We start from the raw sequence: 288,358 nt of genomic DNA on the forward strand, positions 1-288,358 counted from the left end.
GCAGACTTTCGAAGGTGGATAGAAATGTGTGTTTGCACATCAAAATAGGCAATTTATTTCACAAACAGGCACCAAGGTGTCCAGTTATCCATTTTGCTTATGCAAATACAAATTTTCACCAGCACAACAGCTGTGCCTGCCCTGTGACTATTTCCATAAGGTAGCAGATTGTTAACAGAGGAGACATGCCTTATGATAATGCTTGGGGAGCTTTTCTGGGGGATGGGTCTTGCCAGTACAAGAAGGGTAAAGACAGTATAATGGCACTTAGGCTCACAACTGGAGGGGTGCAAAACTTCCACTGTCAAATCTGAAGCTGAGGCCAATGTTGTGAGAAAGTTTGTGACCTGGATTCAAGGTGAAGACACTGGACCCCTTGGACATGCTGTGGCCATGTGGATTTGGGGTGTGATATATTCAAACCTTTCCCAGTCACCCTTTGTTCTGGGACTCTTATGTTGGGCCCCAGGGTGCTACGGGCACCCTTCTGGGCAGGGATCTGCATTTCCTAGGGACTGTCAGGGTTTGCTTGCACAGGGAGGGTTCCGTGGTGCATCCAGGGGCTGGATGCGTGTGGATGAGCGGGACTTCACGGGGTAGCCTGTCCACCCAGCAGGGCCCAAAGCCCAGGTAGCTCCTCTGGCCCACCGCAGACCCCTATTGCAACCCCATATTTTGGAACTCCGCTGCAGACCCTGATGCAGATCCCTTTTGCCCCGAGCGCTGCAAGCCCGTGCCCGGGAGCTGCAGCCCCGTTCGGGACCCCATTGCTCAGCACGGCGAGCGCCCCTTCCCTCTCCCCTCCCGCGGGCTCCCCTATGAGGTCAGCGCAGCGCGGAGGCCCCGCCCGCGGCCCCGCCCGCCCGCGGCCGCAGGGGGCGGCGGGCCGCGCTCCGCCCCGCGGCCGCCCCGCTCCCGCGTTCATTTCATTCCTCCCCTCATTCCGCGCATTCCTCGCATCGCTGGCGCCGCGCAGCCCGGCCGGGAGCCCGGCCCGCCCCGCCGCCGGCCGGGCAGCAACTCATCCTCCGAGGGCTCCGTCCGCCGGCCCGCGGCAACCTACCGCCGCGGTATAAATAGCCAAAGCGGCGGATTAAAAATAGGCGCGGGGCCATAAATAGCCGGGGCGGCCCGGGGGCAGCGGGCGAAGTTTGCCGTTGGAGTGCGGCGCGCTGGCGGTGCGCGGAGGGGGGTCGCGGCGCGGAGGTAAGAGGGGGCCGCGGGCGCGCACGCTGTGCCGTGCTGTTCCGGCCGCAGGCGCTTTGTGCGGTGGGGCGGGGGGTCGGTCCCGGCCGGGGTCGGACCGGGGGGGGGCCGGCGCCCCCGCAGGTGCCGGGGCAGGCGGGAGAGGGGCCGCAGTAAGGGGGAGAAGTTGTTTCCCGCGGAGTTTGTGCCGCTGCGGGGCCGCGGCCGGAGCTGCAACAGGCGGCTGCTGCCCGCCCCGCGCCGCGCCGCTCCGCTCCCCCTCGCCGCTGCTCGCACTTAGTTGCCTGAGTCACCGCTCTGCGGCCGGGCGCGCACACACACACACACACACACACACACACACACACATACACTCACTGTCTCAGGCGCGCTCACGCACACACACACATTCAAGTGCGCACCGATCCTTGGCATTTTTCACATATTTTTCCACGAGAAAGAAGTTGGGAGCAGCCCCGGGCTCGGCGCAGCCACTCGCAGCTCTCAGGAGCCGTCCCCCGGCGGTGCGCGCTGCCGAGCGGCCCGGCCTGGTGCGGAGCTCCGCTCGGTTCGCTGCCCCGAGGTCTGCTTTTCTTCCCCCCATTCGTTTTCCTCTAAAAGATGAAAGAAGGAATATCCTTTTTCGCTGCTTCTTGTCCTTCTCCAGAGCTGCTGCTGCCGCTGCCGCCGCTGCTGGTTAATTGCACATTCAAGTGGAAAATTTTCGGGAGTCAGCAGAAACATTGTATCCAAAAAAGACAAAGTCGCAGTTACACCACCACCGAGGAGATTGTCTCTGGAAAACTTCCTTTCGGTAGGAACCGCAGGGTTCGGGGTTGTTTTAATTACGTATCGGTAACGTTTTGGAGAGATCTATTCTACAGATGTCCCCAGTGCTGCTGCGGAGGGCCGGTTGCAGCCTTTGTTCGCAGAAGGAGCGTTTTCAAAGGAAGTACACTTCTAAGGGGGAGGGAAAAAGTTATACAGTACGGCTTTTGTAACAGAATTAAAACAAAGCGGCCCCCTCAAAGCAGCTAAACAAAAACCACGAGGAGAAATAAAGCGAGAGAGGGGGAGAAAAAAAAGATATCTCCATTTTTACCGAGTAACCAAGTTTGCGCTCCTACTTCTCTTGAACGTAATCCTAGTCGTGATTTTTCTTCTCTTGAGATCTGTTTTAGTTTGAATGGTGTTACGGTATAAAAATATTTATGAAACAATGAAATACCAGCCACCCACGTTTCTCTGGAGAGTTGTTAACTTATTAGAAACAAGTGCCTGCCTTTGATAGGAAGAAATGAAAAGTGACCTCCAGAAGTGCTGCAAAGTTAGGAGCAGTTCTGTTCTATGCTTGCTGAATGTAAATGGCTCCCAGTATTTTTTAACTGTTGCTGAGCACCATCTGGGAAAGAAAGGCCAAGAAACATCAGATTGCATTGGCATTTTCTGTCCTGAAATAGTATATGTAAGAAATGTAAGCTGAAATGGCAGAGCCTCTGGGAAAAAAAAAAGTACCTATACAGCTGTATTCCTATTTAACAGAAGCATATTTGCTTTCCCTTAGTGCTGATAAAGTTTAGAAATACAGTATTGCCATTTAGCAGTTTTACAGCAGTAGCTAACCTAATAACAGCAAAGTTTGGGGCTGTATGGCTAAAATACTGTTTTCTCTACCTGAATTTTCCGTTTTTATGCAGTACATCTAATTTGGAAATCTCTGTGGGAATGCCTCTTGCAGGAAAATTCATGTAAATAACTAAGTGCTACCTGCAATTAAATATGAAAACAGAAATGATTATAATGACATTAGGGCTTAATTTAAAATCATGTAGGGTTCTTCTTCTAAACCTATATTGGGAATGCATGTCTGTAATGTATGTTGTATTCTGTCTCTATAAATAGTTGGGGAATACCATTACAGAGATATTAGATTGTACTGATGGTAAAATGGTGCTATTAAAAATGACACAGACCTGTATATTAAATTACTTATGGGGGCGGGAGGAAAGCTTGCATGTTTGTATATTATGTATATTTATACACACATATGCATACTTTATTTGGGAAAAGAAATACAGGAATCAATGTAATGAATGTTCTTAAAACAAAACTGCAGATTTTTATATGTGGGTTGCATTTTGAACTTGCAAGTTTTTTAAATCAACTTTTTGAAATTATTTTCTTTCAGGGTAAACTTTTTTGAGTTACATTTATTTTTCACCTTCATGGTAATGCATCCTTTTGTACTGCACTGGTTTCTTAATTAGGTGATAAATTATTTTCTGTGCCGGTAGGGGTAATTCTGCATTTTATCTGCTGCAGGGTTTTATCAGCTGACCAAGTAGAAATTTTGGGTGCAAAAGATTTATTTCCATTTTTCCTCTCCATAATCTAGAGGTACCTTTGGAAAGAAAATACTTTATTGCTAAACACGTTACGTGTATTTTGAGCATCAATTTTACATATGCTACTTTGGTGAAGTAAATATTATTAGCCTTTGAGTGTAACAACAGCTCTTGAGATTCAAATTACAGTTTTATGTTCTGTACAGTTTTAGTCCTGAGTGGGGTGTACACGAGTGATGAAGCAGAGGGAAAATTCTGATTTGACCAGAGTCCTGGTAAAGACAGCATCCACATAGAGGAGTCTTAATGAAACAGCTAAAAAAGAACAACAGAAACTTAATTATGAACTAGACCCGCCGTGAGTTTCCAGCTGAGAAATGATAGTGTATTGTGATGTATGGAGATGTGTGAGCATATGTGTAACATGTTTGGTATAATTTGTAACTAGTGTTTTGTTGTTGTTGCTGGATGGTGTAGTGGTTTTGGATATTGTTAAAGTGGTTTTTAGGCTTTCTTTGTCCATGCCTGAAAAAGTTAAGGTCAGTGAAGTCACACGCGGGGGAAAAAAGATTTCTTCCTTCTTTCTTTTTAAACTACCTTTGTAGATCATATTGTAAGCAAATTTTCAGGACATAGTATAGACAAAAGGGTAATAAGGACTTCTGGAGGTACAGAAAAATCCTTGTGTCTTTCACCTGGAAAAAAAAAAGTGAAAGATAAAAATATGTAATTATGTATTGTGATATACCTGTCAGTTTTCAATCTATCAAGTAGGATCGTTACACTTGTTGGAACAGTTTCCCTAGAAGTAATCTGATTTTACTGGAAAGTGCCTAAGATTGTTTCCAAAACACAACGATTCTGTGTACAGTTCTGAACTTGTGTGTTTGGGAGAAGGTTACCTTCAAACATTATGTTTAGAATACATGGTTTCTGACCATATATACACATGCATATGTCACTTTTTATTTGGTATTTCTTCATGACATTAATATTAATGATACATCCTTCCAGAGGTTGTTTAAAAATTGCCTTTCTGAAATTATTCATTTAAGAAGAAAAGGTTTGCTAGATACAATTCTTACTCAGGTTAAAGTGACTGGGATGACTCATAGGAATAAGCATTTGCTGGATCAAATACTAAGATATTTACAGCATATGCTTAATGTACATGGTTAGTATGATATTTAGCGTCTAAAGAAGGACATGGGTGCTATTCTGTGTCTTTGATTAAAAAGAATAACAGATTTGACACACATGCTTTTAAATTATTTTTTGCATGGGGTTTACATTCTGCTTTGCTTGTAACCTGTCTAAAACTTGCAGGCAGATTTCTGTCAAAAGTTGGTCACTCATTCCATTTGTGCGGGTGAGGTGAGGGCTGACTTAAAAATCTGGTCGAAATTCAGGTTAATTCCATTGACTGAATATGGCCTGTTGCTGTATTGCATTGCCTGTAATGAGGATGCAAATCAGCCCTTTAAAAAGGATTTTGAAGTCCCCAGTTCATCAGAGACCTACTTTTGCATGAGAGGTATAGTAGTTGCTTATTTCTGGGATTTGAGATTTAATTACTGTTTTGTCACCACGCTGCACTTTGTCATTAATGCTTGCCTCAAGTAGGAATGTTTTATATTCCTAAACTACAGTAATTCACTCTTAAAAGAATAATACTTTAAGTGAGTCCCCACAACGTTTCAGAACCTGCGAGAGGTAAATCGTCTCCCTTGAAAGAAACGGCTGTGAGAGGGTTTGTGGCAGTTTAAGCAAGTACTGTACAATTTAAATTGTATCCTGTGATGTATGAACGCATTAATGGCATTATTTATGATAAGGCCAACCGACTCTAAGCCACACTGAAGACACATTTTTAGAAGAAAAATCTCTGCAATAAATTCCCATTTTATAACCATATCTTGCTTTCTATTCTTGCACAAAACTTCTTTTGACTTTTGCAAGTGGAACACGGATGGAATAATATTTCCTGGAATAATTTTGTGTTTGGTTTTAATGATTGCTCATTTCCAAAACATAAGAGAGTGAAAACTTGCAGACTTCAATCCTTTGAGGCACGAACTTCAGATCTGCTCCTTCGATTTGTCACATAAAACTCAGATAGGACTTTTCTAACTTAATGACCCTTTTCTAATACCCTGAACCTTTCTTATTTTTCTATGAAGTCCTGATCCCGCTGCAGTCACTATGAGCTTTATCTTACTATTGGTAAAGCCAAAATTCCTCTCTGTATTGATGCAGATTCAGCAACTTTTGTGCTCTATCGGGTTATTAAAGTTCCACCAGAATTACATTGATTTTAAAATACAGGGACTGAAGGAGTAGGGGGAAGAAAGAAGGCAATGAGCCTAGGTCAGATCTGGCTCCTAACAACTAATTTGAGATATTCTACACAGGAAGTCTGTGAATGTCTTGGCATAACCCATCATGTACTGTATGCCCTTATTTGTTAGATGATTTTTTTGTACATATGTGAAGAGCGTGATGAAAATCCGCAGTGTGTAAAGGCTTTATAGGTGCTTCTCTGGCTGGTGCAGGGCTGCAACCCCATTTCCTAGTCCCTCCAGCTTGTGCCTGTTTTTTTCAGAGGCAGCCCGTTTTAGTTTGGCTCCTGTCCAGTTGAAGGTATCACCTACAACTTTTTGTTCCTTGTCTGCTAGTCATTGTTTACTGGAGCAACGTGATTATTCCCTCTGCATTCTGGTGTACCTTTCCAAATAGCCATCTTAGCTTTCCAGCTGTTACTTGCTCTTCAGTAAACTTTCAAATCAGAGTTTGTCTGTGTGGCAGCAGAAGCACATGAGCACAAAACACAAGTTTATTTGCTAGCAGGTCAGAAGGTAGACTGTGAAATCTCAGTGTGCTGGAAGGAAAATTTAGGATTATGTGTAAAACTATTAAAATGCTATTGACTGGGAATCTAAAACAATGACGAGTGCTGTTGTTTTTACAGATACATGAACTGAAAACTGCTGCTAATGATGGGAAATGTTAATTATGTGAGAACATATTGAACTTATATTCTCTGGCATGAACTTTTTTAAATGCATCAACTGTGCTGCCTTTTATGCACACAGCTTTCTAATTATCATAATTCAGTTCAGCTCTGGCTTTTGGAAAGAGTTCAAGTGCAATCTCAACTTAACATGAAAGGAGGTTTTTGGTTGGTTTCTTTTTTTTTACTGAGAATGTTCAAGAACAATTGGAGAAGATAATCTAAAAATGCTACATACTTAGCTGGGTATAAGTCAGAAAATAAATATGTTCCCATTACTGCCTATCAAAGCAGAACAGATTATTAGAACAGCAAGTTATCTGTTTTTCTTATTATGTCTTTCACACTACTAGAGAACACAACTAAAAGCACATTTTCATAATTGAATACCGTAGACCATAATATATATTGGTTGATGGTAGTTTTTATTTTGTCGATTTTTTAAATGATTGAGTAGATTACTGTGTTGTTATTAACAGATTTTTCCTCAAATACTAAGTGGCAAAGATTTCATTTTCTTAAATTAAAAGACAATTTATTAATTTTTTTAAGTATTAACTGATTGTGTCTGTAACAAATTAAAGTCTCGTTGCAAATGTTCCTTATCAGTCAGTATTCACACCTTGTCTTCAGGAAGCTTGAGGAGGTTGTAAATATGAGGTTTTTCTAAAGCATTCAAACTTTTTTCCTTTTTTTTTTCCGCCTTTATTTTTTTTAATGAGGAAGAAATAAATTTCATTTAACTTGCTCTCGAATTATCCTTTCATGGATTTCTCTTTTTTTTTTTTTTTTTTGCATGTGATCAAATGGTTGGTTTCTTCCCCCCATTTTACTCAGCTTCTAGCTGAAAAAGAAGTTTTTTTCCTTTTCCATACTTGTCTTTTCCTCTACTACAGTACATGCTACGTTTCTAAAATGCAAAGAAAGCCCCAGTGAAACAAAATGACTTCATTTGAGCTGGCACTTAAAAGCAGAATTCACTTCCATAGTGCTGAAATAAAAGAAGCCAAGTGTTTTAAATAGCCACTCCCCTAGGCCAGAATGTTTTTAGAAGAGCTCATTGTCTACATTTGAGCTGTAGCAGTATGCCTGCCTCTGTTAAATCTCCTGATCCAGACAGCTCGGTTTCTGAAGTTGACATCTGGTTTACTCTTTGTTCACCTGTTTAAAAAAAACCCCAAAAGCAAATAGGCAAGTGTGCCATTGCCCTAGAGCTCTGCAAGAAATGAAAATGCTCTTGACAGTTTGTCAAATAGTGCTTCCAGTCTAAGGCTGCAGTAGCCTATTGTTATGCGAGCAACAGGCAACAGAAGTTGTGGCACCATATGGCTAGTATATGCTTCAGATAAGCTATCTGTTAATTTAGCTTATCAGTAGTGTTTTGATATGCTTCATGTTTGAATCACCAACCAGTATGGCTTTGGGTATTTTTGGTGCCAAATTATTCCTTAATGTTATAGACATCACAGTTATTCCCTTGGTGGAATCTCTTGCCATTCATTCACCTCATGGTGCTGTGAACAATGGTTTTTATTTTTGGAATTAGCTGGCTTGTTTTTTTTTTTCCTCTCCATGGTTGTCTTTCTGTTGGGAGATTATAATTCAGGAATGACATTTTGGTTTTGAGGGGAGAAAATGTCAGAACAGACTTTGGATGGAAAGGTAAATTCATAGAGGTTTAGTGGATTAAAGCCTCTGTTATGTGTGTCTCAATTAAAAAATATGCAGTGTTTGGAGACATTAATTAATGGGAGAAAGGAAATTTTATTCATATTTAATCTACCAGCACCATGAGCACGTGCTTCTTTGTCCTCAAGCTGGTTTACAGTTCAAAAGAAAAGGGAAAACTGCGAACAGTTACTTTTGCAGCATCTGATTTTACCTTTCTTCTTAAAAAAAAATTACCTTTAAAATAAATTGTGTCCAAGTATCTGCTCTCAGCTGATCTTTGAAGATTATTTTATTTCTTCTTTCTCCACAATCAACTAAAAGCCTTGTAGAAGACTTGAAGTTTCAATGGAACTTCCTTCATCTTTCCCCTACACTTGCCTTTCTTGGGCTGTAATTGTTTTGTTGCAGGAAAAGTATCAAACTATAGATACAGGCTTCCATTCAATGCTGAAGTGATATCCTTAGGGTTGGATCCGGCTCTGTTGCTCTCTGACCTTGCAGCACATTCCTCTGTGTCTTTTGCCCTGGAGGCTGTCTTGCTGTTCCTTACAGGGAACTGCATCTGTCTCTGGTTGCTCCGACCCTCCTTATTCCTTGGGTATGCACTTACTTGCTCTTGAGCAGTGCTTGATTACGCTTTTTGTTTCCCACCTCTTGCTATCCACCTTGCCAGGTCCTCCTTATCCTTTCTCTTCTGTTGCTCATGGATGTGTTCTTGCTGTTGGGTCCCTTTGCCCATCCCAGTCACCACACTGCTTCCATTTCTTTCTTGCACTGGCTTTTGGAAAGAAAGAACTGCTTGTACTTGTACAATGCCTTCCATGTCCAGGATCCTTAATGGCCAATAAAAGAACCAGATTCTTGGTCAAAGAAATTTACAATCACCTTCTAAATTTGTTTGCTGGTGCCACTTTTATAGTAATGAAAGAAGGTCAAAGAGAAGAAAACTTTTCTCCTGTCCCTTTGGAACAGAGTAATATGACAGTCTGGAACAGTGGCCGTTCTTTAGCACCCCACTGATGTCCATGCAGATGAACTGCATGGAAAGATGCAGGAGCTGTCAGAGCACCTAGAGGCCACCCAGGTGGGCATTGAAGTGAGGGGTGATGCTTCCACCTTGCCTCTGTGCCCAAGCCAACATGGGCACCTGCATCAAAAAAGAAAGGTTTTCTGCTCCTGGCTTGTCGTCTAGGGCTGCTAACAGGGGCTTTTAGTTTCTCTGCAGGGACATGAAATGCTAGCATCTGTCCACTTATTGCTGTTTGAGCGTCACCTCAATTTTGAAATCTGCTTTAAATTCAGATTTAGTGTTCGAGTCCTTGATGTGGCTCGTGCAGTTGGATGATAATAGCATTTTTGTCTCCTGGCTCATTGCAGATTAGACCTCTGATCTCTCATTCTGGGGTGACTAGGGGAAGGTAAGAGAAGAGGCTGAGAAAGGAGAAGTATTGAGGCTTCCAGTTCTCTGTGACGCATGTGTGCATCTTCTTTATAAGTAATTTCTTACAGCTTAACTGTGAGATGCAATTTTTAGTCCACTATTATGTATAGTTATCACCATAATGAGTATGGTTGTCTTTGGACTGATGGGCCCATTAAAACATGACAAATGAATGTTTAGTACAGTAAGATGCGCCTTGCATATGGTCATGGGGTTTGTTTTTTGTTGGGATTTTTTTGGGGGGGTGTTTGAAGGTTAAACTTCGGAGCCTGTGAATTTTTAGTTGATTTGGTATCAGCTCAACTTGTGTTTCATTGGTTCCAGTCATTGTTTTGGGATAGAAATCCATAGCTCCATATAATGTGCATTTTGTTTTTGAAATTGACTGTTATTTATGCATAGCAATTTATTGCTCTGCTTCTTGGCATATTTACTATATGCTTACTGACCAGCTGGAGATAAGCGGTTGAAGGGGGCACATTTGAAAGACAGTTTTAAAATATGCGGCTTCCTGTTCTAATTCGCCTTTGATTCTAGCTTTAGTAATATTCTTTGTTGGTGAAACAATGATCCGTAAATAACTTTATCTTCCAAAATCTCTGAAAACAATACAAAGAAGTGTAAGGGGTAGTAGAATTGTCATGGTTCTTGGTTGCTTGGAAAATTAACTAATATTTGGGCCCCTGAGATTTTGGAAACAAATTAAAGAACCCTTTCTGAGGTAGCAGGCTGTTTTTAATGGGCCTTCTGTATTAAGGAAAGTACAGTATTGTAGGTTATTTATTTCTGGGCATGCAGTGCAGGGTGAAGAGCCTGCAATTCAGCTAGCAATGCTTCTGTGCCCTGAGGTAAACTCTATTTCACAAAGGGAATTTTGATTATGGTCTACTGCTCTGTAGCATAGTGGAGGCTTCAAGAGGCAAGTGGTAAATGCTACCAAAGAAAAGCTGGATTGGAGCCACTGACGTCATCTAAGTAAATCTCTTGTAGGACTATAGCCATAAAATGACTGCCAGCCACTGAGCGCACTTTGGCCTTTTCTTGTCAACTGTTTTAACTGCTGGGGTTTTTTTCTTTCTCCCCCCCCTTTTCTCCAAGCAACATGCATTTTTTTCTCCTCTTTTTTTGTGCTCGTTGTGCACATGGTGAAATATAGAAATGCTAGCATCCCCCTCCCTCCCCGCCACACTGTGCATAGCGTGTGAGTAGCTGCAGCTTCCAGTTCAAAAAGTAAACCAGTACTTTTCCATACATGAGCCTAGCAGAATTAAGCTTCCACCACAAGCTACTTTTTAGGTGCAAGAGCCTTGGCAGTTCAAGTTACAGCATACTGATGAGATTTGTGTTGTGGGCAAAAAGCATTTTGATGCACTGGAGGGCATGCTTCCCTCTGGAAGAGCTAAACGCGTAAAAATGGCTGGGTTTGAATTCTGAATGAGCACAAAATACATGTCTTTGTGTTAAAATCCAGTGTTAGTTCTTGCTTTAAGACTGATCTCTGCAGGTCCAGTCACTCCTGAAACAAAACTTTCCTGTTCTTTCAAACACCCAAATCTATTGTTACCAGCTGTTTTGTTTTTTTGATACTTGTAATGCACAGCTAAAGAAACCATGTGCGTTAACAATAGGATTCTCTAGAACTCATTGATTAATATGTACCAGTACATATGTGTGTACTTAAGAGCACGCCTAAAAATGTAATTGATATCCCACCTGTCCTCTTGAATTTCAGCTGTACCGCGACTGCAACAGAAGTACTCAGGTTTTGACAGTAGATTTTGAATTCATTGTCAACATTGTCTCAAAATGAATTTCCAGGAAGTCTAACATACTACTTTTTAAAAACAGACTGCACTGTACAGCACATTTACAATTATTAGCCAGTGTCCCATGACAATGTTTACTTGATCTATGTACTTTTTTACTTTAAAAATTAAGCATCGCTGTTTTTGAAGTTTGAGTCTTATGATCAGAAATATATTAAAACCAGTATCTTATCCATGAATCATTAGATGAGTCAGTTCCTGAAACCACTACAAGCCTCACAGTTCTTGGCTACAACTGAAAGCAGGAAATCCAGGCTTCAATAACTTCCTTTCCCAGTACTGGCTATAGCAGTGTTAGTGGTTAGTATATGCTGCTTTTGTAAGCAATAGGAAGATGTATGTCTGAGGAACAAAGGCACTCAAGTCAATTTGCTGAAACTGTTTATAATTTGTGGTCTCGATCTGAATGTCAGGCTATATTGCCATATACTACATTCTGTGCTGCAGTACATTTTCCAGCAGCGATATTCAGAATATGAAATAGAGGGAACGCATTAGGGCACAAGTCTTGGACAAAACCCACCTAATCAGTTTACCAGAAAACATGGAGATATTTTAGTGGTAACATCCAACTCCTGAAGAGGAATAGGAATAAGAACTGAAAACAAAGGAGTAAAATTAAAGTGTTTGTTTAGCAGTTACTTTGTTTTATGCTTGTGCAACAAACTATTTTTATTCTGCTTAAGTGCTCCAAAAGGGCTTGAAAAAACCCAACCCAAACTTGGAGCTTGTAAAATAAAAACACATGATTTGTTTTTCAGTCTCCTTTTTTTGTAGTGAAAACTGTTTGCCTCCTCATAATCAAGGACACATTGATTGTCTCTGTGTCACTGGAGCATTGTTGGCTGCAGAATCTGTCTCTTTAAATGTGGAGTGCCTGTACACCATGACATCTGTGTAAGGGGATGCAGTATTTACACTTTTGAGCTAACTGGGCCAGATTCAGGTTTGGTACAACGTTGATCTTAATGTGTTTAAGCCTGGAAAGTATTCAACACTTTTTCCTTAAATATTATGAAAGATAGTTTGGTATCTTGTACTTATTGCTTGGTTAATTTAAGTCTCTTATTAATTAGCAGCACATAAAAGCCAAACCTACCTTCTTTAATTATTCTTTTTGTTCTTCCCTCCAAAAAATCGTTTGTTCATAACAAACTGGGGAGAACACAAGTATTGAGAGTAATAAATCAGATACTGTGTTAAAAAGCTACCTTTGACAGCATTGGGTAAACTGTATATGCAGTATTGATTAAAAACAAATAGAGAGCTCTTAATTTAAACAGGCAGAATGGTGATTGCACATTAGGCAACATCTTTTGTATTGGATAATGTGTGAATTGCTTTAATAAAGCAAGCTACAAGTCGGATTATTTCTTAGTTGGTGCAGTTCAGTGTTGGTAAATCGACCTTGGTGTAATGGTCATTTAGAGTTTTGGAGCCAAATGACTGACACATGTCATCCCATACTGATGTTCACTGTGGTGCCGCTTGAGTCATGTGTTTGTCCGGCAGTACAGAGGAGGATTGGGTGGGGGAACAGGCAGCTAAGTGGTGAGATCTTTGCATGTGGAGACCCATATCCATAATAGACTTTTCCCACCTCCTCTCTCTGTCTATGTAACTCTGTGCCCATGGGAAAGACCTAGAGAGGGTCAATCCCTTGCTCAGACAAGGACATTGGAGCTTTTGAAGGACTGTTTGACTTATGGGGGAGGTTGTCCTTGAGGGAGAGGAAGAGGCACTTCTCTCCTAATTGACATGTTTGCATCAGCACAATTTTCATGGACACTCTTATGATGCTCATGCCAACTGCTTTTTTTCCCCCACAGTGGGGCTGGTAGCATCGATTCCGGGACAGGCCACTTGGTGTGTTTTGTCATAATGGAGATGTGCCTGAGGTGCCCAATCTCTTGCTGGGACTTTTGGCGTGGCAGCAAACACCCAAGCAAGCTGCTTTGTGGACTGGGGAGGGATTGAGATTTGTCTTAGAATATTCAGTGGGATGCTTATTGAACCATGAAGGTGCAGATAGCATTCAGAAAAATGTAAACAGAGCAACTGCAATTCTCACAGCACCAACACCTCTGGTACAGGAAGTTTGTATTGCTGTCAGGTTTTGATACTAAATTTCTTGAAGTACCTGCTGCTCTGCTTCTGGAGGCAAGTCTGTATCACGCAGGGGAGCTCAGAACAGTCAGGCAGAGATCTGTGCCATCAAGCTTGTGCAGTGCAGAGCATCATGTGAGCAGAGTGGCTTGGACTTAGCAGACTGTAGCTATATAAACAGCTAGACTGTTTTGGAGGCAAGCTGGCTTGTGTCAGCCTACCTTCTCTGTCACATTTAAAGAAAAAGCAGCAGCCTTTGAAAGAAGGGCTAGATGCTTACATCCAGGAAGGAGGCTCCTGGCGAGGCATGGATCCTTTCTTTCTTTCTCTTGCACAGCTTTAGTGGTGCTTTATGCAAAGATGCTGTGCTGAGCATCAGCTGTTTGTAGGAGAAGCAGCCTCACTCAGATGTGTCCCCTCTGCTATTGGAACTAGATGCTGATGCTTTAGAGACTTCAGTGTTCAGCATCACACCACCCATTGTGGATTTAACTCACTGCATTGTAATTAACTTATCATAATAACAATAATTATAATAATTTACTTACTGAAATAACAAGGATGATCTCTATGCTGCTTCTGCATGCTGCTTTTGGGACAGAAATATTTCCTCTTGTTTTCTGTTTAAGGGAAAACTTAAGCACTTTAGCAGTGGGAAAACAGCAGTGAATTTTCACAGGATCAAAGTGTATGTAAAAGGAATTGTTCATGTTTATGACCATATGAAGTGCAATTTTCTATTAATTAATGTTAAACAACTGATTGTTTAAGAACAAACAAAAGAAACCTAAAAGTGGATTAAGCATCTGAAAGTTTAGAAACCAGTTATAGTTGTGCTTGATTTCATTTGTTTCACTTGCAAAGAAATGTAAATGATGTAATAATGTTTTCCTAGTTGAACAGTCCTGAATATGGGAATTGTAATGCATAAGATCTGGAGATACATTTTGATCAAGTTTATTCACTTTAAATGTGTATGAACTGAACATCTTTGTATTACTCTTGATCAGAGAGATGTCCTGTTGCTCTAATGTGGATTTTGGTTTGGGATTAGAGGCCTGGGGCTTTGAATTGCTTGCTGTCTGTAGACCTAGTCATCAGTGGCTAGTGATTGATTCATTAATTAAAATCAATTTAAATGGATTTGTAAGCCTCATGTAACAGATTATCTTATTAGCAGCATGAGAAAGGCACTGTGATCTGCAAGGAATGTGTCGCTTTAGACAAAATATAGCACAATCTTTATGGGAGAATTTAATGAATTCCTGTTGCTGTAAGTGATCTGTGCAAATGAAAGAGCCTTGCTTAAATCCTGCGTTTAACAGACTCTTCTGGTCAAACATGGGGTTTTATGATTTTTTTTGTTGTGAGCCTCCTCCAAAAGACTTGACTTTAATCTTGTTGTGTGCTTGCATGCATGTGCGTGTGTTTGTGTACATATTCATGGTCACAGAGACGCGTTAAGTATTGTTGAGCTTCTGCTATATTCTGATCTTGGAGATTGTTAATTTTTTCTGTAACATCTGCTTTACCCCATCTAAAAATATCTGCAACAAGGAAAATGATTTTATAAATTACCGGGAACAAAATGAAAGAAAGAACGTCTAATGCTGTTTAATCCACGCTCCGCCTGCTCAGCAGTACTGTCTGGAGGAGAGGCTTTGGACAGCTGGAGGGGGCCACGCGGGCAGAGGGGAGTTCTGGCAGAAGTGAAAGTGTTGAAGAGATGGCAATAAAAGCTTTCCTGGCTGGGAGAGGGGAGGCTCGCCTGTCATCTTTACATTCATTTTGTGACCTCTTTTTACATCAGAACGTAAAGGCAGTCATTCCAGGCATCTATGTGTGTTATTAAGCTCTGTGATCAGGCCTCAAGAACATTTAAGCCAAGGTGTCAACAAAATCAATGGGAATTTTGAATTTAGTTTCCAGCAGAACAGGGTTGTTACCTCCAAATCGTAGCCTTGCCCACAACATTTCAGTAACCTCAGTAATACGTGTACTCTCTATTCTGGTTTGTAACCCATGTTTCCACAGGAAATGAGATTTTAAATTCTGTATGCTATGTTGTAGTGTCACTTTACACATTTCTTCCCTAGTTTGTGCTCTCTGTGCATTTATGATTAGGGAGCAAAGTGAATTATAAGATCCTTTTTGCATGACAGTGAAGCTAGAAAAAGAAAAATCTATGAAAACAGGCAGTAGTAAATGGTTGATATCAACTAGAAAATTTTAGCAATCTTAAAATAACCCCACAAACCAAAACCACTACTAGCTCTGAATTGCCTCAGATATTATCCATTCAATGTGTAGGCAATTCTTCACAGCAGAGCATTGTTGATGAGTTTTGTTTGTCAGATAATCTTAAAGTTATTGGCAATATAGGTTACAAATCTTTAACCAAAAGTGTTTGAAAATGGATCGAATTGGTAAACCCAATTGTAATGGGGTTTTGGTGAAATCAAATGCATTGCCTGAGACATGTGGAATTCGCTATGGTAAAAAGCTTTCTCATTGCTTGTAGAACATTGAACAAGATGTCTGGAAAATGAGAAGCTTTAAAGTGAGTGTAATACCTTACTCATTTCATTCGCAAGAAAGCTTGGTGGTGACCTCCAGTTTACTCCACAGTTATCTCTTGATAGTCTTTGTGTGTTGTCTTTGGAGGATGGGTGATTCACCTCACCATGCATGTGGGTAGGCTGCCAGCCTGCTGCCTACTAATGGCTCCAAGAAATTTGAAGAACAACTCACAAGTGCACAAGGACAGTGTAAACTATCAAAACAACAGCTTTTGTGGCTCCTCAATGCACACGTACACCATTCAAGAAGCCGATGCTACTTACAGAATCAGTCCCTTCTCTGAGTCTGCACCTGGTGCAGATGTGTTAGCGTGGAGGTTTGTGGCTCTGTCCTGCTAGGTCACTTGAGTCTGGGAACTTGGAAGCTAGCATTACAATCTTGGGCGTGACAAGTTATTTCATTCTGGACACAGCCTGTGAATCCAAGGAGAAAGTGCCCTGACTTACATTAGCTTTTATTAGCATGCCTATTTGAAATCAGAGTAGTCATGCAATAATTACTTAGTGAACCCTTTGGTTTGGAAAGGAGCAAGGAGACTCCTATACATAGAAGAAATGTGCTCAGTGGTAGCATTTTCTTAGAAATGAGAGGAGAATAAAGCAGATGTGGTAGTTTTGGCTGGAATAGAGTTAATTGCTTCATAGTATCTGGCATGTGCTACGTTTTGGATTTGCCAGCTGGGGTTAAACCACGACAGCAGGACATAAGCAGGATGTAGCTCCCTCAAAGTGGCAAACCTGCAGAGAGGTAGAAAACGTAGGCCATGATTACTAGTCCTCACTTCTAGTACTGAATAGTATATGGAAGTGTAGTCCTTTTCTTCAGCTGCTTCATTTTACACATCCAGTTCTTCAGATATACAACCACATTTTCAATTAATTGACCTTCTTCAGTTTATTTCTACCATAGGGTTCTGGCTGAAAGGAAAAGGACATCGGTGAATAGCTTGTAAATAGCATACTGCATAACCCTGCCATTATGATGACTTCAGGGAATATTTTCCATTCCATGTTTGTCTATAATGTGAATTTTAGTCACATTTGTCTTGTATTAAGGCTGCAAAGTTATTTTGTATATATGTCGCAAACCTTGCAAAATGTTTTTTTGTCCTTGCAAATTATAAATAGTTCAGTTGGCTCAACTATCCCTTTTGTAAGCACATGATTTATTTTTTTTATCATAAGACATAGTTATGGGGCAGTGTTGTGCGAAATGCAATTGAGTTGTACAGTAATAAGATTTCCATGGTGTTCTACGAAGGTCAGTGGTATGCAATTAATTGCTGGACTGATGATGGGTGCTGGGTAGGAAGTGTTGCTGCCCAGACACTAAATATAATAATTAAGCTCAGGAGTCAGTATTAAAAGCATGGAAGATACATGACTCTGTCATTAACACAGAATTTGTGCTGATATTTGTTTTAACAATACTATGGTAGATGTAGGCTCATGCCTTAAAGGTATGCTTGCAATTTATAGTTTGCATCTTCAAAGAAAGTGTCTGTTCTCAAGCTTGGGGTACGAGGTCCAAATTAAGAGGGCTGGGTACTTAATCTGTTGCTAAATTTCTGGTGCTTGGTAAGTCAGTCTTGCCAAAGAAAGTTTCTAGTTCTTGCTATGTTCAGAGGAAAGCTGCGTGCCTTTGAAAGGCTTCCAGAGGGGGATCCTGGCCTTTCACCTTCTGTGGCTAAACTGAGGTGGATGGCATCTCCCTTGTCTGAACAGGGAAAAGTAGGAGTTTACTCAGGTGGGGATAAAGTGTCATTAGGTATGGAAATTTGGGTGTGGATTTGAGCATGTCTTTCAAATGCCTAGGTTATCTCTGCCTGGTTTTCACTCTAACTGCCCTTTCACAGCCTAATGGAAGTATCGCTGGTCAAAGGAGGGAAAGTTTTGCAGAATGAGGAAAAAAACGTATTTGAAAGCTGCCTACTTTAACTGCACCTGCTGCAAACTCTTTGGTTTTTCAGGCTCAGCAAGGTATTTCTGGATCTTACTGAAGAGTCCTCAGAAAAATTGTAAGAAACAGTCAAAATGTTAATGTTTATTTTCTCCCTTTTTACAATACAGTCAAGCTCCCATTGCATTTAATTCTGCTGCTGTGCCGTGAGGCTGACTTAGACAACTGGAAAGTGTTTAAAAAATACCGTGTGGTAGATTCCAGTGCGTGAAACTCTTGTAGCACACTTGTTATGGTGTGATGCAAACACGGCATAATTGCAAGGAGCACAGACTGAATATTCTGCTGGAAGAGGCCAGATTGAACACCAAATGTCATAACTGTGAAGACTGGGGTGAAATCTTGGCTCCAAAAAAGTCAGTCAGAAATGAATGGAGTCTTCTCCACTTACATTTGCATCTTTATTTACAGAATCTTTTACTCACTGGAAAACAGAGAAAGAATTTAAGGAAAATTCAGATTAAAATTTGTCAGCTCATTGTCTGCTCCAATTTTAATCAAATAGATTTACTTGAACTCATAGCCCTCTTTAGACACACTGTGGAAGATGAGAATTGCTCTTGTTTCTCCTCTGATTTTAAATGTGCACATTTTAATGGAGGATCGGTTGGTGTTAATATAAAAAGGACAGTTTGCCTTGGCTTAGTCCATCCTTGTAAAAGCCGTGACTTGGAAATAGGAGAATGGCTCCTCATGGAATCCTGCTGCTGCTGAAGGCACTGAAATGTGTTGTGAATCCCTGTGGCTGAGTGCTGTGGGAAATCATGAATTAATGTTTCAACATAAGGTGCAGAAATGTTCATAGATACTTCAGCGGAACAAAAACTTTTTAAAGCGATGTTTTCAAGGATCTGCCGTTCCCCTTGTGGGCTAAACCTCAGTGTGTAAAATTGCTGTAGATTCAAAACACTCACCAGCCCACGTTTAAAGTCATTGGATTAGAGCTCTTCTAATCTGGTGATTTTAATGTGCCTGGGGATTTTTGTTTTTTTACGGCTTCTGGGAAGAAAGGTGATCATATGATTAAGGCATAAGTCAGGGGGCAGAGATTTGCATTTGGTTTCTGGGGCAGAGTTGAGTGAGGAGGCTGGGAGAAGTATTCATTGCTCAGATTTCTAGTGTAGGGGCAGATGGGAGAAAAAAGAAATCAAAGAAAAATCGATTCAATGCATTGGTTGTGTGAGTTAATATTTGCAAAGTCTTTTTATATACCTATGTGGAAAGTGCTGTCAGTGTAAGTGATTGTCTCCGAGACAGTGATTTCCCTACTTCTTTGCTTTACACAATTTTCCGTAATTGGCTTGGAGTGGTGCGATTGAGTGTAATTAAGTCTCATAATTAATTAATATGTGAAAGCCTACGCAAAAGCAGAATAAGTATTTCACATTTCATGATTTGTTCTCTTCTGTAAAATTAGAGTAATAATACCTTGTTACTTAATGCTGTAAGCAATAATTAGGTAATAGTTATAAAGTGCTTTATTATGAAAATGTATGTAAAGAACCATTTTTAAGTGGGGAAACTAATGCATAGGTCTCAGTCCTTGCAAAAAAGCTGATTCTCCTCTGAAGTAACATGCTAGGTCTCAGTCCTTGCAGAAAAGCTGATTCTCCTCTGAAGTAACATGCTGAAACTGGTGTATCCCAGGACCAGAAGAAATACCGAGTCAGTATTTAAGGCTGCTCGCAGAATGATCACAGCTTTTTGAAATACTCTTGCTCAGGACTTGTCTTTTTTGTTTTCATTTTAATTTAAGTAATAGTTTAAAAATCCTTAATTACAGGTGTAATAACAGTGATTTTTGACTTCCCATTACACTAACAGCCACTAAACAGGCAAAACGATCACACATAATTTAGGACATAACATCTCTGAGTTTGTGATGAACTATTAATAAACTGCTTTCATCACGTGCAGCAATTCCAGATCTGTGAGGATAAAGCAAGTTACAGAGCCCCCTTAATCCCTTTCTGAAAATGACCTGCCAGCAGCTTTTCTTTCTTCTTTTTCATTTGTAAAATTGAGTACAGGTATTGACCTGGGCGTTCACTCCACTGATTAAATACCAAGTGTAAACCAAGGGCTGGCTGCAAATGTCTGTCCAGCAGCCTGTGTGGAGGAAAAATCACATGTGCTGCCTGTTTGGCAGATGCATCCACAGGTGAACAAAATGAGGAATGAGTCAAAAGCAGCTGCCCTGATGACAGCAAAGGTCAATAGGTCTCTCCTGGCTTGTATATTTCTGGGAATAATGCTTGGGCTAGGGATGGGCCATCAAAAATCTCGTTCTGACTGCTCCCTGGAAAGGTACTGAAAGCCATGAATCTTGGCCAGAGTAGTTGGAGCTGAAGCTTTTCAGTGAAACCGCAAATGATATGGCCAATAAGCCAAGAAAAGGCAAGCAGTTCAAAGCCATGCCTAGACCATACTTTCATCTGCTCTTTGGCTTTAATGTACCAGCTCTGCAAAACTGAAGAGGTGCAGGGAACAACCCCAGAGAAGGAGGAATGAACCTTAAGTAATTAGCCTTCCAACTACACAGCAAACAGTATTTGTGCCTGGCAGGAGTCCAGGCCATCAATACTACGGGTGAGGATCTGGTGGATGACGCTTGCTTTAAGCAGTCAGTGACAGCCTTGCCTGAGTGGCTCTTGGAGTTGTTCCCTCACAGATCACTCATGGGACTGGTCAGACAGTGGCGAAGCGGTTCACTTTGTAACTCCCAGCACTCTGGTAGTATCCTGAGTTAAGTGAAGTGGTGATACATTAGCCTACTGCTAACATCAAAAAGGAACCTTCAGAACAGACTTACTCTGGGGAATGTAGGAAGGGTATTTTGGCATATGTCTTCTGTAGATGTAGCAGTACTGGTATTTAACTGGTTTAGATGTAAGTTTTGGAAATGCATAATCTTGTATGATAAAGTTTGGCAGAGAAATGCAGTATTCTCTTTTATTGTTAGCTACATCCTTTTCCTGTGAGAGCTTATGAGAATGTTTTCATACTTAACATGTTTCCTTTCTTCACTACAGTTCATCTGCCAATCTGACCCTCCCAAGGAAAGTAAGCTGGCTGTAATCATCAAATAGATGAGGGGAGTGTCATCAGGAAAAGAACAGGCAAATATAAGGTCTAACCCTTTCTGCAGAACTCGATTTGGCTCTGTAATGCAGAAGGTGAGAGTCAAAGGCCACCTGTGTATCTCCACACCACAGTAACAGACATCAGAAAAATACACTGTCCCTTTTGTAAACTTCTTAAGAGAACTTCAGAGCAAACTGTTGTTTAGAATGAAGCAGTGGCAGCTGCTGCATAGCTAAGTCTGCAGTTGAATTGCCATAGTATATGAGCCTCTTGCTGTGCCCCTCATAAAACTACCCTGAAAGAAAAGTCATATTTATCTCAAAAGTGGCAGGCTTGGCATGATGCCCTGGTAACTTTTTTTAGCCAACCTGAAATGAAACTAGCTCACCCTAACTCTGATAGATTTGAGTTCACTTAACCTCCTTCTGAGGGAGGCTGAAAGCAAGAAGGAGTGGGGAGAGAGGATTACGTACACTTTTTTATGTTTCCCTGGCACATTTCCACTACCCCACATGAAAGATCTTTTTAAAATCACACTGAAGTTTGAAATATATTAAATAATTAAATTAAGATTGTCCATATTCAGTTTTGGCTTTGCTGAGTTTAATGCAGGAATCAAATAACTACTGGAGACGTAAGAAAAACAAATGCTTGGCACTTTTCCCTACAAGGCTGAATGTGAGTCAGTATCGAAGAAGGCTTCTCAATGGAAAATGAGAAAATAATCTTAATAAAAAATTCAAATTATTCAGATGAGCTGCTTGTAAATTACATGCATAAATATAGTAGTTGCCACAATGAGAAACTTCTCTAACACATTTTGGCAGACATTAACTTGAAAATAAAGACTGGGAGATAATTACTGTTATTATTCTTATTACTACTACTACTGTCGTTTTGCTTTGTGCTGCATTAGCATTAAGAGGCTATGAACATCCAAAATCCAGTATTCCAGACTCTGCTCTACTGTAAAGACATGTTCCCAGCTCAGGAAAGCTTAGTTTTTAAATGCACCAGACCAGGCACAAGAGAAGGTCTCAGGCAAGGGAAGCTAGGAGTCTTGCTCAAGCCCCGCAGGAACTTACAGCAAGACCAGGGCTTAATCCTGATCTGCTAAATTCCAGTCCAGCCTTCTAACCAAAAGCTGCATCTCTCATGTAAGCCTTTTGAATTCTCCTTAGGGGGTGTGGCTTTGAATTTCTTCAATATCTAGATAAGGTATTGACATGTTCTTAGGAAGGTTATCCTGCAGTCCGGGTAAATAGATTTTTTAGGTCATGAGGCATTAGGATGCTTCATGATGTTTTTAAATCCCCTACCTCCCTCCTTCTTATTTTAATAACGTCCACTGGTTTAATTTTTATTTCCTTTTCTGAGAGGCTGCACCCCCCTCTCACAACTTGTCACACATCATGCAGTGTGGAGGTGCAGCATCCAGAACCAAAAGAGGAAATGTGCTGATTTTGGCAGTTGACCAAAATGACCTCATTTCTTTGCTATTGGAAGTTTGTGCACTTTTCTGGCAGGCAGCACAGCTGAAAATATGATTGCCTAGTTCCTAGCATGTCTTCATTGAAGAAAATGCTTGCCAGATACTTAAATGCTTTATACAAATCCCTCCTAGTAGCAGAACATACCTGATAGACACAGGCAGCTGGACAGCCTGGTCAGCGGGAGCAAGAATGGGACGATTGGGTTTAGAGAGCAGAGAGAAACAGGACAAGCTTTACAGATGAGGTCTGGAGCTTTTAGGACCCCACAGGTGCATGTGAGAGAGGGGCAGTGACCTCACAGATGGGGGCTCAGGTTCTATTGCTCTGCTCACCAGGCTGTAGAATGTTTCCTGCCTCTTCACAGTGCGTGGTCTGGCATCCTAGCAGTTGGGCTGCTGGTGAGCCATCACCCAACATGAAACTGTGAGAAATCTTCTTTTGTCAGAGCATGGCTGCCTCCCTCTCCCTAAATGAAGCCTAAGATCGTGGAAACTTCTGGTGAGGGATGCAGGTGTGTTGCTAAATAAGATTATTGTAGCTTTATGTTTGTGCTTTGGCTTGCCCAGAGGCTGTGATGGGAACAGAGCCTGGCAGTGCAAAAGGACACAGCAGCCTGATAGACTGATTCAAAGGTGGCCTGCAAGAAAAATCGGAGTTATTCAGAATTTTAATTGAAGAGTCAGGTGAAAATTAAGTCTTTACTATTTAAGTTAAAAAAAATAAAAATATCCTGGAAGTGGTTCATGATTCCAGGAAGAGAAAGTAATAAAAATCTGCATAGAAAAGTAGCTATCTAGATTTGAATGGTGATTATGCGATTGTATCAGAGGTACAGATGTTTGTGTATATTGTAGTCTCCTAGGAATATGTAAGCTTCCCAGAAGAACCTGACTGCAAATCACCAAAATCTCCTTTTACTACTTTCCACTTTTCTTGAAAATGTTTTGGGTGTCTTTTGCATCAGAAGGGGATGATACTGGTGTTTGAAGGTTTGGCCTTGGAGAACCTAAGGGCTGCTGAAATAATGTGGTGAAGGAGTTGAGCAGCAGCAAAGGGCCTATTTGCCTTCACTTGGTTAATTACTTCTGTAACAGTCTTCTTTAGCCCAGCATGACTGATTCTCTTTTTTTGGTTTATTTTGTGAGGATACAACTTTTGGCAACTCGCTAACTATTTTGATTATTTTTGGAGATTGAAAATAAAGTGACAAAAGCAAATCAGCAGACCTGCAGGTATATTGGTGGACCAGTATCTTGTATGGAGCTCTTTATGGGTAGACCTCCAGAATCTAGTTGAAATACGTGAGAACTCCTGCATCACATTGAACAAGTAGTCTATAGTTGTCTATAATTATATCAGGCTCTTTCTAGTGAAGACACTGCAATAAGACATTGTAGCTTTTGGGATGTGAAACAGCTTTGTCATGATATTTGTTCCACTGTAGACACATTTTTGAATTCCAATAACAGCTTCTTAAATATTGGTTAGATTAGACGTTAGCTGTTCGATTATACAATTTTAGATGTAATTGTAAACAGATAAAAACCCCAGCTAGGGACTCAGGCATTTGAAATAACAATTAAAAAAGCCCTGCTCAAAACTGCTTTCAGATTAACTGCTAGTGACTGTGGATTTGTAAACTATATAGAAGCACCATATTTAAATAAGTGATTTCTCATATTGCATGCACCACATGATATAGCTATGTGACATTTTTAAAAGAAAAAAACCCCACCAGATTATCTTTGACTGTATTACCAGATGGTGTGTAATGAGCAACTATATTACAGGTTATGAAACATGACTTTCACTCCTAAGTAACCTGACTGACAAAACCTTTGTGCCTTATAAAAACAAGATACTCAAGGACTGAGTGGATGGCAGAATTGTGCTTTCCTACCAGCAAAAAATTCCCGTTGACCAGGAAACAAGTTCATACGTGTAGTCAGAGACAGAAGCATGCAATCAAATGAAAATATTCCTACCTCGCTCTTATTGCTGTTTGCATTTTTCAAACATTAAAACCAAAACTGTTGTACAGAAGGCACTCTCCCTACTAATGTAGTTACATTTCATTAATTGTTGTAACTTGAACCTTGCTGATGCTGATTGTGTAAGTGTACGCTAGAAATAAACCTGAAAAAACCCTGTGATCTTAAAACGGAAGGCTAAGCTGTAAGTGGTTTGGAAAAGTCTCTGGTTACCTGTGTGTACTGGTGTAATTTTTGCTTTGGCAGAAGCCCTTGCAAGGAAGGCATGAGCCTGAGTCTGCATGCTGAGAACAGGGAAACAGAGTGGAAGGGCTGGGCCCGCTGGTGGTTCCTCCTCCTTCTCTGGGTCCACTCACAAAGTAGCCAGGTGCTCATTTGGAGTCAGGAGACTGCCAGTTTGAAATAGCAGTGTGCTGGATTTCAGTGTCTGACGCAGCCAGTCCCTGGCAGCAACAGGAAAGGCAGGCTTGGGCCTTTGTTTTCTGACAGCCAAGGAACAGGCATATTTTGGAAATGTGTGGAAATTTAAATTCTGAAAAGACACATTTGGTCACAAGAGAAGAGCTGCCTGCTCGGAACACCGGCAGCACTGCGCCTTTAAACCGATGCATTCACATTAAAGGGAGACATGTAAATAATGCAAAGGGGTAAACTAGCCTGAGTTATGTGTGGTTTTAGCTGAGTGACTCTTTCTGCCTTTTATGGAAATCTCTCATCTAAAGTCCTTCACAATTATCCCCAAGGGCAAGTATTAACCCCATAAAAGAAAGAATATCTACAGTTACACATCAGACATTACGTATCTGTGTGATGGCTGTGGTTGACTTTGGCCAAAGATGGTGCTTTATTAGAGCTGACGGTGGTAGCTGTATAACGGGAAGCTGGGCTGGCTTCCTTTACTTATGAAAGAGGAAAAGTCTTCAGGCAGAGTGATGAACCCATATTGCTAAGTAAGCATTTTGCAATTATGAGGTGCTGTTCATAAAGAAAGAAAGAAAAAAAAAAAAGGACCTATTGTGGCCTCAGTTTGGAAGGCCGTGAGCCTGGCTGTGCTCTAGTGAGATGAAGGGCGCTCAGCAAGGCTCTATGCATTCCACTGTGGAGTTGGGGCAAAGGATGTCCTCAGTTCAGTGAAAGCAAAGTTGCAGTCCCAGGGCTCTGTCAACGGCCATCACTACTGTGAGGATAACATCACCACCAACCTCCACATCCCTCTGGCTGGGGGGGGAAGCGGGGCAGAAGTGGGAGCTCTGATGCTCCCATTGTGTCTGGCAGGGTTTGGTTTGTGCATTGGCAGGGCTTTTAGACCTTACAGAAGGCGATGGTTAATACAGCAGGCTTGTGAGTAAGTTGTTTATTGATTGAAGTACTGTGTAGAGCTATGAGTTAGCACTGCATTATCTGATGTGTGGCTGCTGTTCTGCTGCGGGCTGGCTGCCCATAGCTGGACCTGCCAAACCTTCCTTGGATTTATTAATCAGGTGATGTCACGAGTCCAGGCCAGTATGTCTGCACTGGTCTTGGTGCCTGTCAAAACCGATCTCTGGAAAAAAACCAAAACCATGTGCAATGGGAATAGTGAGCCACATTCTGCTTAAGGTGCACGTCCGCGTCTTTGGTCACGCCGCTGTACCTCGAGGAGAAATGCTGGCCTCTGCAAATGGAGTTCAGAGCTTGGTTGGGAGCCACTGAGGCTGTGTCTGCATGTGTAATACCACATAACAGCTACTGACATCAGATAGTAGCAGTGCGCTTACCTGAGGTAGGAAGTGAAGAAGAATATTGTCTGTGGTTGAAGATACAAAGTGAAACTTAAGGAGGGACGAAGCTGGAAGGAAGCCCTGGCTGACAGCTAGCCAGAACATCGCAGCCCTTGCATCTGGGGAGGGATCTGAACAATGGCTTGACCAAAACAGAGGGTAAAATTCTTTGTACAGGGATCACTGAGGCTTCGGACAGCTGGGAGCTGCTGGTGTTTGGGTATCAGTGGTACTGCTTAGCTTCCAGAGGACTCCTCTGAAATCAGTGTTTTGATTTTCTCTCTGGCGTTTCCCAGCTTGGGGATTGGAGGCTAGAAGGGTAGAGTAGCAGTAACACAGACTGCAGATCATTTCAAACCCTTGTAGTTTATGTTAACTCACTCTCCGTTCTCATCAACTAAGAAGTTGCTGTCTATGATAGATTGAGCTCAGTATCTCTCCTCTATCCTTTTTTTTCCTACTTTTGCTACAACTTCGAGTTTTTTTCAGGAGGTATGTAATTAGAAAAGAAATTCTTTGAACTTATAAAATGCAGGTTGCTTAAATTATGCAGTTAAAGGATAAAGAAAATCACAGAGCAATTTTAACAAATTGCCCTTAACTGGATTGCACAAACAAACCTCTCATAAGAAATCTTAGAAAGGTGTGTTTGAGGGTGTAATCTTAGCTTGTGGCTAAGTAGAGTTAAACTTGTTTTTCAAGTTGGTTGTGTATAACTTTCTCATGCTAAAGATTGTGAGCATTCCAGAAAGAAAACAGTTCATCTGTAGCAGGGGTTTGATGGGAAATTTTCTTTCCAGTAATTCTGGCCCCTGGTCCATGTACAGTACTTTATACAGTGACTTTCCTTTTAATCCGTATTCTCACTGGCTGTGTTGTAAAATATACATGTGCATATATTTATATGAAATAGTCTTGAAGTTTGCAAGTAGTACAGTTTTTGAATGATCCTGTATGTGCCAGGCCAGACACAGTGCCCTCACACTTCCAAATATACGTGCCTTTCTTGTCAGATGCAAAAGAACTTGTAAATTTTGCATGTATGGAATCGCGTCATACCATCATACCCCAAATTCCCTGTTTGGTAAACATCAATACCCAACTCTTGGGTTCCAAAAACCTATGCAGTTTCTGAATAGTTCTTTAGGATGGCAAATGGGTTTACTCCAACATTCTTTTTTTTTTTTTCCCCAGCATATACCGTTTCTGTTGGTATTTATACAGTGGAGGCAAACTAATGTGGGTAGAATTACTATGTATGCATGTAAGAAAGCATGCTACCTGCAAAAGCTTTCCATACAACAGCTGAACTTATACATAAGAGAACTGTTGATGCTTTATTACAGTTTAATTTGTTAATGAAAGAAGATGGACTGAGCTCCTACTACACCTCTTTGGATGTTTGAGGCTAGGCACAATTAATTTATTTGTACTGTCTGTGTAGGCATATGCCAGCTAATGTACTGTAAGAGCTTTTATCTTTATATTCATAATGAAGAGGGGCAGGTTTTTGGCAACTATACAAGGATTTTCTGATGACTCATCCTCTCTGGATTGTAATACACTTTCTTGTAAAATCAAAAAAGAAAAGTAGTTTCTATTAGAAGCGGGCTCAACCAGAGCAGTTTGTCCTTCACAATCAAGCTGCAAAGCAGAAAATATAAAGGCTTACCCGCTTTCATTTATTTTAATTTTAATTGGACCTCTGCTGAAAAATAAATCTTGTTATTCGAGTGGATGTTCTCATATAAGGTATTAAAGGGCTCTTGAAGTAAATATGCTGTAGGTTGCATTGTCAACTACTTTAGTTTGTGCTCCATTGTCATTATACTGGTATTTCGATCACCTTGGCAATACATTGGACTTTTAGCTAAGTTGGAGTAGATAGATCTCCTTCAACACAAAGTTGTACTGTTTGGTTTCTGCTATTCACCTTGTTACTATTCAGGAAGAAATGCAGAGTCCAGGATTTGGTAGAAACTGGAACGGGATTTGGGTGCGAGTATCTGAGTGGACAGCTAAATCTGTTTCAGTAAAATATCTAGTATTGCTTTCTATTTAAATGACATAGTAGTTAATGCCAGTATCAGGTAAACAGGGAGTATGCTTCATGTTCCTGCTAATGGGGGAAAAGTATGAACGTGGACTGTTCTACAGACTGATTAAAAAACCAGTAAGAATAAGTAGAAGGCATGAGTAATCTATTTTGTTTAGCTTTGAGGGGAAAAATCTTGCTTTTAATGAAATATTATCATCATTATTTTATCTCAGAGGACCTGTGCATGCTTTTGTGCATGTTTTTATGCATGCACGCCTCCTGTGCGCACTTCCTCCCGCTCATGTGTTTGCTTTCTCTCTGTGGGACAAACCTGAAAGCTTGGGCAGCAGAGGGATATCTATTAATGAACTTCCTCAGTCTTTCTTTGTGCTCTGTCACAATGCTTTTCCTGAATGACTTCTTGGGTGATGAAGCTACTGCTTCCTCTTAGTAAGGCAATGTTTATGCAATCCAGAGTGGATTAATTTAAATCCCTGATTTTAATCACAATTTAAATCAACAAGCAGAGCACTTTGATTTAAATAATTAAGTGTAACCTTGTTTTGCATTTTTGCTTTCCAGTTACTTTTCTAAGCAAACGCTCAGTTTTATTGGTCAATATCATTTACTAACCAGAGCTGTTTGGTGTACACAATTGGGTTTTTCTAAAAACATGTACTGCTTATGTACATTTACTCATGTTCTAAATTTTTACATTCCTCTTATACTTGAAAGTAGTGAATCACATTTCTTAATAGATATAATAGATCTTTTTAAACTCATGATTCATGTAGCAAAATGTTACAGCTTCAATTCAATTAAAATACACAAAAGTGACATTTCAAGACTGCTTTAGTGGTTTAACTGGTGTTCTGGAATACAAGACAAAAAATATATTGGAACATGAGCTTCTAAACCGATCGGTTGTGCAAACTAATTATCTGCAGCTAGTGCTTTGTGCCAGTTGCTTCTGGACACAGAGTACTTCAAGTTTTTTTGAGCTACTTAAGTAATCCGTCATTGCACATCTTAATTTTATTCATAAATGGAAAGAGGAAAACAAACTTTCTTACTTTCTGAATTCCTAATCATTTTCCTAACGTACAATGAACTAATGATAAACCGAAGTAGCTGAAAATTAAGACAACTGTTGCTGTAACTTGCAGGAAAATAGAGTGTTAAAAACCCCCGGGTAATGTTTAAACAAATTGTTTTAGGTGCCTCAGCAGTGAAAGTTATCCATTCAGTAGTTTATCTTTCTCCAGAAAAATTATCACCCTGAATAGTAATATACAGACAGCTTCAGTATAACATAAAATCATGTGAACTATTTAAAAAAAAAGTTTAGAATTATGATCATAATTTAATGGTTTCTTTAGGAAGACAACAAAGGCACTTCATAGAAGGATCTGTATTTTAAGCCTATATATTTCAACTTCTTTTTGATATAAGCTTTTATGTTCCTGCATGGAATACTCCTGTCACTTAAAAATTAAGATTCCTGTTGTACATATCTTCACATCTATCTAACTTTGATGAGACTTTTGGTAACAGATTGCTGACTGTGACAGTCAATCTTACTTTAATATTTTGCTCATTAAAAGCATCATGGTCTGTGTTCTTAAATTAGCACGAGGGGTTGTGTGTGGAGTCATAGAACAAAACGTTAAAAAATTACATATTCTTAAACACTATATTGGAATACATGAATTAGTGGGTCATAGCTACCACATAGATGTTAACTCCATTCACAAAATGAGAAGGGTGATTTAAGGGTTTGACACAAGGTATTTAAATTGTAAATTTAGATTCATTTTGTTCTAGATGAGAGAACAACAACCAAATCTAGATAATATGCACTCCAACACATTATTTAAATGTTCCCTTTCACTGATTATTTGTAAGATGACTGTTAAGATGACAAGTGTGTAATATGGTACGTGGGAATTGCAGTATTTAGAATCATCAGGGAAGCTCGCAGAGGTGTGATGTTGCTCAGTTTAAGATGTCTGAATTTCCTTCCATTTCTTTCCTAATCGTAGATTTTTCTCCTCTGGTGGTGTAGCTAGGAAGTGGGAGGTTGATTAAATTTAATTCTGATTTATCTGGGTTCAGTCATGTTATCTCTTAAAATGTGTCTCTAAAGGTTAACAGTCCGTTGGCATTTTCATCTTTGCTCTCCTACTCTGGTGAACTTCGTGGCTTGCATGTCTAAGAAGTCAAAGATAGCTGGTTGTATTTTTCCATACCTGCAAAGTGATATATCTGGATTCACATCTGCTCCTGGAAAATTTTTAAGGCTTAATGTTTAAGTTCCATATGCTTAAAAGGGAAAGTTGTTAAATCCTAAGGGTTTCATTTCACTTTACCTCCAGGCAACTTAGCAGTCAAAGGGAACGTCTAAAGTGCTGCACAACCCAGTTTTGTTTAGCTTCCTGCCCCACCAAGTGTGGAATAGAAACTCAAAACAAAAGGGAGCGTTGTGGGTGTGTGTGGTGCCTTTGTGGTGAGGTTGAGGGGGACTGTGATGGTTGCATGTGGGGATGCTGATGCTGCCTACACTGGCTCTGCCTGAGCACCTGCAAGGTCCCTGCTGTGGCTCTGCCTGGGGTTTGCCGGACAAAGTCTCTTTCTGTGACTCTCTCCCACAGTCAAGGGTTAGGCCTTGGTAGTCCCACAAACCGTGACCTTCCAGTAAGTAAAATTAACCATTGAAACACTACCTGGGATTTGAGGCCCCAGTATCCTTGTCAGAGGCAACCTGGGGCTTCACCCTGCAGTGGACTGTGCCTCCCAGTTTGCGAGTTTTGCAGAAATAGCAGATATCTGTAACGTATTTTGAATAGATTTGTACCTGTTAGGAGGTTTTCTTCTACCTGAAAGGGCAGATGAATTGAGTTTGGGAACATTTTTTTCTCTCCCAGATGAGACGACCTGCTTTCTTTCATGGGGATTTTTTTCTTTTCTTTTTTTTTTTTTTTTTTTTAAGTAGAATTCCAGTCTTCTATAAGAAGACAAAATATTTCTGGAATGCAACACCTGTGCAAAGAAAATGAATTGCTGTGTGCCAAGATGGTTCAGTAACGGCTGCGTTGTGTGGGTAACTTGACAAAAGTTTTGCAGCAAACCATAAACATCTGCAAAACATTTGAAAATTTGGCCCTGAGTTGGGGCTGCTTGAATTCTATGGCATTTGTAATAATTTACTGTTCCATAAGATGTAATTATTTGTGTGAACCTTAAGACTAATTTTCTTGGCAAGAGTAGAAAAAGATCTATATTATTAAAGATACAAGAATGACTGATATTCTTTACCGGTACAACTCTGGGATTCATGAGTTTATCTTTTACTTCTGGAATGCATTTACTTGTCCCTATACATTTGACTATGCAGCATGGTTAGAAATGGGAAGGGGGCAGCAAGTCCTGTCCAAACTGTACACATATGCTGCTTTTTTTTCCCCGTGGGGAAGCACTGAGAGGATTGAAGTCATTGAGCTAGCTTTGTTCAGCCGAGCTGAAAACACACCATGTGTGCTTTTAGTGAACTCTGGGCCTAATCCTAAATCTTTTGAGTTCAGTGACAGGTTAGAGTGTCCAAGAAGTGAATCATCGGCTGTAGCTAGCCGCAGCTATGATGCTGCGCGGGGCATTGTCTGCCTCAGCCCACTCATGTGAATAAGGTACAGTCTCAGGCAGGAGTTTCATCCCAGGCAGGCTCAGCAATCCACAGTGCAAAAAGACCAAAAGAACCGACTCTTTTCTTCTCGGGAGAGCACATGGATAGGTGGTTTCGTTGCACAGTTCTTGCTCCAGCTTCCCAAAATGCCCAGTATCTATGCTCGTTGCCAGATTTCTAAAGACCTCAGCTTCCTGGAAGGCACCTAAATAAGGGTCAGATTTTGAAAAGAGCTTAGCATACAGCCTGCCCAGCTTTTCAGAAAATCTGGCACTGATGTCAGTGCTGAGCCTCTGTGGAGATGCTGGGAAGAATGCTGCCTTCCTACATGCTGCAGCGGGATAGTGCTGTTCGCTTTACAGGACTCGCAAAAACATTGTTAAAGAGAACAAATAGTAACAGGGAAAAGAAACCCCCCAAGTCTGTTTTAACAGATCCGGGGAGGGGAGGGCCTTTTCCCTTTTTAAAGATTCAGTTCAGGAATTGTCAAAAGAAGTAAACAAAGCAACATCATTTAAAAGCTTTTGGAACAATAGTCTCTTCCACTTCCCTCCCTCATTGTAGAGCCCTGGGCCCAGCTTTTGTTTATTTTGTACTGCCAGCCTCATGGTGCCTGATTGGTCGGTGTCTGATTTCATTCCTATGGGTGATGTCAAAAGCTGACCCAGAAGTTCTCAGCAAGTTTGCTTTTAGCTTTTAGTTGTTTTTGTGTGTGTATCCGTGTGCACAAGAGTACTTTTCAGTCCTAGGAGGATTCTGTTACAGGCTGAATATTATTCAGCTGCAAAAGTAATGAGGAGTAATATCTGTGTCAGGAACTGCTGTGCTTGTTTCCTACAAATACTAGGAACAGCTAGCAACTCAAGCACTGCGAAGTTATGGAAGCTGTAATCAATATTAACTGTATTTCTAGTATTACCATAAGGCACAACAGGAAATGAAAAATCTGTAAAAAAAATAATAACCTAACTGAAAATTGAGGTGATTAGTTAGAAAAGCTGATTTCAAATTCATATATAACGCTACTACCTATTTTCTTTTTATAGAGCTGTAATTCTAATCTTCAGTTAATATAATTTTTATTGGTTGTCAAACCGACAATTTAAATATCAGGTTCTCAGAGGTGTGCATACAACTGACAACAATATTCGGTGTTTCTTTCTATAGTCAAATAAGCAGTGTTTAAGGTTTGGGGGTTTTTTTTGTGCACTCCATCTGCAAGTACTCCTATCTTTGTTTTCCATTTCTCTGGCCTTAACACTTGGGGTATTTTTCCTTCGGCAGCCTCTGACCCTCTCCTGTGTTTCTTTTTGTTAGATAAGTAAAAGATGAGCGTTACTTTATAAGGACATAGTTTCGTACCCTTGTCCTCTATTAGAGTACAGTCAAGTTGCTTGTATAAACATGAAGAGTTTTGCTTACTTTTCAATTTATTCAGATGCCAGTGCAAGGTTCTTGAGTCATGCCACGTCTCCATCCCCTTGCTTCTAGGGAACTCTGTTGTACAACGTCTTACACACGTTAGTGGGAGTGTGTTGACTAGTTCCATAGGGAGGCTTATACTGGTGCTGTGTATTGCACAAGAAGGTGTGTTTAACCTCTCCCATTATATAAAATACTATATTACAGTCTGGAAGAAAGGTGTAAAATACCTTCTCTGCTTCTCTCTTCCTATATATGTATATGCTTTTGGCAAAGGTTTGTTGCTGTGTCAGATTTCACAGCAAAATACTGTTGATCAGAATTTATTTAAAGGAAATGAAACATTCCCCCAACTGTGCAAATTTGCATCCAGCAAAATGTCCCTTGCTTTCCTGCCCATGGCCTGTTTTTGAATTGCCGAAGCAAACAGAATTCTCGCCCTGCGTCTCCTAGGAAGCAGGACACTTACAGAAATTTGGATGCTTCAGAAATAGCGTAGTATAATGAGGAAATGCAAGGCTGGAGTGCTTTTCAGCTAAGGATAACTCATTACCCAGATTCAAACGTGTTATTTCAATGCCTGTAGCTTCTGTTTGTGTTCATGAAGGATGCCGTTCATTTAGGGAAGTCTGTACAGAGCCCACCAAAGTGTCCAAGGGCTGAGACTCCGGACGCTGGCCAGTGGATCTTGTTGTGCATTTGTTTGGTCTCCTTTCCCCTGGTTGGAAGCAGCTTGTGTACAGGGCCTCGGGCTGGCCTCGCTGCTCACCCTGGTGCCTGCCCAGCCCTGCTTTTCCTCCCAGGAGCTCTGCTGTTTTATGAGCAGCTACTTTGAGAGACGGCCTCCCTCATCTCCTTTGGCCAAAAGCAAGCACTACAGTACAAGTGACATAAGCCTTACAAAGAATTTGTTAGCTGATGGTGCCCCCAGCTCTGGTGGAAACGCTAAGAGGAAAAATAACTTTATCTGCATTCTGGATCTGTTTTAAATACTGTGCTTTTTATGATTTCCATATGATTCTTGGGGATTTTAACATCAAAAGACCCAGATTATCCTAATTGGTGTAGGAGTTTGGAAAGGTTTTCTTCATGCTGGACTTAAATAGGGTTCCTGCTTGGCTGCTTCTGCACTGGCTTAGTCCTTTAGTGACATGAAAGCCAGTTGCAGTTAAGCAGATTCCCCCTTTTTTTTGTTTAATAAACTGAAATAACTACACTGTTCAGTATTAAAATGCAGAAACATCATGCATTTTTAAAGCTTCCAGAAATAGCCTACAATGCATTGCAGAAATTAGTGAAGCCATACTCATAATGAAAAACATTTGGTAATGGACTCTGGATCAGTTAGTAGGCTGATTTACTGCCTGTCCTGTGTTTTCCCTCCTCTCCATAAACTGGTATCACTTACAGATAGGAATAGCAAGGAGTTTTCAGAAACTTTTTTGGGGAGAGAGGAACCCCCCCTAAATTTAAAAGCACAGTAAATAGCTTTGTACAAGTTTTGCTCCCAATAATTACTTTCCCTGTTTAGCAGAAGACCACCCTTTTTATCTTGGGGGTAGTTTTCCTACAAAGATCACACCTGAGTCGCTGCTCCTGTACCATGGGTGTATCTTCACCGCACAGATGGCTTGGCTCGGGGCTGGTACCTGGTCCTGGGAGCATTCCCACTGCAGATCCCTGCCAGCCCCTCGTCCTCTCTCTGGGGTTGAGTGCCACGCTCTGGAGGTGAACCCTGTGCTGTGGGATTTGCTGTGATGACAAAGCATCCCCTGCCTTGGAGCAGAATGGAGTAGCTACAGAAGAGTCCGTATCTGCTGCATCTTTCTGTATTTCTGCTCCATGGCTTTGCACCTTGAACAATGTCTGTATACTTCTCTATGAAATGGATTAGAAATCTTCCCTCCTCTGATATGAGGACTTAATGTCTGGGCATAAATGCCCACTTGAGAGGTCATAATTCTTATTTACTTCCTAGCAAATTATTGGGTAAATGCTTGGAGTAAAAGTAAGCTCTGCTGTTTCAGCAGTTGCTAAGAGCCTAAGTTGCAGACTTTTCCCTTTACCCCTTTTTTACGCTCTACTATATGTGTTGAAGGCAGTTTGAGTCAAGTACATTTAGCTTACTCACTACAAGCAACATCCTCTTGAAAAACTGGGTACCAGAACTTGTTTTGGGGCTGAAAACATTGCTTTGCTCCCGGTTCATTTCTTTGTGGTTTTGATAAAATTGCAAGTAAAAAAAGGGGGGGCGAGGGAGAGAAAGAAGATGGGGGAGTCAAGATGGGCATCTGCGTGCATAGGTTAGATCTGCAGCATTTATATAACTACCTGTTTTGTTGTGCTGTAGCTTCTAAGCTATCTCTGTAAAACATTTACTTGTTTGGCTTTAATCACACCCTTCACTAAATGTTTGCTTTGCGCATGAAACAAAGCCATCCTTAACACTGTAATGAAACCCTTAGTTAGTGTTCATTTAGGAAAAAGCAACGCCAAAAATAAGTTGAACACTGAAACATCAATCAAGAATGAAAATAATAGCAGAGTTTTTAATGTGGAGATCTCAGTGAAAATCTTAAATAGAATCTGCAACATTCTCTGCAGGTTTTGGCTTCTGTGACCACAGCAGCCTCCTGATGTGTCTAACAAGAGACAGTTTTTATTGTTTGCATACTGTTCCTTTTATTTTCAATTTCCATCCTGTGGTATGTAGTTACTATTCCTACAGTTATTTACTTGCATATTTGAAACTTGCTTTTTCCTTCCCCTCCTTCACAGGAAAGTAAATCATTAAAAGAAAAAGAGTAGCAGATAGAAATAGGTAATTTGTATAGCAGAAAAAAATACATATAACCTAAAATAAAATAGAATCTTACAGTCCTTTAGGCGACAACCGTCTTCAAGAATGGAAAAAAGAGCAGGGTGGAAAAGCAATTGGCATTTATGTGAAACTCTCAGTGGGCTCATAGACACAGATAAAGATTCAGTGCTTAATGCCTGGAAACAACATTTCCTAATTTTTGCCTGAAGAATAGTTGTTTGCAGAACTTGAAACATTAAAATTGTGGGCGAAAGACACTAAAAAGATGAGAAAGGAGAAGATACAGATATTCTGATTTTGACATGTTTTTTTGCAGGAAAAATGTTCATTTAGTAGCAAGATTTTGTGTGCACAGTTCTAAGTCCCTGGGAAAGAAATCTCAAAAGTTGTACTGTGAGACAGAAAAGACTGACACAATTTCAGAAGTCTTAGTGAGTTTATAAAGCGTGCCTGGGAAAGTCCCTCATGCAAATCCTTCATAATCACATCTGTCCAATTGTAAAAGCCAAACTCCCTGAAAATCAGAGCAACTTTTTGGAATAGGATGTAGAAAGTAAATGTTCTGTGTTCCACAGTGACTCTGAAGTCACTGACAAGATCTGATGCTTTCTTCACTTCGCAGTATTAAGCTCATATTTTCCAGCTGTGCATGAATATGTTTATGTATTTGTTTTTCCTTTGTTCCTTCATATTTCTGTGAAATCAGTCCACACATTAAGGAAAACCTGTAGGGTTGCCAACTCTGTGTGACCCGATAGCCATTTCCTGGGTTAAGTGGAGGTATGGTGTGTCCAATAGGAAGGCCATTCATGAGGGCTCTTGTGTGTGTCTTGGGCTGCTTTTCAAAAGTGTTGTATCATCTGTTGAATTCACACTGAAATCAGTAGGAATCATATGGGATTGACTCTGCCTGACCCACAATGCCTAGCGACAGACATTTCATGTCCAAATTCTTCCACTGTTGCACAGTTCATGCTGTTCTTCCTGACTTGCTGCTGATAGCCCTTTAGAGGTTTTATTACCTGAGTGAGAAAAGAGAGGAGGCCAGGCCTATGATACTGCAAGCAAAGGAGACCTTCCCCTACTTGGAGTATACTGAAAGCCAGAGGGCAAGGTTTCTTGCCAGCTCCTAAAAGAGATAGTGGAGGGTGCAGGGTAACAAGAAGCCACTTGTGGCTTCCTTAATCTGCATCACCAGATCCCACTGCAGCTCTGCTTTATGGTTTTGGTGAGAAATCCCTTTTAGCTCACAGCTGCTAAAGTGAAGTTACACGGATCAGTCCTGGTGATGAGCTGGAATGCCATGAGCTGGGTTGCATTACAGCGGAAGCAGGAGCCTCCCAGAAAATCTAGATCACAAATAGGATGTGGAAGATAGAAAACATGCTTCTTGTCTTTGACATTTCACCTCTTTTTTGGTGCCGACATGCTGTGCAGCCAACTCTGGTATCACCAACACCCATGGTGTTGGAAATCATTTAAAGAATGGAATAGAAGATTCAAGGATGGCTTGAGGATTTTGTCAAAATTTACTGTAAACTCACTGTAGTAAAGCCTCAAGCCATTCTCAGATCTTCTGTTTCCTGCATCAGTTGTCTAACCCTAAAGTTACCAGGGACCCATAATTCAATTATAATTCCATCTTTCAAGGATATAAACTTTTTCTCTACAAAGTATCTGGGAAGGAATATATAATCTGGGCATTCAGCTGTCTCCTCTTCAGATTCCCTCTTTAGCTGATCCACGGTGGTTTCTCTGAGGAAGGACTGTGAGGTACTCTGAGATACTGAGAGTTTCTGCAGGCCTTGTACATAGTCTGGTTGGCACAAAAGCCCTTCTATCAAGTGCCGGAAGCTGGAGTGCTTCAGTGTGTGAGAGCACTGGGCTTGCCTATGTCTGCCGTGCTGGAAGCAGGGCACATGTAGACAGGGACTTCTGCAGTGATCTGCAGATCTTTCTATGTGAACCTTAATGTATATGAGACCATTAGAGAGTGAAATCCAGAAGGAATGTGGTTTTTGCAGTATCCGTAGCTGGGATATACGTGTTGCAGGTGTACTTCTGGAGAAAGAGATCTCTCCTGGCAACATGTGACATATAATGCTCCTATTGCGTAGGGAAGGGTCAGAGTAGCCTTCGGTGTCTTAGCTGTGGAAAACGGGCAAAGGTAGCCTGGGGAGGCCTTGGAAATGAGGGAGCCATAAAGACCTTTGCTCATATCAGAGTTGTTTATGAATTTAATAGCAAGAACAAAATGAATCTTAAGCCCAGGACTCTTAGATGATGCAGTCATCCCCACAGTGTGGTGAAATAAATAACCCTTCTTCTACATGGACATGGCTTGCTAGGTACTTCTGTCTTTCTACAACAGCTGCACGCACTTGTGGGAATCTGAACTTTATATACCCATTTTCTGTCAAATCCAGGAAGTGACACTTGTGATTTTCTACCTCATTTTAGCAAATTCAGTTCTTGTGCTTGAGGGGTGGTGAGTCCCTTGTGATACTGGCTGGCTTCAGTGCAACATGTGGTGCTTGGCACCTCCTCCACTGTGGGTTGGTGGTTGTTTGTGAACAAGGGTGAGCACGACGTTCTGTGCAGAGGCCCTCCCAGGGCCCCAGGAGAGGGGCTCAGCAAAGCTCCAGTCCTACAGGACACTGCAAAGTTAAAGTCCAAATCTTCTTGTAAAGCAGCAGTTCCTGGTGAGTGACCAGTAGAGTCCTCAGGTGGACAAACTTTATCAGTTACAGCTTCAAAATCCCTTTGTTTTTGTGGAGGTCTATGTCCGTCACCTATGACTTCTATAACCTCCCAACTAGATTAATATGAAGTTACATAAGCAGCTAATTTATGGTGGACTTAAGAATGGCACCTAAAAATGGAAGGAAGGGCAAAATGCTATCAGATCCTGTTTCTGGGCTTACATATTAAGGCCTTGGATGAGTAGACATGGACTTAAATACATGCTTACATGTAAGGGTTAGGGTTAGGGTTACTGAACAAAGCTAAATTTCCCATATGCTTCCTGCAAAATATCCATACAGGTGGTTGCCTGTGGAGCCCTGAATCTTCTGGAATCTGGTTATATATCTTGGAACTGGCCACTGTCCCTGCGGTGTATTAGATTGACTAGGATGTGCCTGTAGCCTAGCCTGTGGTATGCGATTTAACGTGTGATTGTCTCTATCTGGTTAAAAGTTGTTACCTGAGTTAAATTTTCTAATGAAAACCAGATCAGCTTTTTTTTTTCTTATCCTCCATGTGCTGTCATTTATAATTAGACTGCAAATTCCTCAGAGCAAGAACTTGCTGTCCTTCTGTGCCAAATATACTGGGGTCTTGATATTGGTCAAGTTGCCATTAATAATAAATAGAGAGTAAAAGGAGAATGTGTAAATGCATTCAAACATGTAGTGACACTTCTAAGTGTAATTGTTATCACTGCAGATCTCTGTGTGTTTGGCAGCTGGGCAGTGCTGGAAGTGCAGAGTCCCTGTAATTGAAATTTTCACGTTTTACTGGGTTATCAGAACCTGCCTTTGATGAGTAGTGTCTAGAGTAAAGAAAGACCCAGGGACAGGGCTACTCAGAAGGAAAGACAAGCCAGATAATGTATCTTCAGCTCCCTTTCCTAGAGACTCAGGAATGCCCAAGCTCATTACATTAGGAAAAGGCCCAAGGTTAGGTAACTTTTCCGTAGTTAATACACAAACACAGGGTTTTGCCTTTTTGAAGGGGACAGTGTAAAGCTGTGGACAGGAAGCTCTCTAAAGGATGAGGCACAGGGCTGAACAAGCCCACAGAGTTCAGTCGTGCCCTGTGCCTGTACCCAGGTCTCCTTTACATCTTTATGGCTGTGGAGAGGTCTTACAGGGGAAGGAGCTGAAAGCAGGCTCCCTCACTTTGCTTCATTATTTTACCTATTAATTTCATTTTGTCAACCCTCAGTGTTCTCTGCTTTCTTTTGATTTGGTTTTCATGACTTGTTTGGGTTGGTTTGTATTTTGGACCGTATTTGTGCTATTGAGGTTTTCTGGTGCTAGTTTTGACAGCATCAGTACTGATTTTGAGACAAGAATATTTGGTGCTTGTGACTATATATAACTCATGCAATTACTACTCATGATGGTTAGTACTGTAAATATTGGAGGTAGATAAATTCTGGAGACTGTGGGAAAGTTACGGGTGTGCTATAGCGACTACTGATGGTGTAATCTAATGATTCCTAATGATCCCTATGATCTTTAGGAACAGAATCACAAGACCTAATGATTCTCTAAAAAATGAGAATTCTTTAACTTTTCTAAATTTGACCACCTAAACTTCAGGGTTTTTTTGGTGTCTCATCCCCATCCCAGGTAGATTGTACCCTTAAGTTGTGGGCATTGTATTCTGCTGTAAGAGCTCTTTAATTTCACATACCCAGAATAATTGTGTTTTGCTTGGATCAGCTGGAGGAAGAGGTGGGGGGAGAGTAAGAATTATTTGGTAGGCACAGCTGTGAAAGAGAAATAAATCAAGGTGACAGAAAGGTGAGCTAGAGAGTGAAAAAATAGTGAAGAGTTTTTTTTTTACTGTAAATCCACGTGGGCAGTAAACCCGACTATCAAATTGCAGCTCTAGTGTCAGAAAATTTGAATTACATTCCATTTAAAAAAGTGTATTAGTAAAACAGTGTGTAATGCAAATTCTTCCATGCATAGCAGAAATAAAACCACTTTTGAACTCTGACTACAAATGTATTCAGTGTTAATGTAACATTTTTGTTGTTCTAACATCTCAAACACTTATCTGCTATCATATCTATCTGTAGTGCAGTGACAGTGAGCCAGGAAATGCTGTTCAAAAAAGAATTCAGATGTGAAAAGTGAATGTCCTTGGCTCTAAGTCATAATGTTTGTCTACTAAGAGCCAAGCTTATTTCTATTGTAACGTTAATCAGCATTTTTTTATTCATACTTTAAAATAAAATTTAAAAAATGTCATTTGAGGAAACCAACTGCTAGTCTGAGGAAGAAAGCCAAAATACTTTCTTTCTCTGGGTCATTTCCTGGCTCATTCCCTTTCTGGGTCATTCTTTTTTGCCTGAATCACTCCTTCATATTCATTTAATAATAATAACAAAAATACTCAAATGAAATGCATTTGCCTAGGATTTCCAAGGATTTAACTGGTAGTAAGTAGGAAATGGGCTGCTTGGTTTTGAAGGCACTGGATCAGAGCCTGACGGAAGTTCTCAGCAAATACGATATGACAAACGGTAAAGCACGGGAAAGTTTAAAGAATCGTATTAGCAAGCCAGTTACTAAGTAGGAGAAGAATCAAGAGCACTCTAATCCTTTTCTTGAAGTGCTAGATACACTAGAAACACCACTAGATAGTTCAAGACTGACAGTCAGATCTCCCAGAGACTTGCCATTTTGATATTTGCTTACTGTGCAAGTCCAGAAATTGCTCTAGCTTAAAGAGAAGTCTCCCCTTCAAGGCCTGGGCAGCCTGGAACCTTGAATTTAAAAAGAAAAAGAAGTTCAGGATTTTAATGGTGTTTTATGGTGGTGAATTAAATTGTGAAATTTGAAGTCTCAGTTTTCAACATGAAGCCACCCTTAGCCTCTAATTTGAAACACGTTGGAGAAGCCATGCTACAAGTGTTCAGTTTTCACTACAACAAAACATCCACTAAGTTAAAGGAACCTTTGTGTATAGACAGCATTATGAGAAACTAGAGGTAATTTTGAAGAGCCAATGTGACTTAGCATAATTTAAAAGTATAAAGAATTGATTCTGTTTGTCTTTTTCTGAGCTTGACAAAACATTTTGGTATAGACCTGTGTGCATGCATCAGCATTAATGATTCTTCTGTATCTATAATAACATTACACCTGTATCAAACAGATTTTGGTAGTAACTTTCAGATACATAATAACACTTGTGTTAGAAGCACTGTATTTATACCAGACTGTGCAACTGGTTAACTGGTTTTAGTGAGGTATTCTTGACCACTATGGGCAGAGACAATTTTCTTTTGTCACTGAAGGTATTGTAACATTTTATTGCATAGTCTCCTTCCCCTGGGGAAGCAGTAAAATTTAATATATTTTCATAGTACTACAAAACTAACTTCTGAAGACCCCAATTACGATGGTAAAACTATATTGAAAACATAGAGAAACAATTGCCTATCTCCATTAGAGACCTTGCAGTCTAAATAACAGCATTGTTCTGCGAAGGTGCTTCTGCCCATGTTGGTCAGAGAACAGAGGTGAATGCTGCTTTGCTTGAGCCATTTCAGGAGCATCATGTGCGATGTGTGGCGGACACAACCACATCAGGTCTTGACTGCAATCAGTTGGAGAAAGCATACAGTACGATTAGTTACAGTAGGCAGTTTACATCTCCCTGGTGACATCACTGGCTCCCCAGCTTAGATGTGACCATGGATCCTCTGTGAGCACCTCAGCTGGGTGCTACCCTTCTCTCTATGAAGGAGCAGGTGCTGAGGGGGAGAGCTGTGTGTGCTCTGGCCACAGGAGCCTGACCAGGCGCGAGGCCTTCATGAGTGAGTGACAGAGCAGCCCTGGGCTTGCAGCACACAGATGTCTGAGGGCACAACGGCAGCTCTGGCTCTAGAAAAAGCAGAGAATGTGACCCAAACAAGCCTTGCCAAGGGTATGCTGTGCTTTTGTGTCCCTCCTGCCAAACAGAGGAGGACTGGCAGGGAGGGAGTATAAGGTTCTGAGTGAAGAGCAGTAAAGGGGCAACACATGTCCATGTGTTTTCTTTCTGTTTCTCTTATGTACTCTGTGGGCTTCTGTCATTGCTTTGGACAGACTTCTTTCTACAAGTCTTTCTGTTCGTGCTCATTTCCCACCCTGTCTTCCACATGTGGCAGGGACAGATGTTACTCCCAGGCATGAGCAAGCAGACATCAGTGAAAATCCCCAGACCAGAGTGAGATGAGTCCAACACTCCGTTTCCAACACTGCTTTTCCAAGAAACAGCTCCAGTTGCAGTGCGGCAGAAGGGTGACTCAGGTGGAGGAAAATGGCAAGGGTTTGCAGGGGTTAAGCATGGACATCCAGGCAGCTCAGGAAGATCCTGGTGTTATGGTCTCTGCCTCACCAGAAGGCAGCACATCTGTACTGGAGTAGCTGGTGAAAGGCACTTGGGCCTACTAATGGAGCTGGAAATAAGAAGTGAGGCCTTGGACAGGCAAGCCATTCTTCAGGCAGACTGAGAGGCAGGCGATGATTGCCATGAAACTGTGAACGGTGGGTGCAGGGGAGGAAGGGCTGCTGTGGCAGAAATGACAGTGTGCTGTGAAATCAGTATTTCTGTTAAATTCATGTGTTTTAAAGTCCAGTCAAATGATGAGGATTAGTTCCTAAGCTTGTACTTTTTGTTCGGGTTTTTATGTATGTTTTGCTTTCTGCTGCCTGGACCTCACCATCTCTTCTTTAACTCCGCCGGTGTCCAGTGAATTCACAATTCTAATGGTTGCCAGCAAAGTTATTTCTGTGGAAAATTGACAACTCCTGAAGCAGGATTAAACTACAGTGAACAAGGAGTTGGAATAGACTTGAAACCTAAGTCAGAGCTTAAGACAGAAATTACTTCCTCAACAGGTGATAACTACAAGAGAAGTGCAGAATAACTACGTAACTATTATACTGAGTTTTGAAAATGCTATAGCTAGTCATTGTGGGTTTTACTTATATTTAGCAATTAAAGATTGCCACAGTTTGGGATTGTTTCAGTACCTCAGCAGGAGAGTGTTTTCTACTGCCTTGTAGAAGGTGTAAGTCCTGCAGCATAAAAGCATCCTTCCATCTCAGGAGACTCTTATTTAAGATGTCAGAAATAAATTTTCCATTACAGAAAAAATACACTCTATAGATCTGTTGCTATCTGCATGAGACAGTCATACTGACAAAGTAAAGATGATGCCAATGCATTCACCACCTTTGTAAGGATAGGTGTTGAGGCAAATGTTGAGATGGAAGAAAGAAGCTGGTGTGTAGAAGTGCGGTGTTAATAATGCTCATTTCCTTACATAGGAGGCTTCCTCTCTGCTACATAAACAACTCAGAATTTAATTTGGCAGGTAATTTGTCCATAACACTACTGCTAGCAGTTGGAAAACAAAATGAGTTAAAATAGTTTTATTTGATGGCTACTGCACTTACAAACAGAATTATTGCTTTGTTTTTTCTCTATACACAAAAACACAAGGTTGGGTTTCCAGTGTTGGCTTGCGATGAAGACAAGCCACTAGACATGTTGTGACTGGTCGACATGCACCCCAAGTCCTGTCTGATCTCCTATGCTGGTTTTCTGAAATGTCTTTCTCTTTAGAGTCAGTGAGAATAAGGTCAGAGACCTAGGATTAAGTCCATCCCAGCAAAAGGCTGTGGTGCTGTGTTTTCACTCCTTCCTTTTTTTTTCTTTCAGTTCTGCATCCTATCAGCAGAAAACCACAGCCTTTCCCAGAATGAGCCTCCCAGTATTATCACTTCTCTGTTTCCAGGCTCCTCCAGGGCTGATAGGCAGGGCCTTTTTCCAGCCAAAACAATTGCTAATGGAGATGTGAGGAGCTTCATTAAACTTGGAGTGATTATTCATATGTATAAAATGGTTCTGTGTTGGCAGAATCAGAGCCCAGGGTGGTATCTCAAGTAGTAAAACCAAAGCAGAATAAAACTGTTTTCTCCAGATTTTGCCTGGTACAAAATCAGCACGAGGCATTCACAACTTTCTGTAGCAGCTGTAGAGGGATAGAGCTTATGGATGGTGTTTGGCAAAGTTTCTTAACTTGCAAAATGAATTTTAGTTAAAATTTAGCTCTTTCAGCAAACGTTTGAGAAACTATCTGTGTATGTGTTTGTACTTAGGCAAAGGAGTGTTTGTATAGCATCTGCAAAGCAGAGAACAAGTGGGCTTGAGGGATAAAAGGTGCTAGTGCTGGATTCCGGAGGTGGCTTTGGCCAACTGAATTTAGTAGTTGTTAGTCCAAAACTGGCCTTTATCCTGCTTCATAAAAGAAGGGTCCTTCTTCAGCTTGGAATAGGGAAAGGGTTAATCTGTGGCTATTTCTTGTTTAAACAAATGCACCTGAGTAAATGAAAGAACCTTTTACTTTACTAGGCCTTTTTCGTACCTTTTTAACAGAATACTTAAATTACTATATAAAATATTTTTTATATAGGTGAAAGTTTTATGTTACATATGAACCAGTCAGACATTGGACCACCCTTCAAATAGCCTTGGTTTTCCCTTTCCTGACCAAACTTACATAAAGTTGTACAAGCAGGTGGTTTTCTGTCCCTTTTCCCATCTCACTGAGAGCTGTTAGAGCAAACACTCATGTTTTTGCAGCTATTGTGGAAAAAAAACCTTCATCCTGAAAACAAGTTAATAAAAAAATAAAGAGTGTGTGGGGAGGGATGGAGTGTGGGGGAAATCTAGTGTTGGAGTAGAAAGCCAGTTAGTCATATGGCAGGAATAGAAAAAGAGAGCTATGAATGTGAAGGTTTGGATCTGATTTTACAAATGTCTCTCTGACATGGGAACTCCAATAAAACTGAGGAGGCTTAGGGAATGGGGGGGAACAAATGGTTTCGGAGCTAGATCCAGACATAATGACTTGCTGTCAGGACCATCATATGTGCGAGCAATGTGTCATATGTGGTCCCAGCAGGAAGCTAGTAACACACCAGAGATCAAGGGCGTACCAAATTCCAGTGTTTGTAATACTTGGTATTAATAATTCTAGTTTGGCTTTTGGGGAACAAAATAAGTAGTCGTGCTCAGTGATGCTGTGGGAAGGCAGTTACAACAAACTACAAAGAAAAGATCGTCTGTCTGCACATATGAAAACTGCACACTGACTGCATTTACATCATTCACATACTTTCAGGTAGATGGGTCTGAAACAGTGGCTAAACCACCACTGCATGCACAAGATGCTTAGTTACAGAGATATTCAGGGTGTTTGTGTCTGTATCCGGGTCTGGGTGCCAAGGTTTTGTGTACACAGGGGTAGGGAGAGATGAACACCACTGGAGCTGAAGGAGGGCCAGCATCTGTTTCCTTTGGGCTTTTATACTGTAATTCAGAATTTAGTGGAGTAATCGGGAAGGCACTAAGCCTCTGTGCAGACTGAGCCCCCCTCCCTTACCTTTCACTGGGTGACTGAACTTAAGGCATTCAAAGAGTAAACTGTTGTTGCATGTAAGCAAGAAGTGTATCTATTTTTGTGTCACTTTTTCCAGTTTCATATGTAAAAAAACCCCAATCTGTATGCTAGTTTTGTTTCTGTTTACATGTGTTGGCAACACAATAAATTATAGTGAACTGCCAAAGACAAGCTCCATAAACATGCCCCAAGCAAAGCAGTGGCTGCAGACCTTACCCTGAGGGTCTATACCATGGCCTCTACTTTTGGGTCTTGGGGCTGGGGAGTGTTTCTTGGAGAGATGCACTGTAGTAGTTTGGAGGCTGGTGTTTTCAGTGCCAAAGAATTGTCATCTGGCCAGTCCAAGCCACTTCACTTGCCCTAGAAGCAGAGCCACTTTGGTCACTGACCATTCTAAAAGCTGAATGGTTGGTGGATGGGTGAAATATCAATAATCCCTACTTCACAATATAGCAGCTCTTGCCATAGCACAGTCACAGCTGGAATGCAGCTGGGGTAAGCATGCCACAGCGTTATACTGGTAATAAATGTTGCCATTGCCATTCACAAGACATCCCTGTTGGGTGACAGTAGGTGCACGATCAGCTCCTGCTGTAGAGCACAGCAGCTGAGTTATTGCACAGTCACCTCCTGCAGTTGCAGGGAGAATGGCTTTTCCTTCTGAGAGGTGGTAAATGTTTTATCCTTTGCTTTGCTTCGTGTTAGTAATTAGCAAAAGCAAGTCAGACATGATGCTCGCTATTCTTCATTCCGCTGAGTGCCAAGTCATATTTGGAATAATCTTTGTTGGTTACCTCCACAATGCAGTATTTGAACTGGGTTAAATCCCAGGAACACCCTTATAATGGAAACCAGCTGGGCATAAATGAGTGCTAGCACCTAGGATGAATGTGACTGCTTCGGTATCGCATGAGGAAGGAATTGTTTGTCAAACAGCTGTGACCGTAATGAGAGAGGGATTCATAATGGGTATGTTAAGATTTACCTACCCAGTGGTAACTTGGTAATCAGTGCAGAGCAGGGACCATAAGTAATGTGTAGCCCCTTTCAAAGCACTGCACGCTGGATTGCTGGGCACTAGCTAGATGTTGTGGATGGTTTGAAGCTGTAGCTGCTTGCAGAAGGTGTCCTCATGAGCCAGCACAAAGCTGACACAGTCTGTGAGTGTGGTGTAGTCACAGTCAGAATACAGTTGTTTCCTCACTAGAAGATGAACATTTTATTAGTTGTATGAAATGAAAATTAATGCAAAAGAAAATTGGGTTGGAGTCACTGACTCAGCATCCTTAAAAATTATATACCATCAAAAGCAGCTTTTGGGGAAAAAAGAAAATAAATGAGGCCCTCAGAGTTGTATGAAATACACTTTTCAGTTGTACAAAGAGTATGCCCTTTGCAAAGGGAAGAATTATCATGTATTAACATCAGCCCACTCTTTGCTGAGTAATCTCTTTCTATAAGCAAAAAATGAGCAATTGAGGGAGAATGCATTGTTTCTTTCTAGAAATAGTTCTTCTAATCCTCTTTTCATATTTAGGCCTATATGCGGCCTACTCTTGCAGATCTAAGTCATTCTTTGTTCAATAAGTTTGTGAAAATACATATGTAAATCTTCAGATGAGCAGGGTACACAGTTCCTTATATTTGAAGGAACATATCACTTTACTGATGTTTAGTTACATATTCTTGGTATTTTACACACTAGCACGGCACTGTCTTCCTGCTACTTTTATGAATACCCTGAGTGTGGTAGTTGAGGGGAAATAACTAACACCTGAATTTAGTCACTGCATAATGCGCTCCAGAAAAAAACCCATGTGCTGCTTTCACACGTCTCTGTAGATGTAGATGAACTGACCATGCTGTTTCCTTCACAAATCCCCCAAACAAATCTGAAGTAGGTAGCTAGCAGTTAGTAGGTAGGTTGAATGCCAAGCAAGAAAAGATAACGAAAATCCTAGGAAAACAGAGCTAGTTTGTATGAATTATAGAAAGTACACGGAAGCATCATTACATGTAATTATCTGATTGCCAAAAAAGCAGAGCATCAGAATTTCTCCCTGAAGTGTTCCTGCAGTGAGAGAAAAACTTTTTATTTCATTTCAATGGCAGGAGTGAATTGCTGAATTAGTCTGTCTGAGTTTTAAAGGAATACTTTACCCTAGAAATGGGCTGCTTCTCTTTCCTGGTGCTTTTTCTTCTTAGAGGCAATAATTGCTGATAAGTAGCTCTTGTAACAAAAATACAATATAAAGTCATTTTAAGCTAATGATTTTGCCATTGGATGCTCTGTAAATGATTTACATTTTTCTTATTTGCACCGTGTTATATACTTACCTCCTAGAACTAAATTATATCTATAAAATGGCTCTGGAAGCTATCAGGAGAACTGGCTACCCTGGATTTGGAGAAGGCTGAGGTTCTCAATGACCTCTTTGCCTCAGTCTTCACTGGCAAATGCTCTGACTGCACCACCCAAGTCTTGGAAGGCAGACGCAGGCACTGTGAGAATGAAGACCTTGGGCCCACTGTAGGAGAGCAACTGGTTTGAGACCATCTTAAGAATGTGAACATGCACAAGTCCATGGGACCTGATGAAATCCATCCGTGGGTCCTGAAGGAGCTGGCGAATGAAGTTGCTAAGCCGCTGGCCATCATATTTGAAAAATCATGGCAGTCAGGTGACGTTCCCAACAACTGGAAAAAGGGAAATATAACCCCCATTTTCAAGAAGGGGAAAATGGATGACCCGGGGAACTACAGACCAGTCAGTCTCACCTCTGTGGCTGGCAAAATCATGGAGCAGATTCTCCTGGAAGGCATGCTAAGGCACATGAAAATCAACAAGGTGCTTGGTGACAGCCAGCATGGCTTCACTAAGGGGAAATCCTGCCTGACCAATTTGGTGGCCTTGTATGCTGGGGCTACGGAACTGATGGACAGGGGTAGAGCAGTTGATGGCATCTACCTGGACTTGTGTAAAGTGTTCAAAGCTGTCCCACACAACATCCTTGTCTCTAAATTGCAGAGACATCGAATTGATGGGTAGACCACTCTGTGGATAAAGAACTGTCTGGATGGCCGCACACAAAGAGTTGTGGTCAATGGCTCAATGTCCAGCTGGAGACCAGTAACGAGTGGTGTCCCTCAGGAACAGGTGTTGGGACTGCTCTTGTTCAACATCTTCATCACTGACATGGACAGTGGGATTGAGTGCGCCCTCAGCAAGTTTGCCGATGACACCAAGCTGTGTGGTTCGGTTGATATGCTGGAGGGAAGGAATGCCATCCAGAGGAACCTTGACACGCTTGTGAGGTGGGCTGATGCCAACCTCATGAAGTTTAACCATGCCAAGTGCAAGGTCCTACACCTGGGTCAGAGCAATCCCAGGCACAGCTACAGGTTGGGCAGAGAAGAAATTCAGAGCAGCCCTGCAGAGAAGGACGTGGGAGTGCTGGTCAATGAGAAAATGAACATGACCTGGCTTCAGTGTGTGCTCGCAGCCCAGAAAGCCAACCGTATCCTGGGCTGCATCAAAAGGAGTGTGACCAGCAGGTCAAAGAAGGTGATCCTGCCCCTCTACTCTGCTCTTGTGAGACCTCACTTGGAGTATTGTGTGCAGTTCTGGTGTCGTTAACATAAAAAGGACATGGAACTGTTGGAACAAGTCCAGAGGAGGGCCACGAGCATGATCAGGGGACTTGAGCACCTCCCGTATGAAGACAGGCTGAGAAAGTCGGGGCAGTTCAGCCTTGAGAAGGCTGCTTGGAGACCTGTCTTGGGTTCAGCAGTAGCAGTCATTTTTAACCCTTCTTAGTAGCTGGTGCAGTGCTGTGTTTCTGACTTTCAGCCGGGGAACAGCACTGATAACAGCGATGTTTTTAGTTGTTGCTCAGTAATGTTTACTCTGACCAAGGACTGTCTGAGCCTCATGCTCTGCCAGGGAGGAGGGGAAGCTGAGAGGAAGCAGAGACAGGACACCTGACCCAAACTATCCAAAGAGATATTCCATACCACAGCACGTCTTGGCCAGGATGTAACAGAGTTACCCAGAAGGATTAGTTTGACTGCGGGATGCGCTAGTTATTGGTTGGTGCTTGGTCAGGCAGGGTGGGGGGAGTTATCAGTTGGCAGGTGGTGAGGTGTTGTATTCGCTTCCCTTGTTATTTCCCTTATCATTATTATCATTGGTGGCAGCAGCAGTGGTTTGTGTTATACCTTAGTTACTGGACTGTTCTTATCTTAACCCATGGCAGTTACATTCTTTCGATCCTCCTCCCCATCCCTCGGGGGGGGGGGGTGGGGGGGTGGGGGTGAGGAACGGAAGGAAAGAAAGAGGGGGTGGGGAGAGTAGAAACTGTGTGGCTGACTGAGTTTAAACTACAACAAGACCTCATAGCAGCCTTCCAGTATCTGAAGGGGGCCTACAGGGATGCTGGGGAGGGACTCTTCATTAGGGAGTGATAGGACAAGGGGTAACAGGTTAAAACTTCAACAGGGGAAGTTTAGACTGGATATAAGGAGGGAGTTCTTTATTGTGAGGGTGGTGAGGCACTGGAATGGGTTGCCCATGGAAGCTGTGAATGCTCCATCCCTGGTGGTGTTCGAGGCCAGGTTGGCCAGAGCCTTGGGTGATATGGTTTAGTGTGAGGTGTCCCTGCCCATGGCAGGGGGATTGGAACTCGATGATCTTAAGGTCCTTTCTAACCCTAACTATTCTATGATTCTATGAATATATATATATATATATATATATAGTATTTTCTGGAAAGCACTGCCATTTTAATGCCTCAAAGAATCAGAAATATCCATATACCTACACATCACAGTAACAAAATCATAAAACAAAAAAAAAACTAACACCCCCCTCAAAAGAAAAAAAAAACAAAAACCACAACCAAAAAGAGAGTACTAATTTGTTCTTAAATAAAATAATAATTTTTTTTAATGTTTGAGCGTATTGCTTGACTTGCATGGACACTGAACAGAAACTTTTACTGGCAAAGTAGATGCATACAATCCTAGTAGAGGTCAAGCTTCTGACTAATTCCATATTTACATCAATCAATGCAGAAAGAGCTTGAGAAGTCTAGATGTGATATGTGGGGTTGGGCAGTTTGAAAGATATCTAGGAGGGGAATGGGGTGGCTGGGGCTGAGGCAGCTTCATCTCCCAAAACTCCCACGGAAAGTACCAGCAGGAGAAGGAGCCCTCTTCTCCCCAGCCTGCTGGCTTGCCTCTCCCTTCCCATCCTACCTGCGTTGACGAGCTACTTCACAGGTGGCTTTTGCTAGTGGTGTTCATGCAGCAGACTGCCCCACAGCGATGCAAGGAAACAATGCAGAGTGAAGGATGTAACTCCACAGGCTTTGGTGGTAGGAAGCCTGGTTTCCCCTGGATTTCTGCCCTGCAGCTGACAAAGCTGTCCGGTCACTAGGACATCTGTCAAGTCTCTTGGGTATCTGGGTTTCTCCATGCCTAGTCAAGGATGTGCTCTCACTGCAGGTCTACTGCCTTTTGGGGCTTTTTATATTCTGTCTTGATTGCTGAGTCTCAGGGTATCATCTAGGTCATTTCTCTACCTCAGTAGGGCTAAGCATAGCTCCATCATTCCTGAGAAATGTTGGTGTCATCTGTCCTTAACAACCTATCTTCCCCACCAGGTTCTTCAGTACCCCAGGCTGATTGCTTCTGGTGTGTGACTGTTGGTAGGGCCAGAATGGTCTTCCAAATGCCCAACCTATGGTTTTCTTGCTGCAGCTGAGGTTCTTTGCTTCTTGCCCTCTCCTTGGTAGAAACAGCCAAGAGCTGCTTCTCTGCTTTGCTGTTACCTTTTCCTTATTTGAAAGTGGTTATCTTCTCACATCAGTCTTCTCCAAATTTAAACAAACCTAATTCCTTTCCTAGTAGGTCATATTTTCTAGATCTGATAACTTTCTTCTTCTGGATTCTCTCCAGAGCCTTAGTGCTTCAGCTGTGGATTTGCACTGCTGAACAAAGCAGAAGGAAAATCCCGTGGTCCTGTAACTTTTCAAACCTTGAAAGAAAATTTGCCATCTGCAAATTTAGAATTAGTTGGGTTTGCCCATCTGCCCATTATCATCTTGATGTTCATAAAAAGCTGGTTGGATTCTTGGTCCCGTTTGTTTTTTATATAACTGAAGCTAAGATGAAGTTGTTCATGAACTAAAATAAAATGTTCTTAAAAGTTCAGCACATGAAATCTTCACATCAAGAACCAAGATTTTTCCAAAAGGCTTGCTTTAGAAATTTTGGGCTGTTTGTAAGAATTATTTGGAAGCCTTCTGCAGCCACTCATAGCCAGAAGGTCAGCGTGGATAGTAACACTGGTGCTTTATCACCTGCAAGGTCTTGCAGATGCCATTGCAGATTATCTCAAAAATACTGCACTTGTTCCCCTTCAAGAGGATGCAATTTAGAAGTCTGGGGATTTCTAAATCACTTTTTCTCAGACACGTCTCAGAATCAAGTCATGTTTTAGTCTTTCTTGTGTTCCTGCACCAGTACCTGCAGAGCTTTAATCCTTCTCCAGTGGTTATGTGATACCTCAGTGAAGGCACCATTCAGCAGCTGCACACTGAAATTCAAGAAAGTAAATTAACAAACAGAGAAAGCAGTTTAACTTTTTGCAAGGTGCTGTAAAATAAGATTCAGCTCTGATGAGCTTTGGAAGACAGAGTTTCCAAGTTAATTCATTGTGCAAGTATTGAAGGATATGAAGCATATCAAGGCCTTAAATCTGCACTTGTCCTACACTTCTATGAAGAGCTATTGATCTTGGTAGTTGGTCTGTGAGAGCAACTTTCTGGGCAAGTCCAGGTTTGCACTGCTCATAAAGTGAAGGCATAAGAGAATTTTTTATGCAAGCAAAGAAATCATTCGCTTGATAAGATGCTGCAGACTACCATTTGGTTTTATTTGCATTCATTGGTATGATCAGCTCTGACAACAGTTAGCCTTTTTTATGTGAGTTTTTAAAATAACTCCTAAAGTTACTCTGCCTGAGTGAACATAATGAAAATAAGTTGTATCTTGTACTTCATGAAGCTGTATTGAATGGATTGGCAATAAAACATACTTAGAAAATCCAGTATTGTCATAGAATCATAGAATCACCATTGCTAAATGTAACATTGCGTTATTTGAGGGGGGAACATACCTCTGTTGTACATAGAAAAATTGTCTTAACTACAGGAGAAAACCAGCTATACCTACAACTGGTTTAACTGGAGAGAGTAGAAAGCAGCTGGAAGAACGATGCATTCATGCTTGTAACTAAAAGAGCTTTATGCACAGGGAAAGAAGGTGTCTTCAAATATATGAGAGGGAGACCGGTGTTAAAAGGGAAACTGAAGAGAGTCCTAAACTGCAGCAGCATGCTTTAAGCAATCTTAGAAACTACAAAAAGGATAGCAAAAATCTGGGTTTTGTGCTGTGTTTGTTTTTGTTTTGTTTTGGTGGGGTATTTCTGGGTGGATAAAAGTGTTTTAATATTGTTAACAGAAAGTACAAGCACAAATTGGTTCTCTAAAAGTTAATGTGATAAAAAGCAAATACAGAACTCTTCAACTTGATCTGTTGATCTGAAGAGCTGTGTGCAAGCTCTGCTTTTGGGGAGGACGGGGGGGTGGGGTTAATTGTTTCCAGGAGATTAACTCTTCCTCCACTGAAAGTTGGTATTGTAAGATTTGGAGTTCACATCTGTCAGGAAGGCTTGCTTTGCAAAACTTTTTTATCAGTTTAAGTTGGACTGTAAGTTCACATTTTTCACCTGAGTTCCATAGCTCATTGGAAATGTGCAACAAAGCTCGTCTCTGGACAGCTTATATTAGTTTTAATAGTCACGTTGAACTCCAGCATAACAGGTCTGAAATTTGTCATCACAGTTGGGTCCGTAGAATTCAAATGGAGGAGGAGGTGGAATTGCCTTTTGATACATAGAGCTGAGCTGGAAGTGATTAACCGAGAGCTCATTATTGTCCTGAAATAAGAGAGAGTCATTTAGTTGTTGTAATACAAGGTTTTTTGGTCTTCTAGCTTGTTCTGCAGTGTCAGCATTCACCAAAATGGAAATCGCTAAAAGCAATCTTTAGTATGAGAGGTTTGGGTTTTTTTCCTAGCAGGTTGCTCCCTGCTCCTGTTGTACAGATATTCTGGAAGGAGCACTTGGTTGTCTTATATTTTAGAGGCTGGAATGGTAGCTACTAATGCCTCAAGATGGTATCCAAGTGGGTAAAAAGGAATGGGAAGGGAGATAGCACATTAGTGAAAATTCACCAGTAAACACAATGCAAGATGTAACATGAATATCAAGTAACATTAATTACTTTAGAGCCTTTCTGTTTTCCTTGTGTGCATTTTAATTATTATTTCAGCATAATGTAATAACAGGGGCTGGTTTATAAGATCATAATAAGACTCGAGGCTATGACTGTGGCAGATTTTGTAAGCAGAGAGTGGTTGGGCTGAACGAAAGATGCCCGTGGCTGTGCTGTGCACTGTGTGCCTTAGTGCCTGGGATCAGGGAGGGGAAGCATTTCCTCCCTGAGTCACCTTTGAAGAGCTGACCCAGTAAACAGTCCCACTCGGTGCTGTCTCTGGTGAAATGCTAAACTGTGGTTTCGATCATGTGAGGCCAATAAAATCTCCAGTAGCCACTGCACTGTGGCAGGAAAACTGAAACCCCCCTAATTATCCCAGTCAACATTCAATTGCCTCTCATTTACCTAAAATTCCCCCCTGTATGTGAAGGCTTAAGTGCACATGATTGTTTCAGTCAGTATTGCTGTGTTTATGTTTTGGCTAAATCTTGCATACAAGCTTCAAATCTTGACAGTGTTGAACCCAACCCTTCAGCCTTCTGAGAATTATGAAGGATGGTGTTTCACTGTTTTACAAAGGTTTACATTTCCCTTTTTGTGATGAGACTTTAAAAATGTTGTACATTTTGGATTTCCCAGAAAATAAATGGTGTATTTGGCCAGACTTCCCACCCACTTATCAATTGTGTGTGGTTCCCTGTGAATCTGCCTGCTCTCTCATTATCAGTTATTAAAAGGCATTCAAGACTCTGATTAGCCTTGAGATTACTGGTGGGTATGCACTAACATTTTCATAAATTGTGCTGAAATACTCAAACCAATGTGAAGTTAAGAAATGTCTCCGTAGAAACAGACGTCAGCAAGGAAAACAAAGGTCTGGGGGGTTTGTTTTGCAGGTACCAATTCCTCTGAGCTCCTGTGAGAGCCTGGAGAAGTGGAAATACCCCATACCTTTCCTATCAGGCTGGTAACGTTGGTTAGTGAGTCTGAGAGAGACTACTCCCTGTTTCCCCAGTTCCAGGCCTGTTTTCTTTTGCAAGGCATTGTAGCCTCTGAGGGACCGGACTATCAGGTTTTGGCTATCCCTAGTGATTGGTTGATTGGTTAGTTCTGGTGAGGGCTGCTGGAAATACTTCTTCTTTCAGGGACTTCTCTAGCTCAAAGGTGTTTCATCAGAGCTGCCACTGCCTGTGCTGTACAGCGCATCCCCTTTGTCCTCTGTGGGGTGAAAGCCATTCTGCCACTTCTCACCTGTTATTTTATGACATACTGAGACCCCACTGAGAGGCATATCAGTGTAACGATGGAGATGGGCAGAAGGGGAAGCGCCTTTAGTCTACTTTCATCTCCCCCAGCAGAATGAAAATGTTACAGGTTAGGGTTTTCTGAGTATTTAGCTAACTAACTGGATTTTTAAGTGTATGTGCAGCTCATGCATGCATGTTTGAACACTCCCGTCCGCTTAGATCAGTTAGAATCACCAAACTTCTTCATTTTTCAAAATAAAACTGCATTATGCCTAGACATGTTGAGCCAAATCTGTTCCTGGTGTTATTTCACTTGCTTCCCAAAGAATTACACGAGAGGTGAATTTGGTCTGGTATAGCAGCTTTTTTGCCTGGAGCAAGTCTTTATAGCAGAGTTGTATTTCTCTCAAAAATATAAAAGGAACACTGACAGATCTGCAGCTCTGATGGTGTGAGCAGGTGCAGCTATATTAAATTATTTCTTATTAAATTGATTCAGCAACTTGAAGCTTGTAATTTTTGTTCTGCTATGGTTCTGTGACAGAGACCTTTAAAAACAGGCAAAGTATTTATCTTTTCTTGTAATCCCTTTCCCTGGTATTAAAATCTTAAAGATTTCTGTTAGTATGTAGCCCAGATCATAGAATCATAGAATAGTTAGGGTTAGAAAGGACCTTAAGATCATCAAGTTCCAACCCCCTGCCATGGGCAGGGACACCTCACACTAAACCATACCACCCAAGGCCTCGTCCAACCTGGCTTTGAACACTGCCAGGGATGGAGCATTCATTTTCTGACTGTATTATTTATTTGGGTAAGATCTGAAATTTACAGCCTGTTCCAGCTAATCACATTGAGCTGTGTCATCGCTAGTGTAATTCCATTTGCTCCACTGACATCCGGATGAATGTGAACAAGTTTTTGCTTTTGTTTTTAGGTGTAAGTGGTTTTAGGCTCTGGTGGTCGTTGCAGCATAAACTGGTGTGCTTCCTTTCCAGCCACTGGAAGTATGCTGATTTATTTCCGCCTGAGGATCTGGCTCATTATTTTAAGGGTGCCAGTCTTCAGCCGGATGAAATGTGCCACATGCTGCAGTTTGTCCCAGTGTTAAGACCCATTTTGACTGTGAAAAACAACCTGATGCTCTGCACACAGCAAATGTGGTGAAGAGTTCCCCTTCAGCCAACTTACCTTTCTATCTCTGCTGATTTGAGGTAGAATGGTTATAAATTGTTTACTTTTCCTGGGTGCTTCCCATGCTTGTGTAATTGCTGTTGCTGCTCAGCTGCTGTTAAGTTAGCATCAGAAGCAGACAGAAATGCTTGCCTGAAGTTCCATGTCTTTAATGCCTTTTGGGGTTGTTTGTTTGTTTGTTTTGTAGGTTTATATCATTTAAGACTCCAGGCTTAGGCTTGGAGACCCCAGCCATCACCATTGAGCCCAGCAGCTGGAGCGGCAGCGAGAGTCCTGCCGAAGATATTGAAAGAATGAGTGATTCTGCAGATAAACCTATTGACAATGATGCAGAAGGTGTCTGGAGCCCTGACATTGAACAGAGCTTTCAGGAGGCTCTAGCTATCTATCCACCATGTGGGAGGAGGAAAATCATCTTATCAGATGAAGGCAAAATGTATGGTAAGTGGTACCCATTTAGCCGTTGGAAATAATTGTCCCAGTGAGAATTGCAAAGCCCAGATTGTTTTTTACACAAAATCCCTGGCTCTGATTTGGTATTTTTGGAGTAAATCTTGAAGGAAATTTGTGAAGTTGAGGGAGCGTAGCTGGGGTTGGTGCTTTGTTCAGGAATGTCCAAACCAGTCCTTTCACCACGGACACTAGGAAGCAATATTGGTGTAGAATCGGGTCTTTAATGAATGCTATGAAGTGGCTGAATGGGAGTGTTTAAAGGAAGATTTTAAGCATGTCACTCCTCAAGCATTAGAAAAAGTAAGCATTTTTCTGTATTTTTCAATAATGGTGAAGAAGGGGAAACAGGGAAACACAGTCTGCGTGGTCATGTGGCAGAACAGGCAATATTGAACAGCAAAGTGATGAAGTTCTTGTGTTCAGAAGTCTCCTGATGAGCGAGGCAAGTTAGGGGTGCTTTGTGCCTTTCTTGTTTTTTTCCTTCCTCTTCCCTCTGTGCAAACTGCTATAAATCAGATGACATGCTGACAGCATCCCGTAAATACAGGCTGCGCTGCGCGGAGGGATACTGACATCTGCACGCACCAGCTCTCCACCTTTCTCCTGAGCCCTCTCACTCCTTTTCCAAACTTTTCTGTGTGGGCAGCAGAGCCCTTGCTCTGGCTCCTCATTCCAGGGGCTCCGGTGGCCGTGCCCCTACCTGCCTGGGCAGTCCGACGCAGAGGGGGCCGGGGGTGTGCAGCTCCGAGCAGATGGTGCTGCAGCTGCCGCCAGCTGTGCCCCCGTGCCCCGCAGAGGTCATGGAAACGGGGACACTGCTGCTGCGGCTGCCCCGGCCCCCCTGGCCTCCTTGTGCAGCTGCCATGTGACCCTGGCCACGGCCACACCAACCGGCGTGTCTGCAACAAGAGAGTTGTGATGAAGCATCTCAGCTGCCCCTGGCAGAAAGTTTCTGGGCCCCGGCTTCCTGCCTGGTGTTTGCTTGTGTTTTTTCTCCTCTTTATTTCTCCCCACCCCTCCCCTCCTCTCCCTGCACAGTGGAATATGACTTCTCTTGTCCTCTCCTTCTCGCCTGTTTCCACCTGTTTTGATTGCATTCCAGTGTTACTATTTTCCTTTGGAAAGGGGAGCTGATTTGCTTAATTAGAAGGTTGTGCTCTTTCTAGGAGGACATAAGCATGTATATGCAAACAAGCTTATTGTGTATTTCTGCTCAAAAGCTCTACTTAGGCTGGAACAGCCTCATCAGCCAAAATAAGAGTGGCTGCATTTTTTAAAAATCAGGATCCCTACAACGACGGTAATCACCCCTGAAATCTGATTTTTAGTGTTTTGAACCATCCTTTGTGCCATTGCATAAATTAAATAAATTAACATTTATCCATTCATTTTGACAAACACTGATTTAATTTAATGGTTCTCTAATCCTGAATGTTAACATTTGTTAAATTATATATGTATAAATCTATTTATGCATATCTAATTGCCTATTAATACTGCTAGTTAGTAATACATAAGTATATATGCCCATCTAAATCAAATATTGCTTATTTGCGATCATAAAAAGAGGCATGTGTGTTTGATGCTTAAAACTTGACTCAGAGCATTGCCCTGTTTGGGAAGAAAAAGATGTGTTAAGAAGTGCAGGGTACTGTAAGAGCAGAATTTACATCCTGACTTTGCAGTGGATGAACTCATGTTTTCATTCTTCAAGCTGAGTAACTGCTTTGTAGTGTCTGAGGATTTATTGAAACCATGCTAGGTTTCTGAGGACTTTCTAATAGAGTCTTGTGGCCCTGAGAGCATAATTGTTCTCCAAGGATTTTGAAATCAAAACAGTGAAAGTGTTTTAGATTCTGTGTGGCATAATGAAAATAATTTAATGCCTTTTAGTGGCATACCAAGTTTATTTCACTTACAAGAGAGACATTGCAGTATCTCTAAGCTTTCATAGTGTTGGCGATATTGTAATATGTTAGTAATTCATGAACCATGTAAGACAAAAGGTCAAGAGAGCACCGTTTCATTTTCTGACTGAAATTACCTTTAGATACAGGCAGTAGAACAAATATGATCTTTACTGAGACAAATGTAATGATCACTCTGTGTGGATTAAGTTAAGCAATTGTAGTTTTTTCTCTTTGGAGGGAGACTTTGAAAAGAGCAGAGATTTTGCTTGAAGAAATATTTTAAGTCTCTGCCTTTGGTTTTATGAGAGCTTTGTGACATTCATGTAAGCAGAAGCCGGAGTTTCTTCACTTCTCTTTCTGGTGGCCTAAAGCTGTCCTTGAAAGTGTTGTTTCTCAGAGGGCTGTGTACAGGCTCCTAGTCAGTCAGCCTGGGGGACCTGGAGGACTGCTTGAGGAGGACCAGGGGGCTTGTAATCTTGGGGGCATGTAGGGTGGGTAGCTGAGGGGTGTCTGGCCATGGTGCCACCTGGGCAGCAGCAGTGTGCCCCCCCTGGCAGAGAGGCCCCAGTGGTACCGAGGGACATCTGTGACCTCCTTGGGCAGCCTGTATCGCTTCAGCTGTTCCTCTACAGCTGTGATCTTGGGGAAGGAGACTAGGGTAGGGAAGTGAAGGGGAGGGGAGGGCATTTTCCTCTCCTCTTGCTTTCCCAAAGAAGTAACTCACAGCACCAGAGGACTGGGAGAACAAAAGACTTTCAGTCCTACCCCACAGAAGGGGGTTGCAAGGGCCTTGTGACTGGGGAGAGGGAAGGGGATGTATGACTTTTTCAGCCCTGGAGCATCCTTCGGGAGTAAGGACAATGTCATGACCTGTGCAAGACCAGGAGGGTCATGGCTCCTTGAAGAAATCCTCAGAAAACAAAACAAAATCTTAATGCAACTCTTGTTTTTTATTTTATAGGCAGTGATTGGGTAAGAAGCAAAGATGCTTGTTTTGGTTCAGAGGGGCAAATTCCAGGAAATACAGTGTGGGATTTTTTGAGAAAAAGGGCACATGCTGTAAGGCCAAGGGATCAGTGATAAGCTTTCTTCAGGAAAGTACTCTCCATCACTCCTTTTCCCCCTTCCTCTGTGTGTGTGTGCTTGTGTGGTTCTGATGGTCTTACAGTTTTGGTTTTACTGCTAGTACAGTGTTAGCTTGTAGCAAAGAAAATAAGGTGAGGAGGGAAAAGATATGAAAGCTTGAAAGAGGATAGAGAAATACAGCTATAAATAGGTGCTCGCTCTTTGTGGAAGCTCACGCTCCTTTTTTTGTAGCACACAGAGGAAAGAACTCTTAGACATATTTTCATTTGTCCTGCAACGTATTTGCAAGAATTATTTTCATCTGTATTGCTTCAAAAGAAGTATTGATAAAATATAAATATTATCCCAAAGTACAAAGTGGGACACCCTATAATTTGCCTCCCCTCTGACATCATTCTGATGAATTTCTGTGTCCTGTTTTACCCAGCACATAGTAAAACTGTAGCCCATTAGAGGGCATTGGCTCTCCTGTATTTGCACTTTGTTCCATTGTTGGTCTTCTGCTGCTGACAGTTTAGTTACTTGTAAGCAATTCCTGTGAACTCACTTACTGGCAGGATATTTGCCTGTGCTTGTCTTTGCTCCTGGGAGAGTGTTTTGGAAAAGATTACAAGAACGAAAGCTGCTGTGAAATGCAGCCCTACTTTTATCCCTGGTGTAACGCTGAAGTCACCGAAGTTACCACGGGAATGGATTTGGCCTGTGTGCATGTTTGTGTTTGAATCTTTTTCTTTTTTTTTTTTTTTTTTTTTTAAATCAAAATTTAGCTACAGCAGGGCACAGCTTTAGTGCCAGCTCTGGAGAGAATGTCACAGTAATGGAAGTTGTTAGCTGGTGTAGTAACGCCTGTAGCCATGTTGCTATCAGTGTTACTAACTTAGCCTAAAGGTAGCAAAGGCAGCTTTTGCCTTTAAGGCAAGGCAAGAGTTTGATCTTCATTTTTGAGACCTGTAAACACCTCTTCCATTATGAATGAAATTAGTCACTGTGATTTACACTGGGGGTATTCATCACTGCAACAAACAACTTAAGAGTATATTAATGATTATGTGTAGAGGAAGTTTTGTAGAGTGTTTGGTTGTTTTACAGAGAAGAATGAGCACTAATTAACGTGAGAAGGTGCATAGCAGCCTTTCAAAACTGTTGTATATGTTTATTAGGTCATGCATAAAATCTCTTGGCCTGCATTGCCATGACAATAAAGGGAAAATGATACTTTCATTAAAATTTCTGCTCAGATGATAGAATTTTTGCCTGATGAGTAATAAGTCTTCCTTTCCAAAACACTTTGTATAAATTGAATGTGAAAATTGAGCTTTGAAGTAGTACATTTGCAAAGAAATCCTATTCTGTAGGCTTGTGTGATTCTGTAGCTAACTGCTATTGCTGGGTGTCTTTCTGAGTTTCTGTTAGGAAAGTGCAAGGTGACTAGTTTTATAAACAATGCAGCAACATGTTACAAATTATTTTTACTATTGCTTTTAATTTTAAAAGTTCCATGCAAGTTACTGCCTCTATAAAGACATCACTACCTTATAAAGTTTCCACAGTATAAAATATATTTGAATGCAAATACGATATTTGGAGTGATGAAATACCAGATGTGGAGTATCAGGTTGCATGTTTATTCCTCTGTTACTGCAATCATTGTGCAAAGATACGCTCTTGTATTCTTTTTCTTTTTTATTTTTGGTCTCACAGCAACATACACAAAATGCACTGGAGATAGGGCTCCTATTATGCAAGTTAGCATTTGGGTTTCTTAGACTGTAAATAAATCTGTCTAGAAACATTCTTGCAATCCTGTGATTGCTCACTGTATTACATCATCGCACAGCACATGCATGAAGGCAGGCTGCAAGCCTGTGCTGAGCAATCAGTTAAAAGTGAAGAAAATGAAGGCCCAAAGATGATATGGTGGCTGTTTGAAAAGTTAGTACTTAAATTTCTTGAATTATGAACAAACCTGCCTATAAAACATTTCTGCAATCTGGTGATGTTCTTGTTACATCAGCATGCTGTCCATGTAAGAAGGCAATCTGGCTTTGTGAGCTGAGCAATAGACACCGCTGTCATTAGGAATTAAGGGTATTGGGCTTCCTTTTTCTTTGAGGATTTCTGAAATGGGGGAAACAGGGTTTAATCTTTCTGTTTGTGCTTTCAAGGACAAACTATCAATGGTTTGGGTAAAGTGGCAGAATCTCTAGGAAATAGAGAATTTCCTTCCCTTCCCTCCACCAACCCCTGCCATAAGCTGCCATCCTCAAGAGAAAATCTACGTGAGACTGTAAGAGTTGAGCATGATAAGGGTATCAGCTCCTACCAGGGGAGCAGGCAAAAGAGAGCAGGCTGTGGAAAACACCACATCTGAATGAGTGAGTAATGTTGTCATACAAGGTCATACAAGGCACAGTGATCAAGTACTCCATTTGGCTGTGTTGGGTCAGGAAAATGATGCATTCCAAAGGAAATGAGAAGTTATATGAGAAGGTTTGGCTGAAAAATTATGCATTAAAGAGAGCAGGACATCCACAGCAAGTGCTTTTTAGCTCTCTGGCTTTTGTCCTCTCTACTCAGTATGTTCTCTTTGGTCATCCATATAAAGAAGAACTCGCAGACAGCTGTTAATACCTTGTTTGTGGGAAACAGTGTCAAGTAAACTGTATGGCTGCTGCCAAGTTTCCCAGTATTTAGTAGGTGTCCTTGTATGGAGTACTAGCAACATTAGGGCTACTAGCAGCTTCATTTCTTGTCTGGAACAAAGTGGAAGCTACAAGGGCAGGTTCAGATCAGGCATTTGCTGCTTAAAAGTAATTTAATGGCTAGTTCTATTCAAGTGGCTATACTTACCAGAGTAAGAGATGTTTTTCCTTTATGACATTGCTCCTTTAGTAAAACCCTTCTTTAGGAATGACGCATGTTAGCATGCGAGCACTGAAGTGATGCAACCTCGCTAGAACATCCAGGATACATTTCTGTGATTGTCTACTATGATTTATATTAGCTTATTTTTCCTCCAGCACTTATTTCACAAGATGAGCTTGTGATCCTGTAATTGCAGAAGGCATAGTTTTGCAGCCTTAAGAAACAGACTTTTTCCGCTAGGAGGTACTTGAAACAGCCTTGATCAAGTTGATGTAGTGTGTTACCTGGTTGCACAGTACTGAGAGATGAAGATAACTGAAAATACTGCGCGTCGATAACATGAAAGAAAATGTACTTGTTTATTTGATCTCATTCCTTGCAGAACTGGGATCCCTTCTACAAGCATATTAGGGTGAACATCTTTTAGTTCAGACAACCTGGGAACAAGTTGAGTTTGACAAGTAAGGCCTATGTGCTCTTGGGGGTTATGATGGGCTGTCAGGTTTGGATTCTTTTTCATGAGATCAGTATGAGACTATGGTAAAAGTGTCTCCTTTCTTAGCAGCTGAGTTATCTCACGCCATAGCAGCAGCCCATTGACCCACATCCCTGGTAAAGTGTTTATGTGTGGATGTGGAAGGTGAGCTATGTTAGGCACCCCTGTTCTGGGCATCCTTATGGAAGCAGAAGCCTTAGGAAAACATAGAGACTGTTGTTCTTATAAAGAGAGAGAGACTTGGACAGTGCAGAGAGCATCTTACATGACCAGTAACAGAAAAAAGTTGATCAAAAATTGACCCCTTAACTACCAGCTGCACTGGTAGCTAACCATCACCACATTCAGCACCCTCACTATGGCTTGCATCAACATCCAAGAGCTGCTGGAATCAGAGACTCCTAGCCGGCTGTTCAAGCCAGGGAGAGCTGGGGCAAGTGAGAGGAGTGGTGAAAGCCAGGCATCTGAACCATGCTGGAAGGGAAACTTCATCCTAATGTTGCCCCTCTCCCCTAGTGGATTTGCTCTAGTGTGGGTGTGATCACAAATAACACTAAGGGAACAAGGAGCAATGGCAGCCCCAAAAGCTTCTTACACCACCTTTGGTTTTCTGGAGGCATGCAGTCTCCTGAGAAACAGGCTTATATTCCACCCCACAACTCACAGAAGTGAGCCCAGGCTAACTGTTGGAGAATAAATGCTGTGGTGGTTGTGACATAAGTCTTGCACAATTCCCTGAGGGCCATGCTATTCAAGACTAATATGTATCTTAACTGTGTCTTACAGGGATTTCCTCACAGATGGATGCAGGATTTTTTTCTTTGTGATGCCCTTGAGAAGTTGTAGTCATACCATTGTATGAATATTTTCCTATCCTACAAACAATTTAATGTGGGACATTTGGTTTGTAACATCAGAGGGAAACACTTCAGAGTCTGGGCTTCCAGATGATTTTAGTCTGACTGTATAGGACACTAAGGGATTAAGAGTTTACAGACTTTCAGTAGGAATAGTGGTTTAGCTATTACAAAAAGGCTCTTCTGAAGCTTTTCTGGTTTTGTTCTAGGTCAATACAAAATTTTTTACATTGGATGATGAAAAGACATGTTTTTGTAAGCAAAGACGCTAAGAATTGGGGAAGGAGAAGAGATATTAATATAATGTCTCAATTCAATCCCTTTTAATGTGCTAATTCGGTCCCTTTTAAACACAGGGAGGTAGCGTGGCTTGTTAGATCTATTGTAAAAGGGACTACAATGCATCCCAATTTCACAAGGAAACTGAAAACCTGAGGAAGCATTGCATACCATGGGAGTTGCCAGGATGTCAGTCAAACACCATTACAATTTTACCTACAAAGGACTCAGACAAGCACTGTTAATAGAAACTGTGGTTTTCAGCCACTTGGATTCAGTATCAGTCTTAACCTTAGACTAGCAGGGATCCTATTGTCTTAGACACTGGGAAAAAGAAAATGTTAACCCAAATGGTTCCAAGTCCAGGTGCTCAGGGACAGCAGCCTTACTGTTGTTTATGGGTATCATTGACAACTGTAGATAGATAAGTAGTAAAATAATTTTCCATAGAGTGGTCTTTGAATCATATTAACAGGTGCCTTCATGTGATCTGGTAGCTTTAGCATTGAATGTTTTGAACAAGAATTGCATTTGAATTTGTTTAGTTATTCCTTGGATACACTGTCGGCAATAAACATTTTAGGACAATTACTGGTGAAATAAGTGTTTAGTAATATCTAAATACATACATGCATGCACATGCATGTACAAATGTGTGTGTTGTGAATACGATGTGTTCCCTTCTGGCCAATTAAAATGAGCTCAACGAGGAGGTCTACACACACCAAATTGGCTACCTCTTAGCTGGGACCTTCCTTTTTTGCTTTAGCAAGTGAATGCAATGTACTGTGAGAACCATCTGCAAAGAAATACTATTATTTGTATTTAAAGTAGTTATTAGAGATGCAAGCATATTTAGTTACATATTTAGACTGCATGGTGTATTTTTAGCTATAGAAGGTCTAATCACGAGAGGCTGTGAAAAGTGCTGAGAAGAATTGCAGTAAGGGATAGCATATGGAGGAGCCACCAGCAGAATTTTCCACTGCAAGGCACTGAAAAAAGACTGCTGGAACTATATAGCTAGAGGAGTGTCATTAACAGGTGGGACAGTTCAGAAAAACCTTTGGCTTGGCTTGGCCCGAATGTCCCAAAGGCTGTTCATCTCAGTTGCCGTTTGGTAGCAGTTGTCCCAAGTTAGAGCCTCCCACTGACCTCTGCAAGAGTGACAAGCACAGAGCTGGTGGGGATGGCATGGACTCTGGCGTAACAGATCAGCAAAGTGCAAAATAACAGGAAAGATGCATTAAAACTGGAAATACTGAGTGAAGATAAAAATGAGGTAGAATAGCCATAAAAACGCACTTCAATTAAGATTATGAGACAGGAAGTTTTAAAAGCTGCCTTTACTCAAATGAAGATGTCTAGAAAAATCAAAATAACTTGTCCGATGTCACCAAGAGTTTTATATCAGAGCTGGGAATTGAGCCCTCTTCCCTCCAGTGCCATCTACATTTTAATGCTGAAGGGGCCCTTTTGCAGTTTATCCAGTGACCCCTGGGGAGCTTAGGGCTACTGTGGCAAAACCACACTTCCTGCTCCACATCCTGTGTGCTGGGACAGCAGGCCACGTCTTCCAAAGAGTTCAGTCTCTGCTTGTGACCACAGGATGCCTTGCACCTCTAATAAGGGGGTTGGCTAAATGCCATTTTATTATTATTAGATTTTTTTTTTTTAATATAATAGTTCCTTGAAAAAAGAAAAGGTCTTTGAGGTACAATATACCATGTACAAATAATGGGTAGCTATAAGGAGTCTAACATTTCTATGGAGAAGAGAGAAAGTGGATGGGAAAGTAAGGCAATATTTAGCCCCATGCTGATGCTCCATGAGAAGATGTGGTCTTTCTACAGGGTAATACAGATGCTGGTGAAAATAAGATGATTTCATTTGTTCATAACATCGTTATTCAAGGAACAAAAAAGTATGTAGTCTTATCCGAAGACATAACCTAAGAGGTCTTTACTCTGTGCCAAGCTAAAATTCTGCTATTTAATTACCGATTTAGAAAATATCTTGGGCTCAATTTCCTCCTCTGTTACACTTACAAATCTAATGGAGTTGTTCAAGATTTATGGCAGTGTAACTGAAAGCAGAATTAGGTCCTTTATGTTTAAAACTTAGTTTGCCACAAAAGTAATAATTTCTATTTTCTATGCAAGAGTTTAAGAATCTTGCAGACCTCTGTTTCTGGAAAAGAAATATGAACTACAGTAGTGTGGGTGAGTGATTAATACTGGAGGGGACGTCTAGGGGCAATCTGAATTGGCTGGTGTGGAAAATCCATGTGCGGTTCAGATTTAGGATCTGTTTGCAGATGCCTCATAATTTAAAATGTCAAAAAAAACCCCAAACCTTAGGCCTTCATGTAGTAAATTAGTATACTGCTTATTCGGTGTGCAGCAAGGTTTGCTGAAGTAATACCCTCATATGGGTTATGAACTCATCCCATTCCCCTTAGTAAGGACTTAACTTCAAAATTGACTATGACCTTTTAAATCCTAACAGTATCTAAATCATTAAAAAAAGAAAAAAAACCTGGTTTTATTTAAATCATATATTTCATGACTTAAAAGGGAAAGATGTTGCCTTATTTATCCAGACCTAAAGAGGTCTTGCGTTAGCACAGATGTGTTTTATCTCTAAGGGAAAGGGTTTTCTGTTGTGCAACCCGTTCTTCATTGGTTTTCTCAGCTTTCACTTAGGAAAAGAGATCAACTTTTAAAGTCTGTGGCTGAAGCTTGAGTTAGGATCTGTCTATTCACTGAACAGTGGTGCCTGTGCAGCTCTCATCCACCAGTGAGGCTCATCAGGTCTCAGTGAGTGCCCGGCCTGTGGGTTTCCAGGGGCTGCTGTGCACACGGGTAGTTTTGCCAGTAACACATAGGGACTCCATAAGCTGGAACTATGCTGCTCTGCAGTTTTTGTCACTTCTGACAAGTTTACGTTGTTGTTTTTTTCTCTAGGGTACTAATACTGCATTATAGAAATAGTAAAGGGTCATAATATATAGGTATCCCCCCCCGAAAAGCCCCTTAAAATAATGTAATTCAGTGTCTGCTCAGAATAGATCATTTTAATGTAAATACAACATTTAGGTCCAAGGTATATTTCTAAGAACTATCTTTAGGAAGGAATTGAAGAATTAATTATTCTAAGCTTTCCAAGTAGTATAAGCTAATAATTTTTAAGATGCAAGAGAGAATAATAATTAGGTACATTGTACTGTTTTAGAAGTGATTTTTCAATGGCTTTCTTATTAGCTGTGTGTGATGGGTTGACCCTGGCTGAAGGCCAGGTGCCCACCAAAGCTATTCTATCATTCTCCCTCCTCAGCTGGACAGGAGAGAGAAAATATAACAGAAGACTTGTGGGTTGAGGTAAGGACAGGGAGAGATCATTCATCAATTACCATCATGGGTAAAACAGCCTTGACTTGGAGAAATTACTTTGATTTATTACCAATGAAATCGGAGCGGGATAACGAGAAATAAATCCAACTCTTATGCACCTATCCCCCCACCCTTCCCTTCTTTCCAGGCTTGACCCCCTGTTTCTCTACCTCCTCCCCATCAGCAGCACAGGGGGATGGGGAGCGGGAGTTGCAGTCAGTTCATCACACATTCTCTGCTGTTCCTTCCTCCTCACACTCTTCCCCTGTTCCACCATGGGGTCCTTCCCATAGGCGACAGTCCTCCACAAACTTCTTCAACATAAGTCCTTCCCACAAGCTTCAGTCCTTCAGGAAGAGACTGCTCCAGCATGGGTCCCCCACAGGGTCACAAGTCCTGCCAGCAAGCCTGTCTAGTGTGGGCACCTCTATCCATGGGGCCACAGGTCCTTCCAGGAATTTCCCACAGGGTCACAGCCTCCTTTGGGCATCCCCCTGTGTGGGGTCCTCCATGGGCTGCAGGTGGATATCTGCTCTACTGTGAATCTCCATGGGCTGCAAGGGCACAGTCGGCCTCACCATAGTCTTCACCACAGGCTGCAGGAGAATCTCTGCTATGGCACTTGGCGCACCTTCTCTCCTCCTTCTGCACTGACCATGGTGTCTGCAGGGCTGTTTCTCTCTCATGTTCTCACTCCTTTTTCTGGCTGCTCCCACACAGTAACCTTTTCCCCATTTTAAATATGTTACCCCAGAGGTGCTACCACTGTTGCTGATGGGCTCGGCTTTAGCCAGAGGTGGGCCCACCTTGGAGCGAGCTGGCATTGGCTCTATCTAACTAACACAGAAGAAGGTTCTAGAAGCTTCTCACAGAAACTACCTCTGTAGCCCACCCCCTCCACCAAAACCTTGCCATGAAAACTCCATACACTGTGAAAGCAGTGACTCCGAATGAGCATTTTGATATTTAATACATTGATTCATGATACCTGTGACTTCTAAGTATGGATTTTCTTTGTTTTTAAAATACTTTTAGATCATTAATTACCTAAAAATTAGTTGAAATTTAAAGGAATAAACCACCCTGTTGTTATTTCTTGAGGTATTCTGCAACCTAAGCAAAGGCTCAGGTATTCCAGATATGATAGATGTGCAGATTGCATAAGACGTTATGCATTGCTCACTCTAAGATACAGAGTCCTGTCTGCCCTTAAACCCTTTGTTCTCTTGGCTGAATGCAGTTAATTAGCAACCGTCTCCATAGCAACTGCCTCATAGTCCAAAAACATTGTCTCGTTTTTGCAGTTTAGCTTATCACACTGTTTACCTGAAGGGCTTTTCACTGCATTGAGTCTCATTTGAGTTGGCTACATGCCTGCTCACGGAAGTGAATTGTCAAGATAGAAAAACACCATGGCAGCCAGATGCTGAACAGGGCCCTGTATGTGAAAGCAAAAACATTAAAAAAGTTCTGTGGAAACAAAAGTTGAAGTTTGCAATGATTTACATCCAGTTTTATGGCATGTGACTTGCCAGGAATACTGTGCATTTTAAAATACTGCTTTACTTCTGCACCTTTTTTTACAGCATCTTGCAGCCTAACCTCTTGTGGTGTTCCCTTGCCTGTAACACGCTTTCAAGCCTGTGAGCCTTGCAGGCACAGACCTTCAACCAGGTCCATGAGAAAATTTGCCTTCCTCCAAAGCTGGGCTGTTTCACACACTTCCAGTTTGTTTGTTAACAGGACATTGCTGTACACTCATCAGCTGTGTTGAACACTGAACTATTATTTTCCTTTTTATTAGCATCATTTCAAGGGAAATCTGTGAGTGATGGTTCCGTATGATGAATTGATTGGGAAAGGAAGGAGAAGAGGTATTGTGGACATATAATCAAAGTACGCTGGAGAGTTAAGCTTATTTATATTACCCATTAGAGTGGTGTTAAAATATCTGCCACGTACTTCTATGACTCAGACAGTTACAATAGGTATGGATTTGTATTAATGCAACTATGTCAGTGTAGGATGACATATTTAAATCTTGTTTGAAGCTTATGCAGAGGTGTGTCCACATATGCACACACCTTTGCAGAGGCTTACTTGAAGGTGTGAGTGTGTCATTGAAATCACAGTGAAATCTTACTACTGTCTTGAGCTGACATTATGTCTGGCCTGAAACCAGGGCACTCCTGGCACGGAAGGTTATGTGAGAAGTAAGGTTTTCTTGCTTGCTGGACATTTTGCTTATATCGCTTGGTTTGTTGGGGTTTTGTTTTACTTTATGTTTTCTAGAAGGCAGTAAAATGGATGAGAGGCTTACTTAGAGTAAGGTAATTCCTGGTTTATCCTAGGCAGACTAGATGCCTGACTAGAGCTAGTTGTTCTGCCCTTCTGGTACTCCCTGGCTTCTCTTCCCTTTCCCAGTGATAGTTTTGGCTGCAAAGGTAATTCTCCTTTTTAGCCCCAGATGGCATGTGGGGCTGCTGCATCTTGATAAAAAGGCTTCATTCAATATATGATATGCCTGAAATGGTCTTCCCATAGATTTGTGAAGATGTCTTGGGCTATTTCAGGGTAAAAAGCAGGATGTGTGCAAACCTTGCCAGTACTGCTGGTGTACTCTATTATTCCTATAGAGCTTCTGGTTGATAGAAGGCTATTCTCTGTTCATGTTAATGTCTTGCTCAAACTATTCCTCATTCACTATCATTATTAGTGCTATTTGAATTATAGCACTGCTGAAAGTCTGCAGGCGGGATAAAGGCTCCATTGTGGTAGGTCTTGTGCACACAAGATGAGACAATCTCTGCTCTGGCTGTTTACAGTCTGTTTTAAGACCAGTAGCATAAGTGGGTTTATCTCATGAATAGCAGAGAGGGGAAGAAAATGCTACAAATGATAGGAAATCCATGGTTACACCGAGCAACTGTTCATTTAGGTATCTCCCAGACATGCAATGTTTGTTACGTTTGTAATTGTAGAGTGGAAGGTAAATGAAATGCTTTCATTTTTCCTGGGAGCAGTTGCTGCTATCCACCTTCACAGCCAGCATCATGGTTATAGGGTCCTGTGAGGAAGCTGGAGGGCTCTGGGTGTGAAGGGGCAATTGGGTAGAGCAACTTGTGGAAGTGCTGGACCAAGGAATAGACAGGGCTGGCAAACAAGGACTGCAGAAGGGGGAAACAATTCAATGTGATAAATAGCCTCACCCTTCACTCTATCATGGGGCATTACACAGGCTTGTTTCACATGCTATCCAATTTATAGTGAGTGACTGAAACAACAGATGCTTGAAGGTAATTCCCCAGGAATTCCAAGTGTGTAAGATCCTTTGCTCACATTTGCTCATCTTACACAAACTCACCTTGGAGGAAAACCACAGAAGTGTCCAGACTGTCGGGATATTGTCCAGTTTAAAAAAAATGTGTTTAGCATAGTCAGCACCTTTGAATCTATAGCCCAGTTCTCCTGAAACCAGACTTGCTAGTTACATGTAGGGGTCCAGAAATGGTAAACCCTAATGGCCTGGAAATGCCTGTTAGAACTTGATGTTACTTAATTAGTTTAAAGTAGTGCCTGCCAGACGGCAAACCAGTGGAAAGGACCCACCTTTTTAAAATCATGGGCCACATCCTCACCCTGTATAAAGTGGCAGAGCTCCACTGAAATAGATGTTCAGCTTCTGACAATTAGCAGGGTTGAGAAAAACTTGTGAAAACAGGAAAAACCATTTTGGGGCCACAGAAAGTATCGGTAATGTTTAGGTGCAGAAATTAGGTGCAGTTTTTAACCATTTTTAAAGGCTGATCTGTTTCCAAAGTAACTGTATCCTTTACAGTCTTGTTTTTGTTGATGTACAATTTGAAGAAAGGATTCATCCTGCTTTCCCAGAGCTGCATTAAGTCTGCAGAGCTTGCAGCAGTGAAACATACTATATGCTGGTTTTTGCAAGTCATTCACTTATGAGAGTAAGACATCAATAATTCATTCTGGTAAAGCCAGTCTGTACGGTTGTGTAAATTCACCTATTATGTGATAACATTAACCAACCTTAACTAAGTTTTTGATAAAGAGAGAGAACTTTGATTGAAAGTTGTGACTTCACCTCAGTCTTTTCCAGGGAAAATTCTTGCTCAGATGAAAGCTCCCATATGTTTAAAAGCTGTTGCATTCTTACATTTTAATGTTTCCTGTTAATTGTTTGGGGTTTTTTATTTTTAATTGGAAACATGAAAACAAAGCCTGAACAACAAAGCTGACTGCTCGCTTATCCCTCTGCATGGTGTCAACCTGACAGATTCATTCATCTATAAAAATATCAGATCGGAATTGGAAGTGAATGAACTTGCTGAAAGCAGTGCAGTGTTTACAATCTGTTTTCAGACTGGCTTTTTTCTACCTGCTCAGTTTTCCTTGAATTAAAGCATCTATGTAATTTAAGGAGGTACTGTAGGTTAGCTCCATACTGCACTACATGGGTAAGGCTTCAGAATTCACTGACTGCAAGCTGCAGATTAAGTGCAGAAATAAAAACAGTTGCAAGTAAAGCTAACTTTAAATACAGCTGTAAGAGGGATCTGGGATATTGTTTCAGGTTGCTAAACTTGGGCCATGCAAACAGTTGGGAAGTCACATTTCTAGTCCAGGCGGTGAGCTATGCATGGGCAGCCTGTCTCCACTCCCACCCACTGGGGAATGGGGTGATTTAGCCAGTAGGTGAAGGAGGAGAAAATGGGAGAGAAATGGTGCCTGGTGATGTGGGACAGCCAGCCATCATGGTGTGGGTGCAGGCAGGCCAGGCTGCTCCCTGGTCTGCCGCAGGTGGGTGGTTGCCTTTTTAATTTTTTTAATTGATTTATGATTTATTTTATTATTCCATATAATCACATGACATTTTGTGAATTCTTCACATTCCATAAATTAATAATATCATTTACTAACTGTTATGATTTGTGCTATTTATGATGCCACTACCTGCAGCTGGCAGGAGCCCTGGTCCCACCACGGGTACCTAGGCACTCCATCCGAGTAGTTGGGCCGAGGTGCTTCCTCCCGATTCCTGGCAGGAACAGGGGCTTGCTGTGCTGCCATAGTGACTCATGCTCCAGCCATTGCTGCAATTTCTGCCCCCTCCCACCTCATGGACCATGTCTGCCCTTGGGAAGTTATTTTCTCAGCAGAAGACAAGCACAAGACATGCTGTGGCCAGTGTGCTCATCAGGAGGTGGTGGCAAGTGGCCTAACTCCTGGCAAAGGGCTGGAGTGGGTGGCTGGGGGTGGTAGCTTTCCAGCCTGCACCAGCATTTGATTCCAGTATAGCCGGGTAAGGGGCCCTTCTAGTGCAGGACCAAGGGGGAAAGAAAGGACACCCCTCTCTGCTCACCTGCTAGCAGCAGAAGTCTTCCTGAGCAGAGTGTGGCTCCACGCCTCTAGTGAGCCAAGCTGACCCAGGTTTCTTCTGTCTTTTCCATCAAGGAAGATTCATATATCCTGTATTAATAAATTACAAACTTTAGTAATGACTTGAGAGGACTATTTAGTGGCTGTAGGGCTCTGCTTTTTATGAAACCATTAAAAATAATGTCTTTTGCTTATGTATCCTGTGAATTAGGGAAGGGTTAATGAGAGTCTAAGAGTTGGCACGTGTGGAAGCTAGGAGACAGGTACAAGACAATTTCTGGTAAGGGTAATATGACAGGTTGGCCTATAATATGCCTGTTATTGAAACATCTAAATTACCTGAAAATTTATGGTTGAATGAGTAGACTTGCAATGCTCTGTGTAGTTCCAGGTCTCATTATTTTTGCAGCACTGGACTTCATAACATGCGGTGCAAAATACAATTGTCAAATTGCTTGTGAGAATTGGAAGTTGTACTGGACAATCAAATGAATTGATGGGCAGGCTACCACAGGCAAAACTTGATTTCTAAGCTTGTGTAGATTAAACTATAAAAGATAACCTAAGGTCACAGATATAAAGCCTAGCAAGAGCTTTCTTTGAGGAAAACTGTCTTGCAGGTTGTTAAGAAGAATGATTCTAAAATACAGAACAAAATTCTCTGGACAAAAATGTGATACCACGTTCCACAGAAAAACCCAAATTCACCCATGCAGCTCCAATGAAGTTTCTTCAGCACAGATGAGGTGAGACTGGCCTGATCTCATCTGGGAAATGCCATCATGAAAAATCTGGCCCATAGCCACTGCAGTCAAGAGAGTGCTGACAAGGATTTTTTGCATTTATTCTTACTGTTCTGTTTTGGGATGTTAGAGGCCAAGATTTCACATTGCACTGAAAACTGGCAGGGTAGTTACTTCGCATATTGAATATAAGTAGAAGACCACTCTCAGAACTAACTGTGTGGCCATGGAAGGTTAAATGAGGTCATATGTTATTTTTACTGGCATTTCCTCCAAACCAGGGTTGTGAATATGAGGGTGCTGTATGCATGAGAAACCCAGCGCACTCTGCACAACGTCCTCAGTGATACTGTTGTCTGGGAAGCTGCTGCTCTGCCAGGGGTCCCTTCAAGTGGCTGGGGCTGAGCAGGTGTGCCATGCACCGCTTAGTCTGAATACCCGTGGAGAACACATGCAGCATCAGTAACTTGTTGAAAATGAGGCTCAAACTGTTTTTTTTTGCCAAATGAATAATTGTTTAGTATATGAGTTAAAAATTCTGTTCAGGGCTGTGATATGCTACTTTAAATATAAAGCCATTATGCCTAATAAGTTGGGCCGTGTGAGGATGTGTGTGTTTCTTTCTATATGTGCCTGACCACTTTGTGTGTGTTTTAACCTAATGGGTTTCATAGGGAGCTCTGGGAGAAGCCAGCAAGGAAGAGGCTTGAGACTGGTGAGTTTATTTTACAGCATTGCCCTCTTGATTCATAATCTAAGATACCAAGGCTGTGGTGGAGGCTGAAGTGCAGTGGTGTGGTGAGTAAAAAGCAAATCCCCAGGTCTGTGAGTGTCGTGAGCCTGGGACAAGCAAGGCTGGTATTTGAGGGGAGAAATAAAAGCCCAGGGAGAAAAATAGCTTTTGTATATGTTCCCTGCACTGGTGCCTCACTTAAAGGGAAATGCAAACCTGCATATAGAAACAGAGTAAGGCTCTATATCATTTAGTACAAGTCCAGATGAAACTTGTAATACTGGTACCAGTTTAAGTACCTGAGTTCTCCACAGCATGGGCAGCTTCACAGATTTCTGGTTCATCAGTGGGATTTTAGGCTTTGTGGTTGTTTTCTGAAAGGGCGTTCAAAGGGAGGATTTTGCTCCTTCAGAGCAACACCGTCCTCTTCAGCTTCTTGGCATACCCATGGCAGGAGGGAGATCACCTCTTTCCGGAGCAGGGCATCAATGCTGGGCAGCTTGATCCATGAGCTCCTGCAGGAAGGTAACACAAGTGCCTGCAGAAAGTCCTGCAATAGCTTATGTGTGACATCTCCTACTTATAACCAATAGGAGCAGTCAGGGCAAAGGTTTGCAGATTTTGGACGGCAGGGCTTTAACAGAAGCAGTCAGAGCAGGTTGAACAGGAATGACTGCTTTGTCAGGTGTGGAACATAAGAACAAACTGAAAAAATCCACTGTAAAAATAAAGAAATGGGAACAGAGGAGAAAATTTCAGAAACTGAGGTGAATTTGGAGTTCGGCCATGTTTCTGTGCTCTGAGTGGAAGACGGGGAATGAAGTGGTCAAGCAAGAAACTTTTGGAGCTTAAGCAATGGAAATTTGGTGTTAGGATTGTTTACTAAACAGATGGAGGGAAAGATGTGTGTAACACACAGAGTTGCTAGGAAAAGAAATGTAAGTGTATTGTAAGCAGTAAAGTCCTTCATATACAAAACCCTAAGATATAATTTTTTTTTGCACTTTAAGTCACAATGAATATTTGTGATAACCGCCAGATTCAGACCCAAAAGGCAAAATATACAAAACTGATTGCTTAAATCTAGACCTACAAATCCATAAACAGGCAAGAGCTAAAAAGGGCCTACCTTTCAGAGGTGCTCACAGTGAGTTAGTTGCTGTGCCACCTCAGTAACCAGAGCTTTACAAATAACTGCTACAGGGCTGTAACTGAGGACACTTCACATCCCAAAAGCAAGCCAGAAAACTTCCGAGCAACTAATGCTAGACATGTTCTTGCATACTTTGCTGAAGTGCAGTCTGTCAAAATTAAACACTGTTGGTGAGCTCCTGGTTTCACTGACATCTGTGGACTTTGAAGGAGGTTTCCTGTGTATGCTTGGTGTGTACCTGATGGATAACACAATGTGGGGTTTGTTTTTGTAGATGAGATTAGTGGAAACTCATCAATGTCGTCAGTGAGACGTGAACTTCTCCAACACCTCCTGACCCCACTTAATGCAAAAACTTCTCTTGACTTCTGAGCCCGTAATGGGTGGTCCTCATAACAAAACTTCTGAAAGCTTACAGTATATTCTTTACTCTTATTTCTATTAAGGTAACATGTAAGAAACACCAAGTAGAGTAGAAGTTTACCATCTAAGTCTATTCAGCTGAATAATCTTTCAAATGGCATCAGTGCAGCAGAGGTGTCAGAAGCCCAGACTGCAGGCCTTGTTCAGGCCAGACTCCCCTTTCATGGGAGCTGCAGGAGGACTGACGTGAACAGGGGAATTCTTGCTTGTCTTGCGAAAGGAAAGCAAGCAACTTTATTAGAGCCAAAGTGTTTGTTTTACAGATAATAGGTTTATATAATTACTTTGTCGCACAGGTGCTTTTTTTTTTCCCCCAAATCCCTCAACTGTGGTTTCTATAATTATGATTCTGAAGTTCAGTCAAGTTACTTTTGAATAGCTGCTCCCAAAGAAAATAAGTCTATTGCTGCTAGTGATGTTGACGAGGTAAAGTGTTCTGTCACTTCACACATTTTTATTAAGCAATGGGGTGAAAGGCAGCATAACTTGAAAGCCCTGTCATATCTTTGATAAATGCTTTCTAACATAGCTGTGTTTTGCCCAGTTATGACAGAACCCATTAGAATGACATATATTTCAGCTGTCATCAGTTTGGATCTGCATATGCTTCAGGAGAAAAAAGTTTCCTCTCCTGCAGGAAAAGACCTGTGCTGCAGGAGGGGAAGACCCTTCACTACAGGCTTTGGGTGGTGGGCCACACCAGCAGACCCCAACAGGACTTTTTGCCTTGTTTTTGGGTGTGGACTTTTTTGTGCTATAGTTGTGGCAGAAGCAGGAGGCAATTGGCGCAGCTGGCTCTGCCAGTTAGACCTGCCACAGTGTATTTATTCATTTATTTATTCACTTTATCTAGCACAGCAAGGTTCAGCTCTAGGATTTGAAATGGAGGGCACTACTCAATATAAATAATAATCGGATAGGTATGTACCAGGTTTCTTAACACTAACATTCAGTTTAATGCAGCGTTTTTAAAGAATAATTTCCACAGCTGCTCTACCAAGGAAAATTTATGTACCAGGTTTCTTTTGGCAAACGGAGAAGCTGACTGAATTTAAATATAGGCATTACTTGAAAGTACAGTGCCAGCTGCAAGACCCTATGTTGCGTTTACTATTGTGTAAAAATTATAATGGAGTTAAAAGGACATTATTTTCTTCTCAAAATATTAATTTCAAAATTCCTAATAATGCCTTTTTGTCACTTTTGGGGGAAGACAGACAGAAACCCCACTGTTTCTCCCCTGTGTAGTCACTTTCTTATGGTAAAGAGCTTTTCACATAAGAAAAAGTAAATGCAGATAAACTTACAAATAAAACCAGGGCAAGTTTAAACTCTAATTATTATCTGAAACCGGATTTAATAAATGAGAATGGTTTGTTAAAAAAGAAAATGGATATTACCCCTTTAATTATACAAAAAAATTACAATGCGAAATGCCATCGTAACTAGAGTTGACAGTACATTTAGCTCTGGATCAAACCTCACATTGCTTGAAGTAAAGCAGAAATATTACTCTGACTAATTTTGCATTGTAATAATTATTTAATGCTCATAATGAAGCCTTGTCCTTAGGGTTTTATGCTTTAGCTGTTTCTTACCCACGCCTTGTAGTTATTAAGTACAGACAAAGCTGCTATTTTTTCAAATGGCATAATGTATATCAGTGTGTGTCAGTGAAAAACATCAAAAATAGACATTTTCTGGCATAATACATTAACTGTATGAACTATGGAACAGTTTCTCCATGTTTGGAAGTTTCTTAATGCAGTGCATCAGCTGTAAATAGATTTCTTTAAGTACCAGTATCTGTCATTTAAAAAATTGGTATAACTTCATTTTTAGAGAAGAAGAATTTCTCTGTTTGTGTTCTATCCTTTCAGCTAACTCCAAGCTTGCTCTTCTCATATCTAGTACACTCATTTATTTCATCCTATTGCCCAGCAAGCACTTTGGAACCATTGCCTTATTTTTTTAAAACTACTGAAAATGTGTATATTTTGCATTTTGGTACAAAAAAGTTTGCTTGACGCTGTGATGTTTGGTTTTAGACAGCTCTTACAAGTCTGTAATGAAGGTCTTAATGCAGTATTGAAACTGAATTTTGGATGATTGGGGTGGTTTTTAATGTCAACACTGCAGGATTAGACCTAAACACCATGTATCTTGGTGATCATGCAACAGGAGTAAATAGCAAGATTGGCCACAATAAATTTGTGGAGCTTCAGAAGTCATAGTGCTCAAATTAGACATTGTTGGTACAACAGTATTGCTTTGTGCCCTACCTGGGAGCCTGAACATTTTATGGCCAAGGTAATTTTGGTGTGAATAACTTCATTTGAAGTCAAGGTGGGAATCTTTCCTTCTGAAGGGTGAGAGAAGCCACGTTGGAGTTGTCTAGGAATAACGCAGGGAAAATTATGTGCCCATGTGAAATACCGTCATGGGCTGTTTCTTGCCCTTGGGTGGTAAGTCCTTGCCCTTGGAAAAGAGCCAGATGCTCACATTGTGTAAATCAGCGTGATTCTCACTGGCATGCATGGGCGCATGCTCTTTTATACCACATGAGGATGTGAGATCTTTTTTTTTTCTTAAGCGTCTTCTAGTTGTGTTTCTTGACATATACTTAGATATCATCTAAGTGCCGACACTGTCAAATATTGTATTGAATATCAAAAGGCTGCTCTGTCTCAGATGGCAACTGTGAGACTGAACGAGAGTAGTGTGAAGTTGTCCTTAGGCTGTTGCAAGCCCCGTGTGTGGGTGCAATTTGTACATGCAGAACAAATACTTGTGACCTTTTCTGTACTACTTTCTTGTAATTATGAAAGTGATGTGAGTTAGGAAGTTGAGCACTATGTTTGGCCAATATTTAGTAACTGAATTATCGATGATAAAGCAGAAGCACTACTTTGAGAGAAAGTCTTTTCGCAAATGTATGTAAGGTAGCACTAATATGCAAAAAAACCCCAATATGTAGCCTGTCAGTGGCACATTCATTTGTATTTGTAGCATTCATATTAAAAGTAGCTCAGTAAACTGGGCTGAAAGAGGAAAATCCACAGAGGTTATTTAAAACAGCAGTTCTGGGGACATGTATGTTGCCTGTTTTTTTGAAGTTGACAAAAGAAATCCATCCATAGGTCTCTTCCCTGGGAGTTACCCATCTGCATGTTCTGTTTGAAATGTTTCTGTGTACTCATTTTTTATGTATTATTACCACTAAGGTGAGTTTTTAACTATTCAATTTTTGCATCAGATTAGCTATCGTTAGCTAATTATAAGGGCCCTGTGCTACTTTTCTGTGCAAGAAACTGCTAATAGGAATGGTTCTGACAGATTGTCATTAATCTGTTAATAATGAGAATTTTCCATTTTACGCTTAGATATAAGCTCTTTGGGGAAAGGATCATCTCTTTGCTCTGTATTTGTACAGTGCTTAGTACAGTGGGGTTTTGGTCCGTGGTGGGGCCCCATGGTCCCTCTGTCATGCACGTACCATTCTATAAATAATTGTGTTTGATGTGGAGTGGGACGAGAGGAATTCTTTGTGTGAGCAAGGTAGTTCATTAAAGCCTGAGCAGACAGCTGAAATGATGGATTTTTGACTTCTTGAGGGTGCTGGGCTTTTCTCCGCATGGCATAACAGGGCAGGGCAGAGCCTCATGCCCTGTGAGCACAGCCCCCGTGGGAGAGCATGCAGAGCCCCAGCCAGCACTGTGACACCGCTGTGCTCTTTTGCAGGCACGCAGGAGCCTGACACGAACCAGCAGCCCTGGGAGCAGGGTTATTTTCATGGCCAGGCTGGTGCTGGGTGACTCTCCTCTCCTCTCCTCAGCATGCCAGGCAAGTTCATAACATTGATGCAGATTTTTCTGGCTGGCGGGTGCCTGCCCAGAAAGGTGATCTCTGCACCAGGCAGCTGTTCAAAAGCACCCCCCCCAACACCCTGACATGCTCTTCAGTGCTGCTGGCAGAGACCCGCTCACACAGCAATGTGCTGGGAAGCTGGGAATGGTACCGCCTCCCACAGCCCCAGGAACTTGAAGATGCCTATGGAAGAACAGCCAGGCTGGTGCACTGCAACGAGCTAGAGCCCCATTTCTGAGTCCAGGAAGACGCATGCTTTGAAAGGAGCTGATTGTCTTATACCGAGCAGTGACTTTGGCCCAGCCTGGCAACACAGTGAGTTTGGTAGGCACAAGAGGGTCTGAGAGCACCCATGGAAATGGGGAGAGTTGACAGTCAGGGTTAGGTAGCCATTAACACCCAGCATTATGTCATGTCTGCGCTACTGCACCCAGCACAGGTTGCTGTTAGGTAAGAACTTCTGAAGAGAAAAAGAAGTTAGAAGTTCTGAAAAGTGCAAAAAAAAAAAAAAAAAGGAAAAAAAACCAAACCCCCAAAACCACAAAGAAAACCCCCAACAGTTGGGCTCATTTGCAATCATGGAGAAAGATGAATTTGCTTTAAATTACTCAAAGATTAAAAGTTCTGATAATGGAAAAAATCTTACCTATGGCACTTTCAGTTAACTGAGAAAAGTTCAGCCAGCAATTAAACTGCTGAGGGAAGAGAGCACAGATTGCATTTCAAAGGAAAATTCAAGCAATGCATTAACGATTATTAATGTGTGTTATTGTTAAAATAATCATATTTATTATGGTCTAGCCTAGGGAGAACCAGCAAAAATGGAAACCTTGTTCCAGAGGCAGTAGAAACATGCACACAGTAGGTGGTCCCTGGCCTGAAGAGCCTGGAGTTTAAATAGTTGTAGATGGAGTGGATAAAGCACCAGCTTGGTTAAGGAAAGAACAGCAAGAAGCACTGTTGGTTTGCATCTGGTTTGGAAGGGCCTGGATAATATCTCTTGCTCAGTTCTCCTTCCAGTGTTTGCTATAGATATTTGAGGGCTTCTGTATGATCCTTATTTAAAAACAAACACCCAGATGTAAAGAGTAGAGAGTTACTGATTTATTGCTGGCATGCTCATAGATATCGTGGAGGCTGAGGGTGGGAGACAGGATAACATGATTGCCATTGCAGTGTGAGCCACAGGCTTAGTTCCCCACTGCTTTGCCTTAATAACAGAAGAATTTTACACCCACTTGCACAGATATAAACATTACCCATTATTAAAAGTAGCAGTTATTTGCCACTCATATTTTTGTATTCTGCCTATTTTAATCAGCCCATTCTGCTTGGATGCTTGTGTCCATGAATGCTTACTGTAGTAAAAGGTTACAAATTTCATCAGTAAGGGATACCAGTTTCCTAGGTGGAATAGTACATGCATGGTTTTGAAACGCAACCAGGCAAAGCCAAGCCAAACTGGTATTAGGGCAGCGGCAGGGGGGCTGGAAGTAGGTGATCTTTAAGGTCATTTCCAACCCAAACCTTCCTATGACGATTCCCTGTGCATTGTCCGTGCCTGCCATTACAAGCAGCTGTTTTTTCCTTGTCTTACAAATTGATGTTTCTGAGTATGTATTCCCCCTGTGCTTTTTGTTATGCAATCATGATCAGTGACCCTGAGTACAGAATAAATTTGGTGGAAGGTCCTTCAAAAAGCTTGGGCTACAGATGTATCCATGTGACTGTTCCAGGCTTGTGTACCCTAGGAGAGGTTTGCTAGTACAGCTGCTGACGAGTCCTCCACAGGTAACACAGGTTGTTCTGGCAAAATAGGGCACTTGCCACCGCCTGACGCTTGTTCTTTAGACAGGATGTATCTGTTGTAGGGCTTTTCTTGTTTGTTTGTTTGTTTTGCTGGATAGTTATGGCTTCACTAGATGAAATTTTGTGTTCCAAATTTAGTTATGCGAAGTTGAGGTTTCTCTCTCCTCTCCCCCCACAGTCCCTTCCCCAGCCTCACTTGGTCTGCTGCCAGGGCTTCATGGTGCTGGCCTAGGCACCCAGGAGCCAAGATACATGTCAGCACAGCACAAAAAAATATATAATATTTATAAGGAGGGAGCTCCTTGCTCCAGGGTCTGTTCCTGTGGCAGCTCAGTTCCAGCAGACTGTTTCAGATGCTTTGTAAGCATGAGGCTAAGTACGGAGCTAGTGATGGTGTCTAACGTGGCCATGCAGCAAAAGTGCAGCAGGAAGGTCTGGTCAGTCCTGCATGACGAATCAACACCAGTCGCATAGAGTCAGAGAGCTGTGGCTTAGGAAATGCTGTTCTTTGTTTTGCTTTGGTGATGAGGAGCTGCCTTTACCTGCAGAAGGGCATAGCTGTGCTGGCTCGGAAAATATAGAAGGCTCTTCCACCCTCCCCACCTGGTGACGAGGGGAGGAAAAACAGCCCTGCAAGCAGCTCCTCCCTTTGCTTTGTGCTGCGATTGCACTAGAGATAGCAGAGGCCTCTTACCCTGCCTCTGTCTTCTTTGACTTACAATTCAGCCAGCTCCAATTATTAAAAAATAAACAAGCTTGTAACTGCTTAGGAGCTTGAAGTCCCCTAAATGACAAGGAAATAGCCCCTGAACACCACCAAAATAGTCTCTTCTATGGCCGCCTATCCTGGCAGCAGATACAAATCATCATTAGTGGGTCACTGTGACACAGATCCCTTAATGTAAGTGCTGCATTACATTAACAAGCAAGTCAACAATAATATTAGCAATAAATGAGAAATTAAATTCCTAGTCATTCATCCCTCTGGGTTTCCCAGCATGTCTCTTGTGTTTTTCTTGTTTTGATCCTAAGCATTTTGAAACAAGAAATGTCTGTGTTCTGTGTCTTGAGGTGTGATCCCAGCCCATTAAAATGGATGACAGTACTGCTGTTGACTTCAGTTAGCAATTATTGTAGGAAAGAGCACATAGTATGATTCAGAAATTAATAATAACAATATACACTGATTTTACGGAGGAGATGGAAAATTGAACTTTCTTGCGGAACAGATTTTAATTCAAACTGTTTTTTTCAACAGTTTTTCCAGCAAAACAGCTTAAAAACTTTTTGCATAAAACTGGAATACTTTTCCGGACCAAGACTGGTAGCAAGGGAGTTACTACTGCTGTGCAATAATAAAAGATGATGTTTTGTACACACTAAGAAAACTCTAAATGTGAGAAGAACTGGAGGTTTTGGCTGCTAATTTTAATGGAAAAATGTGGCTAGGCCCTCAAATGGCTTGACAGCAAAATATTTAAATTGTTTTGCCTGTACTTTCTGTTGATATACATGGACTGGAGCATTGTTTTGTTTGTTTTTTCATATTACAGCAGTAGCTTAGTTCCAGTATGTGCTGGAAAATTGCTTATTGGACTCTCCTCATCAGAAATCACAGATTATGGGATATTATCTGTAGTGCTTTTATGATGAAGACTATTAAAGACTGAACTGAAACCACAACCTTGTTCCTTTCAGAATTAATGCTCAGAGTAAACCTGTCTTGTTCCTGAAAGGTTAGTCTCAGTGCACTAATTCCGTGTTTCTGCCTTGCAGATCGTATTCACTGCATTGCACTGGTGGCCTGAGCGTTTCTAATTTTACTGCCTCTAAATCCAAGGTGAATCTGTAGTACCTTGCAGCTACAGCTGGTACAGATTGCATGTAATCAATTATGGAACATTAAGTATGGCAAATATAACAAGGCAAGAAAGGGGGAAACTCTATACTGAACTCTCTCCTGGTACATGCCTATAATTAAACCTGCATAAATCTTCCTGAAAGGGATTTGAGGTGTTCAGCTGGGCTCAGATGCGCTGATGGAGAAGGCTGGGCTCGGATGTGCTGATGGAGAATCGAAGCATTACTGGAGCATAGGCTGGGTGCTCATGCTCTATGCACCTCTGGGATTTGGCTTACTGGGAGCAAGTGGGGTCCACTCTCACCCTCTTATCCATATGTCCAGGAGCTCATGAGGATGGTTCTGTCCCCCTGTCCTCAAAGACAATTCTGATGGTGGTGCACCTTCACCCATTTTCTCTTCTTGTGCCTCTGAGAGAGACAGAACAGAATAGCTCCATAAGAGTGACCCCATAGAATTTAATGTGTGAAGTTAAGTAAATGGGAAAGGGGCAAGGGAGAGAGAGAGATAGCAGGAATTGGTTTTAATTGCAACCAGGTCAATAAAACTGGATCTGTAGGTGCAAAATGGAACTGCAGAATGAAAACAAGTCATGTGTGCACATCAATATGGGGGGACACCACCTCTTTCAGACTTAGCTGCTGTACTGTAGAGCTGGAAGGAAGCAGATATTCTTTAATATGGATCCAGTGGTAATCTTTGGGAAATGTGGGTCCTTCTTCAGTGCTGTGACTCTGTAGCATGTGAGATACAAGGGAAGATCAGATACTTATTTGGATAGTAAAAATGTACAACTATGTAAGAGGAAATAAACTTTTTATAAAGAAATCAAATATTTTCATGTTACAACTGGGAATAAGCTGTGGGCCATTTATTCTGCCATGTTCTGAACCTTATTTGAAACATCTAAATCTTGTAACTGGCAGAAATGGAGAATTAAATTAGGTGAGCTACTGATCAAGGCAGAATAGTTCTTATGTTTCCAAGGGACTATGTGATATTAAATGCTAAAAGTGTTGCCATATTCCTCCACTGTAGTTTTGAGAATAATGTTTGGATTGTTTCTTTTTCCAGACTTTCTCTAAGCATAAACTACTTCTTTGCAGCTTCCTTAGATCTACTGACAACTCTAAATAATATGAAATAAATATTTATAATCTTCAGATACATAGATTTTAAGTATCATATTTAGTCTCTACAGCCTTTCTCCCAAGGAGCTGTTATCCCATGTATTTTTCTGCAACATATGGACTCAGTCATTTTCTTTTCCACAGCTCCAGCATATACCTCTGAGTATCATGCTAACTTTTCAACTAGTTGGATCCATTGCCATTACTAAGATACTGGTAACTCTGTGTCTTCTAGGTTTTAGCATTGCTGTTGCAGTGAGATAGCACAGCATTTTTGCTGGAGGTCAGAGTTTGCTAAGTAGTGTGGAAATTTATGAATTGCTGGAATTGTGATGTCAGTAATAAATGCAAGCTAATGTGAAATCATTATTCTCTAAATCAGAATTTTTTCAGTTCATGATCTACCGAGTTAGGCAGGGCTTGTCAGAACCAATAAAATGGTTAAATCCATAGGAACATATTAGGAAAGCTAAGGCCCAGTTAGGAAAGATAAGGCCAGTTAGAATTAAAATTGGCTAGGAATGTTAAAGATAACAGAAAGGGATTCTGTAGGTACTTGCAAATAAAAGACAGACTAGAGACAACGTGGGCCCTCTCCAGAAGCTATCAGGAGAACTGGCTACCCTGGATTTTGAGAAGCTGAGGTTCTTAATGACTTCTTTGCCTCAGTCTTCACTGGCAAATGCTCTGACCACACCATCCAAGTCTTGGAAGGCAGATGCAGGGACTGTGAGAATGAGGACCCTAGGCCCACTGTAGGAGAGGATCTGGCTTGAGACCGTCTTAAGAACCTGAATGTACACAAGTGCATGGGACCAGATGAAATCCATCTGCGGGTCCTGAAGGAGGTAGTGAATGAAGTTGCTAAGCAGCTGTCCATCATATTTGAAAAATCATGTCAGTCAGGTGAAGTTCCCAGTGACTGGAAAAGGGAAATATAATCCCCATTTTCAAGAAGCAGAAAACAGATGACCCAGGGAATTACAGACCAGTCAGTCTCACCTCTGTGCCTGGCAAAATCTTACAGCAGATTCTCCTGGAAGGCATGCTAAGGCACATGAAAACTAAAGAAGGTGCTTGGTGACAGCTAGCATGGCTTCACTAAGGGGAAATCCTGCCTGACCAATTTGGTGGCTTTCCATGATGGGGCTACAGAACTGATGGACAGGGATAGAGCAGTTGATGTTATCTACCTGGACTTGTGCAAAGCGTTCGACACTGTCCCACATGGCATCCTTGTCTCTAAATTGGAGAGACATCAATTTGATAGATGGACCACTGTGTGGATAGAGAACTGGCTGGATGGCCACACACAAAGAGTTGTGGTCAATGGCTCAATGTCCAGCTGGAGACCAGTAACGAGTGGTGTCCCTCAGGAATAGGTGTTGGGACCGGTCTTGTTCAACATCTTCGTCGCTGACATGGACAGTGGGATTGAGTGTGCCCTCAGCAAGTTTGCCGATGACAGCCAAGCTGTGTGGTTCAGTTGATACGCTGGAGGGAAGGAATGCCATCCAGAGGGACCTTGACACGCTTGTGAGGTGGGCTGATGCCAACCTTATGAAGTTTAACCATGACAAGTGCAAGGTCCTACAGCTGGGTCGGAACAATCCCAGGCACAGCTACAGGTTGGGCAGAGAAGAGATTCAGAGCAGCCCTGCAGAGAAGGACTTGGGGGTGCTGGTCGATGAGAAAATGAACATGAGCCGGCTTCAGTGTGTGCTCGCAGCCCAGAAAGCCAACCGTATCCTGGGCTGCATCAAAAGGAGTGTGACCAGCAGGTCGAAGGAGGTGATCCTGCCCCTCTACTCTGCTCTTGTGAGACCTCACTTGGAGTACTGTATGCAGTTCTGGTGTCGTTAACATAAAAAGGACATGGAACTGTTGGAACAAGTCCAGAGGAGGGCCACGAGGATGATCAGGGGACTGGAGACTGGAGCACCTCCTGTATGAAGATGGGCTGAGAAAGTTGGGGCAGTTCAGCCTGGAGAAGAGAAGGTTGCTTGGAGACCTCATAGCAGCCTTCCAGTATCTGAAGGGGGCCTATAAGGATGCTGGGGAGGGACTCCTCATTAGGGACTGTAGTGATAGGACAAGGGGTAATGGGTTAAAACTTAAACAGGGGAAGTTTAGATTGGATATACGGAGCAAGTTTTTTACTGTGAGGGTGGTGAGGCACTGGAATGGGTTGCCCTCGGAGGTTGTGAATGCTCCATCCCTGGTGGTGTTCAAGGCCAGGTTGGCCAGAGCCTTGGGTGACATGGTTTAGTGTGAGGTGTCCCTGGTCATGGCAGGGGGCTTGGAACTGGATGATCTTAATGTCCTTTCCAACCGTAACTATTCTATGATTCTGTATTGACTTTGTCTTTTGTCCAGTGATTCCGTCTTCATGGGTGATCCTCATGGGTGATCGTTTGCAACAGCAGCCTTAGGCTTTCCATTATGGGCATCTCATGCAGTTTATCACTCAGGTTTGTAATATTTTGTTTCAGTGCAATTGCTGATCCACCCTGGCCTTGCTTAAGTTTACTGACTATTTCTTACAGCTGTTCCAAGTTTTCAGTGAGTCATTAAAAATTGCACATAGTTTAGCTACTGTGAGAAAATAGTTGATGTGTGTTAGTATTTGACCTAAAAACACAGGCAGAAATATCTCATAGGGTTTTGGCCATATTCTTTGTGCTGTGTCTGGGGGTTCATAGGTAGGTCAGCTGTGAACCCTGTGGTGCTTGGGTTTTCCGTATTAAGGCACATCCTCACAAGAGAGTGTTAATCTCTAATGCCTCAGGTCCAAAACAGTGAACCCCACTCGAGCACACACGTGTGAATTTATAGCACGGCAAATGAGCATCAGATTATATAAAAGTGGGTTTGGATATATACAAAAAATTCCTGAGCAGTTAGTTGTACCGTAGAGGGCAGTTTGAGTCAAACTTGTTTTGTCCCCTTAACTCCCATTTGGCTGTGTGCTTAAGCATTGAACAGCACTGTTACTCAGCATGTGGTCTGTGGATGTCTGGAGGTCCATAAAACATGAAAAGTTATTGTGAGAGGACTACACGTTTCAAAAACTGAAACTATCCAGTCCGTGCTAATGTTCTCATAACTTGCAAGTAAGCAAAAAATGTGAGGAACTAGAAGTGGCAAGTGATTATTTGAATTCTTCTTTTAGCCTTAAATTTTATTAGGTGCTAGAATTGAAGATCTTTGTGGCAGCGCTGCATGGAGCACTCCAGGATTTCCCTTTTTTTTGAGAAGTTTGGCTTTTCCATGTTGCTGCAGGATTAGGGAAGTTTGCTGTGTCTGGCACCCAGGACAGCCTTGTAGACTGTGTACTTCAGATCCTCTTAAAAAGGAAAGCGGCAAGCCTGGATGAGATTCAAAGAGGTAACAAGGGGAATCAAAGAATTTTCCTATGAATAGCTTCAGCACACTCAGCGACGCCGTGGATGATACCTCTTCAGAAGAGGTGACTCTAGGAGGGTAGGGTCGAAGTCTGTAAGATAAGAGTTGCACAGAGAAGGTGAATGAGGAGCAGCTGCTCACTGCTTCTTCCACAGCAATTTAATGTTTAGGTGAGAGGGTCAAAGCAAACAAACGACAGTAATTCTCGATACAAGATCTAGTTCAGCTCTGAAACTCTGGAAGATACAGTGGAAGCTAAATGCTTACGTGCAGTCAGAAAACAAACAGGCAGAAGAAAAATCTCATGTTATATCCAGAGGTTCTGCTTCTGGCTCAGGACATTGCTGAGCTGCAACGTATTTGAATTTAGGGGAATTTCCTTGAGCTGTCCCCGCATTCACCCTTCTTTACTCAGAGGTGAGACACGGGCCTCACTGGGCTTTGACCAGGCCTGGCACGCCATCCCTCACATCTGGGTTGGTATTGCTCTTCAGTGTCTCCTTGCTGTTCTGCTCCTGATTGTCTACCTGCTTGTCTTGCCTCGGGATCCTCATGCTTCTTGGTGCGTTTATCCCAGCCCAGACTTCATCTCTTTGTTAGATATTAGAGAGGGTAATGCTGGGGCACGTTCCCAGTCCTTGGAAGTTGTAGAGTGTTTTAGAGGAAATTCATTCTTTCATAGAGAAGCAGCACACTGTATGGATGTCAATAGGGCTCTGGCAGTGATTGAATTGCTTTGATTTGCCTGCCCCTATGTGTGCCAAAATTTATTTAAAAAGAGGAAAATACTGGTTACTTTATCTGGCACAGCTGTCAGGCTGTTCTTACCTCTGCTGTGCCTTTCGCCTGCCCATTACATCTACCTGTTGTCTCTGATTTTCTGTGCTAAGCCAGCTCTTTGAGAAACTGTGCTTTAAACAGCCAGCACCATGGAATTGAGACCCCAACGTAACTGAATATATTGCAAATAATATTATAGCTATGTAATTATAATGCTATAATAATTCCTTTTAAGAGTGCTTTTTTTTGTCAACCTGAGAGTATGCTGTGATTAGAGCAGTTCATTTTGTAGCTGCTGTGTCATCAGGAGCTTTTAAGTTGATGTTTACAATAAAAGGAAACACAACCATGAAACAAACCAGCAATTATTGCGTATGCTAATTTTTGCCTTCTATTTACAGTAGACTGACTACAGTATTGATCTTAGCATTTGCAAACCATTTGTTCTGGGGCTTGTTTTTGCCTTTTTTGCCCAGAGTACCCTCAATACCATTCATATGAATGACAGTCTGTGCAAGCAAAGCAGAATTACCAGAGGCTTGTGAAGAGATGCCATATATTGCAAGGTCTGATGGCTTGTTCCCTAGCTGAAGCACTGAAAATGTGATTGTCTTGTAGTATTTTTCATTATACTAACCACTGCACAATCACAAGGACGAGGTGGTCTCAATCTGAAAGAACTCATGATTGCATAAAAAAGAAAGGGTTGATATTGCAGAAAAGATTAAGGGAAGCCAGAAGGTTTTGATGATCCAGAGTCACAACACATAAGCCATCTTCCTGTTGTGAGGGGCTCATTATTCAGTAGTGATCCTGCAGAGCTGGACTGACACTATAGCCTCCCCACCTCAGCAGTGGAAGTAGAATAAATGGTGGCAAAGTAATTTTGCTGGAGCAAGTACCCGAAGAAGGACTACTGAAAGAATTTCAGTCTCTGCTGGCAGGTCTGTTAGAGTAAGCACAGTATGGGCTGGGGCAGGACTGCTTAGGAGCTATTTTGAGATGTCACCTGCTTCTATAGGTAGAACACGTAGAAGCAGGTCTTACTCCCATAAATTAATAAAGAGGCTTTTGACAACTGGCCTGCTGCATTCCTGGGCCAGAAAGGATGATGGGACCTGTCAAAAAAGGTATTGCTGCCTCCTCAGAAGGGTGATTGCTGCTCAGGAGAGATTCAGCAAGATAAAACCAGCCTTAGCAAATCAGAGATCTGTAGGGAATGTCTCTACAAACACAGTCGTAAAATTTGCTGTAAGGTAGTGCTTGGAAAACATGCTTGTCTGGTTTATCTTACTTCTCACCTGATGTTGTCTCTCACAGCAGCTGAGAGAGGTGGTAAAATTTCATCTGTCTTGAAAATTAGAATGCAGTTTGCTGTGACTTGCAATTGATCCGATTAGCTAAGTACATTTAGGGTTTATAATTAAATTTGAAAAGCTGTGTTCTTCAGTGAATGATATTGCACCTATAATTATGGATTTTCCCCCCACCCCACCCCCAGGAATTTAACTTATGCAAAGTTCAGCTGAAGCAAAAAAGTCACCTTTTCAGTATAAACATGAAATCTGCACGAGTCCTAAGTGATTGGACATATTTCTATGAATAAATCTAGGGAGACAACTTCATTGGTTTAGGTAGTCTTAAGATTGATTTCATTGATTTACTCTGATCTAATATGAAAATATTTTTATTATGCAAAGCCTAAATCATGCAGGCTTTCCACATCTGTCTTGCAGAACATCATCAACATGATGCCGCAATTCAACATCTTCATCACGTAACACAGGTTTTTTTTATCTCTGACACTGCCTTGTGAATGTAAGAAGTATTAACCAGCGTTTGTATACTAAGTTCCTTTGTTCAGTGTATCTGCTTGGAAAAAACCGTGCAGGATTCAGAATCAGTTATACAGGAACATGAGTAACTTCTCAACTGATTTTTCTTTAAGCAGAGTTTAGGATGCACTAGGTTCCATTTTAACATTGCATGCTAGATTCAAATTGTGAATAATCAAATGCATGTTTATGATTATTCTAATGAAATGTGTGGCATAAAATGATCACAGAGTTATTGTGTTTAGTTTCATATTGTTATTTAGTTGTAATTGTTTTCCTGGTTCTGGTGTCTTTTGGGGAGTAATGATCAGTCAGGATTATTGTGGCACTCTGTTTTGGCTAACATCAGCGCCACATCCAAGCAGAACATTAACAGGGTAAAATGCTGTTCTCTCCTTCACAGCACTGTGGGTGAAAAACTGTAGTTGAATAAAGAATTTAGAGAGTTGTGATTCTGCTCTTCAAAGCATGTAATTTTGGAAAGAAAATATTTAAATGTTTTTGAGTTTATTTTTTACATGGCAGAAATATACTGGTAACACAATGGAAACAATAGTGATAACAGTAAGTAGTGAGAAACAATAGGTTATGTGTAGCAAGAGACTTGGGAATCTTGCTTTTGTTTTCTTTTCAAACATTATTTGGTTGTTAATATGGAGATGTATTTGCTGTTTATTGTTGATGAGAGGAGCTGCTCTCCCAGCTCACCTGAGGAGTGAGTGGTGATCACCTCATTCCCTTTAATGAGCATTTGAGGACACATCTGCCATGCTCTGGCCTTGGAGAGAAATCCTGTTTCCTGCCTTTTCTGCCCCCTAGACTTATTATTCTATAAATGCCCTACTAAGATGCTGTAGCAAGATGAAGATGGATCCTGTTGATATGGATCATGTTGGTATCAGAGGAGCTGAAAACGTGTTGGTCAGTAAGGCTGGCTGACAAGTAAGGAAAAGTCTCCTTATGGGTGTTCTGAGTCATTGCAAAGTTAGAGAGTCATAAAAAGGGGGATGGGAGGAGAGTCAGACCTTAGGTATGTTAAAGATCATTACATACCAAAGACAAGTTCAGAACGAGCATTTGTAGCAGATCAGATTTGACTTCTTGTATCAAGTGCATGGCTGACTATGGGTGGTTATCTTCTGTTAGTGTAGGGCTTTGAGCTTGAGCAAGGAAGTACGGAATGGAAAAGCACAGGGTCACTCTGTGAGCAAACAGTCACCGAGTCCTTTGAATTCAGTGAACTTAAAGCAGTGTGAAATCAGATGCAACATCTAAACATTTCTCCTGTGATATGATCCTGAAGCCCTGCCTTTATTCAGCACCAACAAAAAAATAAAAAATAGATGAGTTTAATTGTGTGCAACAATTTGACTGAACTGAATCATGGTATTGCTGGTGACTTCAGGAGAAGACATTCATCTGTGGGGCAGGGACACTGAGACCCTGAGGTGAAGTTCATGGGGACACCTGGCCAGATATTACTTGGTAGCTGGTACTTGTTGGTTTTCTCAGAAAGCAGAGAGGATGACTTCATTATCACCTTTCTGATTTGCTCAATTTATCTAACCAAGACCTGGAAATTAATTTCTAGCTTGAGCAAAATCACAGCTCCTGTTTACCTGGTAGAGAACTTCTGGTTTCCCACTAACTTGTTCTTGAAGGGATTATAAGCTCTGTGTCTAAAATCTGTGGAAGCTGATAAATATTTTAGAGCTGTTCTCCTCACACAGACACCAGTTTTACATCAGTTTGACTTTGTTGCCCTGTTTTGTGAAATTACTCCATATTTAAACCAGAAGAACTGATATGAGAAGCTCAGTGACTGTGTGGAAAGTTGCTAAAATTATTTTCCTGCTGTATAATTTTCCCTAGATTTTCAAAGCTTTCAAGGCAGTTTTTCCTATAGAAGATAAGTATATGTTCTATATATTTTTTGTATCATTATTTCTGGAGAAAAAGATAACATTTCAAAGATATCATGAGCCTTGTGATTTTAGACTTAATACCCAGTTTTATATACCTCATTCTCAATTAATAGCTAGTTCTGTTACGTTTGAGATACAAGAGCACTGATTGAATTCAGAGTTTGCAGAATGGGCTCTGACATCAAATTTCTCCCTTTCATCATTAGTGGAATTGATTGATGCCTTTGCTTAGCAGAAAGATTGTCACATGGATACAAAACCAGCACGTTTCTTGCTCTGCTTGAAATGCAGCTCATGCCATTTTGCTTTTTGGCATACAGTTCAAAAGAATGTAAATGGTAGAGCCCTTACTTAGGCTGAGTACAGCAGAGGTATTCTCCGTATGTTTCTGTGGCAGATGACCCTCCCCTTACACTGCTAGGAGCTTTCATGTAGATCCAGTGTCAAGAGTGAGTTTCCATCAGCCTGGTGAGTTTTACTGGATCAGAACCAGAAAGTCTGAAATAAATTATGCTGTAAAAGAAACCAAATGGAGGTGTTAAGAGGTATATAAGTTTCAGTCTGAAAAGATTGAGTCTCTTTTCTCTGGTTTCTGCTCCGACGTGGAAACCACCAACTCAAAGATTGATACACAGGAAGCTAAAGATGGCATAAAAATGCCACTTTCTGAAAGTGAAAGTCTGTTGCTGTGCTTAGGGACAAGAGGTGTTCTGCCAGGTGTGTGAGCTGGTGGCAGAGAATGCACCAACCCTGCTTCCATACGGTCTTGGTAATTCCATAGATAGCAAAGAAAAATGCTAACAGTAGTTGAACTTAAAGCTGGTTTGCTATTTTGCTGCCAATGTATCCTACTGTTGGACACACTTGTACTGAAATTATGCATTCTTGGTCCTGTGGCGTCTGGCTGGAACAATCGCAGCGCTTGTTCTGTGATCAGCGCGTTGTCAGACAGCAGAGTCTTTTAATGCAGTCAGCTGAGCTGTATGTCCACACTGTTCTTTGTGCACTTTATTTTATAGTTGTGCGTACCGAAGATGATTGAATCAATTAGCTCCTTGTCTTGAGAACAGGGCACCGCTTTCCAGAAGAGCTGCAAGGGTGTGGCTGAGAGTGAGGCAAGCTGGAGATTTCTCTTGGGCAGTGAGTGGGCTGGTTTCAAGTTTCTCTGTATTTATTGTCTCCTATTTGCTGAACCTCCGTTTCAAATGAAACAGAATTGCGCTTGTTTGCTGTGCTTCTTAAAGGTGTAGGTTCTTTGAGCTACCCCAGTCCAACGCAAGGAAGTACATGTACATTGTATCCTCGATAAAGCGAGCTAATGGTTTTCACCTGAGGGTGTCTACAGGAAGCCAAAAACTGACGTTGTTACTGGTACACAGAGCATAGATAGAGGGGTTAGGCAAGAAAAAAGCTGTATTGGCTGTGTATCTTGGATTAAAGGGCTTATCTTCACTGTGTTATTCTTCAAAGAATAACTATATCATTACTATAATGAGTTCTTTCTCTCTTTTTCTTTTTTTTTTTTTAATTAATAGGGGCCAATTTAGCAGGAAGTACTGCACTATTTTGCATTCCCACAGTTTTATTGTACTCTTCTGACGCAGTATAAGCACATCTGTCTACTTTGGACCTAATGTGCTATGGTGTGGAGCACCCCTCATATTGTTTTAAATGTACATTGAGTGAAAGGTCTTGACACAGGCATTGCACAAATCAGACAAGCTGCAGTTAGACACCGATAATAGATTAGTTGGGCCAGCCCTGAAATAGGGAAGTCCACTTTAATGATTATTTTATTTACTACTTCATTTGGCTCAGCACCCTCTTTTTCCCACGAAAAGGCTGAGAAGGAAGAAATATCTCCTATTCATCTGCAGTGTCTTAACGTAAAGCTTTTAAAGGGTTTGCAGTTTCTTGAAGTTCAAGTGCTTTTTATTCTTTTGGTGTGTGGAGGCTGCAACTGTTATTTAAAAACAGCATCTAGAGAGGTGTTGCTAACAACTTTCTGTAGCAGTGAATTCACAGATTGACTGTATGCTAAATGAGAAATCATTTCCCTGCTCTGGTGCTGAGAGTACTCTGAGATCCTTGGGATGCAAGGCACTCCAGTCAGATGAACCAGTTTTCCAGTATTGTAATAATTGTTATCTTCACAATAAAAGAACAGCTAACAAAGAACATTAATATTTCTGTACCTGGCAATTGTAAAATAGGAGCTTCATCTACCTCATCAATTGTCTGTGCCCATAAAATTAAGTCTAAAGAGTGAAGACCATATGAAGAATTCCTATACTAACCAAGCATATAGAGAAATGTATCTACGTTTGAAGCATAGGTGCTTTCTTTAGGCATTGTGTTTGAAAACTGTGTTTTGGTGTGTTTCTTTATTTAACCATCAGGGCTTTTTTTGTTTGTTTGTTTTGTTTAATAAAAATTGCATTAGTTTTATAACATGGAAAATGGCTTGTGTTTTTGATCTGTTTGAAATAATGGGCTTATAGAGTTGGGTATGCATCATGGAAATAGCTTTCTCTGTCATCAGCTGCTTTTTCCCAGGTGCAATAATATTACTTGCTGGTTTTCTGCTTGCAATTCGCAGGGATTTGAAAGTGCCTTTTCTAGGGTATCATTTTAAGGCTGTGTTTCCCTAACTCAGATTTAAATGTATTCTCCAAGCCCTGTGTGTTAGAGTAACTGGAGATGACATCTTGCAAAACAATAAGATGCAAAGGTGCATTTGGTACCTTTGTGTTAGAACTAAAGAATGCAATGCCAATGCTTTAGGTGCTGCTATAGGCATCTTTAAACCTAGCAGTGATAAATGAAATCAATTTGCAAAGCCACTTTTTCATTTTTTGTTTAATTGATAAAGGATCACTTAATGATCCTAAGGTTCTTCCATATGAAACAGAATAAATGTGAAGTTGTACCAAAGATGTCAAGCTGCATTCCTGGTGAGACTTTCCTGAAGCAATCAAGGTTTCTTCTGCTTCTTGCACTAATCATTAATAAGTATGCTGTTGTCACAGCTCGAAAACTTTCCTATTGACACTTCAATCATTTTTAAAGATCTTGAATGTTCAGCATGTATTAAAGTAACCTTTTGCACTCTATTAAAATTTAAGAACTGCTAGATTTTTAGTGAATGCCCAAGCAACTGGATCATGAAAGCATTACCTTGTGCCAAGGGCATGATGCAGAGCACCGATTCCTTTTTAACAAATAATAAGAAGTTTGACTTTTCATTTACACATTCTGCCAATTGCTAACAAGTTTCCATCTTGTTCAAACACTGGATTGATCCTAAGAAATTGAAAATATTGATTTAACCCTCTGCCTGATTTGTGCTGTGGGCACCTGCTAGTACAGTCTTAGCACATTACAATTGCTTGGCTGTAATTCCTCAGGGGACCACTAATAACTACCACATTTGTCTTTTCATCTTCTGAAATTATGCTAGCAGTTGTCCAAGTCAATTGTGATTCATTTGATACTGCTCTCCTTCAAGACATATTGCAACCAAATAGACTTGCTCACCAGTAATATATCTGATGACATAGTTAGTTCTAGTTAATTGACAGAATGATTCAGGCTTTTATGGATGGCATTAATTGGTCCCTGGTGTCCATGCAATAATTGACCAGACAGTGTAGGCTACATTAGCTTCTCATCCAGTCAGAACAGTGGTAAGATGAGGTAAATGTGGTACAAATGATAAAATGGCTATATTTTAAATCAAACATTTATAAACTATAGAAGTGGGAGATTGTGGCATCAAGAGGGTCTGAATAATGGGAATACATAAATGTCCACATTCAAGGGTTGAGTTTTCCTTTTTTTTTTTTCCCACCCAATTAACACATGTGGTAAGTCACATTTAGATGCCTTAATGGACTCTGTTTGAATCGTGGTTTAATGTGTAAAGTGAAGTAGATAGATGGAAGGGCTGCTTGTGGTGTTTCAGCTTCTGTGTGTTTGTATGGTAAAATTTTAAGCCTGGTGTTAAGTGTTAGGAGGAAGTTAAAGGTGTGACAGCTGCTTGCATTTACAGTAGGACCTTATTTTATTTTTCCCTCAAAGAAAAGGAGATAGATGACTTGTGGAAGTATTTGGCATGTCCCAGCGTATAAGAAATGCAGAGTTTACGCTCAAATAAAAAGTGCAGTTTGTTACAAAAAGTGAGATGAACAAGAAGTGATATCAATACAACACTAACTTGCCACAGCCATTCTCAAAGAGGAATCATCCAGTTATTTGTCACCTTGTTCTTTTCTTACTCTCTGTAACAAAACCAGGAAGACAAGCAAGGAGTGCCTTCTGGGTGTGGCTACTGAACTCTCACGTTTAGAGAAATGTAAATGAAAAAAGTCATAGAAACATAGAATGTCTGGAGTTGGAAGGGACCCATGGGGATCTTTGAGTCCAACTCCCTGCTCCTTACTAAACCTTACTATACTGGTACTGTAGTTACCAAATACTGGTAACTTAGGGTTTTTGAGTCTGAGCAGGTTCAGGAGTATTTGTGTTGCAGGCCTGTTGTGTGGTTTATAGTGTGCCTATCACCTGGGACTCTGTTATAGATGTATAGATGTGGAAGAAAATTGCCCAATTTAGTTTTTAGTGTCTCAACGTGGGACATTTCTTTGCAGCTTTTTCTAAATCTTGAAGGTATTTTCTTGCTTAATATTTAAACTTCTGCTTTAGAAAGATTATTCCTCTGTGTATATTCCTACATATCAGCTCAAAAAAAAAAAAATCCTGCTTCTCTTCTGTGTTCATCCAACTCAGGTGTCCTTTCTGCTTCTCTTCTGTCTTTATGCAACTCAGATGTCATCCCTCACTCTTCAGGCTGCAGCACTCTTGACTGTGCCCCCAAAGCAGCCCCTAGCTCAGTGTTCTGCTCTCTCCACCTGTGTTTATCAGCTTCTTTCACTCCCACTGCAGTGAGTATGTCCTACTCTGTGCTAACTTCGTGAGTACAGTGTAGTGCCAGAGCTGGCCTGCTAACCTCTCCACATACAGTACCCACAGCCCTCTAGATTACAGCCTTCTGAAGCACACGAGAAGCACTTTTACTGTGATTTGTAGGAAATTAGTATGTCAATAACAGGTTGAGCTTGTTTGGGAATAGTCTCTACCCATAATACAGCAGTTGCTGTATTAATAAAGAATGCCAGCCATCATCAGCTTTGATCACTTTATTCACTTGTTACACGCCTTTTCACTACTCTATCCTTTTTGCTTAAATCTGTCTAAATTGTTGTCACAACATAGATCATGCATTCCTTCAGTGTCTAGCTCTCAGAGGGTACTGCCAAGAGCAAACAATAAAATCAGTCATTGCCCTGCTTTAATTTTTATGAATTGTTGAATGTCCTGAGCTCCCACTGATTTCAGTCTGCTAGTGGAAATTGAGGGCATTCAGAGATTGCTGGGAGACTCAGACTTTACACCATATACACGCTGATTGCAAGGTCTCCACTTTGTTGTAACTTTTTCACAAATCAATCTTTCCAATCTACTAGTAATTTACTGCTCTCCCAGATGCCTTCAGCTTTTTCTTTTTTTGGACTGAAACCTGCATTTGTGTTGCAGGTTGAGTGGGTTGATAAAGGAAAAATGGGAAAGTCTTCTGGAACTGTTCTGTTCCTATCAACTGAACTACATTTAAATGAGACTTTTCCTAGGTGAAGTAGTGTAGTTTCTTTGTTGTGTGTTGGATGTTTATACTTGAGGCCCATTCCTACATGGCGCTATAGGTATTTCTACCTTATCAGATCAAGTATGTACCATCCTTTGGTTTAAAGTAATCTTCTTGGGAATACAAGAAGACCTATATTTCCATAGGTCACTTTAAGATTATGATCCTTCAAAATACCAGTTTTGTGCAAAGGATGTTATTTCTGGGTAAAGAACCCTGCCCATTGCTTAGGTCAAATTTAATGTAATCTGTTATTGGATGTATTGGATTTTATGTTGTAGAAAGCAATGCTGAACTTTCAGGTGAACAATTTCTACTCAGGCCAATATTGAATGCTAAATGGTTTTACTTCTGACATTTTAGGGAAAAAAAGGAGACACTTATATGAAAGCAAGTAGAACTTTTAAAAGTGTATTTTATCTTATGACAGCAGTTTAAAATCCCCTGTGTTTAAAATCAAGCTCTTCTTTATATAGAAACACCTTAAGATGCCACTGACAACAACCTCAGTAAAACCTTTCAAATTCCAAGGAACACAATTGACCTTAAGGGGTTTAAACACAGGGATTAAGTTTGCCTAATTTATATAAATTGCACTGGGTTTAAGATTCTCAAATTAGAATTGCATAGTTGCTATAACTTGGTGAAATTTACTTATCCCTAAAGCCAGACAAATATTTATTTAGTGTTATAAGATCAACGGTTTTACTATTTCAACCTCCTTACCCATAAACATTTTGGCATTGTAAAATATTAATAATTTCTACATAATCCTAAACTATTTTAAGACAAGTTTAGTAAGAGATATGGGTTGAGTATGTGAACCATCAACTACATAAAAAAACCCAGATTTAGGAACTGGGATTGTATTTGTTATTTTTGTTCCCTATTGTCTCTGCCATAAAGAGTTTTATTCCAAATTTCTGTTATCTTCCCTGCTCAAGCACACCCATGAAACTAGAAGTTTAGAAGATAAAATCTTTTTAAAGAGGAAAACACCTTGATCACTTCAGTCTCTTGGTCTTTTCCTGTGACCTTTACTGCTTGCTACAAGGATAGAGGATTAAGATGGCAGAATTTTCTTCAACCATAGTTTGCAATTATGTTGCAAGCAGCTGAGCTTTAAATTCAAATTTGAATACAGTGAAATAAGACTCTCTCTCGAACTTTTCTTTTGTCCACAGCTCCAAAACAGTCCACAAATGTATGTCTGTCAATTCTCCCATCACTTCTGCAGATTCTTTGCTCAGTGTTAACCAAACTGGAGGGTGATGCTCTTTAGGAAGCATAATTGAAGTTCCTTGAAAAACAAGGACAGTGGGTAGGTGGGAGAAAGCATCTTGCTGGGGAAAGGATGAGCATAGTCAGTGAGAGGTGAGGCACCAGTGCATTATTGGGACCCAGAGCCATAGCAAACCAAGGCTCCTTGATTCTGCTGCTCTCAGAAGGACATACTTGTTCAGACCTAATGTTGGCAGCAATGCAAGGACAGCTCTTAATTTAAGAGATATCACTGGCAGGATGGACTATGGGCAGAAGATAACTGCAGCTCCTCAACAAAAGCAGAGACTCAGGTGAGAGATCTTAATCCTGCTGAAGCATGGTCCCATCCCTCCCCTGTGTAGTGTGTGCACATACACCACCAAGTGCCTGCCTAGCAGGCATAGATGAGTCTGACTGCATTCTCTCTTGTGAAAATACCTGGATATTTACACTTGTCTTTTGGTAGGCAGGCAGGAGCCTCTGGAGGTCTTGCTCAGGAAGGAACAGAAAGAAGATGGACTGAGGTCTGATTTCTGTGGAGATGCACTTTCTCAGATGCACGAGTCAAAGTATTTCCAGTGCTCAGAGGATCAGCAAACAATTCAGGCATGAAAATTTGTGAACTAAGATTTAGAGCTTAGCTACACTCTTGAAAGACTTACACACATAGAAAGGTCTGATATCTTCACTTTTTTTTTGTAATCTGGAGAGTAAAAAGCCCTTTGTCCAGGTAAGAATGGGCAAACAAAAGCCTGCTCTAAGGGCAGATGCTACAATAGAAAATAAACTTTAGGATGGAAAGATCAGAGTTACTGAATTTTAAAAACTTGTGCAAATTGGTTTGCATTCTAATTGAAGTCTTTAATTGATCTAGTGGAAATGGAAAGATGAAGCAGCAGCCAAGGTTATAGTTTTCAAAGATTAACTTGGCTTTTAACAAGGCTGGAGTATCAAGCACTGACAGGCTTGTGGCAGGCACTATGTATGAGTTTCTTCAGCTAGAAGTGAGTTTGCAAAGACTCAGGCAGTTCAGTTTCAGTCATGACGCTACAGCAAGGCCCTGTATAGATTTGGAAAGGGGAAATGTTTATGTAAATAATTGGATTGGCTGTTTTCTGTTTCATCAGACACGTGCACTATGCACTTGAGTCTTCAGGTCTTTGCAGCGGTGGGTCTGGGGAAGTATTAATGTGAAGCATGAGAGTTTCTGAGGGACCATTTTTGTTACGCCTCTACGTTTCTTTCAGAAATGCTGCGCCATACCTGCAAGCCACATGTCTGATGTGATTAAGAAAACAGTTTCAGGGATTTGCTTTAATGCTGTTGAGTGTCCTTTTGATATCTGAAGCTTATGTTGTATATACTCTCTTCGGGATGACAATTAGAAAGATCTGAAGACATGGAAACCATTCCTTGAAATAATGGACAAAAGCTGATGTGATAAAACTGGCATACAATAATTTTGGTTGGCATTGTTACAGTGCTCTCCTCAGCCTTCATTCTGCTAAGTATACCCCAGAAATGGGTGCAACTTTGTGCCTGTGGTCCTGTAGAAGTGGGGAAGTTCTCCAGCTGGAGTGAGGGATGCCAACATGTCCCCGTTTCCTTAATTGATTTTCTGTTTCATTCTGGATTCTAAGCAAAACTGTTTTTCTTGCTCCCACTCATGATCTTGTTTCTGATGTGCTTTTAGATGTGAGCTGGAAGGGATAGCTCTGCTTTGGATTCAACATCTCCCATTTAGTTTTCATATTCAGCAAAGGCTTCAAGTTAACACCATTTAACAAAACACCTACTTTGAGGCTGTGGCTTTCAGTGTAAATAAAAAAAAATAATGATGGGGGACTGTAAAGCATCCTGATGGTTCCACCTCTATCTCCTTTTTAGCACCATTGTGCTGGACCTTTGCATAAATTCTCTGTTTACCTTTTTTTACAACAAATGCAGTTGGGAACAGAAGCTCACTCGTAAGATTTTCTAGCTTTAATTCTCCTAGTAAGAGTTGGAAAGGTCATTAACTTCAAGGCATTCTTTTGCACCTGTTCCCACTTGAAATCCTCATGTCTGTGTGTACAGCGATCCCAGACAGCCCTAGGAGAGATTGTTCTGCTTCAGGCTTTCAGAAGCTGTCCTGGAAGTGGCCTTTTGCCTTTGAATGTCCTTTTGGCATGGGGTTGCCATCTCTGCAAACACACTGCTAGATGTGGGGCTGATCTGTGCAGGAAGCTGTCTTTGCTGCTCACTGATGTCCATACAGCAGGACAGGTACCTCAGCTGTCTGCTGGTGGGGCAAGTAGTATTTACAGGTACAGGAGGAACTTGGATGTGGTTTTCCTTTTACCTTCTGTGTTCCTTTTAAATCTCTGTTTTCACATTCATATCTATTCCGGGAAATACTATAGCAGCAATTCTTCCACTTCTCTGGTTGACTTTCTACAAGTGAAATGTTACTGTTTGGTAGAGCTGGGTTTTCTCATTGACATAGTGCAGTGTGCAGTAGGGGTGCAGCCTGAAGTATTACTGTTGACATCAGTATGATCAGTGTTGGTTGGGCCCCTGGGGAGTGCTGCAGCTCAGTCTCCCATCTGGCTTAAAAATAAAGGAAAAGAAAAAAACCTAAATGTCTTAAGTCCAGGCAAAGGGCCACACGTGTTTTAATGATAGATATTTTTTAAAGCGTGTTTGTGTTCGGGTGATAATGTACTTTAGTTTTGTAGGGGAAATGAGAAACTTCACACATGGCATCTGGAAATCCTTGTGGCTCACTACCCTCCTTGACAGCAATAACGTGGCTATAAATTTCCCCCAACAGAAAACATGTAACTGCATTAGCCATACCAGAAATAACCTTTCATTTTGTTTTAAATGAATGTGTTGTTTTAAGTCTCAGCTTTTTAATAGCTTCATATAAACATTTGTGAGCCTGTGAGGTAAGTAAGTATATTTTTACTTCTTGTTCTTATGTCACAGGATCATAGAATCATTTAGGTTGGGAAAGATCCTTAAGATCATTGAGTCCAACTGTTAACCTAAGGCTAACAATTCCACTACTTCTTATGGAAAATCAGCCTATGGCTCAATTTAGTGTCTGGAGGGGTGAGTACTGATACATCCATATGTATCTCACAGAAGATGAAAGGAATGTCTCTCTTTCAAGCACTCTGCATAAATCTCTGCAGCACTAACTTAATCTCTGTGCATATGTTACAGTGGTGCCTGATATCACGGAATTTCTTTGGAGGACCCAATGACCATTTCTGTATGTCTTTTAATAGCAAAAACCTAGTGTGTGCTAAAATGTTGATAGTGGTGTGACTGCCAGGTTGAGGATGGATTTGCCAGTTGACTCAGTGAAAATACCTTCATGACCAATACATATGCTTTTAAAAGACGACAATATCGCAGAGTGCTTGGAGGTTTGTAAAACTAAGAAATTTGGTGCCAGGTGGACTTAGCAGAAGTTTAGGTACAGTATAGTACTCTGTACACTGCCTGTGTTTTGGCAGAGCACGAGATGACTGTTTCTGTGCTTGCATAGGCAGAAACTTGTGAATTAAGAAGGGGGATGCTGATTGCATTGCCACTCATCTGAAATACCCTTTTGCCAAGGATCTCATCTGAATTCATACCAGTTGTCAGAAGGCTGAAACCAGCTATACAATATTTAACACTTTAAAGCCTTTTTTCATTAGTTGGTCTCAGTTGCATGCTGGTGAGACTCAGGACCACTCCCTCACTCGACACTGCAGTTCTCTATGTGTCAAGGTGCATCCAGCCAGCCACTGGTCAAGGTAGAAATAAGACACAGGAGTCTTGTTCAGGGTTTTGCCTATTAGGAAGTAACACCAGCAAAATAACCTTCCCATGGCATGTGACAGCCTGTTCATTAGGGTAGAGTCTGTATGATATGGATTGGGCAGAAGGGCAGTGATCTTTCAAGCTGATCCAGTGTGGCATGGAAGGTTATCCTGGAAACAACTGAGGAAGAGGAAAGATTGGTGTTAATTGCCCTTACTATTTAAGAAGAGAGGATGGGGAGAGAGGTGAGAGGAGAGAGGTGGAAGGGGAGAGAATGCATTGAAAGAGGGAAGAGAAAAGTGCTTAAAGAGCCCTCATTCAAAGAAAAATGAAATCATTTTAAGCACTGGAGACTACAGATTACCATATCAGCAGGTTAGACTGAACAGTTGATAAATTCACACGAGCAAACTAGGAGCTTGGTAGGAGTAGAAATCACAAAGTGACATAAATGAATGTTGAATGCAGTTCCAGATCTGTATTTAAACTTTCCTTCTTTGCTACATGAAGTTGCCATGCTCACAGCCCCTGCCAGTGCACCCGTCAAGGGTCTAGTAATGTTAGCTGGGGGGACTGTGCTGGAACATCTTCCCCCTGTCCTTGTCCTAATGCCAGCCCTGGGCCCACGGCACCCAGCAAGGTGTGCTGGAGCTGCGAAGCAAGGGCCTTCTGCTCCTCATGAAATGTCCATTGTTGCTGTCAGGACTAGAAGGCACTGGCTATTCAGTAGAACTGTGCTGCATGGACATGGGCGGAGAGAAAGCACGTCAGGTACAAAGTGGAACTGATCTTTCATGCGCCTATTTCTCACAGTTTTTCGAGAACTAGCCTCTGTAACGACCAAAACTGTGAAGGGAGTTTAGGGGACTCAACAAGGAAACACAGGAGAGCTGCAGCTTGGAAGCCCAGCCTGCTCTTCCAGTCCCATGTCAACAGTGCTCAGCCACAAAACAACTCAACTGTAAAGTTTCTCTCCTACTGCATCAGGCCTAAATAAAGTGGGATTAAGAATTACACATGAAACTGTGTCTGCACTCCATTATTCATTTATCCAAAGCAAACAAAGAGAAGGTTTCCAAAGGTACGCTTTTTGCATAAATGTTAAGTAAAGGAATGAGCTAGGAAGCAAAAGAAAGTAGTGATTTACTATAGAAACAAATAAGTGGTTAAAAGATTATAAATAACTATTTTATTTTTTGTTCTATGGCATGTCCTACCCCTTAAAAATTATTTTTAAAAGAGCCCTCCTATCATCCAGAGCAATCAATCTAGGCAAAATAGTTTATAACAAAAATTACAAATATTAGGACTCTGATGCATTTGGTGAATACGTGAAGCAAAATTTTCTTATGATTCTCTAAGACAATTCTGCAGATTTTTAAATGCACAAATGGATGTTTTCAATGATAACGAAATCAGCGACATCTTATTTACACTGCTTGGGAGGTACCATGGACTGCTGGAGTAGCTGGAGACTGCAGAGCCTGGGGCTGAGGGGCAGGGAAGAGTCAAGCAGGCATTTTTCACTCTGATGAATAGGTTGTGAGGAACACTTCCAAATTTTAACAAAATATCTTATGGTGCAGTATTATTTGGTTACTCAGCTCTTCATTGCTCTCTCTCGTAGCTAAGCTTCAAAATAAGCAGCGGTATCTTCTGTTCTTTATCAGCCTGTTGTGTTCTCATATCTGAGTTCAGGATGACATTTCAGGTTTCTTTTTCTCCTCATAGGCTGTTGTCCTTCACAAGTGCAGGGGTATTGTTCTCCTCCACTCTAGCTGGAACACCAGAGACTCATATGGGGCCAACAAGGGGGGCAGGAATGGGCAACTGATCTGGACAGGTTCATGTCACATCTGGGAGTATGGACGGGTCTTTCTTTGGGTTAAAAAAAAAAGTGAAGAGTCCCCATTTTCAGCATGCTGTGAAACTGAGTCTGCAAGAAGTGACTTCTGTAGCTCAAGTGTGTTGTGGGTCTCTCTTGTGGGTTCGTAAATGGAGCAAAATATTTATTGTACTGTAGCTAGAATGACACTGTTAGCTATAAAATCTCCACAAAATGTTACTTTGTGCTTGTGAAATAACTTGGAAACCAAGGTTAGTGTTGGATGTATCCCAAGCTCTCTCGTATGCTGGTCAAATGTTTCTCCACTTGGCCCATCTGCTGTCAGAAGCTGTCATCTAACACAAACCAAGTCCAAATACCCTGGACGTAATGCAAATTTAAATACCTCTTTGCACCTGCTGTGAAAATAAAGCATCTTAACTGCATGGGACACAGACACCAAATAATTCATAAGCTAAATAAACAGTTTTTGCAAAGAGCTGTATGAAATGCCAGTGCAGGGTCTGTGGAGCTGAAAATGAAAGCAGCCGATGGGGTCCTCCCTCTCCTGCAGCTGAATGCAATGCTCTCTCCCTGGGAACCGTATGGTGGGACCCCATCCCTGGCTGCAGGCTCTGACATCCACCTGTTTTAGACAGCCTCTGGATATGTCCAGAGGCCCCATCACTGAGCGAGAGAAGTGACCTGCTCTCTTAAAATCTCATTATAGTAAATGCTGAGCTGAGAAAGCATGTCACAGCTTTTCCAGTTTGTAATGTTATCAGTGGAAGAAATTTACCTCCCCAGTGCCTCAGCTTTGCTTTCTGTTAATGTTGCTATAGGGCATAGTGGAATATATCACCAGTCTGACTACAGTCCACCCTTCAAACAAGCGAGGAGTTAAAAAACATTTGGCAGCACACACACGTGTTTTAAAACGTGCTGGATTTCCTGGATGTTGCTTGCTCTCCTCAAATTGGATGTGTGAGCCTTGCAAAGAGGGTAACCTCCATTACTTTTACAGTTCCTGTTTGACAGACAAACTTGGTTGCTCTCTGCAGGAGTGGGGGTGATCATCCATGGATGTTTCTGGAGTTTCTACATCTTTTTGCCTACTTGTGTGCACATACGGATTTCTTTCAAAGTTATATTTTATAAACAATATTTGGTAAGGCGAGTCTTTAATTATCTTACTTTGTGCAGCCATTTCTGAGTCTTTTAAGTCCAATCACTGCGTGCAATAGTCAAAAGAAGCTTGCAGTATTTCAAGCATCTTTTACAGTTCCTGAGTCACAAGCTTGAACTCAGAACCTTAGTGAAGCATCTATACCCAATTTAAAGCAATTTTTTGGTCTTTTTGATCATCTTTCTCTGAACTCAGAACACTTTTTTGGGCATATGCAGCTTAGAAACATGTAATACGTACAGTCTAAAATGCCTAGGACATTGTAGTTGTGAACTGTTTTAATATTAAACATGGAGGAAAAAGGATACTGTTGTAGTGATAATTGAAGTGGATGCCTTAAGGAATAAACAACAGAACGGCAAGCTAGTATCCAGAATTTCTCCTTTGCAAATAAGCGTTACTTAAACAATCATAATTCCTTTAAAAATGAACTTCATTTTGCCTAAGAGAACAAACAGAACTGAAGCCACCTACTGAGAAATTCTATTTTGCTAATTTTTATCTATTCTAATGCAAATAGTGGTTTTAATCCCCTTAACTCATCCATCATGCATGGCAGGTCAGCCAGCCCATTGTCTGTGTATTTGAAGGATTCCTGTCCAAATCAGACTTCCTTAGTAACGCTGGGCAAGAGTCTTCTCCTTTCTGAACTGCTCATGTTGCTGAAAAATTGCAACTACCTTGGAAAACAACACAGCAATTACATATGCACGTGGAAGGCACATGGGGTCTTAACAGATAGGCTACTGAGAGTTCTGCTCCTAGCAGGGGGAAAAAGAAGAATGTCAGATTAAGGACATCTAGGTATTTGTATAATCTATTAAACATCTGTAGCTGATCCAGAGAGATGGCAAAGGTCAAGTTTGGGGATATTTTTTTTTCCCTATGGGGATTTCTTTGTCTACTCTGAAGCCTAAAAATTGCTGTTTGTTTTGAAATGCGTTTTTGGTTGCAGTAAAACACAGTTTAGAGTAAGTAGAAAATAATATAATTACACGGCAGCAAAAAAAAACCCATATTTTTGTAACATTTAGATTTTAATTAAATTGAGCTTAAAGTAAATTGTAAAACCTTCTTTTGTTGAGACAACCGATACTGACAAAATATTAATTAATGAATATTCAGTGAGATCTCTGGATCACTTCTGTCTCTTTGAAATACGTTCTGCCTGTGTTTTTAAAAACTCAGAAGAAGAAAATCAGTAAACATTGCTTATGTGGAATACTTCCCAGTATGAAGACCTGCCAAACACAACCCCATGCATTGCATTAGTGTCAATGAAGACTTTTGAACCAGATGTGTCTATGGGTCTTTTTTGTTGCTCTCTTTAAAAATGAAGCAGGGATAAAACTGAAATATTAAGTCTTCACATGAGGAGAATATCTTTCCGTGCTATTATTAGGTCATTTCCCTTTTGCTGTGTAAATTAAATTGTGGTATTACTTCAATCTGGGATTGTTTTATTGTTGTTTTTAATACAACACACAAAACATTCTTTTCTTTGGAAGTATCATTATGATATAACTTCAGTGAGTCATTGTAATTGTTTCCTTATTAGCATCCAAGGGGATTATTTCAGTTATTTTGTTTCTTGGATCTCTTCTCTGTCCTCTTGGGCAACCCAGTTACAGTATACTTTGCAGGCAGTTAATTTGTGTATAATAATACTTAAGTGGCTTATTGTAATCTTATGTGTGTCTGCATACACACACACCACTAGGGCAGCGCTTACAAACCATTTTAGGAACCCTCCAGTCTTTGTCTCTTCCCGGAGCTGTCTTGGAATGGTCACTTTTGTGCATGTTCCCTTCCCAAATTTAGAGGCAGAGCCTTGGCTCTGGAAAGATTTAATGCAGAGTTAAGCAACAAGCTCCCTAAGACACTCAGGTGTATTTTTTTGCCCCCTTCCCATTCCCTGGGGAGCTGTGTCCTTGTCTGTGGGTGAGCTAGGTGGCCCCGGCCCTCTGACAAGCGTCCATGCAGAGAGATGGGAATCCTGTGCTCGATGTAGGTTTGAGGCTGATTATTTTCATTAGAGCAAGTGAAAAGCAGCTCTCATTCTCTTCCATGGGGCCGGAGGAGTTATCTGCTGCCTTATATTTCCACTATTAAAGGCTGGCTAAAACGGAGTGCTTCCACACATTTGCAGATTTGGACTAGGGAATAGTAAATTCCCTACATAGGATCTCCTCTCTTTACTTTAAGGCATTACATATATTCCTGCTTAAAGAAATTAAAAAAAGAAAAAAAAAAGGAAAAAAAAAGAAAAAAGTGTAGGGGGATCAAGGGAGTGTTTGCATTGGCTCATTTGGCAATTAAAAATACGTAAGTGAAAGAATTGCCATGTTCTTGCCCAAAGGGCTATAATAAATAACATCCTGCATAACTAGTGCATCAAGTGTGCTCTATGGTTTTGAATGAAATTACTGTATTTGTTTTTAGGGTTGTTGGTTGGGCTTCGTTTTGTTTCTGGGTTTGCTGGGTTTGTTTTTTTTCAGGATGGTAACAGTGGGAATACAAATAGGTTTATGTTTCTGTAATTGCGGTAAACATATTTTAAAAATCACTGTTTGATTAACTGTAAATATTACCAGTTCAGAGGTTAAATGCTGTTGCTGAAGTCATTCAGGAAAATCCAGAAGAAGTGTAAATACGGTAGAAAAAGCTAAACAATATGGCAAAGGAATATTTGCTGACTTAAGAGTGCAGGATCAACACCAATATTTTTCCAGTGATGCTAAACCTCTTGTAACTGCTAAATTGGATTTGTAGTTGAATGAAGTATCAGCTGCTGTTGGACAAGCCCATAAAGGCCGGACGGCTGGCCTTTTGTAGGCAGGGCTTAAAGGACGATTGATATGTTTTAGCACTTTTGGGATTATTGTGATTAGGAGGAAGCCATTCTGAATGATAGAGAAAAGGGTGTAAAAAACACAGTCCACAGCTGGTAAGCAGCATGTGTTTGCTATAAGGAGAGGTCACGACTAGTTGATCCTGCTGGTTCTGGCGTTGATTGACAGTCAAGAAAACTTGATATTATGAAGCAGACCCTTCTCTCTCCCCCCTACTCTCCTCCCCCCTTTTTTTTTTCTTAAGGAAATGATGCCTTTGTTGTGTAAAGCCAAAGTACTTTCAAAACCTGGAACACTCACCGGTTGCAAGCTAAATAAATGTTCAGAGACACAGCTGCAAATTTGGAATTGTTAAAATATCATCTAGAAATTAGTATTCAACCCATATCTGTGCGAACAGTAAATAGGAGTTGCAAAATTAGCTCTGGTGTTTCTGTATTTGCCTTTTTCATGTGTGTTAGTCTTAACTGAAAATCCTTTTTGTTATATAGTAGGAAAATATGTACTAAGTATGTGGAGATTTTGAGTTTGCTGAACTTGTTAACTGTTATACCTCTGGTCCCTGTAAGATATTTAGCGAGGAATAATACGTATAAAAATATTTTACCATCTGAAAACAGTTTAACAATGTTATTTCTATTAAACACCTGCCCCAGCAAACACGTAGGCTACTGCATCTTATCTCCACTACCCACTTGGAAACCTAGAGCTTCCTTTTTTCCCCCCCTTTTCTTTTTCTTTTGTAAGCAGCCATCCGAAAGCTCGCAAATGCACATTTAAATAGTTGGATCTCTGACTCTTTTTAGTGGGGCTGTACCTCTTTCAAAATTTGTGTTTAGCATACCACACAGGAAAGAACACAAGCTTGCCAACTCCCGCTGAGCGTTTTTTCAAGCCTGTGAAAAGAATGAATTATTCAGCAGTAAGCATGCTTACAGCTGGCCATTTGGGAGCTTTGATGTGCGAATCAGGCGGTTGCATGAATGCCCTTATTGTCATGTTATGTGTACACAGTGTGTGAATTATTGAAAATAGTGAGGCCTGAGCCTCATCTGGTAGAGATTACAGTGCAGGCATGCTGGGTGAAGGTCTGTAATTGAAAATCCCCAGATGCTGTTTATTTGGCCTCTATCACGTGGCCTTCTGCAGAAAGCTTGTCTGAACAAAATGCTGCCCGCCTGGGAAGCGCGGCCCAGCCCCCTCGGCAGCCCTCGCACGCCCAGGGTGCGCACGACTTAAACACCTGCCCATAATATTTTTAAAAGCTTAAATTAGATTTGCCTATAACGTTTAAATAGAGGATGCCTTACTTAGGGGTTTAAACTGCTTAGCCAGTTGTTGACTTGCAGAGCTCTTTTATCTACAAGAGGCTTTTTTGTTAGCCAATTTAGCTGTAAAGCAGCTTCGGAAACCGGCACTGGCAAATTTTAGGTGAACTCTCCCAAAGCCGGATATTCTGCTGGCAAAGCGCAGCAGAAGAGCACCAGGGCTGAGCGCTGCAGCACAGCAGCTCTTCCTCTGCAGACTGCGAGACCAGCTGCCCATGGCCACCTTCTGATGGACAAAAGTGTTCAAACCAAGCATGTCCCTGCAGACGATGGCCACATACGGACCCCCCAATGTCGGGTGGGATCTGGATCTGGCCCATGCTCAGCACTAAGACAAGCGTCTCAGTGCCACTCACAGGGGCTGTCTTGGGAGAGCCTGAGGTGCAGTGAGCTCATCAGCAGGCTCCTCACCAAGCAAAATTCTCCTTAGCTCTCCAAATTTGGCCCCTGGGCACACGTGCAACACTTTGCAATCACCAGGCACCTTTGACCAGAGGCGACCGGGGGTGGACTTTACCATAACCAGCTGAAAAGCTTTGCCATGAGCAGGCCTTGGGAGGTGAATTGTTTGGTGCTCCTCTGTCCCTAGACTGCACTCAGGAAATACCTGTTTTGAGGCAGAGTCTCTTAGAACCTGGAGGAATTCACAGTACGCCACTATGTGAAAAGAACGGGCTTTTCTACTTGATCATTACTTGAATTGTTTTGCTTAGTATGAAAAATTTAAAAAATCAGCTCTTCATTCCTTTTAAAAATCAGCTCTCCATTTTCAGATTGCTAACTGGCTTGGTTTCCCACACTCGCCTATTTTTATCACATTTGGACAGTGCCTATTACTGGGAGCTGGGAGGGCAGAGGTTTAAGTTGTGTCATTAATGTTCTAAATAAAGACACCCACCTGCCATGCAGCCAGTGGCTCCACAGGCTTGTGATGCACAGGCTTGCTGCCCCGTTGCCAGTGGGGACTGGGTTTGAGCAGCAATGCCTGTGGCCGAGACCAAGGGAAAGGGATCTGGCATGGCTGGGGATATGTCCACAGCTCATGTATGTCTTGGTAGAGCTTCCTGTCGTGGCCTGGTGGCTCCTGTGCAGAGGTGATGGTGCCATTTGTGGCACGTGAAGGGATTGCCAGTTATGGCCTCCTCACTCAGGGGATGATTTTCATACTGGGGGCCTTGCCTGTGCTGGACAAGTAGGTCCAAACCCACCCTCAGCAGCAGCAGTGGCACCTGAGATCCTGGTGGAGACCTTTGTGGGGGCTGATGCTTGGCTGCCTTAGGCTGGTTTTGGAGAAGGCGTTAGCGGGGGAGGCCTCCGTGCACAAGGGCCCTCTGTAAGAGCAACAACTGCCTTCCCTGAGGAGAAGCGGGTGGGAGCAGCCTCTCTGCAGCTTTGCAGCTGCTTCTTATTTTGAACAAGGGAGAAATGTCAGCCCTCCACGCTGCCTGCGAGGTGTCCAGGATCACTGCACACCCCCTTGTTCAGGGTGACACTCCTCAGGGATACGGCAGTATTTTGGGAAGGTGAGGAAGCCTGTGTCCCGCTGCTTGGCAGGAGCAGGGCTGCCCTGAGGGCCCAGACAGATGTTTCCTAGCTGAACCCCCATTTTACTTTCTGCCACAATTAAAGATGTTCTGTTGTGTACAGTGCCTCTACCTCAGCACCAGTGGATAGACAACTAGAGTTTGCAATTGCACTGGCACTAAAGAAGGGCATGACAGATAAAAGGATTTAAAAGGGAAAAAAAACCATACAACAAAACACATAAACCCCCTCGAGCAAGCAAACAAAACACAAAAGAAGAAGCCTATATAAAATATTTGTTGTGGCCCTCTCCAGATCTTTTCAAAACACTTGGAAAATATTCCTGTGATGTGAAGATGTTTTATCTGATTGTGCCCTCCCCCATGCCTCTCTCTGGTACCTGAATCGAAACATTCCAAGTAGAGACTGTCGTAGCGGATGACAAGAAGAAGGAGCTGAACATTTATAGTTCATAAACCTGACCTCTTCTGCCAAGCAATTTCCCAGAGATATATGACAGGGAGGGAGAGAGAGGGAGGATGTGTATAGAAAGTATTTCCATAGCTGAGCTCTTCTTAGAGAAAAACAGATCCATTTATTAATCAGTGTTTTTTACCCTAAGGTTTCTAAAGGGCAATTAAAGAAGTTCCTTGAGCTTCATTTTCTATAAAGCTTTTCTCATTCCCAAGAACAGGTAAGGGCGTTTTAGCCTTTTTTTCTTTAAAATCTTCTCTGGGCCTTACCTGATTGGGAGATAAGATCTTTTCTGCTAGTATCTGTCGAGGTTGGTAAAGAAGAGCACCAGTGTTTGGTAGATAACAGAAAGGCTGTAAACTTGTAGTCAGGGACATCTATCTTGTATATGTTAGGCAGTGCTTGGTTTTTGTGTTTGTGGCTTTCGGTAGTCCAAAAAAGGATTTATTTCTTTTCAGATCATTGTGTCTGGGCAGAAGGTATTTAGTGAGCTTCATGAGGCTACAGTACCTCCTGCTCTCGTTAAATCTGATGCATGTTTCTTTGCTGTGTTGAAAACTTGGCTGTAAGGAAAACATAAGGTTGTTGTCTTGGCCACAGCCACTTTGCATGGTTTCTTATAGAATTCCTCCTCGCTCTAGGTGAAGTCAGACTATTCCACCCTGTTGACTCTTCTCCAACAAGGCTTCAGGTAGACCTCACCTTAAGGGGAAGCGATCACTTTGCAAAACCACAATCTTGTTAGTCATACCCCTGCCAGGCTAGACAGTGACTAGAGAGCCCCACCTTGGTTCGAGCCAGGGCACTTCATGGGCAGACTGGGGCTCACTTAGAGATAGCACTTGACTGGTATTTTGAATAATACAGTCTAGACTTTCAGTGCTTGGTGTTCTTTATAAAGCTGCTTTTCCTGTCAAATGCCTACCAGGGAATCTGAGCTTTCTTTCAAAAATAGGTTTTTAGCTCTCATGACTGGGAAGAAAACTGTAGAACCTCAGCTACAGCTGAGGGATGCATGGGACTGGCTTAACTGGCAAGGGATGACTGGAGTGATGTGTGCTTGACCATGTATCCGAAACATCTTAAGTGTAGACAGAGGGATGAGAGATGGGAGCACATCTTTTACATTACCTTGTAGAGCAACTGGCTGCTAATGAGGACAGCCTGACAATGCTTTTTGCACCGGAAAACCTATTCTGGGTGTTGAATGTATGCACATACTTCAAGATATGCAAAGAAGGAGGGGGGACATTCCCTAATTAAACCAAAATGTGCTTTCGGAAATATAAAAATGTTCATACCAATTATCATATTGAAGACAGCAGGAATATGGTGATCTATGAATCTGACCAGATCTCAGCGGCTTGCTGTTGCAGGCTAACACTCCTTTGGGCTCCATGTTGGCAGGTGGTGAAATTTATCTTCCTGATTTTCTTTTAGTTTTTGTGCACCTCCACTTTCTGCTAGCCTGGTATTCATTAGAGGGACACTGCAGAAGCATAGAAAGTATCAAACAAGAAGGTTTTGGAAAACTCTTGTCCAAACTACATTTAGTATCACGTACATCATTGTATACCTTTTCCTCTTCCCTCTCATTGCTGTGGCCTCAGGCTCTCAACCTCTCCTTGGTTCCTTTTCCCAAACTGTATAATGTTTTTTCACTGTAGAACTTTTTCAACTATTATAAATGAAGAGTAGAGCAGCTATTTCTGTCCATGCCCAACACCTGCAAGTGAATTTGCTATCCTGGCACTGTGAGGTAGTTGCTGTTGCTGCAGAAGGTCATAGGGGGTGTTGTGGTTTAAGCCCAGCCAGTAACTCAGAGCCATGCAGCCACTCACTCACTTCCTCCCCCCTCCTCCCCCCTTCCTTCCCGCGTTCCTGGAAGGATGGGGAGGAGAGTCGAAAGAATGTAACTCCCACGGGTTGAGGTAAGAACAGTCCAGTAACTAAGGTATAACACAAATCACTGCTGCTGCCACTAATGATGATAATGGTAAGAGAAATAACAAAGGAAGAGAATACAACCACTGACCACCTGCTGACCGATACCCAGCCCAACTCGAGCAGTGATCTAGGCCTTTCAGGTAACTCCCCCCAGTTTATATAGTGAGCATGACATGCTGTGGTATGGAATACTTCTTTGGCTAGTTTGGGTCAGGTGTCCTGTCTCTGCTTCCTCCCAGCTTCCCCTCCTCCCTGGCAGGCATGAGACTCAGAAAGTCCTTGGTCAGAGTAAACATTACTGAGCAACAACTAAAAACGTCAGTGTTATCAGTGCTGTTCCCAGGCTGAAAGTCAGAAACACAGAACTGCACCAGCTACTAAGGAGAAAAATGACTGCTACTGCTGAACCCAGGATGGGGACAGCCACCACGATGAAAATACTCCATATTTGAAGTGAACAGTTGGATTATGAGAAAGAATATGAAAATAGAGAGATGCAGAAATTGAGTATTCCCTAGTTTCACTCCATGAACACAAGGCTCTTGTATTTATGGGGTGAATGCAAATTGCAAATGGCAAGTACCTTGTGGGCATGACAGGCTGCAGAGCTTCCGTCCAGCCTTAAGACAAGGTCTTTGCGTGAAATTAGGTAATAACTAGCTGCTCCTCTGTTTGTGTATGGAAATCCCTCTTTTGTGTGCAGAAATGTTGCTTGTTTGCATAAATACCCACAAAAAGTTTGCCTCTCAAAGTTTTTCCTGGAGAGACCTGCTGAAGAGTTACAAACCTCACATTCCCATTATTGTGACATGTTGTGGGAAACCTGGCACACAGTCCAGACCAAAATAGGGAATCTGAGAAAGCATCTTGATATTTCATATTCTAGTACCCATTTAGCAGCCAATCCACCTAAGAGACAGGAGCCATGAGACATTTGATAAAAAGGGTATAAAATAAGTCCCAAAGGGAGAGACAGAAGAAAAGAGGAAAATGAAGCTCTAGTTTGACTAGCCATGTTCAGTCTTCCAGTCAAGAAAATGCTGTTTAGACATAGGCAGGCTACTTCAAAACTTATCCGTCTCTCCCCCACAACATCAGACTGAAAGAGTTTGAGTCCCTGGCTGATATAATAACTTTCTGCATTCCACAGCTATGTACTCATCCATTTTAAAATAACCTGGTGGGTGACAAGTTATTTTCTTAACCTCCCTATTTTCAGCTTGCTGCTAGATCAGTTTTCTCATTTTCTACACACAGGCTGCTTATCCCCTGTACTGAATGCAAGTAATTCCATAACTTAGTACTTGTTGAACAAGTATATTTAAGTTATTACAGCTTATGGAGAAGTAACATAATATGCAGTGAAAATAAACAGGGCACCACATAAAGCTATGTCATCTTCCATGTCAGCAATATTTAGGAAGGAAATTATTTGGAAAGAAAACATTAGTTTGTATTAGGTAGCATTATGTGTGACTGAAGAAGAGTCAAATAGCTGTTTTAGAAACTTGGAAATACTATACATTTCCAAGAGAAATAGAGCTCTGAATAACAAACCACCGTGTTGATCAGCCCCACTGCAGCGGGAACTTAGGCACACCACAGGGTAACCACTCTTATGCTTAGAGTTTAAGGGTGTGATTGATAACCTGCTGAACTGAGGCAGTGATTTCTGTCAGTGGAGGCGGCAGAGTGCTTCCCAGGAGTAAGGGCAGATATTGCTGTCCTCCTCATAGAATTAAAACTTAGAGAAAAGCTGACGCAAAACCGTAGCATCTGAGTGATTGGCACTTTAGCTGAAGTGGCACACAACCTTCTTATGAGCAGCAGCTTCTCTCACAGAGGTCCAGTTGGGCAAGGAAGGCAAACACCACTCCATGCAGTCGGGAGCAAAGCCACGGAAGCTCAGACCTTGTATGAGCTCCAGCATGGGGGGTTCTCGAGCAGGAGACCATCCCGGGCACCACCATTGGCCAAGGAGGTTTCCCTCTGCCTGCAAACAGCTGCAGGATTTCATCAGGAAAACACTGAACCCATAGTCCTCTACATAGTTTGTGTGGCACATACAATGTCTGTTAAGGAGAGGGAAAAGAAATACTGGTGACAAATGAGAAATATTGATAAACAGTTTGCAGTGGAAAAGTGGAGTAGGTGTGAGAAAACATAAGCCACATATGCATGGAGCTCGTGTTTAAATGTGGTGTTTTGATGGTGTTTATGTATGTGAAGCTGCTTGTCCCTTATCATGAATTTTTCTGTTTCAGGTAGGAATGAATTGATAGCCAGATACATCAAACTTAGAACAGGGAAGACACGGACCAGGAAGCAGGTAAAATAACCCAGTGGGGAAGTATGCATGTCAGTGAATGACAAAACATGGCATTTCTGGCTGCAGTGGCTGTTTGTGCTTCAGCTCTGATGAGATGATGTATTGACTTCACTGTTCAGATTAAATACATGTTGTTTAGAAAATATTTAAAACTATGGTTTCTTTATGTTGCACATCATTTCAGTGGTGATTTGAGGATGATTTTTTTTATTAACCTATGTATACATGAAGCTATTATCCCCTGTATTTGGGGGAAAAATGACAGAAATTGAAGCAGAAGCATGAAGCATTGTGCCTTATTTCTTTATAAGGACAATTGCAGAATATCATGGTTATTTTAAGATGGTGAATAATGTAACTTATAGAAGTCCAGATAATTTGCCTGTATAATAGAGGTTATGATCCCTGGATATGAGAGGTAAATAAATAAAAAACTATCTAGCAGGGCTGATCATAATCATGCTCTCAGCTCATGGGCAGTACTTGCTACAGGATGAAAAAATAACACAAAAAAATCCCCTAAGAGCCTTCAGGCTCCTGGTCTGTGACCGCCGTAAGATTTCATTCATCAAAGAGTCAGAATAAACCTCTAACCAGTCATAAGGGTTTTTTCTGAGATGATTATTACATAACCATTAACTTATACAACTAAATCCTTTATAATATCCCCGGTGATCAGCAGCCTCACAGAAGGCACACACTCCGTGTAGTTCATGCAGTGGTTACTAAACCTTTACACTGTTTAAAATGCTTCGCAAATCGCAGAGTCCCATCGCTTTCTCTAATGTCAGGTGCAAAATTCCCCTTCTCCCCATCCATATACGTGACAAAGGGGAAGGCAGAGGCTCATACACTTGCATGCTCTATGTGTTTTGTAGTACAGGAAAAGGTGATGCTGAGTCGGCACACACAAAGGTGGCCAGCTGCCAGCGCTCAGATTTAAAGCACTTTGAACTGAGTGATATTTTGCCCTGGGTGGTATCCTTTGTCAGTCAGGAAGAAAACATATGTACCAGGGATGAAAAAATTACAAGAAAGGAAAGAAACTGCAGCAAGTGGAGAAGGAGCAAACTAAAGATTGGCAAAGAAATCTGAGGCAAAAGACAAATTCCCAAGTTCTGCCCTGCTATGCCCATGCGAGCTCCAAGAGTCAGGAGTTACGCTGGGATATTAAAGTTGCATCATGAGTCAAATTGCAGACCTTGGGGCTAAATTCTTGGCCAGCATGTGCTGGTAGAGCTGTGGTGAATCCAAGGAGGCTGTGGTGGCTTACATATGTTCTGCCTCCATACTTGTACAACCCTCCATAGCAATTCATAAATCACTTTAGATCAAGCATTTAGAAAAGTTTGATTGTCATTACTTTTGAGTTTCGACTGAGCAATTAAATGTAACGATTGTGCTTCTTGTTTAACCTTTAACACCACTAATATCCTACTGAAAGCAAAAGAAATGAATGTGTGAAAACTTCATCTACATGTTTGACTACATTATTGCTTAGTAAGCAATAGTATAACTGAATTACTGCAAACCGTTTCCTGTGCTGCTTCCTGAAGAAGTCTGAAGGTGGCCTTGAGGGGCTGTGTTCATTTATGCATTACTGTTTGTTTCCCTACTAAAAATACAGGCTTTTTGTTCCTATTGTCATGGAATATCCTTCTAGAGGGAGGAAATCAAGCTTTGTTTCTCCTTTTCTTTTGCTTTATTCTTTCCCAGACAGGACCTATAACTAACTTAGGAAAAATATGCAACATCTGATATGGTATGCCTTGGGTCAAACAAGAGTAAGAGATTTCTCTTTAGCAGTTGTTACCATCACTGCAGGTTTTAAACCTTCACACACAGGGCTGTAGGATGCTGACTGCTGCTGGGCAATGCTTGCAGAAGCATCATTAAACCCTTGTCATCAATAGAATGGATTTCAGTATGTGTCTGAGTAATCAGAAATGTGAATTTGGGTCCAGACCCTTAGCTGCACAGAAAACACGAGGCAATGGCCAATAACTGGTCTTGTGCAGGACTGGGTTTACATAGGTTTATTACCAAGATGTAATGATAATGAGACAAACCTGGACATCATTCAAGCTGATGTCAGTTACTGGTCCCCATTCACATGTGTGTTTTGTGGGCAGACTTGATGCTGAGGTTACTAAGGAAGCCAGCACAGGTTCAGGGACCTATGTTGTGTCAATATTTTATCATTTGTACCAGAATTTAAAAGCATTTCAAGTGGGGTCAAAATACAGCCTGAGGCTCCTCACTGGAGCTGCAGAACACAATAAATAATGAATAAAACTTCTTGGTGCCAAGCTATGTCTCAAGCCTAGTGGCAAATTGTCAGAGAGGGCATCTGCATCCCCTGCAGAGGGGGTAGAAATCCTGTGAGCTCCCTGCATGAAATTGCAGAGCCTGACCATGGATGGGATTGGTACCAAAGCACATGGGCTGTTTCCAACTGTGAACTGTCTTCTATCTCGTAGCTGAATGCACAACCTGGTGGAGTATGCTTTGGGGTTTTTTTACTCTTTTTTTCCCCTTAATCAAGTCATTGCAGTGATGACCTGTATTGTTAAGCCTCGGTGCTAAGAGCTTGGTATCTGGCTGGGAATGTGGTATCTTTAACAGCAGAGCTTACTGAAGATGCAAATAACTTCCTCTCTTCAGAAAAGTTTTGTGGGTTCTTTTTGGTTTGGTTTGGTTTGTTTTTTTTTTTTTTTTAAGTAGACGTTTTAAATTTGATTTGCTTTTTGTTTTTCTTTTGTTTGTTGTTTTTTTCCCCCTATAAACCTGAACAATGTAGGTGTCTAGTCACATACAGGTCTTAGCAAGAAAGAAAGTTCGAGAAATTCAAGCCGCCATTAAGGTACGTTTGGCTTGCCCAGTTGTAGGGGGCTTTTCATCTCCATGGTTACAGGCTTTTCCTTTGTTTCCTCCCTTCCCCTACCCTGCAGGTGTCTAGTCACATTCAGGTTCTTGCCAGAAGGAAATCTCGTGATTTTCATTCCAAGCTGAAGGTATGCGCTTTTCTGCTTTTGGGCTTGTGGTTGCTATGCCTGTCCCTTCCTCCTCCCCGCGGTGATGGGTGAGCGCCTGGTGCTGCTGTGCCTGTAACCTCGTTTTCCTGCATGTGGTAGCTGTCTGCGTCTCTTTGTGTTTAATCTCCAGTTTCTGCACTAGCATCCACATTACAAACATTGTTTTAACACTGTCCAAATGCAAAGTGCACTACTCTTTGTAACAGCTCAGCACCTAAACCTGATTTTTAACCTATTAGTCTATTTCATTTCTATTTTTAACAGTTGAGTGCTAGAAGTGTATTTAAATACATGGGGGTTTTATACAGTCGTGTAGGCACTTTTTCTTTTTTGCTTTTTCCAGAGGGGGAATTGGGGTAATTGTTTTCCATTCCCAAATGTTTTTTGTCTGTGCTTTTGAAATGCTATCAAGAATACTTAAAATAGATTGTTTATTCCAAGTGCCAGAGAGCACAGCTCATCAAGATTGCTCAAACTGTAAGGTGTTCCTAGAGTATAATCTAGTATCACCTCCAGTTACGTGCTATTTACAAGATTCCCTGAAATTACTTTTTTTTAAGTAAAATATTGACATTTAATCTTTGGAGAGCCTTAGTCAGAGTCCTGTTCAGGGAATATTAAGTATGTTTGCTTAATCTGACATGATGAATTGTACATGTCCCTGTTTTCCCTGCTTTCCGGAAAGAAAAATATATTCTAAGGCTAAAAAGAAACTCTTGGAAATGCTTAATAGGGGTTTCTTGGATTGCTTGTTTTTTTCAAGATTTCCAGCGGAGATTCTGGGACCTTTTTTGTTTTGTTTTCACATTATTTCAAAGTAAAAGAGGGGGTTTTGCAGATTTTGCTGTTGATTTTTTCCCCTTTTTAATAGCAAGCAAAGGAACTTGTAAATCTTTTACTTCCCTCCCTTTTTCTTTTTTGTCGATTCCCCACACTCCTCCCCCAAAGATGAGAACAAGTCACGTTTTTGTTCTAGCTTAAAAGCAAAATATTTCAGAAAGTAATTTCACAATACTAAGCGGTGAGCACTGCAGATGCTTACCAGGATCCTGGAACTGCAGCGTACAAATAACAGCCTGGCTTTGTAACAGGCCTCCTTGACAGAAGCACTGGGTTTTTCATCCGCAGTGGGCAGCATGCTGGCAAGCTTGTATGGCTGTTGGTGGCTGGCTTTTTAGCTGCACTGGCTGAGCAGTTGGGGTTCGTATAGAACAACTAAGACAACTTAAACATACTGCTTTTTAACCAGGGGTGCAATAATACAGAGATATGTGGCATTTTAAGCTTAAGTTGTCAATTCTTGATGCCTAAAATTAAGTAAATAGGTGGCCTTACTTTCAGAGGTGCTCAGCACCAGCAGCTCTCAGAGAGTTCTATAGGACTGGTGAGCACTCAAGGCTACGCAAATCAGGAAGCCCACTTTAATACCAAAAACCAGGCCTAGGAGCCTAACAGAAGTATTGGACTTACAGTTCTAAAATATTTTCCTTTCTGGATGTCCAAAACAGCTTAAAATATGAAGATGCTTACAAAGCAAAAAAAAATATTTAAATACTGCACCTGCTATCTGATTTTTGTTGAAGCTTTCCAAAGAAAAAAGAAGTTAGCTAAACCCTAATAGTATTGGAGACCTCTAGCCTCAATGCCATTTGCAGTAAAGAGGGATTTTTTCATTTTAAGGAGTCACCTCAAGAAGGAAAGATCTATTAGGGTAACAAAACACTTCGTAAGGGCTTCAGACCTTGCTTCCTCTTCACACCCATCAGCGGGGAGCTGCTGTTTTGGTGCAATGAATTAATTGCTTCAGGAAGAGTCTCCCATCTCCACACCCCTCATATTCTGTGGGGGCATTTGATTCGACTCTACAACTACACGGTGAGGATGGAGTACACACTGGTGACAAGGTTTGTCAGCCTCTGGCCTTGCCACCTTCCAGGCATCACTGATGGCAACAGCTGTCCCAGCCCTTCCCCAACTTGTCTTGCTGGCCAGTTACCAGCTCCTCCTGCCCCTGCTCCTGCCCAGGTACTCATTCTGACCTCAGGACTTAGCTCCCCAGGAGCCCTGTCACAGCCTTGGTGACTCCTCCATGGACCCCAACCTGAGGGGTGACCAGAAAGGGCAGGGGAGCCAGTCTTTCCCCATCCATCTCCCTCTTCCTTTTCTTGCCGTTCTTAATGAATGAGGTGCCATGGCATGACATCTGCCCTCTTGAACAGGACCCTTCCAGAGAAATTGCAGCATCCCACAGACCTCATTATCCCCCCACAGAAGAGATGAAACTTTGATGCAAGAAGGTGCTGTAAGGGAGCTGCCTTTATGAGAAAGAGAGCCCTCACTTTTTCTGCTGGAGAGCTGCAGTTACTCCCTGGAAGTGGGAAAAGCTGCTGAATTTGGACCTGAGATGGAACATCATTCCTCCAGATATTTTGTTAGTGTTCTTGCCTGGTTTTCTTGTTATTTCTGTATTTAAACATCTGTATGGGCCAGTGTCCTTTGAAAACTGTCTGACAGGGATATCACTGATGTGAAAGGAAGACAAGGTGAAAACATCTATGAGTGCCAACTGTTTCAGCGGGGGTCATTTTGGCAGCAGCCTGGACTCCCACATCAACCTCCTCAGGAAGATGATAGAGCCTAATTTTTCTGGAGGGGGTGCAGTCCAGAAATGCTTCCTCTTGAAGGGATGACCAACAGGAAGATACCCAAGGGAAGCACTGCTTCCAACCCAGGCCAATCTCCTCCTTTTAACAATGAGCTGACACTTGCAATTACTCTCTAAAAGCTGTGATTGGTGGCATACAGGGGAGCAGTTGCTACTTAAAAAAAACCCATGCATCTGATGTCCAGTTCCCTACCTACAGTGTGAGTTGCAAGCATTCTGTAGGTTAATGAAGAGATCCTTCATACCACTTCACAGCTATATGTTCAGTCAGCTCTGACCTGAGGACATCTCCCATGTTTCTTTCTCTTTGCCACCAGACATCCTCCCTGCGCACCTCCCATGCATTCCTGAGGTCAGGTATTGCAGAGAAGCTGATTGCTCCTTGTGTGCCAGTGGTGCTTTAGCTGAGCTAATCACAGGCAGAGTCTTGAGGATAGCAGGGGTATGGCATGGAGGCTCCTGTCCCCCATCTGACATCTGTTGCTGGTGGTTTTCTTCATAATGCCTTTTCTTACCAATCTTTTGGGATGCGGCCAATCTGTCCTGTTGACGGATCCTTATGTTCCTGGTCTCTTAGTCTGAGGAAGAGTATAACAATTACTCTTGTTCCCCAAGTATCTGCTGAGTTTATTTGATACCAAGAGATCTTTCTCTTTTGCCTTGGTCTGAATCCTGCTCATGGCAAGAGGAGTACTTGGGTGAATCTTCTTGTGTTTTCTTCTGCAAAACCCAGATGGATGGAAGGATTTCAGAGCTATCTGAAATATTCTATTAGATAGAATATTACTGAAGCTTACCTAGTAGATTGAAATCTCACCTGCATGCCATAAAGTCTGCATGGTCCAACAAAGTCTGTTTTCTTTGATGCCTGCAGTCACTCTGGATGAACGGATCCGTAGCCTGCAAGAAAGTGAAGATTTGCCTGTAAATGCTATTGCAACGTTTCAAGACCACCAGTAGAGAATGTCCCATAAGCCCTTCCAGGGATGTTGTACTTTTTCTTTTTTTTTCCTTATTTCAGGAAAACACACCTGTTTTAGAGATTTTAATCTATTAAAATCTTCCTGAAGTTAGAGGAATTTCATCTCATGAAAATGGAGAAGCTGAGATAAAGCTGTCCTTGGAGACAGATCTGAAAGGCGGCTCCTCTTCATGGCATTTCCTTTCATGCAGAGGCTGGAAGAAGCAAAGCAGAATTTTTACACTCTAATGTGTTTCTGTGTCAAATACACCAGTCCATAGTGTTAGGTTGCAACATTTCCAATCTTTGCACTCTCAGGGAGCCAAAGTCACCTCTGTCCATTCAGGAGAAAAGATGGATTGGAAGCTGAGCATAAATAGAGAGTAAAGGTCTTCACAGCAGGTTATACATCTATCTTAGACTTCCATTTCAGATATTTTTTCACAGTGCAAGATTAATTAGACACAGACAAAAAGAAACATTAAAATACCTCCAGTTCATATGTATTACATGTTTAAAATCCATTATTCTACATTCTGCATTGAGGGATAAAAAGAAAATATTGTTGTCAATTATAAAATGCTAAAGATAGCTCTATACTTTTTAAATGAACAATGATAAAAGCCTTGAAATATTCCCTTTGATGTGAATGGAGTCTTCAGCATTTTGAAATACAATAAGATGGATTAATTGCTACTCATTAGGCAGCAAGTTGGGACAGCTTTGAATGCACATTCTCTTCTTGGCATTAGCGATTGCCTGGCTGAAATAGCCAGCTTTTGTATTTACTCCTGTCTTCTCTAATAATAAGCAAATTGGAGATCAGGGCTAGAAACACTGAAGTGCTCTCTATCTTTTGTCCAGAACAATTGTATATTGTCGTGATTTGTTTATCTTTTTTGAGCTACAGCTAATTATTGCAAAGTTTATTTGAATCAGTACGAGATCTGAGCAGAAATAACATCTGCAAAATTGCTTATTAGGAACCTGGTTTATGTGTTAGCATTACTGTAATATCCATTTTGTAAGCAAACTGTTGTTTCTTCTCTTATGTCTTTTTATTATTATTATTATTTTATTTTTCCTTACAAGAAAAGTTTTGTATTTTAAATATTAGTATGGGTATTAGGGTTTCTTGAATTAATACTGTGTTCTGTTTTGCTTACTTTTCCTCATACTCTGATTTTTTTCTCCCAAAGCCATAGATAACATGGTATTCAAAGCCCCATTTATCATTCCAGGACAATAGTTTTTATTTTTTGCTGTAGAACTTGTTTGAACTGATTGAATTATTCATCTGTTTATGTTGGATTAAAAGAAAGTCAAGCACAAATGCTTTTGTGCTTGTCATGTAGAACTCTTGTTTCATGTGGGGCTTTTATAGATATTAAGATTAATAATTGGATGATGCTGGGGAATTATGATTATCTAATATAGCTCTGTATTTTGCATTTCAAAACTAATGGGTGAAAAGTAAACCTCAAGGGCCTGATTCATTAAAAGTTATATAGTCTCCTTGCATTAGATTCTTAGCACTTCCACTCTTCCAAAAACAAAGTGCTTGCAACTGCAGCCAGAAGCAGTTGGCTAAAACGTGAGGCAGATCCTGATCTCCATTACAGTGGTGGCATTTTAGGGGTTTAGTGGAACTAGACCAGATTTCCACTCATTGTACTCTAAATCTACTTCAGTAATGTTCATTACTAATTATGTACCACAGTACAGAAGGACTGCTGCCTTCCCTTCCCCTTCTAAAAGAGAAGGCAGCAGTCTAAGAGTGCAGTCTGTTACCGACAACAGTGTCATTCCTGGGCAGCAGCAATCCCTTCAGACCTCATAAATAAAGTAGGGTCAAGCCAGGCCAGGGCCAGATGGGACCTATCCAAGGAATACGTTAAGCTCCAGCAGCATTTAGTGATTCAGTAGGAGATAGTGTCCCCTCAGGCCTCTGCCGAACCTCAGCATGGGACTGTGCATCACCCTGGGCCAAACTCTTTATTTTACATACAGCAGTGTAAACCTCATTGACCCAAAAGTATTTATTCCAGCTTGACATAGCAGCACAAGTGAGAGCAAAACCAAACCCTTTTGTCTTGGACAAGACAGGAAACCAAAGTCTTAACTATTTGCAGTCATTAAAAATCCCACAACGTTCCTGTTTAGAGTAGGGGTGTTAACCCATTTGTCCTGGCAAAATTCCAATCTGGGTAATTACCGTAATCTGCCTGTTTAAATTACCCCTGCCGTTTTAATTGGATATATGACTTCTCTAGCTGCCTAAACTGTGATGTAATACCATTGTGTGTTATTAATCAGTTACCAAGTTTCATCCCAGAAGTGGCTGTATTGCAGTGATAGGTAGAAAGACTCATTTCCTCCTGGTTACAAGCATTCTCCATTACAGCATAAAAAACCTCCAACATATACTTGGGTTTTTAAGTGGCAGACAAGCTAGTATTTCAGTTTAAATAAACAGCTTTAAAATGTGGTTTTCCCATTTGTTTTTGAAGACTATGAAGTCTGCCTGATTATACAAGCACAGGCCACCACCTTGCAGCTCTCCAAAATGTTCCTGCAGCAAAAGGTACTCTTTTGGCAGTGGAAGTCAGGGCCTCCTATGTATTTCTATTTGATTTTGAATTGCATTTCTTTCATGTTTGAATGTAAAGATGCAGTTATTTTGAAAAAAAAAGGATCTTCCAACCATGGAGAGGTTCCTAAGTCTACAAAAGGTGAAACTTCCTGTTGATGTGTGTTGGCCTGAGGCTGTTGGTGTCCGGTGGAGCTGGTAGATTGCCACCATTGAGAAACTTTGTAGGAGTTGTTGAAATTCCTCAAGACTAGCCCAGCTGGAAGGGCTGTATTTCTGAGCTGGCATCCCAAACACTTTTGCTTTCTCTCTATCCTCCTGCTAATGTAATTGGTCAAAGTGGATGAGATGAATAGCCACCGCAAAATGCAGAACATTCTAGGGTGAAAGCAGCAGTTGGCAAGAAGGAAGGCACATCCTTTCTCATGTCATGAAGCAAAAGATGTTTTCTGCCTCCAAAAATCCCAGTCCCTTTTCCTAAAACTCTGGATCATCAGGCTCAGTGCCAATGGCAGCTGAGAGCTCCACAGGACAGTCTCAGTGTCCCTCCTTCTGTGAGCACAACGGGTCTTCTTGAAGGAAGTGTAAGTTTTGGGAAATTTTTCCATAGTTCATTTTTCCTTAGTTAATCGGGGATTTACCTGCCCTAATGGTTGCCATGGCGTGCTCAGGTTCCTGTTCTAGTCCTTGGACAGGGATAACATTACAGAAAGTAACACACTCGTTGGTTTTGATACCTGGTAAGCAAGAAATAGTTTGTCTCCTCCTCCAGTACGTGCTTACTGCACTAGCAATAGCAGGGGGTTAGCCAGCTGCCTTAGATTGGAGACTTCAGATGCCTGAAGTGAGGCAAGATGAACTATGCCATAGACATATCATTTACGCTGGGCTCATGCAACTCCCAGGTGTGGGCTTTTATATCCCTAACAAAGCTTTTATTTTCCTGTTCTTCTTTAGTTTAGAGCCACCTAATAGCAGCCATTATATCAACAGAACAGTATGAGTCTGGGAACATGACAGGAGCACAGGAGCTGGGCTTTCCTTTGGTGGCACTGGCATGGCTGGCTGAAGTCAGGAGGCAGTGCAGGAGGGGAGGCTGTAGTGCCACAACAGGTCTGGAGAAACAAGGTAGTCATGAAAGCAGCACTCAGTTTTGGAGGTTATTAGAACCCAAAGGCACACATCTCTTGAATCATACATTCCAAGCACAGCATATTGGTCCTCTTTATGTTCAGTTTTGTCATGATTCAGTAAACTGCAGGTGAGACTTGCACGGTTTGGCATTTCCAAGCCAGCTCACCTAAAAAAAGAAAGGGGGAAGAAGAACAAAAGTCCTCTAGTGTTGCTTAAGGACAACTCCTCATGTTCATGTTTTCATGGTGGATGGTCCTTCTCACTATGCAGGAGAGCAGAGGTGTTGGCTTTCTGGATAGCTGTGTGAATGTCAGGACAGTGCCACTTCACACCCACCAAAGTATTTTATAGCCCAGTGATCTGCAGGCACCCAAAGGCAGCCAGTATAACGTGCCATGCACAAACCTCCCAAATACACCCGGGGCAGTGGTAAGTGCCCATAGCTGGCAGAGCCAGAGCTGACTTCCAGCTCTTACCCAACGAACTGGTTGTGTTTATACGGGAAAGCTACAAGTTGGAGAAACCAAGTTTTGTTCGTGCGTTGATGGGTAATGTGTCCCCCTGCCCACCGCACAGCCACAGGGGAGAAGCTGCTTTGTCGGTGCACTGTCATCTGCGGCGAGGCAGTCCCCATGAGGCAGGTCATAAAGCAGTGCCCGGTGCCGCTGTGCTGGAGGCAGCGCGGGTGAGTCCGCAGGTGTTAATGCTTCTGCAGGCAGCGGGTTGCACTTCAGGCTCACATCCTGCGCAGTGCAGAGGGGGACTGTGCTGGAGCAGCTACTCCCCTGCTCCACCTGCCGCTCTCCCGGGCTGCATCCCACAGGGGCTCCTTGCAACGGCTTAGGGAAACAAGCTCAGCAAAAACCCCCTTCACTCTCTCTCTGCAGCTGTCACAGAGGGAGGTGGTGTTATTTCTCCCCAGTGTTGTTAGGGGTTTCTAATCCTTTTTATTTGTTTTCCTTTTAATGAATCAGTCCCTAGGTGAAAATAATGCATTTGTTTAAAGCTAATATTGGATGTTGAGCAAAACGCTCTTCCTTTTGTCTCTTGCTATTTTGTTCATATTTTGCTAAGAGTCTGCTCTTCTACACAAGCATTTTAATAAACTGTTTGTTGTTGTATCCAGGTAACAAGCATGGTAAGTATTTTAACTAAACCAAGTATTATGTACCTTAGCTGTGCTTGGCAGAATTTTTGGCTAGCTTTTCCTGTACTTTCAGCCTGTGCTGTTTCTAAAGGAGCTATTCAAAGGAAGAAACTGCTCACCTATAGTACTACTATAAACAAGCTTTAGAGGGAGCATATGTGCAAAGTCATATATCATATATAAGAGCATGCATCTCTTGCCAGCATGCTTGCTACTTTGCTTGTAAAATAAAACAAGAAAACAAACAAACAAACAAACAAAATCCTTGCCTAATACTGCTTGTGTTCCTTCATTCTAAGCCACATACTTAAATATTAGCACTTATTAATACAGTAGTTCTGGATGAGGAGCCCCACTTTACCACATAGTGACAGTCTGTTGTTTACTTATTTTACCTGACCTAAGATATCCACTTAGTTAACACTGTCGCATTAAGAGGATTTCCTTTTCTATTCTGTGATCACATGTATTTGGCAGTGTCTAGGACTCCAAGTGCTGCTCTAAAACAAGTAATCGATAACAACTCATCTTCTCCTAAAATTGTTTCTGTATGCTTGAAAACAGCAGAAGTTTCATAGCTGATTGTTTTCTTTGGGAACACTGTAAACTAGTAAAATTCCACAATTGGAGGTTTAAAATATTAATTACATTTTTGTGATATATCATTTAAAATACTTGTTGTAAAACGGAATCCAAAATGTTTCTAAATCCGTAAGCATGAAGAAAGATCTGTCGTTGCGAGTCAGTCGCAGTTCTGTGTTCTCATTTTACAGTGTAATACAAAAGGCAAACTTCTCTTAGATCTAAATGACAGAGCGCCAGTCTCGGTGCTCCCTGTCCTGCAGGCAGAGCCTTACCAGCATTCTGTGTTTAGTTCAGCCTGATTTAAAATCAGCAGAATTTGCCCAGATAAACAAGTGGGCAGGCAATAGTTTGCTCTCCCAGAGCTTTCTGCTTGTTGGCAGAGCAGACTGAGAATTCAGGTCCACCATGCATGTCTGAGAGGAGGTTTTGCCTTCAGGTAGTTTGAGTGTTAGCCTCTGTGCTGTATTTTTTTTTTTTCCTGCATGGTTTGCTATTTTTGCATTTTCTGTGTGGCTTTTTAAGTTTTTAGTTATGTGCTTGTAGCTGCAGTTATTTAACATCATTTGTTGTGCCAAATGTTTTAAGACTCCATGTAATTGTCATATTAAAGGATCAGACAGCAAAGGACAAAGCACTCCAGCACATGGCAGCAATGTCATCAGCTCAGATAGTCTCAGCTACTGCTATTCACAACAAGCTGGGCCTGCCAGGAATTCCCCGTCCTACATTTCCTGGGGCACCTGGGGTAAGTTGTTAGCTGAGTCCCAAAAACTCCCTGTATTCTCTAACAATGTGCAGTAGAAAATTAAGGCTGAATGAATGGATTAATACTTTTCACTTGTGTTTGCAAAAGGAATCATGCTTGTTCAGAAATAGCCAAAGTCTTTCAACAAAGAAAACAATTGTGGGTCTGTTTGTTTGTTTTTCCTCTTCCAGTTTTGGCCGGGTATGATTCAAACAGGGCAGCCTGGATCCTCACAAGAGTAAGTCTGAAAATTAAAATATCCTTCTATTTGCAGCGTGGGGCTGGCTTGTGCACTTCACTGCCAGGGGATAGCAATGAGGCAAGAGCTAGCAAATTTTTCCAAAGAGGAGGAAAAGATAGTTGTAGGGAAAGGAAGAACCTTTACAGTGATCTGAACTCACATTCAGAAGGTTAGAAGGGATCTTAGATTTCAAAGCTGCAGCTGAATACCTAACGGGCATGCTTCTTTTTCTCCCATTCCATGCTGACATGTGATGATAATACCAGGGAAGCAGTTGGTTAGGTTTTGTCTGTGGATAAGTTTCCAGCACATATACTTCCACCCTGTTTTAAATGTATAAGCAGTACTGGAGGCAGGGGGCACATGCTTTTCTGCAGGGCAGGAGATGGCTGCATGAGGCCCATTAGTGGGGTTACTACCCTTTGGCATGATGGTAGCAGCACCATGTGGAGAAGGAAGCCTTTGCCACTCTGTCAGGTGTTAAGTTTTCTGCCTTGAGGTGATCTCTGGAGCAGTGTTTCCCAGCCTTATTTTTCAGCTTCTCCTTACATTATTCCTTTGAAGCCCATGGAAGTCTTTGTGCCCCTGTAGTTTAATGTCCTCTGGATTTATTAGGAGTCAAAACAATCGTCATCCATGTCTGCTGCACACTTGCAACGGGTGGGTCAGGTTTCCTGCTGCGTGACTGAGTGCAGATGAACTCCTCGCTTTAAGATGTTGGGTGTAATTCTCCCCCTCCTCCTCTCTCTCTCTTGCCTTTTTACTGTCTGTTAAATACGCTATGCAAGGAAGAGATATATATGTTTGTGGGTAAAGGTCATTAATCATGTATTTTCTTATACAATGTGACTCTAATGGAGTTTACTGTGGATGGCATGGTGTATGATTTTTATGTAACTCTTTATTCCAGCGTAAAGCCATTCGTTCAGCAGGCCTATCCTATACAGCCATCAGTCACAGCTCCCATTTCAGGTAATTCTTCCATTTATACTCTCCTTTAAAAAGACTTGATTGTGTACTGAATGCGAGGTATTAATTCTTCCACTACTCCACGTCTAACATTCCCTGTAGCCAGATCAAACACCAGTTCCAGTGTCCTATTAGCTGATTATACCTGGGGGAAAATCACTGTTTTTTTGGGGTTTGTTTTTTGGTTTGGGGTTGGGTTGTTTTTACATTTTGATAGCAAACACTAATCATATGCAAGGAGTTGTGATACTTGATCTTCAGCCAGCATTGTACGTGATAGGTAAATCGTATATGATAGGTAAATGCTTTGTAAAAAATGAGTAATAGGATGCATCTTTCTTTTTTTGATAACTAAATCTCGTTTCCACCTGTAATGAAAATAACCTTTAATTTATTTTAAACTGAGGCTAAAAATTCTTCCAAAACTATGTATGTTTAGACTTAAGTGTAAAACATCTTTTTGTATTTGGTCGCTGATAACTCCTCCCCCTCCTGAAGGTCCTACTCTGTCTGGTACGACTTTGATAAGTACCTAATGTTTATTCTGACTTCCATTGCTCAAATTGATCAAGCCCTTCCCATGGCTACTTCCCTGCTCCTTTTCCCAAGTTGGTTTCATGGCTAATTTCAGAACAGATCATTATTTCTTTGCAGATGATAACTAATTTTATGTCTCTCTTGCCAAATGACACCATACTTCTGGCTCCTTGAACTGCCATTTTCTGACTCTTACCCAGTGTTTTTATGATTTTCTAACTTGCTGCCGTTTAATCTTTAAAACTAAGGCTATCTTTCTGCATCCTTGACTATTTCCTTTTTCTTGATACTCATAATTTATAACATTGATTTCTAAGACAGGCATTTTGAATCATCTTCTTTTATTCTTCCCTATTGTCTCTCAGAATAGGATTATTAGTATTTCTAAATCAGTCAACACTTATGCATGGGCTTTTGCTTCATTTGAAGTTCTGTTCATGTCTAACCAGTCACATTTGTAATTCCCTTTTATACAAGCCTCACATCTTCATTGCCTGAATTTGAGGTTTGTGGTCAGGTACCATGCCCCTATCTCAGGATATGGACACACATTACTTCTGACTTCTCCCTTGTTCTCAGCCTAGTTTGGGATTAACTTTGTTTTCTAACCTTTGGTGCCTCTCCCCTGCCATCCCTTGCACCCACATCATTCATCCTTGCACCTGCATCAAACCCGCATCAGTTTTGCCTTTTCCCTTCTTCCTTTACTGTTTTGTTTCCTTCTCATCTAATTTTCCATGATAAGGAGCAAGAGATAGCACTTATTCCTTCTCTTGAGGTGAATAGAGATGGTGGTTAACAGCCCTTCTCTCTCTAGATCATGTCATTCCCTCTTTATTATCAATTTAAAACCGTCTTTTTCTTTTTAGGGTATGATTCAGCTCTCTACAGTAATTATTTATTATTATCTGTAATAATGCTCCCTAAGAGCTCCAAAAGAAGGCAAAGACCCAATGTGCCAATACATAGTAAGAGACAGTCCCTATCTTGGAAGCCTTATACTCTAAATAGAAGGGAATTGAGAGTGACAGAAGAAATAAGCAAAAAGAGAGGTGATTTACTTGTAACATGTGGCACATTAAGAGCCAGAGATGGAGGCCACTTCTCTTTACTCCCAAGGCAGCAACATCTCCTGTGAGTCTTGCTGCCAGTTTCCAAGGAAGGGTCAGCTGTAAGTCTACATGAAGTCTATATAAATCTCTATAATCTACTATATAATTCAAACAAAAATTTCGCAGTAGGTTACAAGAAAACAAAGAAACAGATCTTTTACTTGCACCATTATTAGTTTGCTGGGGTGAGACCTCTTTTTCCACATACTGTTCTGTGTTTTTCCAATTTTAACTTGTTCTGAATTCATTACTTGCTAAAATTAATATAAACATCCATAAATATAAACATGCAGAATTCCTGATTATATTTAATTCAGAAAAAATAAACTGAGGATTGTCAACTTCTTCATGAAAATGTTCCTCTATTTTAGGATTTGAGCCTACATCAGCTCCAGCTCCCTCAGTCCCTGCATGGCAGGGCCGATCAATTGGTACGACCAAGCTCAGGCTGGTGGAGTTTTCGGCTTTCCTTGAACAGCAGAGGGACCCTGAATCAGTAAGTGGTGTCCGTGTGTCTGCTGACCTTCAGCTTTTCTCTACTGCTCCCCACCCTCTGAGGATGCTTTCCAGGGTTAAGCCAGATGGTATACTCTATCAACATTTTTTAGTTGAGGTTACCTATCTAAATGTTCAATCATTCAGTCTCCCTTCATTTTTCATTGTGTCTTAGTGTCCACTCCAAGGTTAGGATTTTATTATTTTTTTATTTTTAGGAAGTTTTTTGCTTTGTTTCTATTTTCAGTCTGCACACTGTACCTTCAAGGATAGTTTATGAAGTTGGTTGTAATGTTTCATTTACTCCAGTGAGCTTTGAACCTTCATATATTAATCATTATATATTTGCCCAGAACATTTGTTAGTAGCCTAGCACTGTTTTTACTTCATTACAAATAAACCAGAAGAGCTTCTTTTGGCTCAAAGCTGAGAATTTTTTACTGAGATAATTTCTGAAAAGCAAATACTGTCATGAATGGAGATATCAATGAGCCATTCTTGTTCAGATTCCTGGTAAAATGAAGTAGCTTGGAGCAGAGAGCAGCTATCACTTGTTCTTTATAATTCAGCACTGGAAACCATAGCATTTATGGGCTCTGGCCAGGGGTGTTATCCAGGGAGTGTTTACTCTGTGTAATGGAGGTTGGAGACATAGCCCAGAAACCTTACAACAGAGGAATGCTCCTGGCAGGGAAACATCCCAGTGAAAACATACCCTATCTCAGCTATTCATATACTAAGTATGTGGCAGTGTGTTGGTTTGCTAAATGTCACGTTTTGCCAGGTTGAATTAACTTTGAGGGAGGAAATGTTTGGCAGCAGGTACAGTTAACTGAGCACTAACCTGGCTATTAGATTCTGCATGGTTTCCCTGGAATCCCTTTGCTTTCCTCTAACCCTGATTCCCAGGCTCTCCAGCAGTCCTGGCTCTAGTGGGCTAAAGCTTCATCTTAAGTGTCCTCTACACTAATCCACAGCTGGAATGCCTTCTCCAGCCCCAGCCCTGAGTTCATCCAGACAGTGGTTTGTATTTCCAACACAGAAACACAACATCCAGGGTTTCTCACCGGGCAGCTGCATCCATACACAACTTTTGGAGTCCTTGGCTTGCTGATCCAGTGTAATGTGTCCTGCTGATTTATGGGCTCTGCCATATCCAGATTGCTGCACACCAGGATGTTATGTGTGTGCCTTGAGGTTACCGGGAAAACAGGATGTGGCCATGTAAAGCTCAGCTTTACTGTGTTGCTTTATGAATGATATGGCATGTGAGTGTATTTTGATTTTCTGTTTTGTTAGTATGCCACCTAATTATCCTTGTTCAATAGGATTTTATAACACAAAACTATTTGCAAAACCCATGGGCTTATATGGTGCAGAGCCTTTGTGTAACTGCATGGCTTTACATAAAAGAGAGTGAATGAGTTCAGCAACTAAGTAACTTCTATGCCTTTTCCTCTAAGTCTCTCAAGAACGCTGGTAACAGACAACATGTGGTTGCCGGTCACACTGCGGGTGCCTGACATGAAACCAGATGAGTGATGTGAATACATTTGCAATGTGACTGACAGAACAAAACTGAGGAGATGCAGCTTTGGCAGGATCCAGAGCTGCGGGTCCCGCTCTGCCGTGGTGGCAGGGCTTGGAGCAGGTTGTGCTCACACACGGCGTGTGGGCTCGCAGCCTGAGGACGTGTTGGGGCTCTCGTTTTTCAGGCAGGTGCAGGCTCTGGGGAATGCAACGCATCCACTTGCAGAGGAAGAGTGGAGGCCTGAACAGAAACACAGCTACTCAGGGCTGCCCCATAAATACTGTCAGGACTCTTTTAGAGCAAACTAATATTATTTGGAATTCCTGAGGGTGCAGTGAGGCCCACCAGAGCTTGTCCCAGCTTGCAAGCGTACTGCTGAGAAACCAGCCTTTTAGATGCAGAGCACTTATGCAGGAGGTTTACTAGAGAAGCAAGAGCATCAAACTACCCAGACTTGTTTTTTAGAACAAGTTGCTCATGCACTGTAACATTGCAAAAATGAGACACAAAGGAAAGTCAGTTCCCAGTCATGCGTTTATCCCAAATTAGATTGCTCTTTACACCCATGCTGCAAATGCCATGGGGCAGGGGTGTGCGAGGGCTGTGAGGAGACAGCCTGGACGCAGCAGGCAGGTGCTGTGGGGAGCTGAGGGATGAGCCCCCATGGGCAGCATATCACCACCACTGCCCAGGAACGGGGAGGCAGGAGAAGGGGAAGCATTGCTTAGATCTAAGTAAGTAAATTTGATGATTTGGATCTTAAAGCAAGGGTGTAGAACAGTACGAAAAGTCCTCCTTGGCGAGGGCCAATCCCCAGCCTCATTTAGTGCTGTTGAAAATGTGAATTCTGCCCATAGTTTTGTACACCTTTGTGTTGCTGCAATGTCTTTGTTGCAGATACGGCTTGTGCAGTGTAGAAAAGATAGAGTTCTACTACTTTTTAAATAACAAAATCAGCAAGCCAGGCAAGATAACATGTTTTGCACAATGTGCACATGAAGTTATGTAGGCCTGTGATGTGACTGCAGCATCTCCTGTATGCCAATATAGGTATGTGCTGCTATGCGAGAGCCATGTAAGAGTTCTTACGTATCTTCTGAAAAGAGAGAGTTACAGGTTCATGACACCTCTGACTTTTTACATAAAATGACATAAAGTATTATTTTGATCAAGGGTGTTTCCAACATTTTATTTAAAGAAAGGTGACCCTTCCTCCCTCTCTCCCCCAGCCCCAAACCAGGCCAGAAAGCCTCATAGTAGTGGGGCAAATAGACCAATACCACCTTAAAATGCAACCTGGAGGTTTGCTGAGAAAGGCTTCTTTGACATGGTACCTGAGGCCAGGATCTGATGATCGTGGGAGGCCGCTTGAAGTCTTGAAGCAATTAGAAATTCAGGTCTGTCTGCCCATGGTAACTCACAGCACCTTCAATGGGGCTGTGCACGGGCACAGAGGTGAACCCACAGGGAATTATTCACTGTTAAACATTTCTGGGGTTCTTCCAATGGCAATTGGTTTGTAAAAGTACAAAAGCCCCTCCGTGTCAGGCAGTTATGTTAATTCAGAGTGGGCATTCTAGTGAGTCGGAAATGTGCTCCTTAGAGCCCTGCCACTTGTGGAGGGCTATTGACTTCTTTCCCGTCTAACCACAAACTTGTTGTCTTTACAAAAGAAAAGATTATAGCAAGGAAACAATAAGCAGCCTGTACTGTAACTCTGCATGGCAGGAGATAGACTGGGAGACAAGATGGCACAGTTGCAAAACCTTGGAATCCTGACTCTGCCATCCAGGATGGATAAAATTGCTTCTCCTTTTACATGAAAATCAATTCAGTTTTCAAATGTCAAGCTGCATTTTCCTTTTGTGGCATTTTGTGGTCAAGTACAATTCCTAAATGGTGCAGAGAAGCTGTCCACGTAGGTGCAAGCACCAGCATTTCAGTTACCTTTTTGCTTACCCTATATGCCTATATTGCTGCTTTCAAGACAGGTTTTCCTTAATGGAGGCTTTCCATCTTTACTGCAGTGGTTCTGTGAAAGCTCAGGACAAATGCTTAAACCAAGTAATCCCATGTTCCCTAACAAATATAAACTGAGTATGCAAGCAGATGAGAAGGGATCTAGGCAATTGACTGTTACACAAGTAGCTATAAAATGCGAAGACTCTAACTCTGAAATGATGATAATTCCAATTGTCTTATTGTATGGATGTTCAAGATGCCTTTTCAATAAGGGAAAAACCCTGTCACCACCCAACAAAAACAGTCATTTCTTCTCTTCCTCTTCGAGGTTTCTCACTCTTGCTGCCACATCCATTTTAAGTGCAAGCACTTCAGACAGCTTTACACCTAAAATATCTATATAGGGCTACAAAGACCATGTCTGATGGGCATCTTCAGTATTAATCCACCTATCTAAAGCATCCGATTGTGTTAGGTCCAAATTTCAAAATGTATTTTAGAAAGTGGTGAAGAAATAAAATATTCTTTATGTTTTAATTCAGGTTTTATTGTTGTTGTAAAAGGGCTTTGCGAGCCCAGGGAGAATTGTGCCTGAGAACCAGAAAGTGAAAGCAATTGCTCAAGGGCCATAAAACCAGCCTGCTGTCATTAGCCAAATGCAGTAAAATTCACCAAAGTTAATCAAACCACCTAAGTGATGAAAAATAGATTATATCCTTTCAAAAGAAGCCTTCCGTCTTTGAACAGTATCCATTGTTACAAACATCTTTTATCCTTTCTGTATTCCCTGTTAACAGTATGAAAAGCAGTTCAGCATTTTGGTCGTAAGGAAGCCTTCAGTTTAGCATCTTTGTAATGTGAAAGGACAAGGAAGCAAACCCACATTAGGATGAACATCTTGGAGTGGCAGACCGTCTGAATGCAAGGGTCATTTATTTTGCAGTGCTGGAGAGCGACCGGCCCTGGGAAGCTAATGTCCTCCTCTGTAAAGTGGTCATACTCAGGTGTCTGTAGTTACAGGTGCCAAGAAATGACTTCAAGGGGGTCCAGTATTGACACAGGCTCCAATCTTGGAATCGCAGCAGAGCTCCTGACCAGCCATGTTCCTGGGGACCCCCACGGAGATGTGGCAGGAGGCCCCAGCCCAGTTGTGGGGTCCAGAGCTTAGGTCCTGGGGTGAAAATATGGGCAGAGATTCCTTGAAGTCGGCCCATGTTGAGTGCTGATGCTGTGTGGAAAGACTTCTGGGTCTCACTGCTCTCGCTGCTGCCTTCACAGTCTCTCCCTTTCTTCAAACCCCACCGTTGCTGCTTGAAGCCTTTCAGCAAAATTGAAAGTGCTGATTTTACATAACTGAAGGGGAGCGCTGGTGCCAGCGGCAATGAGACAGGTACCGCAGCCCTACCCATGTCCTAGCTTGTGCGCTCACACAGCCCAAGCACTGGAAACAGCCAGGGTAGGGGCAGGTTCCTGACCAGGGAGATGTGAAAACAAGGGGAAGGAGCAAGCGTGAGGCTGTGGGGTTGCTGGCACACAGCCTGGGTGCAGTGAGCCCAGGAGAGAGGTAAAAGCAGGGGGTCTCCACAGTGGGGGGCCTGCTACCTCCCACAGCCTTGCACTGTGCCTGTAGGGAGGAGGAGCTGGGAGATGTGTGGGTTGGGCTGGCATTGGATGAGTGGCATGCTATGACTGTTCATCTCCCCTGCCCTGCCTGTGTGCTGTACCCTTGTGTTCACCCCAATGACTTTACACCTGGCAGTGCCACTGCCCCACATTGTCCATCTTGTTCCATTGCAGCTTCCCCGCTGCACCCACCCTAGAACTGTTCATCTGGGCTGCAAAGTCAAGCTCTCCAAAGTTGGGAGCTGTCCTCTACAATGCAGCAGCTAATTACATGCTCCCATTTATTTGTTCCTGCTTCATTCAGTGTAGATGGCCCTTCTTTGATAAGCAACCATTCAGTAGTTTGTTTTCTTCTGTTGTTGAAATGCATGGCCCTGTGCCCTGCTCACTCTGCACTCTAACCTCTCCTCCAAACGGAATTCGTAATTCCCCCATTTGCATTTCACAGATGTATTAGTGCAGTCATTTTTTAGATGAAGGAGCATTATTACTCACATTTGACAAACCAAGAAGTTCAGGTGCAAAAGAATGAATGGGACACTGATTTTGAGGGTCCCCTTTGATTTGCCATGAGCCTGATTTTGCAGAATACTTAGCATTATTGAGGACTTCCTATATTCAGGCATAATTTTCCCATCTGAGCACTCAGCAGTGCTGGAATTGGGACTGCAGGGTCTCAAATCAGACAGGCCAGAACTGGAGGATTCCTCTTCACTGTTGCAGGAAAGCTGATGAAAATGTTGTGCGAGCACCTTGCTCAACCAGCAAGTCCCAGCTTCACACTGGGACTCCTGTAGCATTAGCTGGGAAGTGTTGGGAACATTAATTTATCAGGGCTGAGAACTGCCCTCATTCATCACCTACCTCCCTGTTTCTGCAACCATAACATAGCCAAAGATCTTTCACTTCACATTCCTGATTCAATTCCTGAGCAGAGCCAGGCAGGAGTCTGAATGGATGGAGGTCCTCAGAAGACTGGGTTGACCTTGCAGTTGTATCTTAGCATACGAGCACAGAAAGTTCAATTAACATTTCACATGAAAACGTTAAAAATCTCACTGGCAGGAGTTGCTACAGGCTCCAGTTATAGCTTTGAAATGTTACAAGTATAACTTCCAATCTGGTTTAGTGGCAATGACAGCAACAAGAATGGAATATTCAGTTACAGTGTTGTGGTAGAAATGGGAGAAATTGTTGTCAGACGAAGTGATTTTCTTACATCAGCAGGAAATCAAAGACCACCAGATTTACCAGATAGAGCGAGACAGCAGAGCTGAGGCTGGGTGCAGGTCAGAGCTACACACAGGCTGCTGATACACCAGTGATTGTTTGCAATCAGCCCACCCCACCTGGCTCCTGTTTCCCTCCAAAAGTGCAGTTGCTGCACAGGCAGCAGTACATACTTAAAAGATGGGTTGGACTGCTCTGTGGAGGTACAGATGGAATCACTGCCTAGTGCCAGGCACTTGAGTAGTGTGAAAGGGTTGGCTTCACATCTGCACCTTAGCCACCTCTGTTTAACAAAGGACTTGGTCCTATACAGGCTTGTCAAGGCTTGGTGTTAGCTCCACAGGTGTGGGGAAGCACAGGGATGTGTCAAAGGGAGCTGTAGCAATTCACAGACCTGCATTTCATGCACTGGAAAGGCTGTTGCCTTAGAATGTAAGTGCAAAATTGATGAGGAACTGTTACAAATACATATGCTGGCTGATAAAACAAATGTAGGTGGTTTGTCTTTGTTCTGCACCAGTTTGAACGCTTGCATCCCCTGCCATTGGCAATTTGTCTTGGTTCTTTTAAATTCCTAAATGGATTATAATTTTTCTTGTGGTATTATTTGACAACAGTCATATTTCATGGCTTTACTGCATTCTTTGCATAGTTAGAATTTTTTTAAGGAAAGGAGCTCAGTAAGAGGTGGCCATCTCCAGGGCATGCCGTGTAATGCAGATGCTGAAGGCAGCTGAAAATATTCTTTGTATTTTCCTGCAGTTTTTATCCTCAAGAAATACAGGATTTGACCTGTGATGGTTTGCAGCACCTAAAGCACATTAATACCCCAATGCCAGATGCAAATCCTTTAAATGCTGTCGTGTGAGTAAATTCCTCAGCACCTAATGTACTTCAGTGGCTCTGGAATACTCAGTCTAAAATAACAGTGAATTCACAATATAATGAGGATGTTTTTAAGCTTTCAGGCACTAATCAGCTCAAAAATATGAGCATAAAACTTAGCTTCTTTGCTTTTATCTGTGCGTTAATCCCTGTCATGGAATATGTTTGTGTAAACCCAGTAGGGATCATTTCTGTATCGATTTACCCTGCTCTGAATATTAGATTATCATTTGTTAGTTCATAGAAATATGCCATATCTAATTAGGTTAGTAATGATTGTATTTAGCATAGGAATTGCAGCAACATAAGGAGAAAATAATCACACACTGCAATATCAAAATAAACATTTCTGTCCTAAGAATGTTGTCAGGTGATGTCATACCATCTGTCCTGCTGTACCCGCTCGGAAATATTGCTGCAGCAGCATCTGGTGCTTTGGCGAGCTCCACAGACAACTGTGGTAGCTTTACAGCTGCCTTTAACTTTGCTTTTACATTTAAACAGCATTAAGACTTCATGCTTCATGTTCCTACAAATGTGTTTGCTTTTACCAAAGTTTGGGATACTGAGTAATTTGTGTGTTTTCCTGGTTTGCAGAAAAGGTTCATGAATTGTCTTGGGAATTTGCAGTGGCCAGATAGAGCTCTCCCTTTCTCCTTCACTCCACAGCCACCTTTGGGAGTGGGAGAGAGGCACCCTTCCGGGGAGGATACTTCCCAGGGTGCCAGAGAACATGAGCCCTCAGTTCTGTTCCTATAGAAATGTGGCTATTTTTACAACCTGGAACAACTCCAGCAGAGAAGACTGAGAGGAAACAATCCCAAATTAAATAATAACCTAGTCACTAATGGTTGGAATGGTTTTTCAAGCCCTTACTCTGAATGAAGGAGAGCAGAGAAAAGCTTTGGGGCATCTTACATGCCCGGGGAGAGGCACTCCTAGGCAGGTTAGGGAGGTGCGGGGAGGGGGGGGGGGGGGTAATTTTTCAGAGGAGACTGAAGTGCTTATGTCTACTGGGGAATTCTCATCATTCTCCTTGAAAAATGGAGGTGTTTGCCTGCTTGCAGATAGGCTTCTGTCCATAGCCAAGTTCAGTGACCCAGTCTGTGCCCTGTCCTCCTGCAGTTCGCCCCTGGTAGTTTAGAAGTGTGACAGGAGCAGGTTTCTGAACTCCCTTTCTTGTGTTTCTGGCAGTTCCCAGCTATAGGGGACCCTGATATATTTTACTAAGTTTTTCAGTTGTCAATAAGAGACATAAGAAATGTTTAGCATGACTTCTAGTTCTTTACTCATAGTACTGCCAGCTGAATATGTGACAACAGGGTCCAGAACCTAAAGTTGGAGCTGTGGTGCGTCCTCATAACACTTTTGCTGCTACTGGCTAAAGTAACATGTTAAATCTGACCACGGACACTGTTATGGTAGGAACTCATGGTTGCAACCAGTACGATTTCCTGATGGCGTGTTAAGTGATCAGTGTGCTGCAAGCTAAAGCAGTGCTGGGTGAGGGCTAGCTGGCACACAGTCATGGGCACACTCCTGTATGCATGTATTCAGCTTGCCACTGCCCGTTTATTTCTCTGCCATGCCCGTTTTCCTCTTCAAGGCAGAAACAGCTTCTTTGGATCAGTTCTGCCCCTTTTGGGCTCTACCTGCACTAACTAAAGGCTGGGCAAGTTTTCCACTTCTGCACAGAAGCAGCTTGGCTGGCATTCTTGTTAAAGAGGGCTAGAAGGAAAATCTGTGGAACTGGTGCTCTCAGACTTGGACTGGCTTGTGCAAACACCTTAGTAAAGTGTTACACTTCCCTTTTTCCTTCCACAGAACTAAAACAGAAATACAGCCCTGTAAAAAGGCACATACTGTATCTCATTTTTGGCCCATACATAGATGAGCAATCTCTGATTCTAAATTCTGATTTTCCTGTACTAGATGATTTTTAAATAGATTTCAGTTTGAATTTCCTAAGTGCAGAAATCTAGCCAGTCCATTTCCTTTTCCCCAGAGTTTTGGACATCTGCTGGGGAAGACTCTGCTTACACCAAAAGAAGGCTTTGAGTGGTTGCCCAATTAATTTAGATTTGTCATTTCAATTTGTTCATTCGGCAGGTATATTGTAAACAGAACAGCTTAAATGAGGTCTGCTTGGGGCTTTTAAATATTTTATCTGTGCTTAGCTGTTGGGAATTGCCCCTTATATACAGCATCTGTTCAATATGACAGGGTTTTCTAGTGTTCAGTGACTATGTATCAGCTTTCCTTTAATTGAGTTAGCAAAATGTTTTGTGATCTGCATGGTTAAAAACACCAGTGTTCAATCCTGCCACTCTTGAGCTCCTTCACTCTGCTCACCTGACACTGTGAGCTGCTGACTGACTGCCAGAGGGTCTTTGGGGTTCGTCCTTCTGCTTCCGTTTCAGGTGCTGAGAGGTGCTCTCCTCTTGGAGAAATGGCAGCCCCTAAAAGTGCATGTTGGACTCAGCAGGGGGCTGCTGTGGACTGCACCAGGCCACGGATTTCCCCCAGGCAGGGAAGGGGTTGCTGAGGTGATTGCTGTGATTATAATGAGGTGTGATGGGATGAAGTTAGGAAATAGGAAATTGAAGCTGAATGTGTTTTGGCAGAGATGGTCATCCATGCTGCTAGCTCCCGAGGGAAGTGGTAGAAGTTTGGCTCTTTAATATTACATAGGTCAAAATAGTGGAGAACATATAATGAGGACCACTTCTATATTAATGGCAACATAGAGTAGCTGACATTCTTGTTATTGTCATTCTGGAGTTAAAGGAAAATCCCTTCCATTTCTATTAGTTAAGTGGCATTAGCCTATGCTATAGTTTGAGGCTGGGCTTTTTTAATAGACAAACAGGAGGTGTATATGCGTGGGCTCTGTGGCACTAGCAGAAATTCAGGCTCTGAGGAGATGGGACATTAAAAGGCATGGTTTAAAGAAGGAGAAAGAGGCTTTTCTGGTGAGCATATTCATCTTCTTATGCTTTGCAAAGGGCTCTTTATCACCGTGCTGCCACTGGGTCTTTCAGCGTGTGCTGGTCTCTTGAACATGACCATGTTTTCTGGTTTGCAGTGGAGACAAAGGTTTTTGGTGCTGATTCTTGTTCACAAGGGGCTAGGACACAGTCACTAAAGCTGCTCATGGAAATCATACTGCAGAAAATCATAGTCCCAGGAATAATGTCTGAGTCATTTAACCCATCAAAGCACACTACCCTCCACAGGAGCACACACAGACCTATGCCGAAATAAACCTCTGTTCTTTTTGTACAGCACTGATTTTCCTGTTTCTTTCTTGCAGTACAATAAACACCTCTTTGTACACATCGGACACGCTAACCATTCTTACAGCGACCCGTTGCTTGAGTCGGTGGACATTCGTCAGATTTATGACAAATTCCCTGAGAAGAAGGGCGGTCTGAAGGAACTGTTTGGGAAGGGGCCCCAAAATGCTTTCTTCCTCGTAAAATTCTGGGTGAGTAACACATGACATGGAGAATCTGTCTCATTGATAAGGCCTATGTTAACAACCTTCAGGGTGCCTGTGGAAATTTCTTCAGTTGTCATTTAAAAGCACAAAGCTGTATATTGTTCAGGTAGAACACTGGCCCAGAGCCGCTCTTGTTGACAGCTCCACAAGAAGTCTGTGTTGCAGACAACATGCAAAGGCAGATGTGTGCCCCAGCTGTGATTAACGCAGCTGCTTGGGCAGGAGCAAACAGGTACTGAGAGCCCTGGGTTGGAAATGGGGAACTGCCATCTAGTGGTCCACGGAAAATGGGAAAGCTGCAGGAATTGAGACTGCTTTTTGGTGAATCGGATGTTAAACCTTTGCCAAATGCAGATAATACAAGCATCAGTCCTGCAATCAGTCCATGCTTATGGAGATAAGACGAAGCAGGATTTGATCTGAGTGAGCACCAGGACAACTGTGAGCCTGCAAGGGTTCCAGGGTATTTCTTAAACAGTTTTTGGTTGCCAGAGCACATCTGCTTTACCCTTGCCTTTCTGTTAGTCAGCCCTGGGACTCTGCTTCAAACGTATCTGTTCATATCAGTTGTGAGTTTGAGTGAAAAAAGAAATTGAATGGAAGGCTGAGATGTATATTGATCCAGTCATGATAAATTTCATTGACACATCAGATTCTTCTTACTATATGTACAAAATCTCATGTTAGTGATGCTAAAGGTTCATCCAAAAGGTTCATCGCATCTCCAGACTGGACCTTATACTTATGTTAAAGCTTTTTCTGGTTGAGGCATTTTTGGTGGTATGCTCCTTTTCATAGCAACAGTTATCATCTAAGTATTTTAAATTTGTCTTTGAAAACCTGGGCATATTCAGGTTTAATTACAGGGTGGACAGGTCGAGGCTGAAACCAGGAAAGATAGGTCTGGAGTCACTGTTTATGGTCAGATTTGTTTGTGCTTGTTGCTTTCAGTTAACGTTTCTCTGTGACCTGAAATACTCTCCACCTTGTACGTAGCCCAGACTTCATATTTGCCAAGAGTTTCTGTGGCACCAGATTTTTTGGAACTGGAAACTGGGAATGAGGAGGGCTCTGTTTTCCCAAATATGGGTGTAGAAGGAGCTGTGCTGAACTGCAGAAGAAATCCTCTGAGAAACTCATGGGGCTTAAAACTGGGCATAGGGGCTGTAGACCAAGCATTTGAGGGCTGGCTGAGGAAGGGGGGCAGGAACAGAAGGTAGCACAAAACTGAAGCTGAAATATAGCAGGTACCAGGAGCGTGGTAAAAGCAGGTGAGTGTGTAGAGTCAGAAAGGAGGAGGAAGATGGAGCATTTGGGATGAGAAGTCTGCAGGGATACATAGGGGTAGAAGCATGCAGCAGAAACAGGTATGAGAGGTGGGAACAGGGCAAGCGTGAGGGCAGAAGAAACCTGTCTACAGAGGAATAGACTTTGGAGGACTAAATACATTTCCTTGCAAAACTTGGGCTTGAACTGAGGACCATCATCTCACCAATCCTCGTTGTTTAATAAATGCTTGTGAAACCCATGGGCAAAAATGAGTGTCACTTGTCTGTTCTCAGTTCCCACAGACTGATAAGCCTCAGACTTTATATTAGACATGGAAGCAGCAGAGATCTGTGGTACAGATGTGTACTGATGTTGTGTTGTCTGCTTTTTCTCAATGTGGAAACCAATTTTCAGGCATGCTGAATGCTCAGAGATGTATCTAAAGACAGCAGAGATCTTCTTTGGATCATTAAGGTCTGTGTTGTACTCATGACTTTGAAAATTCATGCACAGCCTTCTCTGCTTGACCTCCTATAAACAGTGTGCACCTTTAACACTCTTGCCTCAGTTCCACCTCTGTAATATGGGGGTGATACCATCCCTTCAGCTGAGGGGATCACTGACAAACACACAGCTGTTTATAAAAATCAAGGTAATGCCATGAAGAAAACCTTTATAAAATTACTAATTCTGTGTTCAGCACAGGTTTTGAGTAGCATGCAGGGAACAGGGACTGGGCCACACTGCATAATAAATATTTTATAGATGCTCAGAGGGTGAGTGTGCAGTTGTGTAGCTGAAAACTGTATCATGATGCAGTTCAGCAGTCAGGTTGGCAGGCAACCTCAACATTTCCTAACCTCACAGTGCCTTCCAATGTAATGGTTTTTAATTCTGTGTTTTATTAACTTAGAGACTAAAATCCATACAGTGCTAACATCCTTCTGAGTTACACATTAAAAATGTGGTGAGAATGTCTTCCTCAGATACGACCTTAAAATAGGCCAGTGGATTTTCTCTCTCATTAAGTGAGCAGAGGGAAGGTGACAGGAGCAGTGTTTGGGTGTCACGATGAATGCCCTCTTAGGAATAAACTTCACACCAGTGCTCCCCATCTAGAAATACATATAGGAAAACCAGAAGAAAGTTGTGTAATGAGTCATGATAATGAGATCCTAAGCTGTCAGCTCCCTGTCCTTCATTTCTTTTACCCCAGTAGAGCTTTTTTTTTTTTTTTTTTTAGAAAAAGGGTGTTGTTCCCATTTTTATGGGGAATGTTGAGAAACTGTTCTAAACAGCCACCTATTTCCAGTGTAAAGCTGACAAAGGTTGCTGACAATGGTGTTGACCCTATCAGCAACATCAAGTTTATTAATATGGAAATAGATATTTTTTGTATTCTTGTCCTTTTGAATTAAGTGTCTACTTCTGAGTCAGCATCCATCTCTCCTTATCATCCGCTACCTCCTCCTACTCTGAAAGTTCAATTTTTCCCAGGTTCTGTTCATGTGGTGTGGTTATTGCTTACTCACAATACCCTCTCTCACCCTTTATTTTACCATTTCCCCTTTCCCATCCTTTCTGTTGTTTTCTCCCTTCATTATCATTTAACCTTCTATAGTTTGCTCAGTGCTGTAAGCTAGTGCATCCCAGCATCAGAGTCCAGTGACAGCCTCCATTTTGGTGGAATTTGATTGTAACAGGAGTAAAAGAAGAACATGAATTTGTGTCACATAAATTAAGTACAGGTGAGCAATCACTGTAAAGAGAATTTACAAAAGAAAACCAGGGACTATGAGTGAAAGAAGTCAAGGGAAACCAGAGAAGGAAAGAAGGCAGGTGTTGCAGCATGCGTACGTTTGAAAGCAAAGGTGAGGATTTGGTGCCAGCAGGGCTGTAAGGCTGTAAATGGATATAAGAGAAGTCAGAATGTTGCTGGAGGCAGCATGAAGGGTTTTTTTTGTTTAGACATTAAGTCTAGTGTGGAAAGGAAAGATGGGATACAATAAGACCAGAGACAAGCACTTGCATTGAGTTAACTAAGGCAGAAAGTGGCTTAGCTGTGGTAGCTGGAGAGTAGTCCTCTTGTTCTTTCCCCTTTAGCTCTGCTTGAGGCTTCTCAGCAGCATGCTTTTTCCTGTGATGAAGGTAATAAGGTTTGATTACAAAAAAAAGTAAGAGGGAAAGGTCTCAGATCTTGCAATAAAACATTTGGCAGTTGTGGAGTTGACTTTGCAAAGCATCACAGGTATGGAGTACAAAGCAAAGCATTGCTTTGGTTTGGAGAGGTTTATTGTTTCAGACAGATTGTATCTCTTGTGAAACACAGCCTGGTACTATGAATGGGTGAGCTTCTGGCCTCAGTCCTGGTGACACACCTGGACGTCACAATTTTGGGCCTCTTCCTACATAACAGGGCAGGAGTTATAAAAGAAGAGAATTCTCCTTTTACAGCACCTCACCCAACCAACCCCACAGCCCTGCAAAGCAATTTTCTGGTCCTTGTCGTGCACCTTGAATGCAGTGACTCTTCTGCTTATCCTGCGTTGACACTGGGAACCAGAGAGTTCGAGGAAGTCACCCCAGAGACAGGCTTTCACTGTAATAGACAGAAGGAGCTTTACTTGGTATGTTGTGCACTCAGTACAGTGAAGGAACAACATACTAATGATATGGCACAGGAAATTTGTGTGACAGTGATATGAAACCAGAGATTACAGGGGTATAAAATGAAAACAGAAAATGTTCTTAAATGAATGCAAAAGGTATTTCCTAGGACTGACATGGAACTCAGACAAGGCTGCAGAGTATCTGCAGATGAAGCCTTTCCCTGGGCACAGGCTGAGTGCACAATTCTGCTCCTGTTACCCTTGTAGCTACCAAAATAAATGCAAACTGTGTAAAACATTGCCATCTAATCTTAATCTTAGTAAAGTCAACATGCCTGTTGGTTAGTTTGTACTTTAAACTGGTTTTGTGACTTCAGAAATGTCCTAAAGTTTTCTGGTCCTCAAAGTTCTGATTAGCCTATCTAAAAGCTAAAGCAGCACATGTTGCCTCTGTTGGTTTCTTGTATTGGTTCAAGTTCTACCCGTATCGATATCCAATGCAATCTCCACTGATTGCTCACTACTAGTCTTAAATTTTCTATTACTAAATAATACACTTAGGCCTCCTGAAAGACTTCAAACTAAATGATAGATTCCACCTCCAGCTTTACCTCTTAAACAATATTGCTGGCCTTGCCTTTTGGAATCACAGTGCTGACTGCCCAGCACTCTGCCTTTCCTGGCTCTCTGCTTTTTCTTGCAGGAGGTTTATGGCACATCTGTCCCACTCACACCACCTCCCTTTTGAATCCAGTATTTCTTACCCACATCCCCAACAAGAGCTTTATTTTGACCCTGCTGGTATGATCACATACATCTCCATTGACTCCAGCAAGGTAATTGCCCTAGGAAGGCATGACTCTCTACCTTTGGTCCCTGCTAGCTTTGCCAGCTCTGGAACTTGCCCTTGTTTAGCTCTAGGTCATCCAGCAAACACTTTTCACTATTAGGAGCACCTGCACCTTTAACATCAGATCAGCAGTGTGTATCTGCCCACTGCAAATTATTCTGAGTTAGCTGGTTATTTCTCTCTCATGTTTTGCCTCAATCCCCAATTGCAATTTCCGAGGCAGGGATTCTCTTTTTGCATGAAATTTCAGTGTAACTCACAGTATTGAGTAGTGGGTCTGTTCTTCCATTGGGATTCTTAGTGTAAGCCCACCTTGCAATAATGTGGCCCATGAATTTTGTGTCTCTGACACTACCAAACACTCTGTGCCAACCTGGATGCTGACTTCTGCAGCTACAGGAACAGATAAAAGGAGGAGGGATATTTTGTAAGTAGTGACATGAGAAAAAAACAGCTCACACAAATTAATACTGGGCTGTCGGGCTGTCTACAAAGCTGATCCACTGGCTGAATTTTAAATGTCCGTAGTAGCTGCAACTACGTTTCAAACTGAGGAAAGCTTAGTCAGAGCTCAGCGCAACTCTCAAATAAAGACCCAAACTCATCTGAAGATGCACGGATGGTATTAATTGATGTTTAAAATGAATGCCTCTATTTGCAGGAATCTGCAATGCAAACTAGGAGTTCCAGAAAGTAATGCATATTATAATTAGGGCAAGCTTTTAAAGATGCTTTGAAGTCTTAAACATTTTTTGAAATTCAAATGTGGGATGGAAATAAAGGAATCTACACAATAAAGGGGCATTAAATTATGTCCCCCAAAATTTCACTGTTTTATAGATGTAAATATATGCCATAATTAGTGGTAAGTAACATGAGGACGATAGTTAAGTTTTTTCCTATTCTTATTCAAAACAGCTGTGGCATGAAAAATAATGCTCTTTCTCTTTGTGATACACTGGAACAAACAATTTACCCATGTAATCAGTGTTCAGAAATGGCTTGTGCCTGTGGCCTCCTCCCACCCCCTCCTGAATTTATCCCCATGTGCCTCCAGCCGTCTTAAAGGGTACAGAGGAGAGTCTTTGTGCCCTTTATGGCTACGGCCACAATTGTGGCTACTGCCTTTTTTCATTTCTGTCTATTTTTACATGTAATTTATATTGCATAATCTAGAATGTTGGGTTTCCCTCCGCACACACAGACACACATGCACACTCGCCAGCTTTGACTGGCAAATGATCTGCAACTCACAAATGGGATCTGTAATGCAAACGGCTCTACGGCCAGCATGCAAATGTATGCAAAACAAATTAGATATGAAAGAAAGCAGACATCCATTTTCTTTTCCCCATCGCAACCCTCTCGGTGCAGGGAGCTCACGTGGTGCCTGTGGAGGAGCCCTTCACAAATTGATGCAGGGGCATTAGCGCTAGAGGCTGGATAATGAGTGGAAGGGCCAAGCAGCTGGGAAGCTGGAGCAGCTTGGCCTGTCCATCACAAGCAGAACCATGTGGCAGACCTGGACGCGATTCCTGAGCCGCAGTGTAACGCACGGTGAAACGTGCCAGCGACCCAGATGCTCCCGTTGGAAAAACTTGCTTCACAATTTGGAATCTCTGTTCTTTGATCGCTCTTTGGAGAGGAGGGGGAGGGGAGGCATGATGTGGTCATATGAGTAACACACCTCTCTGCAGTCAGCAGTTGTTAAAGCCTAGGTATTGTTAATAAGTGACCTTCTGTACTTAATGTTAACTACTGAATGCCAGCATAGATTGCTCGGGCCCTCCCCAGATCCCACTGTTTCCAGTAGGTGCTGTTTCCCTTCTACTCAGCAGGAAGGATTTAGACTCGACTCAGCAATTTTTGCTGGAGTTGGTTTTTTGTTAGCCAAAGCTGTTATTATTGCGCAAGTGCTCTACCCTCTGCCCCCCCCTTTAACGCAGAGCCTGAGAGCTCTTCCAAAGTGAATGTGAAGATCTTGGTTTAATTATTTATTTTTACCCTATTTTGGTTGCAGCTGGCTCTGTTTTGGTGCTTGCTCTGGCAGAGACTTCTCAAAGCAGCATGTCAAACGCTGGGTGCTCTTAATATTTGATATTTTCAGTGCTATCCATTGACAAGCTATGCTTTATTAATGAATTAATCATGCTCCTTCACAGCCACTGTGGATAGGGTGCCAGAAAGCTTAGTGCTTCTCCCACCTCCACATGCATTCAGCTAATATAAATCTCAGCTCTTTGAAAGAAACCAAAATTAGAGTTTTACTCTTGAAAGAATAAAAAAATAAATAAATTCCAATTGTGGTTTTAAGTTCTTGGGGTTCTTTCCCTAAATTACGTAGATCTTGTATTTTAAAATTCAATGAGTAAATGGACTCCTGTTCATCACATGTGATCATGCCATATTTGAAGTGCCATAATACTTGAAATCATGCAAATATATTTGGAATTCACAAGGTTATTTGTCTGTATGTGCTACAGCAGTGCTCACCCATCCTAATTCCTGGAGCCATGGGTCAGAGGGTAGTTGCATGTGAAGGTGTACAGAAGGGAAAGCTGGTTTAGAGCCCAGGAAGATACCCTGTTCAGATCCAAGTCTGAACTGCTAGAGAACAAAGTACAGAGGAAATAATGAGACAAAGGTGGTTGCAGCATGGGAGGCTGCCAACAGCACTGCAGAATCTTCACTGTTGTCACATTTTGCACAGGGATCACTGGAAAAGAAAATTGTAAGGAAAGGGTTAATTGAGGTTAATAAGATAAATCACTATAGTTTTGCTATTATTATGTTTATCTAGTCTTGCTACTTCTGTATTATTATAGGCACTGAAGCTCACTAAGTAACGTGGCTCTCTGGACAAAAAGCCTACTTGAACTAGTGCATGCCTGTTAGTTACATATTTAGCTTGGTTAAGAAAAAGACCCCAAGTAATGGTGATTCCACCACATCTGAAAATTCTGCCACTATTTCATTGCCATCAGGGTTACCTGCCTCTGCCTTGTTTCTCATTTAGCTTTAGTGCAGCTTTAACTTTCTGTCTTCTAATGTCCTTTTCTGCAAGATTTAATCTATCAGAAGACTCTTCCCCATGTAGCAACTTGTAGGCTATGACAAAGTCGTGGAAAAACTTCCCTTGGAAAAAGTAAGTAGATGGAGTTTCATTAGTCATTCACTACAAAGGATATTTTCCAGACCTGAACTCATTCTTGTAACTCCTTTCTGAACACTTTCCAATTTTCCAACATCCTTTCAAAAATGTAGACACAAAAACTGGAATCAATACTGTAGTAAGAAGCCTGCTAAATCTGAATGCTGGGGTAACGCATCACCTTATTCCTGCTCAAAGCTACATCTACAACTCCTGTAGCCAGAGTGAGGCCCATTTTTAGCACAGCCTTTTTTAGCCTCATAACCTTGGGCGGAGGGAAGAAACTGAAATTTAGTTGTGACCCACTTCGGTCGGTTCAAGGAACGCAATTCTGCTTTCAGGTGTATGTGTTTAGACAACCCCCTTGCTGTGTAAGCCATGACAATATAATTAGCAAGTCCCACACCACTGTGTTTTAACCCAAGTTTTGTGTTTTAACCAGCAGTGAAAGTCTGTCCTCCTTTTCTAAAGGAATTCAGCATGGAACAAAGCTTTGAACACTTGGTTCAGAATGCTCCCTTTTAGCAACTACAGGCACTCCTCCCCAGTGTTCTTGTACTCGGCCTCCAGTGAAGAAGTTTGAACCCAGACTGAAGAGAAAGATTTGTTTTAGTATGTGAGAACAGACTTTTTTTTCAGCATTGAAAGAGGCTTTGGTGAAGCCTTCATTTAGGAGCATTTGATGTTGCCAGCTCTTAGGATTTTTATGTTGGTGTTATGCTTTTTGGAGGAGTCTGAAAGCTTCAGCTCTCAGCAATCTGTAATTTGTTTTACTGTTGTTTTCAAGGAAGGACAGAGTTTTCTTCTTAAACACCTTTGTTACGTGCTACACTCAAAATAATCAAAGTGAAAATAATTCACATCTAGATTCTCATCATGGGACTTTTGCAACAATGCATGATTGCATAAGAGTAAATCATGACATTTGTGTTATAATTTCAACTGTTCCTCATTCATACATCGGGGCCCCAGCCTGTATTTTTTGTGTACACAGGACTCCTGGTGATTTCAGCACGAGTTGGAAGATGTGGGAGTGATCAACAGGGTGCCAGATGGCCACACGTGTTACTTTCCAGGTTAAATGTCAGCATGTAAATACAACGATTAGTTTTTTTCAGTGGGTTTCAAAATCAGAAGGCAGCGGAGAAGAAGTTATTCCTATTTTTAACTCTATACAGAGTTGTTATTGCAGCTTGAAATGTAAGGTGTGTGCGGCTGTCTCTGGCAACATGAAATTGTGAGTGTTGTAGTTACAGTTTCTTAAATATTTTGCCTTTATCTGAAAGGAAAAGAAAAAAGGAAGAAAATGCGTTGCTAGTAAAACTGTATTTATTTGAGCAGCAGGAATAACCACTTGTAAAGATGCTATTATTGTTGTTTATTGTTGTTGGTTTTGTAGTTGCTGTTATTAACAGGGCAATTGTTTTATAAGAAATGCCCATTTTTCAGACACTCCGGAGGAGCCACTGCGGCATGGCTGATGGCTGCTACAGTTTGTCATGTTTAGATGTTTGTCATGTTTCAATTGCAAACCAGCTGTGCTGGCAAATTGCTTATTTGCAATTAGCTCAGAACAATTTCTTACAGCTCCCTGTGAACACACTGCTTTAGATGTACATTAAACATTAACTGCTGACCACATGCAAAACATGTGCAAGAAACAAGGTGTAATAGCGATAGGATTTCTTTCTGTAATGCAAAATACATGACTATAGGGCTGTTTGTTTGTGTTACTGTGTGTAAACCTCAGGAGACTTCTCCACTGATTAATTTACCAAAGCCAGCCTGAAGTAATCTTAGACCTGTGTCTTCTGTGTACCACAAACTAACTCAGTCTGTGCTATTATCAGCATATTGCCTCAGAATATTGTACCGCAAATAAGGACTGTAGACACTAAGTAGAATTAATGAGTTGCTGCCTGGTTAAAAATTAAATAGCAGTTACAAATGACCTGAGCTATAGTGAAGGCGGGATTATAAATGTTCCACACTAAGTAGCAAAAAGTCATAGACTCACAAAATGGTTTGGGTTGGAAGGGTCCTTAGAGCTCATCCAGTTCCAACCCCTTGCCACAGGCAGGGATACCTTCCACTATACCAGGTTGCTCAAAGCCCTGTCCAACCTGGCCTTGAACACTGCCAGGGATGGGGCATACATAAAATTGGGTTTATAAAAAGTCTCAAGGTAGACATGAAGGTATCTGTCGAAGTCTTTATGTTTTGTGTTATTTTTTCAGTAGCAATAAAACCAATCTGAGCTAGACTTGCAAGTGAAACAGCTGCCAAAGAGCATTTCCCAGCTAAAATGCTCATCTCAGAGTAAGATAAAAATTCAGGCACTTCTTAGATGTTAGGCTGCAGTAGCTGATCAGCTATTTCCACATAAAACGAAAACCCTGCCCACTTTCTCCCTGGGCACCAATGATGTCAGCAGAGCTAATGCCTGAATCAACAAATCCAGCTGTGGATCTCCCTAGACTCTCCCTGTATCCACATTAGTGCTCTTTTAAGTTGAGGGCTTTTGAAAATGGATTCATGATTACAAAGAGCACAGTGGCAGAACAGCTTCAGTGCTGCTGCTGCAGGCCCAGGAGGCTGGGATCAGCATGTGACCTGTGCTGCTGCTTTGTAGCCAAATTAGTCATGCTGTGCACAGGACTTGGATTCGGATATAAATAATTAAAGGTAGCACTGTTCCTCACTTGATCCTGCAAGCCTCCGTCTCTGTTGCGAGATATCAGAGGCAGCTGGATAGCTGTTCAGGCTGCACAGAAACACTGAAAGAAATAAAATACTTGCAGTAATATTTTATTGGCGTGGAGGCACGGCTCACTGTGCACACAGCTCCTGTGGAGCCTGAGTTGCATCATACAGCTCCCTGAAATCAAGTATTTTGCTTAATCAGGGCCATATCATTTGACGGAGTCTTATCAGAGGTCGATTCCCATGTTGTGCAGCTGCCTCCCTTTGCTGTGAGGATTTCATTGCTTTAAGAAAGGCAAAGGAGAAAGTGAGAGCTGTGTCCCCTCAGGAGCAGGATGGCTGGTTCAGCTGAGCCTGCAGGGCAGGCTCCCTCCAGAAGAGTTAGCTCTGGAGCCAAGCTCCTCGCGGGCGATCATCCCTTTGCTCCAGGGACTTCATCAGCTCTCTGCCAGACAAGAACATCACCTGTACCCCAGAGAAATATGGGGTTGTCTTTTGTTGTTTAAAATTTGATGAAATTGTTACTTCCCTTAGGTTTCTGCTGCAACAGTTAGGCAGGCGCTTTCCTGACAGACTCTTTACCCTGTCATTGTTGCCACTGTAACACTTCCCCCCCCCCCCTTATTTCTGAACAGTGAGCTGGTTGGTTACAGCTTATGCTACTGACACTGCCAAGTGAAAAATAACTTATTCAAAATCTATTATTCTTTCCCAACAGGCTGACTTAAACTGCAACATTCAAGATGATACAGGAGCATTTTACGGCGTCACTAGTCAGTACGAGAGCTCAGAAAACATGACAATCACCTGTTCCACCAAAGTCTGCTCATTCGGAAAGCAAGTAGTAGAAAAAGTAGAGGTGGGTGTTGTGATGCATGGGATGATTCTCTGTTTCCATTTCATTCCACTGAGGCTTTTCTCTCTCTTTGCCTTTATTTTGGTCTTATCTGGGTTTTATTTTCTTCCTCTAATCCTTCCTGAAAGAGTATTTTCCTTCCAGGCAGCGTTTGGGTTCATTTTAAGCACCGTGTGAATGATGACACTACAGTTACCTGTACAGAACTGTATGGCATGGTCAGGTAGCTAGGTGGCTTACTGTATAACAGTACTGCAGTTGTCTAACTTGCCTTCTGTGTACTAAGCCTCACACCCCCATCTGTTATCTCCAATAACAGTTTCTGCACAGGAATTTTAGCCTAGAGCTGCAGGTCAGGCCTTTGGAGATGTCCTGGTTGTGGTTTATGCCCTTCTTATACTAAATATATTTTCTGTGCATGGTGACCATATGTTTTCCACCATTTCCATTATTCCAAGAGTAAAGAAAGCTCCAAATCCCCACAAGCCACAGAGTAGCTCACTGAGCAATTGGGCAGCAGGAGTCCAAGAGCCACAGCCTTCACCTCCTTCAGTCCCTTGTGAGTCCCTGCAATCTGAATCAGGGACTCAGCTTTCTTCCAACTGTAGTGTTGCATCTTTCTGTAATGCATAAATCACCTATTGCATCATGGAATAATATAGCTATGCATGTATATTTATGCATAAACATACAAGCTTATTTATTTTTGCTGTTCCCTTTGGAGACAGTTGCCTTGAAACTACTATAAAATCATCTTAGCACAAAGATTTCTGCCCAGTTCATTTTTATTTGACTTGGACTTAACCTCTCTGTAAGCCTCAGCTGTTTTTTAATTTACAGGTTAGAGAACAAGTAGTGATACTATAACTTTACATAATTAAGGGCCCTTGATTTTTTAGAGGGAGCTAGCAAGCAGGTGCGTGTGTGTCTGAGAGCCACTTCCTCATTTTCTCTGTCTAGACAAAGAAAGAAAAAAACCCACATTTAGCATTTACTTTTTTGCTATTTTTGAATTATCATAGTCTAAACACTATTTTTTTCTTTAGACTGAATATGCAAGGTTTGAGAATGGCCGATTCGTGTACAGAATAAATCGCTCTCCAATGTGTGAATACATGATCAACTTTATACACAAGCTGAAGCATTTACCAGAGAAATACATGATGAACAGCGTGTTGGAAAATTTCACAATTTTATTGGTATGGACTCACTTTTTGGTTTTCCATCCCTAAAATTCTTCCAGGCTTTGCAAGGCTTGCTTAACCTGTAATATTTAGAATATTTAGTTTCCAAACCCCTTAGTCGTATTGCTTACTAAACAATTCATCCCGTTGAGTTCATAGTAGTACTCTTGGAACGGTGTGCTATAGACACTGAGGATGAAAAGCTAAGCTGGCTGAAAACACGCACACCTTTATTACTTTCAAAACAACTCGGCTTACTGCTCAGCTTTTCTCATACCAGCCTCTATTTGGTGTTTGTAGAGAGCCTGAGGCAGTAACTTTGAACCAGCACATTCATCTGGTGTCTTCTCACTGAGATGTCAGTTTAAAACTGCAAATGTCACTGGTGTTAATTAGTTCTTGGGCCAGGAAGGCATGCAGTAATGGCTACACCCAACAGGTAATCTAAAGCATGAAGAAAAAGCCACATAGTGGCCTTTAAGCCAGTTTCATCCAGCTACCCAGCTAGTTTTCACTGTGGCTTTGTAGTGGCATCTCAGCCAAGTATTTGGAACCATGTGCTGCTGCTGCCGCCACTGGATTGAGGAAGGACTGAGGGTTGGTGGCACGGGAAGAGGTAGGACCATGAGCACAGTGTCATGTGCTGCCCGATCAGCTGCCTTTGGCAAGCAAACACAAGGTGATAAGGGCATGCTGGTTTCCATCTGCTGAAGTGGGGCTCAGGGGGAGGAGGGCTGAGCCAAGGCCACTTGGTGGTGGCTCATGGCCAAGCAGCCAGGATGGGGTGAGTGTCAGTGCCCTCTGCCAGGAACACCAGCACACAGCCATGGAGATCGGTTTAAATTGCCAAAGAGAGCACAAGAGGACACATTTAAAACAGGCACATCTAAAGATTGTCTAAATTAAGCCACTCATCTCTTGTTTTGGCCTTGGTGTTTCCAGGTTTCTAATATATGATTTACCTCTTCCTTCCCCTCAAACAGGTTGTAACAAACAGGGATACACAAGAAACCCTGCTCTGCATGGCTTGTGTATTTGAAGTGTCAAACAGCGAACATGGAGCACAGCATCATATCTACAGGCTTGTAAAGGACTGAGCAGTTATTTATATATACACTTCATTTCACTTCTTTATCAAAACACAGACTGTAAACCTCAACACTAAGTGGCAGTGCCTCTGGCCCAACTTTCACCCACATTTTTCTAAAGCCTGTTTTAGTGAAGTCATTTTTAATGTGTTCATATATAATTGTAGCTGTGAAATTCTGGTACAGTTGTAAAAATTATTTCTAAAACTAAGCGTTCTTCAAATTTGTAACCACAGTTCCTTGGGAAGACTGTATTTAAGAACCTACCGCCTCTCTCTGTGGAGGCCTATTTTTAATTCTGATTGATAGAAAAATGTATGACAGAGCATTTGCCATGGGGAAAACCTGACAGCGCATATAAGAATTTATTTTGGGTTTTTTTCCAACATGAAATACTTGTTTTACAATGCAAGTGAAATTGAAATGGATCTTTAGCTATAACTGTAAATGAGTACACAAAGTTAATAATCTTTATAGAATTATCTTTGTAACTAATTAGGGTGGAAGATATGGACGAATGTAATTCACTAAATTATTTTGTAAACTGAAACATTTTTCTGTTTGAAACCAAATGAAAACTATAGCCTTAAGAAATGCCTGATAGAAACAAACAGGTCCTAAAATTAGGCAAATTTTGTATTTTTTTCTCAATGCTAAAACTAATCTTCTAATCCATTAAACTTTCAAACAGGTATTGCAGAGAAAGAAACGTCATCCCTTATCCCTAACATATCTAGTGTATTTTAAAAGAGTATAAAGTTGTATTGTACTAATATGAAAATTTGATTATTTAATGAAAAAGATGGTTCATTTTGCAATAAGTAGGTAAATACTGAAGATTTAGACTTGCATTATATGTAGTCTCGTGTGTGCGGTTATATTTTATATGGACGACAATGTTTTCTAATAAGTTGAGCAAAAAACTTGCGATTTTGAAATTAACAGAGGAACGGAAACTGACATTGCGACAGCATCGTGTAGTTTGTAAATGGAAAGCAAAACACGTGTTTGAAAGAAGAGTATGTTCATCTCTGAAAGGATCAACAGCTTTAATATCTATGAGACGCTAGAAAAATCACAACCAACATCAGGCAAAGAAGACTGGAAAGTGGAGAGATTTCTTCTCCTTTTCCTCTTCATCATGGTGCTCTTACACCTCTCCCAGTTGTCTCTCCAGTTCTGACTGGCGAAGACCTTCTATGAAACAAGCAAATACATACGTACCACAGGGGGTCTGATGTCCTTTTGCATCCAGATGTGGTAATATTCATTCTTCTAATTGATATATTCAGGGAAGACTCCAGAAAGTGAAGTACAGCTGGAGGTATTTTAATACTGTGAGGATTTGAACCACGGAGGTGGGTGTGAGTGATTGTCTGAGGTACGCACATGTGAGAGAACTAGTCTCATTCCTCCTGGCTACACCAGAGTGTTGCTCAGTGTCTTTTCTGCTGCTGCACAGCCAGCACTGCCCCTCAGTTGCCCAAGCAGCAGTTGTTTCAGCAGGTGTTGGGCCAGCAGTGAGTTCTTAGACAAAGCATTTGTCTGAAAGGCTGAGGGCTGCCCGGCCAAGCACAAGCCACCTTAAAGATCAGTCCTGAGCTACTGGAAGAGTGTGTTCTTGGGAAGGTCTTTTGCAGTCCTGAATCAAAATTAATGTTTAGCAGGCCCCTTCTCCCTACCCTTCACCAATATGTGCCCATGCACAATTTAAGTATAGAATTTACTCCCAGGCACAGTGCTGTACTCTTCAAAAAGCCAGTCTATTTTTTATTGTTATTATATTTCTGCATACTGCTTTCTGTTAGAATTGCCCTTAGTCAAATCATCTAGACTTAGAATATAGCAGGCTCGATAGTCAGACCATGTTCATACTTAACTATGGTGAGGACCCTGGTTAGAGGACAATACAACCATCCCTAAGGAGAAAGGTGCCTGCTTAAATTCCTTAGCCTGCCGCTGATTCTGCTCTCATGGGTGGATCTCTGCTGTGATGTCTAGTTGTTACCTGCTTGTGGATATTAGGGCTGATGATCTTTCAGTTTATATTCCATGAACTGAACAGAGAAATACGTCCATGGTAAGGTCTCTTTTAACACTCATTTTGAACACTAACAATCACATCAGGAAAAGCACTGCATTGTAACAGCCTAACGGTAGCCCTTTATTCTAAGCACTTGGTGTTACAAGTCAAAAACTACTTTTTGTTTTGTTTTGTTTTATTTTGTTCTAAAGTTGTCTTTTATTTAGGGTTTGAATGATGGGTTCGGTGATCTTTTAATTTTTTTATTTTTTTTATAAGAAGCAAACTTTTTGAGGCATATAAGATATGTAAGTCAATCTGCAAAACCAGGTACAGGTTTTTTAATAGGATCTGGCACACTACATATGCCATAACTATAGGGTATAAAGTCACACTGTTTATTGGTGTTCACATATGTAATATTAGGGAACCTACTTCCATTGTCTTTTCTTTACACTTCTGTAAATGATCCATACCCTGTATATGTTAATTCTTAAAAGCCTTAATCCTTCAACTGTTCAGTGTGGGGTGTGTAGTCCAACAGGCTGCCTGTAAACTGTGAGCTCTTTTGTAAGCTGGAAGTACTTCTCTTGTTACTGTTACTTTTTTGTAGGAACCTTTTAATTGAGAGCTGCCAAAGCATTACAATATGCAGTGCCTTAGCATTATATTAGAAGTACCTTTAGCCTCTTAACGTAAATCCTATATATTGTTTTATTAATTGGTTCCATTTAAAAAAAATAATAAAAATCTGTATTTTTTCCCACAGAAATGCTCTTTGACTGCTTTGTCTAAACCAACTTTCAGTACAAGTCAGTCCCATCACTACACAGTTAAATGCCTATACCAAAAGGAAAGGTTACAGATTCTTAGTTCTCCGTGCAAAATGAATTGTATTAATAAATGCTGCCTTTTTAAATTTCATGACCAAATAATTAATTGTGACTCTTCTGCACTCTAGCATGAAAGTGCCTTTGGTTTGAAATTCCAGCTTAGAAAAGTGCTGCCATAATAATGACAATTTGTAGAGAGACCAAAAATATTTAGTTATCACCGTAATGCCTTTGGTTTATTGGAATAAGTTGAATCTACAGGCCTCCATTCACAAAAGAGCACCATTTCTAGCAAAGTATTTTTGCTAATGATCAACCTACTGAAGAATAATCTACTGTTTGCCATTTCTGACAGCATTGCAAACCAGCAACTGATTTGTCTGTGATACAAAAGTGAAAATGCTTCAATTTATATTCTTTTCATCCAGTTGTGCATCTGCATAATGAGAGATCCATACACTGCAGAATTTCAGACAGTGGACAAATGTGACTTTATTGTTCTCCTCTAATAATATTTTGGTATCTGTGAAGATTTTTTTGTTTAGACCGAAGATTTTGTTTACAAAGTTGTGCATGCTGAAAGTGAGATGCATAAAACAAAATGGAAATGGAGAACAGAGAACAGCTAGGGTAAATGCAATTGTGTGTTTCTAAGCATTGAGATGTTGAGTGTGAGCGTTGGGGATGAAGGTGCTGTTAGAAAAACTCTGGCCAGCACAATTCAAAACACAGGGTTGTTTTGTTTTGGTTTTCTCCCAGATGATGTCTTGGAAAAAGTTAATCAGCTCCTCTTAATACTTTATCTGTATTTCATACCTTCTGTGAACGGGGGCCATACTGTACAGCGCAACTAAAAGTAATGGGAAGAGGAGCAAGATTTAAGAAAACAATGTTAGAAAGAACAAATATCAGCAAAACCAAAAGCTGTCAGAAGGATTATATAGTTGTGAATACAATTTTAACTTGATTTTTAAAGTATTTGATGAAAACTAAGATTAACTTTTTATATATAGAAATATTGTGACACTGTGTGGTAAATATTGTGATAATTCAACTTGCCCATCTCTAAAATATTATTTTTGTTATTCCTTCAAGGTCTAAATCTCACTTACCTCTATAAGACAAGTAATCCTGTTGAAGTCAATGAGACTGAGGTAGGGCAAAGACACTTTCGCCCCACAAGTAGAGCAGGTATCTTACCAAACATTTCAGCTGTGGTAGTCAGTATTTGTGATAAACCACACTTCTGTCTTGTTAGGATATTAAAATAAACATAATGGTACCATTTTGTGCTGTTAAAAATTACTGCTAACAAATGTAGTTTTACTTACTTGAATTCCAAAAGGATTTTATTTAGGTACTGCACCACTATTTTGAAGGAATTGCAGATCTAATGCCTGTTTCTCACTTTCCCTTTCACTGCAGCTACAGCTCATTAAGTAGGTCTGGCAGTAGCTTCCTCTGTTGCGACGTCCACAGGTTTCAACTGTGGAGCTATCTGAAATAATGAAGGGTGTACATTAATGTTGAATGTAAGTAACTGTCCAGTTCAAGGCAGATACAGCATTTGACGTACTAATCCAGATCTATTTATTTCTCCACTGCAAGTCCTAGGGCATACTCGTGTTCTGTAGCAGTTCCCCTAACACTTTTCCTGGATCACTCGCTCAGTCATACTGAGAAACCTTTTGTTTGCCCTTTACTTGACCCATGCTGATACACGTACCCAGTCCCACAGCAGATGTGTATGACAGAGTCCAGTTTTGTACTTTTCTCAGGATGATCTCTTTTCCCCCTCTCATCTGTCATAACGAGACGTTTAGCCCCCTAAAAAAGATTGAGGCTGGATAAGTCAAAGTACAAGAAACACTCTGGACATCACCATCTTTTTAACTTTTCAGGTCATTCTTGCTGAGATCATGTAATTAGTTTTAGTGTGTAAATTAAATCTTAAATGCACTCAGTTGACTAAAAGGAGATGGATCCCTGTTACCTCCTTACAGAATATGTGTTTTTGGTTTTGTTTTGTTTTTATGGGCCTCCTGTTCAGGCTCATGACTGCAGACAAAAAATACAATATGTGCCTGAAAAAAAAAAAAAAAGACAAAAGAATTTTATAACATTGAAAACCTGAATAGCCTTTAATTCTTCAGTACATTTTATGTAAAACAGGTTGGGGTTTTGTTTTGTTTTGGGGTTTTTTTGCCATGTGCATTTGTTCACATTTGTAAATGACTTAATGGAATTCTCACTTTATGTTTATTTGTGTAATGTGTATAAAATGGGTTTGTGACTTAAGCATATTCATATATGGTCAGTGGTTACTTTAATATTGTACTGCTGCTGGTAACTTTTGATGTAGAACTTGCCTTTTGACGATAAAGTACCTCTAGGTTAGACAGTGAGGGAAGGCTCTTTGAAAAAAGTGAATGTTCTCCAATGTTTTCTTAACATATTTGCAGAAGCTTTCAAAAGGAGTTTCAGTCAAACCTCTTGGCAGTACAGTATTCCTGTATTTGTTATTGTCTGTGTGTAGGTACTGGTACCTTTTTTTGTTTAAAATGTTTTAAGTGTTGGCTTTAAAGTGACTTTATCTTTAGTATGATAGTAATATGAAAATTATAGGTTTTGTGTGCAGAGAATTTTTTTATAAAGTGCTTTGTAAAAAAAAATGTATTCTAGCTTTCGCGGTACATATGTGTGATAACTTTAATATCCATGACAGTTAAGTGCAATTATTTCATCACTCTAAAAATGCTATTTTTGTGTCGGTTACTGCAGGTGTTTTCATGTCTTTGCAAAGTGACACATTTTGATGCCTTCTTGATAAAGTGGTAGAATTTTTGTAGCTTTCTAGAAACTTTGTATTCATACAGTATCGATTGAAAATAAAGAAAATGAAAGTGTTTTGTGCATTTAGCTTAATCTCTTATATCAATCACTTTCTTAATGTGGAGTGCACCGTCCACAGGCAATAGCTGTGTATCTACCCTTTAGAGGCATGGGACACCCAGCAGGGTTTAGGGAGAACACTCAAGGCTGGCACATCTGGAAGCTGTGTTCAACAATGAGTCCGTATGCGTTCTGGCATTTCACCATCAGGAAAGGTGACTGCCTCCAGCTTGTGTGTCTTCCTAAAGAAACAGTGGTGGGTTTTTTTAAACATGATTCCTTCCAGAAGGACACTGAGCTCTGTGGGAACTGAGGTCCTAAAAATGTGACATTTTTTGAGAGACTGATCTCTTGTTTTTTCTCAGACCACTTGCCCCCAAGCTAACAGCTGTACCTGCTATGATGAGAGGATGAAATGGGATCGACTCGCCTGATGCATTCATGAAGTGAAACCACCTAACTGGGGAAAAAAGAAAAAAGGGGAGGGGAATAAGAGGGATATTCTGGATCAAGTGAAGTCAATGGGAACAGGACCAGGACTTGGCAGAGAAAGAAAAAATAAAAGTACATCTGGCTCCTCTTCTGCTTCAAAAGCAGAGCAGTGGCTTTTCAATAAACCACACGCCCCTCCCACACACCCCAATGCTCCTTTTGGGTGGCAGATGTTCCGCTGCCATTTTTTAAATGCCAGCAGAGCATCCCCCATGTGCAAGATGAATGAGGTGAGAACAACGCACAGATTTGATCTGTTTTGACCCTGGTTTTTCTTCTTTGTTCCCCATTAATTACTCAGCTCCAGCCCTTTGAAGTGGGTTAGCTGTTTCAGAAGTAACCTGGTTGTTAATTAAGGTTCTGTTTCTTAATTAATTTTGGTTAAAAACCTTCCACCTTTGGGAAGAATGTCGTGCAGCATTTTAGGTTGGGTGTCCCCACATAACGTCATACCTTTAGTTTATGAACAAGCTGCCTTCAGCAGAAGCCACGGCTTCTCCCTGGCTCAGCAGAGGCTGGTTTACAGGGGCAGAGAACAAAGCAGCCAGCCCAGTGAGTCCATGACACTTTCTGACATGTAGAATGATGAGCTCTATGTAGTCCATGGACTTTTTTATTTCAAGAGACAGCCTATTTGACACTACAAATACAACACAATGCTCACAAACCCAGGAGTAAAAGGAGGGTGCAGAGCTAAGCAGCATGTTAGCAGATGTCTACAGTCCTGTCCCCCCCACCCCAGCTGTAGCTGTTCATCCCACCCCTGACCTTTCACAGCCTTACTATTATTGTCTGGGGCCTTGGAGCAGAAGCAGCTCAACAATGTTACATCAAACAGCACTAACTTAGCAAAGTTCTTAAAACATTGCCTACCTTGTAGAGAGGTGTAACAACTAACTGGGTAATGGCTGTAAATTGATATATGACTGCTGTTGTTTTGTGAGAGATAGAGCTCTGCTGGAGACACTAGAAACTTGAGGAAGGTGGGAAGGGCAGGAGAGAGTGGGTAGAGCAACAGCAGTAGGAGTAGAAGGAAGAGGGAATCTAGAAACCCAGAGTGCAAGTGACTGTGAAAAACTGAGTAGCAGGGTATTGCTTTTCAAAGAAAATCAAAAGCTAACAACAGGAGAAAATAGGAAGAAAGAAAGAAAAAGATCATTTGAAGACCCCCCCAACACCACCACCAAAGTCTATCAGATGAAGGGGGGAGTACTAAGACTGAGAAAAAAGCTGCAACAAACCAGACATTCACCTTCTAGGTCAGTGAACAGAGTTGTCTTCCCCACCCCTCACCCCCACATTGCTTCTTATTAGCCCTTTCCAGTTTGGGGATTTCATATGCTCTTTAAACTTTAAGGGAAGAGGCTCCTTTCTTGGGCCTCACTGCAGAGAACCAATAAAGCCCAAAATACCTCAGCAGGAAGGCACCCTGTAGCCTCACTGGTAGATGAAGAGCTATCAGTTTGATTTCAGTTGGAAAACAGTGAGCAAGACTAAGAGTGTGAGCATAAGCAGTAGTCACAAGAGTATCTGAAACAACCAGCTGAGCAAAGACTTGAGTCCAAGCGACCGGTCTCAGGTTATCCAGCACTGGTGATTTCTCAAGGCACCTTCCTTCCATATGTGTGTGGTTCTGGGGGTGTGTGCAGAGTCCATTATGGGTTTAGGTTGATGAATTTCAAAAATATCACTTTCCTTGCCCCTCACTCTATCCTAGAGGTGCGAGTGTAAGCAGGTAACTCTGATACTATTAAATTGGAGCAGAAAACAAACAAGGTTATTTCCCATAAGTCTGCTTATAAATATCTTTATTAACTGTTGGAGACGTCCACACAGAGGGAGCAGTTTTGGAGCCTTAAGCATCACAGCTTTTCCCTAATTCTGGTAAAGTCAGTGTCCCATTGAGGATGGAGGGTGGGGGCACCAGAGCAAATGATGCAGCAGCCACAATTTATGTACATGTCCCTTTTCCTTCCTCTTATGCAGTGCAAAAAGGGATTAGCTCATCACTCATACTTCTCTTGCAATGCACTTCAATGCTTTGCTTTGCTTTCTGGACCTCCAGCAAAGACATGGCAGCAGCTTTCAGACTTACTGTTTGAGCAGAGCTCTGAACTGCATGTGCAGCTGAGTTTGCCAGTGGATTAACAAACTACAAGCTTTTTTCTGCTCCGAGCATGCAGGTTTATAAGCCATATTTAAAGAGCCTTGTCTTTTTATTTATTTTTTTCATTTGCAGAGCCCAAAGAATAGGTTTGTTTTCCAGACTTTTAAAAATTCCTTTCTGCTAAGATCATATGTTCTCTTACAGTGTTATCAGGGAATTTATTTTTTCCAAGATACTTGTCTTTTCTCATCCTTACACCTGTGAGCATTGTACTTGGCAAAATGCATTCAGGTTACAACCGTTCCCTTCAGTACACTACGAGAACACTTCCTTTTTGTTGCAGCTCTGCGTTACTTGAAGGGGATGGAGGGGGAAATACCTGTGTCCTTGTGATGTTTGGCCTTTCCATTAGTTTTAAACTGAACCCAAATATGAAACTCAGGCAATTAAGTACATCCCATTCAACCACATCCCATACATACTACACCATTCACCAGCACAGAGAATGTGATGGCTTCATTGTGAAATACATGTATTGGTTTTACTATGACCATATTGTATTTTTAATAGGGTTTAATCTTAAATTTTATTGTCAGAACACCACCATGGGTACAAACTCGACACTGCAGTTCACCTCCAGAGGTTACAGCAATAATGTGGGAGACAAACACTAGTCTCAGCAGGGTTTGTGCTCCCCTATCTCATTCAGTGATCTCTGTTTTGAAGGAGGTGGTGGTGAGTAATGTTTGGGAGGTGCCCCAAGACTCTCCAGTGATAGGCTCTGGATAAGCACGAAGGAGCAAGTAAATGTGGTGCAGGAACAAGCAACCTCCAAACATTTTGGCTCCAAACCTTTTGGCTTTCCTGCCCTCTTTCACCTGTCTCCTAGCCAGCAAAAAGCCACAATGTTAAGTGGGCAAGGAACTAACAAACACACAAGTGGGGAGTCTCGAGATCCGAGACCCCCATTTTTGCGGAATTTTTCTCCAACTGCTCTCTTCTCTGAAAGGCTGCCACTCGAGCCTAGGATCACCAGGCTACACTTCACTGTGTGCGACTCACTACAGGACATGCAGAGCACTCAGACACAACTATGGCATCAGCTTAGCTTTTTTTTTCCCATGCAAATAAAACATCTTCCCGTTAAGAATTTTGATGCTAGGAAGTGCTACAAGGGTAACAGCCACTCCAAGAGAGCAAGTCTAAGGGCTCAAGAGCCACTGAGAGGAGACAAACAGGGCAGCCATGGGTGGTCTGGCAGGCTGTCTCCATGCATCCTGCTCCAGGTCAGTGTGGGTGCTCAGCCTGGGAGAGGTGAGAAGTGCAAACTGTAGTGCCAAGGGAATAGGTACAAGCACAGTGGAGAAAGTTAGCTTGACAATACCTGAATGCTAATGGAAGGGAAGTGTTAACCATGGGCATTAGCCACAATATGAAGATGAAACTGATGAAGTAGGAGATAGGGTAAAAGTTGTTTCAGAGAACTACAGAGGAGAAGGCTTTTGCAATACCTCTGGTCAGACACACTAAAGAGCAGAGGCAAAAGTCAGTGTTAATCAACTGGAGGCAGCTGGAAAAGTATCAAAGAAAAAGGAATGAACTCAGAGGACCAGACTGAAGAAAGCGTAGAGTCCTCATTAATGTGCATTAATATGAACATGGCAAATAACCTTGTAGGGAACCACTGAGAGACAGAAGTGGAGAAAACTTCAGACAATCCCTGAAACACTGGAAGAACAAGTGCAGAGCTCTGTGTGTTCAGGTGGCTGGATATTTGCACGTGACCATTGCCAGCATCAGAAGTTACTGCACAAATTGGGTTTCCTCAGGTGAGCCTGTGGGATGCATGAGAAAGCTGTGGATGCACCAGCAGACATTTACAGATAAGAAAGAGCTGGGAGGGGGTGTAGAGTTCAAGATGAGGGCTGCCCACAGGTTCACAGGTTCACAGAATCCCAAGGGTTGGAAGGGACCTCAGAAGATCATCTAGTCCAACCCCCCTGCAGGAGCAGGGTATCCTAGAGTACATCACACAGGAACTCGTCCAGGCAGGCCTTGAATATCTCCAACGTAGGAGACTCCACAACCCCTTGGGCAACCTGTTCCAGTGCTCTGTCACTCTCACAGTAAAGAAGTTCTTCCTGATATTCATATGGAACCTCCTATGCTCCAGTTTACACCCATTGCCCCTTGTCCTATCACTGGACATCATTGAAAAGTTCCTTGCAAGGGAAGCAGATGGGAGGTCAAAAGGAGAAAGGAGGTAAAAGCCATGGAGACAGAGCTGCTCAGTATGGACCTCTGGAGTGGTCTGTCAGCTCCAGCAAACAGATCTTCCCTACCAGAAGAGTGTGTGGTGGTAAGAGGCAGCTTGGTATGCTTGTGCCTGCAAAACAGGGGGATCAGGGAAGCAATGAGACTAACAGCTCTCCAAACACACACTCATGGCTGAAAAAACAACACGTCATCTGGAGCTTGTTTTCAGATGCCTGTTGACAAGACAGACAAGTATCTATGTGTAAGAGATGGTCACGATTACAAACAAGATCTGTGGACACTGATACCTTCACAATATAATTTAGAAATCTGTGCAGAGTGGATGGTTTGTCACCCTCACAGTCCCCAAAAAACAGGTTTGTAATCATGTAATGGGGGTGTCCAGTTTCTTTAACAAACAGAAAAAGAGGAATTCTGTATAATATTTAAGCTTTCTGTTCAAAGGTTAGACACAAAGATGCTGTTCAGCCATTAGAAAGGTACCTGATGAGAAGCAGCGAATCTGAGCTCAGAGCATGTGCTGCTCAGCTCTGCTGAAAACTAGGAAACAGCCTTGGTGCTGACAGTGTGCACAGCCCCACATCATATAGGAAATGCCAGGAATACAGAGATGCCATAGTGAGAGGCAGAAGAGTAGAAACTTCTCTGCCAGCAAGTGGATAAAAAAGTCTGACCAAGATATAACCCAAAATGTCTTTAAAAGAAACTTCCATTCTCACTCCCTTTCATTTCAAAATTGCATCAATGAACTGGATTTAAGCCTACACGTGATAGCGAAGCTGTTTTTTTGTGCTTATAAGAAGTATTGCTTTGTGATCTGAACATCTGACTAAGTCCCTCAGCCTGGAAGGCTCACGCATGTTCCAAATGTTCTCCTTGGACCCTTCACCAAAGCGTCACAAATCTCTTTGGATGCCAAGAGAAGGATATGGCCCTAAGATAATAGCTAGGTCGTGAAGGATTGGTGCTTGCTGCTGCACTGCACTTTAATGTAGAGCATGGGGCAGCAGTGAGTCTCATCAGGCTTTGCTGTAGTTATTTCATGACTGCAGTATGTCTCAATCTGTTTACCTGCAAGTACTAGGTATAACCAGGTTAGATAAGACCATTACCACGGTACGTAACCTTTGGACTTTGGCTTGAGGCTTCTACTTTCCCTTCTGGAGAAAGCACACCGTATTTCACTGTCTATTTTATTTCTTTCTCCTTTATTACAGTTGTGCTTAGTACCCAACACAGATCGATTTTCCTGGAGGCACAAACAAGCAGATAGAATCTAGAGGATGCTTAAAAACAGGGAATCATTGTAAACGGCCTTTGAATTAATACATATATATAAAGATAAATAAGCATAGAGATATATATGACATACAGGTAGTACAGAAAAATCATGACCCATCTGTCTAGTGTGCTCTGTTTATGTGTGCACTCAATGCCACAGTATCCTGGAAAGCAACAGGCCGTCATTTTTCCGGATGTACTCTGATCCCAGCAGGGAAACAGGAAATTTTCTGCCATCTCAAGAAAGTGAAAGATATATCCCTAGGTAATATATTGTGCCTAATACAGATTTTACCCTAAAAGAATGCCTAAAAGGCACGGGCTAGCTTCCCGACTAGTGGAATTTAAGCTGCCAGAATATGCACTTCCACTGTAGCCCCTACTAATTAGCACAAGAGGAAAGAACTAACAGTTTAAAGAGGCTCATGATCTGACGGCAGAGAGGGTCACTGTTGTTTTCTAAGAGAAACTTCTCAACTTTCTTTTGTGGCTGCCATATTCCTGCCAGCCAGTGACCTTCCTTTGATCTGCTGTAGATCTTGGAGGTCATCTCCCTTCTACTTTCTGTGTCTGTGTTCAGAAACAACTGCAGCATTCATTGTGAGTAACTATGAATAGCAAATACTTCTGAGTCTTCTTTGCAGATGGGCTGATCTCTCCCTGATTAACAGAAGCCTGAGTGGGACCCTCAGCACAAGGTGAGCAGGACTTGGTATGGCATTTGATTTTTCTCGGTCTTCTCTCGCACACAGTCTGAATCCATAACATAGGATTTTATCCATTAGTATGAATTAGGCACCAAGGTTGAAAAGATTTGATCCACCTGAACAACTACTACAAAAAGAATAACCTGTTTGTCCTCCTCCCCTTTCTCACTATGGTCTAATTCAGCAACATAGTTCGGCACCTGGGCATAGCTTGTATCTACGACCTCTGTCTGTATGTATTTTTAGGAACTACTATTTCTCTGTATTTCTTCACATCACTGCCAACACAGTAAGCCATATATTCTCTTGGCTTGGATCTGAGTACTCTATCGCCTGGACTGTGTTACATGGCACATGCAATAAAAGAGGCCCTCCTGGAGATCCTCCATCCTGGAGACTAACTCTGGAGTAGCACAAACAGAAATTTAAAGCACCAGTTTACTTCCAGCCTTGCTTCCAGCCACTCTTGAAGGTAGGTCACTGGAGGAGACTGACTTGGACTTTGGTCAGTCAGACTATCCTTGTATCCCTCGGAAGAAGAGCAAGCCCAAACACTGCAGATACTGTCCTTCCAAGAGATGCTCAGTGGCTTTGCCAGTCCAGGAATACAGCTGCATTGTGATACATTGGTTTAAAGGCTGAGTGAGCCATCTCAATTGAATTACACAGTTCAAGGAAAACCAAGACTACTGAGCATATATAAACCATCAGACTCTTCACAGAAAGTTATTACTCAAAAGGCTTTTTGGTGCTTACCTAATAACCTGATCTCTGGTTACTGCAAAATGGTTTTCCTTCTCTCTTTGAACTGAATTTCAATGTGTCCTTGCATGAAGAACATAATAAAGGACATGCCTACGGCAAGTGCCATTGAAAGCACTGTTCTTTATTCCTATAGCCATTTCCAGGAAATGGAAAGTTGCAATACAAAGCACCTGAGGCTTTATCACAGAATCCCTCTTCCTTGTCACTGTTTCTCAGGGATTTACATTTGGCTGGACAGGAATTTAGCACAAGTACAACCCTGCAAATCTCACCCTCTCTTAGCCCGACAGGTGAGAGTTGTGCCTCACTGGAAGGCAGACATGATAGGGCTTGTAACCTGAAGGCAGCACACAGCATTTTAGGAGAACTGTGAGGCACAAATCCAAAGATCAACTCCATCTCCAAAAAGCGTGCCTTTGAACAGGCAAAGATAAACACCAAAGACACTGATCCTACTGCTGATGTCAATGCTGTAGAAATACAACTACCCAAGTTATACCACAAAAGCTGATGGGGATTTGTACTCCTGTTCAAAAATCCCACCCTCAGGGAAGTGGGACATTTGAAAGTGATTATCAGGCTTGCAGCTCATTCTTGGTGGCTGGTGACTCACCCTGGGCATTTCTTGTACAGCCTGAACACAGCCTGACAAGGGAAATATAAGGTGGGATTTTTATCTCTTCTTGAAGGGCTATCCAGGAAGGACCCCTCATGTTACACACCTTCCAAACTACTGACCCGTTAGATGCAAAAAGCTTTCCAGGTCCAGTGGTGTAAGGCCACTCAGGACAGGATGCAAGCAGCGTGGGGCAGCTTGCATAAGGGGCCAAGCTCTCATTAGCATCTCTTAGTCATGCCTGTGAGACTTCTCTGCCGCTCCACCCTGAGGCCCAGGCAGGCATCACTATTTTTCCAGTTCTGCCTTTACTGAATAACTCAGCTAATAGCATCAGATGAAGTAGCAATTTTCTGATGTTTGGCCAAGCTGTTAATATTGCCATTCTAGCACATTTTAACAAGTACAGGCAGGTCTGGGCATTAGCCATATTTCTACAGGCAGGTTTTTTTCTTTGTCTCTTTCTTTCTTTTCTGTCTTATCCATTTAGACCTCAGTGGAAACAGACGTGTGAATGTTATAAAATTGCATTTCTAAATCAGTATTTTTTTCTGACTATGTAAGTTGTACATCAAAAGACACTACAAACAGGAGGGCCAACTCTCTGCATTCAGAAAGTCTACAATAAGGAATTATAGTCTGGGAAATAAGCATCTACTCTTAGGGTATCCCTGAATTAAAACTGTCCCCCCTGAATTAAAACTATTCCCCTAGCCCTACCTTAGGTATCATGTATATGCACATTATTCTACAGAGTACAATCTCCAAATGGATGTAGTGGTTTTGGTGGTACACCTGAAAGCACAAGCTGTTCAATACTTTATCACACCCTAGCATCATCCACTGTACCCTGGAGAAGGCCTTTATAGCCTGTGAAAACTTCAGAAGCACGTGCTTGTTTTTCTGAGCCTCCCCTGAGCAGAAGTTCAGCCTGCAATTCTCAGCAAGGTTTGTTTCAGTGAAGGGTGGTACACAAAGAGTTTCTGAAGAAACTCTTGGGTTGAGCCCTGTTTCTTACCAAACTATTGGGCTGCTACTCTACCTTGCCTGTATCAGCTGTTTGCATAAGTGCTTCAAGTAACGCGAGAATGTACCCCATTTCTTCCCTCTGTGTAAGTCAGGCGGATTTGCAGTCTGGGATGTAATTGTTATGCAGGAAGCAAACACCAAAAAAAATCATCAACGAACGGGAATGATTAGTTACGGATGACAGAACTGTGAAGCTTGTTACCAGCACCCGTCACTCCTGTTGTGTGACTGATTCTTATCGAGCAGCCCAGACATGGTACAGGGCTGTACAGCTCTGAGACAGCAGCTGTGCAGAGCACATCCTTGCCACAGCCTGCCTGCTCCTTTGTGGCCCAACAGGCTGCAGCAAACGTGACAGCAGGGCTTGCACTCGGCAGAGCAACAGATTGCAAAGCATCCGGCAATACCGGGCCACGCTCATGTGGCAAAATGTGCTACGCTACCAAGAGGCAAGCTGCCTGCTGCACCACGGCAAGGCAGATTGCATAGCATTAGCACCGGTGACAACAGGGCACTCATTGTGTGGGACAACAAGTCACACAGAGAATGTGCAAATGTGATTGGTTGGGCCCACTTAACATATGCACAGCAGAGTGACATATGGCAACTGGTGACTTTCCTGCCACAGATGCTGAAAGGCTTTGTTTTGTACAGTGTGCCGTGCAGAGCCAGTACAGCATTCCCCCTCTGCTGGGGAGCGGTCTGAGTGCCAGCAGCGCTCTTCCCCCACCTCCAGGCGCAGAGGAATCCTGGTGCCTGGAGTGCCTCTAGCTGTGCTGAGCAGACTTGCTGTTACTGAAACCGTATCCGCCAGCCAAAGTCTGGGGCATGCTGAGAAATAGGTTTAATTTGAAAACAGAATGAAGGTAGACCCCCATTTCAACTGCTCATGCCATTTGCATTTGGGTTTCCATTCACATATATGTATTATTGCAGCCTGAAACAAACTGATTCTAAAATGGTTTACTTTTTCATTAGCACCTTTGTTTTCAATAGTTTTTCTCTATTAATGATATAAACAGAAAACCAGATTATGATAAATAGTGAAAAATAAATTATTTTTTCAACTCTGTTAAGCAAAAGTTTAAATGAAGGTTAAATAGGACAAAGCAAAATTATGTTCTTGCTCTGGCCATGGGACTGAGACAAAACAGAAAAGAGGTTCTATCATGGAGGAAAAACGGAGGAAGTGTATGAAATCCTGGCATGGGTTGTAGCTGTGTTCACATGTGCAGAGCCATAAGACAAGCACAGTCTGGTAACTACGTCACTAGACTAGGGCTAAGATACAAAGATCTGCCTTGTCTGCTACTGACCACCCATGTGACCACTGGCAAATCACTTGAAGTCAACATGGCTCAGAAATAAAGACGTGATGCTCATCCCAGTGCTCTGCTTTGCAATTGCCTGCTGCAGAGCAGGAGATGAGGTAGGAGCTGACCTTACAGCACTGAATCATTTCACATGGGCCACAGAAAACTCATCAACAACTCATCAACAGTAACAAACAGTAACAGCATCCGTCAAGCTGAGGGCACAGGGGTCAACATCTTTGCATCTTATTCCCTACTGCTGGCATTATTAGTCTTTGCTCAGTTGTCATTTTATGTGTTTCCATGGTAAAGAGGAATCCAAATCCACACAGATTCGAAACACTTTGTATACAGACACACAGTCAGGGGCCAAGTAACCAAAGCCAGATAAAAACTAACTGCAACCTTCTGCCATGAGATGAGAGTTGATACAGGCTGTCCTCCCCAGGTTTCTGCTTGACCAGATCGTGAGATGCAGAACCAGACTAGGACACGGAGTTGGCAGCCACTGCCACCTCCCATAAGAGAACAGCTTGAGAGCTGCGAGATGAGAGCAGTTTTCTTTGCTTTACGCTCCTTTTTTTTTTTAAGAACTAATGAAGGAAACGTGTTGCTTCAAACCGGGGCTGTGGAGTAACCATACTCTCAGTCAAGAGTATGATTAGGGTGTCCTTTAAATGAAAACAATGTAACCTTATGGAAATTAACTGACCAATCCATAAATGATGGGAGGGCTACAGGAAGTTAATTACTAACCTGAATCAAATTGTATACATATGTGAAATTAGGAAAGGAAAAGGAGGAAAGACTCCATCATGACTTCTGGGATCAGTTGACAGGCTGAACCTGTCTTCTCCCCCATAGGGATGCCTATTGGGTAAGAACTTTATATTATGAACACTCAATGACTAACTCATGCTAGCTGTTATTAGCGATTATACTCTGGTTTTGTATCACTTTAAGCTTGGTTTTGTAGACAGTATCTTACCACTGGCAATCTCTGAACCTTATCCTGTCACAAACTTGTGTTTTGTATACTAAAAGACTTCAACTGAAGTCCATTTTGTGTGAGTCTCTGGATACCTGAATATTTGAAATAAGGGATTTGACTTGCTGACACTTGGTGCAGGTCCCTGAATAGGTTAGACAAATGATTCAGTGGGCTGTTCAGTAGGGTCCCCATAATGGGAGACAGATATGCTGGTCACGCACAAGGGTCTCATCTTTCCTGGGACACTGGCAGGCTGGTCAAATATAAAGGGTTTGAGGAAACCTCCCTTGTAATGTGACAGTGCTGGGGTGCAGGACAAATTTGGACAAGAAGGTGCAAGCACAATTCTTAGACATAAAGCATCGATCAGGTCTGAGACTAGGACTGGATCTAGCTGCACACAGCCATTCTAATATCTGAGGATCAGCTGGAAAGCAAGGGGGTACTTTCTGAACCTTGTGACTCAACGGCAGGATCTCCCTAATACATCCTGTCCACTGGCTTAAGGTGACCATCTGTTCTGAGACAAGTGCTGAGAGCACTTTGGGGATAACTCTTTACAACTGCAAAACACTGTTGTACACACACTGCCCAAAGATCACCAGAGGGCTGAGCTATGCTGGCTCTATGATCCTCAAATGAATTTGTCACTGTGGTCCTAAGTGGACCCCTGAGTTGCTGTATTTGTATGCAAAAATATGAGCACATGCGCTATGTCTGAATAGTTCTGACTACACCAGATTTACTCTACCAACACTGACCATCTGAGCAGCAACTGTCCAACGCTTTAAAAGCTTCATCAGACCCTCCAGACCCGTACTGTGGCATTGGTACACACTACTGCAGTGCTCAGCCAATACCTCTAGCTGCTTGGCTTATCACTTAAAACTACAGTTTCACCTACTCTGTTGTAACAAAATCTCAGACAAACAGCACCAGTCTTCAACATTGGCCTAGAAAACAGTCATGGTGGAGAACAACTCAAGGTATACTCAAAGAAAACTAGATTTTCAGTAGTCCTATATCTGTGGCATTGAAAACAACCTGAAGGGCTCACACCAACCGATCGAGAAACGGCATACGGACGAAGTTTTACCTTGAGACTAGCTCCCTCTGCAGCCTGATTGTCAGCATCCAGAACATGGCACGTCTCCTTAGGCAAACATTTGTGTAACTGCTATTCACAACTGGAAAAACTTTGTGGGAATGAACGGAGTCAGACTGTGAAATCTGTGATCCCCATCCATCAGGTTATCAGCTTGTCTCATGCTTTCTGATGTCATAGGGTTGGTCTATAATTACTCGGGTGATTCAGGCTGAAAGCAGTCGGACTTTCAATTTAAAATTAAGTCACTGGAAGAAATATCACATCAAAAGCTTCTGATAAGGTGGTAAACAAAGATGTAATTTCTGAATTTCCTGGAATAACGGAGAGCAGAATCTGGTTTTAACAAACAAATTCTATGCAGCATTTCCTAATTGTTTCCTCCAGCAAGTGAGACCCATTCCCGGTAGGCACTCCTCCATCACAGTGACGGGAGGGGTAAGCGCGGTTGCCGCACCACAGTGTGGGAAGGGGAGCGGAGCCACTGCAGCCGCGCAGTCCCTACACCCGATGGCCCCGGCCTGGCTGCTGGGGGCTCCCTGCGGGCTCCCACACTGCTTCAGGGGCCGGCATGTACCAGACCCAGCAAACAGCCCCGGGATCCTGCAGCAGGATCAATGTTTGTGAGGCTGGGCGGCACACTGCATTGCCTGCCCCACGTCACTCCTTGATGTAGAACCCTTTCTCAGGGTCTACAAAGGAGCTGCCATCACTGGAAATGCTTTGATTGCTGTCGGACGCTTCTCTAATAAACATGTTCTTGTTGACATACACAGTGAGCGCAAAGTACGAATTAAGCCAGGGAAATTACACAATTCGCATTATGCAGAAAATCAGATTAGATTAACACAGCAGATCCTACAGGGTTTAAACCTGTTAGCAGGTTAATAGCTTCTCATTCTCACCTCATGAGAAAAAAACCTATCTCTGTATAGCTGAAAGACCTGTTTTAAATGCTCGCTATCTTTATTATACAAGACACCGTACCTGCTGGCCATCTTCCTCAGTTCTCATCTGCCTGGCACCTGGTATAAATGACACTGCTACAAGAGGCAGTTAAACTCCTGACAAGTGTGGTTGTGCTTCATCAACCATGTCAACAGGTAGGAGGCATCTCCTTGTGTCAGTGCTTTTCTGCCCCAAAAGTCAATGCATCCAGTAGCATCATTTCTGCGGAGCATAAGCTGCAGCCCATATATCAAGGGGTTAGTGCAAGCCATTTGCCGAGCCAGTGAGAGCAGAAAGCACCATGAAAGAACATTGTGCTGCTAAATCTGTGACACATCAGTGTGTAAATGGAGCTCAAAGCTGCAGGCATTGCCAAGGCAGACTACCAGTTTCACAGAAAACAGACGAATGCAGTATTGTCAGCTTCAGCCAGCCAGAAACCACGTCACACCCCCAAAAATTATGTGATAGAATTTTTAAAAAGAACAATTTCAAGGAAAATTTTGCTTTTACCTTTTTGTGTTTCCAGTCTGCTGTACTCAACAGAATGGAAAACATCCCTTTTTATGCTTATAATCGTAAGACCTCTACACATCTCACACAATGCCCCAGGTCTGGCTCCTAGGCCAGCGCTAAATATTGAGCCATATCATAAAACTGTGGGAATTGTCAGCACTGAACAGAGCATACATTTACAGAGGCAAATAACCCCATGCAGGCAAACACATATAACCCCCTTTCTTCACTGGACAACAGCCAGTTTATTGGTGAGTGCCTCTTCCAAGCTCTAGACCCAGTGCTGAGAACCAGAGCAAGCATCAGCTCACAGCAATAGCCAAAGTATAGTATGTCAGTGCAATACAGCTAGTGCATTTAAAAGGAAAGAGCACATTTACTTGACTACGTGAAGAGTTCAGGGCTCACATATGTGTACAATATAGAGGATTTGTGCCTGGCTATTCAACAGCCACTCCTGGAGGCTGGAAGGGCAGATCATCATTATATATAGAAACCTTTAGCTAGCTAAGAGTCAGAGAAAGACCTGAGTAACTGTTCTGAATGTTCAGAACACAGTCCACTTAGTGGTGAAGCTGCATCGTGCCTCCCACAAAATGAAAAACCACCTGGTAGCATGAATTGCTTGTCTGCTGTAGAAAAATGAAATCCAAACTAGTATAATACAAAGACTAGTCCTGGACATGTCATCTCTTTATCTGCTGACAGCTATTGGTATTGTAAATTGGCTTAAGCATCCACACCTCATTCGCTCACATAGATCTTCTCTCTTCTGTGTTTCACCTGTAGATGCATTTACAAAAGCTCTGTGAAAACACATCTTTTCAGTACCTCCCACTGGAATAAAAACTCATTAACAACACTGTGACAGTAACGGTTTGGACAGACTGCCTCTTCCAGGCACAGAGGAAGGCTGATAAAAGGATAAGGGAAACCATCTTCTGGGGTAACCACTGGTTAGAGACCAAGCTGAACTTGGCCACCAAGCTGCAAACTGGTACAAGCAAACTCAAAGTAGCCTGTCCAAAAACTTACGAGATTCCAGTATAGGTTTCCTATGTTGCAACTACTTGCCAGAAGATGTCATTCTCCTATAGTCCACCCCCAAAAGGACACCTGGAAGGAGGCCTGACCATCTGGAGAAATGGCTCATGATGTTACCTGACATCAAAAAGCAAAGCAAACAGCCTGACAAAATATTGGCCTGCTATCATGCTAATTCCCATTTGTTTTCCATTTTTGTCTCTTGTGAAGCTGTATACGAGCCTGTGAAAACTTAGGAATAAGACTTCAAGTTTGTCTCCTCCAGGCAGGCCATCCCTAGCTACAGGTGGCCAGCTGGGAATTCTCAGCCACCCGGCTTCACCACTTGCTTTGCTCCAGGGACAAGCCCATCTGCTGTCTTCAGCAGCCAGCCTTCTCCTGCCATAACTGCTTCATCTCTAGCATGCAGTAAACACACACCTGGGCTGGCAACGCATTTGTGAATCTTCAGGCTGTGCCACCATGCAGCTCTGCCATATGGCAGGAGGCACCTAACTGACAGTTGTGGATATGGTGCGAAACAGCAATTAAACTTCTTGGACCTCCAACACTGAGTATATATGGGCCCGAGATGCTGGGCAGTCCAAACAGCTTAACTGCATATGTTTCACAATAATGACTATCCACAGTCATTATTAACAGCCTTGGCCTCTCCTGCTGACTAACAACAACAGGAAAACACCTGCAATGCTCCTAGCACTCACTTCCAGCTTCCTATGCCTACTTCTGCTCTCATTTTTCTTTTCTCCCAGCTGCCATCATTCTATGCACATAAAATAGGAGATTAATACATCGCAAACCTAAGTGCATTGTGGTCCAGACTAAAAGGTGTTGCTAGAACCTTAAACAGCATGTTTGTAGGCAATTTAAATATGGAAAGCCACAATATAACATTACAAAAAAGTAATCTAACACTTGATGGGTTTGCAAGATTTCCATGGAATTACGGTATTATCTCAGATAAGGCTCTTTACCATGCAGATGGCAGAATTCAAACCACCTTATACTAAAAGGTTGGTTTTCAAAGAAAACATTCTGTTTATGATGTGCTTCAAGTGAATTGTGGACTTGTGTTCTTCCCTGTTCACAGGTGATCATATGATTCAGATCTGTTAGCAGGGATCTGAACCTCTTGATACTTTGGAGTGCATCTGTGAAACAGAAAAAGAGTAAGATCTGGAAGGTGCAGTGATCAACATTTTCAGGTCCCTTGTTATTTTCCTTGTTTCCCTCTTAGTCATTATCCCAGCCTCATTCTTTGAAGTTTATGTATCCTCTATTGCTTGTAGACCTTTTGAAGGGATCCTTCTATTCTGCAAAGTTTATCTTCACGCAGACAGAGCAGCAGACCACCTTCAACAGAGTATGCATGCTTATTCTTCTAAGCATATCAGTAATTATTTTGCTATTTTGATGGAGATAGATTAAAAGAAAATCATTAGTTCTAGACTTTGTATCACAGTTCCACTGTTCTCAAGAGTGGCTAAATCAGACATGAATACAAACATCCAAATAATCTTACATTTAATTTCAGTTTCAGATGTGTTTTGATTTGCAGCTTTTATGTGCTTCAGAATAAAACTGTACTGCCAACTGAAAAATATTCTAAAACAGAACAGAAGACTAAACAATCCCTAAATAAAGTTAGTAAGTGAATCCTAAGTGTATTTTTAGGAGCTGTTCAGCTGCTTGTAGCCATGCCCTCCAATGTAGGACAATCAAGTATGATAACAAGGATTTTTTCCCCCACTATTGGACATAAGAATGCACTGCAAAACAGGCAAAAGACTCAGCAAGTATGACTTCAGACTGCTACCTGAGACACAAACTTATATTTCCAAATGAGTTATGTTTCCTGCCAGGTCCTACTGAACCAAAATAGATCTGACAGAGTAGAGCAGTGGTAAATGGAAAAGACAATCAGCACTCGAATGAAAAATGAAAAAGAGCTTCAAGAAAAAGGGGAAGAAACAGTAGGGCATCAATCTCTTGCATTTCCCCAGGGCTTCTTTGCATCTCCTTATTTTATTGACACTATCATCTCTTTCTGTATTCTTCAAGCTCAGCAGTGGTGCTAGGCAGGTTCAGCAGTAATGTCAATCCAGTGAACTAAACTAAGCAGTTCTAGAAGAATTGGCCTGGGGCCGCTGATTTCAATGGGAGCTGCTAGGTGCTCAGCATGACTGACAGTTAGGCTCTTTGTGGATCAAAAACCAGAATAATTCTGTTCCATCTGGCATTTTTCATGATCCCCACTGTGCCCAATATTGTAGTCACAACACCTCACTTTTTAAAAATCACCCTTCAGCTAAAGGCATGAAAATTTTACAAGCCCTTGAACAGGTAAAACAGTAGCAACAACCAAATTCTTGCATATTACAATTCTTTTGTAACTGGATAGAAACTCCTTAAACAGACCTACTTTTTCAGGGACTAAATACCCCAATTGCTGTTTGAGGTACTCCATTCTTAGACCCCTAAATCACTGGGAACTAGAAAATGTAGCAAAGAAGGCAACAGACACAGCTTGATAGATGGAAAAACTGAAGAGTGATAGAAACAGCAGGAAACAATGATAAAAGAAGCTAAGTTGAAGGAAATTAGGTTTTAGACTAGAAACATAAGAATTGCTGGACTTCACAGTAAGACACAACCCAGCATCCTGTCTCAACTGTGAATGGCAGATGGAAGTATAAGAGAATGGAAGCAGCTTTTTCCCTGACAAACTCTTTCAGCTTCCAGAGATACACGGGGTAATAATTTCCAGAACCAGAGACAGTAACATTTGTGTTTAACAGCTTTTGGTGGAGCTTACTTCTGTGAATGGGTCTAGTCTGAATCCAGGTAAGCCTTCAGCATTGACAATGCCTTCTGGCAGTACAGCTCACAGGGCACCCACATCATGTTTGAAGTCTTTTTCTTTCTTTAAGATTTGCCACCTATTTCTTGAACTATGAGAAATGGTAAATGGTGCTTTCCCAGTCACATCCTCTCCTCCAGGCATGATTCTATTGTTCTATCTCATCCCCACTCACTTGTTTTTTTCTAAGCTAAAACCCCCATGTCATGCTCAACACAGTAGGTGGCCCATATCTTTCACTACCCTACCTGCCCTTCTGTTTTCTAGCTCTACTGTTTTAATTTGGAGGTGTAATCATGTTAATGACACACTGGTAAAGGTAAGGAAACTGGATTTATTTCTGAAAATTCTTTTTAATGCACCTGAAAGTAAATGGCAAAAGATTTAGCAAATTTCCTTGCTTTTATGTTTCTAGAAACATTTGTAGAAGCATGATGACCTCCTCTCCATAGCTCATACAAAATGAGAGCACCTTAGTATAAGCATCATGTCCCATGAATGTACAAACAAAGCATGGACGTTAGCATAGAAATTATCTTACTGTACGAGCTGTCTTGTTGCATTTGAGTATTGTACAATGCAGTGAGCACTGTGGACTGCTCATTGCACAAACTCTGTACTTTCATATGTATGAAGTAAGCCTTTTTATTAGCTCTGAATCATTTGAGGCAAGCAACAAGCCCTGTCAAGGTACTTCTGTGTTTTTTTAAAAAAGGACAAATTGAAGGTATTCCTAAGTTACGAGGAAAATACTGAAAATTCAGAAATAGACAAAAATGGGAAGAGCCTGGAAAAAAGAAAATGATCTCCAGATGGGAAACAGGGGAGGGCCAAAAGTCTTGAAGACATTTTATTTTAATCCCAATTCCCTAAACATTGGACGTTGTTTATAACACAAAATTGCTTGTATTGTTTGTATGTTACTGCTTGATTTCTAAAGCGATGAAACAAGCTGTGGAAGCCACAGCAGGGTTCCTTTTTAAACATTAAATCAATGCACTACATCTGTTGAAATCCTGGAGAGCCCAAGGCGGCAATGCCAAATTCCAGAGTCTGTACTCAGCAGGAGCCGCATGGTAAACGTCTGCATTTGGGTTCAAAGTCTGGCTTATTAGCTGTCATCCTCTGAAAACTCTTTGGAGGCTCCTCAGTTGAAGCACTAGAACTGAGAGTTCTCCCCTCCCACCTCCGTCAACATTTCTGATACAGGAGAGGCCATGAAAAGCCTTGAACCATACATATGGGGACAGTGAGGGGAACTCAGCTGAGCTCAGTGGTTACTTGAGGACTTGATGAAGGCACCATCCCAAGAGGTTGCTTTGATGTTTTTTTAGAGAAAAGTGTTCCACCTTTTTCTCTGTGCTGAAAGATGATAAGTTCTCTGAGCTGATCGGCACATCCTTAACACAGAAAACTTCAATGGAGTTAAGAAGACACAAAAAGCTCCCAACACCTACATACAGATAAGCCTAATGTTAGAAACAACAAGGTTAAGAATTTACTTCACTAAGCTCTCCAAATGCCTGAGGTCTGTCCTCCCACTGCCTATGCACACAGGAATCAATCAAATTTGGAACAGAAACTCTACTAAAATACCATCAAAAGCCTGTACAACACTATATTCAGTCCTGTGTGTCTCTGGGGCTGCTCCTGTTACTGCTCACTCAGACCTCTCCAGCAACAGACTAAAGCATATTGATTTCATGTCTGCTTAGGTGCAATTAAATCTTTGGATTTCGGCCTTGTGGTAAAATACTGTGTCCCCTCTGCAAACTGTGTGTGGGAGCACATAAAGAACAGGGTTAAAAGGACATTCCTGCTTTCTAACCCTGAGATGCTGCAGGTTTTCAGTGGGCGATATCCTCTGACGTGCTGCAGCCTGCCTATCCACCTCAGAGTCTTTGTTACTAAACTGGAAACGATTCCTGCTTGTTGAGTGGGGGTGTTGAAAGAATGTATTAGCTAGTCATTGCTCTGTTCCTGGAATTAACAGTAAAAAACATGTCAGAAGGAGCTCTGATTAGTGACTCTGATGGAGTGCTATTTTTCTCTGAGGTGGTGACAATGACCCTCAATAGCATGAAGCAGTGAGCATGATATGTCTACTCTTGTACTCTGGACCCTCAGTTTAAAATTCCTGTATGGTTTCCTGGACATCTCATGTGATACTGCATTTTCTTACTCTAATGTGAAATCCTGAATCTGACTTTCAAGTGTCAAACTAAACAGTTTTTTCTTTTTCATGGCAACTGCCTGCTTTTCTGGATGTCCAGTTTCCTGCCATGCCACTGCAAACACACATATACGGAGGGATAAAGCACAAAGACTGGTTAGATGAGGTCTGCCTTGGGATTCTGGCTCATCTGAACAGCCCTGCACAGGTGACCTGTTCATGAGTGATTCTCCTACCTGGGACTGTACAGGTGCTTAATCCAGAGCTTCCAAAAACTTTACAGTCAGCATGCCTGAGATGTTACAGAGAAAAATTAATACTAGGTGTTGGAAAATTACTTCTACTGGTTGAGTCCAAGTGTTGCAAACAGGAGATTTCATTCTAAAAGAAGCAGTGACATTGGAAATGACTTGGGGTGTGACGGACAGTTACTTAAATACGAACTGTTAGAGTGGGGCAAAAGAGTGAATGAGATGCCTGGACACTGAAGTGGAGGAACCTTGCCTAGAAGTACATTATTACTACATTTAGCACAGCAACTATATGGTACCTAATTCCAATGCTAAGAAGTGAAGAAAGATAAGCCAATACACTGAATACAGTGGAGAGCTGTGAGAATGATGAAAAGAGATAAGAAAAAAGGTTTTAGCTTCTCATGTGAAGATAGCAAGAAATAGAGATTCAGTGATGAGAAGCAAAAAATCCTACAATATTCACACCAGAAATATGTTACATTTTTCAAAAGAAAGTATAAACCTTTGGAAAAGCATACCAAGATTTATCATAGATTTTACCTCATTACAAATTTTAAACTCAAAATTGTTTGCATTTTCCAAAAGAGATGCTCTACTTCAAATAAGTTAAGACACTGAAGTATGATGTTCTGCTTAAATGGCTAGCTAAAAATCTATGGTTAGAACTGTTTCTGGGTCTGGTCTACAAACAAAGCATTTTTCATAACTTTGACTGGGTTTGAACCTTCTTTTCCTAATTGCACTATGTTTTTCAGATGTGAACAAATTGAATATCCAAATTTACAGCTGAAACCATTTAGATTTTGCTTAAAAAAAAAAAAAGGAAGAAAAAAAAGAAGTAACTCCATCAGGTTGTCAAGAGAAGGGGAAGAAAGATGATTTGCCCAGATAATCTGGGATGTCAACTGACTGCTGCACTTCAGGAGAGCACAGCTGGAGCACAACTGCCACTGCTGAGTTTGACTCCTTTCTAGCGGGAAAAGCCACACTCCACTACTGGGTTTTGCAAGAGGACTTACATGAAGACTAGCTAACTAGCACTCACTGCTGTCCTGAGGGTATGAATATGTCAAACACCTGGCCTAGTGGAAGGTGTCCCTGCCTCTGGCAGGGGATTGGAACTGGATGATCTTTAAGGTCCCTTCCCATCCAAACCAGTCTCTGATTCACTTACCAGACTGGCACCACACGACAGGCAAGTGGGGAGGCTGTATTATTTATTTCAGTCTTGACACTTAGTTACCTTTGGCCTCACATGGTACAGGTGATAACCATAATATAGCCACTAGATGCTCACATTTTAGACACCCAAATGTTTCCTCATGTACAGGAAGTGTCATGCAAGAGTATCAGTACTGGGCTTGAAACTGGGATTTTCAAAGGATATTTAGGCAGAACTGGTTAAGAATGTTTTATTCTAAGACAAATGTTGGCACCACGAAAAAGTTAGCTTGTTTGACCTTGGTGAGAAGAAACAAAAAAGAATTCTGAAATATTCCAGTTAGGAAACATTACCATCCCATCTCATAGGAATAGGACTCCCTTCCCTACCCTGCACTACCCAGGTGCATGCTCACACACAGAAGCAGTTGCATCATAGGCATCCCTAGCTATGACATAGTGTTGTTGACGTCATCTTACAGAGGAAGTAGGAAACAGGAATCCCCAACTCCAGCTCTGATAAGTTATAATGTCAGAAAAAACACATAGGAAATATTTTTCCTTTATGTTAGCTCTTTTATGACAAAACTGATTTTTTTTTTTTTTTTGAAGAAAGGGAAGTTATTGTTCTGCAAGTTTAATCTACCAAAGACAAATTTCTACTTAGAAAAGGGAATTCTACATTGATGTGAGGTAGAACCAATTCAGCCATCATGAAACTGCATTTGTCCCTGAAGACTCAACCTGAGCCATTCACTTGCATGGAATTATGATCGCCTGCATGAAGGCAGAATTTGGTTCTCAAGTTACCATTTCGCTGCATTAGGATTTTTAAATGTAAAATAAAGCTTAACCTAATTCCACTTTCTATAGTATAATTTACTCAGTGTAATCAAATACATGTTGAATAATAAAAATACACACACACTGCATATTCTTTTCTTAGTATCCTGCTATGTTCTGCATGCTGGTATTGTTGCTTAGTGTGATGTCTGTATTTAATGTGAACAAGCACTGCACTAGGACCAAAGATGCCCAGCTGGTACCTGGAGGCTGTACCCACAGTCAGTTGTCCTCCTGCTGCTCATAATGCTGCTCGCTATTATCTGAATTGAAATCAAAGATGGAACTGCTTTGAAACGGGAAGCTCTGCCTTTGTACTACCTAATGCAGCCAACTGAAGATATGATGCACATATTTCGTACAGGTGTATTGGATATGGGGATAGAATATAATCAAAGTCTTCCCAAAACAAACACCCTAATAAAGCAAATTACTCAATCTAACAGAAGACAGACTTTTACAAGATGCTTCCATGTATTTTCTTGACTCATATGTTTTTTAACATTTTAAAGTACACACATTCTTAATGGCAGCTACAACTTGCAAAAACTCGTACTGAAATCTCTTACTGCTTTGTCATTAAAGAGAGAGAACCAGCTGTCAAGGGCTGTGTCACCTTTATCTAGAGACATCAAGCCAAGGAAATTTATACTCAGTCTTATAACCTTTGTGCCTTGGATAAAAAAGGTGGGTGGCTTTTTTGGCAGAGCAGATTGGCAAACCTGTGACACAAGTATTTTGACTGTTTAGTCACTCCAGCTCCAATCCTAGTGAAGGGTTTAGAGGTCGGTCTGCGTGTCTTGCTGGGTGGAGAGAAGAAGGGGTTGGGAATAGGAGAAAAAAAGTAGATTGCTTACCAGTCATAGGAATTAATTAGTTAATGTTTATAAAGTGCTTTGAGATGAAAAGCAGTACATAAACCTAAATACTATTAAATAATTGAAGCTCTCCAAGTGGGGTGATCATGGAATAACAGCAGGGATTTTTGTTGTCTCTGTGTCTATTAAGCTTGTTTGCATATCTGACCATTTGTGAAACAGACATGAAAAAGCATTCAACAGAGTAACCAAGAAAACCAGCGAATCAGAACTGCTGATAAGACTGTAGGCACAACAGCATGGGGACTCTGCCTCAAGTACAAAGCTCTTTCATAGAATCATAGAACCATAGAATGGTTAGGGTTGGAAAGGACCTTAAGATCATCTAGTTCCAAACCCCCTGCCATGGGCAGGGACACCTCGCTCTAAACCATATCACCCAAGGCCTCATCCAACCTGGCCTTGAACAATGCCAGGGATGGAGCATTCACAACTTCCCTGGGCAACCCATTCCAGTGCCTCACCACCCTAACAGGAAAGAATTTCCTCCTTATATCCAATCTAAACTTCCCCTGTTTAAGTTCTAACCCATTACCTCTTGTCCTATCACTACAGCCCCTAATGAAGAGTCTAATCCCCACCATCCCTATAGGCCCCTTCAGATACTGGAAGGCTGCTATGAGATCCCCATGCAGCCTTCTCTTCTCCAGGCTGAACAGCCCCAACTTTCTCAGCCGATCTTCATATGGGAGGTGCTCCAGTCCCCTGATCATTCTCGTGCCCCTCCTCTGGACTTGTTCAACAGATCCATATCCTTTTTATGTTGAGGACACCAGAACTGCACACAATACTCCAAGTGAGGTCTCCCAAGAGTAGAATAAAGGGACAGGATCACCTCCTTCGACCTGCTGGTCACACTCCTCTTGATGCAGCCCAGGATACAGTTAGCTTTCTGAGCTGCAAGTGCACACTGCTGGCTCATGTTCATTTTCTCATTGACCAGCACCCCCAAGTCCTTCTCTGCAGGGCTGCTCTGAATCTCTTCTCTGCCAAACCTGTAGCTGTGTCTGGGATTGCTCTGACCCAGGTGTAGGACCTTGCACTTGGCATGGTTAAACTTCACGAGGTTGGCATTAGCCCACCTCACAAGTGTGTCAAGGACCCTCTGGATGGCATTCCTTCCCTCCAGCTTATCAACCGAACCACACAGTTTGGTGTCATCAGCAAACTTGCTGAGGGCACACTCAATCCCACTGTCCATGTCAGCGATGAAGATGTTAAACAAGACTGGTCCCAACACCGATCCCTGAGGGACACCACTCGTTACTGGTCTCCAGCTGGACATTGAGCCATTGACCACAACTCTTCATGTGCGGCCATCCAGCCAGTTCTTTATCCACTGAGTGGTCCATTCATCAACAGGTCAAATATACTGTAAAACACATAGGAAATAGACACTCATGCACCAGGGGATAAAATTCTGACGTCACATTAATGCAGGTTCCTAAATATTCCCCCAGCCCTGAAGTACTCACTGGAATATTCACTAAAGAAATTACTGGTGCCGCAGTATGTGCCGCAGAGGAATCATAGAATAGTTAGGGTCGGAAAGGACCTTAATATCAGCTAGTTCCAACCCCCATACAATGGGCAGGGAAACCTCACACTGAACCATGTCATCCAGGGCTCTGTCCAACCTGGCCTTGAGCACCACCAGGGATGGAGCATTCACAACCTCCCTGGGCGAGCCATACCAGTGCCTCACCACCCTCACAGCAAAGAACTTCTTCCTTATAGCCAATCTAAACTTCCCCTGTTTAAGTTTTAACCCGTTACCCCTTGTCCTATCACTACAGTGCCTAATGAAGAATCCCTTCCCAGCAAGTACAATAAATAACAAAGCAAGTACACTACCAGCACTCCTCACAATTACTTCAGGCACCTGTAAAATGCCAACAATACCTAGAGCCAAAATTTACAAATAATCTAGCAAAGACTGCAGCTCTGAGCCATAAACAGTGTGCGCTTGTTGCACAAACTTCTCTTCTACTGGACTGCAAATATAGTTGATGCAAAGAGCACAACAGGCTTTTGCTTTAGGGATTTTATTAAGGCATTTCCTTCAGCAGCTCCCTGTCATACTCAAACTGCCTCAGACATAAGCAGTCACAGGATGGAAAATTGGCAGAAGGTATATAAACAACGGGTAACAATCCACAGCAATGCATTAGAGGTGAGAGCCCAGTGAAGCACCACAGGGACTGATAGAACCTGTCTCATTTAGACAACCTAAATAAAATTCATAGAAGTACAAAGCAGTAAATAGGCCACTTAAATGAAGGGGTACTCCCTAACCATGTTGAGTACTACACCTAAATAGCGACCACAAAATCTGCTCAGTTCTGTTTCTCCACAACAACATATGAAATATGAGAAGTAACCTTTATTTGGCAGTGAGTCTACTAGCAACTGTAACATATTGCCACAAAATAAGATGGATTTAGAGGTAAAACCTTTGTGCCTGAAGGAAATAATATACACCATAAATAATGAATGTGAGAGAAAAATATCAGCATCTGGGAGGGGTACTAGAGCACAACACAGTAAGACACTTGATACGTTTTGAAGGTCTCAATACATGTTGTTTGCTGAGTTAAGACCCTAAGGAGGGATATTTGGAAATTTGCATTAGATTTGAAGAAGGAGTAAGGAATGACAGAAAACCTTACCTGCTCCATAACAAAAGAAAGATTTTTCTAATGTTTCTCCATTAAACATTTCTAAAAGCATCCTAAGAGCAGCTTTAAAAAAAGATATACAGTATCAGGAAGAAATCTTAAAACTTCCTTTGAATTCTATTATATAGGACTCCCCAGGGACACTGAACTTGGAGCTACATAAAAAGGATTGCCTCTGTGCTAGATATCAGACAGCCTAAGAAGTATGAATAACGGTGTTCCTTGACATTCTGATGTTAGAACTGTTGATTACTACTGGAGCTAAAGCTCATCTGTGGCCTTAATAAGCTATTACAGTGTATTTTTAATGATTATAGAATCATTTAGGTTGGAACAGACCTTTAAGATCAAGTCCAACTGTTAACCTAACACTGCCAAGTCCACCACTAAACTATGCCCCACAACAGCAGTATAACCAGCAGGTCGAAGGAGGTGATCCTGCCTCTCTGCTCTGCTCTCAGGAGACCTCACTTGGAGTACTGTGTGCAGTTCTGGTGTCCTCAACATAAAAAGGACATGGATCTGTTGGAACAAGTCCAGAGCAGGGCCACGAGAATGATCAGGGGACTGGAGCGCCTCCCATATGAAGACAGGCTGAGAAAGTTGGGGCTGTTCAGCCTGAAGAAGAGAAGGCTGCATGGAGACCTCATAGCAGCCTTCCAGTATCTGAAAGGGGGCTTATAAGGATGCTGAGGAGGGACTCTTCATTAGGGACTGTAGTGATAGGACAAGGGGTAATGGGTTAAAACTTAAATGGGGGAAGTTCAGGTTAAATGCAAGGAAGAAGTTCTTTCCTGTGAGGGTGGTGAGGCACTGGAACAGGTTGGCCAAATAAGTGATAAATGTGCCATCCCTGGCAGTGTTTGAAGCCGGGCTGGACAGGGCTTGGAGCAACCTGGTACAATGTGAGGTGCCCCTGCCCATGGCAGGGGATTGGAACTAGATGATTGGGGTCCTTTCCAACCCAAACCATTCTGTGATTCTATGATTTTAACGAGGAGATGGACCGCTGGCTGTCCGAGTGAGCGCGACAGCCATGCAGAAGCCCTGGAGAAGTTCCATGCTCGTTCCTTCGCACTTGAGATGCCACGGCCTCCCCGGCTGTAGACCGGATCCTGGCCAGCGCAAAACCCGCTCCGATCCGCCGCCGCACCGGCCCTCAGGCGAGCACAACCGCGCCCCTCCCGACGGCTCCCGGCCGCCGAGCGCCGGCAGGGGGAGGCAGAGACCGCGGAGAGGCCCTCTGCTCGTCACCAGCACCTCTGGGCTCCGACCGGCGCGGAACGGCACCGGGAGCCGTCCCACGCAGCCACCGGCAGGGACGGGTTAAGCCACTCGGCACTCGCTGGAGTCAGCGAGGTGACAGACTGGTGTCGTGACAGACCCCTGTCGGAGACGGGAGGGCGAGTACAGATCAGAGGTACAGCGGGTGCGAGTCCCGCAGGCAGCACACAGCCAGGGCACTGCGGCTCTCCCGGCCCGCTGGCAGCCGCAGGCAGGTGGGTCGGTGACCGCCTAGAGACTGGGAGGTAGCTGCAGGGCGAACACACAAAATGTAAACGTAGAGCCGTGGCACTGCGTGCTGCCGCCCGTCTACAGCCGGCGCTGCTGAGGAGATCAGCAGTGCCAACAGGACGGTGACCACATAGCTTTGTGAAGCACCACGTCGCGTGTTTCCTGGGAAGGCAGTTCCCACACACCTCTTCAAGGAATACGTTTCACCAAGTTAGCAAAGGAACTCACAAGTCCCTTCTGGGTAGTGGTGTTAACCGTGGCTGGAGAACAGCAGCAACCAGAGCTGGTGCCTACTGCTGTGGGGAGGAGGCACACTAATGCCACTCAAGACAGTGTGGTGTGAGGAGCCTGCCCCAGGCCAGGCTGGGGGACAACCAGGAAATCAGTGGGAGTAAGGTATATTTAGAGCCATCCTAGTATATGCAATTCAAAATGTTTAATGTACTTCGAAACATAGGCCTCAGAACTGATGTGTAAATTGCATAATAGCAGGAGGATTATGGATCGGACCCAACCACCACCAGACTCACTGATTGCACTGAGCTTTGGAGCAGACTTGGCGAGAGGTCGGTATCACCTGTAAGTCACGGAGGGCCATGGTTCTCTCAGACACCATGTGAATTTGTTTTCACATCTGAAATAGAACAGACCATGGCCTATTTTTAACCCATACTAAGCCAATGAGGAATTAAAAAAATTAAAAAAAAAAAGGCAACAGAAGGTGCATTGGTGTATTGCAAAAGGAGCTGACCAATGCAGAGCAATCACAGAATCATAGAATGGTTTGTGTTGGAAGAGACCTTAAAGCTCATCCAGCCCCAACACCTTGCCATGGGCAGGGACACCTTCCACTAGACCAGGTTGCTCCAAGCCCCGTCCAACCTGGCCTTGAACACTGCCAGGGATGGGGCAGCCACAGCTTCTCTGGGCAACCTGTGCCAGGGCCTCACCACCCTCACAGGGAAGAACTTCTGCCTAAGATCTCATCTCAGTCTCCCCTCTGTCAGGTTAAAGCCATTCCCCCTTGTCCTGTCACTATAGGCCCTTGTCAAAAGCCCCTCTTCAGCTTTCTTGTCAGCCCCTTTAGGCACTGGAAGCTGCTCTAAGCCCTCCTCAGAGCCTTCTCTTCTCCAGGCTGAACAACCCCAGCTCTCTTAGCCTGTCTTCATAAGGTAAGGTGGGATGAAGGTACCAGGTCAAATAGAGTGGAACGAAGGAAGAGGGAAATCCTTCCTCCTAATACCTGTTAGGAAGGAGATCCTATTAATTCACGGTGGGACTAAATCTTAGCCCAACCACTGCAAGCATCTGTTCAGATTAGGAGCTCTAATGATGGAAAAGACTCACAGAAAAAATTACTTCTACACCAAGCAGGGTGGTAACAGAGGTACTGATAGAATATGAAATAAGAAAATCAGCAGTGGGCTTTTCTTTCCAGGAGGGAGGACTGGTAAGTTACATTTTTGCATTTTATCATTAAAGATGCATTTGTGCAAATCCAACTGGGAAGGTCAAGTAAGTCATGCAAGAGTAGTTAAACAACAGTGCATGCATTCAGCAAAAGATCTTAATACGAATTCCCAAGGAGTAGCATTAGCAATATTCTTTTCTCCCGATTTTTTTCCTTCTCCTGTGTGGACCCTTCATTTTTCTCTTTGTTGTGGTTTAACCAGAACACTCTTAGAATTACTCCAAAACCACAGCAACAGTGTCACATTGTGCTGAGCAGACAGCAAACTGTTAGTTCCCTGAATGGCCATCTCTTTCACACACACAACTCCTCTAAGCTCTGTCACATTGCTGTAGGTGCAGCCAAATCTCTGACCTCAGCCTCTCCTGCTGTATCATGAGACAAGCCTGGAGCAGAGCACACTGCTGAGTACAGACAGGTAAGGGAAGCAGAGGAAGTTTCTCAGAACATAAGAATAAAGACAGAACAGCAAACACACTCTCTACCCCACTTGATTGCCATTGCTCCTTGCTACTCTACCTCTACACAGGTTTTCACCAACATAAGGAAATCAAAGAGGACTTGAAATTACAGAGCTTTAAGAATGACCATATTCCTACAGACTTACACTACAGAGAACAAATCAGATCCTAAGTACCAAGTATCAGTAAGGTGTTAGCTAAAAGGTATGACTACCTAAAAAGTTCTCAGGCACTTGATCTCCAAAAATGCACTAAATTAGCACAGAAAAACAGGGTTTCAAATACAAAATTGCAGTTATTAGGTCTACAGATATGTCAGCTCAAGACACTGGCCCTTGTGACTGCAAAGACAGAGTAGCAGTCACCACAGAAAAGGTGGTTTTCCTCAGTTACTCCTGATGAGAAGTAGCAATAAATGAAAACAAATAATGATGTTTTATTCCAGTGGTCTACTGGTGGGCTGTACTTTTTATGGATACAAATAAGGCTGCTGCTCCATGACCACCCCATCACATACACTCTACTCTCCACCACTTACAAGTATTGCTCCCTGTGCACTACCTTCCCTCATTTTCTTAGTTCTTACCTTATGATACTTACCAAGATCTTTATGCTCCTCACTTCACCTAATATTACAAGCCAGGAATCTTTCCTCCCAAAATTCATACTGCCCACTTTGTTCTTTCCTCTCCCACATAACCTGGCCCACTCTTGCTCTACATTCCCACCTGGAAATGCAGATCCTAGTGTTGTCTTGGACACTGCAGACCATAGAAGCTGTGAACTCCTGTTACATGTAGGCACAAATCGGTGCATGTCAGCTGCTCTTCAGTAACAGGAGGTGGCTAACCTTTCTGTGAAAGAGGTATTACCTTGGGTTTGCCACAACAGACCATGTGGCACAGCTGGTCTTACAGTTTATCATAGCTGCAGTTTTGCCTGTTTTCAGTTTATATAAAATGCTGAAGAAACCTCATTCATGAAGAAGCAACATCATACATTCATATTTGTGATACACTTTTCACCTTCTCACTACAGCCTATCAAAACTATCTGTGGGACATACTCCAGCATTCTCCAGCTCACTAGGAAATGGGAACATGCACTACACCAAACACATGGTTACAAGACCAGCTCTTTGGCAGGAAAATATTGTAATCGTCAGAGGATCTCTTAAAGAATTCTCCCTGCAAATATTGGGGATCTTCTCTCTCAACAAGTGAAACACTGGTGAAGGGGAAGTGACTGAGGAAGTTCCTGGGTTTGGATTTGCTTTTAGCCTCCACTATGTCCCTCAATCCTTTGGAGATAGTCTGTAATCGGCATCAGCTTTCCAGTTCCTGCATTCTGTAAATCAGCCAGAACTCCCCTTGACCTTGGTGGGAGGTTCGCATGATTAAAGCCAGCAGAAGAGATACAGGAATGAAAAATCACATACAGGAGCCTTACTCTTCTTTTTTTTTTAAGAAAAGAAAGTATTTCTAGAGATGAGAAATCTTTTCTGCTCCTAAGGGCAAACTTTGAAAGTGAAATAACTGTTACACGCGTATATCCTATTATTTGTTAACAGTTTTCACACAAATAACTTGCTCAAATCACTTTGAAACATTTCCTTTAATATACGAACACAGGAGATAGATTAAAAGCATGCAAGCCTCCTACTGAATGCCAGAGGCTCTGGAACACTTAACTTAGCACTGTGTAAAATTATCTCTCTTCAAAAGAATTTTCTACTGAACAGATTGAAAAGGAAAAGAGAGGCAGGAGCCAAATAATGCTAGAGAGAATTCAAGTCAATTCCATTACACGTTCATATTGATCCCGTTCATACCACTCTCCACTCATCAAACAAACTCAGGTTTCAAACACAGCCAGCCACACCTGGCTATGAAAGATGCTCCAGTGTTGTGGAAATGGGCCACTAAAGGGCAATAAGTGCCAAAGGAGCAGCTGCGGGAGTCACCATCTCAACGCTCATGGCCTGCACCAGCTCCTTAGGGCCTGTAGTGGTGCGGGAAGGGCAGCGGTAGGAAAGGTGACAGCACCTCCAGCTTCAGAGCAGAAAGCTGACCCTCTCTGTTAGCTGGGATAGGGCTGCTAGCCCAACACCCCTCAACTCAGGCAAGTCCACCACCAAAAAGATGGCTTTCAAAGGCACAAGCAAGACTTAGATATGAAGAGCCGGTACATTTTTCAAACTTGCCTGGTCTATTCCTGCATCCTTGCTCTCTGTAAGAAGTGTAGTTGTTCTCTTCCCCCAGCACACCTTTAGCTAGTCCCACTCCTACAGGGTATACATCTCTAACTATGCAGTAACCAGCCTGACAAGACCTTGGTGCTGGCTGTGACCTTTCTAGAGCTGTATTTACCTGAAGGCCTCCAACCCACCATTTGGAAACTATACAATTTGGAAGCCCTACAAATAAAGGAAACTGTATAACAGAAAGTTTGAGGGAATTACACAACAAATTCTGCACTTGGTTTCATTTAAATCCTTGGATTAAGTTTTCACACAAATCCACTCTCATTAAAGATGGTGACAGCTTTGTAGGTATCTAGACGTTCCTATCATACTGATCATTGTGTTATACCAGGGCACAGAGCTGCAGGTAGGCTCCACTTCTCAGGATTTAGTCTGATGCATTTAAAGAACCTCACTGTCAAGCATTTGATATACAATTTCAGCTTCCTTTCAACTTTTAGCCAAAAGGCTTCATATCACTAACTTGGACTGCAGAATGAGTAAGCATGTATTCTAATAAGGGAAAGATGAGACCTGAATTTCTCCTAGGCTATGAAGATTGGAGGATTGTGCCATATTGCTCTGAGCATCTCCAGCTATCCTTGAAGCCTGTGGCAGCAACCCAAGATTTCTTTGGATCAAGCCTTCACTCATTCAGAAGGTAATTCTCCTGAGATTTTCAGTACTGTCAGAGCCTTCCCTTCTTGTTCTTTCTCTTTTTTTTTTTTTTTATTTCTTAAAAACCAAATCAGAGCAATGAGTTCATTTTCTTTTTTTTTTTTTTTATTGATTTGTTTGCTTTGTTATTTTATATAGCATCTTTCATAGTCCACAGTAGGAGTGGTTCAGTGGAGCTAGAACATGCATAGTAGTGGCCGAGAAGCATGTTAGGAGACTGGGTACCCGAAGCACAGAGCTATAAGCAGTAAGCAACCTGACAAGTCTGAGGCTGTCTATGAGTAGCACATTGAATACTGACAAGTTCCTTAGCAAAAACAGACTTCAAGCTGTCAGGAGTGCTAAAACTCTAGGATGGAGAAGAGTCACTTAACTTTTAATGTTCAAAGGTTGTTTTTCCTTCCTCCTTTCTATGTTTAGAAACACTGCCAAAACCAGTGACTGATGCTGGTACAAGTAGGACAGAAATGAAACGGAGGAATAAAAGACTGAAAAAAATGGAAGACTTGTCATAAAAATGTGGGATTCAAAATCTTTTTCCTTCCTTTCCTTCCTTTCCTTCCTTTCTTTTCTTTCTGTCTTTCTATCTTTCTGTCTTTCTTGTCTTCCTTTCAGGTATTTCTTTCAGGTTTTTCTTTCAGTTCAAATAGTACCAGTTTATACAGTGCTTTCTACTTAAAAACAAGTAGCTGACAGTCTTAGAGTTAAAAGTGCATTTTATCATGATAAATGAAATCAAGTTAAATTTCCTTGCTAAAACAAAGTACACAGGATTCAAAGGTTGCCATGAATTACTACAACAACAAACTGTAAATAATGCTTCAAAACTTCAAAAAGTTGTCTGGACTGTATCTTAGGCTGACGTAAGTCATCATAGCTTTAAGACATCAATTATCTTTAAGCTACTAAAAATCTGATTTATGGTGAATATTCCTAGTAGAAATAACAGACTCATTTGTTTGCTGCATATAAAAACTACCCAAATTAACTGTATTTATTATTACATGTACTAATTAGTGCTACATAAGTCTCAAGCACTCCCTACATGTAAAATATACATGCTCCATTACAACAGAAGCCTTTTCAGTTGGTAAATATTAAATCATTCAAAAATTATGACTCTTCAGTCATTAATGGCTGGTCAACAGGAAGCACTGTAAACATGGCCTGCTGGTGTTATTTTTTCCAACTGAATAGTCAGCTTTTGACAACTGACTTTACGAGCACACAGTGCAAATGCATGCAAGGCATCCAGAGTGATCAACTGCCGGCAGAATCTACACCCACCTCAAAAGCCCCATGAGACTCCCTGAGAACCGTTTATAAAGCAAAGGACAAGACTGGAGGCTTTTTACAATAACAAGAGAATTACAATGCAGCAGCCCACTGCGGCACAAGGAGCTGATGATGGATAGACTATCATTCTTTCCTGAATGACAAGTAAATGAGGCAGATACAATCTCACTTTTACTACAGCTGTCAATTTGTAAGGTAACCTGAAAAATCTGTGCGAAAAGCACACCATTATTCAGAAGGGCAGGCACATTAACAATGTCTTTCCACTTGTTGCATGTGATACCTGCACAGTTTTGCAAGGATTTAAGCCTTCTAAAAACTTGGTTGCCACTACACAGACACAGGCTCTAGATATGGTCCCCCATTTCTGCTAGGGTCATTCACTGTTTCAACAGTGCTGTGTCAATTTCTGTTTTTATCAGCCTTGCTGTCACTTCCTTAAAACAAAACTCCAGAAACTGACATATCCAACTGATTTTCTTGACATCGCCTGAATTTTTCTTTTCTTATTTTCCTTGCACTGCACTTGCTGTCATCTTTCCATTGCTTTCACCATGATTTAATACTTACGGCTTAGCTAGGGATCACACCGACTTACTAAGCAGAGGGAAAAGAGAAAAGCAAAACCCTTTTTTCCTCTTTTTTTTTTTTTTAATTTTTAATAACAGTGTGACAAGCACTGAACAATTCAGGTGTCTCCTATAATGTCATTTTTCAGTTCATTTTTCAGACCTCTGCTGGGCCATACTGAGGGAAAGCGTCCTTAGATCACACCACCTTCCTGGGACTCTCAAGAAACCCATGTTTCAAAGAATAACACACCCTCTTTCCACACTGCATACACCCAACTACAGGGTTTTTTCCTTATTATTTTAACCTAGCTTCCTTTCTCACATTGTGTACTACAACTCAATTTTCTTCCACCAGCTTAAAAGTTGCATCTCATTTTATTTTATGTCCATGGAACCCATCCAGGACATATCTGCTCAAGGGAAAGAACAGCATCATTGAAATAATCTTGTTTTCTAAAGAATTCTGGCCTCTGGACCTAATCCAGTTGCTACAGTTAATATCAGAATAGGGTCAGGGGCCACATGAATATTCACAGACTATATCTAGCTTCATATTCTCTGTAGTCCTTTGCAGTATTTTTTGTTGAAATAATTTGTAAAGCATACTTACTTATTCATCTATGAATTTTACTTATTCACTTGCACTGCTCACAAAGGCTTGGATCAAGTTAGGTTAATATTATGGTGGTTTGCCAAAAATATGAGAAAAATGTTTAGAAATGGGTCAAAAGATGCAAATGTCTTGAGGTAATAATACAAAAGTTCAGAAGAAAGGCTTTGAGAATGGTTTCTGCAAAAGATCACAACCAGACAGAATGAGGCTGGGGAACATAATAATCTCACAGTCAGTAAGGAGGATTTCATTATACATGAAAAGGAGATTACACTTCTTACATGTGGATTCATAACTGCATATTTAAACATTTATCTAAATACAACATATGCTATAAAGGCTGAAATCAACTATTGATCCTACAAACAGAACAGGTAAAAAGTTCTGTTCTGCCTGTTAAGTGCATTTCTAGGACAGACCTAAAAACCAAGTAATTTCATGGTAATACTGAAAATACTCAAAGTTCTGTTCATTCCAAAACTAAGAATTCCTTTGTTCTCGTTCTAATCTGTCAAACTACCTTACTGCAATAATATATTTTGATTTTACCATGTCTCTTTTCAGGGTGGTTTCTGACACTTTTTAGAAAGCTCCCTGTAAATGCATTTCATTGAAGAAAAGGATATCACTACATCTAAACACAAAAGACATCTACACACAATATACAGTGTCTATATTTGCACACAAAACTTTTGATTCTTACAAATTTCTGAGTGAATGTGTTTGTAGGGTGGTAGAATGAGAATACAACTTCATAGTCACAGGGACGAATATACGTCACTAACTGTTCTCCAGCACAGATCATTTATAACTAAATTCAACACCTCTCTTTGTACCTGCAAGAACTGCCTTACAGAAACATAGTGCATGTAGTATACCTGTGAGCATATGCAAGTTGGACATGCTTGCCAAAATCAAATGCCAAGGTTAATCTTTTTCTTCATGGCAGTTACATTGAGGAACCATATCACTCACATTGCCAGCATGAAAGCAGAGGTTTTCTTCATGCCTATCAGCACTCTAGGGCCAACCTCACACTGAAACCTGTCAAGAGTTTTGTCACTGATCCCAACAGAGAGCGATTCCTCTCCTGGCCTTCACTTGAAATACTACAGGGGAAGTTTTCAGTAACCATCACCCCCATTGAGATTAGAAAGTCAAAGCTCAAGTCCCTTCCATACATAGAAAAGTGATGTGAAAAACAGGTCATCTGAGTGTCTATATAGGAAACTCTATGTCATGTGTTACTGAAATCACAGTGCTCACTTGCGCAGAAAGAAGGTATATTCTAATGGATAATCACAAATTTGTGTGTGTGTGTAGCAAGAATATTTTAGCCCTAAAGTAGATAAAATACTTTCTGATAAATCTTAATATGATAATGACTAACCTAGTACATCTGTTTTGGGCTTAATGGTCAAAACTGAAGAAACAATCACTGTGAGAGCCTCAGACATTTTCTCAAGGGATAAGAGAACTGTTTAATATAAAATCAAATAGGCTGTTAAGTGCTAAATAATTAAAATTGTTCTATTTGCACTAAGGAAAATAGATTATAGAATCACAGAATGGTTTGGAGTGGAAGGGACCTTAAAGCTCATCCAGTTCAAAACCCCTGCCATGGGCAGGGACAACTTCCACTAGACCAGGTTGCTCCAAGCCCTGTCCAACCTGGCCTTGAACATTGCCATGGATGGGGCAGCCACAGCATCTCTGGGCAACCTGTGCCAGGGCCTCACAATCCTCACAGGGAAGAACTTCTTCCTCAGGTCTCATCTCAGTATCCCCTCTGTCAGGTTAAAGCCATTTCCCCTTGTCCTGTCCCTTGCAGGATTTCTTGTAGGCCCCTTTTGGGTACTAGAAGCTAAAGAGGATCTCTCTGGAACCTTCTCTTCTGTGAATAGGAAGACTGATGAAAAAACTACCTGTGCTCCAGAGTACCTTATCACTGCTCGTGTGCCTCTGTAATCCTTCCGGATACTCCTCAGTCAGCTCCTGGCTGTTGCTGATGCCCACATGAAAAAACACATGAGCCGGCTTCAGTGTGTGCTTGCAGCCCAGAAAGCCAACCATTTCCTGGGCTGCATCAAAAGCAGTGTGACCAGCAGGTCGAAGGAGGTGATCCTGCCCCTCTACTCTGCTCTTGTGAGACCTCACTTGGAGTACTGTGCGCAGTTCTGGTGTCCTCAACATAAAAAGGACATGGAACTGTTGGAACAAGTCCAGAGGAGGGGCCACAAGGATGATAAGGGGCCTGGAGCACCTCCTGTATGAGGACAGGCTGAGAAAGTTGGGGCTCTTCAGCCTGGAGAAGGGAAGGCTGCTTGGAGACCTCGTAACAGCCTTCCAGTATCTGAAGGGGGCCTATAGGGATGCTGGGGAGGGACTCTTCATTAGGGACTGTAGTGAAAGGACAAGGGGCAATGGGTTAAAACTTAAACAGGGGAAGTTCAGATTGGGTATAAGGAAGAAATTTTTTACTGTGAGGGTGGTCAGGCACTCAGATGGGTTGCCCAGGGAAGTTGTGAATGCTCCATCCCCGGCAGTGTTCAAGGCCAGGTTGGACAGAACCTTGGGTGACATGGTTTAGTGTGAGGTGTCCGGACCCATGGCAGAGGGTTTGGAACTAGATGATCTTAAGGTCCTTTCCAACCCTAACTATTCTATGATTCTATGATTCTGTAAAGTCAATGAGGTGTGTGAGGCTTGGTAGTCTCTTGATGACATCCCTGATATGAGACCCCAGTAAGAAGCACACCTCTGAGGAATGGAATGCCACCATAACTAATTCTTCATTCTCTTTATGATCAATGAAGACTAAGTATTCAACCTAAGAGTAAATTATTTAAGTAGTACTGAGCCATTTTCAAATGTGTTTAACATTTTTGAGAAGGAAGGTTATAGCCATAATTTGAGCATGCTAGGGCATCTCCACTGACTTACTCAGAATCAAAGATTCCTTGTATCCATTATACACATTATATGGAATTTTTTTTTTTCTGTTCTGTTCAATTGTTTCTGTTCTTTTTTCATTTATACTAAATAGCATTCAGTAAGAAAGGAAAAGGGAGAGGGATTCTTTTCCATCTTAACAGTCCCAGGCACACACCAGACAAACAAAACCAAGTTGTCAGTTCAAGACAAGAAATTCTGAATCAGTATTCTTAGTACTGATCTCTTCTGTGCCCCTAACCTGCTGCTAGACAGTAGCTAAGCCTTCAAGGTAGGGATAGTCTCTTCCAATGTGTTTACGTTACATCTAGCAAATCAAGACTTCCAGGCTGTTCTGTAATATAAATATATGTCATCATAATTTTCTTTAATGGTAGTCTATACACATGCCTGCATTTTCAAAGCACTGCAGAGAGATTTACCCATGCAGCCCACACTGATTTCACTGGAAGACAGTTTCCTCCTGGTATTGTAAATTTGGGGGTGTGCAGATTAAAACAGGAGGTGGATTAAGTAGTCAAAGCAGACAACCCAGCATTGGCACCTATTATTCAAACAGATCATACCACAGTCTTCCCAAATGGATCACACAAGCATGCAGGTATCACCAGCGATGTGAAGCAAAGAATTATTCCAGATTTCATGACAATGGGTTGTGTATGTGGCATTTAGAAGCAAGACAGTAAACATCAAATGCAAGATACTGAAGGAAGCAGATCAAGAGTTCACAGAGCTTATAACTTACAGAATCACAGAATGGTTTGTGTTGAACTAACTTATCCAGTTCAAACCCTCTGCCATGGGCAGGGACACCTTCCAGTAGACCAGGTTTCTCCAAGCCCTGTCCAACCTGGCCTTGAACACTGCCAGGGCTGAGGCAGCCACAGCTTCTCTGGGCAACCTGTGCCAGGGCCTCAGCACCCTCACAGGGAAGAACTTCTGCCTAAGAGCTGCTCTGAATCTCCCCTCTGTCAGGCTAAAGCCATTCCCCCTTGTCCTGTCGCTACAGGCCCTTGTCAAAGCCCCTCTCCAGCTTTCTCATGAGCCCTTTTAGGCACTGGAAGCTGCTCTAAACTCTCCTCAGAGCCTTCTCTTCTCCAGGCTGAACAACCCCAACTCCCTCAGCCTGTCTTCATAGGGGAGGTGCTCCAGCCCTCTGATTATCTTCATGGCCCTCCAGAAGCATGGCCAAGAGTTTATTACTTTTTTTATAAGTCATCTTCATCAAAAGTGCCAGTTCCTTCAGTGGTTTCAACAGAAATTCTGAAAGTAAGATGTTTTCTCTCATGTCTAAAGCTGTTCAGATACAAACTGAACAATTTTCTTCCAAGTCTAAGCCTATGAACTGTTTTGACTAATGTCTGATTACTCTTGTTAACAGAGAGGTAGTATTTTCAAGTGCTTAATTCCATGCATGTGAACTAGGGATGATTTGGTTATTCACAGCTTGATTTGGTTATTCAGCATTATACTTTCAAGAAAAACCAGGTACAAAAAAAAAGAAAAAAGAAAAGCACCCATGCGAGTATGACCTGCGAGCTCAAGTGGCCCTTTCACCATTCATGTATTTGTAAAGGGAAGCAAACATTGCAGATGTCTGCAATATTGCCAGTCAAACTGTCCTAGGATTTCACCATGTTTGTTGAGGCAAAATGTTAGTTAGCAACAAGTGACCAGCAGCTAAACCTCACAAGATAAGATTAACAGGAACAGAGGAAGAGGGAAGAGAAGCAGGGAAAGTGGTGTTGCTGTTCATCATCACAACAGAGAACTTCTCCAGACAGTGATGGCTCAATAGATTACCAGTTGCAGCCTGCCTTTACTCATCTCACCGAGATGTATTCTTTTGAACTGTAACCTCAGGAAAAATAAATAAATTGTCCTGAGAGTGATCTAAAAAGTAAAAACAACTTCACTGTGGAAAAAAAAGGGAAAATACCCTGAATTTAAATCCCTATGCCTTTTCCATTTAAGTGCTTTTGAAAGAAATTAATTCTGTGTCTCAAATACTGTTTTCCCAGATTTCTTCCACTTTCCTGCTATGTGAATTATTGAAGCAGGAAACACATTTTAGATTTTTCTGTGGTTTAGATTCAAAGTATTCAAGGTAAAATCTTGCTTCATTTTATTTACTAAAAATATCAGGGCTGCAATTTCATTCTCGTAGCTTAGCTCAACCCCTCCTCCTCCCCAAAAACTGCAACCAACCAACCAACACCACCAAAAAGACAGACCTCTCACTATCCAATCCTATAATGGGAAATACTGTTCTTATATTTATTTGCACCCATCAATGAAAAGGGTGTAACAGAAAGATCTTCATATGAAATGCCCGAATACAGCTGATTTCCCATCACTCAGCCTCGTAAGTCTTCTGCAGTGGGTAGAAATAAGCTGGTGTATATCTGGGCTTGGACTTTCCTACACAGCCTAAAACATCAAGCTCATAAATCTTTTGAGGGTTAGGTGGCTGCAAAGGGTATCATCAACTTTGAGGTTTTGCAATTAATAAAACAAACCAACAAAATATATGTCATGCAGTAATGTTCTGGATAGCATTCTGTCAAGGAAGTTTGTGCTTCAGAAACAGAGCATGGTGACAGTTGTGCATTGATACAGCAGTACAGAAATAGCCTCTGGATTACAGGAGATAGTATTTATTACATTTTAAGATTTAAATTGTGCTATATGCTTGTTTCAGAGGTTACAGATGACCTCATGTACCACTTCTTTGTGGGGAAGGGAGTGAAGAGAGGAATAGCTGTCCTTTCCTCCAATTTGATACTTCAGTGACAGCCTCTCTGCACATGGCTGTTGAAGCCTGCAGGTTTGCAGGCATAGACAACTGGAGGACAAGATTTGACTTCACGAGGAAGATGATGTCAGAAACAGCCTGTATGCCACTGCCTCCTATTGCCTCACCAGAGATACAGGATATATTGTCTGCTGAGTTTGTGCTTTAATTTTATCACTGTCTGTAGTTGTTGAATGAATGCATATTTCCTCATCTACCTTTCTCATGGAATAATTAAAAGAAGGAGAGAAGGAGAGGAAGGAGGCAGATCACCAGGCAGTCAAGTTCAGTGACTAATGGCACCAGTGAAGAAACCTGATTTCCTTTATGACACTGCTACTGCCTTACTATGTAACTTTAAGTGAAGCACTTGACTCCCTTTATGCCATGGTATTCTTATCTGTAAAAATTAGGCAACATCACTACCTTTCTCTGTAGGATGCTTTAAGATCCCTCGAGAAAAGGCAAAGGGTTGTCTTTACTCAGTTACCTTTAGAGATTCAGCATGGCAAGGCCCAAACTTTGCTTCAGATAGGTGCTAATGTGCTTCAGCTCTCAAATTTTTGAAGCTTTGGTGGCAGTTTCCTGAGTATGCAGACAGCCTGAAACAAAATTCCTGAAGGCTAAACCTGAGATCTAACAATACAAATTTCTAATGCCAGCTTTTTAACCACAGATTATATGCATACTCATCTGATAGGCTTATCCTATCAAAGTCAAGTGTTTGTCTCCTTAATCTTATTCTTACTGCCTCCAACCAAACTGCCAACATCTCCATTCTGTCTCTGGCAGTCCTGCCTTGGGGGCTCCACTGGGAAGGCAGAGCCAGTTTTCCATGCACAGAGATGTGGTCCAGGAAAGATGGCACGATCACCTTCCAATTTCATTGCACAAAGCCAGGCTTCGATGCTGGATAGATACAGGCAGTCAGACAAGTTGGAGCAGCTTGACCTGTGGGGAGCATAAGATGTGTCTTCACATCACACCCTGCTCTTCCTTTATTGTTCTTTGCCAGAACAAAGTAGGTACAGACATTCTCATAGGAAATACATGTAAAACGAGATCAAAACTAAGTGGGAAACACAAGGAACCACCAGGAAAGGAGTCAGACAATTTCTCAGTGCCTCAGTAACCCTTCAGCTGCACCTGATTCCGCAGAAGACAAGAAATGATTTTTCTTTCCAAGTTTCTGCCAGCCTGATGAGAGCCGTGTTTTCTTACTCTCCTGGAGATTTTTAAATCTTGAGCCTTTCAGAGGCAAAGCTGAATCATATGGTCCCATTCCACGTCCCATTCCTTTTCACCACCCTATCATTTTGGGCAGAATGAGCTGTTGGGTTTATCCAGAGTCCTCACCACCTCCTTTGATAAGGCCATTTTGTTCTCTTACAGGACTGCCATTGCTGAGCCCACCTTCCTCTGCCCTGGAGGGAACAATGCTTTTTGTGCATAATTGACACACTGAACAAAAAGCCTTACGCACCTCAGGAATAGCTGTTTCCATCAGCAAACATTTCCCCCAATGCAAAGAAAGCATAATGATCTAGCACACATCACGAGAGCAACATGACTTGTCCTGGAAGTGGCAGTGACAGACCTGACCACTGGACAGGACTACACAGCTGTAACGTAAGGTGGCTGGGGTCAAGAAGCGGAGTTCAGCCTGTCACCACCACCCCACTCCTGCATGCCTGTATTGCAACATGCAGTGGCCACCTCGGTTTGAAACCGTTTAACCTGCAACAGCACAGGAAAGGGACACAGCAACAGGCACATGGTCCACATGATCTTCACCTCCAGGAATGCTGCATTCGGTGGTCCCCAGCCCACTTCCTCATAGGACAGGTGGCTGAATGGCAGAAACCACTGTCGTAATTAGCTGCTTTATGCAGTCAGAGCACAAGAAACATGGGAGAAGCTAGCACAGCGGCTGCGCACACTGAGCCTCTGCACTTTAGGGGAGAACACTAGACTGTGCAATTGTTTGCTTACTCTTGTGTGTGCCCTGACTTCACTGTTTCCAACAGTAAAATTATACTTGGGTCACAACTCTGTTCTGTCCCACTGGCAAGAACACAATCCTTACTCACGCAAAAATCCTCTCCACCTAGCACACCAGTTTTATTGGCTCTAAACCACCCCCATTCTCCCCCAAGGGACAGGATCTGCTGTCAGGTTTTAGAGTTTACCCCCTTTACCCATTATTACTTTTTAGCCATGTAGAAAAGCATGGGTCCGTAAACCATGTTGTACAGTCGCACCGTGAAAATCTGTGCCACAAATCTGTGCTTTATTACCACTTTTTACATCTCATTTTAATCCACACTGGGAAAGCGATCCTGCTCCCATCAAAGTCCGCAGCAAGCGCCCATTAAAATCTGGCTCAGCTAGTATTTTAATAACACTTAGACATTCCCGTCCTTTGCATATTTCATCTGGGAAGCGCTTTATAAACATGAATTTCCTAATTACAGGCGGGTGATTTACTAAAACTGGAAATTCCTCACTAGCTCTGGCTTTCACTTTGAAGCTGCAGGATTCGCTCCTGTCCCTCGGCGGTTTGGAAGGTCCCTCGACGCCGCTCCTTCGCGGCAGAGGCAGGGCAGAGAAGAAGCCGCACAGACGACGGCGAACCCGCCTTGAAGTTTCCGCGCCGGCGGATTCCGGCGCGCACTGCCGGGGCGGCGCTGCCCGAGGTCCGGGATCGCCGCCGGGGCGGGAGCACACGTGGTAGGAGAGGAAAACCCGGCGGCAGTGGGACGCGGCAGAGCCTCGCTCCGCGCCGGGCTCCGCACCGGGCCGAGCTGGTCCCCCCCGGCGGCCCGCCGCACCGGGCAGGAAGGGGTGGAGCGGCCGGCGGAGCGCACGGGCGGGGAGCCGCGGGCGGGGAGACATCCCGGCCATGCTGAAGCCGGGCGGGCGGGCGGCTCCGCGCCTCCCGTGAGCGCGCCCCATGGAGCGGCTGCCCGGCCAACCCTGAGCCGGTGGCCCCGGCCGCCCGGTCCCCCGCCGCCCCCGATGGAGCCCGAGGAGCGGAAGATCTCGGTGTGGATCTGCCAGGAGGAGAAGCTGATCTCCGGGCTCTCCCGGCGGACCACCTGCTCGGACGTGGTGCGGGTGCTTCTGGAGGACAGCCACCACCGGCGGCAGCGGCCGACGCAGCCCGAGCCCGGCGGCGGGATGCTGTCGGGGCCGCCTCATTCGTACTGCATCGTGGAGAAGTGGCGCGGCTTCGAGCGGATCCTGCCCAACAAGACGAAGATCCTGCGGCTCTGGGTGGCGTGGGGGGACGAGCAGGAGAACGTGCGCTTCGTGCTGGTGCGCAGCGAGGCCTCGCTGCCCAACGCGGGACCGCGCAGTGCCGAGGCGCGGGTGGTGCTCAGCAAGGAGCGCCCCGGCCACGGCCTGGGGGCGGCCCGCGCCAGCCTGGCGCTCACGCAGGAGCGGCAGCGGCGAGTGGTGAGGAAAGCCTTCCGCAAGCTGGCCAAGATCAACAAGAAGCGGCAGCAGCCGCTGGCCCGGGAGGCCTCGTCGGCAGAGAGGATGGAGACGCTGGTGCACCTGGTGCTGTCGCAGGACCACACCATCCGGCAGCAGATCCAGCGCCTCCGCGAGCTGGACCGTGAGATCGACAGGTATGAGGCCAAGATACACCTGGACCGCATGAAGCGGCACGGCGTCAACTACGTGCAGGATACCTACCTGGTGGGGGCCGGCGGCGGGGAGCCGGAGCCGGGCGGGGCGGCACAGCCCGCCGCCGGTCGCCCCGAGGAGGACTACGCCAGGAAGTGCGAGGAGGTGCTGCAGCTGCAGGAGCAGCGGGCGCAGCAGGAGGAGCTGCTGGAGCACCTGGCCGCCGAGATCCAGGAGGAGCTCAACGAGCGCTGGATGAAGCGGCGGCGGGAGGAGCTGGAGCTGGCGGCGGGGCCCGGCTTGGACGACACGGACTGCGACACCACGGAGCTGAGCGGCGGCGGCGAGGGCGAGCTGCACCTCGAGCACGAGCGGGTGAAGACCCAGCTGAGCACCAGCCTCTACATCGGCCTCAAGCTGAGCACTGACCTGGAGGCCGTCAAAACCGACCTGGATTACACGCAGCGCGCATGGGAGGACAAGGAGCGGGAGCTGCAGCGTTTGCTGGAGACGCTGGGCACCCTCGACGTTGCGGAGGCGCCGGCGGAGCCGCGCGGGGCGGCGGGCGGCGGGCGGCCAGCGGCGGGGGGCAGCGGCACCGCGGCCGGATGGGTTGAGCAGGCGCGGGCGCTGCGCAAGGACCGCGCCGACAACGGCGAGGACTCGGACACGGGGCTGAGCTCCATGCACAGCCAGGACTCCGACTCGCTGCCCGTCTGCGAGTCCCTCGTCTAGCGCCCGCCCGCCCGGCGGGGCAGGAGGTGGTGTGAGACGCAGGCCGACAGCACGGAGCGGGGTGGGGGGGCGAGATAACGCCCGGTGCAGGAGGCACTCACATGAGGAAACGTCTGAATTGTAGCTCTTGAGTTTAAACTTGTTCTAACTAGTCATCCGCGGGCAGCGCTTAGGCTGGCTCGCCAGTACTTTCATCTAAGGAAGAGAATCCCACAGCGTGTTTGTGTTCCATTCACGGCTGGGAATTGCGCCCTCCTTAAGTCTTGCCGCCTCCTTTACCCCCGAAGGCTTTCCCCTGGGCTTTTTAATCCTGCGGTGCCCCCCTGCCCCCCCTTCTCCCCACTGTAGTTTAGGCTACTTCGGGTAAACTGTAAGTAAAACGCTCCGCAGGGTGAATCGGTTCTCCTTAACAGTTTCTCAGCATTGCAAAGTCAGATGGTGGGTTACACTGGCTGTCATAGACAAACACACCCGGCTCCTTTACCGACAAAAAGTCATTGAGGCTAAAGCTGCTGATCGTGTAAACACTGCGGAGGAAAAGCAGTGTCAAAACTACTGACACCGGGATCTCCCAGGGCACAAGCTTGTGGAAGGTACTGCGGTTCCTTTTGGCAACAAAAGCGGGTGATAAATCACTTTTTTTAAAAAAAGAACAAAATGCAGACTAGCATGGTGTATTTGCTCGGCAGACTAAGAAATCTATTAGTACCAATGTTCTTTTGACAGCCATTGAAAGCAATTAGCAGCACCTCTATGTATACAGCCTTCAACTACATTTTTTCACTGGGCTAGCTGATACTTGGCTAAGCTTGGTTGTAGATAAACAAAGTACAGAATCAGCTTGAGCTACCGTTTTTAATAATACAGTTCACATCAGGCCAAGAGATACAACGATAAAGGTGTGACTCAAGCTCTACCTGCACTACAGCTTAATCTTTTCAGTTATTCCAGTAAAAAAAACACCAAACAACAAACAACAGCATCAGCTGTAACATGCATTTCACTTAACTGCCAGATCTTCCTCTTCAGTTTAACTCTTACCAAAACCATATGACCTGCTCTTACAATAAGAGACGTAAAGGATTCTTGTACTCAAGAATAATTGCAGAAACATTTTAAGCAGTGAGAGACCAGAGAATGTTGAGTCAGGCCTGACTGACAGCATGAACTTTGAAACTTCTGAGATTATTTATGTAAGGCTATTTATGAAAGTTTTCATTTAATGCTAAAGAAAAAAAAAAAAAAGGGTACACCCATAGACCACTTGTTTTATTTTTGATAAAACCTTTGCAGCTTCCTCACCCAAAAAAACGGGTTCCACTCTTTTGCAGTGTTCTTGCTGGTGGGAATTCTGTTGTACAACAGAAGACTAGACTGGTCTTCAGCTGGTCAGTTTGAAAGCAATTGGGGAAATACTGTCTGTGGGTTTGTTGAGGCTGAGCAATTCCCTATAGGCTATCATTCTTGATAAATGTTATTCCACTGAATGGGTCTCAGTTATAACAAACTGGTTTATTTTGAACACTGATTATATAGTTTTTCATATTTTAGTTGACCTTGAAAAATATTTAAGAACCTATTTTTAGAGCTAATAAAACTCTTTAATAATAATAATAAGTGTTCCCAATTGAGTGTGATTAAAAAATTACATATATCAGGTCTGGGACTGTGTTATCTTGTGGTGTCATTCACCCTTTTGCAAAGCCAGCAGAGGGATAAACCAAGTCAGACCTCTCCAGTCTGCCTCCTGACAGCACTGTCCCCTCGCTTTCTGGCACAAGGGGTTCCCTCAGGTACAACTAACATGTTCTTCAGATCTAGTTGCTGCAGGGGTAGAGTAGTGCCATTTAGAAATGTTGGCACATATCCAGAGTGAGCAATTTCACCCCACTATGCAATTAAACATACTTAGGTGGAAGTAGAGCTGAAGAACAAGTTAAGGGTTGTGGGAGTCATGTTGATGCCCTGCATTGTGTTAGCCAGTGCAGATGTAATGGGTGGGTGATGCAAGTATCTGTTGATAGCTTCTCCAGTGATTGATGCAAGCAATAAACCTGAAATTGCTTTACGTAAGCTCTCCCATTAGCCACACCAAGCAAATAAAAAGTAAGCACATTATAGAAATAAGCTGCAACAGGCCGTACATCATTATACTACTGATAGAGGCATCAGGTATCTTGTGAAGCATGAGGTGAAGGAAGCCAGAAGATTTGAAGTTGCAAAAGGAAGTCTACCTACTCATCCTCAGCTAGACAGTCTTAGAATCAGGGCAAAGCCATTTCTGCTTGTAGTGCACTGCGCAATACCTGCCCTTGGCGTCTCACAACCCCAGATCTGACGCAGCAGATCACAACCCTGCTGAGCTGCTGGTCCCTGTCCCTTGAGGCCAGGAGTAAGAACACTGCAGGTGGTACTACAGTTTCAAGGTTTTGATGGGAGCTGCAGTGACTTCCCACAAGGGCATATTTAAATGTCTTCCTATATTGTGCAGGTGAAATTGGGTATATTTATTTGATATTTAAACAGTTACAAATGCAATTGCAAGGGGCTCAGGTTTTGTTCGTGCATGCATGAAGTCAAACATCTTCACAAATCCCTCTCTCTAGAACCGTTATTAAAACTTTAGTATACAAGAGGAAATCACTGTTTGCATTGGGCCAGGTACTTCTCCCTTCCCGTCCGCTTCTGGACTTGTATATCCTCACTTAGATAATAGACAAGCCACAGGATGCTTGGCTTTGACGGGGAATTTGGGTTTTGCCAAGCACATAGCCAAGGGTTAGGAAAGTCCATTCAGAATCACAGGTAGAAGGGCAGGACTTTTGTCTCCTTTCCGCTTCTGAGGGAATGGAGGAGAGAAGTCTACCTTCTGGCACCACCAACAGAGGTCAAAGCTCCAACCTACACTTGCTTTTTTTATTTTATACCATTCTATCTTCCAAAGTCAAGTCCAATCTAATCTTTCATTCTAAAACCAGACAAACAGATACAGATTGCCATGGATTAAGTAAAAAACTACCAGCATTTTGAACTATTTAAGATAAATCTGTGCATAGTACCACATTGCCCCATTTATTCAACACCCTACCTGCTTCTGAGAAGAACCATCAATGACTGAGGCCACTAGGCCTTTCTCAGAGAAAGAAATCAAAGGGAGTTTTGTCTGGGAAAAATAAGCAGAGTAGAATTAGGCCTTAGTTTCAGGTACCCTTTTAAACAAGTATTATCAAGCAATACTGCACAAGTCCTACCCATTTGCTGCCCTTGGCCACAATTTTTCTGACCCTATATGGCACTTTCTTTTGTGCTTATAAAGAGTTTGTGGGACCAGACAGTGAATCAGATCAGAAAAAATTGATGAGCTTTAATTCAGGCAAGTCCCCGATGTGGCTCAACGTAGTCACATAAATACTTCTGCCAATGGCAAGGTACGGTGCCAAAAATGACAAAATTGAAGGCACTTTGAAAGGTGGAACTGATTCGGAACTGATTCTTTCAGCAATGGGCACTGCCTTACGCTGACTTGCATGTTTGCAAAAGCTTTGTTCAGACTGTACATACCACCCCACTCACAGTCTAAAGAGAAGGTTTCTGATGGAAGACCAGGCCTGGAGCTGAAGGTTCATGACATCAATTACACTCACCTACATGAAACCCAACACGAGTCAAGTAGTCCAGCTTTTAGCTTTGACCTTGTTTCAGACACCCACTATCAAGCAATATTACCAGAATGAGGACTGTCAAGTTTGATACATTTCTAGTCCTTAACACATGTAAGAGATCTGCCAGTTTGAATAAGCACTTTGTATGGCTATCATTTGATGCTTTATAATGGGAAGGGAAGAGGGGAGGCAAATACATTCACCATAATGAACACCACTGACATGCAAAATGAATGACCTATTATTTATTACCATTTATTCTAAAGCACCACGTAGCCAGCCAAATCAGTGCCTGGTCAATTTACAGGGACACATCCTTTTCCAAAGAACCCAGTCTTGGTTTCAGACAAGACAGAGTCAAAGGGTGGAAGCAAGTAAGTGGGTGCAAATGAAGGAAAACACATCATAAAGCTTTATTATTGACTGTTTGCAAGAAACATCTTCCAAGTTTGTTTTAAAAACAGTCTGTGTGCCTATGTTGGGAGAGACATAGACACAGACCTCTCCCTGTCCCAAATTCTACACTACTTTTTTAATCCCCTTTAATTTGCACTGAGCTGGGACTGCAGCTCAATACATGAAAAGAGCAGCACAGACCTTGAAATAAAATAACAGGTCTGGTGAGCTATGCTAGTTACCAAGTTGAAATACAAGCCATTGGGGGTTGTTGGAAGCAGTTGTCCTTTGAAGTCACTTGATATTACTGCTCCTGAGCTGCCATACAAAGTTTAAAGGAATGAGCATTGCAAAGTGCAGGGGGCCTATACAGATGTTACTTGTTTTATACAAACTCACATTGCTGAATTAACTGGAGTCTTAACAAAAAGGGATAATTTAATCATTTCCAAGCAAAACTGGGCTCTATATGCAAATTAGCCAAATATCTTCAAGCAGAATTGTCAAATAGAATTTTAAAAAAGACTGTTTGCATAACTGAATAAATCACTTGTGTAAATGCATCAGAGCAGAACCTTCCATGCACGGTGGATTGTCACACCCTTTCAAATGCTGAATAACACTACTGAGTAAGCCAGTGATTTCTTAAGAGTGTACAGTACTAACTCTACCAAGCATTAGAATATACCCTTAATATATAACTCCTGCAGGCTTTACACACTACCTACGTACCAGTTTATTTGGAAAGTCTTATTAAAATCTCCTTCCTTCAGTTCTGAAAGTGTGTCAGGAACCCATTGATGTTCCATGAAAAAATAGTTTTTCTTCCAATAATGTTTTTCCTCTTTCCTGTCAACCTGCTCCTCCCCTGCTCATCAGCATCTGACCTGGATTTCATTAATAGTCTCATTCAAAATGGTGGGACTCCACAGATTCAGGATTAGGATCCTACTTCGTAAGAAACCTGAAGAAAAAAATGGTTCTTTCTAGGCTTGGGCAGAAACTCATTATTTGCTTAGTACATGGCAATCTCAGCACTGTTTGTAGTTCTTTATATAGTAACATGTCATAAGGATTAAGGACACACTCTCACCAGCTGTTCTATGCCACTGTTGCTCAATGCCCTTGCCTGCTCCCCACTTTCTTTTTCACTTTTTTTGTTTTTCTTTAAATGTTTCCCAGTTACCTTCTGAATTTTCCCCTTCTCCTAATTGGAGGCAAGTACTTCTTACACAAGGGGGGAGCGCAGCTCCTCAGATGATATCTGAGTCAGGGGAACATTACTGAGCTGGGGAACATTACTGTGGAGCACTGAGGTAGGGAGATACAGTTTCTATACCTTGTTTGAAGAATAACTTGAGTAATGAGCGGTATCTTATTTCCCTTGGAGTGTAAGTTTTGCTGAACTATTTACTGTGTGATTGTACCCTGTCTGGCAGAAGGAGGCCCAATCTACTCAAAGCCTCCTAGGTACTGTTATAATGAAAACATTAAATAATTTCACTCTTCTGTGCCTCAGTGCTTCCCTTTTCTGAAAGAGTTCAAATAACCTTTGCCATTTAATAGCTCAGTGAAACCACTGCATGATCCCAGAACAAAATCCTGTGAAGTCAGTCTCGGGATTTTATAGGGTTTACTGGGAGAAAAACCCCAAACCACCACAAACTAAAAAACAATCTGTGACTCATAGAAAGAGCTCTTATATACCTAAAACACACTATCATTGGCTTACTAGCATTGCACTTCACATGGCTTAATTATGTGATTATTTAGTCTATTATCTCTGAAAGGAATACTTTTCGTCAGTCAAATTGTGCTCATAAGCAGGTCTTTGGAAACTGTGTTAAAAGCCTTTAGGTAAAATATTTAATCCATTTCAATTTAGTGTAATCCTCTTGTTTTAATCTCTTACAGAGTATTTTTTTTTGCATGTAATCAGGCTATTAGTTTATGCATTTAATTATCAGTGTAGCCTAATAATCTGAATCTTCACTTGATAGACATACCTTAAGAATGGACAAAAAACTACTTTGGAAATTGAGAGACATGGATCACCTTTTGAAAACGTTGCTGCTTGTTCTTTGTACTGCTAGCACAGAAGCAAATTACTTGCTTTCAACTGCAAATTTCTAGTGTTTTTTACATTTCCCTTTTTTTCACAGCTGTTCTTCACTTTCTCCCAGTAAGATCTTCCATAATTCTGGGCAAGTTTCCTGGTTCAGAGTGATGGGCTGACCCATGAATCCCCAGTAGGCTAAAAGCTTAAAACCAGGATTGTCAGTTTTTATAATCCTGTCCCTGCACATTTTCTGTCTCTCCTACTTCCCCTGCTCCATCTCAAAAAAATATTACCCTGAACAAGTAGAAGAGGGTCAGGCACTCAAATTTTGCCATCCTTCAAAAGAAGATACAGAGCACACAGCTCCAGGTGTCCTGTATCTGTAACACACAGAACAGTACATACAGCTGTGCACCGTCCACAGAAGTGAGCTGATTAGAAAGGTCTTTTCTAGGCTAATATAGGAGGAGGCCAATTTGAAGCCAGTATATTGTATATTACTTATACTTGGTCCTGACAGGGGTAACTAATGATCTCCAGCAGGTGATTGCAGTGTGAAATAGAATAAACTGATCTTGTGATTATTTTGGATTAATTTTTACATGTTTAATGACTTCAGGGTGTGGGTTTTAAAAACCTTATCTCCTGCTCCCTGCTTATCAGTTAGGTAAGGTAAGAAAGCAGCATTCTGTCTTAGAGGCAGTTGTAAACTAGTCGGGGTTGTAAACTAGTCAGGTTAGTAACAAGCATGGGCCTTGCTGCTTTCTTTTCTGATAGGGAAGGAAAACTTTCCTGCCTCTGAACTGCCTAAATGAAGCAGGGATGGATGGGGACAAGAGCGTAGTAGGCATGAAACCGTGTCAGAAGAGAATGGAACCAAGCCCGAGAAACACAAACGTAAGAGGAGGCAGCTGAAGGGAGCAAAGAAGAAAGGACAAAAACAAGCAAGAAGCTGGAACAATAGGAAAGTAGCAAGCAGCATGAACCAACTCTTGCATTGTAATAAGTGAAAAAACTCCGAGTCTGTGATAACAACTGTGCATCTTGGTCCTAGTGAAACAGCTTGAAGCACATCTGACAAAGAGCAGCCTGGGAGGAAGAGGAATCCATGCCATAGTAGTATCTTCACAGCTTATCAAGACTAGCCAGGTGAACATGGGAGTTAAAAACAGCCCCCAACAAACAAAACCGAACAAAAGAAAGGGACAACAAATATCTTGTGATTTCCCTCAGGTTGTGTTAACTCAGCTGTAAAGGCAACTGACTGCAGAATTTGCAATAGGCTAGCTTGCTGAGAATTTGAGGATGAAATGTCATTCTCACATAGGGTTTTCTCCTTCATTTTTATACTTGGTGGGTATGGAGGAATTAATGTTTTCCTAGATGATACATATTTTATATTATTTAAAGTTTATCTGCAACAGATTCCTGGAACACAAGCCAGCTTGCAAAGCATGTGCAATGGCATTTCTAAGTATGTCTTGTAAATTGATTTGTGCAAAAAACAAGCCACCTGAGACAGATGTAAATTTCAGTTGTTCATAGTCTCTCATCATGTGTCACTGAAGTGATTTACGTGTAGATCACTTAATCTAGTTAATAAACACAATTAACATGTTTTGATAGTATTAACTGGACCTGTACTTATACTCCTTTCTGCATTTCATCTTTATAACCACCTCTATAATCAACAACTCCCATGGCTTTAGTATGCCTAAAGGAATAGTTTACCTTTATAGAACATATATTTCATTATTAACTTCTCTTTCATTGTCACTCCCTCCAATGTTTTTCCCCACAGAATTTCCAAGTTTTTTTCTTTTCCTCAAGTCATTAGCAATTTGGCTTCCTCTTTGCAAATAAGAAGAGCGAGAGATACCTGCCTGTTCAGAAGTCATCTGCCACACGCTTTCAGCTCCAGGCTTCTAACTGGTAAGTCACAGTCCTTCCACGTGAGTTGCTTTCATACCAGTATTCTGGCATTTCTTTCATTTAAAAAACTGAAGACTGGACTTTTTCAATCAGAAAAAGTTCAGAGCTGGGTAACCACACAACCAGCTTATGGAAAAGAGCACAAGCTCCACTGTCTTGCCCAGGATATCAGAACCTGCTTGTAAAAGGATACAAGTTAAAAACCCTGAAGATGTACCCAGTTAACCCATGGATTGATCTGTATGTTTTTAGCTAGAACTAAATACTGGCATTCTTATTACAGGACAGGGGGTAACATGCTCAAACTTAAACAGGGGAAGTTTAGGTTACATTTCAGGAAGAAGTTCTTTACTATGAGGGTGGTGAGGCACTGGAATGGGTTGCCCAAAGAAGTGGTAAATGCTCCATCCCTCTCAGTGTACAAAAGGGCAGGTTGGACAGAGCCTTGGGTGACATGGCTTAGTGTGACATGGTCTAGTGTGTGGCAGGGGGGTTGAAACTAGATGATCATGAGGTCCTTTCCAACTCTAACTATGTAATTCTATTAGCATTTGCATAGCAATAGTACCACACAAGATAGAAAGCTGTTATACTATGTATTTTTAAAGGACACAGGACAAGGCAGCCCTTGCTCTGATCACAATACAGACAGACAAGTCAGACTTCAATTGAGATGACAGGTATAGGAGCTTCAATGACTCGAGTGCATAGCAGGTTAGTAACAAAGATGGGAACAGAAGCCAACTCTCTTGATGCCCAATCCATTTTCCTCTGTGCCAGACCCAAGCTTCCAGCCTGTGATGTGGTACAGACAACAGATTAGGTATAAATTCACCTCCACCCCCTACTGCCACAGAAGCCGTATACCAGGTAACGTGTGGAGACTTATTCAAGCTATTGAAGAAATACAGGAGGCAATTTCAGGTGAAAAGGAGTATCAAAACCAGTATTAGTAGCTATGGCACCTAAGACAAGATTACTTCTTTCAGACCGACTATTGCCAGTATAGTCATTTTAACTGAGTGCAGTTATGAGGTTTTAATCTTTATTTAAAAAAGCCAAACCCATAACCAGACTATTTTTAAGTTACTGAAGGGCACTGCTATGGAGATCTGTATGACAAGAGGCTTCATTAAACAAATATTCAATGCTAAGAAAGATTGCATCTTTACTAGGTCTCAAAAGGAGCAACTCCAGACATTTTGATCTGTCTAGATGAAAGCCCTAGTTATTATCTAATTCAAGTGAACATCATGGCTGGTTCTGTTGTCTAGGAATACACTATGATTAGTGATTTAAAGATTCCAAACAGTTTGGTCCCTCACCTAAAGCCTGTATATGGGAAGGCAGCCACAATATGTAGTATGTAATTAACCTGAGAAATTTCCATTTTTATTCAAAATGCTAATGAACAAAATTTCAAACAAGAATGGAAAGTACCAAACCTTGTGTCTGAGTCCGCAAGTATTTTAGATACTGAATTATGAGCTTTAATAAGAGCAGGCCCTGAATAGTTTGTTACTAGATAGAAAAAATGCAAATAATGGAAGTCATGGGAAAATGGTGAAATTGGAACTTGCTCTCAACATTTCACATGGTGTTATATGTATTCAGTATATGACATGCATATGCTCTTTTCCTACTGCTTTGTATTTCAGATTGTATCTCCTCCTGTGGCAGTCTGAGACACTAGCTAAAGCAGACTGGAGTCATGCAAAATCCTTCTGAAAAATTAACTGCAAATACAGTAAATGTACTTTAATGTTGATTAACTGAACATGATCATTCATATAAATATGCATATTAATAATGATGCAGTCAACTATTGAACAAAATAACGAAAACCCTGCTCAATCATGGGAAGATGACTTAATGAAAAGTCATTTCTATCCTTTGCTTTAAAGTTGACAGATAGTCAAGACTGGAAGTAAAGGAATTCCTTGCATGTTAACACTTCAAACTGAAGAAAGAGGCTTCAGAAGTATCTCACAGTTCCCTGCAAATTCTTCCAATAGTGTACGTTATCCTTGCAAAAATTCGGAACTCGTGTTCATAATCTACTCAGTTAAACACAAGATGACTAAGGTTGATTTAAGCTTTCTTCCTGATCCTATATTTAAGGCATGAATATAATTTAGACATCAGCAGATAAAAAGTATGCCAATGAAGGACATGTACAAATTCAAATTACTAAGGAGAAAAATTAAGTTAATTTCAGTGTGGAATGTTTGTAAGCAGTGTGTAATCAGTCTTCAGTTTAAATGCCTCTTAATTAAATAATCTATTATTATGTTCACTGGCAAATCGAGCCCAAACATGTACAATGCAAAAGCTAAAAGATCCAACTACATTCAGCATCCAAATATAAAAAGCTTTTAGTACATTAACATTGGCCAACTGTTTTTTTTTTTTCTTTTTAAATCCTTTGGGGTGTGAAATGCAGCTGAACAACCCATTACATGTTTCGCTAGGAGCAATAAGGGTCAAATTCCAGCTGAAGGTACAGACATTGAAATTTCCATGACATTCATGAGTGTCACATATTCACATCTGAGCGCGGTCTATCCATAAACAAATAAAAGCCTGCAACGAGACATTCTCCAATGCTGTTTGAGAAGTCTGTTGCTTGCTTGTCACTTGGGCACACCCATGCCTAATTTTCTTTTCAGCAAATAGCATTATCCTCTGTACCCCCCACTCTGAAGCAATTACTCATTAAAAAAGAATAACAGAACAGTAGTCCCCAAGTGACTACATTCAACCATCTTTCTTGATGCTAAGCAAACATCCATTTGGAGTATCATGCCCAAGCTTGGCCCTGTTTCTGAAAAAGGATTAGCACAAGCCAACCAGTCTGTCAGGACTGACAGACATCAACTTCAAATCAAACATCATCTCCACCCCAAAGTACGCCTGTAGGGCTTCCTTTGCAAGATTTGATGAGGGAAGAGAGGGTGTGGAGAAGACAGAGATCCACCTCTTGACTTAGGAACCCAAGTCCCGCTTTCAGAAGACGTACAGGTTTAAGTGTCTTTGATTTCCAGTGAGACCTGTCCTCCAAAAGGTTGTTGCTTTTGAAAATCACATGTGAAACCAATAAATAAAAAAATCATTTAGACTCCTTGAAAATTGTAGCCCTGATACATAATTCAAAAAGTATGCCTCTGATACTTAAAGTTGTTAAATTAGTAAGAAGGGAAGCCTATCGGTTTAGACTAGGAGAAAGCGTCTCTGAGAATTTTTGCAGTTTCATGTTGTAACCTGTCTAGAGTTAGCTGGTGACTTATTTGCAATTCGGAATAATTGTGTCCAGCTCTCATTAAAATACAGACTGAGGACAAACAGAAATATTTAGGATGTTTCCTAAGCCCAACTCTTGTAGGTCATGGTAACAGATAGGTGGGAAGTGAATTAAGTCAGCACTGTTCCACTGAACTGCTTTTTAAAAGCTCACACTCCTAAGTCTGTAGTATTCTTCTTGCTGAGCATACACATCTCAGTGTCAGATCTGAGCACGTCCGGAGTAGCTGAGCAAGATAATCACAAAGATTTATTGTGAAAGCCTGGATTTCCACAAATCCAAATGTGTGCCTTAGCTGATGCTCAGCTGATGTAAAATTTGCAGAAAGGAAAAAGAAAACAACCCAATTGTCACAGTTCCTGACCTCTTTCTAAGAGGCGCTCCCACATCCAATTTACTTTCACAGAGTGAAACCCAAGTCAAGCACTGCCACTACTGAAGACATAAGCTTAGCTCTACTACTCCACCAGGTTGCTAAGAGTATGAGACACATCCAAAGTATCTGGAAGAAGCAGCACTGCACATGAGCACTCAATCCCTGGTTCCCTAGCTTTAGAATCCTATCAGTGACTTTGCTCAAAGTAAAAACCTCGGCACTGCACTCTTGCTGGAGGATTGCAAGGGGTTTAACCTACTGTAATTAACATTTCAGAATATCAGCACTGATAACAGATTTGCTTCAGCAGTGTAAGTAGATCCATCCATCTTGAACAAGGGAGATCGCTAACAGATCCCCATGCAGCCCCCCTTCACTGACAGTAGAGGGGCAGAGCGAGCGAGCAAGCAGGGGGCTGCCACGCAAGTTCATACACTCCTGAAACTCATAGATCCACTGCTTGTGGACCCAAGAACACAGATTCAACAGGCTAATACAGGCCGTTGTTCTGTTGTCCAGCCCAGTCTTTTCCTACAGGCATGAACCAATCAAGTATAGTTTCACCAAGTTAAAAATAATCCATCACTAAACTATAATACAAGCTAGACCAAACTCCTATTAGGCTCAGACTTAAAATACTGTCTGAGAGTGTGAACAATTACTATGTATTTATTATTTTGTGCTATAAGCCTAACCATCAAAAGAGCTAGAACCCATAACTCCATCAACTTCAAGGGGTTTAATATTCATGACTGAGATAAAAATGCACCCACACAAAACGTGAACTTGAACAGTAATCTGACTTAGGAGAATCATGCCATGTAGTGTGCCATTTTTTTCCTCTGTTACTGTTCTTGTCCTGAATTTACTACACTGCATAAAAGTGAGAAGGAGAGACGCACATGTTGATCCTTACGATATGCTACACTGATAGTTTTGAGATGTTTATGGAACAAGACTGAATGAAAACTGATGTTCATAGAAAGCCTTAATTTTTTATTAATTAATCTTATGCTGGTAAAGCAATCTAGAAGAAGTCTACCTATACACAAGTGTAAAGGCATTGATATAAATCTCCCTTTTTATTTTTTGCCCCTGTCATTTGGCAAAGGGAAGAGAAGAATTTTAGTCATTATTGTTGGGTGGACTTCTAGCCAAAACTGATTTCTAGAAGCATTATAAAAACCCCTCTTAGACCAGGAAATATTTCACAGAAGAAAAAACTGCTAAAAGTTTATGTTAGCAAGTTAAGAGAGGCAAACCGTATCACCACATATTCACACACAAAAATATAGTCAGTTTTATATATACACAAAATTCATACATCCTCATCTTCAGCATGAGCAGACAACATTTATAGCCTGAAAACAAACATTCAGGCAGTGTCCAGACTAGCCTTTCTAAACAGCAAACAATTAACTCAAGGTGAAACTATACTACAGACATGCCCGAATCCAGGCTGTGTTTCATTCCCTCTGGCTGAGAGGAGAATTGGAGTTGAGTGTAGAAATATCATTCTGGGAAGCAAGCAGAAGCCCTATTCATCCGAAGAAAAGCCATGAGGGAAGAAACGTGTTTGAATAGCAGCAAAGCAAGAAGTAGCCAACAGCTGACTCTGGCCTTCTCTGTTCTCTTCCTATGAAACTGCATGACAGCATTCAAGAAATACGGAGAAGCAGTAATACAGAGTGGGATTTGCAGCAGCAGCTTTAACATGTTTAAAAATACTCCTTCCTTATTAGGTACCTCATCAGCTAATTGTTCCAGTGCTTGAAAAATGTCCCAGCTTTTCTGACCAAGAGAGGTGCTGCTAACTAGCTTCCAACACAGCTTGCCAAAGGACTTTGCTGCATCCCTTCCCTGCATGGAGCAGCCCAACAGGCCAACCATTTCACAAGTATGGTACAGTGATAGTTACTCTCCTCCTCCTCTTGTTTCAGTAGGAAAGCCAAAGCAAGACATAGAGGAGCTGCAGCATCTTGGCAAGGGTCCTTATTAAGCAAACAAAATATATTAATCTTTTATATAAATCGTCCACCATGTTGCAGGCAATTTTGACATGTTTTAGGAGTCATGAGAATTGCTACAAGATACAATCTATACTTAACAACTCAATCTGCTCATCCATTACCCATGCCAGCAGTGATAACATCTGCTCTCTTCACACAGCTGCATCTTCTCTACACAACTGCATTCATCTGCAGGCTCCCTTCCTGCTATATATACTCTATTCTATGATTCTCTTTCTCCCTCTGCTCCCTGCTTTTTCAGACATTAGTACAATGCACCAACCCACTCAGTTCATCTCTAGCTCAAGCTCTGCTGGGTGCCAGTGACGGCAGGGGTCTGGGAACAGGGGAGAAGGGGGCAGGCAGCCAGCCCGCTCCTAGGAGAAGGTGAGCAGTAGGAGGAGGAACTCCTTTGACCAAAACACTGGATTTCTTCAGGAATTCAAGGTCTTGGAACAGCACAGCGCAAAGCACATTGCTATACTTCTCCTGTAGACACTCTCTGCCTATGGAGATTCCATATTTCCATAAATGTGTATGTTAATTATTAATTCAGAAGCTTTTTAGCAACTCTTTGTTGCTGTTAAATCAGGAACAGAACTCTGTAACTGAGCAATTTGCCAGGCACTTAACTGAGCCACAAACCTGGAGCAGTGCTGTCTGCAACTTCATCTCATGACTTCATTCCTACAAGGGTTGAGAAAGGAACCACAGGAAACTCCAAGGATGATATATTCGGTCTCGGTGAGCATTTCTCAGATACACCACCTTGGGAAAAGCAAGGCTTAAAAGTATGATTGAATATTCTATTGATTCCAGATGTTCAGGTTAATGCAGTAGCCAAAAGAATTTTCCTCCTGTACTGTAAAAGTATGAACCTTTCTTTCACATGATGATACAAAGGTGGCAGCTCTTGAAAAAAAATCAAGAACGTCCACCCAAAAATACCCCTTGGTAGTGAAGTGCTGTTACTGGCACTACTCACAATCTCTAGGATACATCCAAGGTAGACTTTATGGTCCGTAGAACGAGTCTATAATTCTAACTCAATCAGATTTCAACACAGTAGCCCAAATTTGATATTTGTGTAGCTTAAGGAAAAGTGGCTGGTGGCTCAATATATCCTGGACTCTGGAACTTGCTTCCTTCCTTCACCTTGAATTACTGTCTTTGGGGCATGCTATTTTACAGCCATGGAAAAGCAGAGACTTGAAAAAAACCAGGTGGACATGCAAGCCACCTATATGAGTTATAATCTTTTCATGGTAGTCCAGCTGAATGTATTTTTAGCAATTCAAGAAATTGCTACATCCCTTTTTCCTCGCTCGAGAGTATCAATACATTCAGCTCTAAGGAAAAAGTAAGGAGAAGCCTCTCCCTTCCCTACAGAGTTTTCTATAAAAGCAAGCCCTGCCTTTCCCCTCCCTGACCATGTAGAGGGAATCAGTCTTCGGCCATTAGATGAGAGATACGTGACAATAAGTTTGCATACCAGGTACTTTAGCTGCTCTAACGCTTTGTTCTGATCTCTGAACACACTTTGATCTTATGATCAAAATACATTTTCATATTTGAACATTTGCATGCATGCTACACACATATGAGGTTTAGACATGAAAACAGGCTGCGCTTACAGGACTATGCAAAACATCACTGTGTTTTATGCAGTAGCTTCCAGGAGCTGAGAGAAACAACAGCAAGAAGAACTCAAGAAGGCATAAGAACTCCTTTTATTAAGCAATTTATTGTCTTACTCTGTGCTCCCTCAACCTTGGGGAAAACACTGGGATACGTGTTCATAAGCCCCATACTGAATTAGATGCAACTTGTATGAAAAATGCAGCTTTTGCCAGTACAAATCAAACAAAGTATTCAACAATTAACTTCTAACAGGATGACTGTCAAAGAAGAAAAACCCTGTCTTTAACTATATATTTGTTTTGTATATTTAATTCTTTCAATATGAACAAAAATACAACTTTTCCAGGGTATTAAGGTTAGATGTCCAAGCCACTTGCCAGAGAATATCCTCTTTATTGCTTTTATTTCATAAAAAGCTGCAATTTGAAATCTCTTACGACATAGGAAAGTTCAGATAAATTACTGTTTGTATAGCACTCTTAGATCTCCAGATGAAAAGCTTAATAAGTGCACAGTATCAGCCAGAACATCTGTTACATGATGTATAAATACCAAGTCAAATGTCATGGTCTTGCAAATTGTACTGGCATAAATTTTCATCCAGTGTCCCATCCAAAGCATTCGGTACTAAGACCTACATTAACTTTGTTAATCAGAACATCAGATCAGAAAAAAGTCCTACATGCCTTCTCTTTCTCATACTGGCATTAATTAGCCTTAGATTGTAGGGTTCCACTTGAAAAATAAGGAACAGGGTAATCAAAGCCACATCTGTATATGTATAAATACACTAAAAGTCAAAAGCATAGATGTTTCCCAACAAGCATTTAATCTTTGAAACATCAGGGGGAGGTGGAATAGTGGTGGTCCATTTGTTTCACATCTTTTTCAATGCAAAAAAGATGCTTGAAGGACCCCTTCCAATATTTTGCTGCTAGTAACAGGGTTTTTTATCCAACATGTGTGTGCCTACCTGCCAATGCTACATCTCCTGGCACCTTGCATGCTCAGGCTAACTTTAACCACCATTACAGCAGGATATGGTTAGCCTACAACATGGAACACATGCACGAGGCAGTTTCTGGTACTTGATGAAAGGTATGGGAGAAGAAAAAGGTCAGGATGCTTTTGTGAGGGCCTTGTGTGGGCACAACTTCAGGAGGAAGGGTGATTACTGCCACCCAAGAGCGTCCCACAGCATAGGGATTACGGAGCTCTAAAAGGAGGTGGGAGCAATAGGTTTGGATCCCCGTAGGCAAAGGAGGGACCCAAACCTGGGTAACCTGCTTTCTGGATGAGACTTCAAAGCTGGGACTACTCCTCCTCTCACACTCACACACCCTGAGGTGTGGTTTTACACACACCCCTCACACAGTGCTCCCTAATGGCTTTCTCGAGGGTTGTGCACACTGGCTGATCAGCATGGTGGCTTCTTTCACTGAACTCCAGGCCCCCTCGCATACTCCGCTCCACGTGAGAAGCTGCTCCATGGACTCTGCAACTCACCCCATCGGCCCTTTTGTTTGTGCCTCACTTCTCCTTTATTAAAAGAAAACAGAACTAACTCTATGAGGTTTTCTGAAGCTAAAATACCTTAAAAACTAAACTGCTTTCAGAGCATGAAAACAGATAACATTTGTAAGACTGACAGATTGAAAGACACAAGTGCCCCCCAAATGCCTCATATGCCAACTCTGAACCACACTGGCTTTGAGAGAGGTGTCAGAAGAGGTTTGCCCACATGCTAAAGAAGTCTTGGAGCTCCCATCCTCAGAGGGAGCCCATAGAGGTAATTGCATTCAGTCTTATATGGGTCTTGTAGGGGGAAAAGAAAAGCATCTCTCAGGGTACTTAGAGGTTGCTGGGAGCACCTCTGAGGGCAGGGAATTGCACAGGCTGATTATCCCCTGTGCCAATAAGCTTTGCTGAATGTAAAATTAAGGCAGCTAATTGATACAAGTTCAGTGTTACATTAGCCATAATCTATTTAAGTGGTATGACAGCAATAAGGAAGCCCACAAACTGCTCAGAACAAGAAAGTGTTCCACTTAGAATATAAAAAGCTTTCATTTGAAGATAATGCACCTCTTTTCTCTAATTTGTGAAAAATTCTGGTGAAAGATTAAGTACCACTAATGGATTCAGTGCTTATCTTCTAGCTCTGCTTAACAGCCATAGTAATAGATGTGTTTTGATTTTGTTTTGAAGCTTTTAAACACTTCACTAGAACTTCATTCTTAGTTTAGTAAGACCATGAAATCTACATAGCTGCTTTAATATTTACTGGTACTAATCTGTTCCCACTGAAATAAATTGCAAAAATATCCGGGTTTAGAGCACAGGTTGAGTATACCATGAGAATATAAAAGGATTTAAAAAAACCCACATTTTGAATAAGATAGATCTCATTCTCAGTATAACCCAATTTCTTGTAGTAGCTTCAGTGCTTTTCTTTTCAAGGATTTGTATTCTGGAAATTAGAATGGGGGGTTTGTACTTTTTTTTTAATGCCTATAAACAAATACTTTAACAGGCTCAAAAGATTTATTAGTTAGTCTCAGAATGACATGGTCAGAAGATGAACTCTCTGGCAAGCTTCTTTCTTGCTATACTTTAAAGATTAGCAACAAAAGAGAAAACAGAAAATCTGAATTGCAGGAGCTTAGCGTGTTCCACCAGTTAACAAAAGACAGAGGATGAAACCCTTTGCTCCCACCTAGGGAACAGATATTTCATTGTTCCTCTGTTTGGTGACTGTCCACAACTTGTCTGAATACCTTTCATTTGGAAATGGTCAGGAACTGTAATCTTACCATCTGACATGGCAGAAGGACAAGATGATTCTGAATAGAGCAGTGGAAAGGATTTTTAAAACAAATAGCCATCCTTTCAATTACTACAACAGAACAGGTACAGAGTCACAGAAATGTCTTGCAGGGGACACTAAGTTGTTATTCAATACCTAGAGCAACCTACAATAAAAGAGCAGTATAATGAAGATCAACTTACAGCAGTAAGCATTCAAAAGCAGAGCAGTTCAGGCTCACTTGAAAAAATTACTTCTAGAAGAAATCTGAAGCATTAACAGACTATTTCCCCCCAGCTCCATTTTTAAAGCTTATGCAGCTAGGAGCATGAAATAACTCTCATCTAGAAATCAATATTTTGCCATGGCGTGCTTGATTTTATCTTGTTTTCAAACGGCTTTGGTTAATTATATCATTGAACATTAATTAAAAAGTGTTTTAGATATTTACACATCCAGATTTAATGTAACTGCTCTTCTAAAACACAGCAAATGATATGTGAGGGTTTCCAAAATACAAAGCAAATCTGTCAAAACCCTCCTGTAAATGGCAATCCCCCTTGCAGAAGGGGAGAATTCACATTCACATACAGATGCACAGCAGCCTGTGTACATAGACACCCATGCTCCCGTTGCACAACTCCTTGTTTTTGCAAGTCTTGCTGTATAAACACCATGTAACAAAAATGTTAGAGGAAAAGGTGCAGGATATCCTGAAGGATAAGCTCTCCTCTGTACCTGAAGGATGTATTTATTTGCATTTACATCCGTGTCACAAAAATGCTTATTTGCAATGCTTCAGAAATTAGTGACACAAGCACAGTGATGTGCAGTATTTTAAGCCCGTTCACATCAGATCATGTTCAGACAGTATCTCCTGCTTATAATTGTATTTTTCATCTATTTAAGATACTTGCAGGCAAAAGGTCTTGGAAGAAGCAGAAGAGGATGCAAGAAGCTAATGGTATCCAATCACAAGACAGTTTCTTGAATGAGCTGAGAACTATCAACAGGGAGAGCAGAATGAAAAACAGAGATGAGTGTCTGCTGAGATAATTTAAGACCAGCAGGCAGTGTCCCAGATTCCTTACTGGATCCAATAGGTTTTCCCTCATTACTCAGTCCTTCTAGTTATACAAAACAACATAAATTTCTCCTTTGTACTGAATAAACCCCTTCACACCCAGGAATTGGATATCTTCCCACAAAATCATTTCCAGATCAGTTAATAAACCTTTCTTCCTCAGTGTTTATATCTGCAGCAATAGCAGGTATGTGAAATTAGTGTTCTCCTAATTAAAGCACTCTATATAAAGATAAAACAAAAATCACTGCAAACAGAAAATGATCTTCACTATAATAACTTATACTCTTCTAGAAAAACACTGTAAGCAAGCTGGTCTGGTACAGTGTTCAAAGTGTTTGACTCTTTCCCTCCAGTCACACACGTCCCCAACAATTTAAAGTGGGGAGAAGGAAGAGAAAGTTTCAGAGTTCAAGGAAAAACAGACACTTTTTTGATACACTCTCAGAAAAAAAAAAATAAAAGGATGCTACTTCCAAGGTGTGTAACCTGTCTGCCCCCGAAAGAAACAAATGAAACCGGCATCTGGCCAGGCCCAGGGAAACATTCCCCAAAAGCATCCCCAAATTGCAGCACAGGACTCCTGAAGTCTCCCAAGATTAATTCATGTAGCGCTGCATAGTCTCTCCCCACAGCATGCCCAGAGCACCAGGAAAGCATTCAACCTTATACACTTTAACTGCAACACTTTAATGCTGAAGCATCCAGCAGAAAGCCAAAACCATCTTCTAATCCTGAGTGTAAGAAAAATGGATATACAGGAATAAATGCTTATAACACTAATGTCAAAAAAAAAAAAAAAAAAGATAACATTTTAGCCTAGAATTTCTGCAGATTCTGGAAATAAATAGGTGTCAAATGGCTGTAACCAATGAAAGAAATGGGGAAAAACAAAAGGAATGAATAAGAGAGAGAATGCCAAGATACGTGCAAAAGAAACAAAAAGCCTGTTATATGCAAAGCACAAATGCAAATTCGGGAACATTCATCTGGCTAATTTTGCCTAGTCTGTTAAAAATACTCTATTTGAAAAACAAAACAAAAACCAGCTTGACAAAGTGTCATGGCTTTTTGGTTTAAGATCTTTTACACTAAAATGGGATCTATAAGAAATTTCTTGTTACAAAAATTATTGGGGTACAAACCAGCTATTTTTAACCCTTTGGGCATAGGAAAATGTACAATGTTACACTCCAGTGAAAGAGGTCTTTGTAAGACCACAGTATGTATCTTGTTCTTCTGCTGCCCTAATTATTATAAAAGATCCACTTTACATGGAGTGCCTCTAAGCATACCAGGAACGTGACACCAGTGGACTTAATGGCAGTAAGAATCCCATAGATAAAGTCTGCTTTAGCTATTGTGTTATAACAAACTCCCAAATTCTTGGCTGATGCTAAATGGAAATAGTGATGGAGATGTCACAGTTGGAGATGTCACGAGAGTCATGACTATGTGAAATGAAGTAGGAAGTCATTTAAATAGGTCATGACTCATTTTAATTGCTGCAAGGTATTTCCACAGACTGGTCCCAAGCATTCTGCTTAAATACTCAATGAACTGATTTGAATGTTAACAATTGTAAAGTAGACTGATAAAGCTTTCATTTGTTTATCAGCTCCTGAGAAAAGTAGTAATAAAACCAGAAAAAGCTTATTTATATGTTTTAATCTTGCTGACTCTGTGTGAAATAAACTGTGGAGGTTCTGGGGGAGCATGGAAAAATGCAATAAGCAAGAACAAGAAACATGGGCAAACACCTCAGAACTGAAAATGAGATGGGAAAGATTGTTTTCATTACTATTGTTCTGAATTTTTTCTTCAACATTTGCTACATTAGGTGTTCTTTTAGGTATCACTCAAATACAAATGGCAACGGGTGTAATCTAGAAGTCAAAAGCATCCTATACAACTGATAACAAGAACAAGCCCGGAAGTGTCTGGTTTCAGTGAAGTATGAATAGTCTGTGGATGCTACTGCTGAATGATTTGTGTTATTAGATGATTCTGGTATTGTAATATTGCTCAACAAAGCATTAAATGGCACACATGAATAGAGATATATCTAAAGCTTATCATGAAACAGGAAACTGAATTTTAGACACAACAAACTAACTTATACATTATTTTTACACATTAAAGAAGCTTCTTTAATGTATGTAAGAGAAGCTAGGAGATAAGCCTGGTGTTTGCAGCGACTTCACTACCAGGTTAAAAGTGCATTAGCATAATAAATGGCATTTTAAGTGCAATACTTGCTAAAATTGGTATATTTGTTGGTGGCACCAAAACTATAAATTGATGACAATTTACTGCAGTAAGTGAACCATTGTTTAGCCCTTGTGTACAAGGCATGGTCATACAAACATGAGTGAAAGCCCTCCACTGTCACGCTAGTCATGACTAACGGAAGAGAATGAATGGCACACTTGTTTTAGACCAGTAGTTCATGCTACTGTTTATTGACTCCACCTAAGGAAGGTCACAACATGTCACAATTGATCATCCATAGCAAGCATTAGATAAAAACAAAACAACATGCTTCAGACCCTAATCAATGTTTCTGTAGCAGAATACTACATTCTCTTCATTTATCCAGGTAACTAGATGGTGAGTTCCACATTACACAATTAGGGGAATCAAGCACCAAAGGGAAGTTTTTGCACATCTTTGTATGCAGATGAATAATGAACTGGCACAGTGATTCTGTCAGTTATAGCAAAGGGCTACTGGCAGTAGCCTCCTCTTGGAAGAGATGGAAGAAAGTCTCTTCCACAAATACTTCAGACAGAAAAAATACAAACTAATGATGAGATAAACCAGTGTTATTGTACTTTTCTTCACGTAATCTGTGGAAGAGAATGCCTGAAGATTAATAAGCCAGTGTGAAGGCCAATAATTTTAAATGACACATTAGAATGAAGATAAACTGGTAAAATCTCATGCAGGTCTTTTAAGCCTTTCATATTTTACACAGTTTTCTTGTAATATTGCAAAGAGCAGCTACACAACATTCTACCTATGGCTCTACAGAAGGTAACAGCCTACAGCCCTTTCACTGAAGGAAGATTTAGGGGAAATGAACTTCAGAGGAACAGAATTTTAATGGAAAGAGTGATCTGTTTGGTTGTCTGCTTCCCCACAGCATATCTGCTTGCAACACCATTAACCCAACACCATTAACCTGTGAAGGATAATGCTTCCTCGTGAAGGCAGAACAGTGGCAGAGACAGCATCATCTGCTTCACGGAGGAAAAGGTTGGTATCAACCACAAAGCCGGAAGGAAGAAAAGGAGTCAATTTCCAATTTATTGCTCTGTACCTACATGATACTTGTTACTTCACACCAATACCATTCATATTTCAGAATTTATGTATGTAATAGAATAAATTACAGTATGTAATATCCATAATGTTATGTGGATATACTGCTCCAAGGCACTCTGCACTATGTTTTGGGTCCTGTTCACAGATGAACATCAAACGCATTCCTGCCCAAAGGTCCGTACAACAACTGCTGATTCTTCTCAGTTCCTCTCAGCACAACATCACAGCAGATGATGTTGTTACAGATGATTTTTGTTACTGGAAACAGCAGGACAGGGAGGCATGTAGCATTATTCTTAAGAGTCCTTTGCCCAGGATTTCAAACTGCAGTGACTGCAGAAGAAACAGATGCCCTTTACCTTGTGAGGAGACAGACTGCCTGAAACCCAGCTGAAGAATTGGAAGAGACCAAAAACGGGTTTTCCTTGGTGAGCCCTCCCCCTCAGGTGTATGTATTTACAATAAATTCCAAGAAGCTACAAGAAAAAAACACTCTGAAGGCAGTACATAGGAGTGAAGCTGGGTTAGCTTTTATGATTCTAACAGTACACGAATGCCATGGTGGTGATGAACTAACAACCTATTTGAAGAGATTGCTTTTAAGATACAGTCGCTATCTGACACTCCTTGTACGAAGACCACCACCCAGCTAACAAGCTCTGCACCTTCCTACAAAGGAGAAACAAGAAATGCAGTTACATTTACTTGCTAGGTCCTGCCTGGGTTGCCATAACTATGCCACTTTTTTCCTGATAAACAGCAATGTCTTGGTATTACATTGGACTTGTACTGTCAGGCAATGAACACCAGTGCCAAGCCAAGCTTTACAGTGGGATATTGACCCTAGTTTTTTAAAAGGCCAGATCTGAAATTACAGTATTAGCCAAAGTTAAAACAACCCCAAACAAAACCAAAAGTAAACTCTTAGAGTTGGCTCATACCTCTTAGAAGGTGAAGGATATATAATTTATTTCATCTGACTGCAACAGAAGAAGTGTCAAATGTACAAAATTTTCCAGGTCATACTGTGTTTTCACAGAGGTTGCATATCAGGTCACCTATCAAATACAACTCACAGCATAAGGATTTCTGGTTTTAATCAGAGGTGAAGAATGAGAATGCTTTGGACAGTGAGGACTTCTCTACTTAGGTAGAGAGAGATGGAGTTTTCACAGACACATTCCATAATTAGTGTTCATGTAAACCACACACATTATATGCAGTTATGAATACATGCTTTCTTCCTCTTTAGAGCTAAGGCCAGGGTATGATCTCCCATTCGAGTTAAAGACCACCCCAAACCCAATTATATCTTCACTAGAATTAACTGAAAGCACATAACCAAAACAATCACTACCTATATTACATTAATTTCTACCTTTTTCCATGAAAGAGTTCACTAAATAAATTATTGTGATATGGCTTGGTGGTGGACTTGGCAGTCCTGGGGTATTGTTTGGACTTGATGGTCTTAAAGGTCTTTCCCAACCTAGCTGATTCTATGATTTGCACTTGGAGAAGTATAATTAATAACATTAAATATCAAAGACCTCACTTATAGATGAACTATTTGGAGAAAAGACAACAAATCAGTGCACATAAACTTCATATGCAAGTCCGAGTATTAGTCTTTTTTTTTTTCCTTTTTTTTTTTTTTTTTTTGATAGCAGTGCTTTAAACACTGGTCAAAATTCTACAGTCCTTATGCAAACAAAACTGCCTCCAAAATCTTCTACTGGAAACACAGGACCGGACAGAGATGTATTTCCCACAAGTCAAAACTAATGCAAGGATTGTTCTGTGATGCGAGAAAGAGAACAAAGTGAAGTTGGTAACTCTTTCCTGAAACAGATAGCAATGATTTTTCAAGACACAGAAGCAAACAGGGTGATGAAAATTACACTTCTACTCTTCTTACACAGAATGTTATTCTGCAAGTAGAATCAAATCAGAACTTAACTATAATAAGATTCTCAATATTTTTTAATATCATTAACATTGGCTATTTGAAATGAAAATACCTAAAACTCCTCCATTGTCCATACTATCATTGCTTACTTTAGTACTTCCTTCAGCTGAGACAAGCATTTTCATTTTCCTGCTACCATCAAATAAACCAAAGCTACACAGTGTTAGCTTTTGTTGAGATATTCTACAGACACCAAAACTTTTCTGCCTTCATTAAAAACTTGTGAAAAAATACTATCAACACTAAGGTTGGGGGAGAGAATAAGCAAACACTCACCCCCCCAGTATGCAAAATACCTTTAATTCTAAAGCACAGAATATGCTTTTAAGACATGCAGATAACATTTGTATCTATTTTTTAAAATGTAACTAAAATAGGAATAACATATGTATATTAATGTATTAATATTTATAATATCTATTAATATTGATATTAATATATTAATGAAATTAGAAATCTAAAAAATGAGCAATACCAAAGTCTAGTTTACAACAGGTAGTGTCCAACACACTCATATGTTCACACATCTATCTGCAGAGAGGAGGGCAATCATTTTTCCACACTGACATTTCTGGCCTTTTACCTATTCATCCTCTTGTGTGCTGGGACTTCCAGGTCTCTCTCAGAGGGTGGCAGCCCAGCCAGTGCTTCCTGAGTGCAGGAACAATGGCAGGAGGGGATGGCTTTGTTTGCCTGTCCCTGAAAAGTTGTGAAGCTAAAAAAGATCATTAGAGACGCACCGAGGTGGCTTTCACACATTCTTTTGCCTTTTATTTCCTTAAAAGTCATGTAATAAGATAACAAAGCCTGCACACTCACCCCCTTCTGCCCCACTGCTTCTAGGGGCAGAAGCCTAAGCAACATTATTTTGTAAGTGGCCACCTAATACCTAAATGGAGGGCACAGAGCAACATCCCACTGTGTACCCAGCTGCAAAGCCTTCCTGTTATTCTGAATCAGGGTTAAAGTGTCACACGCTTCTGCTTTTACATGTTTTAAGACCACAACAGTCAGTTACTTGATAATCCCTCTTTAGTTTACTTCTTTCAATATACATTCTACTAAAAGTAAGCTTTGAGCAAACATCATTTATTACCCCATCTTTACTATTTGTGGCTCCTTAGGAATCAAGGCATTGAAAGAATTCCTATCCATAAACATGCAATGATGGCTAGGTAAGTTACAGCTCTGTGCAAGTGGCATCCTCCAACCTTATGCTCAAATCATTAAGAAAACCAGCTCAGCTGTAATACATGAGCCATAAAAAAATGCCCACAGCCATTCAGGAGAAAAATACAGGCTTTGCTCTTATTCTCCAACTGCTCAGACCTACAGTCTTCAAAAGCAATGGAAGAAGAAGGAGCTTGCATTTATAACTAGACCTGTTGAAGCAATTAAGCTTTAGAGTTCAACCACAATATATTACTGCTTTTTTCCCTTTCAAGAATGATCTTCACAGCCATCCAAGTCAATCCAGTCAGACTTAAAGGACTGACAGCTCTTCACGGCCTCCAAAAGAGCAACGTCAACCTGTCAGACATAAGGGCATCTGCATCAGCTGCTGCTATATCTGCAAGTATTTCTGAGACACTTAAATGCTACCACATACCACTTCAGAATCTGGACTTCCACGCACTTATTTAAAAGAAAAGTTAGTTTGATTCAGTTTGGTCCTGGCTTTAACAGCAAAAATCAGAATCACGCCACTAATGTATTCCTGTTTTGTAAAATTAAAATTCATAGAATCATAGGATAGTTAGGGTTGGAAAGGACCTTAAGATCATCAAGTTCCAACCCCCCTGCCATGGGCAGAGACACCTCACACTAAACCAGGTCACCCAAGGCTCTGTCCAACCTGGCCTTGAACACTGCCAGGGATGGAGCATTCACAGCCACCCTGGGCAACCTATACCAGTGCCTCACCACCCTAACAGGGAAGAATTTCCTCCTTATATCCAATCTAAACTTCCCCTGTTTAAGTTTTAACCCATTACCCCTTGTCCTATCACTACAGTCCCTAATGAAGAGTCCATCCCCAGCATCCCTATAGGCCCCCTTCAGATACTGGAACGCTGCTATGAGGTCTCCACGCAGCCTTCTCTTCTCCAGGCCGAACAGCTCCAACTTTCTCAGCCTGTCTTCATATGGGAGGTGCTCCAGTCCCCTGATCATCCTCATGGCCCTCCTCTGGGCTTGTTCCAACAGTTTCATGTCCTTTTTATGTTGAGGACACCAGAACTGCACAGAATACTTCAAGTGAGTTCCCAGGAGAGCAAAGTAGAGGGGCAGGATCACCTCTTTTGACCTGCAAATTACACTGTAAAGATATGTGTAAAAGCCTAGTTTTAGCTGGATGGAAAACAACAGTTGCTTAATTTCTTCTAAAATAGAAAGAAAATAGAAAGAAACTAGGATCTTCATCAAGTTTTCCCTCAAGTCCTCTAGCAGCTTATTTATTAAAAGCAATATAGTTCAACATTATAAATTGAATACATCATTGACACAAGGAAAGAATGTTAGGAAAACTGATTGAAACTTCATTTTAAGATCCAAATATCCAGCTTCTGATAAGAAGGAAAGGTCAGTGAATCAAACCTGTTTTGTCTCTTGGAGGCAAATCACTCTCTTCTTGAGGGTTATGAAACACCTTCCACAGCTGCTACATACTCAAGTCATTTAAACCATACAATGCTGTAAGAGGGCTCCCTGTGTAAGATGGAAATACAAAAGTTGAAAGCAGAAGGATTTCACCTAACATCAGAGCACTTGACATCCAACAGCCTTTGAAGATGAAGTGTCAGATGCTATGGAAGCACAGCGAACAAAGGCATATAGACAATAATCTGCAGTTCTTTGGGCTGCTTCAAAATATTACACAACTAAAGCAGCAGAGAGGCTGAAAAAGTGCAGTTTGCTATTTCCCTTTTTCTATTCCTCCCCCCCCCCCCCCCCCCCCAACTCTTACGTCCCTTATAGATTTCAGTATTCTTGCCTTGGTCCCAACTGCTCCGTTGTTGAAGTCTGCACTGCATTTTAGGAGAATATTATGCTTCCCAAAGCCCAGAGCATTACCCCAGAAACCGTAAGGAAGTATAAGGCCTTGCCACTTGTATCTGGAAAACATTTTGTTCCTTTCAAGTAGGAAAGTTGCAGCTACGCTAGCTTTTTACTTACTGTACTAATGATGTTTGATATCAGATGTGAGGAAACATCTCACATCTTTAGTATTCCCTGTTTTCATTCTTAGCAATACAAATCAGAAGACCTGAGGTCTGCTAAATGACATTTTACCAGGTTTAAAGGGCCATCTTTATATACCAGCATTACATCTGGAATATATTCACACAGAAGGATACTAGTCATTTATGTATGTTTCAGCTTGGCCGTCCATTCATTGAAAACAAGTGCTGACAAAGATATGATTGAATGAGAACCATCACAATTAGGACCACAGCAGGCACATATTAGGACCCAAGGTCATCAAGCCCTACAGAGATAATTAGACCTAGGATCCAAGACCCTCAAGTTACAGCCGTGCTGATTCTGTTTGAGCACGGAATGAAATAAAAGATGAAAACCCCCAAGACACACTACTTAACGGAATACCTGTGCCTGCTGGGATCCAACCACAGGAGGAGAAATGGCTATAGGGGAGACCACAGGGTCCAGTGCCTGGGGATAGGCAGACACAGCAGTTACCACAGCATTGTCCTGCTGTGACACCAATTACCCCACCACAAGCTGTACCTGAAGAGCTCGCTGTTACTGACAGTTGAGGAGGCTGTGTAAAGCTCAGCTGTTGATTCAGCATGTGAGAGCTTGCAGTTCTATTTCTTGGATTTCCTACCTGCCCCTTCCTCCTTTCCCCCTCCCTGGTCTTATGAGCTACCAACTTTCATACTCAAAACTTGCTTAGTAGCTACAGTACCTAATAGCCTAAGCACCCCATTTGAAACAAGATTTACACCTCAGAGTAAGCACACATGCGATTCTCCTTATGAAAATTCCATCTTTCAAATACGGGGCATATGTTTTGCAGGGGAGGCTGCAGCAATCAAGACCTTTCATTAAAGCCTGCAAACATTTCGTTTGCTTTCAGACAGGGTTTTTCAAAGTCATACACTTCTTCAGATATACTTCACCATCAGGGTTGAAGCAAAATATTGTGGCAAGAAGGGCAATGTTTGAAATCTGGAGATGTCAACACTGTAGAGCATCAAATAAAACACCTGATGGCTCCAAGAAAACTAAAACACCTTTCCACTTGGTAGGAAACTAGTCCCCATCCCGTTCCCCATCCCCCCACTCCATTAATTAACAGTGTGTAAGTTATTTGCATGTAAACAGTTGTAGCAAGAACAACTTCAGCTTCAGGCAACATGCGAAGATTCGACTGGCAGCACTGGTCTTGAGAGCAAAGGGAAGGGTGGAGCATCAGTGCCCCTTCACATGGAGGCAGAGAGGGCTGTACATGCTGCCCCAGCAAGGCCTTCTCCATAAATCACCACTTTAGAGGCATTCAGCATAAAATCCATTACAGCAAGCAGTGGAACATACATGTGCAAGAATACTTTTTGTGAGCAAAACTAACTTGTGACACGCTAGAGAGAAAGCCATTACTGCGGCAAAAGAGAATTGGAGTTACCTCTGGAAAGGAAGGAAAGCAGCCTACAAATAGCTGTAGTGTTTAACCTACCAATGTACTGCAGAAGGGCAGAATAAGTGCAATGTGTTACACTATGAGGTATGCAATAGATTAAGGGTTTAAGAAAGTCTGTTGTAAGTAAATAATCAACTACTGGTTTTCTGCCCTTCAAAACAAAGTCATTATTATCATGGTTATGTATTATCTGAACAAGAGCACCACCTCAGTCTTTGCTTTGTCAAGAAGTAAAGTAAGCTCCAGCCCACATATTTACCCACTGTGTAACAATATAATCTTATAGATTATTTTCTAAACAATATTCAGTATTTGTCTTACACAAATAATTGTATGGATGATAACTTGCTACAGGTACTGACGTGCCTATTCACTCACTGCAGCCTGTTCCATAGTCCAGCTAAAAAGCAGCAATGAAACCTATCAACATATCACAAGCTAGCATCTCTTGCTTGCAACTGTGGTGGCCTCTAAGACACGGTAATTCAATGACAGAATGTTATTCCTACACACTTAATAAAGTTCAGGATGAAAGGACTGGACTTTGAAAGGTTGCTTCTTACCATTGCTCCAGAGAACAGTATTAGTCACTAGGTAGACAGAATCAGCCTTTTTAAACCATAAATTGGTTTAAATTTTGCTTTTAAATGAAGGATTAAATTTCTTCATGCTTGAAGACAAAAATCACATACAGAAGGAAATAGTAACACTGTTGTCTGAACTGTAAGAGTCACAGCTTTCTTCCTCTGCCCCAGTTTGCTCAGGGACTGGGGGAAGCACATACCAATGGGTCTGATGCAGTTATGCAAGACCTAGAGAAACATTTTCTTTAGACATCCTTTTACCTGTGCTCATCAGCCATACTTAGAAAGGCATCATCCTGTTTGCACAAGTTCAGTCCTGCCACTTTTTACAGCAAGCTCAAAGTCTGAAAGGGGAGGTAAGGGAAATCAAATTGAGGATGCTATTTTTCATCTATTTTATACTAGCAGTTCTGCAGGTCATTCAACTAAAGTAGGTGCAATTTCTATGGTGGGTGCTTTTATCTCACCACTGGGATTTTCAGAATCTTGAAATAAACTGGATGTATTACTGTGATGAATTGTGAAAGGTTAAAATGCATACTTTACAGAGATGCTCCTGACAGAAAATGTTGCATTTTTAGCCTAAGGAGCAGTTGTAAAACATACATCATAGAGACTACAGATGGCAAAACCATGACTAATAAAACGTTCTGAAAAACAGAAGTTTCTTGTTGAATTTCTATCAGGGACCAAACCCCCTTGTAAAATATATTTATTTAAAATGAATCATTTTCAGACATCGTTTGGGTAGCCACACAGTCAAATTGAAGATTTTGTAAGATGTGAGGTTTTTCGGGTTTGTGTTTTTTGGGGGGGTGGAAAAAAGGGGAATTGTGTTGGCTTTTTATTTGCTTGGTTTTTTTTTTTAAACAGGTATCAAATCAAAGCTAGTGGTTTTAAAACCAGAAGAGAAGCACTGGGAGCCTCGCCTTCAATTTTGGTTATAGACTAAATGCTGTACATGGCCATTAGCAAACCACCTAAATCGTCTACCTCAGTTTCCCTGTATTTAAGAGAGAAATAATTATAACATTTCTAAATGATACTGCAAGAATCACTTAGTGAAGCTTAATTTAGATGATGAATTCATCAAGAACCACTGAATGAAGCATAATTGATAGTTGAGTAACTTCTTGATATTTGAAAATGTCTTTGCTAGCAGGAAATACTGTTATTTTAATGGTTAATGATATTTTCTCTGGGGCAGTTTGGTAAGAACTATTCAACCAAACTAACTACTGCTTGTTGAAAAGTTACCAGTATCTCTGCAATGTAGACTTTATGGTGTGTTACCTCGGTGGCTAAGCTGCAGAACACTCTGGAACAGATATTCTAGTGTGATTTAATATTGTGTTTGAACTGCACCAGCCTGGAATCTCAGGTTAGCTTTTAACACAGAAAGATACTAACAACTGTATAAAATAAAGCTCCCAGGAAACAAAAACACATCTCCCCCCCTCCCCTACTCAGTGTTGGCTAGGGGCCTTCATGGGGGTAGAAGGGTGGGGATAAAAAATAATGCTAGTTAAAATACAAAGTAGAGAAAAGGAGCTTTGTTTGTGTCACAGAAAACTATTTCGGAATATTCCTTACCACCACCAGTGCCAACTTTTGCAGGGGAAAAATGCTGTAATGTCCCAACCATTGAAAGCATCAGTGTCAGAGCTCTAAGTAGGGTAAAAGCAAGCCCACCAGAGATGCAGAACAAATGCTGTAACAGAGGTCCCAACATCAGAGATTTTGCTTCACAGCTCAGCCAAGCCCCACCTCTCATAAAGGATGTTCTTACAACAGCCATTAGCAGCATACAATCCCCTCTCAGTATAAGGTAATGTCCTCAGGGGGGTAAACTATTACTTCACCAACACAGCTATGACTTTTGTGGCTTCAGACTTGCTTATTCTGAAAACTGTTTCTTTTATCCAGCTCCTCTCTGCTGCTCTCCATTTACATATTCATAAAGATGTGCTTATTCACTTGTCCAAAGTTTTGCTTGGATAGCTATAAAACCCATGACCAGAACCATAACAATTTGTGTAATAAAGAATAAGTAAAATACTTGCTCTGAGAGTTACATTCCCTGATTTAGAAGTTCTTGCTGACCAAACAAAGATAGAAGTAACTGAAATATACCTGTCAACTTTTATTGTTTTGGGGTTTTTTTTCCCCATTAGAAATTAAACGCACAGGAAATTACATTCAATTCCTGTGTTTTGCACCCTTTAATATGCCTCAATAAACTACAAAAGGTTTCTTCATTGATTTTTCCCTGCTTAGCTTTCAATATGGAAATTGAGGCTACCACTGCACTGTACCAAGTGTAAGTGCAGGATCCCATGGCCCTGGCACAGCTCTACAGTGGGAGAACATACTAAATTCAGTCACAACCAAGAGTACTGGCCCCACAGGAGTGTCCCTTTCTACTATATGATCCCAAACTTCAGAGAGGTGGTGGAGGGAAACAACAGCTACGATAGATCCTCCTACCATCACCATTTATACATGCCAGAGATTTCAGGAACCATCACAGGCTATAAAAAGTGAGCACCTCCAGAGCACTGATCTAACATACTACATCCAAGACTAAAGAAGGGGGAGGTAAGTTTGGAGGTGCCTTTATCTACCCATTTTGGGACAACACCAGGGAAGTCTTTCAATTCTGAACTGGGAAGGAATATTTAGCCTATCTGTGAATTTAATTTATTTTTGCTAACCTCCAGGGAACACAGCTGATGACAGCTTGGATCAAAAGGCAGCTTTGTTCATAGTATGGTTGTTTGCTCAGTTCTACCAAAGTTTCAGCAGTGACAAAGATGATGAAATTTGACATTTTAAATATGTATTGGATATTATAAAAGTAAAAGGGATAAGAGGAACAGAACAACAGAAATCCCACTTAAAAAATCTTCATGTCTTATAATGAAAAAGGGAAACAACCCAGTGGTATAGAAATATTTTGCAAATATAACTTAAGCATGATTTAAGGATTAGGTTTTGTTTTGCTGAAGAGCTGTACACCAGTTGCATTTTCACTTTTGCTAGTTAGGCATGTCCTGCCTTACATAGCTGTCTATTACAGTTTCAGTTAGCTAAATTAAAGCTGACCACACTGCTACAAGTATTTAATTTTATATCTCAACCAAAACTTTTAATTAATCATTTAAACCCTAGGAAGTGGTGTCATTCTGAGCTTCTTAACAATGGACATAATGCAATGAAATATTACCTTGTGTAACCTGAATGAAAGCAGTCCAAAGGTCTTTGTTCAGGTCATCCCTATGCAATTTTTTAAAAGAACTCAGCATGTACCAGCATACTTGCAGGTAATTATTAGGGGATAAGCAGTTCTTTGAAACAGTGTCTATAAAATAATCTATAATTCCTAGCCTGGATTATACAGAAGACTAGGAGAATACAGTAGACCCAGTGACAGGGTGACTGATGTAACCCCATCTGAAAATCTGACAAACAACTGGAGAACAATTTTTGGCTTTTTGTTAAACACTCTTTCTTAGTAGTTGCCTTTCAGTGGCACAAGATAGATTTTTAGAGATATAGTTCAGATATCCAACCAGATTTGCACATTTTATCCTTCCTTGTATTCTTTCTCTGAAAAGATCTGTGCTTGAGTTTATTGGTTGACCTTAGAGATACCATGTGACAACATCTCAAAAGCTACCCATTGTTTAAGTAGCTCTTTGAAATTACATACCTTTCCCAGGATGATCCAGGAGGTGTGAAATTACCAACTTTAGACTTGATTTTGGTTCACTTCCAACTTCTCCCAAACAAACATCACGCCCTAGCAATGCTGTGATTGTCAATGGACTGGAGCCATGGAGGAGCCCCTTAGCTAGTTTTTAGATGTAACAGAAATTATAAATGAACATGGTGTACCATAATGAACCTGGCTGCATATTAAATACATCTAGCTTGTAAAATGAAGTCAGTAAATTTATATGCTGTCCAAGGCGTGTAGTTATTCCAGTCCCAAAAGATTCTCAGGCAATGTTACTATCAAAAATCAAAATATCAGTGTCTTCTGGCAATGCACACAGAACTCTCACTTTACATCCCACTAGAATGACAAACTTCCATGCTAAGTGTGCACAATGGATAATAAAAGAACCCAAAAGCAGGGGTTTCATATGTGTAAATGAATGATATACAGAATCACAGAAAACAGGGCTGAAAGGTTAGAGATTTCAATTGGGCTGCCTCCGCCTTTTCTTTTCAGGTGCAGTCAACTAACGCCTAACTAATGAAGAGCTCCAGAAGCTCCACAACCTGGCAATCATTCCAGTACCACACTACACTACTCTTAAGTTAACAAAACCTTTCCTAATGGTTAACCTGCTATTGGTTTAGCCACTTAAGGCTAATAACAGAAACCAGCAGTTCAGATGAAACTGTAAAAGCATTTAATGAGTGGAGGATTACTTGACATCTGTTACAAATGATACATGTAATTAAATATTCCTACCTGTAATATTTTTTTAAAAATGATGTTGACCACTATTTGCATCACAATCTACCAGAAGCCCTAGCAATTTTTAATGCATTGTTTCCAACAGAATGACCGTCTAACTTCCCAAGTGCACAATTTGACACTTTCTTGATTAATTTCATTATATTTTCTCAATATTATTTTACTACATAATTTTCAAAGCTACTCCCATTTTTCAAATTGGTTGTAGTGTCACCTGCCAATGCTGTATGCAGGCTTTCTATTTTAACATCCCTATTAGCAAGGAAAACATGGAATTATACTAAACCCAAAAATGCAAATCCTGCATAAATGCCATAAAACAACTTTCTCATTTGATAGAGAATCACTGGCAGCAATTTCTTTAATATGCTTTACCAGCTAACTAGTATATGCATTGCAGAATCATCTCATCAAGTCCATTTAACAAATGGGATACTGCTTGATAAGCATGAAAGATGGTATGAAAAACCTTACATGGCAGTGGCCAGGTCTCTATTATCCACACCACCTGCTACATTTTCCCAGGGAAAGTCAAGTTTTGGACAAGTCTGTCTGGAAAGTTACAGGTCTCCTACTTTCCCATGACTACTGTCAGATCTTTTGAAGAACTGATACTGGTCTAACTCATTTAGCCTAGACAATGCAAAAGACCCTGCTGTTGTCAAGGTGACAAGAGAAAAATGAAAGGCTCACCTTTTTCAACACTTGCTTTTTCTGACATCCCCACTCTCATCATCTTGTTGTCCTGGTCTGGAAGTCCTGAGTGGCAACAGAATGACTGCTGTGGAAAAGACAAAACAGAAAACAAAACAATTCATTCTTGCAAACAGATCTGTATTTTATAGCAACCTACTGCCTGCAGCATCTCGTTATCTTGCCCATGGTTTGTCGGTCCATCTTTGTTTTAAGTTCCTCAAGGCAAAACAGGGTACACTTTAGCCTGTGTTTACTCACAATAATATACTATGCCTCCTATAGTGGCTGGACCACTAATTGAAGCTGTAGTTCTTTTTGTCACAGAGGTAATCGTGTGCAAGCCCTCTAAATCCAAATTGCTACCAATTGCTATACATGGTGCAAACAGATACCATAAATGATAGCCCATACAAAAGCTCGACTTCCTATGAATTTAAAACTTTACTGATTTAGAGTCCAATTTTATAAGACAATCAGCACTTTTTCTCCATAATTAGCAGACAAAAGGAGAATACATGTTTTACAACCAGGCTATAATACTCTGTATCAACAACCCTTTCCCAATACACACAATATTTGTATTTAGCAAAGACCACATAAATTTAATCCTCTCTCTGCCAAGGGCCTTTACCTTCATCTTATTTTAGGCAAAATAATAGCTAAATGACCATTTGGTTAAATGTATTTTTTTCCATTTCAGCAGAATAATCTGTGAAGGAAAAAAAAAACACCACAAAACAAGCAAAAAGCAAACAAACAACAGAAGAGCTCTGACAGATTTTGGTCTTTGGAGATTGTCCCTCCACCTCCTTCCCCATCCTAATTTTCCTAGTAGGCCTGTTGCATTGCATTAAAACTACTCTCTCTTAAATTAGCCTCAAGTTTTATTCATCTCTTCAGCAATGATTTAAGGGGCAGAGAGTCAGTCTTGCAAGTCAAATCTCTGAATCAAAGCCTCAAAAGAACATTTCCTGCATGTCACCATCACTGATTCATTGTTCTGTCAGTCCATGCTGCTTCTGACAAACACATGTCCTGATTTGTTTGTTAGTGCTCCCAAGTTGATGAGCAGAAAGATAGAAAATTATTACAAATAATAAGCAAATATTCTGCCTAATCTGCTCTTGCACTCATACCACACCTTAAAAACCTTGTGACATCAGTGACATCATCAGATTTAGACTTTCTTTGTAATAAACCAACCGTGAACAGAGAAAAATATACTCAGTATTAACCTAAATATCGTTTTTACTAACACACTGTACAGATGTGTGACTTAGTATTTGAGTTTTTAAAAACTGAAAATTAACCACTACTCTGGTCTTTAAAAGCCAAACCCACCTAACTCTTGACACAGCAAGAGAATGCAGTACCTTGCACTGCATAGCTATTGCTGGGATATTAGCAAAATTACTCTAGGTGTATAATTATGTGCATTTTTTTAAAGTCCCAGAGCATCTTTTCTCCAAGAATCTCAAGCAAATCAAGTGTCTGCTAATTAAGGTTCTTGGCAGATTCCAAACCCTGCATTTTAACTAGTACGAATGGGCAAAATTAACAGCAAAGGTTTTGTAGTTTGCCCGGTCTGCCCAGAATCATACAGTTATGGCAGAGCTGGTGTGGAGTCAGAGTTCCTGTCATACTTGTATTCTCCTGTTCTAACCACAAGACCACACACCCACATCGCCCCATAAACCTGCTGCACTCAGAGCAAAGAAACATGTCTTTAATGAAAACATTTTCAAAATAAGCTTACACCTCCTCTATATAATTAATGCCACAGCCCAGAACAACTGTAAAACTCCACGAACTTTTTGCTTTCAGATTTATAGTCGTCACCAGGATTCTTAACCTCTTTGCATCACTGTTAAAGATGTAATAATTGAAAACTGACATTTCCACCTAGATTTTTCACCAACAACTATATGAACATGCAATCCATGACAGAGGCATCAAAGCAAGCAAGGTGGGGCTGGGAGATTCATCAGTTTAGTTCTTACATAAGTTACTTCGTGCATTTCTGATTTCAGCATTTCTCCTACAGTGATTTTAAATTTACTTTACTTAAAATATCCATGCCTTATACTTGCATGGGTGTTTTACAAGCAGCAATAAAGACCAAAAACCTCCCAAAACATTTTAAAATGAAATAAATATTATAAAATGAAATAAACATGTATGGAGCCCTAGGGAGTAGCCAGAAAATACACGGAGCTGGCAACATCCATTATTTCAGACCCTAAGGTAGGTCACTTAACCACTGGGGGTTTTTTAATGAAGTGAAACCAATATTTATACAAAGACTGTGCAGTTAAGATATCATAAAAGGTTAGTCCATCAGTTGGCCTGAAATCCTGCTACATATGGCTTGAGGAAATTGCAAATTATTACAGTCCTAGGTAAGCTATAGGGTCATTTTCCCCCTCCTACAAAAGGCCTCTCCTAGACATAATTTAAATCCAACTTAAGACATTAAAACAACATTTAAGTTGGATTTTAATGATGAATAAACCTCATATAGGTCTTTTAAACCACAATGAATTTAATCTGTAACTCCTAGTAGCACATCAGGACAACCCCTCCACCATTTTTCTATACTTGCCCTGGAAGTACAGAATACAAAATGCATACCGAGTGAACACATCTGTTATTTTCACAACTACTACTTCATTCACTATTCAGACAACTAGGCAATCTGGTTATTTCCAGGCTACTCCAGCACCTTCTTCAAACAAAAGAAAAAACCAAGCCCCAAAGCACCAGGAACCCAGCCTCAAACTACAGCCCCCTAACAGAACAAGCTATAAGACCAATAATTTTTCTAAAGTCAATACATCCAATCCCTGATATAATTTATACCTCTTGGGTTTGTGTCCAAAAGAAGGTGGGAACACTCAGTTTTGCAGTTTTCTGTGTTCATTCACTCAAGCCTATGCTTCTGGTATCTATTACTTATCATCTTTGAAGTAAAGGCTACCAGGGACCAATAAAAATCCTGTTGGGCGAGATTTGTACACAGCCAGTAGTAAGTACATTCAACTGTAATAGGGTTTTAATTAATTGAACAATGAAACATGGTCATTAAATGAGTTTCTATCTTTAGGTAATACTTATAGGAAAAAGCATACAGGTGCTCTTCCTCCTTGTTTTGCTGTTTGTACATTAGAGAGCAAAGTGCAGGAAGACAGATACAACTGGCAGTAATTTCCATCTCATGGTGACTCCGGAAATGAGGAGCCCAACTCTTACATAATGAATTGAGAATAAATTTAACTCGTCTGTGTAATCTGGTTTTAGGTATTCTTGCATTGACTGAGAGTCAGCTTTGTTTTTAATTTAACTACCCACCCTGGCTATATGATAAATCTTACATAAACGAACCTGGACAGTAGGATTAGAGGATAAACATGACTAATGCTCAACTCCAGAGTCTGTGATGAATGAGGGGAAAAAACCTCAACCCCCCCCCCCCCAAAAGATGCAACATGAACACACATCACCTTTAATTTTCTAACCTAAAATTTATCATATTTTTTTTCTAAAGATTGACCTGTCTCTAAATACACTTCAGCTGATTTTAAATGTCTTGGGTTTTGTTTGGGATTTTTGTTTGGGTTGGTGTTTTGTTGTTTTGTTTGGTTGCTTTTTTGTCATTATTACTTAAAAGGAAAGGTGGGGTGGTTTTTTTTTTGTTTGTTTGTTTTGTTGGGGTTTTTTGGTGGTGTTTGGGTTTTTTTTCCTCCAAAATATAACTGCGCAGAAGGAGAATAACAGTAAATGAATTGCTATGAGAATTCATGATTCTGTAGCTTCTGCATTGTAGGCTGTCAGCAGGGAAAATCAATCTGATGTTTGATGAGCACACAAAAAGACCAATTTGCAAGGCACTAGGAAAACGTATATTACTATTTTATATAATTCCAATATATAGGATATTTCAGATTGCATTACAGTAGTCAATTTGGGAAAACCAGTATTTGGGAATGGTAAAAGAAGTAGTGAGAAATGGTAAACCCATAAAAGTATATAGAGGAAGAATATTATGTGAGCAACACATAAATCTTGATTGCTTTAAAGCCATTGAGATTGGAATAATTATGGAAAAAAATTATCTTTCTTAGCATATTAGTAATTCATACATCTCCCTAAAAAAATGAAGTAACCAAAATATCAGAAAGGCTTTCCATGTAAGTTATCTATAAATCTGAATAGAAATTATTGACTTCAGTTTATACTTCACTATCAATAGCACTTGCAATTCATTGCATTTGACTGTTATATTGATTATTTTATTACCAAAATTTGTGTTTGTTAATGCTGATGGGAGATGCTTTAATCACTGAAGTTCCATATTCATTTTCTTCTTTCCAAAGTAGAAGAATTTACCCCAATACCCCAAAGATGGGGTAAATTTTCTCATTTACATCGGTATGGCTCCAGTATTTTCCCATACACTGACAAAAGCCAGAAAGCATGAGCTGAATGTCTATACAGATAATTATTATTTGAGAAGAACTTTTTTTTTTTTCCTAAGAAACTATCTACACTATTTGTGACTTCAAGGCAAAGAAAACTAATGGTGAGGCAATCTCATCTTAAAAATATATAGAGTCGATTAAAATATTTCCTTATACTAGAAATAGAAAAACATTTCTGGGAACAAGGCAAAGCCCCAGCATGAAAAGCATCATGGGGATTTTCCCATCAGGATGATACCAGCTTCCACAGATTGCCTTCCAGTATTTCACAAAAGAAAATCTGCAAATTCAAATGACTTTTTTTTTGTTTGTTTGTTCCCTAAACTCCTAGAATAAGCTTTGGAATATCAAGTGACTTCTTATTGTCTAAAAGAAAATTAATACAAATTCCAGAGCTGGTCTGATACATTAACTCTGGAAAAGCATTGTCTCAGATTAATAGAAAAAAGTTGCAGAAATAGCCCTTTCAGAGCTATAAAAGCTGTCTTTTTTCTCTCTCTGCTCAAGTGAGAGTATCCAAGTTTGCTAGTATAAGACTGAAATAGAATTATCATATAGAACAACACTCTTTTCTGCTTGCTGTTAACTACTTTTCACCTCCTCAAAGCATGAGATTTTGGAAGGGTTCAATAAACACAGGTGTTTTTGTTTAAATTCACTTTGCTTCGAGAAATCAGATTACGTGATTAATTTTAACATCAACAGATAGAAGTTCTTTTGTCTGTGGGATACAAACAATAAGATAGTACAGGTAGTGATTTATCTTGTTGTTATATTACTTTTTAAGGGTAGATGATATAGCCAGCAATTTAATCCTTCTATAACTTTTTTGCATCCTCATCCTGAAAGAAAACACTTATTTTTCTCTAACAAAAGCATTATGAAATAAGTACCTAACTTGTGTAGCATGAAGCTGTTAAATCTCACATGACTGGGTACAATCATGCTTCTGTTTACCTCACTTTTTCTCCCCTGTACTTTTAAGGGCTTTATTTTTTTGCCCTGGCCTTCAAGGCAATGCTGAATCTCCCTGAGCACTTAGTGAATATGTTCTTTGAAGAGCTGGGCTTTTTCCTGTGGTTCTTGTTACATATAGTTCAAGTAACAACAAAAAAAGAATCCCTCCAAGAGATTGCCTTGCATAGATTCTTATACAGTATATTGCTTAAAAGTGCAAGAACCCATATTGATTTCAGCTTAGCAAGGGCTAATGAGACAGCATGCACTGAAATTCCTATATACTGTACAGAGGCAAGGCTATTGACCTGAAACTAGAATTCTCAAGGAATGCTATATCTACAGTTCAGCACAATTGCAGGTACACATTGCACAGTTCAACCTAAACCAGCTGAAATTTAAGCAGGGTAACATGCTTTAATTGTACTCATCTAAATGATAAGGGTAATTCTTTCTTTATTCAGTAGACACTGAGCACACTTTAAGCTGTTCCTCCTTTTCCCAACCACCTGCCCTATACAAAACATGCAAGATAAGCAGGAACAAACAGTGAGACTAGATCTGAGAAAGGAAGCTACTGTCTTACATCAGAAAACGGTAACCTGGTACTTTCAGTCCACGGCTGGCTTCAAAAAGCCTATTCAACAACCCATGAAGAGGAAGGACTTGTACTTACAGAAAAGTCAAAGCTACTTTGCTACTTAATGACACTGACTGAACTCTGCTCCCAGAATGTATACTTCTGAAAGAAAGAACACCATAAAATTTCAGATGTTCTCTCATTGTTAGTTCACTATATAAAGCCAAAACCAGGTAAATCAGGTTGTTAATACCTTTCAATAGATATAGAAATCTATTGTAAACATTATTTCTTACACCTTTTTCATTTACTTACAAATTTTTGCTCCCTCAAAATGTAATAAATACAAAATTTTAACTTTTTATTTTTTTAAAGAAGACTTTTCATATCCAAATTCTCTATACTACAGGGTTGTAATGGAAATTATTGAATCATTTCAGCTTTGTGACTGCGGATGAAGGGGTATCATCTTCTGAGATTCTGGAAAGTAAGGCCTAATATTCTGCTGCAAGACTGATGTGGGCATTTGTGTGTGATGAGATATGTGGACAGACACTTCACAGAATAGGTCAAAGCAGCAACCCATATTTTGCTCAAAATGAAACTAAGATCACTGAGCTGGAAAAAATAAATCTTACCAGAGGAGGAAATTAACTAGTTCTTAAAAAAATGCCACCAAACAAAAACAAGTATCTACAAGAAAATATGTATCATCTCAAACAAATCCTAAAAAGGTGCAGTAATAAGAAAAGTTTCCTCAAAACACCTATGATCAAAATGAACTGAAAAACTCTAGCCAACAGTTACAAAGTGAAGCCATCTCCCCACTGGTGTTCATTTACATATCCTGTGTGGTTGGGAGCACATCTGAAACCTGGAATTTTTATTAAATTCTAGACATTTTTAGCCCGATAGTCAAGGGAATAAAGCATATGTTTTCTTTTCTACTCTAATGACCTTTTAAGCCACATGAAGATACTGAGTAAGTGTTTGTGGGAGAAAGAAGAAAGAACAATAAATAACTTTAATTAAATTCATTTAGTCACAAGTGTGAAATTATCTCAGTATTGCATTTCTCACAGACAACTCTCATATATGTACAAACAGCCACAGACCTGAGGACAAGCTAAAACATCTACTTTCCCTCTTCTAATTTTCTTTCCCTTTAACAACCTTTCAGACAAGGTCTCCACACATTTACACAACATCCACCTGGATCTGCTTTCCTTCCAACAAGTTTCTACTGGTAAAGCTCTCAGAGGTGAGCAACTTTGTCAAGTGCAGGAAGGAGCTGGAAGTCTCTCTTAAAAGGTCTTAACTCCATTAAGGTCTTGTCCTGTTATTACTTGTGTAACCTCTGCTGTGCACACAAATGGGCCTGGTATCACCATATGCATAAAAATCACCATAAAAATCAACATTCTTTGCAAAAAGACAGCAGTGAGGCTCTAGTAACCATCTCTCTCAGCATCTGGCTTGTAAACAGCAACCAGTTCAAATGCAAAACTAGCACTGCCACATTTCTGAAGACAACATGCTCTGAGCTTATGAGAAATACAGAGCAAATTAAGGATGAGATCAAACCCAATAATACTTCCAGAGAGAAATGAATCATTGAAAACCTTATATTAGGAAGAAAAATAGAGTAACACTCATGAGAGCAAGTAACTAAGGGAAGTTTTACTAGTGTTAACTTCTGTAGCAAGAAACGCTAACCCCCATCAGGACAGACCACTAACTAACTAACTTATGTTGAAGCAGCAAAAAGATATTTGTCTAAAGAAAAGAAAGAAGAAAAAAAAAAAGAAAAACAAAGGAGAAAGAAGAAAAAAAAGGAAGAGAATGAGTATGATGGCCAAGAAGAATATTATGAAATCTACTATTAAAAATAATCAAATTTGGTTTCTGTACTACCTTCAGTATACTTCCTTGATATTTAATAGCAAATGGTAGCAGCAGTGTTTAGCACTATACAAAATGTTGGGTTATTGCTGTTTTATTATAGGAGTGGATGATTTTTCAGTTTTCAGTTCCTCATAGACCTAACATTGGGTATAGACACAAACAGATTCATTTCCTGAAAAGTTCTCAGAAAGCAGGCTAATCAAAAAGAACCTGCGTAACTACAAGGGAAACTACAGGCAATGACACAAAATTGTCCGTAACCAAACCAGATATTAAAACAGTCAGCCCAAACCAATTATCCCTTTTATTGAGATATCCTGCAACAAAGTCTATGAAATAACATGACATGGAGATATCCTTACTGCTGGCAATACTGTATGATGCCACCTATAGACCAAGGGAGGTTGTATTTCATCATACTGGTATTGACTGCATGCTCTGGAGAACAAGGTACAAGGCTGCTCACCCCAACAGCAGAATTCCTCTGCTTAGCACTGAAGAGAAGACAAAAGAACTGTTCTCACACACCGGTTGTGTCACTCTGGGCTGAACTGCAAGCTCACTTGGCCCTTCTGTTCACTCACTCAGTTCCTACAGCTCTCAGCTATGTTATTTATACAATGCAATATCAGCTGTGAAGTAATCGCTGCCTCTGAGGAAGCAGAAAGGTCAGTAACTCATTTCATATAAACCTCTGAGCAACCAACATATAAACAGAATCATCTCTGCACCAGAAGTATGCCTGTATGAGAATATGGGACCAAGGCCAGGCTGGTCTTCTGGCAGGAATGGGAAAAGAAAAGAGAACTGAAAGGAACAATGAATCAACTGAAGAGGTACATGGATGGGAAGGGTTGGCACTAAGTAAAGCTTTTGGGATGGCTCTCCCCCGCAGTAGCTGCCTCTGCCTATACACAGACCCCTGCACAGCAGCAGCTGGCTTTTCAAGGTCCTGGCACAGGCAAAGCCACAGGACCACAACATTTGCTATGGCAAAAGTTTCCTTCTCTCCACAGCTGTTTGCATAAGCAGAAGCTGTTCCACACCATCAGCACATCAAGGTATCACAAAAGAAAACTAGATAAGAGATGCCGTGATCTCCTGCACAAATTTTCTGGTCCTTGTGACTTGAAAGGTATACTCAATATCCTTAAAGCAAATTTTAGAACTTTTAATGCAATTATTTTGCAGGAAATAGACTCTCTGATAATAATAATCCCTTATTTTCTGGGAACTCTACATTAGCAACACTTCGATAACATGTGCAATTAGAAAAAGAGGAGTGACAAGTGAAAAGAAGAGTTGGAAAAGATAGAATTGGGCAGAAAGAATTGGAGGAAATACATTAAGAGCAAAGAAACACAGAGTAAACAAAGTAATCAAAAAAGAAAAAATACACAGTTCAAAGGACAGTATAATTAGAAAATGCATTGTGGTACAAGTACCCCCAGCTAGTCTGTGAAAATGAAACCTGTATGTGCTCATGTCATTGCAATGACAAGATTGATATCTCTAAGCTACTAAAGCAAAATGTCATTATTCTCCTTTTCTTCCAAGTTTTGACCAGTCCCCATCACTCTTAAATAGATTTCTGCAACAGCATTTTACAGACTGTTTATAAAAAAAATTGTTTGTGGAGTTCAGTATGTAAATAAACTACATTGATATGTTAGTAAGCTATTAAAACCTGTTTTGTTACTTTAATAGCAATGTGTTTACTGGGTTTAAATGTGGTTATTTTCAGCCATTCAGGACTGTAAGGCATGAAGCAGATGGGATTGACAAGTACATATATGTTCATAGATATATACACTGAGAAACACACACACACACATATATATGCATATAATCCCTGCTTAAAAACAGTGTCCTAAGAGATAGATAGATTAGTTACTTGTTCCTGGAATTTGTACAACAGCCAAAATGCTTCATGTCAGGTAGAGAATCTACCTGTATGCTAGTGGGTCATCCTAAGAAAGGTGTTGAATAGGTTAAAAGTGTTATCACCACCTCCATACAAGAAGAGCTAGCCCTTGAAACCAAAGGCAAGTACCTTTTCCTCACAAGTCACATAAACCACTATTTTCTGTCAATAAATACAACCATGAGCCCAATCACATACAGAGCTTTCACCGTTCAAACTGGTACACAAAATAAAACTCATTACAGAGGAGCAGAATAGAAGAAGTGGAATTTACACAGGACTTGACAAAACATTTATAATCATATGACCACCAACTACTAATAATTTACGTTTAAAACTTTCCCTTCACTGTGTCCAAACAACCCCCCCAAAACAACCCACCCTCAAAATCTACCAAACCAAACCCCATAAACCCTGTTCTTTTTAAGTAGTACTAGCATAATTTACTACATTAGTGTGACACTGCTCTGTAGTCAGTAGGTAACAACTACTAAACAATGTAACAGATGTACACAAAATCTATGTATGAAGCAAGACTAAGTACACTGTGAGCTGTGTAACTAAAATATTGACAGAGACCTGAATCCCACTGTCACTTTTTCTTTTCCCATATCACTCTTCCTCAAGAGAAAACATTTCTTCTAACCATCAAAGAGCTTTCGGTGTTAAGACTTTAGCTGTCATTTAACAAATTAAGCCTTTTTGACTTACTTCATAATGTCAGTGGTATTCCAACATAAACATGAAACGCAATGAATGGTGAGCGTAATCTTTTCACAGAACCCGCGAACTAATCCTTGTTCCTACAGTTGGTTTACTGCCAAATAAAAAACATTCATGAAGAGTGCAAATGAATTATCTGAGAGGTCCTGACTGAACTTAATACTGCAATTCCAGTTATCATACATCCAGTTACTTAAAAAAAAACAACAACCAAACACCTGGGTTTTCAGCCTCAAAACTTCATTTGAAAAGTGTAAGACCTCTTCCTGTCTTAATAGATCAGCTTAAAAACTACCATTTTATGTTATTGAAATGTTTATATTATCAAAAAGGTAAAATAATTCTACTGTTATATACAACAAATATACTTGGTTTTGGCAAATACACAAGAAATACACTTCATTTTCAGACATCTCATTCAGGGTTAGTTTATTCTACACAGATTGTGCTGCAAAGGCAGTTAAAGAGAAAAATTGTTGGAAACCCATCACTACGATCTCTAAGACCTCTTCAATGAGCTAGCCTCAAGTACTTCACACAAAACCTTCCTGACCTACCGGGTTTTCAGTATCTGGTTCTAAAATCCAAAATATAGCAATTTTTTGCTATACACTTACCTTTTGATTCCAAAATACGTCATTCATTTTATTATTCCCAAAAGGTATCATATTTGGCACATGACCATATTAGAGTGGAAATTTCCTGACGTACTAGATTATATCAACATGATTTGCCATTGAGCAATAATTCTTTGCATGCAAATATCTGGATAGGCTCCAATGAAAACTGTGTAAAACTCTAAACTACAAACTTTTTAATCTTGCAGACTGATGTGGAACCTTTGACTCCTGGCCTAGGCCTCCCTCCTCAGATGCACACTGTAAACAGTTTTCCTGCTAGCACCTCATCCTTATGATTATTGTTGCAAAGAAAATAAACCCACAAAGAAAAGCTTTGATTAAGATCTGCATATCTACAAGTAATAATAATAATACCCCCCAAACAAACAAACTAACAAACAAACAAAACCACACCACCAAAAACCCCACCAGGAATACTACTTTAAGTTTCCTTGGCCATAGTCCTAACTATACGGCAAATCCACAGCTGTTGAGCTTATCCTAGTACACTCTCCAGCTGAACCTATGTTTCCAGTCTGAATTTTAAACACTTTTTTTTCTCTACAGCTGAAAATCACTATTTTCTAATCAGCAGATGGTAGTAGACAAGATACTCAATTTTTCAAGTCTGCAGACACTCTGGGGAAGTGAATTGGTTCAGTCATCTGAGAGGAGTGCCCAGTAGTGCAATCTAAGATAACTTCAGTGTCAATGTGCAAATAACATTTAGCTAATAATCTAGTTTATACCACAATCTCAATTTCACATCTTTTTTAGATGCCAGAACATCATCATGACAACTTACTATGTGCAAAACATGAAAATTAAAGCATTTAAAACGCTGTAAATGTGGGAACATCATCAAGAAAAAACATTTTTAGATAATCTAGAATTACTGTATTGAGTGAATTTATCCGACTATATGAAGAAGTTCTTCACAATGAGGGTGGTGAGGCCCTGGCACTGGTTGCCCAGAGAAGCTGTGGCTGCCCCATCACTGGCAGTGTTCAAGACCAGGTTGGATGGGGCTTTGAGCAACCTGGTCTAGTGGAAGGTGTCTCTGCCCATGGCAGGGGCTTGGAACTGGATGAGCTTTAAGGTCCCTTCCAACCCAAACCATTCTATCGTTTTATTTTCCATTGCATCTTCTCATTAAGATCCTTCATATAAAACTGCTGCATAGTTGGCTTCATCTGAAGTCCTGAAAAATCTGCAATTCCTTCCTTGTGAACTGAGGATTGGCTCACTCGGAAGTCTTTCTACAGCAGCTTCTATATGATGATGTTAACTTAATGGTCACTGAATTACAGCAATATCAAAGCTGAGCTGAGGCACATTCTGCTACACCTGAAACTGGCTCACGTTAGCATACACAAAACTTAATTTTGCAACCTAAACTAGGGGTGGCAACACAATTCAGTGTTGCACTACCAGCAATTGGAAGCATAGTGAGCACAGGCAGTGTCACACAAGGAATGGAGGGATGTTGTGAAACTAAGTGAAAGGACACTCATTAGACTTTTGGAGATCTGTGGGAAAGAGAGATGGAAGTAGTAACTGAACACTTCTTGTACATGAGAGTGAGGACAGATACAACTGAAGATCCTCCTATGTATGTGGGTGGGGAAGGCATCTGGGTGAAAGTAGAAGGCTCCTAACAAAGAGGATCAGAAGAGCTGGGATGTTGGTATAAGCAGTGTCAGACAAGGAGGGAAGAAAATATCTTCCTCTAGTCTAACATTTCTTGGAATACTCTCATGGGGGGGGGAAAAAAAGACTGAATACAACTATTAGATGCTTGCCCCAATATATTCATTTTCTTATACCTCTTAAATGTATATACTAATCAGTCAAATGCTAAATAGCAGATTCTTTAATACTCAAAATAATAGATATATTGCAGTAATAACTACAGAAAGGATGAACATTTATCACAACAACTAATTCTTAAGAATTCCTTAAGTATATGTTTAAACTGTGTTGTGGTGGTTTTTTTTTAGTCCTTATGTTCATTCATGAGGAAGCCCAAAGTCTTCCCAAGAAGAAAGCTAAAACCCCACAAAGTCCATTCTTCCTTTAACTGGGAACTTCCTAATATAAAATACATACTACCTTTTCCCTAATACATACATACATACAGATTGTATTTTCTTCTAGAAAAAACAAGTGAGCATTATTCCACACTAGCATTCATCTAGCCCTTGCTGTACCCTCACAGAGCTATGCAAACACTCCTGGCAGTGCCAAACACTGAAATGGCTGTGTTGACAGATGGTGCGTCTGGCAGTTTACATGTCCCCAGGTCTGGCAGGCAAAAATACCTAATGAAGCACAGCATTTTGTGTTTTGGGAATATTTTTGTTATGGATTTCCAGGGATTGGGGAGTTTCTGGAGGGCTGTTTGTTGTGTTTGGTGTTATTTCTTTTTTAAGCCTATCTGTATATATTGAAGTGTAAGCTCTAAATTGCTTGCATCACCCTCCTCTCCTCCCTTTTTTAGTATGTCTCTAGAGGCAACATGCCAAAAGAGAACGATTGTTAACTGTGCAACAGTGTCATGCCTTAACATGCTTCTCAGTATTTTACAGCTTAACTAATAGTCCTCTAGCTTGTATTTTAAAATCAGCCTTTCCTGTGCTAAACCAAAAAGGAAGAAAGAAAAAATGGTACTTTTGAAAATTTTCTTTAGCTTTAAAATATGAGCTCATTTTTAACATCTGCTCAGGATTTTTAAGAGATTCTGCTTTAACAGGACATATAAATACTGGTCCAAGCACTTCACTTACATCATCATGTAGGGCAAAATTGATAAAAATACTCTGATCCTAGTTTTGAGTGAACAGTCATAGGGGGTAATAAAGAAAAATAATTAACTTCCTTGTCACTCAAGTTTAAAAGGAAGAAGAGCTTTTCTGAATGCAACTCAATGAGAATCTAAGCAGCAACACTTCATATGCTATTATGGCCAGGTTCAGAATGAAATATTCCAGAATTCTGTCCATGATCGTCTTCTCTATTAATTTGTGTTTCTTGAATTAAAATGAACATAATTTCCCTGTAGGGAATCTAACATCTTTCTGGGGGAAACTTCAATATTTTCTTTAAGGATGGATTATTTAAGAGAAGATCTCTTACAGTACTATGTCACTTTAGTTCTGCCCACTTAGTTTATATTAATTTCCTAGGCTCTCTCCAGTGTTCCTTCACAGGACATCAAGCAAGCTGCTCAGGCAAAGAATGCCAAACAAAAGTCAGTTTTCCTACACTGCAGACTCACAGCTCTCCAAGACTGGAAAGCTCCCAAAGCTGGCAGGAGACACTGCTTACCTGCTGACAAAATGTGCTCTGATAATTGATGAAGGGACTTGCCAGCTAACTGATGACAAGTGGAACTGTTCTGTGTTCTCCTCTTAGTGAAACTTGGTGGTAGTACAAGTTGGCCAGAGATGGTTATGCAGCTTAGCAGAAAGACCTTAGTTTGCTAAAATGCTAATGCAATAATGCTCAAGATACCAAAATTTTCTAACTCCCCCTTGCCAAGATTTACATACTACGATTATTCTGTTCCTTATCAGTCACATTGTCACTGCAGAAGGAATTTAATAAGTAATAAGACCATCAAACTAAAAACACAGGAAGCTTTACCTTTTGCAGAAAACCCCAAGAAAAACCCAAGAAAAAGCCCAAACAAAAGAAAAAAATGTTTTAGTTACCTATACTTCTCATGGCAAACTGTCAGCTCCGCCTAGTCATAGCAGGCCACCCTAAGACAAGGTAATGGATATCTTTTTAAAGCTGTTTCCTGGCAAGAAGTTGTATTTACACACATTATTAAGGAAGATCAAATAATGTCTCAAATAGTCTTAGCACATAGGAACGGAAGCTTCTAGCATGGAAAGATACAGATTCCTTATAAGAAAGCAGCTATTTGAACTGTCCTTATTGATGCATTTGAAACAAATACAGGGAAGCGTCTGACTTAACTGTGCAAAGCAAGACTAAAACTGCTTGGTACTTATTTCTCAAAAAAAAAAAAAAAGAAAGAAGAAAAAGGCCTTTTGCTTGTAGCCCTGAATACAAGGCTTCTTTGGGGTTTACAGGCATCACGTCATGATTTCACAAACACGGACTGTTCCTGGTGATGTCAATGCCTTTAAGTGCTTATTAAGCAGTTTTTATCAATGGATTAAGAAACTGCTCAGCTGCCAAGAAGAGCAAAATAAATTTTAGATCAAAGCATATAATCAGACATAACAGGTGACTAAGTACCATCTGTCAGCATATTGTTCTATGACACAGAAGGGGTATGCATAGAAAAAACAGTGGTGCAGGGACGATACGCCTCCCCCCCTTTTTTTGAGTAATATGATCAAGGAGTGTTAGACTTCGAGTACGTGCCAGGTAAGTTAAACCAGGCAGTGGCTAACGCACAATACAGCCCAAGTTTTGCAGAATTCTTTTTTAAAAGACTTGCATTCATGGATTGACATTGTTTTTCTCATTACATGTTGATCCTGACTTTTTCTGAAATCTCCTGCTTTTGGCTTGTGCTGAATGAATGTTTATTCCACCCTAAAGTCATTCAGTTTGAATGCCAGGTTGCTCTCCTTTGTTTAAATTAGTGAGAGAAGAGCACTTCACTATGTTTTCCAAAATAAATAACAGGAAAAAGAAGCGCAGATTTCAGGCTTAAGTAGGTGATAGAGATATACCATTCAACACACTGATAGTTGAAAAAAAAATAAAATATCCTAGAGTTGTGTAAAATCTTCAGTCTTACAGATTTGAGAAGAAAATGTCTTTAAAATGAGAAACAATAACTAAGAATTTACATCTTGCCAGAAGCATGAACTGTTGGCTCATTCTCTTACAGCAGATGTTTCCTATGACATGATTTTCAGTGATAAACGTTACTTAAACTTCAAACCGCACCATCAGCTCTCTGGACTGGGCAAGATTCCAATGCAATTCCATCTCTGAAAGCCCTCGACCTTATCCCAAAGCAGAGCACAGTGCTTGTTTAGCTCCAAATATATGTTGACGTACCAGCCTCACCCTAAGCCAAGCCCCATCCTGACTCTGCAGCTGGAGCAGGACTCCACTGGAAATCCTGCTCAGAAGACCTTGCTCCCTAGTCCTAAAACTAGACTGAAGTACAGGAATGTGAGTCCAGCTGCAAAAATACACTGCGCAGCAGACCTATCCTGAGCTCAGCCCATATCCTAACCTCCCTTACCTGAGCACTGCTGCAAAGGAATTCTGGCTCTGAAGACTTTCACTTCCCTAAATCTCCCTTACATGTGAAATTCCTGAATTCAATATGGTTTGCATTCATTTCCAGTTACATTCCACTACAACCTCACATTAGGATACTGAAATAGATTAATTTCTTCTGCAGTAACTAGATGGGTTGTGTCCTACCCCTTCGAGTATTACATTTTAACTCTTGATCCGGATGCGCGACTCAACTATATTGCAAGTCAGCATAAAACATACATGCTATATACATCAGCTCCTCCTTTACTGTGCTCTGCTTCACAGACACAGGTAGCTGCACCCTAACTCTGTGCAGCAGACTTGACATGTTCTAAGCAGAAACATCTCAAAAAATGAGGGGACTAGATTCCAAAGCATGTCATGGCATGTATCTAAATGTAAGTCTAGACTCAGGTGAGAGTACCAAAAATCCTATTAACTTCACCCAAGAACACACTCAATGAGAGAGATGTTCAAACAAGAAAATTTAAGGCAAATTTTAAAACAGCAAAATATTAAGATCCAAGTGACAATCTATAAAAATTAAAGTGTAACAGGAAAAAGCAGTATCAAGGGTTGCTAAGCCACTGTCCATCATATCTGAAAAATCATGGCAGTGAGGTGAAGTTCCTGACAACTGGAAAAAGGGAAATACAACCCCCATTTTCAAGAAGGGAAAATGGATGACTGAGGCAATCACAGACCACTCACCTCTGTGCCTGGCAAAATCTTGGAGCAGATTCTCCTGGAAGGCATGCTAAAGCACATGAAAAACAACAAAGTGCTTGGTGACAGCCAGCATGGCTTCACTAAGGGGAAATCCTGCCTGACCAATTTGGTGGCCTTCTATGATGGGGCTACAGAACTGATGGACAGCGGTAGAGCAGATGATGTTATCTACCTGGACTTGTGTAAAGCGTTTGACACTGTCCCACATGACATCCTTGTCTCTAAATTGGAAAGACATCAATTTGATAGGTGGACCACTTGGTGGATAAAGAACTGGCTGGATGGCCACACACAAAGAGTTGTGGTCAATGGCTCAATGCCCGGCTGGAGACCAGTAACGAGTGGTGTCCCTCAGGGATCGGTGTTGGGACCGGTCTTGTTTAACATCTTTGTCGCTGACATGGACAGTGGGATTGAGTGCGCCCTCAGCAAGTTTGCCGATGACACCAAGCTGTGTGGTTCGGTTGATATGCTGGAGGGAAGGAATGCCATCCAGAGGGACCTTGACATGCCTGTGAGCATGCCAACCTCATGAAGTTTAACCATGCCAAGTGCAAGGTCCTACACCTGGGTCAGAGCAATCCCAGGAACAGCTACAGGTTGGGCAGAGAAGAGATTCAGAGCAGCCCTGAGGAGAAGGACTTACGGGTGTTGGTCGATGAGAAAGTGAACATGAGCCAGCTTCAGTGTGCGCTGGCAGCCCAGAAAGCCAACTGTATCCTGGGCTGCATCAAAAGGAGTGTGACCAGCAGGTCGAAGGAGGTGATCCTGCCACTCTACTTTGCTCTCGTGAGACCTCACTTGGAGTATTGTGTGCAGTTCTGGTCTCCTCAACATAAAAAGGACATGGAACTGTTGGAACAAGTCCAGGGGAGGCCCACAAGAATGATCAGGGGACTGAAGCACCTCCCATATGAAGATCAGCTGAGAAAGTTGGGGCTGTTCAGCCTGGAGAAGAGAAGGCTGCGTGGAGACCTCATAGCAGCCTTCCAGTACCTGAAGGGGGCCTATAGGGATGCTGGGGAGGGACTCTTCATTAGGGACTGTAGTGATAGGACAAGGGGTGACAGGTTAAAACTTAAACAGGGGAAGTTTAGATTGGATAGAAGAAAGAAGTTCTTTACTGTAAGGGTGGTGAGGCACTGGCATGGGTTGCCCAGGGAAGTTGTGAATGCTCCATCCCTGGTGGTGTTCAAGGCCAGGCTGGCCAGAGCCTTGGGTGACATGGTTTAGAGCGAGGTGTCCCTGCCCATGGCAGGGGGGTTGGAACTAGATGATCTTAAGGTCCTAACTATTCTATGATTCTATATTTTACAGTATGACCCTATGTTCTTCCAGGATCTTGTTTAGCCTAAGCTCTTGGTCACCTAGCTCCATCCACAGGATTTTTCTGTACTAATTACCCTCTCCGTCTTTTTGTGCAAGACAAATCTCATCTTCCTCACCCTCCTCTCCCACTTGACATTCAAAGCCAGCATCCGGTTTTGTTGTTACATGTTGTTTTATTTGGAATACAGCTTGATGATTTAATTGCAAGTGGTTGCAGTGATTACAACTTCATCTCCATTCCCATCTCCCACACCCTTCCACATTTTTTGAAGATAAACGCCTTCCCCACTCTCCTTCCAACATACTGAAGTTGTCAGTGCCTAATGTAATAATGCTCCATGGTTGCCCGGTAAAGAGATGGTTAAAACATTTTCAACTCTATTGCGGTATGTTTGTCACACAGATTGAGAAGTACTCAGAAACATACTATCATGCCCCCTAGTCTGAGATCACACACTAAGTCTTAATAAAACAGTGTATGGACGTGTTGGCTCAAGTACTTTCTCTAAACTACATTTCCTCAATTTTCTATTGTCATTTGAGGCTTTTGGCATTAAAGACAGGAGTGACAATTTCATCAAAGAGCATAAAGGAGTTTCACAAAAGGATGATGTTCACGTCAGAAAAGGCACCTGAAGTTTGTGTGGGAAGACAAAGATGGAAAGTATTTCAGTCTGCAGGGGAAAGCTGTCAGAGGATTTAGTTTCCTCTGCTTACAAGATGGCTGTTTCTTAATAGCTTCACTTTCTGCTTTTGTGGGGAGGGAGGAGGACAGTGAAAAGAATTAAGACAGCAGTAGGTGTTTCATTGATTTAAGAGAGAAACTAATCATGAAACACTCAAAGAGTCTCTTGCAAACACTGGCAAGGACTGAGAACAGAATATTCCCATTAAAATGCAAAGTCATAACATGAAAACTGAGGGAAGCTTCCTGCTCAAAACATGAAAAATCTCACTGCAGTTTTCGAAGCTCAGAACAGTCAAATGAAAATCGAACATATTTTCCATGTGACTGGTCGCTTACTCTGGTAGGACAAGGGGCAATGGATTTAAACTTAAACAGGGGAAGTTCAGTTTAGGTATAAGGAAGAAGCTCTTTACTGTGAGGGTGGTGAGGCACTGGAACAGACTGCCCAAAGAAGTGGTAAATGCTCCAGACCTGGCAGTGTTCAAGGCTGGGCTGGACAGAGCCTTTGGCAACATGGTCTAGTGTGAAATGTCCCTGCCCATGGCAGGGGGTTGGAATTAGATGATCTTAAGGTCCTTTCCAACCCAAACCATTCTGTAATTCTACCTTTTTATTTCCAGAAAAATTAAAATCTTCATGAAATGGCATGATGTTTACTAAGACCCTTGCAGGTTAGTTTCCAAGATTCACTCTATAACAAGCAGGATATTCTGCTCATTCTAGATACTCTACCAGAAGTTCCAAAAGTGTGTTGTTTTAAAAAAAAAAACAAACAAAAAAAACAAACAACACCCCCCTTAAAATAAATAAAGAAAACCAACCCACCAAAACCCAACCCTTTTTTTCCAGATAAAATAGAATAAAACTGTAAAATTACCAAAAGTATTTTAAGTTTTAAAAATCTACTGTTGGTTCTACTTAGAAATTTTGATTATCAAAAGCTGGAAGACTCAAACTCCTGGCTCGGGCACTAAACATAGCATGCCAAGTAATTCATATTTCTTACAGTCTACACTAATCTAAGATGATCTGTGATATTTTTCACTCCATATTCACCGAGGCTACTAACCTACTAGTAAACATTAAGATCTAAAAGTCCAGACTGCAAAGTCAAAAAGCAAATCTCATATCCATAAATTAACACCCACTCTTACAAATCAGCTATCTACCCCATTCATGAGCACTTTAAACAGGTCCCTCCTCAGGCACGGAGGATATTTTAAACTTCAAAGTTTATCCTCTCTTGATCTGCACTAATTGCTGGAGGAGTTTGCAAGTCTTTGAGTACTCTTGGCCAGCTGTTAAGAGCAAACAGTTTATTTATTTCTTAAAATTAAAAATGCATCCCTGTCATAAATTAACCCTTTCCCTACTAAAACACATATATCTGCTGTGAGTTTTCACAACTGCATTATAGTCTACATTTTGGTTGCATGCTTCATATTAAGGGAATAAGTAGATGCTGGCATACAATCATGGTATGGGACTCACTGCATCAAATTAGCTGTAAAATGAGGTTTATGTGTTTGCAAACTAGGAATTTCAGATGAAAAGAAGCCTTACTAGCAAGTAACATACAAGTGTCAAATCTAAGAAACAGTCATACTGAAACTGGTTGAAACTCTGAATAAAGTTAGGGTCTCTAACTTTGCCTGTCTTCCCTTGGATTAACATTACAACATAAAAGGACTCAGAACTTCAGTAGTTTTCATGATTATTTGCGGCTACTAATATCTCAAGAGGCCTCATTTGCCCAGTTTATGAAAAGCTAAACATGTCTGACTAGCTTATAGGCTCAGGGGCAAAAACACATCTTCCCTTGGCTCCAAACAACTCCTGATGCTGAAAAGATTAGGTTGTCCCTCACCATTCCCCAGTTTTTTTAAGGGGGACTGTGCTGCCTTCTCCTATCCTCCAATCAGTATAAGCTACTTAATAAAAAAAGCAGCATCGAACCCCTCAAATTAAGTTCAATGAATTTAAAAGATAGTGTGGTTTTCTTCCATCACACTGAGTTTACTTCTGGGTAACAGAAGTCTCACTGATATTAGATGAAAGCCAACTTGTTTAATCAATAACTGCACCTTGATCATATATTTTTGAAAATACTATCTATATGACAAGACATCCCTGGCAGTGTTCAAGGCCAAGTTGGATGGGGCTTGGAGTAACCTGGTCTAGTGGAATTCGCCCCTGCCCACAGTAGAGGGACTGGAACTATGTGGTCTTTAAGGTCCCTTCCAAACCAAACTAAAAAATTATCCCAGTTAAATGTCAACTTTAAGTGGACAGTAGGATAATCAACGTAAGAATATTGGGAGAGACTTCTGCAAAGAATTAGCTCTTCCATCACCATGCAATTGATAAATCACTCCCTTATAATTGCTGAGACTTCAGTAATTTTGGCTTTATAGCCTTTCCCTCTATTATAGTCTTGTGTAATTTATTCTACTTGGCCAAGACCATTTAAGAACTTTCACTGTCACTTCATCTTCCCTATGTTTTGTTGGACAAGAGTATTTCATCTGCCTATCTATTTAGGCAGTGTTTCCCTACCTGCAGTATGCCAGCTGCTTGCCAAATGCATACATAACTGAAATTAATCACTGTTTGATATTATAGCATTTTAACTGAATTGTAAGTGTGCACATTCATGCAAACATTTGCAAAGCAAACCAAAAACAGCTACAAACAAAATTTCAAAGAGCCAAACTTGTCTGTTCCATTTGAATCAAAGAGAAATCACTAGCTACAAAAAACTCCTTCACACAAAAGCAGAAACTATTGATGAAAAGCAGATATCCTTGCTATAACCTTAATTTTCTGGAGGCATTGTGGGCATTCCTCTTGATCTCACAAGCAATACGCTTGTACCAGGTGCAAACCACAAGAGAATCTGCAGTTTCTGAGCTAGTTAAGGTAAAGACGTGCAAGTGCTCTAGTGACCATTTCCCCCAGCTTTTCACTTCATGAGAACATGCCTGTTTTACAACATGGAGTGATCAACAACAAGGTAAGCAAGTAAAGCAAATACAGATCCATGACTGACTTTTTAAATGAAAACTCCTCCTGCAGACACTATAACTTGCTGGTAAAGAGGTTTGCCTGGACAAAATGTGTTAACAATAGGGGAATTTTTTTGAATTTTTATTTTAAAAAATGAAATCTGCCATCTGTTAGAGTCATGCCTTACTATGCTTTAAGTTCTTAATAATACTTTAGCAATAGCTAATAAAGTGGAGATGGCAATCTTCTTAACAAGCTTCACCTGTGTGATTTCTCAGCAGGAACTTAGAATCATAGAATAGTTAGGGTTGGAAAGGACCTTAAGATCATCAAGTTCCAAGCCTCCTGCCATGGGCAGGGACACCTCACTCTAAACCATCTCACCCAAGGCCTCATCCAACCTGGCCTTGAACACTGCCAGGGATGGAGCATTCACGACCTCCCTGGGCAACCTATTCCAGTGCCTCACCACCCTAACAGGAAAAAATTTCCTCCTTATATCCAAACTTCTTCAGACTTAGAGTGGCCAAAATAAGTTTTTCAGAAATTCATGATCCAAAACCGTTAAATTACCTTCTTTCTATACCAAGATGCAGCCTAGGTGTTTGCACATTTCTGTTTTGAGGATAATACACCTTGTTCATTTTTCTGTCACTCATATCTTCCAATCTGAACTGAAAAGCAGACAAATTAGCTAAATACTACACTTAAAAATTAAGGTTATGCTTCTCTCTGCTGCCTCAGACCTTTGATTTTATCTGTCAGTATCTCAGAAGCTTTATAGGCATCCTTTCTCTTACTTTTTTCCTTCTCTCTTTCAGTAACAGCCATTAACAAAAGCCAAACACACTTCCCTCAGCTTATAACCTGGGAAACTCAAACACTTGGCAGGGGTGGCAGCAGTCCTTTCTTAGTTTATCCTGTTACTTCAGAAATTATTATTGTCCTGATTAAACAAATATGGACAGAAGGCAAATATGAATTTTTTCCTGTTTTCTATATTAAAAGTAACAGAAGTACTCAGTGCCTATATAATCTTTCAATTCTCAGAGCACTTCTAACTTCCAAATATCAAAATAAAAGCAAATCTTGTGCAAGAAAAATTGCAAAAAACCCTGCATGAGGGAATGTGCTGGAAAGGAACATTTTAACCCCAAAACACTTGCTGCAATGTAATTGCAAAGCAAAGCCACCTGATATTTTTAATGAAAAATATCCCAGGCAGCATACAGAATAGTTACAAGGCACTTCCAGGGCTTTCTGTGATGTAAATATAACCTCATGAAACCATAAAGCACTTTAAAAAACCCAAAACAATTATAGAAAATAATAATCTCCAAATGCCAACAACTGAAACAAATGTTAATATCTGTTGGATTTTCAGAGCTTGTATTGCATGCTACCACTTACTCTTAAATCAGATAGTTTCTTTGCAAGATTTGCTTACTTGAATGGTACAGTGCCTACAGCTACTGTGTCATGGAACTGTTTCTTTAAACAAGAAATACGCAATATCTCACACCACCTTTTTGATCTTGCAAACGTCAGACTTCAGGGCTGTTTGTTGTATCATCCTACGATTATAATTTATTTGAGGTTTTCATATTACTTATCAGGTATACAACAGAAAACCAATCATAATTATGTTCTCGGCAATACTATCTAGACATTGTGTAGCTCTAACTACTGCTTTCATTGTCTGTAAAACCACAATTCCTCCCAAAATTTGTAACATCATTTGCCAGCTTCCTTAACTGGAACAAAACAAACGTACCTGCTCCAAGTGCTTCTAACTCCTACTACCATTAAAGCCAGTAAACATTCTAATTGTGTCTGCATGGCCTTAACTTTGGCAAGAAATGAACACTGCTTCAACAATAACTATAAAAATACAAAAAAATGAAGTTTTAAGCAAATTTCTTCTAAGCCAAAAATAAGAATTTAACGAAGTCAGTAGAGTTTGTTATTTCGCCTGCAAGTTGAGTTTCATATATTCCTATTTCAGAATACTTTAACTTTCCATTCTGATGTAGCCCTACAGTGAATACCAGCCCATAAATCAGAAGTCTCAGTCCAAAAATAAGCACAATAGAAGAACAGTGTATCCTGTGCTCTTGACAGTGTTGACCCCGAGGATATTCTTTCAATGCAGTTACCCAAAGCTCCTATTTGGCTGCTGCCTTTTCTCACCCACAAATAAAAAATTTTTTCCTTTCATATTTAAAAGGACCATAAGCCTAAGGCTAAATATTGCTGTTACCTGACCTCCCACATAATTTTCCCAATGAACTTACAAGGAGAAAAACTTTCCCCAAAACTCATTGTGAAAAAAATCCACAAGGTAACTTTGATATTCCCTCCCCCACCCCCCAAAAAAAATAAAAAAATAAAACAAGAGATGTATTTCCAGAAGAACCAATGATACACACAGGATCACACTGAAGACAATAATTCAATTACACCTCTGCAATGTGATGATGAAAACATAGGACTGGCAGCTACTTCTACAAGGCACAGCTCCACCTTCCTCCCTGCAGGTGGAGGAGCTAGCTCACAGCACGCTGCTGTCTCCCACACCTTTCAGCGACCACACCACAGCCTTAAACTGAAGCTCTCCAATCAAACCCTCCCTCCCTCCCTCCCTCCCTCCCTCCCTCCCTCCCTCCCTCCCAGAGCTCCACAGCTTGCACTTGTCAGAGGGTAATTATTACAATAGTTCAGCTTATGAGGCAGCTTCAGAAAACAGGTGGAGAACTGACAAGAAAGCAAAAAGCAATGAATCTGTGGGAATTACAGAGCAGTCAGTCTCACCTCTGTGCCTGACAAAATCCTGGAGCAGATTCTCCTGGAAGGCATGCTAAGGCACATAATAAAACAACAAGGTGCTTGGTGACAGCCAGCATGGCGTCACTAAGGGGAAATCCTGCCTGACCAATTTGGTGGCCTTTTATGATGGGGCTACGGAACTGATGGACAGGGGTAGAGCAGTTGATGGCATCTACCTGGATTTGTGCAAAGCGTTCGACACTGTCCCACGCGACATCCTTGTCTCTAAATTGGAAAGACATCAATTTGATGGATGGACCACTTGGTGGATAAAGAACTGGCTGGGTGGCCGCACACAAAGAGTTGTGATCAATGGCTCAATGTCCAGCTGGAGACCAGTAACAAGTGGTGACCCTCAGGGATCGGTGCTGGGACCAGTCTTGTTTAACATCTTTCTCGGTGACATGGACAGTGGGATTGAGTGCGCCCTCAGCAAGTTTACTGATGGCACCAAGCTGTGTGGTTTGGTTGATACGCTGGAGGGAAGGAATGCCATCCAGAGGGACCTTGACACGCTTATGAGGTGGGCTGATGCCAACCTCATGAAGTTTAACCATGCCAAGTGCAAGGTCCTACACCTGGGTCAGAGCAATCCAGGGCACAGCTACAGGCTGGGTAGAGAAGAGATTCAGAGCAGCCCTGCAGAGAAGGACTTGGGGGTGCTGGTCAATGAGAAAATGAACATGAGCCAGCTTCAGTGTGCACTTGCAGCCCAGAAAGCCAACTGTATCCTGGGCTGCATCAAAAGGAGCGTGACCAGTAGGTTGAAGGAGGTGATCCTGCCCCTTTATTCTGTTCTCATGAGACCTCATTTGGAGTATTGTGTGCAGTTCTGTTGTCTTCAACGTAAAAAGGACATGCATCTGTTGGAACAAGTCCAGAGGAAGGCCACAAGGATGATCAGGGGACTGGAGCACCTCCCATATGAAGATAGGCTGAGAAAGTTGGGGCTGTTCAGCCTGGGGAAGAGAAGGCTGCGTGGAGACCTCATAGCAGCCTTCCAGTACCTGAAGGGGGCCTATAGGGATGCTGGGGAGGGACTCTTCATTAGGTACTGTAGTGATAGGACAAGGGGTAATGGGTTAAACCTTAAACACGAGAAATTTAGATTGGATATAAGGAGGAAATTCTTTCCTGTTAGGGTGCTGAGGCACTGGAATAGGTTGCCCAGGGAGGCTGTGAATGCTCCATCCCTGGCTGTGTTCAAGCCCAGGTTGCACAAGGCCTTGAGTGATATGGTTTAGAGTGAGGTGTCCCTGCCGATGGCAAGGGGGGTTGGAACTTGATGATCTTAAGGTCCTTTCCAGCCCTAACTATTCTGTGATTCTATGATTCTATAACTCTTAATCTGCAGTCACCACCAAAAAAACCTGAATCCAGACTTATGGCAAGCTGTACCCCAAATCAAGCCTGCACTGCAAGCATACTGTCAGATAGTGACTGTGGGAGTAACACGAAATCCCTCTCCCCAGTTTTGCAAGCTTTTAACTAATTTTTTAGTTTAAAATTCAAGAGAAAGCACCAATGAGAAACCAGAAGGAACAGGTTCATAAAATGAAAGGCAGAAAAGTCTTCAATAAAGGAAAAGTTCCTTTGAGAGCTGACTGAGGCATATTGCTCCCCTCTGGCAGCAGTAAAGGAAAGGGCTAGGTTCAAGTCCTGTGATCCAGAATCTGTACTTTCTTTTATACATGATGGGCCTGATTCCTTTACTCTTATTCACACTGAACAGTACTGCTATTTTTCTAGAGGTTGTTCATAAACCAAGGACAGAGGAATTAAAGACTCAATAGATAGTGGAGACGCAAAACTGCCTTTCAAATGTGAACTGCCTATGAGTTGATAAATTCAAGCACAAGGATTTTTTCCTTAAAGACAGTCCAGACAATAGTTTTGGTAAATATTAATTATATCTTTCACGTGGAAGTGAACTCTGAAAGCTAAACAGCAATTTAAACATGAAAATTAAGTATTTCACTCCAGATAAGATCTTACAAGAAGGGGGTTGGTTGACTTCTCACTATAATTTTTTTCTCTTTAACTAAGCCAGCCAAAACCCTCTTAGTGTTTCCACTGAGCATTTTATAAAAATAAAACAGTCTGTTATCAGCATAGTAATGATTCCAAAACAAATCACACCACTAATCATCCTCCTTATGCCAGGAAAACTTCCGGCTGTAGACATACAATTATGAGATCAGAAGTTCTACCCAAGATGCAGTGAAAGGTATTTCATGTGTGGTTACTCTGTGCAGTGCAGCACGGGCACCTACCCACAGGGCAGCCGCAAACAGGGTAGTGCTAAAAGTAGAAGCATCTGCCTCAACATGGTGCTCTGCTCCAAATAATTAGCCCTGCTGAAACCATCTCCCTTCTACCGAAGGTCCACCAGGAAACACATTTCAGACAGGGGTATGAACAAGGGAATTAACAGGGCTTAAAACCTCTGCTATGAAATGGGTCCCATATACACAGCAGGGTTGGGGGTGAGATGGGTGGTGTAAATAAAGAGAGATCTTATTTTCCTTTATGTCTTGTTAAGGATTTTTTACTTGATAGTAAAATAAGATATAATTTACAACATAGAATATTTTCTAAAAATATAAGTGACTGGTTTGGGGTTGTTTGGTTTGTGAGTTTTTTGAGGGTTTTTTTGCTTTAATAATGTCAATCTTATACTAGTATTCAGCACTACACCTTTTGAGAATTCACAGATTTCTGGAGTGTCTGAGATTTTATTTTGTTCACCAAGTAATCCCAAACTGTAAAAACTATGCTGTTTCTCCAAAGTAGTTCTCTAGCACTTAAAAAGAAGTAATTGTTCAAGTTCTTCAATTCCAGTCAAGGAACAAATCATATAGAATCCAAAATAAACACACATTCTAAAGGCTAAGTACACACACTAGCTTCTCAACATACCTTGCCAGCACCCTAACAATTCTTATTTTCTACTGTTGGCAGCAGACGAACTGATCTTTCTGTGTGGCTGTTGTAACTTGCTCTGTAATTTTGTGCCAAAACCAGAAACATAGTAATGACATTGAATAGGTAATTAGTAACTATTAAAACAGTATACAAACTAGGGCGTAGTCAAGGTGCTAGCATCTGTCTAAGCCACCTGGAGGGATTTGGCTTCCTAACAAAGCATGAAGGATGGTGGTGTCTCTGTAAAAGTTTTTATAAATCACTCGGACGGGCTATCAAAGGGTAAAACAAACCAGAATTTCATGTTAAATCCTATCACATGAAAAATGTGAAGTAGGAGAAAAATTTTATAACTTTACTGCCCCTTAAAATAAAAAATTAAAAAAGAAAAATAATAAAAAAAAAAGCCCATCAAAATCCTCACACAGCAAAACATAACACAATTCGTTATGGATGGAGTTTCAAGGAAAACAGGTTTGGGGGCCTGGTTTTTCAAATGTCAGGTATTTGAGTTACTCTGTAGACTTCTCCAGTTTCAAGTGGCATGGGAAGATTAGGTACATACAGTATTTGTGTGTGTGAGGGAATACACAAAGCTTTGTTTTTCTGTGAAAGAGCAGCCAGCCCAGACTGAGAGCCATCACCTTTTTTTCACTCCCTGTTACCAGCAACTGCTGCAAGAACAGGAATTCCATTTTGCTTCTTGCTACAGGTGTTCTTAGCCCTCCCAACCACATAATACTCGATGCCAGAACTATCAAAGGCAGTATTGAGGGTTTAATGTATCCTAAAAATATGAAAATGTATTGATTACAGCTACTGTAAATCTGCTGTGGATGTTAAATAGTTAGTGAATATCTTTTACACTAGGTTTCCTGATAAAAATGGAGTGTAATTAGTGACGGTAAAGTTGTCAGCTGTGGAAAAGCAAATAAGACGGGTTTAGTTACCTGCAGGATTAGGCACTGAAGGAAAACAGCCTTTGCTTCATCAGAATTTAAAACACGGGTGAAAAACAGATGCAAAAATTTCTCTTCCAAGTTGATAATATAAATCACCAATACTCCCATGTACAGATTATGTACTTATTAAATGTGATACACAGAAAAGAGGCAGAGCACTGTCAGTTTGACAAGAAAACTTCAGCAATGCTGAGACTGAACCTGGTCCAGCCTGCCTCCTACTCATCATAGGTATGTCTAATTCTATCAGAACAAACTAATTGCTTCTGAAGATCAGTCTGCATGAGGTACGACAATGCTGGAAAACTATTTTAGCTGCTTGTGGCACCAGTTACAAAATCTTAGTTACCTTAGTTACTATGGAGAGAATTTTATAGATATATCTTAAATCATAATTTCAGGAAAAAAAGTGATTCTGAGAATGATACTAACAACAATTTCCAGTTCACTCTTCTTCATGTAAGTTCCTTCCTTAGTCCAGCTAAGAGAAAAACAAGCAACACAAACCAGGTTTGGGTGTACAGTAAGGTAAAGGGATAGTCTGACTTGAGAAGCTAGCATAACTCTTTTATTCTGTGCCAAATCCTTAAGGGCCTCTTTAAAATTCATCAACAAAAAGCTACAAAAAGAAGGGTGACATGAGCTCAAACTGAAAACCCCTTTCTCTGCTATCTCCAGAGTTATTTTCTTCTCTCTGCCAAATAGGTTATCATTCAAGGCAACCATACAGCATTAGATGCACTGTAACATCACAGCAAGAAGCAAGTGTGCATTTGCTTCTCGGACAAATCCTTTGGTCTCTTTCATTTGGGTTACAGAGCCTAATGATCTACAAACAGATAGCATCAGTGGAAGATGACAAATCTCAAAGCCTTGAACTGCAGTCTAAAAACTAACTAATGTAAAGCAGTTCTCTGGTCTCTGCAAATTCTGTGGGAAAGCCTTGCTGTTTGAGGGAAGAGGGACTGCGAAAATGGTTACTGGAGAGTCGGCAAGGAAGGGAGTGACCTAAGTTTTGTTTTATTCTCTGCTAGCTTATAGAGCTCAGGGATGCTGGCTGACCATAAAAGCAGGTGGAGGATCACAGTCAACTTAGTTGTTAATTATGATAGGAACTAAAGGATAAGCAGGAATACCATCAAGATCCCCTTCTTCCCTTGTCATAAGCGTGGTTTACTTTATTAGAAAGTTCCAAAGATGCAGCTGATTTTTTCCACAAGAGCATTATTTCATTTCATAGGTAGATTTTCATCACAGCACATGCAGCTTTTTTTGCCACCAGAAAATGACAAAGAGGTACAAAATGCTTCTGATTATACAAGGTAAGAAGTCAGCAGTCCACACAGCTTACACGATTTTCCTAGGGTTGCACAAAACACCATCAGAGACAGGATCATCCCATGAGTCCTATTCCTGTTTCCTGCCCTATCTGCAATGTTTGCTGCCTACAATATTAATGAGAAATGTCAGTTATGAAACACATTATCTTCTTTGGCAGATGGCAGATGTACAAGGATCCTTCTCTAACCAGCTGCGATATAAACAGTAGGTCTACTTGAAATACCTTCAATGTCATTTCAAATGGGCATTATGCTTCTTCAACAGTGCAGAAATGTTTTCAGAAATACAACCCTTGATTTCTGAGCACGCTGACAGGTACAGAATGAGAGGTGTTGATAGGCTGTTGATATGCAAGGCTTGCAGATATTTTCCAAAGTCACAGTAGTTGGGATCCCATATGGCACAGACTATGTTAAACACAAAAGCTTTTGCCAAAATACGCTGATGTAATGGAATGTCAGCAGCTGAGCTATATCACCTAGTACAAACCTGTGAGAAAAATAAACTGCGATACTGTTTTTTTCCTAACTAGTTTCAGACCACGGTGTGATGATGTCTGCTAGAAAAAGAAATCCGTGCCAGTTCAGCTAATTGTCAGAAACTCCTCATATGTTAAGACTGTAATACCAGTTTTTATATTATTTCCCATGCTTCAGAGCCATGACGCATGGAAAGCAAATGATTTAGCATACACTAAGGATAACATGCTTAGACAGTGACAAGTAATGTCACGAGGAAACAAGCTCTTTTTCTTTTAATGTGGCTCTGACTAAAGCCCAGCAGACTTTTCTCCTCTTCTTGAACAGGAAAGTTTCTTCCTCGCTGCTGCCCACACACTTAATGAGTGGAATCATCAGGAGTGGAGGGATTCAGAAGACTAAAGGCCACTGTTGGTATTGACTCATGCTGTGTATACAAACAGCATCTGCTAGGGAATACCTGTGCCCCTGCTCTGCCTTTCTCCTGCCCCCTCCTTTTGTAAGGTCCTTCCCACCCCTACTTATTTTCTATAAGGAATATTTTAAATTGGAAAATTTGTCATTCTTAATTAAACTAATAAGACTAAAATGCAAATGTAGTCAGAGAAGTGTTTCTATGAAAATAGTACATTCCCACCATAAACTTCTGCTCTCACACATTTAGCCTTATCTATTTACATAGCTCCTTTGACTCATGTATCATTAACAGAACTGTTAGTTAGTGTCCCAAGTCTACAAGTGGTTGTGAAGCAATATCTATGACTGGTACCTACACTCTGCCTGATGTATCGCAACCTTGACTCCAAGTAACCAGAACAAGCTTGCAGAGCTGGTAGCTAAAAAGAACTTTCACATGAAAATTGTAATCTGAAATCAACATGCCGTGTTGACAGAGGGCCTTTAAAAATGTTGCTTTTCTAAAATAGAATCTGGACTATCACACATTTATAAATGAAAAGGAATGGTTCACTCAGAACTTACCCCAGAACAAGGCCATGAGTCACAAAAGTACTGCAAAACGTATATGCATACAAGTAAGCAACAGTTAAATCAGTTAATGCCTGTTTTTATTGCACGGGCTGCATAAAAATAGTCATATCCAAGAGCACAAACTGAGGGGTTTTTTGGTAGATATTCATAGAACTATGCTATCTCTTCTGAAGTATTTAAAACTTGGGGTAAACTTATGATGAGAATTAAAAATTCTGCCTTAACATTTAGAAGAACACATAGCAGTTTTACTGGTTACACATGCTTTTTCAGAATGTCAGGAATGCATAGCAACATCTATTCTGTAATCTATCCATCTGCTTTTTAAAAGGTAATTGATTCCTGTCTTGGAAAACATTTACAGACTGTAAAGTATATGACAGAAGTTATTAAACATCAGGGCAGATGTGTCCTTCTCAATTCGTAGGACTGCAGACCAGGTCTCACTTGCTTTTCTGTGTCTAACACAGAGTCCCACAGCTGAACACTGCATGATACATGCTTTAGGGTAATACAAAGCATACAACTTCTCCTGTCCACATCAGCAGATGATTTATTGCTGACTGAAAGGAAACACCATCCAAGTCATGAATAATGTGCTTCCAAAAAATAATGTTTCATATTCATTTCAGATTTTTCACCTTTTAACTCAATAATTTAAGATTAGGCACAAGTCAATATGATTACCAAAAAGAAGGAAAGAAAAAGGGCAGTTGGATATGGCATATTGGCCAGAAATTATTTATAGAGGAAAGAAATAAAGGAGATTGGTTGGCAATGGATAAGGACACGGGAGCAAGAATATTCCTGATAGTAGAAAGACGGATGGACAGATGGAAGACAGATGGGCATAGAGACAGATGAAAAGTTAAGACAGAAAGAAGGGAGCAGGAGAGGGATCGGTGAGGCATGGAAACAGAAAAACAAGTGAAAAAGTGAGAAGATCAATGCAGCTTTGTGACTCAAGCCAAGAGTGGGAGTATGGCAAGTAGACAATAAAGGAACCTATAAGCTGGCACAGAAGCAGTGCATTAATATGAAGCAGGAGCTGTACAGGATTCAAGGCTGAGAAGAAACCTAGAGCTGAAGGCCCAGCAGGTCAGTTAGTCAAAGAGCCACTGTCAGCAGAGTTAACACTAGTCAGCAGAAAAGGCTAAGCAACAGAAAAAATGTCAGAGGCTGATAGCATGGAGGTGGTAAAGAATTTAGGAAAGAGGTAGTGAGCGTGCATTAGAGGTACTGAGTAGAGGTACTGAGTAGAGGTACTGAGACCCTAGAGAAGCAATGCTTCACTAAACCAGGGGTGAAAAGAAACTTCTATGCATAATGAGGAGATCCTCTGTGCTGATTGACCAAATGCAAAAGCACAACTAGACTCCATAGACAAAGGCAAAATCTGAAATGAGGACAAATGGAACTTAGCTTAGCGCCACCTGAGATAAGATACAACCTTTTTTAATTAAGCATGGGCATTCTCTTTTCCTTTTCCCAAGACTGACAAACACCAACGTAATAGCTAATCTGGGCCCTCTCATACATCATCTTGTCAGTCTTGTGAAGTGAATCTATGCTATCACATTACTCCATTTTAATGTGATATGCTAACACATTACTCCAATTAACCATTAAGGTTAAACAGAGAAAAAACGAAACATCCAGTAAAATAAAATGATCGTAAGTATTGGTCTGTCTTATTATTACAGGTTCTAGTGTTTAATAATAAAACATGAGCAGAGTAGCTATGTACTTAAGGGTAGAACCACAGTACCTATCATAGAAATATTTCACAAGGAATTTGAAATTAATACAGGCATTTCTTCAAAGCAATATGTATATTCATAAACATGCATATGTCTGCTTTGTCACTTTGCTTCTCTAGCAGCTACAAACAGAAGCATAGTTCAAAAATTCACTTTTCTGGCATGCAAACAAAATTTCATGCTTTAACATGTAGAATTCCAGCTTTCAGAAAATAAATTTATGATTAATCTGAAAATACATGCACAAGATATAATCTATATTAAATCAGCTATGCTTATATTAGAAAGATTTACCTGAACAATTTAATTAAAATGCTGATTTATATGGAATTTCCCCCAAAATCAGTAAATAGGAATGAGAAACATCCAAAGTAGTAGCTCCTGTTCACTTAGACTTCTGAGATCATTGCACTAAGGCAGCACAGAGGGGAATGGTTACTCTCTACGTGAAATTTAATTTTTCCTATGTAACATATGGTAGAACATACCTTTGGCTTTATGCTTTCTCTGTCTACCTGTATTTCAGATGGGCTTCTATTTATATTACAAAAACATCCAGGTCCATCTAACTATTTGTATATTTGTCGGCTTAAAAAAATGCAGACCAGGACTGTCTCTTTCTCCATGATTAGAAAGGAGTCTTACCTGAGCAGCATACAGAACAGTAGGCAAACCAGCACGCTACTTAAATAAACAAAGTTGTTGAAAGATAAAAGCAGTCAGAAATCTTTCTAGTATTTTCTCAGCTTCAAAATAAATACTGCCTGATGATGTCACATTTCCCATTGTCCTTGCTCCATCAGGGAAGGCAAACCAGGCATTGAGAGTGATAACATAGCAGGGAGGGCAGTGACCTCACTGACATGGTGTACAGTCCCCCACTGCCCAAACAAGAACAGCAAAGCAAATCCGGTGGTGGTAACAGAGTTGGGCAAGAGTCCAGACTGCAAGACAAGTGTGTAGCAATGAGGTAGGTGCTCATTCATTCAAGCCAGGAAGCCAAGGCCCTGAGTTTAAATTCAGCTCCTAGGTCAGTGGGCAGAGGTGTAAGGTTGGAGACCCCAGGTGAGGCTTCTCACAGCTCTTTCTCGCAACTGGACTGTTTCCCAGCAGTCTGATGAAAGGTCACACCAGCTGACTTCAAACACAAGCATCTAGACACTTGGGATGGTGAAAAGAGGTTGCAGAAGAAAATTACAAAGATGGATTCTTACTGGCTGTTTAGGGCAGTCAGAGCCTGTCAGAGCCCTGATAGTGTTCAACTGAATAAGCACTCTTAGAGTGTAACTTGAGGGGTATGAAAACTTGGAAGGGCTATGCCCCACATCTGAAGAGTTGTATATCCAGTGCAGATGAAGCAGTGGTCTTGGGGGACAGAAACAGAAAGCCACTCAAAAATAAAATCTAGATTTCATATACCCTGGGCCCCAAATACCAAACTACTGCACTTTGTAACTCTTCAGTCCTGCACTCAGTAACACAATCAAGAATGATGCCCCATCTCTGTACATAAATAGCAGTTGGTACCACATGTGCCCGAGAGAAGCATTTTCTCCCTCAGGCATGTTTTACTCCTCTTTTTTGCTTATGAATGTAACACTTCGTACATAATCGTCAAAGCTTCTCAAAAACTTCAACTCTAAAAAACTCACAGTGCAGTATTATTACCATTCCACCAATTAGGAAGCTGAACAGGAAAGTCCACGGATTCTATGTTTGCATGCATCAGAAAAAAAACCCTGATCCTGGTCTTTTGATTAAATTCTAAATCACTTCAGAATCTATATAGATCAAACTTCTCAAAAGCGTAAAAAGAAAGAATACAGCATGAAATTCCTAATCATTGTCAGTTATGTCACAGAATGCCATCAGGGAACTTCCACTTCCGGTGCTAGTTTTAATAAAACTGCAATTAGATATTTAGTTTCATAAAAAATTTGTTTAACGTTATCTTTAAAACTTTTTAGAGGAATTAGGAAGTCATTTATATAGCCCCAAGCAGGATTCAAATTACTGCATGTACATTTTTTCAGTTATCCTGCAAGCAGAATGCTATCCTGGACAGCCTTCAATGTCTTTCAGGTCCTTACTACAGCACTGAATATTGGCACAGTGCATTTAATTGTATTTTAGCTTTTCTTCCACCATGGCAAGCTGTTAGTCTTTGCTAGCACCAACTTCTAGGGTTGGGCATAGTGACAGCTAGGGCATAATGTTGTTTGGAACTGAATTAAGGTGTACATAACATTCATATAAGGTTTTTCCTGCTAATTCTTTGACATGATTGCAGCTTTTCCCCAAATGAGACTTATAAAACACTGATATTCATATAGAATCAATAGCTTCTAAAACAGGTACATCTCTCAAATATTTATTACAGTATAAAAATATTGTCTCTTTGCAATGGCTTAGTATATAAAATTGAGGATGAAATTATATTCTCTTCTATCTTAAAATATTTTACCTTGGCAGAAGTGTCTTGAACAAATAAGGGATGTTAAACAGGGAATTAATCTCTAATTCCAGAAAAACAGTGTTAGAGCAAAATCAAATATAGTATTGGGCAAAAAGATCATCAAATATCACAACAAAAAGCTGCAAAGAAGTTTAAAATTATTCTTTGTGTTGAAGATTTCAGTTGTTAAAAGGTATTTTCAGGATTTAATGAGTCAGTCAGCACACTAGGTTGGTCTTATGATTACATTATGATTACTTGCTTTGGAAAGGAAAAGTAGTCTTCATAGTGGGACAAATGAAGAAAAATGAAAAAGAAATCACTATGTAGAATTGTGAGACTTATCAAAACTAAAAACCCTAAGTGCGTGAAAAGAAATAAGGAGGAAAGAGGTAAGGAGGATGAAAAGTTTTGAATATATATATATATGAAGCTTTTGAACATATATACTCTCGCTTTATTTACATTGAGAGAAATTACCATATTTGATTTCATAAAATCATTCAATCATAAAATGTATTGGGTTGGAAGGAACTTTAAAGCTCATCTGGTTCCAATCACCTGCCATGGGCAGGGACACCTTCCACTAGATCAGGTTGCTCAAAGCCCCATCCGAACTTGGCCTTGAACACTGCCAGAGATGGAGAAGCCACAGCTGTAAAGAATTCATAATAAAGTATTTCTTCCTAATGTCTAATCTAAATCTAGTTCAGTTTAAAATCATTACTCCTTATCATATTCCTACCTGCCCTTGTAAAAAGTCCCTCTCCAGATTTCTTGTAGACCCCCTTTAGGTACTGGAAGCTGCTCTAAGGTCTCCATGGAACCTTCTCTTCTCTAGGCTGAAACAGTACAACTCTCTGAGTGTCACTGTAGCAGAGGTGCACCTGCCCTCGGAGCATCTTCATGGCCTCATCTGGACTCACTCCCACAGGTCCATGTCCCTCTTGTGTTGCCGCCAGAGATGAACTCACTACTCCAGGTAGAATCTCACCAGAGTGGATTAGTGGGGGAGAATCCCCTCCCTTGAGCTGCTGGTCATGCTCCTTTTGATGCAACCCAGCATACAGGCATGTTGCCGGGTCACATTGACCATCTCATCAGCCAACCTCCAAAGTCCTTCTCCCAAGGGCTGCTCTCAATCCATTCTCCACTCAGCCTGTATTTGTGCTTAGGATTGCCCTGACTTAGGTGCAGCACTTTGCACTTGGTTTTGTTGAACTTCATGAGGTTTGTACCTCTCCAGCCTGCCCAAGTCCCTCTGGATCCCATTGCCTCCCTCCAGTGTGTTGACCACACCACACAGCTTGGTGTTGTTGGCAAGCCTGCTGAGGGTGCATCAATCCTACTGTTCATGTCACCGACAAAGATCTTGAACAATGCTGGTTCCAACACTGACCCATGAGGAACACCACTCATCACTGGTCTCCACTTGGACATCAATCTGTTGACCACAACTCTGCATGTGACAATCCAGCCAATTCCTTATCCACCAAGTGGTCCATCAGTAAAATTTATGTCTCTCCAATTTAAACAATTCATTTAAATTATATTTTAAAAGATCAACAGAAAGAAAAAGATACTGATATTTTTACTTAATTTTTCTACAATGCAGGAATTAGTTACAAATGCAGAAATTCAGTTACAAAAAGTAATTAATATTAAATTTTTGGTGGTAGTATTTCTTTAAATGTTTGCCCTATTTTACCAATAATCTTTTCTGTTTAAAGTGCTTTTTTTTTTTTTTTAACTCTTAAAATTAGCTCTAGCCACTCCTACTCCAAGCTTGTTATGGAAGTTCCAGTTGAAATAAAAAAAATGTCAATTAAAATGAGCTTTTAAACTCCCAGAGCATGAAGAAAGAATGCTTTCACTACCTGTAGATACCTTGCAATGCAAAAAACTTCTAAGAAAGGTATTTAGTGAACTTTACTCAAAGTAAGGTACAATTCAGTGCACTTGTATGTACTGTAAAATGATCACACATTTGGCAGATATTGCATAAGATTTCCTAAGATAATCTAAAGTTTCCAGTTCTTGATAGCCAGGATAATTTTATCATTATATTGGTTCAACTTACTGTGTGTCAAAAAATGTTGCTGGTTATTCCTAGAGTTCTTTAACTCAGAAAAAGATAGCTCAAAAAGATGGATAGCAAACAAGATTATTAGTAAATTTTTTAATATTACAAATATGTCACACTTGTTTGCAGGATACCTAAAAAGAGTTTGGAGCCCAATGAAAGAACAAGTTTTTGTGCCTAAAAGACACAAAACCACTGCTGTGCCTTTATGCTTTCTCTAAACTTATTCTGAAGTGACAAATGTGAATAAAAATGAAGCCTACATTCTTATCTTCTATTCCTGTTTCCAAGATAATTTATATTTTCTTTATATACAGTTCTAAAACAGTGTTCCTCCCAATGGTCAAAACACTGCTAGCTTCCATTTAACTCTCTTATTCATCCAATACTTGCCCTAAATCTTTATATCCATTGCATAAAGCATATTTGTATCATTAAATGTATTGAACATAGCAGCTTTACAAATATTCAGTGAAAAGATTAAAAACTCAATAAGCATTATGACAAGGCTTTTTTTAATTTTTTTAAACATCTGTAACAGATTATATGCAGAAAGCCTCTTACCAGGGAACCCAGAAGAGGCCCTGTGGTGTTTCCACACCCAGTCAATTAAAGGATTACTACTATTAAAAAATAAGTCTTTCTTTGGGACTACAGATTTAAGTGTATTATCTGAAATTGGTAGGGATCATCTTTGCTTGTAAAATTCCAATAGGCTTACTGACTTCAAGTTTTGAGCTAGGCATCTTTCAGACCAACACGAAAAATCTGAGATGCTAAGATCTCATACCAGTTTCTATTGCTGCAGGAATGTAGCTCCTATATTTTTATTCACCTTTTCATAGATAGGACCAGTTATCAACAAATGCCTTCTATTTTCTCTTCAATGACTAAAAACTGTGTCCAAACTGAAAAATGTATCTCATTCGTCATATCTAAGACAATTGCTCTTAAAGAGAAGAATTTGTTGGACTATCAAAACTATGTATGCACAGCTCAAAATACTTCTTTTTTTTTTTCCTCAGTTTTAATTTTACATAAATCCAGTAGTGACACTAATTAAATGCCAACAAAGTGTCCACTCATTTTATATTATGGAATCCCATAAATGCTTTGGTAGATAGAAGCCAATGGGTTGACATAAAACAGGCATGTTAAGTATAGAAAAATACTGCATGTATTACACAGTGTGTATTAAGGCTTGCATAGTTATTATCATCACTGAAAACTGTAAAATGGCAGAAAATAAGTGAATATATTAGGCCAAACTTTTATATAGGTTTACATAGGAAAAATGTAAAAAAGAAAAACCAGAGATGCATGCATACATGTACTTCAGGTCCAGCCTCTGACCTTAGTAACATTAACATAATCCACAATAATTCTTTTGGATTCAGTCTGATTATTGTGGCTCACAGATGGGCCAACCACAAACCAAAACTGGTAGGAAAGATGTCACAATGTCTGAATACAGTCACTTCTGGATTAAGAGCTTTTTTTAGGGCTCTTGCAAACTTAATTTACTTAAGCAGTATTGCAAAAGGTAACAAATATGGTTGGCATTTGGCCTTTAACTGTCTACCATTCATTTTTTCCTCACAAAGGTCAGAACTGAGGCTTTATCATAGAATCATAAAATCATTTTATACCTAAAACTAGCTTCAAGCAAAACACCTGGGGGAAAAGAGCTCCAGAGACTAATTCTGCAAGCTTTAGCTGAATGAGTCTCCTGCACTGCTTCTTGGTTTCACTAACTTGAGCAGAGACACTCTGCAATAGGTTGTCCTAAAGCTACTGCCATGGTATTAAGAAGGTAAGAAAAACTCAAAACAAAGCAACACATACTAAAATAAATAGATACACTTTGGCCAATGAAATCATACTTCAAGTTATTATTCATGCAACATATCTCTCCATTAAACAAAAACAATAGTTGACAGGATCAAAAGTAGCTGTGGTCTGGAAGTGCCTGTACATTGAAAAGAAAAGATAAAAAAAAAGACCAGATGGACACAGCAAAGTACTTAAGCAGCTTACTTTACAGCAGTACTACATTTTCTTACTCAACCAACAAATACTGGATTAGTTATGAGTCCTGCCATGGCAGGTGGCACCTGCGGTTTTGACTGTCAAAGGAAACATATTTAAATATGCCTAAAAAGCTTGAATAAAATAAAGAAGCCAATTACAAAGAATGAGGCATATTTAGAGACACCCGTGAAATATTACCAATACAGAACTACAAAAATGTGATATATGTAGGCTTAACACTATTAAGAATTAGAATGATACGATCAGAAGGGCGCTGATTTTATATGCAGAGGTTAAAAATATATCTCAGTGTCTATTATCATACTTACATTCCTTGTAGAATGTATTTTTTCATCCTAAATCCCATGACTGGGTCTTATAATAAGAAAATCTCCTACTCTCACTAAAAGGACAATTTTGACAGTTTTTCACCTACAAATCAAAATCTCATTTACATAACTTATGAATCTGCACAGGCAAAGTTCAGCAGTTGAGAAAGCACCTACAATACCATACTATTACCTTCTTCAAATCTAGGCTAAGCTCTAAGCAAACGTCTCAGTTTTTCTCAGCAACCCCTTTTGTGCAGTGAGAGCAACAAAGCAGGTCATGATGACGAGTATACTAACCTTGACCAGGCCACGTGAAACACTCTAATCACCACTCAACCTTGTTTACTAATTAGCTATCTATGAAGGTACGCATATACAATCTCTTTTTCTTGGTTAATAGATTTGTTTGCAAGAACCTGAAAAATTCATATGTAAAAATTAAAAAATAAAAAATAAAAATAACCCAACCAGACTTTATATAAAATCAACCAAGAGTGAGTCTGTTAGTGGAAAATAGTCTTGAGTTAAGCAATACAAAAGCTACGTCTGCTCCATCTCATGAAACTCATTATCCCATGCACACTAATGTAATCTCTGGGACAAAATGAAATTTAGTGCATATGGTCACTGCTGGCTTTTAGACATCAGGTAAGATGTCTCAGGGTAAGAAACATATTTCCCACAGCATTGCCTCAAGCATTAGAAAAAGGATGGAATGAAATATTCCATTTAGAAAGAAACAATGTGTTTATAACCTTGTGTTTCAATGACCTACATGCGTGGTTTCTACTGCTTTTATCCAATTTTTTTTCATATTCCTGGCTAAAAATCAATCTAAAATTATTTCTAACTTCTCTAATTCATCCCCTGCAAAGTACAGTACCCAATTTATCTGAAAAATTAGCTTACCATTAGATCTGTGGCAAAGTCCCTCACAGATGGTCTTTCTTTATCTTTTCAATGCCTTAATTGGATTTTTATTTTGAAGCACTAAAACTTAATAAAGGTCCATTTCACAAGACATCCCTCTTGCATTTATTACATTGTCAACAAATGTAGTCTTCAGTCCTAAATATTCTTTAAGGAATGTTTCTTTAAATACGCTAAATTTATACCCAAACACTTTCTAATGAAGTTTTGCAGAGTCTCATGATACAATAAAAACTCTGCAGATTTCAATGACTGCATTTGTTAATGATTACAGACACAGAATGTCTATGTTTATAGAAAGCCTTTATCCCACCATTTTTTATTGCCATGTTTTCCTTACTTTCTACTTTTTGTAGAAGCCTACAGTAATTCTTGGTCCACTACTTACTGGTGTATTTTAATTTCAGATGACTTTCCCACAGGCCTTTTCACAATTACAAGTTCCCAGAAATCACTGGCGTATAGTACTGTTATACATTTGCAAATTAAACACATTAAAATTTGCTGACTTTGCAATTCTACTTTTTCTTCCCCTCAGCCACAGCAGTGATTAACCATGATATTCTAAACTTAGCTTCTATGATTATCTTGTCCAGGCTAAACCGAAATTTTAACTAAATTACTTAAGAGATGTTCAATACAATTCACTCTTCAAAATTAAATCAAAAGTGAAAGCCAAGATTTACTGCAGCTGGAAAACAGTTTCTTGGATCATGCTGTCATTGATTAAAGAGAAATAAGTACTTACAAAGTTGCCATTGCCCTCTTTTGGAAATTTACTTTTATTAGTTCAATACCACAGTTTTATGGTAGCTTACAGTTCATTTGCTTCTAATAAAGATACCACTGTTTTCTGTAGTAAGGTAATCTCCTTCATGATCCCTAACAGTCTTTGCCCATGTGTCGTGGTTTAAACTCAGCCACGCAGTCTCTCTCACTCCCCCCTTTCCTCCCCACCCCCACTCCCAGAGGGATGTGGAGGATACTCAAAAGAATGTAACTCCCATGGGTTGAGATAAGAGCAGCCCAGTAACTAAGGTTAACACAAACCACTGCTGCTACCACCAATAATAATAATGATAAGGGAAATAACAAGGGAGGAGAATACAACTGCTCACCACCCACTGATACCCAGTCCGATCCAAACAGTGATAGTCCCTTCCGGGTAACTGCCCCCAGTTTTACATCCTGGGCACGACATGCTGTGGTATGGAACACCCTTTTTGCTAGGTTGGGTCAGGTGTGCTGTCTCTGCTTCCTCTCGGCTTCCCCTCCTCCCTGGCAGAGTATGAGACTCAGAAAGTCCTTGGTCAGAATAAACAGTTGAGCAGTAACTAAAAACATCAGTGTTATCAGCTCTGTTCCCAGCCCGAAAGTCAAAAACACAGCACTGCACCAGCTACTAAGAAGGAGAAAAATGACTGCTACTGCCGAGCCCAGGACACCATGGTTGCCTTTTCCCAGCTTGGAACAAAGATAATAAGATATCTTTCACAGCTATCTAAGGCTACAAACAACTTCTTGCCAGAAGTCTCCCATATTATCACTTCCAAAGCTGTGTAACATACTAAATACTAATAGGATTAACTTGGTATCAACTGTAACATGAACTAATGAACACATAATGAAGTAGCTCAAAGCCACTGTGATACATAAGTAGATAACTGTAATTAAGTTTCCTTTCCATTTGCTCATCACCCAAATAATTCGCTTCTTACAAAATTCTGCGATTTCACAGGCAGGCAGAAACTGGAACAAAAGATCTAGAAAATTGTGAAAACAGCAGATTATATAAAACCAATATAAGCTGCTTATACTTTGTGGGAAATACCGTTAGTTGGCTATCTTCGAGAAATCTGTAGAGGGACTTTTGACAAGGGCCTGTAGTGACAGGACAAGGGGGAACGGCTTTAACCTGACAGAGGGGAGATTTAGATTAGATCTTAGGAAAAAAGTCTTCACAATGAGGGTGGTGAGGCAGTGGCACAGGTTGCCCAGAGAAGCTGTGGCTGCCCCATCCCTGGCAGTGTTCAAAGCCAGGCTGGATGGAGCTTGAAGAAACCTGGTCTAGTGGAAGGTGTCCCTGTCCATGACAGGTGGTTGGAACCAGATGAGCTTTAAGGTGCCTTGCAACCCAAAACATTCTATGAGTCATCATTAGAGATCTCTAGATACTTGCAAATATGACCCTAATTCTCATTGTCAGAAGAGATTTATACCAGAATCCACAAAAGGGCTTTGGTATTCTTCCATTCAACACTGCAGTGCCTAACTGTGAGAGTCCTGTGACATAATGGAAATCGGCACTCTAAGGCAACTGCAAAAAACGTCTGGACAAAGTGAAGCACCTTACAAAGAGATCATCAAGGGCAGAAAGTAAAGTGAAAAACTTAACTGCCAGTCATGAGAAAAAACATTGGAGAAGATAACTTGACAGTTCATATCTGGCTCCATCAGTAGTTTACTTGTGTACGAAAGGAAAATCCTCTCAGCATCAAGAACCTGAGCCAAGTCATAATTCAGTTACAAAACTCAAAACAAAACCCAAACATATCAAGGCAACATTGCAGCACATCAGCCTCAAAAGTCACCATCCTTTGTGCTGGCAGACAGAACTCTACCAGGAGGTAATGA

At 41.2% G+C, this 288,358-nt stretch overlaps 2 protein-coding genes and 2 long non-coding RNA genes across 13 annotated transcripts; 3 read left to right on the top strand and 1 right to left on the bottom strand.

Annotated features, from left to right (window-relative positions):
* The first annotated feature begins 1,765 nt into the window (after positions 1–1,765).
* TEAD1 (TEA domain transcription factor 1) lies at positions 1,766–164,452 on the top strand. Of its 10 annotated transcripts, none has more exons than XM_061380368.1 (14): positions 1,766–1,999; positions 57,577–57,830; positions 117,954–118,018; positions 120,819–120,881; positions 120,970–121,032; positions 129,530–129,541; positions 130,746–130,880; positions 131,072–131,118; positions 132,032–132,093; positions 134,111–134,235; positions 144,779–144,952; positions 156,268–156,408; positions 157,452–157,604; positions 158,573–164,452. In XM_061380368.1, exons 2-14 carry the CDS (start codon positions 57,683–57,685, stop codon positions 158,684–158,686), a joined length of 1,302 nt encoding a protein of 433 aa, XP_061236352.1. In that variant the 5' UTR covers positions 1,766–1,999; positions 57,577–57,682; the 3' UTR covers positions 158,687–164,452. The 10 variants fall into 10 exon arrangements, with proteins under 10 accessions (XP_061236352.1, XP_061236360.1, XP_061236355.1 ...); XM_061380370.1 differs by lacking the exon at positions 1,766–1,999 and adding an exon at positions 23,073–23,198; XM_061380369.1 differs by lacking the exon at positions 1,766–1,999 and adding an exon at positions 26,191–26,453.
* On the bottom strand, positions 15,917–22,917 carry LOC133206481 (uncharacterized). Its single transcript, XR_009723788.1, has 3 exons — positions 22,845–22,917; positions 18,311–18,547; positions 15,917–17,081 (listed from the first exon to the last, which is right to left on the bottom strand). It is a non-coding gene; the product is annotated as an uncharacterized LOC133206481 (long non-coding RNA).
* Positions 164,453–191,946: 27,494 nt separating the features above from the next.
* Positions 191,947–197,331, top strand: LOC133206477 (uncharacterized). Its single transcript, XR_009723787.1, has 3 exons — positions 191,947–192,544; positions 196,701–196,812; positions 196,968–197,331. It is a non-coding gene; the product is annotated as an uncharacterized LOC133206477 (long non-coding RNA).
* Positions 197,332–207,956: 10,625 nt separating this feature from the next.
* Positions 207,957–209,454, top strand: RASSF10 (Ras association domain family member 10). Its single transcript, XM_061342542.1, has one exon. It carries the CDS (start codon positions 208,075–208,077, stop codon positions 209,422–209,424), a length of 1,350 nt encoding a protein of 449 aa, XP_061198526.1. The 5' UTR covers positions 207,957–208,074; the 3' UTR covers positions 209,425–209,454.
* Positions 209,455–288,358: the final 78,904 nt, after the last annotated feature.

Source organism: Neopsephotus bourkii, unplaced genomic scaffold (genome assembly GCF_033783945.1).
Source record: "Neopsephotus bourkii isolate Nb327-2 ecotype Australia unplaced genomic scaffold, CSIRO-AGI_Nbou_v1 NB_1792, whole genome shotgun sequence".
NCBI lineage: Eukaryota > Metazoa > Chordata > Aves > Psittaciformes > Psittacidae > Neopsephotus > Neopsephotus bourkii.

Excerpts from the sequence above, each read along its gene's own strand:
- RASSF10 (XM_061342542.1), top strand. The coding sequence starts at position 208,075 with ATGGAGCCCGAGGAGCGGAAGATCTCGGTGTGGATCTGCCAGGAGGAG.
- TEAD1 (XM_061380368.1), top strand. The coding sequence starts at position 57,683 with ATGAGTGATTCTGCAGATAAACCTATTGACAATGATGCAGAAGGTGTC. Across the intron at positions 131,119-132,031 it reads CAGCCTGGATCCTCACAAGA|CGTAAAGCCATTCGTTCAGC; the intron begins GTAAGTCTGAAA and ends TCTTTATTCCAG. Across the intron at positions 144,953-156,267 it reads TCTTCCTCGTAAAATTCTGG|GCTGACTTAAACTGCAACAT; the intron begins GTGAGTAACACA and ends CTTTCCCAACAG.